The 275,241-nt window shown below is 42.1% G+C and overlaps 1 protein-coding gene, 1 non-coding gene and 1 pseudogene across 12 annotated transcripts; 2 read left to right on the forward strand and 1 right to left on the reverse strand.

The window, feature by feature from the left end:
- Positions 1-2,174: 2,174 nt before the first annotated feature.
- Positions 2,175-224,446, reverse strand: Rapgef2 (Rap guanine nucleotide exchange factor 2). 11 transcript variants are annotated; one of them, XM_063281806.1, is made up of 30 exons: positions 222,738-224,446; positions 158,160-158,230; positions 154,288-154,344; positions 139,498-139,581; positions 118,372-118,447; positions 116,511-116,678; positions 114,009-114,026; positions 51,568-51,699; positions 44,324-44,501; positions 39,528-39,664; positions 38,722-38,880; positions 36,600-36,752; positions 36,097-36,261; positions 34,852-34,959; positions 34,562-34,765; positions 34,353-34,461; positions 33,673-33,919; positions 29,716-29,873; positions 28,904-29,144; positions 26,777-27,160; positions 23,276-23,487; positions 23,067-23,190; positions 22,484-22,507; positions 21,255-21,478; positions 19,361-19,567; positions 14,846-14,998; positions 9,414-9,639; positions 8,336-8,895; positions 6,282-6,581; positions 2,183-4,205 (listed from the first exon to the last, which is right to left on the reverse strand). In XM_063281806.1, exons 1-30 carry the CDS (start codon positions 222,804-222,806, stop codon positions 4,180-4,182), a joined length of 4,974 nt encoding a protein of 1,657 aa, XP_063137876.1. In that variant the 5' UTR covers positions 222,807-224,446; the 3' UTR covers positions 2,183-4,179. The 11 variants fall into 11 exon arrangements, with proteins under 11 accessions (NP_001101154.1, XP_063137876.1, XP_063137879.1 ...); XM_063281809.1 differs by lacking the exon at positions 222,738-224,446 and adding an exon at positions 196,580-197,923; XM_063281807.1 differs by lacking the exon at positions 114,009-114,026.
- Positions 100,767-101,438, forward strand: LOC134485629 (histone H3.3-like; annotated as a pseudogene).
- Positions 139,911-140,017, forward strand: LOC120101171 (U6 spliceosomal RNA). Its single transcript, XR_005501568.1, has one exon. It is a non-coding gene; the product is annotated as a U6 spliceosomal RNA (small nuclear RNA).
- Positions 224,447-275,241: the final 50,795 nt, after the last annotated feature.

A 275,241-nucleotide genomic window follows, 5' to 3' on the forward strand; every position in this document is an offset into this window, starting at 1 on the left:
AGAATGAAGTAGAAAGCAGGAAAGTTTCCCATTATATTGAGCATGGGCACTTGATTTTTTTTAAAAAACAAACAAAACAAAACAAAGGAGGAACACAAGTATAATCCCTAGTTTTCTGAATAAATTTTAGATGAAGAAGTATGAGATAGTCTGAAAGAGTACTGAAGAGGCAACAATAAGGGGAAAAAAATTCCCTGTTTGTCTTAGGGTTTTACTGCTGTGAAAAGATACCATGACCAAGGCAATCCTTATAAGGATAACATTTAATTGAGACTGGCTTACAGGTTGAGAGGTTCAGTCCATGATCATCAAGGGTGGAGCATGGCAATGTCTAGGCAGGCAAGGTGCAGGAGGCACTGAGAGTTCTACATCTTCATCTGAAGGCTGCTAGCAGAATACTCACTTCCAGGCTGCTAGGACTAGGGTATTAAAGGCCACAACCACAGTGACATACCTATTCTAATAAGGCCACACCTCCAAATACAGCCACTCCCAAGGTCAAGCATATATAGACTACCACACTGTTCAAATTTGGATAAAAATTGGGCCAAATAACTTGGGCTGTTACTAAAATACTTGGGAAAGATAATGAGGATATTGAGATATATCATGAGAAAGAGATGGTTAATTCTTTGAATGAATAGAAACTGGGTGATCAAACCTTAAAATTGATAAGAGGCAATGAAGGAGGTTTCCCCTCAGGAACTGCTTCCTCAGCTCTGTTAGTGGAGTCTCCTTTAGACATGTATCCTCATTGCCTGAAAATGACCCTTACACATAGGATGGGGAATTTAGTATCAACTTAATACTGAATTCTCTTCACTTTTTGATGAGGAGCGCTTATGAAAATGCTAACTTTACAACTTAAGCAAGCCAGAGCATGGTAGGAAAACAGGATTTAGCAGTTCCTCCCTGGCCTCATGAGGTACACTTGATATTTACAGTGCGATTTCAACAAAATCAAAAATGCTTATCAGCCCTATCTCAAATTCTGGAAGGAAAGGCAGTGTTGGGCAGCCCTCCTTCATTATCTAGAGAGGCAAGAACTACATACAGCTAGCTGATTCCAGACTAAGAGGCATTTGCTTATCATGTGGATCCTTCGCTGACTTTAAACTTATTTTCTCCGATAAATTGTCTCTTAAACATATTGGAACACAAGAGGACAAACTTTGGGAAGAATTTATTTACAGCACAAGGGCCATAGAAAAATTAACTGCCAACTAGAGTGGTAAATAGCAGTTATATTATTCATAGGCACATGAAAACTGTTCCCTTACTGGTTGTATCTGGTTGGTACTTACCGCTCGGAGTCCTACAGACAGCTAGCTATTTGGCTATAACGGTTGCTTACTTAAGAGTGTGGAAGGGTAGTAAGACAGGAATAGCAGCGACAAATAACTTGCCTTGGCTTTGTATTTTTTTTTGCAGAAGACAAAAAGTGATGAGGAGAACGTTCTCTTAAACAGGTGGAGTCGCCAGGACAACCTTTCCTTTTTCTTCCCATCTCTGACTATTTTGATAGATAGATTTAGCAGGAGTTGGTAGGTGAGTGGGCCACCCTTCCACGTCTCTTTTCAGTTCCTGGCCTCCCAATCTCTGTGCCTTATGTCCAGCTTCTCAGACTTTCACTTATATCTGCTCGAAGGAAGATGCTTTGCCCTCAAACTGTATTTAAGCAGGCAGCTACTTAACTGATTCTTACCTATTAAAATATAAATGCTCCTTTTGTGGACTGAAATACTACTACTCAGACTTACCAGTTAGACTAAGCTTACTTAATGGGCACAGGTTTCTGGGTTCAACCCCAGCAACGGAAACCAAGCAACCCACATACCAGAGTATCACGTGCTAGCTGGATGTCTACAACGAACAGCCAAGCTGTTCTCTCGGTGATCGTGACTATCAACGAAAAAACTGCCAAGATGTCCTATGGGAGACAGAGGCTGCACTGAGCCTCAAGAAACATGGAAGAATTTGAACATGGCTTAATTGGTGCTAACATGAATGATATTAATTCCCGTGACTCAATAAAAAGCCAGGAAAAGGGAACAGGCTGTCACTCAGTTTCTCTCAAGCAAGAGGTTTACTCCTCAGCCTCCCAGGCCCATCCTGCAGTGTAACCTCTACTTCATCTCAGTAGTAAAGAGCATGCACAATTCATTAAAAATTTAGACAAGGCTTTATCTTATATTTATTTATTTTCCAGCTTGTACAAACTGGATGTAGAAGCATAAACATAGTACATTTCTACCATCTTCAACAAAAATAGAACCAATATGTACAATTATTGTATTAAAAATACAAAAGGGATACAGACTCCACCAATGTCTTTCTAAAAGACATACAGGTACAAGTGGTATCAAAAGTATGAGGAAATCACCAGTTAATTTTACATTCTGCACTTGACATCACAGAGCGAACTGAGATTAGCAGTCCTATGTTCTACAATTACTTAATGTTTAGATAACATCTGTGCAATTTGTGGTAGAGCTAGAGTTTTGTCTTTCTATATGCACATGAGGTCCATAGCCTATAGAGTAAAACTGGCAATAATGCATATTACATGTAAAATTACAAATGCGGAAGTGACAATGTGATACATAAGTAGACGAACGCCATGACATAGAAGAGAATTATTAAATAAAGCACTGACATTGTTTGACACAGTGAAAAAACACTGCAATTCGACCTTTAAAATTTGAAGCTATTTACGTTTATCTACTGATCAATATGATCAGCTGAATTTAATGGAAAAAAATCCAAGATCAGCAGCCCCTCACATCTGAGTACTACTCGGATTGGCAGCCTTCACTTTTCCGGAGTCTGTGCAAAAACAACACAAAAATAGAAAGGCGGGGTCGTTTTCAGTCATTCTAGGGCTAATAGCAGCTATGAGCAGACTGGTGTACACTTTCGCCTCCTCCACAGGCAGCGTCCACAAAGCCACTCACGGGTCAGTCTTCGTGACTGACCCACTTTGTAAAGGCTGGTGTACTTAACCATGTTTGTGACCTTTAACCATGTTTAAAGACACTCTGGTGCCAATCCAACAAGGGGAGGCTGTCTTGAAAGAGCAGTACAAACAGCTGGCATTTTTCCCAACACCCCAAGCTGCTTCACTGCAATGCTATCCAGTTATAAATGTTTCTTTTAAAAAATAAAAACAAAAAGCTCTAAAACCCTAAATTAACAAAACTTGAAAAAAAAAACAAAAAACAAAAACAAAAACAAAAAAAAAAAAACCCATAACTTAAAAACAGGGGTTGCCATCCATTGTAATTGAGCAGGACACACTCTCAAATAACGCCATCCTGCCTCATAAGGCTCAGACAGGCCACACGAGTCCTAGTTCCCGACCTGGCCATGTGCAAACAGTTTTACATTAGAGCCTCGCCCACTGGGGAAGGAGCAGGTGAGGAGTCTTGGTATTTAAGTAATTGGCTAACGTTTGATGCTTCTGGGATAGGGCACTTCACGGGCAAGGCCAGAAGGACATGGGAAGACAGGGTCACTGCCCAGGTCTTCCCTTGGTGCGGCCAAACCCTGTCCGGCATATTTGGTTTTTCAGAAACTCAGGCTGGCAATCCTACTTAAGGTTCAAAATAATACTGTAATCATTAAATGGATATAACATTTACTCTCTGAACACAATCTTTAAACTTATTTTTTTAAAGGATATTGTAAACAAGTGGACAAGCACTGTACTCTAAGGATTTCTTATCTGTCTTTGTCTTCCTTGGTGGGTTCGAGACCCCAAGTAGTTCAAAGGCTAGCTTTTCTCATCTTCCGAATGAGATCGAGGTCTAGGACTGGACTGAAATCTAAGAGGAAGACTGGAAACTCCTTCCAGGCATGGAGAAGTGCCGCCAGAGGGAGTCGCCTTGTGACGATCTTGGAATTTGGAATGATACTGCGTGACGTGGCAGGCAGCAGCTCAGAGACTGCTGGGCTGTGCATTTCAAGCAACAAGTCTGCAAAGTGCCAGGGCAGTTTCTTCACAGTACTTCACATGCAAAGGGGAAAGGAAGAAGGGGAGAAGAAGCCCCATGCTGCTTTAAGGCAGGGAAGGAAGGAGGCAAACTGGTCCACCATCCTCAGATGTGCGTGCCAAGGCTCCAATGCTTGGGACGTCTTCTTGTGCTCTCCTTTGGGTAGCCCACTCAAGGAGCCTGTGCCTCAAACAGCAGACACTTGTTCATCTTCTGCAGACACAGCAGGAGAGAAAGCAAAATAAGGAATCAACAAGTAGATAACTTTTTTGTGCTAACATGCATTCACTTAAAAAACAGACATTTTAATGACGCTCACTTAAAACTCTTGAATTTTGGCAAGCAACTATTTCGTAATTTTAAAAGTTTAAAAAGGGCCTGGTAGTGCACAGCTTTAGTCCTAGCACTCGAGAGGCAGAAGCAGGCAGACATCTGTGAGTTAGAGGTCAGCCTGGTCTATACAGCAAGTTCTAGGACAGCCAGGGCTGCACAGAGAAATCCAGTCTCACAAAAACAACAAAATGAGTGCACCATGCAAATCTTAATAGATATCCACAATATTCACAAAAATGTATAGATCTTTGGGGGTGGGTTGAGAAAGGTTCTATGTAACCTTGGCTATGTTGGAAATCCTTATGTAGACCAGGCTGGCCTTGAACACAAAGAGATCCTCTTGCCTCTGCTTCCCAAATGCTGGGATTAAATTTGTGCGCTGCCATACCTGGTTTATACAAACTGCTAAAAAGGCAGCTGGGTGTGGTCATTTGGGTCCCAGCACCCAGGAAGCTGAGCCAGGAGTGTCTGAAGCTGGTCCAGCCTACTGTCTTATAACCAGTAATAATTGTGACAGCCAGTCTAGGTTGTCACCCTGACTAGCCTGGAAAAAGGAACTTTCGACTTGAGGCACTGCCTCCACGGTGGCCTGTTAGACAGTTTCTTGATTGCTAACTGGTGTAGGCAGGCCCAGCCCACTGCAGGTGGTGCCCTCACTAGGAAAGGGCCTGGGTTGGATATGAAAGGTAGCTGGATGTGAGCCTGGGGGTAATCTACTAAGCAGTATTTCCCAGGGTCTCTGCTTCAGTTCCTGCTCCAGCTTCCATGAAGAATGGTTGTCACCTGGATCGTAAGGGATACACACCCTTTCCTTCCCCAAGGTGCTTTTGGTCAAAATGTTTTTAGAACAGAAAAAGAAACCAAACTAAGATAATAATGAATAAATTAACAAAATTATGTACATTGCATGCTTATTGGCTGGAACGTTATTAAATTTATTTACATTCTAAAATCAGATATATTTTTCTAAGATTTATTTTATGGGTGTGCCTGTTTCTGTGTGAGGTCCAGGCATGTGAGGAACGCTGTCCCTGGGAGTCAGAAGAAGCTACTGAATTTCCTGCACTAACATTTTAGGCAGTTGAGAGCCACACCTACACAGCTATGGAAACTGAACTTTGCTGCAAGAGCAGTATACACTCTTAACCACAGCGCTGCCGCTCCAGGCTTCCTTTAAAACAACTGTTTTCTTTGATTTCATGTGAGTGTGTTCACACACATGAGCACCAGAGGCTAGCAGAGTTGGATCTCCTGTTTCTAGGCTGACGTAAGGTGTCCACATGAATGTTGGGAGCTGAACTCTGGTCCTCTGGCCAGAAACAAGAGCTCTTAGCCACAGAACCACCTCTTCAGCCCCACGCCCTTCATCTTTTAACAATACAGTTATACCTTAAGAAGTCTAGAAGGAGTCCTCTTCCCAAAGTCTGGGGTTTGTTTCCCAGAACCCACATAGTAGGCACAACCTTTTTAACAGTTCTAGGGAACCAAATGTGCTGTCATTTATTTGATCTGGCCTCCGCATGCAGACGGCACACACGCGCGCGCGCGCGCACACACACACACACACACACACACACACACACACACACACACACACACACACACAGCTTCAGCTTTACTAAGTATTGTGATAGAAATCCAGGCTAGCTGTGTCACAGGTAGAATTAGCACCCCTAGGTCCTGGGGTCTACCCCTAGCACGGGAGGAGGTGGGGGTGGGGAAGTCCTAAAACTCCAATAAAGCTCATACTTCTTACAAGCCACTCTGATAATCATTGCAGTTCTTAAATCATTCAAAGAAAAGTTCTTCCTCTCGCAAAAGAGGAAAGAATAAAATAAAAAAGTAGAAAAGAGCCCACTACAGTATTCAGCTAAAACTCCTGGAAACAACGCCCCCACTCTTCCAAGCAGCCAGTGGGTTACCCAGGAGCCCGGGTGGGGTGTGGGGGAAGCCTACCGTCCTCCTCCGCTCCGGCGAAGCCCTGCGGCTGGAAGGGCGCGAGGCGTGGGTCTGCGTCGCTGGGCTTGTGCCACTGCGGTTTGCTGCCCGGCCGGCTGGCTGTGGCTGCCGGCGGCGTCTGGCCTGGTGCGGGGGCCTCAGTGGGCCGTGCCACCATGCGGGACCGCTGCAGGGCCACGTTGTAATCCGGGGGCTTCCTGGCGGGGTGGCAAGGCCCTTCTGGGAAATCGGCAATGGGAATGCCCACGTAGCCTGGAGGTGTGGGAGGCGGCTCCCGGTACCTGCCTTCCTTTCGTGCTGCAAAGACAAGGCAGGGTGTCAGGTTCAGGCCTTTCAAGGAGCAAAGGGCGGCGCAGGGTAGCCTCATTGGGGAACTAGGCTGTCTGTAGCAAATGCTCACCAAGTCATTTCTGTGCAGTGTTATAACTGCTGAACAAAGCTACTATTGCAAACCATGGAAGTTCAGCTAAAAACAGTTGACGTTAAAACTGTTGGCCACCTAACCCTTAGTCCTACTGTGAAGATTAAAGCAAAACAGGCACAAGAGGGACCAGGCACATGCCTGGGACACATGAGTGCGGGGTAAAAATCCCCTTTCCTCTTCTCTTCCTGTAACCAAAGAGTACAGTTCATGCTTGTTGGGCATTTCCCAATCATACCAAATAGACAACCAGTTCTACACTGCTCTAGCTCTGTAGGTTTCAGGTTGGAAAACAGTAAATTAAGTAAAATCAGAAGACTGGAACAGGATGACAATGTCCTGGAAACAAAAATGGCATTTGCTTTCCTGAAAGTTCATGATTTCTTTAATGAAAAAACTATTAATTTGTAATCTGTAACACAAAATTTGTGAACTGACTACAATTCAAGTTTTCTTGATTTTCATTAGGGACTTGAAATAATACTTCTTTCCTCTTCAGCAATAAAAATTCTGAGAATAAGTTTGCTAACAGAAAATATTTTAAAACAATCTGCTGGAGAATTATGAACTGAACCTCCTTATTCATCTTTACGGCATATTAAGTGATCCACACATCACTTTTTAATGGGGCCTCAGAACTATTTCCTCACTAATATAGTGATATGTGAAACGGCTGTATGCATACCTCACAATCTACACGGCAGTTCTGTTAGACAGACATTCAGGTATGCTGCACAGAACAGCGCTCTCCTAGGACTCACCAGTCTTTACACCAGTCTTTACACCAGAGAGCACCAGCACGTTCAGGTGCTGCTGATGTTGTCAAGCCCTCTTCCACACGCACACTAGCCCTATTAGGATAACATGGGGGCTGAAGAGATAGCTCAGTGGTCAGTATCACTGGCTGCTCTGACAAAGGGCCCAGATTCAGTTCCCTGCACCCACATGGCAGATCATGACGGTCTATAACTTCAGCTTCAGGGTATCAGACGCTCTCACACAGACACATGTACTCAAAATACCTATGCTTGTAAAAGAACAGTAAGTAAGTCGTTTTTTAGAAGGTAAAATTCTGAAGCCCATTTTAAGGATGAGCACAGCAGAGGGTCTGAAGTGTCAGGACAGGGGTTCTTGCTCTGACTGACACCCCATTCCCTCGCTTTTACTCATTTCTGAACTCTTTACTCCTGTTCCAGAATGCACAAAGAATTTGTTTAATAAACAATGTGTCTGTATAACAAAAACATCAACAAAAAAGGCTTTAATATACAAAGGCTATAGAGTTCTTAACACAATTCAAGGGGACAAGAGAATAATAAACCATTTTTATAAGTTTCAATGAAAGGAAATCACTCTGTGAAGAATGTTTATGTATCTTAATAATTTTCAGGTAAAATGAAAAAACTATAGACTGGCTAATAGCCACACCAAGAGCCTACTGGCTGTGGGCTAAGGGCTACTCTTTACCGAATGTTTAATTGCATCTCTCCGAACACAATCTCGGCTGTTGAGGCCGAGTCACTTCAGTTCAGACCTCACTGCTGGACAGCTGAGAGAGGAGCCCGTTCCCACAGTAGTTAGGTTACACCCACGGTTCAGGTGTGCCCTGGTCCCCCATTTGCACACTTACCGATGAGTCCCTTGGTAGTGCTGGGCGTCACGGCTATGTGGGCAGGCATAGGGACAGGCTTAGCTTCCTCTGTAGTCACAGGCACCATGCTGCTGCTCTCTGCCTCAGTGGAGACATCCTTCCCACCCCTTCGCTTGATAGTGCCCGTGTCGCCTTCTGAGTCTTCTCCCCAGTAGCCCGTGGAAGACGCCCAGCTTGCCCGGGATTGGGCTTGTTCAAGACTCTCTCTACTCTGATTCTGTCTATTATATTTTGTGCTATGATCAGAAAACATGATTTGGTCCATATGGCCGCCGGAGGCCCATATACCTGTCGCATCCCCTGAATAGTCAAAGTGAGTGTGCCCAAATGGCAGTGTTTCCCAGCTTCTCTGGTGCTGGATGGTCTGTATGTTGTCATGAGAACCACTTGAGCATGATGTCCAGCTCCCCCGACCGCTGTCAGCAGCATCGAGAGAAGCACGGTCCCCTTGGTCGTGGGAAAGCTCCTCTGTGCTAGGAGAAGAGATGACTGTCGCTGCGGCATACAGGCCTCGACTTTCAGACACTGGGGCATATGATCTGTCCAGCAGAACAAAGAAAAGGACGCTGTGAGGCTGCCAATGCCCTTCTGCTGACGGACTGCTATGCTGCTTTGAGACAGGTTCTTGGTTTGAAGCCTAGTCTGGCTTTCAACGCATGAACCTCTTCCTCAGCCTATGTGGTAGGATAATAGACATGAGCCGCCCTGCCTAGAAAGGATGCTTTCTTCCACCCCAGAGAGGACGAAAGTACTCTTGAATGGGGCCAGAGTCCTGGCATATCGCTCATATACCTCTTTACAAAGCAAATGTGGGGAGAGAACAACTTGCAACAAAGAAGGAACACTTTCCCTACAAGGCTCAGGATGGCATGGGGGTAGCTCAGACAGAGACTGGGGTGTGTCTACTACTGTGACAGTCTTCCTCCAGCACAGAGCCACAGAGGACCACAAGGAGTAAACACAATTACAAAAGCAGACTGCTCAACAAAAATAGTGTGGCACTCACTCACAGACCCACACAAAAAGACAGGAAAGAATGCAAGGAACAGACGCTTACCCTAGGCTGTATTGATCAGGCTCCATCAGGGTCCGCCGCTCCATCCTGCCCACCCCTAGGTTGCTCTCCACAATGCTGACAGAATGCCTCTGGCGCCGTTCATCATGCAGAGAGACTGGCACCGAGTCAAAAGAAGAATTGCTGACAATACTGGATCGTGAAGAAATCTCACTGTGACCAGAATCTGAGAAATTATCCACAGTCCCACTGAGAGCCAATGCATACCCTGAACGGGAAATGTAAATGCCGTAATTAGTTAGGTTTCAAAAACTGAACAGGTCCACCAAACGGGCAAAAAATAGAAGTTGACAATGAAATGGGAGTTTATTCAAAAACTTAAAAATACCTGAAAAAGACCCGAATTTTACTCTAATAAAGTATAAGTTGCTTATTCGATGGTGAGAAAAGGATCTATTGTTACGCACCCTAGGTAAAGATGAAGAAACTGTGGCAGTGTGTGGTACAAACACACTGCTGTTAGTAAACCCAGAACACAGCTCAAAGACTGAGCACCGGTCTGGCGTGTCTGAGACGCCAATTTCAATCTCAGCAGAGCAAGACAAACAAAACCGGCCCTCTGAAACCTCCCACAACCAAACTCCATCAAGAAGAACCATCAGTCTGAGAAATGTGAATCTGACCCTCAAACTGCCGTCAGTGAGTGTCTTATTTTCTTTCTTTCTTTTTTTCTCCAGGGTAGGGTTTCTCTGTGTAGCAGTCCTGGCTGTCATAGAACTTGCTCTGTAGACCAGGCTGGCCCTGAACTCAGATCCACCTGCCTCTGCATCCCTGCTGGGATTAAAGGTGTGTGCCACCTTGTCTGTCTGAGTGTCTTATTACAAATATTTTGACTTTTCGAGGATGTTCAACAGAAAGTATCCACATGTTCTTAAGATTTTAAGCGGACACATTAATAACAAGAATAAGACACGAAGAAGGTACTTTTGGATTTCTGTCATTTTTTTCAACATTAATAATGTATTAGTTAAATGACCTACAAGATAGTTGGTTTGAAGGATGTAGCATGCATTTCCTCAGGCCTGCACTGGCTCAATAGATGTTCATTTCCTGTCCTGAGAGGACTCTTAACTCTTAGTTGTTCCTAAAATAATTCTGATTGTCATAAGGTTCAGGGGGACATTCAAGGTTGCAGTGACATTTTTATATATTTAATGAAAAACTCCTCAATCTTTCTCAGCACTCAAATTTTAAATTTCTCTAATAATATATGGCTGATTAACAGATATAATCACACAGGATGTAAGTTACTCCTCTTTTAGCCCAGGCTGGTGTCTAAAATTTCTGTTGGAGTTACCTCAGAGATTAGGAGCAGCACTACCACACCTACCACAATGTAAATGTTTCCAATGCCACTTACAAAACAAATGCAACAGCAGCACTGGAGAGCATCTGAATGTTAAATTCTGTCATTTCAGTCCACACAGGCCCTGATTTATATTTCAAAGGCTACACAGGTCTTGATAAGGTTTAAAATGGTCATTTATGGTATGTCTTTTTATAAAGCACACTGCAAGTTCCAACAGATGAAGTTAAATCTCTCCCCACAAAGTCTGCCCCAATGCCTGATGCTTGGAGGAATGCTTCCATTTTCTTAGCTAACAAGTCAACTAACTCTCTCAGCCTGGTTCTACAAGCTCCACCCATCCTAGAACGTCTGGGAACACTGTTATTCTTGCTCCTGTTCTCAATTCAAAGAGAAAACTGCCAGGAGCCAGCAGGCCTCAGCTGACTTCCCTGCCATTTGGCAAAAGGAATGGAAAGAACTCCTGTGTGCACTCAGTGAGCGCTGGAGCCACTGCACACAGATGTACAGAAAGCTATGGTGAGGCTCACTCTGCTCTGTCACTAAATTCTTAGCCCTTTCACACTTCTGTAAGGAAAATAATCTCCTTTACTCCTGGTTGACACGCATGCAATTGAGAGGCCAGGGGAGGGAGGGAGCAACATGGGGAATTGTGGAAAGAAATTATCAGCTATTTTAATCTGGGAAAATATCAACTTAAGGACAGATGCTATCTCTTGAAAACAAGAAAGGCAATCAAGACTAAAATAAATATATATATATGGAACATTATATTTTTTATATTCAGAGGCCTCTTTTATATATTACTATGGCATAAATTTTAATTTAAGTAGAAAAAAATTAATATAAAAATAGTTCTCTCCACACTTATGATCAGTAAAAAAGGGGGGAAGGGGTACACATGCGTTGAGCAGGTTGTTAACATGAAAAATTGTAGGATGTAATATGAGAAGAAATAAACAAACAAACAAACAAACTTTTAAAAAGTTTGCCAGAGGGGTTGGGGATTTAGCTCAGTGGTAGAGCGCTTGCCTAGGAAGCACAAGGCCCTGGGTTCGGTCCCCAGCTCCGAAAAAAAGAACCAAAAAAAAAAAGTTTGCCAGCAGTGGTCGTACATGCCTGTTAATCTAGGACTCAGGAGACAGAGGCAGGAGGATTAGCAAGTCTAGGGCCAGGCTGGTCTACATGATCGGTTTTGGACCAGGCAGGGCTCATAAGACTTTTTAAATTAAAAAATAACAAAACAAACAAACAAACAACTATAAAATATTCCCCACTCAAAAAAACAATATGTTTTAAATAGTTATATACATAAATGTTGTCTATATCTAAAAGAAATATCAGGGAAGGGTCTGAACTCAGTGTCTCAAGAGTCAAGTGTAATACAGTGAGCTTGGACAACTAACCAGAAAGATGTCTAGGAGGAGTCTGAAGCTGAGAGACAACAGCACCCCATATCAGCTACTGCAGGTAGGAGCCGCAAGGAACCAGCAGGCCAGTGGGGCAACAGACTGCCGCACCCCAAGGGAATGAACACTGCCCACTGCCAACTGAGGAAGAAGGCTGGCTGAGAACACAGTACCTTCTATTTGTTTATTGCTCATTTGGGTTTGTATTATTTTATTCTTTTATTATTATTTTATTATACCTTAAATTTTTATTATATATAAATATACATTTAAGCTTTTTTTAAAAGTGCATATATGTTTGTACCTTAAGCATTAAGTTGTTGGACTATAATCTGTATCTCATTGGAAAATATTATTTTTAAATTTTTATTTATTTTATGGGTATGAATGTTCTGCTTTTGTGAGGCTGTGTGTACTATGTGGGTACCTGATGCTGAGGAAGAGAATGAGGAAGAGGAGAGGAGGAAGGGCAGGAGGAAGAGGAGGGGGAGGAAGAGGAAGGGGAAGAAGAAGGGGAGGAAGAAGAGGGGGAAGAGGAGGAAGAGGAAGCCAAAACAGGGTATCAGATCCCCTGAAACTGGAGTAGCAGATGGTTGTGAGCTGCCACAACTGGGAACTGAACCTGGGTCCTGTGGAAGAGTAGCTAGTGCTCCTAACTGCTGAGCCATCTCTAGTCTTTCCTGCTTTCCTGATCCCTCAGCATACTTCTCCTCGTTCTTCCTCTTCTCCACCCCTTCTCTTCTCCCTTCTCATTCACTCCTCACTCCACTGATCCAATACTGATGCTCTTAAACCCCCCAAAAAACCCCACTCTCTAAACTACTTTCCTCCCACCAGTGCCCAGTGCTGCTCTCTCCGAACCTAACAGAAGAAGAGAGATACTAGTAAAGAATACTAGTATCTTCCATAAGAAAGAAATTAGGAAGAGATCAAACTATATTTGTAGATGTCTTGAAAACCCTACAGATCATAGCAGATTTGATAAACACTTTCAGTCTAGTAGCAATATATAAAATAAACATACAAAAAGTATACACTTTTTAATATACTAACAGCGAGCTAAGGAGAGGAAAGTTAGAAACAACATCTCAGTACTAACAGCGCCAAGACACAGTGAAACTATCCAGAGAAAAATCTAACAAAGGGTAAGAGACTACTACAGTGCAAACTTGAAGACACTGGAATGATATTTGTTAAATTGAAGATGACATTTTTCACAGAAGTAGAAAAAAAATCCTTAAATCCCCAAAGAAACACAAAAGACCAAGAGAGTCAAAGTAACTCTAAGCAGAATGAACACTGCTCAGAAGAGTACCATCGTGTCTGATCTCCAACTGTATTCTGAGTTATAGTGACACCCATAGCACAGTACTGCGTAAAAAGAGACACAAAGATCAGTGAAACAAAAGGGAGGGCCTAGAGACAAATCCACACAATTAGAGCCCCCTGATTTTTGACAAAAGTGTTAAAAACATAGGCTAGGGAAGGGAAGGGCAAAACAGACATTTTGGTGCCTCCACCTATGGAGAATGAAATTAGGTCCTCATCTCTCATACTACATGAAAGTCTATTCCAAGTACATCAAAGACCTCCATTTAATACCTAAAATAATTAACCTGTTTGAGGAAAATAAGTCAAGATAGAGGTCCAGGCTAGTAGTCAAAGAGCACCAGAAAAGGCCCCAAGAACTGACAAATGGGATTATGAACTCCCCCATAACAATAAAAACTACCCACTGAGTGAACACAGCCTACAGAATGGGAAAAAACCTTTGCCAATTCTATCTCAGACAAGGGTTGATAACTAGACTATATATAAAACTAGAGTAATGAAACACCCCAAACCACAATGGCCACCAATAAACAAGCCACTCAGCTGAAAAAAGTTCCCCAAAGAAGAAACAGACAGAATAGTAAAAATTTTAAGTTCCAGGCTTCTTAGCCATCAGGGAAATACTAAGGCATCACTGACAGAATGTCATCCAGAAGCCCAATGACATCAAAGGCTAGGGAGCTTGTGGGGGACAGAGAGTCCCTCTTCATGACCCTGGAAAATGTAAACTGGCATCCACTATGAAAATCAGTGTAGAGTTTCCTCAAAAAACTAAAACCAGAATTATCGAGTAATCCAGCTATACTTCTCCTAGCAAATACCCATGACTCCAACCTACAAGGTATTTGCACATGTACGTCTACCGGAGCTCTATTCACAATGAGGAAATCCAAGTCTAGAGGGGTGGACAAGGAAATGTGGTGGACATACACAGTTTTATTCAGCCATAAAGAAAAAGAAACAATGAAAAATTTAGGAAATGGATGGAATTAGAAAATACTATCCTTGGTGAGAAAACTGAAGTTCAGAAAGAGAAATCAATGGGCATTTCTTCTAGTTATGGACCCTGTCCTCTAATCTCTAAGGTAAGCGTCTTGGCTTTGGCTGTAGGGAAATGGATAATCTGTCTGTCCCTATGTGCTGTTGGCTAGCACGCTAGTGTAACACCTGTCTTTGATAGTCAGTTAAGAGGAAACCATGATGTCAAAAATAAGCATCATTCTTCCAAATTTATAAACAGATGAGGGAAATTCAGCCACATCCCATCAGATCCTTTGCATACAATACTGAAACTTTCATAGAGAGCCGCTCTGGAATCCTGTGGACTGTGTGTAGACCTGCACGGGGATGGTGTGGCTGAGCCCTACCTTTCCTTGGAGAGCTCTGAGGTGAGGTGGGGGGTGATGAGAGCTGTGAGGATGCGTTTGATATTGTGTCTTCTGCTTGCTTCCTATGACGCTCCAAACTCCCTTCTTCAGACAAGGACAGGATTTTCTTTAAAGCTTGTGGAGAGTTTATGCCTATTAAAAACAAACAAACAAACAAACAAACAAAAATAGTTCAGGCCCTCATTTTAGAGAATGAAAAGGACTGAGAACCCAGTGACAGAGCACTTGCCTAGCACGCACAGGCGTTCAAATCAACAAGCAAGCAAAGACGGAAAGGAAAGACTGAATAGTAAAAGAAAAGGCCCCCTATTCTCAATATTCAGCATTGCCAGTTGCAATCTATTTCTGGTCTACATGTGTGCTCTTCTGCTGTACGAAGCACGGCATGGGTTGGCTTCTGACTGATTAGCCATCAGAGTACTTTGAACAGTGCTTGTGATGTGTTACTTGGATTATGAACACCAGCCATCATATTCACCTGTGTCTTATTAAGCAACATTGGGGGGAAAGCCAGAGGATTGGACATTTGAATTAAGGATGAAGGCAGGCATTCCATTTCAATTCCAGTTGAGCCTCGGGTTTTGGTTAGAAACAAGACATTTTGATATTTTAAGAAATATCAGCTGGCAGGGGGGGGTTGGTAGGAGGAAGGGAGACAAAGAAATGAGACTTAACAGGAAGTAACTATGGAAAGTCAATGAGAGGGCTCTAAGGCAGTCATGTCATTAATATTTGATCAAATAAAGAGAGGGAGAAGAAGGCAGGAGACAGCTAGTCTTCTGTGGAGTACTCCAGAAGCCCAGGAGAGGTTTCTGAAGGGGTGACGGAGACAGCAGGAACACAGGAAGAAGATGGAGGAAACAGAGTCCCATAACAATACAATGAAATAAGGAAGTCACATTAAAATGCTTTACAGATTATTTTCAGGCTGCTTCTGGACAATCAAGACATTTCTGGAAAGTGGTAATAGCCTAAAATTATCTAGAGTCAGGACTGGTTTTAATGGTCATAGACTTAACAGACCCATTAAAAAGGAGTTGACAGAACCTATCCCTTCCGTGTACCTTTAGTGATTTGACACTGTTTTATTTTAATTTTGCTTGTTTTGAAACTGGTATCACATATCTCAGGCTGGCCTGGAACTCTCTATGTAGCTGAAAATGACTGAACACTTCTGATCCTCCTGCCTCCACATACTAAGTGCTAGCATTGCCAGCAATGGCAACCAAATCTGGCTTCTGTAGTGATAGGGATAGAACCCAGGAATTCATACAGCCTAGGAGGTGTTCTAGCAACTGAGCCCCACCAACAACCCCTCGATGCTGTTTTGGTGTAACTCCATTATAAAATCACTCTTAAAGCAGTTCTTTGATTAAATATCAAAGTATTAACATACACAGTATGCATAAATGTATCAACTACATTAATGCTACCTGAATGGGTACTTTTCCCCCCTTAAAACATCTTAGCAAGCTAGGTGTGGTGGCACATGCTTTTGCAGGGCAGAGGCAGGTGGATTTTGGTAAGTTTGAAAGTAGTCTGGTCCATGTAGTGAGACCCTGACTCAGAAAGAAAGAAAGAAAGAAAGAAAGAAAGAAAGAAAGAAAGAAAGAAAGAAAGAAAGAAAGAGAAAGAGAGAGAGAGAAAGAGAGAGAGAGAGAGAAAGAAAGAAAGAGAAAGAAAGAGAAAGAAAGAAAGAAAGAAAGAAAGGAAGGAAGGAAGGAAAGAGAGGGAGAGAGGAAGGAAGGAAGGAAGGAAGGAAGGAAGGAAGGACACTTTTATTCATGTATGTGTGTGTCTGTGTCTCTTTGCAAGCACACTTGGCTTTTTACAATTTATTATTTATTGTGTGTGTATACCATGTTGCATTTGTGGAGGTCAGAGGACAACCTGCAGTGGGTTCTTTCCCTCCATCATGTAGGTTCTATGATCCTATCAGAGTTGGTAATAAGCATCTTTATGAAGCCATCTCCCATTTGTCTGGTGTGTGTTGGGCGGGGGGTGGCACGTGGATGGGGATTAGAGGACAACTTATTGGAATTCATTCTCTCCTTCCATGATGAGGGTCCCAGGGATAACTCGGGTTATTGGGTTTGCTGGCACACAGCCTTCTCCACTGAGCCACTTCACTGGGTGAACAATTTCGACAGGAAACTATTTCCAGGGCCAGGCTCTCACACACACTCTCCAAAAGACTTCCATTATCTTTCTTTCAGTGGCTGTAGATAAAGATGCTACATGTTAGCAGCCGTGCTTGGTGCTTTGAAGTGGTTCTAGCCATAACCTATTTACTTTTTGAAACAGGGTTTCATTAAGTATCCCCAGCAGGCACTGAACTTCGATGTAGCCCAGACAGGCTGCAAACTCACAGTCCTCCTGGACGCTGGGACACAGGTGTGTATAACCACACGCTGCAGTTGAAGGCTTTTATTGAGGTACAAGATGCTGGGATTGTTTAGGACAGAACAATCTCGTGAAACAGAATGGGGGAGGAAAACCTCTTCATATCTTCAAATTAGTATTTTTTTATAGTGCAACTTTAGATACATTAAACTTAATCTCAGGATGACAGGTGACATTTCATCCACATTATAAGGCTCATAAATTCAAATGAACCTAGAAGATATTTTGAGAGACATTCTCTTTGAGAAAATGGGAGACAGCTTTATATTCAGGAACGCCTACCTCACATTAAATATAGCTAATGGGTATTTGTAGATAAAAAGAAGAATGACAGTCTTCTATATGCAAAGTTCAGTACAGAAGAGGAGACAGAAGCACACAGCAGAGGGATCAGGAATGTATGTGGACTGAGAATACAGGTAATGGGAAAATGTGTCACTCAGTTTGTTTGCTGTAAGATAGATACAAGTGTTGGAAAGGGAAATACGCCAAGGGAAGAGTCTTGTTTCCCACAGACAGAATGAAACACTCACTGATCAGGAGGTGAGAGTGCAGGTGGGACACACTGCCTACTGTCAGCTCGGGAACGAGAACGCAGGTGGGACACAGTCTACTGTCAACTCAGAACAAGAACACGGGTGGGACACACTGCCTACTGTCAACTTGGAAATGGGAATGAGTTTCCAAATCCAACTTCGTGGGCAACTTTATAAACTTCTTTCCTTTTGTTCCAATTTTTTCTTTCTACATAAATTCAGAAGCAAGAACAGTTGTATGGAGTCATTGTGTTGTTTATTTACACAAAGAACCAATGTTCTGCTCATGGGAAGAAGATTCCTGATTTCTTTATTGTTCAGACATTAGCTGTGTCCTCTGTCTAAGAGTTACAGAATTAGTGAGCATCAAGTGGAAATCCACCTTCATGCCTGGCATGTGCTTTGGTTTGATCCCTAGTTCTACAGAACAAAAAACAAAAATCACTTCAGACAAATAATTTAACTTAAACATATTTTGCCTAAGCTTCCTGTAGTTACGAAATTTGCTTAAATGATGTATGTGAATGAGGTCAACTTCTGTATGTTAAAGCTTAAGTCAGTAAGAATGCAGTCCCCTGTGTCGCCCCTTAAGTTGCCATGGCAGATGACCTATTAAATTAGATGCTATTCCTACAGAATGGAAGACCATTTTGCAAACTAGTCATTCAACAGGAATTAATATTCAGAATATATTAAAAAAAAACAAGAAATTAAACACTATAAAAATTCAGTTAAAAAAAGAATTGACCAGATAGTTCTCCAAAGAAGAAATGTAAATGGCCAATAAATACATAAAAACCCTCCAATATCCCTAGCCATAAAGGAACTGAAGGTCAAAAGTACACTGAGATTCCATTTTACTCTAGTCAGAATGACCACCACCAAGAAAACAAGTCCTAGTGAGGATGAACTTGGAGGAGCAGAAGCCTGGTGGACAAGGTGACTCAGGTGGACAAGGCCAGCAGCCTCCAGGAAGTCAGGATTCAGGACAGAAGGTCCGGTGCGTATGACCAACCTATACTACCCGTGCCATCCACATCAACCCTTGCACTCTTCACAATAGGAAAGACACGGATCCACCCTGGACACCTATCAACACACCAATAAAGTACTTGCTGACAAGAGCCTGATATGGACGTCTCCTGAGAGGCTCTGCCAGAGTCTTACTGATACAGATGCGGATGCCTACAGCTAACCATCAGACTGAGCGCAGGGACCCCAATAGAGGAGGAGTTAGAGAAAGGACTGAAGGAGCTGAAGGGGTTTGCAATACCACAGAAAGAACAACAATATCAACCAACCATAACCCCCACCCCCAGCTCCATACACATTTAGGACAAGTGCGACAGTGAAGCCCACTGTATAATTAATAGATACTAAGAAAAAAAGAAACATTGTTTATAAAAAGTTGTGAAGCTCAACTTGCTAACTGTCTTAGAGAGAAACAGTTACAAAGAAGTAAAATGTCTTCGACCAAGTTATCCAGGATAAACATTATTTCCCAACCTGAGAAAGTTGTTAACAGTACCACCTGAGAAGACATTGAGAAACTTACCAAAGGGCGGCAGATCCTTCACTGGCACCTTCTTTCGTGAGGGGTAGAGGGACACAGCAGGCACCTGCAGCCCCTGGCTGACTTTATGCGATGGTTGAGGGGGTGCCAACGGCTGCTGAGGCTGCGCTTTCTGCTGGGGCCCTGCACGTGGAGCCACTGGGGAGGTCTCGGACTTGACAGGCTTCCTGTCTGCAGGGTTCTTGGGCACTAGGAGTTGTTTAGGGTGAAAACAGAGCATAGAGCTAAGGTGTCAGCATAACATGGAGACAAGTTCAGGGCTGCAGACATGTGCACCTAGAGCACCAGCATGCACCCCACTCCTACTGACACCCAAGAACAGAGGGAGGGGAAACCCCAGCTTCAGAAAACGAGGGGCATTTCAGGATGAGGGTACTTATTTGCCTTATGAATGAATGATCTCAAAGAGGGTTAAATTGCTAAGCACCACGTAAAAATAAAAAGCAGGACAGGTCGATGTGCATGGATGTTAAACACAGAAACACTGGCAGGCAAGATGGCTCTGGATGTTGCTGCCAAGCCTGACCACTGGAGCTTGATCCCTGAAAAATATGGAGGGAGAGAACCAAGCTGTCCTCTAACATCTACATGTACGAAATAGCATATGGGGTATTAACCAACCATATTTTATAAATAAATAAATAAATGTTAAAAAATAATACACGATAAAAATCAAAATAGGAAAATCAAGAATTGTTTTAAAATGGCATCCAAAACTCAGTGCCACATCTGAGATACTGCTGTTAACTGATATCTACTTAGTATCAAATGCGCCAAGGGTGGAACGCTGTCTTTGATCAAATAGCGGCCAGTGCTGCTTTGGGACTGTATGGTAGATGGCGGTTTCCGGGAGCACTAAGTGCTGTTTGGAAGCGTCACATGCAGAACTCTGGCACCGCACACTCAGAGCCACGGGTCAGAATACTCAGGTCGCGCATCTACGCACGCCCTTAGCCATGTCACATGGGAACTTACAGTGTCATGGGTACAGAAGGGCACTGAGTGGACAAAGGGGCATTGGATGCCCTAGAACACGAGTGCTTGATGGTTATGAGCCACCATGTATGCTGGGAATTGCACTGGGAACCCCTGGAAGAGCCGTGAGTGATCTTAGCCACTAAGTCATCTCTCCAGTCTCACGCCCTGGGTCAACTGACTCACGTGACCGTCAAGTTATCTATCCCACGTTTAAATTATCAAAGTGCCCTAAAAGCAAATGCTTTAATCTTATACTATAGAGACAGACACAAAGGAAAGTGCTCCAGGTAGAGACTGGCCATGTTTTCTTTTTTCATTTTTAACAGTTTTGTGTCACTATTTTGTTCAAGGTGGCAACTGAAATCCTGGGCTTGAATGAGCCTCCAACCTCAGCCTCCTCAGAAGCTGGAACTGCAGATGTGCAGCACCATACGTGGTTCATGGCCTGGCCAGTTATCTGAACCTATACATCGGACTACGATGCAGCGGACTGTGCAGTAGGATCCCTGCTTTAGTGGGAAGGTGATGGATGTTGGCAGAGCTGAGTTAGACCCAGTAGCCAGCACATCCAGTACTGTACACCCCTCTGATCTGATAATCCTTGCCCATGTTGCCCACCACTTTGGGAGTTATTCTGTGAGGAAAAAAAAGCACGCCAACTGGAGCCACAATCTCCTCTACGTCTCTTGCTTGTGGTGCTGGCTGTGTCAGATGAAGCCAAAGCAAGGAGGTGTGGGCTCACTGTCTCTATACCACACTAACTTAACTGGGCACGAAGACCCAGTCAAGCACCAGGAGAGCATGCCTCAGGCACTGTGTGCCTTGCTGCTCGAAGCCCCCCTTTGACCGTCACCATTACACATGGATCAGTCTGCGGCTGATTTGGGGAGGCACTCACATGTGCTGGTTGCTGGTTCACACTGAAGTGACAGTGTCTGAAGACTCTCCTCGTCCATCTCCAGCTCCAGGTTGGACAGGTATTGCTTCACTTTCCGAGCCATTTGGGCATCTTCATACAGCTTTTTGGCATTGAGGAAGGAACTACGGCGTACCCGCTTTTTATGCCCGCCTGTCTGAGCAACATCCAGCACTGTGGCATTCGCACTGCCCTGACTCAGCGACCTGGAGGATGGAAAAAGAAGCCTGCAACTGTCTGGAGCACGTACAGGCTGATCTACCAGAACTGCCAGACTGTGTAAGGACTCTCTGCTTAAAGGCCCCAGGCCCCACTCCAGTAAGTAAACTGCTATGGGAGGATCCACAATGTTTGGTTGAAAGGAAACTATACCCAATACAAAGACACGGATATCTCTGCGGCATGTGCTCCTACCAGTAAATCCTACTGTTCATCTCACAGAGCATTCAAAGTCCGTTCTCTCACAGAAGCCAGAAAACATAATTGCATGTAAAAGCTTGTGCAAGGATACTGAGAGACCATAGGGGCAACTTACGATGTGAAACTTGCTTTTCTTAATGGGGGTATGTTATACAGATTTAATTAAACTCAGCTACACTGTTCACAACTGTGTCCTTACGCTGTGGGTCGAATGTGGTGAGTTTTTAAAACAGTAAATCTGTTAATACACGGTCATGCAACTGTAAACACTTATGTATGGGAACTATTTAGTACATGAATTGTTAAGAATTATTTTAAAGGGGCTGATCCATAGAGCATGAAAACAGTAGTTAGTTGAGCTGCAGGAACTTTGGTTTGAAGGCGTGGGGGTGCCTAACACTCCAGACCCACTCCAGTTACTGTGCAATGGGGTTTAGTTGCACAGTTTCTACCGTCTAAGAGCATGCTTCCCTTCCCAGCTTCTGTAGCTTTTCCATTTCAAACCACACAAATTACATTATAATACAATCTTTCAGACAGCCAGGAAAGGCCTGCTCTGTCTTCCCCAGAAAAAATAGCAATCATTTCGCAGCTCTTGTGGACCTGACTTCAGGAAAGCCCCAACAGATTAAATCTGAAGTCAGTTTGCATCTGAAATTCTGATAGAGCAAGAGGGTTAAGGGGTTGGGAAAAAAAAAAAAAAAGCCAAGCTTCAGAAAACAGAGCAGGTAAGAAAACAACGGCATGGCAAGATGAGCAAGAATTGAGCGTGCAAAGGCTCTGCCACTTACCCCAGACTCCGCCACTTCTTCTTCCTGTAAGTGAGCCACGGAGATTGAAGCATGGGTGTAGAAAGAGACAGAGAGATCACAAGCTCAGAAAGAAAGGACCAGACTTCTGGACAAGCAGTTCTAGAAGCCCACAGACATTAACTGCATAGTCACCTCACACGCATTCGCTACAGACAGCTCTGGCTTAAAGGACTTCTACCAACCCTTTCGTTCCTTCCCTCCACTGAATCAACCATCGCTTACTGCACACAGATGAACACATTGTAAGGACATTATGACGATTCTCCACTAGCTGGTGCTACCAAGTACAAGCTCTAACTCCACAGCTCAGTGCTCTAAAAATAAGAAGTGAACACTGTACCCAACATTCAATAAAAGCGTCTGAAGGACGACCTGCTTGCACTATTGTCTTCTGTGGCCTGGAGGCAGACAGGAGACAGCACCACAAACTGCAGCTTGAAGGTCATTGTCTCATCGGGTTCTAATGTAACTCCTACCATTAACTATTCAGCTTTTCCTCACTGCGGGCAAGCTCACTCTAACCTTTTTACCCGACACATGCCACAGCCAACAACTCACGCACCGAGTTCTGAACATAAGGGCAGGGTCCATGTTGACTGAGGCCATTCGGCCAACATGACGGATTTCCTTTGCAATCATCCTCAGCTTCTCAAAGTTGACCAGCCCATCTACTTTTGAGTCATTTCCTGAGATTAACAGAGGAGGAACAAGAAGTCACATAGTGTCCACTCTGAGCTCCCACCAGAACAGACAGTGCCCATCTGCACTTACCCTCATGGAGAAACGTGAGGTCCTTCTTGATGACGGGGAATAGGGGAATGACAGGAGGCTGTAAGTTCTGGCCACTCAGGACATTGCGATACTTAGCCATGTTTCTGGAAGGATCAAACAGGTCTTGTAGGTCCTGGAAGAGCTTTTCATATTTATTGGGAAGTTTTTCCCAGGTGGTCCGTAGTCTTGCCACTGGTGCCAGGTTTAGGCCACTAAGGGGGAGAAGAGAGTGAGATATGACTAAATGATGGTCTCTGAAACAAAAGAAGACAATGTAATACCTCTGTGTGTGAGCCTTACACGCATGGAAAATTTTACAATGCCCAAGAGTTCGTGTCAATCCTGACTAGGGAGTGAGCGGCAGTTAAATTGGGTCAGGGCCAAACCATTTGCCTTTATACTTCTTCCTTCTTATGTTCTCTTAATATTTTAAATATTCATTCATTCATCAATCCATTCATGTGACTATGAGTGTGTCAGAGGTTATCCCAGCAAGCACATGAAGGTGAAAAGACAAATTCTAGGAGCCAGGTCTCCCTTCTAACAGTGGGTAACTCAGGTGACCAGGCTTGGTGGTTAGCACCTTTATGGGCTGGCCCTTCTGTTTTGTTTGTTTTCTGCAATAACAAATGAACTCTTTCTTCATCACATTGTGACATGTGATAAGGACTGAATATGATGGTCAGGACCAGCTCTGTCTGGACCTCGACAAAACTCCAAAGCACTTTCCAAACTAAACTTGCACCAGATAAGTCATGGTCACTGTGGTCTGCTGCTCTGACCCACTGCAGCTGTTTAAATCATGGCTGAAACTATCATAGCCAAGAAAGATGTTCAACCAACCGTGAGATATGCCAACTAAAATGTAAAACGCCTTCATCCAGCACCAGTCAGAATAGGGCCTGATTCTTCTCTATGACAACACCCAACTATATGATACGCATTGTTCCCAAAGTTGAACAAACTGGGCCACAAGGTTTACGGAACTTTATCCACCATATTGACCTGACTTCTACCAAATAATTACAGCTTCCTCAAGCACCACAACTTTTGATGCTTCGACAACCATCTGAATGCAGAAAATACTGACTTTGCTGAATCCTAAAACATAGATTTTTGGAAAAGACAAACCTATTTCTTACTGGTAAGCATACTTTGACTGTAATAGGTTCTGTTTTGATTAATAAACATGCTTGAATTTTCTTAGATTTAAAGTTTTAAATCTATTTAACTTAAATATAATTATAAAATTTAAATTTCAGAGTCTGACATGACAATTTGTTTTGCAGCAGCCTCTCAGACACAGAGCAGTGTTTGACTCATAATAAGTATTTGAATAAACAAAGATTAGGTAAATATTCCATCACAAAAATTATGAGTACTATAATTATACTAGCCATGAGTATGAAGACCCCAGATACATAAAATGATTCATAATCATTTTAACGTTTGCATTTCTCCTATTTCCACTGTTAATACTTTTAAAAATGAAGGTGAACTTCGAACATTTGCAATAATGCTGTCTGATGAAATCCTATACACATTATTATTTCATTCACTCCTCTGTATTGGGGGGGGGGTGATTGTTATTTTATATATAAAATGGCTGGTATTCAGAGCAATTCAAATAATTTGTCAGAAGTCAGAGTAAATAAAGATTGAATAAATGAATATACAAATAAGTGTAGATACAGACTTGGTCTCTGAATCATGAGAGGTTTTTAGACATGGTTTTAAATTTTGATTTTAAGTGCATGTTGATCTACTCCACTGCCACTGATGTTTCTGGTGAAAACACTGGGATCTTCTGATGCAACTAGGCCTCACCAATAGTCTCTCACAGGCTCTCTTCATGGTGCCAAGCCTCAAATGCTTTGCATGACCCCTTCAGACCTGGGCTATCAACTGCAACTGAGGCTGCACCTTCACCAATGGCCCTCCATGGCCTCTCAAAATGCCAAGCCTCAGCTGCTCTTCTTGACCCCTTCATGCCTTCAAAACCAGTACCACCTGGGGGACTCTTACACATTACCAAGTTCAGCTGCAGCATGAGGCACAACCTTGGTTATCCCTGGAACACAGCTTCTTTGTGCTCTCAGAAAACACTTCCCAGAAGATTTCACCTCAGTGATGTTGGTCTCATCTTAATCACCACTAATTTCTTAGCTACATCTAACCAGCATCAATTGTCCCAGTAGTTTCTTCTATGTTTCATTCTAAAGCCAGAGCTACATGGCCACAGCTGCTGGGTTCTGCTGCTTGCTGAAGCTGGAACATGGCTCCCCTTGTTCTATTACATTATCACCAGGTTTCTGTTTTCCAACTTCTTCACTGCCTATACTTGGTTGCCCTGGAATTTGCTCTGTAGATTGACCTAGAACTCAGAGATCTGCAAGCCTATCTCCTGGGATTAAAGATGCAGACCACCATTCCTGGATCTAAACTTAGCTGGGTAGGATCTTGCCCCAAAGTCCCACTTACTTTCTGGTGCCCCTTTAATACTCGAACCATATATTTTATATTTTCCCTTCCTCAGCTGGCTGTGCTTGTTCAAAGTGAGACTTAACCAGAGAACAAAATCTCTACTGGGCTTTTTTGAAACTTCCTTTGACAATGCAATTAACATACATTTTTTTATCTTAGTCTCAGGTAGACTATTCAGACAAGGGCAAAAGGCAGCCACATTCTTCACCAAAATACCACAAAAAGAGTCCCTATGATACATACTGAAATTCTTCTCTGACACCCTTGCCAGGTTCAAATCACTCTCAGCACCAATGTCTTCCACATATATTCCTACTAGAATAGCCCAATAAAGCCCATTTAAAGCATTCCACAGCTGTCCAAATCCACACTCTTCCAAACAAAAAAGCATGGTCAGGCCTATCACAGCATCACCCCACTCCTGATACCAACTTTTGTCATAGGGTTTTACTGTTGTGAATGAACACCATGACCCAAGGCAAGGTTATAAGGGCAACAGTTAATTGGGGCTGGCTGACAGGTTCAGAGGTTTAGTTCATTATCAAGGTGGAAACATGGCAGCATCCAGGCAGACATGGTGCAGGAGAAGCTGAGAGTTCTACATCTTTATCTGAAGACTGCTAGCAGAATACTGGCTTCCAGGCAGTTAGGATGAGGGTCTTAAAACCCATGCTAACAGTGACACACCCACTCCAACAAGGCTATACCTCCAAATAGTGCCACTCTCTGAGCCAAGCATATATAAACCATTACAACACCCCCCTAGACTCTGAAAAAAAAAAGTAAGATTTTTGAATCAGAAAGAAAAAAAAATTGCTTGTTGAAGCACTTATGTTTTAGTGTACAGGAGGCTGTATACACACACACACACACACACACACACACACACACACACACACAAACATACACACACACACTAGCATATACACATAGATATATACACACACAGTCAATTATGAACTACTATATTTCTGTAATTACATGGTATTCTGACACGAGTAGGACAGATCCTCTTACCTGATGATTGCAAACATGGAGTTAAAATTCTTGCATTCCCTACAGTGCAAGGCAATCTTGATGAAATGCTTAATGATCTTCATTCTCTTCAGCTGGTTTGTCTCTCGGAGAATTTCAGAAGCCACCCAAAATGTTTCCTGGTTAATGACTTCCTCAAATTTCTTTAGGTTGGCACAGCTGGTTTTTGATTTGAGTTTAAATAAATCATCTATGTATTCAGTAGGCTCAATGTTGCGGAAGAGTTCAAAGTTCCTCATGGAGAGCTGTGTGGCGACCTCCACAGTGCTGAGCTGAAGAAGTGAAATTTGGCTCTCTCGCAACAGCTCCTGGGCATCTTCATCTGAGCAAAGCGTTTCTGTTTCCATGTTGTTTTTCAGATAATACCTGAAAGAAACAGAAACTCTTCAGATGTCAAGCTGAGCAGCAAGCCAGTAGGGCTCCTAAAGGGAACATTGCTAGTTCCTTGGATGGGGGTGGGGCAGAGTTGGGAGAGGACTAAGAGAATGATGTAAGAGAGTTCTTTTCATCCATCATGGGCAGTGCAGATGCTGCCCCTGCCCCAGTGTCACTAGTTCACAGCACTGCTAAGTTAGTGGAACTGAGAAATCCACAGGAAATTCCTTTGTGCCTAGTCTTTCTGTCTGTCTGTCTGTCTGTCTGTCTCTCTCTCTCTCTCTCTCTCTCTCTCTCTCTCTCTCCCTTTCTTTTTTCCCCCACCACTGAAATACTTTTAGCTTGTTTGCCAAAGGTGACAGAAGAGAGCTATTTACCAGATTAAATAAACATCAACTCAAGGTCATAGCTCAGTTTTCTAGTGGAGATGGAATCTGACAATTGATGGTTGACGCTAGCTGAAATAAAGTTTACTTATGTATTTAACATCTAGAAGACTTAATAACTGAACGGGCAGGATGGCTCAGTGGGCAAAGATACTCATCATGCAAACAGAGATCTGAGGCTAATAAGTTGTCTTCTGACTGACTCTCTCTCTCTCTCTCTCTCTCTCTCTCTCTCTCTCTCTCTCTCTCTCTCTCTCTCTCTCTCGGGGAGACCCAAAGCAGTTTGTTTTCATATATTTGATCTTAGAACAGGTTTTATAGATTTGTTTTACATGTGAGTGTCTTGCCTACATGCATGTATGTGCACCACATGTACTGTGTCTCAGAAGTCAGAAGAAGGCATAGATCTCTTGGAAGTGGATGGTTGTTACCATCATGTAAATGGGAGAAACAGAACCCATGTCCTCTGCAAGACCAACAAGTGCTCCTAACTGTTGAGTCATCTCTCCTGCCCTAAGGTTTTAACTTTCGAATAATCTAGATCTTCATGAAATGCATCTAGAGCAGTGGGAGGTATCAACCCAATTTGTCAGAGTAGCAAACAGGGATCTAAAGCCAAATGGCTGGTCAATATGGACAGGACTGTGACCCTTTTAAGGAACTCCTGAAAATAGGACCACCCCCCACATACACATTTGCTCTGTAGCTTCTCTCTCCCCACTTTTTGGCAGGTAGATGACTTCTCCAAATGAAACTCTAGGAACACAGAGCAAGCACAGTGGGGGTCCTAATAACTGGTCTTTTACATACTTCACAAGACATTTAAGACAGAAAATATATGGCTTGTCCCTTGACAGGTACAGACTAATGTTCTCTACTGTGGTTACTCTGAAACCCAAACTCTCTTGAGTAATGAGTGGGAATCACAAAGCTGAAACCCAGTAGAGATTTGCAGATCTCTCAGTGTATACATGCAGGGGATGCCTAACTTCTGACCCTGTAAAAAGTATTTATTAGTGTTGGGGCTGGGAACAGATGTGATAGATAGCAAGGGGGTTTTCATCGCAAGTTGAAAACACGAGGTTTAAAAGTCATGGTTTAGACCCACACTATGTAAAACTCAAGAACAATGACATATTCTAAAGGAAACCAGAAGGAGAAAAACAAAACAAACAAACAAAAAACACCAAGTTATTCATGTGACTGATTTCCCTGAGAATGCCTGGTTGGCAAGGCTTTGGGTTCAATTTCACCACTGTACAAAGAAAGCAAGAGCAGCAGCACAGGTGATGCCTCTGTTGGATCAGGCTTGACTCTAGGAGGAAGAACCTGGTGAGACAGACCATACCTCCCGCTCAGCTGTATTCTGTCAGCAAGCTTGGAAAGTTGATCTGGGAGCCTTCGTTGTTTGATAACTCCCTCTGGCGTGACCGAGACCTCACAGAGGGAATACTGCTCTGGGGTGGCAGTAACAGCAAACTCTCTGATGGCCTGGATGACCACTTCCTTTGCTGTGGTGTCCTTACTGATCATGATGTATCTGCTTTGCTGGTCAGCCTTGAAAACTCTCAGTACCTGATCTGGCAAGTCTTGGGGAAGGAAAAGACACACAGAAGCAGCAAGAATGTTAACGGATGGCAATGTGATTAATTAAAGCACCATACCCCCTACCCCTCAAAGGGTGGTAACATCTCCCTCCCTGACAGAGCTGTGACATGCTACTCGAAAACCACGTTTTCTTTCACTGGTAACTGTGACAAATGGAAGACTTTTACACATGAGCACATATGCAAAATATGCAAAACACAAACCAAAACAAGGACATACATGCATTTATAAGGGTATCAAAATGTCCATCAACAGTTAATCTTCATTATAAGGAAAAGCCCATTTAGCACACCTAAAATATGCCTCCTGATTTATTTACTTGATACAAGTTAGGAATAAGTGTATAGTATTTTATTCTTTATTTTACCAAAGGTTCAACCACACCAGAATGGTTTTCAGAATTCTACAAGAACTAGTCCCAGTGTTTGGAGTTTGAGGTTCATTCTGAATCTTGGTGAACAATAACCATCCATGCCCAGCGGCCAACCATGCACACCATGTCAGTACATCTGAAAGAGAGGTCTATGACGGCAGGAAGGCTTTGGTGCTCACCAGGAGTAGTGCTGAAGTCCAGAATCCGGTGGTGTGACTGCAGCAAGTCAGGGTTACTGGAAGACAGCGTTCCACTGACAGGCAGGGCAGCTGGAATGTGCTTGGTCTGCCTCAGTCCTACGATGCTATCATCTTGAGACTGACCAATCCCAATATCACTGAAAAGAACAGATTTAAAAAAAAATAAATAAAGGGTTGGGGATTTAGCTCAGTGGTAGAGCGCTTGCCTAGGAAGCGCAAGGCCCTGGGTTCAGTCCCCAGCTCCGAAAAAAGAACCAAAAAATAAAATAAAATAAAATAAACTACTAGCAAGGTAAAGGCTCTGAGTCATTACAGATCGTGAAATAAGCCACTTTCACTTAAACTTGCAATTAATGTAAAAAATATTGAAAAATGTTAAGGCCCATTATGTGAAACATTCAGTCCAATTCACTATCTCTTAAACATATAGTAGGTTTCTCTACAACCTGCCTTTTTAATAAGCTATAACCATAACCAGGATTATTTTTTCTGTGTAAAACAGAGCAGAAGAAATGTGCTGCTGTGTCTAACTGAAGGAATGAGAATGGACCTAAGACAAAGCCCACGGGAAAGAACCCACTGGAGTTCACTGCACCAAAGCTCGGCACCAACCCAGACAGACAGCTGCTTCCTGGTTTGCTCTTCACAATAAGGAGAAAGAAAGGGGGGAAGGAGCCCAAACTGCCCTACTTACACTCTCCTAGGTAGTAGAACAAACCACCATGGAGTCCAAGTGTGAGGACAGCCTGACACAGATCTCATCCCTCAGTGGCAGAGCATGAGTGTGCCGTGGGCACGAACATACTGCGGGCTCTGAAGGACAGGCAGTGCAAATGCAGCGACTCACTTCTAATTCTCTGCTCAAGGTTTATAGTCACGTGGTTAAATTCTCCATTAAAATATGAGCATCGCTGATAGCTACAGACTCCTTTCTGTGCACAGAAAGTTTTTTCTGTGGCCACCTGTATGTGTGCAGCATCTAGCAACATAGCTGGGGAGGCTCTAGAGCTGCCTGCTCTTAAACTAGGATCACAAGTGTGACCACCACACCTCACTCATGGATAACACTTAAAAGACAACTTGACAACAAGCAGAATTACTCCTCGATTGAAAGATCAAGTGTTCCCAAAAGAAAGCACAAAATGAAACAAGTATACAACAAAAGAATAAATAGATTATATGCAAATGTCTGCAGCTATAATTCCACAAATACTTTGAAACAAAACAGAGAATTCTACTAAAATTGAGATATAAATTGGGTTTCACAAATACGACAATTTTAGTGTAAATTCTCCTTCGCAAATAGCAGAGTCCAGGACAAAAATCAAAGTTCTATTTAGGCATGCGCATGTACAGTTGGGCAAATAAAGACCTAAAATATTAATGTTCTGTGCATGATAAAAGTCTTTACATTAGTAGAATTTTATTTTTCAATCACATAAATGTCTTTGCCAAAAATATGAGATGTGATATATGACCTAACATTGTGAGTAAAACAGAAGTGTGTCTGACCAGGTGAGTCACGGCAGACCTGGATGTGAACATCAGTACTCTTCAGGCACACTCTATCAGAGTATTTCTCATTGCATTTTCCAATATCTCATGCAATAAGCTGGAACTCACTCTGCTTCTCAATGCCTCACCCATACCTCAATACCCACAGATACAAGGCTATTCCTGGACTAAATAAAATGTTTCATGTTTTATGTGTCCCTCTTGGACATGTCCTCTTGTCTAGCCTCTCCGACTGGCTTATTGTTACTGAAACAAGTCTGTTGATTTTAAAGCTCATTGACTAATCTTTTCTTCCTCTGGGGTTCATTGGGCTTTCCTGAGCAACCAACTTGGCATCCCAATTTGACTTCTGTTATGCTCATGACCTGCTTCTTGCTGTATGCACATCAAATGTGCAACTCTGTTATACAATAATTCATGCCCACCCTTGCCAGTCTGTGTGGTACCTAAGTTTTTGTAAAGGGTAAAAAGGTACAGGTATATTATAACTGGGAGATTTCAGTAATTTACTAGGTTATTGTTTTGTTAAACACAGTAACAAAGAGAGTGGGCACCTGGCTCAGTGGTGGACCACTTACATGCTCAAGGCCCTAGGTCTTCCCTCAGAACTTCACAAACCCCCGCTGATGTCTAGCAAAGCAGAAGTGGTTCAGTACTAAATCAAAGCAGTTATAATAAGGCAGCTCCTCCAGTTTCCTGAGCCTGTTTAAATATTACTTTCCCTTCAGCTCTGATTTCTCAAATTGTTTCCCTAAGAAAATACTTAAATGAGCCATATATTTGCCATAATGTTCTCCTAGTATTTTAAAGTGAACATAACTAATTACTTTTCCCTTGTCTAACTTTTGAGCATGCTTGTAAGCACACACACCACAACTACACATGTAATTCACACTACATCCATCACCAACATCCTGAGCTGGGCATGGCTCCCAGCCCAGTTCTTCCACATCCCGCTGCCAGCCATACTCTCCAGTGTCCCACTGACTTGATTTTTTAAAGGTTCACGTTCAACATTGAAGATCCTTTTATTATTTGGCTGCTGCTAGTAATCCTGCATTGAGATATCTTAACTTTTCTACACATTTACAATTAAGTTTTCATCAAGAAGGGGCTCTAGAAATTGCTTCCTAATTTTTGTAAATGTTACTGTCCTAATCCACAGTCTCTAAGAAACTTTCTCGGAATAAACATACTTTCAACCCTGTATTTATAGAATCATCACACAACTATGCTTATCTTTAGGACTCACAGAATTTAGAAACCACCCGTCATTACTCTTAGTTTAATTGGACAAAGTAAACCTGAAAATTCATCAATGTTTTAAGTGATATGTCTCTAGTCTATGTCTAAAATTTTTATCTGAAATGGAATTAAGAAAGGAAGGAAAGAAGAAACTAGGAAAAGAAAGACTTGCTGTAGTCTCAGTGTGTGTGCATGCAGTTGGGTGTGTGGGTGTGTATGCCAGAGGATGGTGACCTACGGTCTCCTTTATCCTTTTCCACCTGGTTCCTTTCAGTGTCTCTCCCAAAGCTGAACCTTATCCCCACTCCTCAGGCTGTCATCTACCAAGCTCTAGCAATCCACTTGTGTCTGTTGTTCACATCCTGAGGTTACAGGCAAAGGAGAGATCATACCTAACTTAGTGCTAGAATCTCAGACCAACAAAGTCTTTGCAGTTTCGGGGCAAGCACATTAAGCACTGGACCTTCTCTTCAGCCTTCCAATACCTCTATTTATTGCTTCACTTTAGAGTCATTAAATTATCAAAGAAATAAATAGGCTAGAATCTTTTCAATTTAATCTGGGGAATACAACACTAAAAGTTTGACTGCTGGCAATTGAGCTTCATAAAGAGCATTAAACCCAAAAACTACAATGAAGAAACCGGGCAGCAAACAAGCAAAGCTCAGCAAATTCAGGGACACCTGAAGCTTGAATTGCCTGTGCTCCTGACAGGCACACACATCCAAGAATAAATTCAAGAACAATCTTGACATGCTAACTCTAGTGGACCTGAGGAGAAGGGAAAGAGGCCTGAAGCTGGTTACTGTTTTCCCACAGTTAAGTCACTGAAGTGGGTAAAAATAGCTATGATAAACAGGGGAAGCAGTGACTGGCAATCCAAGAGAGATGTTATGGAGGGACACCAAGAGACACCAAAGCTGCTAAATCATGGGGCAGTCAGGACATCAATAAACCTCTGTAAGAAATTCAAATGTAGACATGCTCGACTGCCTCTCTTGAAGCAAGCAAGTGTCAAAGCAGAGCTAAGCAAATTCAGCTGTCTACACTCGCTCCTAAGACACTCTGAAGAGACATTTACTCGAGTCCTGGGCAAACATTCACGACATCAATACACTCCTGTTTATGCTTCCATTGAACACACTAAAACAAGGTGCTGAAAACGACTGCACATACTTGTATGGTTTCTGAGGTAAGATACTGATCCGAGTCTTGTCGAGTATTTTCTTTAGCTTGTTTCTTCCCCCCACAGTGTTGGCTTTGCTTTTCTTGTTGACCTTCTCGAGGCCTATCACCTGTTCTACATCTACAGCAAGATCCGGTATGGAGTAGCGACTGGCCTTCTTGATGTCTCCAATTTTAGGAAGGTGGGGGGCACCATTTCTTTTCTCTTCAGACAATCTCGTCAGAAGTTCTTTAAATACTAAAACAAAAGTGGAAACAATGCTGGGCTAACAGTGGAGCTTGCAGATACATAAAAAGTACAGATGAGCTATAAAAACTAAAACTTAGAGAAAAACTAGTTTCTATCCAGATGAGCCTAAGGAAAAAAAGATACCCTTCCACCCTCAAGATGACTGTATTCATCAATAGAAGGAAGGTTGGACTGCTCAATAAAATCATTCCATGCTCCTCAAGATGATACTTTTTCTCTGGATGTAATTACATACATACATACATACATACATACATACATAATTCTGTATTATTCATTTTAGCATAGCCCTAGAAAACAGTAGAATTCTTACAAGTTTTACTATTTATAGAAATTATTTTATCCAGGATTAAGATCTAAATATAAAAAAAAACAAAAACAAAGCAAAAGCAGTCTGAGTCAGAGTTGGCAGAATGCTTACCAAATAAGTTGGTTTTCACAGTGATGGACAGGTGTGTGTTATTTCTAAGAATTTCCATTGCCTTTGAAAGTTGGATATTTTCAAAATTTTGACCATTCACTTCTAATATCTAAAAAAAAAATGAAGTTATAAAATTAAAGTCAATCTCATCACTGACTGACAGAAAAAGGCTCTGAAACTCACATAGACCCAGAGCTGAGCCCTCTTACCTGATCCCCACGCTTCAAGCCTGCTTCAGTGGCTTTGCTCGATGAGTCAACACTGTCCACAAAGATGCCGAAGCCCTTTTCAGAGCCTCCCAGCAGGATGAAGGGCAGAGGCGCCTCCCGGGACGGCTTTGTTAACGTCATCGACCTTCGTTTGGCTTTCGCTGCACATGCAATGTTTAGCAGCCTTAGATGTCCACCCATTTTCTACAAGAATTCAAGAAGAGCTGCATGAAATCGAGGACAGGCAGAGGATAAACTTGACATTATTCATAAAAGTTCACAAAGGTTACCTCTCTTTCCAGATTATTTTCAAATTCTTCTAGAAATCGAGTCATTGCAGGATCTCCTTCAAAGTCATTGAAGTGATTATTCACCCACAGTAATACTACCCGTGTCACCTATAAAAGAAATTAAGGTCAGCATATTTTTGGTTGTTGTTAGTGCTAAAGATTTGTGACTTAAATAACTTTAAAAATTGATCTTTTAAAACATTTTATGAATAATACTGAACGCGAAAATTAATAAAAATAAGCCCTTAAACATGGATTTTATACTTGTAAAAATGACCATAGGAACTGGAGAGATGCTCAGGTGATAAACTGGCTTGCTCTACAAGCATGAAGACCTAAGCTCAGATCCACAAAAAGCCAGGTATGTCCGTGTGCCTGTAACTGCAGCACTGAGATGGGGGGTGGGTGGTGGGAGACCCTACTGGCTAGCCAATCTAGCCCACAACAGTGAACTCCAGATTTACTGAGACATTCTGTATCAGAAAATAAGGCAGAAAGTAAGAGTGGAAGATTACCAATGTTGACCTTTGGTCTCCCAACATGTACACACACAACAAAAAAAGTGACCTTCTCAAAACGTACACATTTTAAGTATTGGTTTGCCCTGGATCTTTAAATCTGTGGTTATATTAACCTACATTGTTTTATTTTGAAAACATATTTAACAGACGTCTAAATAAAAGCAAGCTTGTAATAAAAAACAAAATGTTAGTACAAAATCAGACAGAAACTGCCGAGTACAAGGGCAGGCTAGATAAGGAAAACAAACAGTAATAATCTGGAAAGACCTGTGTGGGAAAGAGTTGTGATAGGAAGGAACCGCACTAGGACGTGCAGCTGATCGTCCATGTGGCCTTGACAGAGCTTACAAATCAGACTTGATGGTCAGTTCCGAAGAGGGCCCAAGGCCTTAAGCAGCACAGGAGGCCGAGGTGCTCCAGCGCTTCCAAACATCTAATGTCCGCCAGGTACACACTGCCCACAAAACCATGCTGCAGAGTCTGTGTCGTGCAGACATTTGCTTATGCTTCCCGCATTCCCAAGAGAACCACATATTGGCCTTGCATTTAAAGTAAAAATTTATTTCTGAGACTGAGACCATAGAAATCTGTAGGAATATCTGCCTCAGTTATCTCTGTTGTTTTGCTTAAGAAGAATGTGCTTATATTTCATTAAGTTACTCTGAACATAACTGATGTTCCAATTTTATCTTCTAGTAGTTCACATTTAGAATGCATCTCCAACCTTATCCCTGAGGCTCGGGTCATTGAACCACTCCAATAACTTCTTGCCCACTTCCATTGGGCTGGAAAGGAAAGTCCGGTATGTCAACAGGAAGTCTTCTATGAATGTTGGGTCCACTACAGAATGCTCTTCCACCAAATGCATGGTTAGCCTCTCTGAGGTGCCCTGTAGCAATAAAAGGTCTAATCACCACTATGAATGGATCACTGATACGGCCCCTCCAATTTCAAAGCTTTCACGTAATACAAAGTAGGTAATAAGGCAGATGAAACCTAATCAGTGGCCACTGATCTACCAGTAACCAGTATCATGCTTGATGGCAAAGGAAACAGGGACGGGAATGAATGAGAATGGAATTTAATGACAGCCATGTCTCCATATGCCACAGTGAAACCCACTACTCTGCAGGACAATCTAAAATATTTAGAAGGGGGTGGGGAGTCAGGAGAAACTGGTCAGCACAGCTTTCTTGCTCCTTTGGCAGGAACACCTCTTTATCCTACCTTGATGACGATGTGGCCCTTCCTTGTTCCAGTCCGATCAAGTTCTCGGTGCTCCTTCACCATTACAATCTCTCCTTCTTCCTCAACTTTTTGCATGTTCTTTTCTACTTGGTTCAAAATACGGCAGTAATCTTGCTGGGCAATGCAGACAAACTAGAATAAAATGTAAGTCACATGTTAACGATGAAGTGCTTGCAAAAGACCTACCTGCCTAATAATTCAGTTTTAATTATTTAATACTGACATTTCCCGCTGTCGTTCTCCTACATTCTAAATCAGTGCAGGAATGAACCTTCCTCAGACTTCTCTGCTTTTAATGCATTTTCTCTTTCGTTTCTTTTCTGTTTTAGTCTATATTTTAGATTAAAAAATCTAGCAATCTAAAATCTCAAAAGTCCTCTTGCATCCTTTAGTTAGAAGACAGTGGTAGAGAGAAAGACAATTCCAGGGCAAACATGACAACAACAATTACCATTTGGCTCTAGACATTTTGAAAATGTTAAGTATAAAAATTAGTGGTTTTAGAGATGAAGAGATTCTAACATCTGTATGGTGGAGTAAATATGTATCTGTGCTAATCACACACATGGACAACAATTTTAGTAACTCTCCTGCTTTAAAGAAGTTGACAGATAAAGTCAGGTATTTATCATGTTTCAGACTGTTACTAATCTGCATTAATTAATTTGTATTGCTCTTAATAGAAAAAGTTAACAGCAAAATGTTACTCCATGGTAATACTCCATGGCTTGTGCACATGAAGAGGTCAGGTGGGTGTGTGTGTGTGTGTGTGTGTGTGTGTGTGTGTGTGTGTGTGTGTGTGTGTGTCTGTGTGTGCGCGCGCCACAGGAGGATGTGTGTGTTCCTCTATCCCTTTTCACTTTATCCCCTTAAGACAAGGCCTCTCAGTGAACCTGGAGTTTGCTGTTTCAATGCTAGGCTGATGGCCAGCGAGCCCCAGGATCTTCATTTCCAATCCACCCTCCAATTTTTGGGTTACAGGTACTCACTGCCCCACCCAACTTTTTACTTGGGTGATGGGACGCCAGACTTGCTTTATGCTTGTGTGTGGGGTAGGGAGGTGTCTTACTGGTCTTTTGCTTATATATTATGGTTTCTGTTTTTAGGGGTTTTTGATTAGTTTGTTTCTAAAGAGAGAGAAAGAGTTGGGAGGTAAGGAGGTTATGAAGATGTGAGAGAAGTTGGGAGAAGGGAAAATTATTTTCAAAAAAATATAACAAAAAAAAACTCAGAATAGGAGCAATAAATTCGAACATAATAAAAATTGTATATGACAAACCTGTAGCCAATATTAAATTCAATGTCAGAAAGTCAAACATTTCCACTAAAATCACAAACAAGACAATGGTGCCTACATTCTCTGATTTTATGTATTGGAAGTCTAGGCTAAAGCAATAAGACAAGAAAAGCAAATCATAGGATACAAACAGCAAAGAAAGAAGTCTCTATTTGCAATGTTACAATTCTATACATTAAAGGCCCCAAAGAGTCTACTAGAAACTAATTAAAACTAATAAACACTCTCAGTAAAATGGTACAAAATTTATACACAGGATACAAAATTAATACACAGAAATGATTAGGCCTTCTTAAACCAGTAATGAACTAACTAAAAAGAAATAAGAGAAATAATTCCATTCACAAGGTCAAAAAAACCCAACAAACAAAAACATCAACAATAAACACACAGACACACAGACATACAGACACACACAGACACAGACAGACACACACAGACACAGACACAGACACACACACACACACACACACACACACACACACACACACACACAACTTTAAACCTAACTAAGGATATAAAGATCCCTCTACTGAAAGCTTTAAAACAACAAAGGAAAAAACTGAAAACACTGAAGAAGGGAACCTGCTTTTGGACTGGAGGAATAGATTATAACATTGGCTGTCTATTAGATTGGGTGCAACTCCAATCAAGATAAGGGTGAAGTTTTCACATACACAGAAAGCAGTCTGAAGATTCCTATGGAAAACAAGAGGCCATTAGGCCACTGCAGTCTGAGGAGTGCTGAAGGTTCCAAGATGTTCATTACTAAGGATCAAATCCACACTGTCACAGAACCCATACCTGGCAGTCATCCACCTTTGTCCTCATGACTCCTTTCATGTACTCTTTGTCCATGGTGGGCGAAACACCAAAGCTGTTTCCCATGCACAGTATTTCTGCTTTCCCATCTGGATACGTCACCTCCACCGAACCATTGAGAATCACTGACCAGGAATCCAGCTGAGAAAAAAAAAATCACTTGGCTTAAAAACTAGAATGGTCCTGAACTAGCCTCCGAGATCTCCTATTTTGAAGATGGGACAAATAAATTACCTGAAGAATCTTAACTGTTAAACAAGATTATATATAATATATATATATAAAAATACTCACATAATTTTTAGGCCTAGCACAGAGTAAAATCATTAAAAAAATTAATTATTCTCTAAAATGACACATGAAAAAAATTATTCTATATATCTAAAAAATTTAAAGAAGATAAAACGGTCATTGTGGCCTCCATATAAACATCATTTTGTTCTGATGAGAGGCAGTGCATTTATGACAACATATGGTCAAAAACGAAAAAGCTAACACAGAGTCTCGGGATGGCCGTGTCCTCAGGGTGAAGTGCCTGCCCAGGATGTAAAAGTGAAAAGTTTGAGCCTCAAGATTAAAGCAAAAGCAAAATCTCCAGCAGCACCGCATGACATGGTGACACATGAGAAATAGAGTGGGTTTTGGATGCTATGAAGAAATGGGTGGCCACCAGTTTCCATCTATTCAAAATCGTTCCTGCTGAGTTCTTAAAAGGGAAAACAGGGGCATGGTTTTGTGTGGGTGTCACTGGTCCTCAGGCTTCCTAAGTGGCAGAGACCCCTGCTGACCTCTTCTCCATCGTTTAACACAATGGTTCCAGCTCTTTCCACCACTGCGAAGACCATCACGGCACAGAGCTCCCGTCTCACCGACATCGTCATGTTGGCAAAGGCAGGTAGCTGATGCATAAATTCCAGGAGTTGTTCTGAAAGGTAAGACCGTAATGTATATTGAAAACATGTCTTCAGAAAGAAATACTTCAGGAAGACGGACTTAAGAGCTTCCTCAGAAGGGCAGACTGAAGGGCTTCTTTGCCTTGGCTAGGCCATGCCATGCTCTGACAGATTCTGTCTGATATGATGATATTCTGAGAAATCTCAAAAGTATATATTGTAGGAAGAATAAGTCTGTCTAGTGACTCTTACTTCGGGAATGGGCAGGCATATCTGTGCCAGGCCATAATTTTTTTTTAATCTTGTAGCGACAAAATAATTCTGTAACAGATGATCCACATGCTATCCCATAAAAGGCAGAAATCTCTACACTTATAAAGGCAGCGGCAAACAGAGGAAAACAGAGGAGTCATGATCCTCTGCGGCCATCTTACAGAATGTCCTGCTCTTTCTAGACTGTTCTGTGGTACCACCCCTCAGCCTATTGACCACATCCTGCCCTTCTGTCCCTGGAAGTGGTTTTCTTGCAAAGCTCAATAAGTATAAAAAAAAAAAAATAAGAGACAGTAAAATTTTTCAGAAACATTCCGAGTTTAAATATATGCTCAGATAATAATGGAATTCAAGTATTATTCCATTTATGACTATGAAATAGACTATAAAAATGTTTTACTAATAAGTATGACTTCTAATGGATTCTGTCTTTCTGATTAAGGCCTTACATACACTGGGCAAGTACACCACTACTGGGCGACATCACCAGTCAACTAGAATGATTTTAGAGTATCTTGCACAGGTAAGTCCATTTGCTTCTTGATAAGGTTCCTATTCAAATAATGTTTACTGAAATCAATTTGTGAACAGAGAATAGCATTAACAAATTCAGCTGGATAGTAAATGTCTGTGTCATATGTAAGAATAAACACTAAAGAGAGATAAAAGGTCTAATACTAAATGTATACCATTTCCCATTTTCAGGCAAATACCAAATTCAGGGGCTGGTGAGAGTTAGAAATTAAAAGCATGCACTGCTCTTGCTTAGGACCTAAGCTCAGTTCCCAGCACCCACATCACAAAAGCCACAACCACTGAACAACTAGTGCCTAAAAGGCATGGTTTGTGGAACAAAACCTATGGTGATACATTCATTTTCTTCAAAGCACCGAGACAAGGGCACACATTCTGGGATCTTTGGGAGTCCAAAGGGAAGTTGTTTTCTTTTTGCAGTTGTTAAAAAACATCAGCAGCTTCATCAACTCTGACTTAAATGCTCATGTGTGCATGTGAGCCCCCACTCAGCTCTGTCGCTTTGCTGCGGAAGTGCTATCAAATAAAGGTTAACCGCTGCAGAGATGCTCGCATTAGGAGGCAAGCCAGCCAGCTTTGTGTTTATTTGTTGGAAATATGAATGGCTCCTGCTTTCCAGGAATTCTGAGAAAGGCTTTCCAGATACAGAATAAGTCCATCATTTCTAGGAACAATAGACATACTGTACGCACTTTAAAAATCTCTCACTACCATTCGAAATTAAGAAGATGCACCAGTTAGTTTACAAAAAGGATACCTTAAAAAGGATGCATTTATAAGCAGTATTTTAGCTTTCAAAATGCCCATGGAAACCATTCTAAAATAAGATGGTGTTTTGAATATATAGTTTTACTAAAAACTATAATTGAGGGATTTGTCTTTAAATGTTGGCCTAGAACAAGAATAGTAGCCACTGGAAATAGATGATATGTCTAACGCAAGGAAGCCAAACTGGATGACCACCTTCCCGGGGCACAACCTTCTCTCTCCTTAGGTTACCTCCACACAGAAGCATTCCCTGCAGCAGGGAGCAGGGCATGAGACCCTGCAGGTAAACCCAGTTCACATGTCTAGGAAACCTAAACTCAGCTTCAGCGGGATCTTTCTCCAGGATAATGGATGCTATAATGAACAGCTAGGGGAGGGGATTGTCAGCCAACCTGGGAAAGGACTCTGCCACGTTCAGCCTCCTGGGTTGTAGCAGTGATAGGCTCCTTCTGAGCCATCCATGCTCCTGTAAGTAACCCCTCAGTGATATTCCCGCTAATAAACCGAAGTTTAACTTGGTGAGCCAGTGCATTTTATTTGGGGGTTAAGTATTTCTTTGGTCTATCTCCTGCTCCCTACCTGGGGTGAGTAGACACATGTCATCTCCTCAGGAAAAGTCAGTCTCCCAACCCTCGGTCAGCCTAGCCCCTGCTCCATGCTCCATGCTATTCACCCTATCTCCCCTGCCCCACAGCACTAGCTCCACTGCACACTGTGGCTTCCTTGGCTAGGGGATGGGGTTTCATCTCCCTTCTTCACCCTGAGCTGCCAAGAACTAGAAGTGCCCTACTGCAGGACCTAAAGGAATGAATGATTGCCAGCACATCTTTTCATCTCTAAGCAGTTTGCAGTTCCAGCAAACGACTTTAGATACATGTAATCCAAAGGACTGGTTTTCTGTTTTCCACCATATGTATACAGCTTGAACTGCCAACTTTCCCCAAGTGTTTGCCTAAATTAAAACACAGACAACAGCTACTCGCACCTTCCCATATCCATCTCGCTGAGCTGAGTTCATTGACTTCTTCAAGCACGTACTGGCTATAAGAGTCGGTGAAGGGGCATAATGCACAAGTCACCTAGGACTGGCAGAGGTGCTTACAGACCCTAGAACTACTTGGGAAATGACCCTAGTCATCATCTAGTATCTTATGTAAAAAGCCAGAGTTGGATGTGTATTCAAATGCAAAGCTATTATTAAGGAAACAAGTCTTGCTCCTATTAAAGGGGGGATGTAAAGCCCCCTATTCTAATTTTGAGGTGCAATTAAGGGCTCAACCAACACAAATCAACCTTAGTTAGGGCTCCTGTGGCTGGAGGCAGGCACTGATGCAGAGGCCATGAAGGACCATTGCTTGCTGGCTTGCTCCTTATAGCTTGCTCAGCCTGCTTTCTTACACAGTTCAGGAACACCTGCACAGAGTTAATGCCACACACACCTCACTAAGCTCTGAACACTCATTGACTTTCTAGCCCAATGGCCCAAACTCTTTCCACAGTCCTCCTCTCAACATGGTCAGCTCTGTCACAGAAACAGCCCAATGCCAGTACCAACTTCTGCCTTAGTTACGAGTTTTTACTTCACCTTACAACTCTCAGGTCATGATCTATCACTGAAAGAAGTCAGGGCAGGCACCTGGAGGCATGACAGAAGAGAAGAGAAACCATGGAGGAATCCTGCTTACTGGCTTGCCTCCCACAGTTTATCCACTTACTTTTCTTTTTTCCTTTTATTTATTCTCTCATAGATTACACTCTGACAGCAACTCCACTCACCCCTCTCTCTCTCTCCTTCCTTCCCTTCCCTCCAAACTGCTCCCTCCTTCACCTCCCCTTAGAAAAGAACAGGCCTTCCAGGGACATCAACCAAAGACAGTATGACTGGCTACAGTAAGACTAGGCACATATTCTCACATCAAGTTATTCTGCTTTCTTATAGATCCTATGACCACCACCCAGGGGGCACTGCCTGCAGTGCGCTGGGCCCTCCAACAGCAATCATCCAGTGAAGAAAGGGACCCAAAGTCTTGCCTACAGGCAGATCTCATGGACCAATCTTCTCAGTTACAATTGTTTCCTCCCAAATATGTCCAGAGTGTGTCAAGTGAGTAAGAACAAAACAAAACAATCCAGTCAGCATATTATTTATAGCCCTTCACTTGGGAGGCTGAAGTGGAAGGATAGTGGGTTTGACGCCAGTAAGAGCCATTTAAGGAGACCTGCCTAAAACAAGCAAGTAAACAAATCCCACTGCATCACCACCACCACCACCATCACCATCACCATCATCACCACCATCACCACCACCACCACCACCACCACCACCACCACCACCATCACCACCACCACCACCATCACCACCACCGTCACCACCACCATCACCACCACCATCACCACCACCGTCACCACCACCATCACCACCACCGTCACCACCACCATCACCACCACCATCACCACCACCACCACCATCACCACCACCATCACCACCACCACCACCATCACCATCACCACCACCACCATCACCACCACCACCACCATCACCACCATCACCATCACCACCACCACCATCACCACCACCATCACCATCACAATAATAGAAAAAAAAATTATAGACTGGACAGAAAGAAGAAAATCTCAACTCCAGAGCTCACAGGCTAACTACCTCAGCTTTCTTATTTTCTTCCTCATACATAAGCATAAGCCAATCACTTACAGGCTTGTTACAGTTACCATTTTGCCAAGTAACATTTAACTACTAATGTTTACTCATGAAATAATGCTCACAAGAAAATTACTGAAAGTAATACTGTGTTAAGACTACTTTTAACTTTTAACTTACTCAGAAGAGGTCAGAAATTAAGCTAAGATAAATGTTATATGAATGTGTTTTATTGGAAATTTCACTTTCAGTATTATTTGTAGATAGCAGCTGAGTAAGACCCAGCTGAGTAGATATGTTTTATAGGGAGGAAGAGCTTTGCAACCACTATTCACACTTAGGGGATTCTGAGAAGCCACGTTTTACCAGCCTTCCAGACTTGGAATGTATTACATCTGTGCTTACCTCTCAGTACTTCTATCTGCTTAAAGAGTGCAGTGCAACCTCGAGCGCTTACCTATGTCATCGTCAGTCCTGTCTATCGGGTCCTTCTCCAGGCAGTCCCTCACGATGTCCCTGCTCATCAGAGGGTCTGATGCTCTCTCGATGTCCTCCTCATCGTCATCATCCTCAGAGTCAACTGCCGTCTCTGGCAGTCCACTTAGGTCCATGTCACCAGCCTCGCTCTCCGTGGCCTTAAATCAGATACAAAAGCAGACTTCAGGAACTCTTGGAAGAGAATCAACCTTTGGGGCACCCATCGCTAAGAACAACAGCAGTGGTTACTCTTGGCAGTATTTACTTTCCTGCAGTTGAGAGTCAGCATCCAACAAGTAGCTATGCCCAACATGAGAGGGAGCTCAGAAGATGAGTGGCTCAGTTTCCTATTAAAATTATGGACAAAATAATCTTTGCCTCAGAAATTAGGATTTATTATAAGAAATGCAGAGAAAACTGTGAAGTTAAAAAAAGACAATATTGGGGGTTGGGGATTTAGCTCAGTGGTAGAGCACTTGCCTAGCAAGCGCAAGGCCCTGGGTTCGGTCCCCAGCTCCGAAAAAAAAAAAAAGAAAAAAAGAAAAAAAGAGAAAAATAAAGACAATATTTGTTTTCCCTCTGTTTTTAAAAAGATGACTTGCACTAAGAGTTATCAGTTTACTATTTGGAGTTATCCCTTTTCCAGGAGGACTGTGTAGAGGATAACAGAACTATTTTGCCCAGTGCAAAGTTGGAATTCAGCGAGTCTCCTGTGGGTTCCATGTCATCAAGTCTCCTGTGTCTGCACAAGGAAACAGAAGAACTGGGGATGCTGCTGCATGCTGAGGGTGTGGTCACAGCCAAGTCTCTGAGTCTCTAGGAGCGCGGGTTTAAAATCTGCCGCCTGGAGCTATGGCTTCCTGCACCCAGAATGATCAGTGGTCTAGTCCTCCAAGGCACACATTTGCACCCAGTTCTTACAAGACTCTTCCTCTCTCACAGAAGCAAAGAGCCCTGCACCCACTTACACTTGCACAATTACACAAGAAAAAAAAGAACTAAGTCAATTCTGTTAAATATCAATTCCCTTATTTATTTGCTTGTACATTTTTCTTATGAAACTATTGTGCCTATTAAATTCTAGCAGGGCAGTTAAGAAAACAAATAAAAAGATTAAGACCCCCTCCTGCCCTTTATAATAGGTACAAAGTCTTGCTATGCATTGCTGGCTAGTCTTAAATTTGTAGTTCAGACTCAAACTCCTGCTTCAGCCTCTAGAATTGCCGGGATTACAGCCTGTGCTGGGATACTCAACAATAAAGAAAGTAATTCCACACTGAATGAGTACCATAGATCTAGCACTAGATTTTATATTTGTAATAAAATCTTCAAAACAGTTTAAATTAGTGTTACATGCAGAAACACACAGGCACACACATACACACACACACACACACACACAGACACACACACACACTTATCCAAAGAAAATAATGAAGTACTCAATAAATACAGGAAGGGATGATCAATGTCTTTGATTATTAGAAAAATGCAAATAAAAATCATAATGATATATAATCTCATATGTACTAGGATTATCATAATTTATGTGTGTATGTATATGTATTTAAAAATAATACACATATAATACATATGCATATATGTATTACTTAAGTATACATATGTATACATACTTAACCATTATATGTACTTAAATACTTATGTATATGCACTTAAGCAGAATACTGGCTATTTTCTAATTTCTTCCAATCTACACTTACCCTAAGCTTACTGCAGACCTTTAAATTGCTACTCTAAACTCAGATACTCCATATCTGAAAGGCAGTCTGAGTATATCTGTCTAAAAAACAAAGAAAAAGGCTTATATTCTAAGTACTTAGCCTAATATAGATTTACCAGCACTTTAATATTTAAAAATTAATGTTTTCTTAAATAGTATCCGATTGGTGAATATAATATAGTTTATTTAAAACAAAGTGCATTAAATTCTGTATTTTGTAAATAGATTTACAAAAAAATTTACTTGGGATTTTTAAATGAAACTAAGGGAAAAGACCAAATTAGGAATCTGAAAGACTTTATTTTATGTGTATGTGCTTACGTGTCTACCTAACTTGTGAGGTTGTATGTGCACACAGAAGCCAGAAGAGGGCATCAGGACCCTTGAAGCTGGAGCTATAGGTATTTCCTGGATACCTAACTTGTCACTAGGTACAGGGATCTGAATCAGTTAACTCATGATCGAGCATCAAGTGGCCTCAACCACTCAGCCATCTCTCCAAGCCCCAAACAGAAGTAGACACTGCAGAGCTCTCCTGACCAGAAAGCAGGCGCCCTGGGATGGGCAATAAATATATATGAGAGATGAGTCCATCCTGATCTCATCACCTTCGCTGATATTTAAATGACTACCTCTTATAGAGTGAAGTTCAAAGGAAACATAATGAGGCAAAGCAATTCGAAAGGCTTTTTCTTTTTCCAATTTAGAGGAGAAAAGGCTTAAAGAAAATTTATTTCATAAATCTATTAAATTTAGTATTCCAATGTCCTGTACACAGTATTGCAATTATTCACTTATTTCTAGTAATTAAAAAAGAAAAAAATTGTCTGAACACACCAATGATTCCGAGTATTTATTTCTAAGAAAGGTACTTTTTATTGTCATCTAATGTGACAATTCTTAAGGAGCCAAGCAAGACACTTTGTAAAGTGAGCATAATATTCCTCCTGCGTGAAGTCATAAAACACAGTATTAATGGAATGTACATGATGTTTCCAAAATGATCCCTGTAAGAGCAAAAAAAAAAAAAATTGCGTTTAGAAATAATTTTGATGGGATAGAAGTGGTTGAGAGGTTTGAATGATTGCTACGCTTCTGGAAAATCTGATTATATTCCCAGCACTCCTTAAAAAACAAAACAAAACAACAAACAAACAAACAAACAAAAACAAAGGCAGCTCAGCACCTCCTATAATTCTAGTTCCAGGGGGTCTAGTGTCTTCTGGTCTCTGCAAGCTCCTCCAAATATGTGTGTACATATAACACACACACACACACACACACACACACACACACACACACACACACACACACACGGGGAGGCAGAGAGGGAGATGAACAGGGAGAGAGTAGTGGGGAGAGAGACAGAGAAACAGAGAGAGAGGCAGAGAGACAGAGAATGTGTATGTGAGAGAAATAACATCCACAACAAAACTCTTCTGAATCCCACAGTTACAGCACTTCCTGCTAGCAGAAGCATACGACTTTACTTTAGATAGCTTAGCAGATTAAGACATTTGTCGTCAAGCTTGACGACCTGAGTTGCATCCCAGAGGAGAAAGGCAACTGCAAGCTGTCTGTGAATTCCACATGTACATGTGCATGTATATATCCAATAAATATATCACCGTATTTTAAACATACAACAAAATATGTTAATTTAAAACCATTCAATGATTTGGTCTTAATTAATACCATTGTTTTTGTCACATTCAGTACAGATTTCAATAAGAAAATTGTACTGTGAACCAACATGCCTAGAAAAGACAGCTTCCACTGAACCTCGTGCAAAGCTGACAGACCTGATCAGACTTCAGTGACAGAGATGTTGGAATGTTGCAAGTGCAGAGCTGAATGGTCTCGGCTTTATGCTTCGGCTCCCTACCTTGGAGCCATCTGTTACCCTCCTCTGTATGTGGCCTGACATCTTTTTGCCTGTTAGGTAAATCCTTTGGAATGTAGAGACAGAACATTCGTTTCCAACAACCAGAAAGTTAGGTATGCACCTTAGACCTTGCTCGTTGGGGCTACTACGGCTGTGAAGGAAAACCCTGACCAAAAGCAGCTTGCAGAGAAAGGGGGGGGGGGGGGGGGATGGTTATCTGCCTTACACTTCCAGATCATGGCTCATCACTGAAGAGAAGTCGGGACAGGAACTCAAGCAGGACAGGAACCTGGAAGCAGGAGCTGACGCAGAGGCCATGGAGCAGTGCTGCTTATTGGCTTGCACAACCTGTTTTCTTATAGAATCCAGGCTCACCAGCCCAAGGGTGTCCCAACTCAAAATGGGCTGGCCGCCCCATCAGTGACTAATTAATACAATGCCCTACAGGCTGGCCTGCCTACAGCCCCAACTGGTAACATATTTTCTGAATTGAGCTTCCCTCCTCTCGGACGGATGACATTAGCTTGATCAAGCTGACATAAAAGGATAGGGCTAGACATAAAATTTCACCCCTTTTCTGGAACCTGCCTACCTCGTGTTTCCACCAATGCGTTTAAAAACAGTATTGACTTCTTTATTCTGTTACTATATGACCTCATGAGATTGTTACAATATTGGAACATGGATTTGAGGTAACTTGAATCTGTTTCTGGCCGATGGTCACTTATATCTGGCTCTAACATGATCTCCTATCCCCTTTTAGGTGAGCTCTGATTTTTGTGTCAGCAGTTTTTGGCCCCAAGAACAATGTTATCACAGGAGGAAATCACCCTGATCAGAGCCAGGGACCAATACAACAGCACAGGTCCTTGGTGTCCAAGATGCACAGGGTCACCTATACAGGTGAACTTGGGGTGTTTCCTTCTGGGGGTCCAGCTTTCCTAGGTTTGACTGAGGGCCCATCTGTTTATACTGATTTCTTATGGTCCTATTAGGTGGGGATTGCTTTTGAAGCCTCTGGTTTAAGGTAATCATTTGTGTTTGTTTGTTTGCTTTGAACACATTTGATGTATTAATTTGATTTAAGGGAGTGTTTCTATTCTCCTTCTGTGGCTGTCATAAGACACTCTCACCAAAAGCAACTTGGAGAGTAGAAGGTTTTTAGCTTACACCTCCAGTTCATGGTCCACCACTGAAGGAAGTCAGAACATGACCTCAAAGCAGATGGCCATGGAGGAAGGCTGCTCACAGCTCCTAGATCCCTGGCTTTTTTATATGGCTGAGCCATTTGCCCAAGGAATGAATGGTGATGAGCTCTCTTGCATTGACTAGAACCAAGACAATCCTTCACAGACATGCCCACAGACCACTCTGATGAGGCAGTTACTCAATTAACACTCAATTATAGGCTGTGTCAATTTAAAGTTAATTCTAACTAGAACAGAGAAGGGAGAAGCATTCGAAGAAAAATAGATTTTTCTTTTGGTACTACACCTGATTTTATATTTAGTAAGTATGCTAATTCAAATTGCAAATATTAGAAAAATGGAAAAATCTAAAAGTCTTGAGTTTTATATTTCCTAGGGGAACAGTTACTACTCTGTAATCTGTTTTACTATGTATACTTACTTACCTGTTAACACTAGGCCAAAAAAATTTTTAAATCATGATTGGGCAGCCCAATTTAATTGAAATTTAAAAACATCTAAAAAGCAGGAATAAAAGCAGTAGTTTATAAAATTTAACAGGAACATAAAAACCACATCTAAGTTTTTTTAAAAAAGGAGATGCCTTGGCAGTTAAGAGCCCTGGTTGCTCTTCTATGGAACCTGGGTTCAGTTCCTGGATCCTACACTGCAAGCAACAGTTTTTACCCCAGTCCCCGGGTATCTGGCTCTCTCTTCTGGCCTGGCAGGCACTGCATGCTCATGGTGCACAAACACACAGGCAGGCAACACACCCATACACACACACAAATCCATGAATAATTTTTAGATGTTATACTTGAACTAATGATATATACTTGCAGGTAACACACCCATACACACACACACAAATCCAAGAACAATTTTTAGATGTTATACTTGAACTAAGGTTGTGAGGACAGCCCTGTGCTGTCACCTATCTTTCTCTGAACTTGCTTCTGCTATTTATCTCCCAACAGAGCAAAGTTCATTTAAAAAAAAAAAAAAAAGATTCTTATGGCTGACTTAAAATAAAGTCAGAGAGTAAAGAGGCTCCTTACTGTATTAAAAACCTTACTGTATTACAACTTGTAAAGACCACTGTCGCACACCCACACCTGGCATGCCTTGTTTCTTCTTAAGAGTCTTTCTTCCTCTTAACCCTGTGCATAAGCATGGGAAATGCAGCATAGTGTCAGTATAAACTAGGACACTGAGAAAGTCATTCTCAGAAGTGCAGACACTCGATCGCTAGCCACTCTTAACAGCCCCAGAAGGCACAGCCTTAAATCTAATGACAAACATTGCCTTTTGCTCTTTGGTGCTACAGAACCTTACTAATTACAAGGAGATAAAAATGTAAACTGTCTACCTTTTTTTTGGGTACACCTGAATTTCATGTGAGTCTCTGATAAAGGTCTGAAAAACGTATACTGCTTTACAAATGTGAATATTCTCAATTTCTTAAAAGCTATTAAGAAAAAAACAACTTTGGGTCCATAAAATGTTTCTTAAGATTTTGAAATGTTACTTGTTTATATAAACAACATTCATTGGGCTTGCAAGACGAATGTTTCCTTAAGGTAAGACATTAGTATCATAGACATAGACTTTGGTAAGGACTTTCTTTCAAAACAGATTAAAAAAATAAAATTTATTTATTCATTCATAGTCAATGGATAATGCAAGAAACAATGAACTTCCCTCCCCCAAAATATTCTTAGAAGTCAAGCATGATGGCACACTCTTTTAACCCCAACAGTCAGGAGGTAGAGGCAGGTGGATCTCTGAGTTTGGGGCCAGCCTGGGCTATAGAGTAAGTTTTGGGTCAGCCAGGACTACACAGAGAAACCCTGTCTTAAAAAAACAATATGATGACAAAAATCCAAAACAAAGGCTATATGATCGTTGATGTTTTTCACAATCTACCTTTCTTCCCTACTACATGTGCCTCCTGTGTAGAGTCTGCCTATGCTCAGGTTTCTGTACCTTTCACACAGCACCAACTGGGTAATCTGAATTGCGTATTCCCAGGCCATACTCATTCACATTTGTCTCTAAAATAAATTATTTTTGAAGAAAAAGGGTTTTGTGTGTTGCCATGACCACAAGATGATAATTTTGCAGCTTTTTAGTTGAATCAGATTTATACTGTCCACAGACAAATGAATGAAATGTTTAGAGTACCAAGAACCAACTCCATCATAACCACACTGTAACATTCTGCCAACTGGTAACAGCTCAGTGGTAGAGCTGCTTCCAAAAACACACACAGCATGGCAAAGTCTGAAACATAAACAAAGCCTCATACACAGAATACACATGCATAATGCGTGCACACATCTACTTTACCGGTCTGATCTCTAAGGATTTCTAATTCCATGAAGCAGATGGGAATGAAAAGCCCTCCATACCTGGTAAATGTCAGAAAGACTGCTGCTTCCAGAGTCACTAGTGATGCTACATCCTGAATGGCTGGAGGAAACGTGGGTCACCTGTGGGTGCAGGCTGTCAGTGAGGTGCAGTTTTGTGAAGTCTGCAGGGAGCTGTGAAAAAAGCAGAAAAAAAGAGGGCTTGTAATTTGTATCAAGAACTTCAAGAAGACATGTTTCAGAACTATGATACTATACCATGCTGCAAAGCATTAATCCAAGAATATTATTAGAAAAGACCTTTCTACTTACCAAAAGAGGTTCATATTTTCCGATTAACCCAAATCACAAAATGTTAAAAGTTTAAGACCATATGATGAGTCACAATGGTACTAAATTAAATGTCTAAATAGGTGGGTTAAATGATTAAGACACATGGATGAGCGTTTAATATGGCAAACTACAATTTTCAAGTAACAAATAAATGAACAAATCACTCTAGCTCTATTTGCAATTGCCAACCAATACAACTTTGTAGCAAACAGCCAAGGAAACAGATTTCTGGTTCATTCATGCTCAAATAATGTTTAAAAGCTTTTTTTTTTTACAGCAAGCATCTTGGAAGCACTTAACCATATTTCCATGATAGTGAGTTACATTAAAAGAGATAAAACACCTTCTAAGAACTTAAACTGAATAGTTAAGACAACATTCATCTATACGCATGCGTGTGTGTACACACACACACACACACACACACACACACACACACACACCTCACTTTACTTGTTCTTGTTTACATAGAAACCACCTCGAACAGATTTCACCAAACATCTCTCAAGTGTTTCTAACGCACCTCATATGTATGAGAAAAAGCACCACTCATTCAACAACTGTTTCCTGACCCCTTTGTCTCACTGTGTTAGTCGATTAGTGAGCCACAGAAACTGTGCCAGGTCTAGAATCTTGTACTCTTATCAGTTATTTCTCTCCCTCTCTTTCCCTCCCCACTTAGAGTCTTGCTATGAAGACCAGGTTGGCCTAGAACTCACAAACATCCTCCAGCCTCTACCTATGAGCATCACGATTAAAAATTGTGACCAGGATAGCTTATTCTTTTGAATTGATAAAAAAAGAAACTACATTTGTGTACAGTATACTAATAGTATTGATTAGTGATACATTAGAAAACACACAGAGGTGGCTAATTCTTTTGAAGTAATAACAGGACACTAGACTTATGTACAATATGCCAATAGTATCAACTAGCAATGCATTAGAGAGCACACTGTAGCTGGTGTCGTAAGGCAGCAATGGTAGTCTCTTTGCTGCTGCACTCTGATCCTATTTAGCTAGTAAATCTAGTTCTAAGGACTTGCCTTAGAAACATTCCAGTCACTCCTTGGACTCTCATCCCCTCTCCAAAAATGTAATGCTATCACATAGCTTAGAATAAGTTTTCCAAGAGAGGCTTGGGCTTTACTCACTAAGCAAAATGGACATGGATTTGCGTTCCACATCCACTCAGACCTGCCTAGATGCCAACAATCTCTACCTTACACACATGTTTAACAGCAGTTACAAGTCTGCTTGGAAGTAACTTTTTTAATTTGAAGTACAGAGTGTATAAAACTTAAAAATGGACTTAGTATACCGCATACAATTAGATGCCAAAAAAGAGAAAATCCCCAGAACAAACCCCACCTATGTTCACAGAAATCAGAGAACCATAACAAACATGAACTATCTCCCCAAGTGTGATCACTGAAGACACTGTGATAAATACAATTAGGAAAATAAGTTTCTCCATAGACTCTAGACAGGTGTGTAAGCACTTCTACTGTCTGATTTGTCAGAATCAAACCAGTAACACAAAATAAATCTGAAATCTAGTGACTGTCACTTATAAACATAACTCAGACTGACATGTACCACATGAAAATGTAAAGATTAACAACATCAAATACAGTTACAGATACCTAGTGGATTTTTCCTCACTAATGATTATTCAAGGCCCACAAGACTCCTCTGACTGGACACCCTCCCCATCTGTCACTAAGCAGAGAAACCTGGAAGCTTAAGAGCGTCACAGGTGAGACCTGTCCGGCTTCTTTGTCTGGGGACTGAGAGAGAAACAGTTTTGCTCTCGGCAATTCAGTTCCATTTAACAAGTGTTCACTGCTTCCCTACTCTAATAGCTGCTCAGCTAGGAGCAGGAACTAGCAGGATGAATAAGACATCTCCAATCCACACTGTAACCTCTGCTAACCCAGAATCCCTGAGACAAGTGCTAATGAGCAGTGGAAAAAGAAATTAAACCTATGTTTTAAATGTATTCTGTTTAAATGCTGGAGATCAAGCTCAGGTCTGTATAATGTTAGGAAGATCTCTCCTCCACGACTGACCTCTCTCTGGCCTGGGTCCCCACACTAGTTTTAAGTCCTTCCCCACATCTGTGTTCCATGAAATACGGCACAAAATAATGATGCACTAAGCAGAGTAAATGGTAATGAAATATTTCCTTACATTAGATATAGAAATACAGACGCTCTGTTTAGGAAACTTAAAAATCCTTTGCTGTAGATGAGAGTGACGGCACAATTTTAAATTTTGTTGAGTGTAAGTTTGGATCAAGGTCATAGAAAGGCAAATGTTATAAAAGGTGTCCCTGTGAGGTACAGTGGGATGTGTGTTGCTGTGGCCCTACCATGCCTGATGGAAAAGCAGCTAGAGGCTGCTGGGGTTAACGAGAGTTCTTAGGAGTCAAACAAAACAACAGTGCGTGGGTGTTGGGAGTACTGAGGCTGACAGGCACAAGCACCAGGCTCCGACCAGGCAGCCATAACAGAAATCCCTGGAGCCCTGGGGAGAGCCACTGGGGGTCTAACTAACATCCTCTAAAATGGCTCTCTCTCCCAGCTCTGTAATGTAGTACATATATTTAAGTCAGATTATCATAACCTTAGGTTTATATTCAATATAGAAATAAATGTCAATTAAATAAATACAAAACTAAAACAAATCAGAGTTGCATGAAACTTAGGTACCCTCAGTGTAATAGTGCTCTCATTTTATCAAGAATAAAAAGGGACAGAGCCAGAGTTAGCTGTAAAAGGGCTCTACAGGACTTAAACCTCATGCATGAGTAGACATACTTGATCATCACTGATCTGTTAATTTAATTGCTGGCATTTATAAAATTACTAGGTAATAACTTCTACTCAGAACACACATAAATGAGCAGGAATATCCTGGTTCTGAAACATCGCTATGGCCCTGTAGAAGAGCTAGAATTCCTAAGGCTGGTGAGAGTGGGCCGCCTTCCTTCCCTTTCCTCTTCTCTGGGAAGAATCCCAGGGTGGAGGGAGATTAGCTGAGCAACTATACCCGGGACCCACAGTCCTGCTGAGAAACATGGTTGGGGGCTTCTATTAACAGATATGAGCTTCATACTGCAGATCGCACCTTAGGGCAAATTCAAAATATATCACCGTCAACTCTTTTATTTAACCAATATTTTCTGAACTAACTTTGGAACTGCTTTGTTTCAAGCAATAGAGCACACAAGACTTGGACATGACTGGGATCTGTCTAGCCTTCCCAAGCAGCTTACCTTGCGTAAGACAAAGTCAGGCAAATCAATCGTCAGTGATAGCTTCACATCAAGTATACAATGAGAGTTTACCCAAAGGTACCTGTCAACCCCATCAGCACTGGAGTTCTGTGACTCTTTATGCTCAGCTCTTTAAGCTCCAGAGGAAGAAGTGGTGTAACACTAGATTTGTTTCCCAAGTGAGGTGCAAGCACATAGTCCCACACATCCATCAGGTGTTTGCTGTTTGGGTTTCTGAGATAGAGCCTAACAGGACAACTCAGGCTGATTTCAAGCTGATCTTAAGTTTAAGATCCTGCTGCCTCAGTTTCCTGAATGTTGGGGTACAGAGAGCCCTACCAACTCTCAGCATATTCTTCACTACTGGAAGGCCTGTGTTGGGGGGAGGAGGAGGAGGAGGAAGAAGAGGAGGAGGAAGAGGAGGAGGAGGAGAAGGAGGAGGAGGAGGAAGAGGAGGAAGAGGAGGAGGAGAAGGAGGAGGAGGAGGAGGAGGAGGAGGAGGAGGAGGAGGAGGAGGAGGAGGAGGAGGAGGAAAGGAGGATACACACATCACTAAGATGTGTTTTGTGTATAAGGCACATCTCTGTGCCACAGTACTTGTGGCGAATGTAAGGCTAGAGGTGACACAAGTTAATTTAGAAAATATTTAACTATAGACAAAATACTTCTGATATGAACTCAAGTTTTAAAAGCAATTCTAGCTGTTCCTGTTGACAAAGACCTGCAATCCCAACTAATCTGGAGACTGAGGCTGAGACTATAAATTCATGGCCTGCCTGGCTACGAAATGAGCACAAGGCCAACACAGGCAATTTAATGAGTCCCATCCCCGCCCAAAAAGAAACAATGTGGAGAGCTGGATGCAGCTCAGTGCTAATGTACCCGCCTGGCTTACGTTAACCCTAGTACCACCAAAACCAAATAAACTCAAAACCCACCCCTAGCTATATACATGTAAGTTTCTTTGACCTCGTTCTACTAAAAATAAGTCCATAATATTACCAAATTTTATTTTTTAGATAACATCTTCAAGAACAAAAGGAAAAGTAAACAATATTCCTCCTCCTCCTCCTCTTCATCATCATCATCATCTAAGTAGTCTACATCATCATCATCATCATCATCATCATCATCATCATCATCATCATCATCATCTAAGTAGTCTACAACTCCTGAACCCAGGCTCTAAATCCATCTTTGCATGCCTCATTGTCAATATTCCACAAAGGAAACACACAATTTTGTTCAATATAAGATTTTTTTTCTTTTTTTTTTTTCCTTTTTTGGCAGGGAGGTGGGTAGTGGTGCTGGAGATTAGATCCATAACCTCACACATTTCCAGGCCCACAATGTGAATTTCTTTTGCTCACATACATATATAATGGGAAAAGTGAGTGTGTATCATGAGATATTAAATAGGTAGGAATTGTAATTGTTCTTCTAAAGAATCCTGCCAAATGCTAACAATGTATAAGACCTTAGTATGCTCTTAGCTCCCTACTGAGTATAAAAGGCATCAGTCTAGCCTTAGACCCATATAGAAAGTCTAGTGACAGGACAAAGTGGCTAGCTTCTGTGTGCTTGCGCTTTCTATGAAGTGAACAGCATGTAATGAAGTCATCGTGCTTCCCTCCTCAGTGACTTGCTCATCCTTGTGATAGCATCATAGGCGTTGTCACATCTAACACTGTTAGTCTAGTGGCTAGCATTCTGGATGGCTCCTGAAAGTCTAGATAATGATTCCCAATAAATCATGTTTGTGTGGAGCTCACTGTTCAGCAAATCCTGCAAAGTAAGGAACATCTCTTTCAAGATATGCTTATCACTCAATGACCACGTCTTTAAATAAAGGCTCAGGTTTTCTTTGCTCAGAATTATTTCAAAATGATGAACATCTTAAGTCAGTCTTTGCTTTGGGTGTAGTCTTATTATGGCTGATTGTAAATGTCAACACCCATATCTACTCAGACATACACTGTCTAACCACAAAGCTTTATTTCTGAACGCAGATGCTGCCTCGCAGCTGGAGTGAACAGAAATGCCACTGGGGAGGCTGAAGAGGGCAGGTGCTCTATCCTATCAGGTCTTCCTGTTACAGTGTTTTAGGAGCAACCGTAACAGATACTTTGTATAAGGATATGGCTTCTGTTTATACCTATTCCATGTGGCTTTCTGTCTAAGCGTGAACCTTCACATGCTAATTGGCTGTTGAAATGTCATATAGGTTGAGTGTTCCTGATTTGAATATCTGAAATTGGGACTCCTGGCACTACAGGTAGAAAACACCACATCTGGCCTTAGTGAAAATCCAGGTATGCTAAAGATGTGTAAAATCACTTTTAAGCTACATATGAAAAGAATGAATTGCATAATTTGACTTGGGCCCAAGATATCTTATTATGTATATGGAAACATTCCAACCCTATCCCACCCCATCTACAAAATCCTAAATCAAAATTACTACTGGTCCCAAGCATTCTGGGTACAGGACACACTCAACACAAGTGCAGGGGCTTTCTCCCAAAGCATATGCCCCACAGTACACTTCTGTACAACTTCTGTAGTCCAGGCTGGACTTGACCTCACTAGGTAACAAAAGAGACCTTGAATCCTTATGGCCTTACTTCTGGAATTAGGAACCCTGGGGATGGATCCCAGTGCTAGGCAAGCACTCTACCAACACCCCAACTCCACTGGCTAACTCTTCTAAACTCTAATTCCTACATTTGTGAGATGGGGTAAATCTGAACACAAACAGGTTGTCTGGTATCTCTGAAGCAAACAAATTAGTAAACTGATAGAAAAGAGGCCCCGTCATAAAAGACTGACACACCTGTTAGAAGAGAGGCCCCACGGGGCTGGGATTTAGCTCAGTGGTAGAGCGCTTACCTAGGAAGCGCAAGGCCCTGGGTTCGGTCCCCAGCTCCGGGAAAAAAAAAAAGAAAAAAGAAAAAAAAAAAAAGGAGTTGGGGATTTAGCTCAGTGGTAGAGCGCTTGCCTAGCAAGCGCAAGGCCCTGGGTTCGGTCCCCAGCTCCGAAAAAAAAAAAAAAAAGAAAAAAAAAAAAAAGAAGAGAGGCCCCAGTCATAAAAGACTGACACTCTAACCAAATGCTTGGGAATCTCTTGGATGTTGAAAAGAAGCATTGGGTAGAAGCACTGCAGCCCACGGACACTACATGCCAGGCCCCTTTCTAAGTTATGACATACATCTATGTTACAACAATCCCAGGAGGCCAATACAGAAGAAACCAAGACACAGGGAAGTTCATGGTAGAGGTTCTCACATCTTACAACAAATCCATCCAAAGTTCACGCCTGCATGACTCACAGGGACTCTGAGGCCACAGAGCCAGTCTGAGCCATGGACCAGGCTCTAAATCTTTGAGCCTGGCATTATCTATATAGGATATAGTGCTGTGTATCATCAGTGGTTCCCATTTACTTCACTTTTATTAAATAGTCTTCACAATACTGTTTATTGCTTTCTTTTGAAACTAATCTTTAAAATGTTTACGGAAATAAGCAATGACTGCACTTTTAAGGCCACACACCCTAACTGTATGAAACTTCTTCAAGTTCTTTATGCCAATGTGATCATTCAACCCATAGGTGGGGGTCACTTTTACTTTCTGTTCCTTACTGGAAAAGCACATTTTTGTTAAGTTTTTTTTTTTAAAGTAAAAATTAGCTACATGAATAAAAATAAAACAATAATGATAATAGTAATACTCAAAATAGATAAAAAGAAAGTCAATGGTAGCTAATTCTAATGAAAGGAAAACCTTGCCTTTTACATATATATAACTGATGATCGGGAATGAGTCTACAGAAGAACTCCTCTGACTTTCACCCGCTTACAAGCACTTACACACACAAAAAAGAAAAGAAACCAATAATTCCTCCGAGAAATTGCAAAATACTTCTGGGTCACGTAATCTAAGAATCTTTGATGACAAGTATGATAACCAGAGGTTCACGCTCTCAAGAAGCCCAAATGACTAAGCCTCTGTGCCCGAATCTGCTTCCCCTTCCTTCTTCCCTTCTCCTCCTCATACTTAAATCTGTATGAAGCTGTTTTCTTAATAAACTCCAAATTTGCCTCATAAAAAGAAAAGGCAGGGCAACTATTGGAAATCATGGGACTTGGGCTGGGAAGACAGATTAGCAGCTAAAAGTGCTTGCCATGAAGGTCTGACCAAGTCAGTCCCCCAGAATCCACATGAAAAGTCCCAAGCAGTGGTACACATCTGTAGTCCCAGTATTCCTATGGCGAGTAAGACAGGAGGCAGGGACAAGAGCATCTGCAGAAACTTACCTGCAAGCACTACAGTGGCATAAACAAGAGAGACCATAAACAAGGGGAAGCAGAGAACTATGAAAGGCTGTTCTCTCATCTCTACACACACACCATGGTGTGTGTGCACCCACACTCATAAACGCATACATGCTATACATGCTAAAAGTATATAGATTTTTAAATCACCTGGTTAGCATGCTGCCTATTTTAAACCATAAGCTAGCTCCTTTGTTGTCTCTAAATGCTAGTGACAATCACTGTCATTATTGTGAATGCACACACCGGCAAGTGGGCACTGCACATTGTCTGATCTAACATTTCTGAGGAGCTCGGGTGCTGCCCCCTCACTGCTGCAGACAGGGAAGCTCAAACCATCATGTGTCTTATCCAAAGCCCCCAGGTAAGAGAGTCCACACGTCTGTGACTGTGTATAAAGCCAGTTACTGAACAAAACACAAATGTGACAGCTATGTGGCTGGGTGAAGTAACACACTCAGTAACATCCTACAAGGACCAACCTTGATTTATTAGTCTCTTGTTTTCCAGCGCTCCCATGATGGCTGCTATGGAAGCATAATCCCTAAAGAGGGAGGAGTCAATGGTAATAGCAGCAGGCCGTTTCTAGAACCAACTGCACAGCAAGCCTGATGAGCCCCAGAGGAATGGTACTTAGTTATCTCAGATGAGAAAATGCTCAGTGGAGTGTGGAGTTTGGGAAAGGAGAGCTTAAATTCACAGAGAAAGATCCTTAAGGGCTCTGTGGAGGATTCTAAGCTGTTTTTCTTGTGAACAAAAACAAATACAAGTGTTCCTTTACTATCTCAAATCCTTTGTACAAGGTGGCATAACATTGCATTTGACTTCTGTTTATCCTCGCCTAGACTTTACAAATAATCCATCTCTAGATTATTTATATCTAATATAATGCAGATGTTTTACAGGGGTGCACTGCATTGTTTCTGAAATAAAAACCGCAAAATTCCTATATTCCATGTAGATGTAATTTTTCACTTCAGAAAAGTTGGACCTACAGTTGACAGGGAGAACGAGCCAACAGAATAGGGAAAGCCTCACACAGAATCAAAAGCGTGAAGTAGGCAGTCATTTCACACATGCACACAGATGTACTTAAGTCTGCATATGATGCAGTGGCTAGACTAGCTGGGTAGTCAATGATACCCTCTTTCGACAGACACTTGGATCTCGTTTCCCGTCTTCTCATCCACAGATGCCGTGTTATGAGTTGAAGTCTTTAGTGGTATGAATAACCAGAAGTGATTGTGTCACTGATGACAATTTCCCCCAAAGACCCTCTGTTACCTGTCCTCTTCGCTTAGAGAACCTCGCTGCTGATACAGCAGTCACATGCTGTAAAGAAGGTCAGTAACTGTCAGTCAGTACTTAAGGCAGGAAATGTCTATCAATCAAGAACACTGGATTTTACACAAAAGATAAGAGACTTCTATTGTATTCAAACTGCCATATTCTGTTTAGTTTGGTAAAACTATATATATGAACTCATAAAAACTACCCTTATTTTCATAAACTACCTGTGGAAAATTTAACACAATGAAATGTTTAAAGTCTTTAACTTGTAGAAAAGGCTCTGATTAACATTCAGGCCAAGCACTTCACAGGATCACAGTCAATCAGGATCAAACAAACACTGAAGTCCATTTGCTTATTCAGTTTACTGTGTGGTCAAACATTTACTCAGTGCTGGGCTTGCAAAAAAGGAAAGCGGACTCTACACTTTCATGAATCTAACTGGTACGTGGAGACAAATACTTAAAGGAGAAAAATGTCACCACATGGTAAGGACAGCCTTCAGCAATGGTAAAAGGTGGCTGATGTGACAGACAGAGACTTGATAGCCACAGTGACAAGCTTCAGATGTGATACCGTGAAGAGATGTGTTTTTTAAATTGCAATTATTTTCTAATGGAGAAGTTCTAATCCCACTACCTTATCAAACATATACACGCATGTGTGCAAACACAAACCATGAATGTAACATAGGGTTTTCACCTATTTACACACAGCATTTGTTATAAAGTATACTCAGGATAAAGCTGTCTAGCAACATCATTAAGTCAAAGAAATGTAATAACATGTTTATGAAAAATTCTTGTGTTAGTCATTCAACTTCAAATTGTCACTTTAGCTGGCCACAGCACATGTCTTTAATCCCAGGACTCAAAAGGCAAGGGCACCATGAGGAGATTCAACTGGGAAGCTGTGTCTGTCATAACATACGGCTGACAGGCAAGTTATTTAAGTAATTTTATGAACTGAAAATCTTCACCATCTCCATTGCATAGACACAAATTCTCTGCACGTCCCCCACACATGCCTTAATCTTAAAACAGCTTAGATTCTCTGTTCACAACCACTTAAGTTGCCAACAAGAAAAATACTATATATTACTATTATTAATCTAACACCTCAGAGTTTTCCTTTACTTTATAGTGAATAAAAATGTTTATTTTAGGATTTCTTTCAAAAGATGGTAAACCATTTACTTTTACTTTTGTTTCTGGGGGCTGGGTGTATCAATCCTGACATACTAGAAAATTCTGTGGTTTTGGCTGTCTGGAGGGCACTAAGAACATTTATATACACTGAGTAGTGCATATAAATGGTCTTAGTGCCCTCCAGACAGCCAGTAGGAATGTATGCTTAAAAACTGTAGAAGGGGGGCTGGGGATTTAGCTCAGTGGTAGAGCGCTTACCTAGGAAGCGCAAGGCCCTGGGTTCGATCCCCAGCTCCGAAAAAAAGAACCAAAAAAAAAAAAAAAAAAAAAAAACTGTAGAAGGACAGCAAATTTTTCTTTGTCCTTCATCTTTCCTTCTTCCTTTCTCTAGACACATGTGAAACGAACAGTCAAGCACACACTACATATTCCCCTAACACTGTCTCTTCTGCCAGTGCCCCTCTGTATCTTATGACCTTCGGTAATCATTTGCATGGATTTACTTACATAATCAATTGAGCGGTTATCTAAGGTGCATTCCTTGTAAAGTAATATCACTTTTAATGTTTTATTACACTGCTTAGCTGGGTTTGTGTTCTTCAAATTCTGCTACTGTCTGAACTTTTCTGTCCCCTGTACATATGTGTCTTAATTTGTTATTCTACATGTACATCAGGTGTACTCTTACAACAGACTAAATGTAATCTGCAGTATCCTGAGAATACAAGCAAAAGCACTAAAAACCTTGAAACACCTTTGAAGTATAAACCACTGACTTCTGTACCATGGGCGTCACATGAACCACAAATGTCCACTGGGGTGGCAGATGGCAGTCTGCTGCCTTCTGAGGCCACCGCACAGCTTCTGTCCTTGTTTGCCTCTCTCGATGATTTATAACCCTTCCTATCTTTTCTTCATGCTGTAGTGAGAGCGAGCCTTGAAGAATGACAGGAAACCCATACAGTTGTGTTATTCCTCTATCCTCTACTGGCTTCCTTTACTCTTAGAGTAAGTGTGCACTCATCTCATTGCTTTCTCCTGATCATTTTCCTCATCTCATCCTATCGGTCTCTGCGCTGGGTGCACATAGAGTTAGTTTAGATCATTTCAACTGCTGTGCCCAGGGCCTCTCCCTGGGGTCCACGCTTCCCATTCCTGGATGAGTACTCGCTATCCTTCTTCATTCTCCAAGCCCTCAAGTCACAAATTCCTGTGAGATGCTCCTGTGACTTCTACAATACTGCCCATCACAGAGCTTTCATACCCAGTGCAGCAGCCATACAGAAGCTTTATCGGGCACTTCTCTCGCTAGATGTGTCTCCAGTGAACACATCTACCATTAGCCTCATGCTTTCCTAGAAAATATCAGCCCTGGTGCGAAGCTGAGTGTGCTGGCCTGACCCCACTGTTCTCTCCCCAAGATCTTTGCTGCCTGCCCACCAGCAATCACATGTGGCACCATTAGAATACAATGAAATGACTTTTACAGCACAAGAACTGTGTGATTCTCTTCAAGAAATGAAGCAGAAAGAAAGAAAGAAAGAAAGAAAGAAAGAAAGAAAGAAAGAAAGAAAGAAAGAAAGAGAGGGAGGGAGAGAGAGAGAGAAAGAAAGAAAGAAAGAAAGAAAGAAAGAAAGAAAGAAAGGAGGAAGGAAGGAAGGAAAGAAAGAAAGAAAGAAAGAAAGAAAGAAAGAAAGAAAGAAAGGAGGAAAGAAAGAAGGAAATGAAGCAATACATTAAGCAATAAATTTACATTCCCAGCAAGGAGAAAAGCGTTAAGAATGCAACTTCCAGAACTCAGAATTTTTCAACTTCCTGACTATCAGATTGCGACAGAGAAGCCAATGCTCACTCTTTCACTTCACTATTCAACAGGCATTTATTTACTGCCATCCAGCCATGAGTACACCATGGCTCAAGAACTAGTGATGTCAGTGATCAGGACTGGTGGAATCTGCTGCCTAAACTAGAGATTGAGGGTGGCTAGGGAAAGGAGGAAAAGAACAATAAATGGAGTAAGTTGAGGAGCTAGTAAGCACAACCAAAACTGAGTGTCATTAAAAGTGAGAGCTGGGGTCGGGGTGGCGACCAGTGAAATGGGTTGACTATTCTGAGAACACTACATTGGAGGTGAGTTCTGACATGAACACAAAGAGGTCAGCCAAACCAAGAGCTACAGGAAAAGCAAAGGGTGGAGGGGAGTGGAGCCAAGAAGACAAGAACTGTGAAGGCCCACAGTCTGTAGTCTAGAAGGCAGAATGTAACAAGGCTGGAATGTGGGCAGCAGAGGCTAATGCCACTAAAGCCAAGGAGAGGTAAGTTGTTCCTTTAACAAGTGGTAAGTAATATCCTGTTACGATTTATAATACCATCCTGAAAAGGGCTGGGATAGAAGTGAGAAACAAGTCCGACCGTCATACCAGGTGCCATGTAGACTACAACACACACAAGCCTCTCAACAAATCAGAAAGCGTTCTGCAGGGGCCTCAGTATTCCACTGTTCAACTCTTTCACAAAATAAAACTCTGTTTACTTAAAGCATCACAGAGGGATCAAATATCCATCAAGGATTGCCACTAAATCTTAAAATCTAGTGCTGTGATATAAACAGATAACTGAGTTTCTGGAGCACAAGTGGGTGGTCCAGTTAGAATTCTAAATGTCTACAAGATGTTATTTTATCAAATACAGACACTACTTTGAGCAGTGCCTAACACCATCAGAGTCAGCACTCGGACCCTACAAACTAATGTCAAACTGTATAAGGTAAGGTCAGTTCCGGGTCGGCTGGAAAATCACTTTCATGCTTGGAACTTCATCTTCCTCACCAGTGTGCACCAGACAAGAGATCACCCTCTGCACCCAACCATGGAGTTGTGAGAATACGGAGAGGGCTGGCGTAGAGAATCCCCATGACATGGAACACTAGGTCAATGCAAGCTGTACAATAAAATCAGAAGGCAGGGCCCACTAGGATTCATCACAGTCTCTTCATTTCATTTGATGGAATGTTATGTCGAAGTAAATCACTTATGTATAGCACTGTTAACACTATAGTTCAGGCTATTCTTTTATGTAATAAAAAATTAATTTAAACAGCACTTAAAATTTCTACATTGTAAATAATATCACCTTTTAAAGCAACATTTCTTTTAAAAATACTAGAAGGGTACAGTAACTCAAAATTCACTGTTAATGATATTAATTATGTATGTAAAAACTATAGGGCTCTAGTCTTAATTTTGTTATATGCACATCCATGTGGCTGAACACTATGACTTACTTCATTGAAGAAGACGGTACGTAACTTGATAAAATATGACTCTACAGTGTCCCCAACCAATCAGACAACCAACCAAAACCAACCAGCCAACCAACCAACCAACCAACCAATTCCTGGGTTTCCTATCTCACCATTACTACTGTCAAATGCTCAGGTACTGAAGCCTTTAAGACAGTTTGCTGTCTGATATAATCCATTCGTATATTCTCCCTAAGTAGAATGTCTTAATTCTAAAACTTCACCTAATTCAAAAAAGTCCTAAGCATTTTGTATATATAAATGATTTGCTCCCAAGTTAAACACTGTTTGTTTCCACTTTTCAGAGTATCTAGAACTTGCAACAAGGTATCAGTAGCCTTCAGTCCTAACCTTTGTTGCCCTTAGTGTTGCAAACTGCAATGGTCAGTTGCTGATTCTGCTGGCTACTTCTGCCTTTAGCCTTCATTTCTACTTATGGTTTGCCACAAAGGGGAAGGAAACATAAACTTACTATAAATATAACACAAGTATCTGTGAATCTAAATTTATCAATGTTTACCTATACCTCAGCTTTTATATTTCTATTAATTCACCTCTCAAGACTTCCATAAATACTTATGCCATGGCTTTTTACACTCCAGCAGACCAGTGGTTCTCAAAGTTCCTAACGCTGTGACCCTTTGATATAGCTTCTCATGTTGTGGTGATACCCCCGCCATAAAATTATTTCATTGCTACTCCATAAGTGTAATTTTGCAGCTGTTATGAATCATAATGTAAACATGATATACAAGATATCTGATATGTGAACCCCTAAAAAAAGGTGTCATGCTCCACAGGTTGAGAATGCTGTAGACATTCAAGGTAGAGAGATTAATCTAACAGTTAACTCTCATAAGGCTGACATTCCAGGAGAGCGAATAAATATAAAAACAATATCAATAACAATAAAAACCAAAGTAATATGTTTGGCGGAGAATTTAAGAATCCAAGTGTAACAGAAAGGTCTTGGGACTGATCCCCCCAGGACAGCATGACCAGCTGCAATCTCAGACTAAGGAGTCCACCATGTAATAGCAACACACTGATTTCTAGCCAAAGCAAACAGTTAGCAGGTGAGCTCTGAGGTGTCACCTATTCTGTGAAACAGACAGAGGCCAAGGAGAAGGGAGCAGAGTGAGTAATAGTGTAACAGGCACTCACCAACTGCTTTAGCTAAAAAGTTCTGCACCATGTCTAGCCCACCCAGCAGCTCTAAGCAGCATGTGAGCCTAGCACGTTGCTCTCACCGAGACTGGCTCCTTCACTTTGGGTCAGTCTGCTTCTTTACAGATACAGGCATATCAGTAACTCAAGGGGAGTCTACCTACCTAACCCATCTCATTCCCCTTCAAATGGGAAGGCACAGAGGGAAACCCAAAGTCACCTTACATTGCAGGAACAACGAAGCTTCCCAGAACAGACTCTGTAATTCATGAGGACACTTAGCTATTGTGGTGAGGCTACACCTAGACAACCAATAGCTCTCAAGGATGTCAGGTGAGTCAGAACTGAGATAGCGATCAACCAGACCGCACCAGACCAGGACTACTTAAGTAAGCATGCATACCTCCTGCTCCCTATGCCAGTTCTTTCTCTACATAAATCTAGAGCGCATGTCAATTCCTAAAGACACGATTTTTTTTTTATTATGTGAAGTTTAGAATTAAGACATTCTACACACTGTCTTCTTCAGCTAAGGCACCTTACTCATAGTGTTCAGCCACATGGATATGCATATATAACAAAATTAACTAGACTCCCTTTTCTAATTGAAATGGTTTCTGCTTTTCCCCCTGACTTATCTGTCACTGACAACCACTGACATAGATGGCCTCACATTATCTGTTGGAACTGGTGAGCCAGGCTTCTGCTCTGAAGCTATGGTTACAAGGAATCACAAAAAAAATATAATGATGTTATGAGAAAGAAAGAATTTTGATACCATAAGGGATAGATTCTTTGGAGTAGAAAGACTGTTAAGAGCAGAGGATTGGATAGTTTGCTGTGAGATCGTCTCCTGCTAACATCAGCAGCTATACCCACAGTCTGACCAACATGTCTGCCTGAAAATGAGTGTAACAGGTATGACACAAATAGACATGCCAATGTGGACAGGAGAAAGCCACAAAGCCTCATCCCTACTCAAAGAACTATAGCAACTAAAGAGTGCTGATAGAGAAGTAAGAGCACACCAGCTGGCTGTTCCAGCGCCAAATGGTCAGCCCTGAAATGTACAGGTAAGTAACAGTATACAGCCTGAGCAGGACATATCTGGGAACACATACGCACACACACACACAGGCACACACGCGTGCACACGAGCACGCACACACACATTTACAACAATTAAAAAAAAAAAAAGGAGGCCATGAATTTGAAAGAGAGCGAGGAATGGTGCAGAGTGAGGAATGGTGCATGGGAGGGTTCAGAGGGAGGAAGGAAAGGGGAAATGATGTAATTACATTATAATCTCAAAAGTGAAAAGAGAGAAAAGATTCAAGAATTAAGTAAAGTTAACAGGAGATAAGAATCTCAAGCTGTTCTTCCTTTTGAGCTAAAGCATTGATTAAAAGTTGTACATATAGGGGTTGGGGATTTAGCTCAGTGGTAGAGCGCTTGCCTTGCAAGTGCAAGGCCCTGGGTTCGGTCCCCAGCTCCGAAAAAAAAAAAGAAAAAAGAAAAAAAAAGTTTTATATATATATATATATATATATATATATATATATATATTTGCATGCCACAGAAATATAAAACAAGAGTTCACTTACATTTTCAAAGTAAAGTTAAACACCTGAACCTCTGCTCTTATAATCTAAACAAGCTGGGAAATGTGTAGTGTCCCCCAATTCAAAAACATAATCAAAGTTTGTAGAGTATGAATGGGGTTAGAGAGTCAACATTCACATCACTATGTCTTTACAAAAAACCCTCACTCTTCAGTGCTTTCAAAGTTACCTACAGGATCAACAAGCTTCCTGAGACAGGATCCTTCCTTTTGTATTCCACTATAGAGTAGAGGCCAGAAAAACTGATACACACACCAAATGCAAAGCACCAAGTAAAGCAGATGTACGGTCAACCAAACAAATCCACGTCTAGTGCTTCTACTCACTGTGGAAAACTAGAGAGCAAAAGGGAGAAGCCACAGGGATGCAAAGCAGTCTCCAGGGAACATATGAGTTAATTAAGGAGGGACACACTTAATTACAAGGAGAACAATCAACTATTACCATGAAAGAATGGAGAAGGCAGTAAACTATCCGACTTGTAGGAGTTTATATATTTCAGTGAAAACAGTTCAAATCTGTGAGAAATTCAGAAATGAGTGGACTCACACACACCCAGCCATGCTTAAGCAGGGTAAGAAGAGACAAGTTACTATTGGAACAGACACCTCCAAATTCTCCCAAGATGGTGTCACTTCTGTATAACGAACCTGACAAGAAGCAACCTCTCATTACCACAAGTCTCCTCTCCAGGTGACTCATCATAAAGTTGTATTTACTCATTTACTTATGAGATGTTCAATTTCTCAGCTCCCGAACGATTCCTTGGGGCCATAAGCAAAATGAAGCTTACGAGAGTTTCTCCTCCAGGACAGTGCTGCAATGGGCGAGTGGGGAGCACAGACAATGGGGGGGTCGGAGGAGCACTGTGCTACTGGTCTAGAGAGACACGGTGCCCTGGGTTGGCTGATGTTGGGACAAGCTCAGAAGGAACAACCCATATTTGGGGAAACTGAAAGGCAGCTCCAAAGCAGAGGCTGAGGCGGGTGGATTTTAGAGCATTCAGGTTACTTTGCTGATACAGAAATTTCAACCTGAGGTTGGTTGCTAAAATATAGCCAGTTTCATCTTGACACAGCCAGAAGCTGGACATGTTATCATAGCACACGAGAGTTTGGGCATTAGCTCTCTGTGCAGTTTTTCGGTTTTCTACTGCATATAAATTTGGGGAGGGGGTGGAGAATAAAGTCATGGCTCAAGAATCTGGCAAGCCCCTGAATTCCACAGTAGAGAAGCATCGCTAAGAAGCAGAATCTGAGTCACTTAATATCAGGCTTCAGATAAATTCTTAAATGGTTACATAACGACACTAATTTTTAAGAACAAGAAAGAATATTTTCTTTAAAAAAAAACTGTGATGGCTGTAGGGCTTCCTTTCTGCTCTCCATACTCTGAAACTGCTATGCCAGACTCTTCCATGTATTAAAATTTCAATTACATACATAAAATGTTTTGCTTTTTCTCTTAACGAATGAAAACTCACTCCTTAGATGCCCATTATTAATCAAATTCCCCAAGTAATGTCTGTCTTTCATGCTAAGTAACTCATTTGTATCTGTATGATAGTGTTTATATTTAAAATGTATGGTAAATATGATAAATTAAAATATCCTAGGATTTCTATATCATCAAATAATTGTATTAAAAATATTAGACCCCTCTAAACTCCTGAGCCTTCCCACCATGCAGACAGCACATCTGAATGAACAGCAAAGTTTTCACTCAAGCCCTAACAATCTGATACGAAACAGGCGCAACCTTTAAATTTGTGAAAATGAATAAAAAACATTTGCTTAAAATTAATTCATTTTTCTACACTTCCATTTGAATTATTTCCTAAAACTGGGTATAGTAAAATTAGCGGGAAAATTTCTATATTTATAGTACGCCAAGAACGTCCTCACAGGTTCTCATCCTATGAGAACAAGTGTCACAAACAACACACGCAAATACGCATAAGCCAAGAGAGCTTTCTCTCAGTACTGGAATGGGATGAGAAAAATCAGACAGAAGATATCATCATAACTTCACACAAACACTGTGTTTAGAACAAGAAAGCAAATAATCATGTTCTTTCTTATACCTTCTGAATTAAATTATCTTCCCCAAACAAAAGGTTTTTTTTTTTCTCTTTAAAGGAAAATACAGCATGCACAATTAAGAAGGATACAACTCCCACATCCTGGCCTCTATATATTTTTTCTTCTTCTTCAAAGAAAACAGTACTTATGAGCGCCGTAATAACTATTTTAAATCCCCGGAATCATATCATAATAGCAAAGCTCTGTATAGCATAATACATTACGGCACAAAATGGCACATTTAAATATGACCCTGTATTCCATGCTTCTGTAATCTAGAGTAGGTTGAGAACAAATAAAAACATTCTACTTAGATCATTTATCTAAGGAAAGGTAAATTAGAAAGATCGGCCTTAGGAAGAAATAGAATACATACCATGATATAGTCTCGTTCGTTAGAAAAGGCAAGAAGAAGGGATTTAAATTAGGACCTGGTGTAAAAGCTGAAAGCATAGAATTTGTATCCTCATAATGAACTGATGTCTCCTCTAAAGACGTCAGATTGCTGCTCAGCTAAACCATCTAAAAATACCTCCTTGCAAACACACACGGAATGACTACAAAGACAGGTCTTACTAAGCAGCTCTACTTGCTCAAAATCACTTAATAAGTGAGGAAAAGGGTGAAGTACTTAGGCAAAAATTAACGCGATTTTTTTTTGTCACATCAACTGTGATTCTTTTATGAGATATTTTGCAACCAATTCCAATTTGCAGAAAGCAGTTAATGAAGGATCCTAAAAATGAATCGTAGTTGATCTAAGATGGCAAACAGAGAGTCATATTCTATACTCAAAACCAGACCAAAAAAAGTAAGTCTCTTTGCCAGGCGTGATGGCCGAGGCCTGTAGTTCTGGCACATGGCAGGATGAGGCCAAAAGACTGCCTCAGTTTAATGTCAGCTTGTTTCGCACAGAAAGTTCAAGGCCAGCCAGGGCTAAATAGTGAGATCCTGTCTCAAAACAAAAAGAAAATAACAAAAACCAAATTTCTGGATCAATGTACACATGAAAAATCAAGAAAAAGAAACACAACAGGAGAAGGAAGAGGAATTCGTGAGTGACACTGGATGGATGACATCCATCCCTCTGGTACATGTGTGTAACTAACAGCACTTCACAGACCGTGAAAACCAGTTCCAAACATTTCAACAATCTAAGTATCACAGTTACAAGGAAGAGGTGAAGTTGCTGGCCACAAATGAAGGGCTGTTGAAGACTATAGTTAAAGTAGAAAACTAGCTATGCATAAGTTTGCAAGAAAATTCTGAGAATATAAACTTCTGAAAACATAAACGTTTAAATACTTTCCCTATTTAAAAGCTAGCATCATAAGACACCAAGAGTCCCACTTTTCCTTTAATATCTGTGGTGGTCTGAATAGGCTTGGCCCAGGAGTGACTCTATTAGGAGGCATGGCCTTGTTGGAGTAGGCGTGGCCTTGTTGGAGTAGGCGTGGCCTTGTTTCAGGAAGTATCACTGTGGCTGTGGGCTTTGCCAGTTTTGTTTGCCTTTGGAACAAGATGTAGAACTCTCAGCTCTCAGATGTACAATGCTGCCATGCTTTCTGCCATGATGATGAAGGGCTGAAGCTCAGAATCAGTAAACCAGCCCCAATTAAATGTTGTCCTTTATAACAGTTGCCTTGATCATGGGTTCTCGTCACAGCAATGGAAACCCTAACTAAGACAGTATTTTTTAGGGGTCATCATTCATGAGGCACTCAGTAGAAAGTGACTATAACAATTTTCAAAACCCTTGGAAGGTAGCAAGCATAATCATCATCTCCATTTTGTAGAGAAAACAAAACTTCGAGAGCCTGCTTAACCACTGAATATCTGGTCAATATCAGAACTTGCCTAACCATTGTGTAACAGTCAATACCAGAACAAAGAATCCAAACAAGTTCTTGAGGTTCTACACTACATGGGGGAAGTAGCGACAGGGAGATATGTGTGTATGTACACACATATAAATGCTATGCATGTTACATACATAGTCTGAGAGCTCACAGTTTTCAGAGATTCCAGCCCATGGTCACTTGGCTCCATGGCTGCTGGGCCTGCGCACAGTGAGGCAGAGCGCCATGGCAGGACCCGGTGGAGCAGATCTGCATAATAGCCTGTAAGCCGGAGGAAGTGTCTGGGGGTAAAATAAAAGCTTTCAAGGGTATGCTTCCAGTGACCCTGTAATCCAGCCCCGCCTCCTAATTGTCCATTCAGCCATGGATTGGTTCATCAAAGACGTATTCATCCAGTGGTAGAGTAAGAGCTCTACCTCCAACGCCAACCACACCTAACAAGTGTTACCAGCTGGAGACAAAGACTTCCAAGAATGAGCCTTCTGGAAAATACTTCATTTCCAATCATAACAGAAGGCAACAACCTTTTTATGGCAGCTCAGATGACACTTAAAGTGGGGAACAATAGTGAGAACAGATGTACACACAAAGCTAGCACTTGATACAGCCCTGGAAAGGGGTGCTGTAATGGTGCCTAATACAAAGCCCTACCCACCACCCACCAATGATACATATCCTTCAGGGAATGAGGCTGAGCCCAGGACCAAGCCGGCAAGAACAAGTATCTTCGCTGGATTTTGGGTCACTCTGTTGCATCCAGGTGAAGACGCACTATAATTCAGGGGGGAGGGGGTTGGGAGTTTTGTTTTGTTTTTAAAGGTGTCCAGAAAATAAGTGCTATGGTTGGGGGAGGTGGGGCTAAAGAAGTGTTACAATGGTAACCAGGGGGGACATAATTGCTTATTTAATTACACTTCACATGTGAAATAGGTCATGTGACTACACCAGGCAGGCTGAGGAAACTTTCTGCTAGATAACTCAAAGTAAATCCTTTTGAATGGCTTAACTGGAAACAAATTAAGAGAACAACTAAATCAACCAAAAGGTAAGCAAGAGCAGAATTCTCTAAATGCAAGTCGGGTAATACAGAAGCCCCCAGAGAAACACATGTGTGGGCAAGCTCAGCTAATTCCAGAGACTGTTTCTAAAGAGTTTGAAAATTCTTCAGAACGTCGCATCATACCGAAGGGAAGGTAATAGCTTCCACAGCACACATATGAAATTGATTTGAAACCAGTACTAAAAAAAATCAGTTCTGGAGTAGAGAAATAGCCATGCTTGTAAATTCTCTGTTAAGAATAATAATCCAGAGACACACACAGCACAGGTATAGTTTTTTCAGGGATTGACTCCTGGGCCATGCACATCCTATAACAAAAACACTATCACTGAGCTGCAAACATTATTTCTGAGCTAGGGTCCCTCTATGTAGCACCACAGAAACAACCCTACAGTATTTAAACCAATGTGACAGCAGACTATGTTCAACTCATTTCATCCCGGGCTCCTGTTTGTTGCTGTGTTGGGTTACTCTGTGTTGTGAGGCAGTGTCTTCACTGTTACTGTCTGCCAGACTGCCTTATTCTGCATGTCCACCCTGGGCCTTTAGTTGCTGCTTACATGCTCTCCAACTGTCCCAAAACAAAACAATCAGGAAAAATTTTATTTATAAATAACCAAGTCAAATAAATGCCAGAACTGAGTTTTCTTTGACAAGGTGAATCTGCCAAGGAAGCTGGGAAGGCTAATGTATACCTGAGTCTACAACCACCTGCACATCACTGTCATTACATGGGAATGCGCTAAACTAAACTACAGTTACGTTAATGGCTAATACATTTAATTGATTCTAGATAGTGTTTTATTTTTGTATCTCTGAAATTAGGATCCATCTTACAAGTAATGAAAAGAAAGTCCTGCTGGGTCACAAAAGGAGGAGGAACTGGTATCTTAGGTAACAGTCACCCCTGTAAAAAGTTAGACCGCAGGGAAACAAATAACCCTATTAAAAATGGGGTTCAGAGCTGAACAAAGAATTCACAGCTGAGGAATGCCGAATGGCTGAGAAACACCTAAAGAAATGTTCAACATCTTTAGTCATAAGGGAAATGCAAATCAAAACAACCCTGAGATTTCACCTCACACCAGTGAGAATGGCTAAGATCAAAAACTCAGGTGACAGCAGATGCTGGCGAGGATGTAGAGAAAGAGGAACACTCCTCCATTGTTGGTGGGATTGCAGACTGGTAAAACCATTCTGGAAATCAGTCTGGAGGTTCCTCAGAAAATTGGACATTGAACTGCCTGAGGATCCAGCCATACCTCTCTTGGGCATATACCCAAAAGATGCCTCAACATATAAAAGAGACACGTGCTCCACTATGTTCATCGCAGCCTTATTTATAATAGCCAGAAACTGGAAAGAACCCAGATGCCCTTCAACAGAGGAATGGATACAGAAAATGTGGTACATCTACACAATGGAATATTACTCAGCAATCAAAAACAACGAGTTTATGAAATTCGTAGGCAAATGGTTGGAACTGGAAAATATCATCCTGAGTGAGCTAACCCACTCACAGAAAGACATACATGGTATGCACTCATTGATAAGTGGCTATTAGCCCAAATGCTTGAATTACCCTAGATCCCTAGAACAAAGGAAACTCAAGACGGATGATCAAAATGTGAATGCTTCACTCCTTCTTTAAATGAGGAAAAAGAATACCCTTGGCAGGGAAGGGAGAGGCAAAGATTAAAACAGAGACTGAAGGAACACCCATTCAGAGCCTGCCCCACAGGTGGCCCATACATATACAGCCACCCAATTAGACAAGATGGATGAAGCAAAGAAGTGCAGACCGACAGGAGCCGGATGTAGATCGCTCCTGAGAGACACAGCCAGAATACAGCAAATACAGAGGCGAATGCCAGCAGCAAACCACTGAACTGAGAATAGGTCCCCCGTTGAAGGAATCAGAGAAAGAACTGGAAGAGCTTGAAGGTGCTCGAGACCCCAAAAGTACAACAATGTCAAGCAACCAGAGCTTCCAGGGACTAAGCCACTACCTAAAGACTATACATGGACTGACCCTGGACTCTGTCCCCATAGGTAGCAATGAATATCCTAGTAAGAGCACCAGTGGAAGGGGAAGCCCTGGGTCCTGCTAAGACTGAACCCCCAGTGAACTAGACTATGCGGGGAGGGTGGCAATGGGGGGAGGTTTGGGAGGGGAACACCCACAAGGAAGGGGAGGGGGGAGGGTGATGTCTGTCCGGAAACCGGGAAAGGGAATAACACTTGAAATGTATATAAGAAATACTCAAGATAATAAAAAAATAAAATAAAATAAAATAAAATAAAAAGAAAAAAACCTCATGTACTGAAAAAAAAAATAAACAGTTTTCAAAGGAAAAAAAAAAGTCAATCTCATTAAAATACATGTAGTCAAAAAACTGAAGGACAATGATGCTAATGATCCACCTACTCACATAATAAAGTTAGAAATGAGAAATAACTTAGTATGTCCAGGTCAATAGAAATGGCTCGAGACTATCCGGAACCCTAAAAACCAACCCTACTCACTAATCACATCACAGCAGTGGTACCTTGGATACAACACACATTTTACTAGAATATTGCTACTTATCTAATTCTGCAGCTCACTTCTTCTGCCACCCTAAATACACTATGCCATGGTTTCTCTTCACATCTCTTTCATGCGCTGCCCTCCCTTGTTTCTGCTAAGTCTCCAGACTCGCTTCCTGTGTTACTCAATTATACACGCCATCCACCACAATGCACTGCTGTGTGCTTCCTGCCACATGATACCCAGCACCCAGGGAAAACCACTGCATCAGATGCGAAAATCTGAAGCTATTTTTAAACTTTTTTTTCTAGAATTCTGAAGTAAATCTACAATGCTCAAATGAGTTGTTTCATTATTAAATATTCTTTTCTCACAAAGCAAATAATACCAAATTCAAACTCCTCACAATGGTAATAAAATGTAATTCCTCTCCATTTTTTATAATCTTAGTGTTGTTGTGTAAGACAAAAGATGTTCGTGCATGAAAATATATTGCTTTAAGCTACTATCAGCCACCCTAAATACACTATGCCATGGTTTCTCTTCACGTCTCCTTCATGCGCTGCCCTCCCTTGTTTCTGCTAAGTCTCCAGACTCAGCAGATTTTCTTCTTTGAAGATTACCCTCACATTTAAAGTGCACAGTTAGCTTTTTATTTCATCAACACAAGGTTTCATTATGCAGTCCAGGCTGCCTTTGGCCTTATGGTCCTCCCATCCTAGCCTTCCAAAGTGCTGGGGTTACAGACGTGTACAAGCACACCCGACTTAATGTCTTACCCCAAATCTCAGCCCCACTCCCATACCTGACCCCAAGACTCGGTTGGCTGGTGTTGAACTCACAGAGATCTACCCGCCTCTGCCTTCCATGTGCTGAGATTAAAGGTGTGCACCATCATGCCTGGCCACACGTCAACTTTTAAAATGTTATTCGGCAAACAATGAAACCACATTTAATGAGAAAAAACTATGATCTAATCCATGTTCTCCTATTAGAGAGAAACCTAAAGAACATTTAAATTAAGCACATCCCTTTTTCTACAGCAAAACCCCTTTCCTGACTATCATCACTGTCCACCTTCGTGGTTTATTACTCAATGGAGAGCTGCTTTAGCTCCTAGTTAGATCATTACTTCTTTCAAAGTGGGGAGGAAATAAGAACAATGCAAGGAAAGGAATCTGGGAATGTTCCCAGCAGTACAATGAGAGATCTGTTTGGTGAAAGGCACACGGATGGAGGGCGGGAGGGTCAGTGGTCACAACTGCCTATATTTCCCTTAGCTGGAACATGCAGTTTCACTTTTCTTTCTTCCAAAACTGTACTATTCATTTTTTAGAACTTTAAAATTTCCTCAAGCTTCAAGAAAACTACAAAAGTATAAACATACTAAGAATTACTAAAATCATGCTGTATTCTTTCCTATTAGGGCATTCCTTTTGAGACAGGATCTCACCATATAACTGACAGGCCTGAATTTCACAGAATTTCTCATATTCTGATTCCCCAGTGCTAGGACTCTGGCTTCTAATACTAAATGAAAGTCTTAAGCTTCTTTCAGTTTAAGTCATATAAATAATGTTATATAATACTCTGTCTAACTTTCAAAATGTTAAAGACCAAAGCTACAGTACAAGCTTCAAACATACTTAGTAGGTTTGAGTATAAATGTATTAAATTACTTGTCCTTAAATAAATCTTTTACATATATTCTTGGAAAAAGGGTCTAGAACAAAAACCAGTAATAGATTTTATACTATAGTGCACTATAAAAAACATTTTTGCAAGAAGAGTATTTCTATATCAGCATTTTCTTAAGATTTATAATAATAGTTTAATACATAATCACTTATAATGGGGGGGGGGGGTACACCTTTAATCCCAGCACTTGGAAGGCAGAGCCTCATCTCTGTTGAGTTTGAGGCTAGCCTGGTCTACTCTTATTCCAGGACAGCAAGGGCTACACTGAGAGACCCTTTTTCCAAAAGCAAAAACAAGACAAAAAATAGTTTTCTTTTTAAGTTGTGTATATTTGTGTGTGTTCTATATATGTATGTATATATATATATATATATATATATATATATATATATATATATATATATATATATATATATGTATCCAGGGAAGTCAGAGAAGGTGTATTAGATCCCCTGGAGTTAAATTTACAGGAAGCCCAGGAAATCCCAAGTTGCCTGGTGTGGATTCTGGGTACAAACTCAGGACCTGCGGAAGAGCAGCGAGTGCTCTGAACTGCAGAGCAGTGTGTCCGGCCAGGCGCTAATGCTAGAACCATGGCTTATCTAGAGAGGGAAATTGGGGTTCTTTTCTCCATCCTTGGTTTTTAACTGTGTTCCATCGTTTCTTTAAACATACATATTCTCTTCTTTTCCATGTGTGTGTGCATGTTTGCGTCAGGTATTATGCATGTTGGAGCATGAAGGCATGATGCCATGTTGGCGTCAGGTATAAGGAATCTCCCTCAGTTGTTCTCCCACCTTATTCTGTGAGGCAGGGAAAACAAAAAGAGCACTTATATGTATGACAAAAATGGAAATCAAAGATTAAGAATGCCTTGTTTGTTTTTCTTTCTGGGGAAGAGGTAACCAAAACACAACTCTACAGCACCCCATCCCCCTTTAAACAATCATATTACACTGCCTTCCTTTACTGTAAAAAGTATGAGGCTGTGTTTGACACTTTAATAAACTCAGTGAAACACGGCCTACTGGAAATGGCCCACCAGAAGATGCCCACTGTAATCTGTATTTTTAAGACCTCATAAAAAGCAGTTAGAAACAAAGATCATTATAAAAATTAATACATGTCTCCACCCCTACAAATTATATTTACAGAAAATAATCTAAGCAGTTACTTTACTCAAAATAATCTAAGCAAAACCTCACCATTTATTAAATATTATAATCATAATTGAAATTATGAGTTATGTATATTTACAAAGTCACTTCTCTCCCTATTATGAAAAATGTATATATAAACATATATAGTGAAGATAGGCTTCATTCTACCATCAAATCAAGTCAATAAAAACAATAATGTATCTATGTAGCTTTCTCTACAACAGGATATCATCTTTTTTTTTTTTTTTTTTTTTTTTTTTTCCGGAGCTGGGGACCGAACCCAGGGCCTTGCGCTTCCTAGGCAAGCGCTCTACCACTGAGCTAAATCCCCAACCCCAGGATATCATCTTATTAATAAAAATTTCACCCCATCAATTTTTCTAAAAAAAAATAAAAGACATATGCCCCATATTTTTTGAAATCAGTATTTCTGATAAACAGAAGAATCTCGTGCAATGATATGAAATAAAGTTTTCTGCAGCAAGTGAGGAGAGTCTGTATAATTATGGAAAAGTTAAAAAAAAAGATAGAACAGAGACCCATATAGCAGCACACACTATCAAGTAAGATTCTACCATTATCTACCTAATCTACATATCTATATTCTCTCTCTCTCTCTCTCTCTCTCTCTCTCTCACACACACACACACACACACACACACACACACACAGAGACACTCACAAATGACATAATACAGCATGACTGTGTGTAAGGCCTATAGTTTCAAGATCATTTTAATACACAGAAATAGAGGACTGTGGGGAAATAGAAGCAGTCATTGAAAGTACCCCAAGCAGAAGGGTTTAGTGCAAAATTCTATCAGACTTTCAACGAATACCTAAACCAATACTCTTCAAACTATTTCACAAAATAGAATTGGAACACTGCCCAACTCATTCTTTGACGCCACAATTATTCTTATAACTAAACTACACAAAGACCCTACAAAGAAAGAGAACTTAAGACCACTTTCCCTCATGAATATCGATGCAAAAATACTCAATAAAATTATCACAAACTGAATCTTAAGAACACATCAAAACAATCAATCACCATGATCGAGTAGGCTTTATCCCAGAGATGCAAGGATGGTTCAATATATGGAAATTCATCAACGTAATCCACTATATAAACAAACTCAAAGAAATAAAACACATGATCATTTCATAACATGCTGAGAAAGAATTTGACAAAATTCAACACCCCTTCATGTTAAAATTATTGGAAAGATCAGGAATTCAAGGCCCATACCTAAACATAGTAAAAGTGATACACAGCAAACCAGTAGCCAACATGAAACTAAATGGAGAAAAACTTGAAGCAATCCCACTAAAATCAGGGGCTAGGCAAGGCTACCCACTCCCTCCCTACCTCTTTAATATAGTACTTGAAGTCCTAGTCAGAGCAATAAGACAACAAAAGGAAGTCAAAAGGATACAAATTGGAAATGAAGAAGTCAAAATATCGTTATTATCAGATGATATAATAGTATACTTAGGTGACCCCAAAAACTCCACCAGAGAACTCCTAAACGTGATGAACAACTTCAGCAAAGTGGCTGGATATAAAATTAACTCAAACAAATCAGTAGCCCTCCTCTACTCAAAGGATAAACAGGCTGAGAAAGATATTAGGGAAATGACACCCTTCACAATAGTCCCAAATAATTAAAATAACTCAGTGTGACTCTAACCAAGTAAGTGAAAGATCTATATGACAAGAACTTCAAGTCTCTGAAGAAAGAAATTGAAGATCTCAGAAGATGGAAAGATCTTCCATGCTCATGGGTTGGCAGGATTAATATAGTAAAAATGGCCATTTAACCAAAAGCGATCTACAGATCCAATGCAATCCCCATCAAAATTCCAATCCAATTCTCCATAGAGTTAGAAAGAACAATTTGTAAATTCATTTGGAATAACGAAAAAACCAGGATAGCCAAAACGATCCTCAACAAAAAGGACTTCTGGGGGAATCACCATCCCTGATCTCAAGCAGCATTATACAAAGCAATGGTGATAAAAACTGCATGGTATTGGTACAGAGACAGGCAGGTAGATATCTCAATGGAATAGAATTGAAGGTTCAGAAATGAACCCACACACCTATGGTCACTTGATCTTTGACAAAGGGGCTAAAACCATCCAATAGGAAAAAGACAGCATTTTCAAAAATGGTGCTGGTTCAACTGGGGATCAGCAGGTAGAAGAATGCAAAGGATCCATTCTTATCTCCTTGCACAAAGCTCAAGCCCAAGTGGAACAAGGACCTCCACATAAAACCTGATATACTGAAACTACTAGAAGAGAAAGTGAGAAAGAGCCTCGAACCCATGGGCACAGGTAAGTTTTCTAAACAGAACACCAATGGCTTATGCTCTAAAATCAAGAAATGACAAATGGGACCTCAGAAAACTGCAAAGCTTCTGTAAGGCAAAGACACTGTCATTAGGACAAAATGGCAACCAACAGACTTGGAAAAGATCTTTACCAATCCTACATCCAATAGAGGGATAATATCCAATATATATGAAGAACTCAAGAAGTTAGATTCTAGAGAATCAAATAACCCTATTAAAAAATGGGGTAAACAGTTCTCTGCAACCAAATCCCGTGGGAGGGAGAGCTGAACCTTCAGAGAGGCAGACACGCCTGGGAGACCAGAGGAGGCTGCACTCTGTGCACGTCCAGACGCCAGAGGAGAACACCAAGCGTCATCTGGAGCCCTGGTGCGCGGAGGCTCCCGGAAAGAGCAGCGCAGATCTTCCTGGTTGCTGCCGCCGCGGAGAGGACTTGGGCAGTGCCCCGAGAGCAGACTTGAGCCTTGGAACCACAGGTGGGACCAACTTTTCCCCTGCAGGAAACCTGCCTGGTGAACTCAAGACACAGGCCCACAGGAACAGCTGAAGACCTGTAGAGAGGAAAAACTACACGCCCGAAAGCAGAACACTCTGTCCCCATAACTGGCTGAAAGAAAACAGGAAAACAGGTCTACAGCACGCCTGACACACAGGCTTATAGGACAGTCTAGCCACGGTCAGAAATAGCAGAACAAAGTAACACTAGAGATAATCTGATGGCGAGAGGCAAGCAGGAACCCAAGCAACAGAAACCAAGACTACATGCCATCATCGGAGCCCAATTCTCCCACCAAAGCAAACACGGAATATCCAAACACACCAGAAAAGCAAGATCTAGTTTCAAAATCATATTTGATCATGATGCTGGAGGACTTCAAGAAAGACATAAAGAACTCCCTTAGAGAACAAGTAGAAGCCTACAGAGAGGAATCGCAAAAATCCCTGAAAGAATTCCAGGAAAACACAATCAAACAGTTGAAGGAATTAAAAATGGAAATAGAAGCAATCAAGAAAGAACACATGGAAACAACCCTGGACATAGAAAATCAAAAGAAAAGACAAGGAGCTGTAGATACAAGCTTCACCAACAGAATACAAGAGATGGAAGAGAGAATCTCGGGAGCAGAAGATTCCATAGAAATCACTGACTCAACTGTCAAAGATAATGTAAAGCAGAAAAAGCTACTGGTCCAAAACATACAGGAAATCCAGGACTCAATGAGAAGATCAAACCTAAGGATAATAGGTATAGAAGAGAGTGAAGACTCCCAGCTCAAAGGACCAGTAAATATCTTCAACAAAATCATAGAAGAAAACTTCCCTAACCTAAAAAAAGAGATACCCATAGGCATACAAGAAGCCTACAGAACTCCAAATAGATTGGACCAGAAAAGAAACACCTCCCGTCACATAATTGTCAAAACACCAAACGCACAAAATAAAGAAAGAATATTAAAAGCAGTAAGGGAAAAAGGTCAAGTAACATATAAAGGCAGACCTATCAGAATCACACCAGACTTTTCGCCAGAAACTATGAAGGCCAGAAGATCCTGGACAGATGTCATACAGACCCTAAGAGAACACAAATGCCAGCCCAGGTTACTGTATCCTGCAAAACTCTCAATTAACATAGATGGAGAAACCAAGATATGCCATGACAAAACCAAATTTACACAATATCTTTCTACAAATCCAGCACTACAAAGGATAATAAAGGGTAAAGCCCAACATAAGGAGGCAAGCTATACCCTAGAAAAAGCAAGAAACTAATCATCTTGGCAACAAAACAAAGAGAAGAAAAGCACACAAACATAACCTCACATCCAAATATGAATATAACAGGAAGCAATAATCACTATTCCTTAATATCTCTCAACATCAATGGCCTCAACTCCCCAATAAAAAGATATAGATTAACAAACTGGATACGCAATGAGGACCCTGCATTCTGCTGCCTACAGGAAACACACCTCAGAGACAAAGACAGACACTACCTCAGAGTGAAAGGCTGGAAAACAACTTTCCAAGCAAATGGTCAGAAGAAGCAAGCTGGAGTAGCCATTCTAATATCAAATAAAATCAATTTTCAATTAAAAGTCATCAAAAAAGATAAGGAAGGACACTTCATATTCATCAAAGGAAAAATCCACCAAGATGAACTCTCAATCCTCATCTTCGGTTGGTTTATATACAAGTGTGCAATTTCTAGGCTTGAAAGTAAAATGATGCTATCTGGTGCTGGATAGAGGAGCCTTATTTTTTATTATGGCAGCTTGCTATTTTTGTAACATGGTGATTTGGTTGAACACTATAAAGTACAGTAGTAACTGAAAAAAAAAATGGGGTAAAGAGTTAAACAAAGAATTCTCAATTGAGGAATATCGAATGGACACAGAGCACCTAAAGAAATGTCAACATCCTTAGTCATCAGGGAAATGCAAATCAAAACAACCCTGAGATTCTACCTCACATCAGTCAGAATGACCAAGATTAAAAGCTCAGGTGAGAGCAGATGCTAGTGGATGTGGAGAAAGAGGAACACTCCTCCATTGTTGGTGGGATTGCAAGAGGACACAACCACTGTGGGAATCAGTCTGGTGGTTCCTCAGAAAATTGGACATAGTACCACCTGAGGACCAAGCTATACCACTCCTGAACATATACCCAAAAGATGCTCCAACATATAACAAGGACACATGCTCCACTGTGTTCATAGCAGCCTTATTATTTATAACAGCCAGAAGCTGGAAAGAACTCAGATGTCCTTCAACAGAGAAATGGATACAGAAAATGTGGTACATTTGCAAAATGGAGTACTGCTCAGTTATTAAAAACAATGACTTCATGAAATTCTTAGTCAAATGAATGGAACTAGAAAATTTTCTGAGTGAGGTAACCCAATCACAAAAGAACACACATAATATGCACTCACTGATAAGTGGTTATTAGCCCAAAAGCTTGGAATACCCAAGATACAACTTACAGACCATGTGAAGCTCAAGAAGGAAGACCAAAGTGTGGATGCTTCAGTCTTTCTTAGAAGGGGGAACAAAATACTCATAGGAGGAAACACAGAGACAAAATATGGAGTAGAGACTGGAGGAAAAGCCATCCAGCGACTGACCCACCTGGGAATCCAGCTCATATATGGTCACCAAACCTAGACACTATTGCAGATGCCAAGAAGTGCATGCTGACAGGAGCCTGATATAGCTGTCATCTGAGGGGCTCTGGCAGAGCCTGACAAATACAGAGGCGGATGCTCACAGCCAACCATTGGACTGCAAACGGGGTCCCCAATGGTGGAGATAGAGAAAGGACTGAAGGCGCTGAAGGGGTTTGCAACCTCTAGGAAGAACAATAATATCAACCAACCAGACTCCCCAGAGTTCCCAGAGACTAAACCACCAACAACCACGACTCCAGCCACATATAGCATAAAATGGCCTTGTCAGGCATCAGTGAGAGGAGAGGCCTCTGGTCCTGTAAAGGCGGATGCCCCAGTGTAGGGGAATGCCAGGATGGGGAGGAGGGAGGGAGGCAGGGAGTGAGAGGGTGTGTGGGTGGGTGACCACCCTCATAGAAGCAGAGGGAGGGTGAATGGGATAGAGGGTTTCTGGAGGAAAAACCAAGAAAGGGGATAACTTTTGAAATATAAATAAAGAAAATATCCAATAAAAGAAAAAAGGAAAAAAGAAACGGTAGAGTGTGAAACCACCCAGTTCTGCATGGCACAGATGTTTCACTGCTAACATGAGAGATGCTGGGAGAAGGCTGAGAACTCACAACCTACCTGGTGGAGAAAGCCACTTTTAGGAGTGCTGTTATATCATACATGTATGTGCATTAGAGTGGCAAATGTCAGCTTATACTAACCTCAATTTGCACTAACTTCGTAATCTATATTCTGCAGACTAATATTCTTTTTAACCTACTTTATACAACACTCAAGCCACTATTAAGCACTAGTATTGTAGCACTGGAAATATCAACAATCACAAACATTGTCATGATCCCAAAAATAACGACCGTGCCTTAGTGCTCAGTGTCTTAAGCAGGCATGGTTTCTCTGCCTACCAACACTCAGGAGGATCTCTTTGAGTTCAAGGCCAGCCTGATATACATAGCGAGTTCCAGGAAAGCCAGGGCTTTATCAAGAGATTCTGACTCAAAAAACAAACAGCAAACAAACAAAAAGGTAGGACAGAGTGAGTATCTTAGAACTAGGAACATAATAGAACCCTGAAGACACATTAAACTATTTTAATTTTAAAACCCTTTTAAAGTTCATAATCAAACCAAAATCCTGAAATCTGCAGATAATGACTACTGGTATTTACAAGAAAGCTGTAAAAGGCACGCATATTACCACAGATACAACAGTAGTACCTTGTTCTCTTTTCCACCAAATTACAGATCAAACATAGACTCATCCATGCTAAGCACATGTTATACCACTGAGCTATGCCCACAAGTAGAGGTCTTAATAGTTTATCTGAATAAAGTATTTGAGACTGCAGTCTAAAACAATATGGAAGATATACCACTGTACTAAACTTCAAGATGATTTCATTGGATGCAAATTATATACCAGTAATTAAAAAACCTAAGATAAGGGGTTGGGGATTTAGCTCAGTGGTAGAGCGCTTGCCTAGGAAGCGCAAGGCCCTGGGTTCGGTCCCCAGCTCCGGAAAAAAAAGAACAAAAAAAAAAAAAAAAAAACCCTAAGATAAGACACTGAAAATATGATCAGTGGTCCTATAATAGTTAGTTAGTAGTTAAATCATGGGGAGAAAAAAACTACTTGAGCTTCTAATAATATAATTCAAGTAATCTCTTTTTCACTAATCAGTTGATTTTATTCTCAGGTACTTTCAAATGGATTATTACTGAACAATATTTAAAAGCAAGGCTATGAAACATGCTGCTTCCTGTGGCTAATAATGTAGCTTTTTGCTGATGTGTGTACTACAATAAAAAAGACCTTTTTCACAACTGCACACATGTAGGCAGCACATGTAGTGCTTTGGCAAGTTTCTAAATATATTTCTTCCCTTCTAACAGGGCTAAAAAGATCTAATTTGTTGCCAGGGTTTCTTGGCCGAAATCCAAGGCAAGATGACCTTGTCCTTGAACAATACAATAGGATCTTGCTTCCTCTGGGTCTCTCTCTGAGCAAGCACTGAGAAAAATCTTCCCAAGAGATAAGTTTATTTCATCTCAAGAAATAGATCTGTCATAATAGACAAAATAGGAATCAGATAAGAGGAGGAGGAGTTTTAACCTCTGAGAAAGAGTCCTAACTTACTATCTATAATTAGTGCTAGAGCTGTGCTTCATTGTTAAGGACAATGCATCAATCAAATGAAATTAAGAGACACCCTAACCAATGCAAACAGACAAGGTCAAACTGCTGCCGTGAGGAGCTTGGTCTTTTTCTAATCAATTAAGTTTTCTTAAACCTGGTCTAGTTAACGTACATCATACTCATGCTAGGCCTTTGGATTATTGTCTTCCGGCTCTCAGCTACAGGCAAATGGACCTAGCACCCCCTCTAATGTAGACCGTGCCAACAGTGATGAGTCTGCTGTCCTTGGATCCTTCTGTATCCTGACTCGGTGCAGTCCCTTGCTTTGAGTCCTACATGGTATTCTGCCAGCCTTGAAAAGCCTTCTTTATTCTGTATTCTTAACAGCTGACAAACAGTTTTAAATTCCAAACATACTCATAACACATGGTACACAAGGGGGAAGAAATCATTCAAGGTGGGATTCCTCATGTCTCCATAGAAGCCAAGCCTATTTCTAAGCACCAATTAGAAGAACTAACAAGATTAAATGTTACCTATTGTGTGCTCCTGAATCCCTACTACTGAGTCAGAGTGGCAACGAAACAGGAGATGAACAAGTGAGGCCAAGCAAAGTACAGTGAGTGCAAGCTGAGAAACTAGCAAGGAATAGGAGCCAACTGTGTAAAATCAGAGCAGCTTGTCTGAAATTTAAAAAGCATAGAGAAAAACCATCTATACTGGGGGAGGAGGGGGGACAAAACCTTTTTTTAAAAAAATTACCTTTTTTTCTTTTATTGGATAGTTTCTTTATTTACATTTCAAATGTCAATCCAGTTCCCCTCAGCAATCTCCTATCCCCTCCCCCCCTCCCTGCTTCTATGAGGATGCTTCCCCACCCACTTCCTCCCTCCTCCCCACCCTGGTATTCCTTGTAAAGGGTTTTTAGGAATTTAGACAATATAAGCTGAGTGATCTTTTACTTTTTTGGTCCAGGAACGTATAAAATGTCAAAGTAATTCAAACACTTGGGAGGCTGATAAGAACATAGAAGAGAAGCCTAACTGAGATGTAGTTCTGAGTGGTAAAGTGCTTGATTTGCATGCATAAAGCCCCAGGGTCCCTCTCCAGGAGTAGATAAACTAGGCGTGGTGGACCATGCCTTCGAGCTCTGCACACAAGAGAATAGGAAGCTTGAAGCTATCTTCTTCGAGCCTGAGATATAGGAGACCCTGATTCAGAGTAAGAGGGGAAAGGGCAAGAGGAAGGAAAAAGAAGGGAAGAGGGGGTTGGGGAAGTGGATGGTTCATCCAAGTCACAGCTAGCATAGATGAAGGGAGATGGTCAAGTGGTAAAGCTGGGTCTGTGCCAAATGCAGGACTCACTTTGCACTAACAAGAGGTGGGGACAGCAAAGGTTCTGTGCTTTCACTGGAGCCAAGTGACTGTGGTGATCAGAAGTAATAGAGGCATGGCTAAGGAAACCAAGACATGAAGTTTATGTGTAAAGAGTTAAGCAGCAGGTGAGGAGACGTGGCTCCCACCTCCTGCCCAGCTACTCAGAAACCTGAGGCAGAAGGATCGCGTCAGTGTTAGTTGAGCCACACAGTAAGGTCCATGAAACCTCCCAAACAAAAAGGAAGACCTGATTCTCTGTTTTCCACCTGTGGCTTAAACCAATGGTGGATCAATAGTACTAAAGAGCCGGGAGCTGGGGCTAGGGTTAGGGACAAGGACATAGGAGGTCAGGAGGAAGAAATTGGGCTAAATGACATCCTTTTCAGGCCATCTCACTTCAGTCTCTGGATAATTCATTTAAAAATATGGACAATGCAGTCTTGAGTGTGCCAAGTAACGTGAAGTTGTATTAAATACTTCTCAGCATGGTATCACTACTGTTATAATAATGGTGATCATAATGTCATGTGTGTGCCCAGAGTAACAGAGTAGGTAAAAGGCCAGTGCTTTTCTAAGTTTGGGGGTCCATCTGTTAAAACTGCTACCAAGATTATATAGCTTACACAGGTGTGTAAGCCACACGAGTAGGGTGTTTTACACCCAAGTTTAATGGAAGCTAACAGCCTGGGCCGCAATGACACCCTTGCACGTTACCGAGTACTGTGTGCCCTCTTCTTCTATCTTCAGTCCCCTCCCTTCTACAGGCAACCCTGCATGTTTCTTACAGGCAACCCTGCATGTTTCTTACAGGCAACCCTGCATCGTTCTTTAGAGCTTTGCTGTAGGATTCAGTAAGATACTGTAAAAGGTGGTATGTGGTATATGACAAATGGTCAGCACTTCCAGCTGCTCCAGCTATCCCTTCCACATAAGTAGGCATTCCGTTCTGTACATCTTTTCCTAGTATTTAAACTCAACTTGAAGTATGACTTAAAGTAAAGGCAAAACACTGCACAAATCGGTATTTTCTGTAAATTTTTTAAAAAGGAAAACAGGTCATCAGTTTGACAGTATCAAGTCCACTACGTTAAAGTGGCCAATCTGAAAGATTTACAAAGTTTCCGAGTTGCCTCAAATTACAGAATTTTTCTTTAAAGCTGATGTATTGATAAAGCAGGTATTTTGTTTGATTGATTTTGAGACAGGGCTCACTATAGAGTGAATTTAAACTTCCCAGCCTCCTGGCTCAGCCTCCCAAAGCTAGCCCACCCAAAATTTTCTCCAATTCTCAGAAGCTGTGAAAGCTTTCCCCATACAACATGAAGTTGCACTTTTTACAACTAGGTCAATGGTGGTTTGTCTGTCTGTTTGTCTGTGTTTGTTTTTGAAATGCAGTTTTATAACACATCTCTGAAATGCCAACTATTTTCAAGATCTCACAAGGAATCTGTATTTATACAATGGCAACATTCCTCCAACAGCAAACTTTTAAATAAATTAAAGCAGCCCTGGGCTGATGGATTTCTATAACTGTCTTCTTGTTATCAATGGGCCCCACAGAGAGGGGCTAGGGATGAGAAAACACACAAAACTCAAACGTTTTAAAAGTTCAAAGGTTAAATAAGACTTCACTAGCCCAAAAGTGAGAATGTTGAGTGTCTACAACTACTTTGTGCCAAGCAACAGAGACGTCCACTGAGTGAGGCAGGAAATAAAGAATAAAATCTGCACGATGTGGAAGATCCTTATAAGGCATGATAACTGAGTCTCTCAAACAAGGTTTTCATTGTCTGGATACCATACTTCCTTCAGTAGTCCTGCAGGGGAGGGGTATTAAAAAAACTCCAGACTGTATAGAGAAGCAAAACCGAAAATATTTTTTAATTTGGTGGAAGTGACTCAACTGAAGTCAGCTGTGACATTTTTATGATACAGCATTACAGGAGTAAAAAAAGACTTCTTAACCATTCCAGTCCATCAGTGTGGACTGAACCACCACTGCTTGAGGACCAGAGTGGTTTTCTTTTATCCAGCTCCTCATGCTGCACTCTGAAATCTGACTGCCAAGTGACAACACGTCAGTCAAAATGAACTGGACAATGGCCAGCAGCAAGACTTCAGAATCACAAGCTGCCAGTGCCCTGCACTCTGTGCTCTGGATGCAAATCCTAACATCCCATTTGTTTGGTGAGTTATGAAGTAGTTATTGGGAAGTAAATTCAAGTCTGGCACAAGGCACAGCCTCCCGGTAGGCAAGCTAGTACTTGGTGCTCTCTATCCCAACAGCGCCAAAGTTTCACAAGATCCAGGTGTTGCTTCCTTGACCCATCAACGGTTTTAATAATTTTCCTTGTTAAATGTGTATTAGGAAGGTAAATGCTGCCCTGTCCCATTTTGGGAAAGGTTACATGAGAAAGGTGCACAGTGAGCCTAGGATCTAAATTCTGGAGCTGCCTCAAGTGCAGATTAAGAGGCGCTCTTTACTCGGAAGCTGAGTGCTAAAGACCTGGACTAAAATCGGTCTCCAGTGGAAGTTCTCTCTGACAACCTTTCTTCTGTAAAATGAGGTACCTGGTTGCTCTTTCCTAGATTAGGTCTGAAGAGATTTAATCAAGAAAACATGCCTAGGACCCCACTAGGACAGGGCTGGGACAAGGCAGAGAACTAACATTTGCCAGCATGCAGCTCCAACTGAACACATGAAGGCTCATTCCCCAGGTGAGGCACCGCCTCAGGGTCACTGCATCTAAGGAACTTTCCTGCATCCAACTACAGTGCTCATTATTTAGTGGCGACAAAACCAAATCCAAATACTCTAATCCACAGCATCCTACTTACTGATTTTCAAGGCCTTAGTGGTTTATAAGTATTTTTTAAAGTTTGACACGACTGCATTAAAGCCAACTCCTAAATCATAATGTACAGGTCTAAAATATGTAAGAAGACAGTTCTAAAATGCTTATACATGCACCTAAATTTGAGCACTTTAATTGGAGGATACACACACACACACACACACACACACACACACACACACGTGTTCACATACATACGCAACTTGTGACATGGTGACACAAAAGTCGCACCACAGGAGTGCACATTGCCTGGAACAGGAGGCTCCGGCCTGGAGTTAGACACAGAAATACGTTTCTCACAAATAGCAGTAGCTGCCTGTGGGATTTCAACAAGACAATCGCATAGCTGACTCATGGGACCAATTACAAAGGAGCAGTAATGTTTCCTGTGGCATTAAAACAATATAGTGTGCTTTCATCACCAATTAACAAATGTTAAGAAGTCAGAAGTCTACCACCGATGGCTTTATTGCCAAATCAATAGCCAAAGCCCCCCACCTTCCCACCCACCTCCACGTGCATTCCTTGCCAGATTCCCCAAAACAGGTTTTTCAAACTGCTTGGGCATTTAGTGACAACTGTATTATTTTCTAATGACAAAAAAAAAAAAAAAAAAAAAAAAAAAAAAAAAAAAATCAGCTGCCCAGTATTTCTCAATGTTAGTGGTCTTGTTTAAATAAACTGTTGGTCTTGCTTAAGATTTTTAGAAATCACAGAAAATCGGAAGAACGAGTGAGCTGTAACTCACCCTCCCTCCCCTCCTCCCTCCCTCCCTCTTCTGAACAGCAGCCGATATCACTACCCTCTAAAACACTGCTTCCCCTGGAGAAGAGCAGCACTCCATGGAAGAGAACTCCCTGCCAGCTCCCCACACTGCCTGCCCCCCAGCCAGGCAGCCCATGATGCCGGCAGTGGTGGATACTTACAGACTGCTTCTCCTGCTGGCCCAGAACTCCATGGTTAGCAGGCGCGGCCAGCGGTTTCATAATGAAGAAACATATGCTGAACTGAATTTACACATCATGTACCAACCTCTCACGATGGCAAGTCACCCTCTACAGCATGAAATTAAAAGAAAAAGGGGGGGGGAGGAAAAAAAAAAGAGGGAGGAGGGAAAACCAGGTTGCAGCTTAAAGTGTCACTACTGGTGAGCCTAAAAACCCTTCACACTTGTAGACGGAAAAGGAATCCGGACCACAGTGCTGGGCTCCATTTTCATCACACTGAAACTCTAACCCTCGGAGGCTCTGACAAGGCTGAGGGAACCTCACCCGGCCTTCAGGCTTCTGAGAGAACGAGATCATTTCTGAGGCTGAAGAACAAGAGGCAAAAGAAAAGGGGGAAAAAAGCTAAAATGGCTGACTGCACACAGACTCCCCTCCAAAAGGCTTAATACAGAATTATATTAGCCAGGGTGGTGAAAAGCCAGTCTCTAGCATTCAGCCAAGCATTGTTAACACTCTTGTTTCATTTGCAATCACACATACAGACCCCTCCAACCAAGGGAAAAAAAGAGAGGAAGAGAGAAAAAAAAAAAAAAATCAGGGTAGAGCGTGTGAATCAGGACCTCCTCCCTGCGGCCAATGATGCTGACAGTGGTGACCGGTGATCTCTGTCCTACTCCACTAACCAAGTTTGCACAATTAATCTCAGCAGTATGACACTGACGGACATTTAATTTAATGATGCCTGTCCCTCACACTCAACACAAGCATGCCTGCTAGCCGGAGTCACTGACAGAAACACAGCACATGCACACACACACACACACACACACACACACACACACACACACACACACACACACAATCTCAAGAATCATGAGTCTGAATGCAATACACCAATATAATTACATTATTGTGCTTACTTTGGAGGACCATGGCTGCAGGCAGTTGGCATAGCAACGCACAAGGAAAGCCATTTCCTGGGTAGAGAAAGCTTCCTTTTCTCAATAAAAAAATCCCTCTTAGGAAACAAACGGCATTGCTGCTTCCCGCAGAAAGCAAGACACTGTAGTCTGTCTCTTAACCTGCAAGCCTCACACTCGATGTGGTTCTAGTGATGTAAGTGGGTTTCTCTCTCTCCCTCCCTCTCCCCATATACGCTGAAATATTCAGCTCAAACGGTACACACGTTCCTTAAGGCTCGCCCCCTCCTCTACTTAACCATTTCACTCATTAAGGTAGCGATGGACAATTCAGATAAAGTAACAAGCTCTTGCCTGTATTATATCAGCGTCTGTAGGTTAAGCAAGTCTCAGAGGGATGGAATCCATTGATTGCTGACTCCAAATAATATCACTGAAGACGGGGTGGGCAAACGAAGCAAGGACTTACTTGAATAGCTTTGAACTAAAATATGTTTTTTTTTTTCACCAAGGTGGGGAGAAAGGAATCAATGTGACCTCTACCCCACCCTAAAGTATTATTGTGCCACAGTAAATAAGAATGTCTTAAAAATTTATAAAATGCACGATTAGCAAGCTTTGTTAAATTTAGAAGATGAGATCTTCACACACACACACACACACACACACACATTTGCATGCACACACAGATGCACATATGGTCGTGTCAATAATATTATAATAAACCACCTGGGTTTTTTTTTTTTTTAAACAAACCAAACTTCTAGAGGTGGAGCTGAAATTAAATGAAGAAATGCTATTCTCCCACAGTCTTAATTTCAGCTACGCAAACAGGTCTACCTGGGAGGCTGCATTACAGCTGACGAGGAATAACGGCACTTCCATCAGCTCTTACAACCAGCTATACTTTTAAATGGAAGAGAGGACAGAAAACAGTTATGGAAAACATGTCATCTCTTACAGTGGCCTTTGGCACTGTCAGGGCATCCTACTGGGTTTCTTGTCTATCTGAAGACGGCATCCACCCTGCTCTTTCTTCCCCTCCGTAACAAAAGGCAAGTATTCTCTCCAGTCGTGATGGGAGTTTCTTCTCCCTGCCTCCCACTACTTCTTTACTTCTTATATTACTCATTATCTAATCAGCACAGATTCCAGCATACTGCTCCCAGCCAGACATCTGCCCTGTCAACTTTTAAACGTCATGTCTCTCCTATCTCAAATGCAAAGTCAAACTAGATTCCTCCTTTGACACAGTCTCCTATGTCTACAGGCACACCTCATAACCAAATCTTGCAAGAACTCATCTCGGGCTTCCTCTATTCCCCATCCTGTGTGCTATGCAGATAAAAGGCCACTTGGATGTGGTACAGGGTATACATGTTTGGGGCAAATTCAACGCCCATTCCTCCTGATACCCGTCGTGCTGGTTTTGGTTGCTCTTCAGCTAAGTTTCTCTTCATCTCTGCTGCAATGATCTCTTCCAGTATTTGGCCTTTAAACCAACAGTCTGGATTCATGTATATGCTACATATTTAACCCATTTGCCGTATTCATTCCTGAGCTCTCTGAAAACCAAAGCCTCATCATTTCAATCTATCTTCTATCTTCTATGTTCCTCAACCAGATTAAAATGCACCATTTTACCAAACCAAAAGACAGACGGCAACTCTATCAACCTGCCTTCCAAGATTTACATCCTTTGGGCTGGTGAGATGGCCAGGAAGATGCCTGCTGCCACACCTCACGACCTACTGACTCCAGACCCACAGTAGGAGAGAACAACAGCGCCTCACACCTCCATCTCTGAGCTATGGCACATGCATGCAAATACACACGTAAATACTTTGCGAAAAGATTTACACGCTCATACCACGCTCACATTCACTCTAGATCTCTTGGATTTCTCTTGCCCCCTGGACAAGCATGGGGGCCTTTTGTTTCTCACCCCACTTCAAAATGCATATAGGTACAATGTCCTTCCAGGGTTATCGCAACACAGTCCATCTCAGAGCAGTTGTGATTTTACAGTTTGTCACGATACTATTTAAGCAGCTCCTCTACTTCCCCATACACACTCTAAGCACATGGTGGCTGCTGCCATGTCCGTCGAGTATGTCTGTACTCAAGAACTGTGCACTACACACTCACCCACAAGTGTGCTGAATGACGGCATCAAATCTTTATTGAGTGGAAAGAGACGCCGTTAAGACCATGTTTTATCCTTCAGATTGCATTCTTCTGCAATTTCAAATAGTGTTCTGAAACAGATATAATTCAAAAGCAAACGGTACCAATAATAAGTAATTCAACCAAAAATCAACAATAAATGCACAGATTGAATGGCATCTACCACATCCCACGGAACATGATTCAGCCTTGAAAGGGAATGCACACTACAGCAGAGTCAATGTAGAAGACGGAGGGCTAAGTGGAAAAAGCCAGTAGTGTACAAACAAATGTTGTAACCCACTCGACTCTGGGTTTCTAAGCTAGCCAAATCTTAGGGACAGCCAAGATAGGTGTTTGCCAAGTGCTTGCATGATGTGTGTTTGTGTGGGGGGGGGGGGGGGAGATTGATTAGTTTTGATTAGTCTGAGTAATACTGGACTGTACACTTAATGGTAAACTTGTCACATACGTTTACCACCATACAGAAGTAACTGACTCAAGAATCTTCATACTTCAGTAGCCTCATATTGATGGTGTCTTGCACTATAATAGCAAGGTTTCTCACTTACTGTTGCCTCTCTCTGGAAATATGTGTCACTTTTCTCAAGAAGGAAACTAACCTAATCTGGAAACCTGAAAGATGAAGTAAGAAAATCACACATCCTCAGGCATGGAAGCCTCTCTGTACTGTGTGAGGGTTGGCGTGACAGCTCCAGGGTCTGGCTTCATGCCTGCAACATTCATACCGTAAGACTCAGTATGGACAACTTGGAAGTTAATCAGCCACATTATCTTATACAATGACACAATTACGGCAGGTACTAGTTATAAAATAAAATCCTATAGTACAGATTTGTATGAGCAAAGGTAAACCATGTGGCCTAAAAGTAAGAAAGCCTAACTTGTGTTCTATTTACTCCATCTCTTAGCCATCTACACTCAGTAGCATTAAACAGATCTAAAAACAAAACAAACCCTTCTGCTGTGTGAGGAACTTTTAAATTCTAGTTACAATGTTAAAGAAGTAGAATATAGAGTTCATGAACCTCCTTAACCTAAAGGCATCCCAACTAAGTGAAATGTTGTTGAATTCCTTCATGCTTTTACCTTCTAACATATTTACTATTTCTATTACTATAAAATTGAGGAAAATAGTATGTTCTTCGTATCAGTATTTATTACTCATATTTAGAACTTACTTGGTTTTTTTAATTTTTTTAAATTAATTTATTTATTATATATGAGTACACTGTAGCTGTCTTCAGACACACCAGAAGAGGGCATCAAATATCATTACAGATGGTTGTGAACCACCATGTGGTTACTGGGACTTGAACTCAGGACCTCTGGAAGAACAGTCAGTGCTCTTAACCGCTGAGCTATCTCTCCAGCCCACTTACTTGGTTATTAATACTAACCATGGCTCACATTAAGTTTCCCAAACAGATGAGCCCAAAAGATACAAGAAAATGTTAACAATTATCTTTTGTTAGAAGAGGTCTGTAAGACACAAAGTTAGAAGGCTATAAAGCTACAGGAGTCTAGTTTTCAAATACCACCATGCCTGACAGTTATGCATTGATTCATTCCCTCTTCTTAGGCCAGAGGAAAAATTATAGAAGTTGGGGATCTAACAGTGAGAAATGAAGAAGTTATTCTTTGAAAACTGAAAAAAAAAAAAAAACAAAACAGAAACTATAATCTGATTCCAAATATTTTATTGTTCCCCAAATAAGTGACATTTAAAAACATAAGTTCTGGAGTGGAGGAGATGGTGCAGTGGTTAAGAGAACTTGCTATGAAAGCATGAGGGCATTAATTTGAATCCCCAGCATGGCCTTGCCTAGAACCCCAGTTCTTGGGAGTAGAGACCAGGTGATCCAGGTACCCAGGTGGCTGATTGGCCTTACTAAAAATGGGAAGTTTCAGCATCAATACTTGTAGAGGAAGTTTTAAGCCAGCAACATAGCTGCTCTGGCAAGGGGCAACATCCAAAGACTGTCTAGGTCGGGAAGTTTCAGCATCAATACTTGTAGAGGAAGTTTTAAGCCAGCAACATAGCTGCTCTGGCAAGGGGCAACATCCAAAGACTGTCTAGGTCTGTATGATCTGGCAGGAATGCAGACACACCTTTAATCCCTAACAATGGAGGAAGTAGGAAGTAGTCATGTTTAAAAGTGGGACATCTAATTGAGGGGCAGATAAAGTGAGGAATCAGAGGAAGATTTGCCAGAATGTGTCAGAGATAGGATATGCACAACAAGGACAGAGAAGAGGGGCTACTTAAGAGGTTCAGAGAGAACTCAGTTTGGTTCGGTTCCATGCAGTTCAGTTCAATGCAGTCGAGCCCAGCTGAGTTCCTGCAGTCAGTGCACTCAGTACAGTTCAGTTCCTAGAATTCAGAGGTAGGTTTTCCAAGCAGAGCAATTCAGTCAAAAGCCAAGGGAAGCCAATTTTAATCAGTCAGAGTTTGGGAGGAGTTTGAGCTTGAACAACTGAGTTGAACCAGCCAACTAGCGTTCCCAAGTAATTGAAATTATAGGGTTGAACCAACAGATCCCTCCTGATAAATGTTTTATATATTAATCCTACATTTTCACATAGTCTATTTATACTTCAGATTAGTTCTTTACATATCCCACTAGAAGTGCGCACAGAGTTAATCTAGAAAACAGTGCTTTAAACTTATTATTTAAAATAACTTAATTATGATATAAAATACAAAAGTAGACACACTGTCTGACACCTAAAAAAATGTTAACTACACATCTCAGTTGAATCTAAATTAAATGCAAGTTTTAAAACTCCTGGAGGCTGGCTGTGTCAGAATTATCTAATGGAATACACATCAAGATGGTCCAATACTCGGAGACATCCTCTGATGGAATCTTTATGTGGTTTCTCTCTTCAATAACTAAAACTTCCTGACAACAAGCCATTTACACTGTATGTGACTCATCACTAAGAAATTAATGTAGTAACCAACGTATAATTACTATGTTCCACACCCATGCACAGCACTGAAAAGAAAAAGGTTAGAGATGACAAGGTGTGGAGCAGCAGGGAAACAGGAACAAAGCCCATGAGTCACCAGAAATTCCGACACTCGGCCCTCAGAAATGCACTTATTTGAAAAGTGAGCGGACTTTAATAGCGGAGTGAATAGGGCTTACTTCATTTCCTTGAACCTATTTTAAGAAAAGGCCAGACCTCAACCTTGCAGTGTTCAAGGATTCAGAGGTGGAGTCCTTGAGTGCAGACTGAAAATGCCTCGGTGCCTCTCCTCAGGCAAAGCTTTCACACCGTGCTTCCTGCTATAGTTCATAAAGCAGCACTCCAAACAGAGAGGACTATACCTTCACTGCTAATGTGCTACACTGCAGTCCTCTGTGACTAATACATTTGCACGAAGACAATGGGCTGCTAATGCTCCCTGGTTTATTTAACAAAAACAGGAAATACTGCATTATGAACTAAAGAATAGGTTAGCTGAGGTCCTAGACCATCGGAGGATTTTATTACTGATAATGATCCTAGAACTTGATATATAGTAGTTCTTCAAACACCTAAATGATTCCATTTACTCTTTAAAATTAAGGTGTGAAGTTACTGCAGCCTTTAACATGAGGAAATGGACATAAATGGTTTGGTAACTATAAACAGAACTCATTTATTCTTTAATAATATTAGGGGTTTTATACTGTGTTAGGTAACGAGTAAAGAAACCCAACTTTCACACAGATGAACATAAATGTCGTGCTTAGAGAAGGAAAGAGTTAGAAAAAGAGTTAGGAAAGAGGCAGGCAGGGGTTCTCTAAAGCTGATCTAGCCAAAAGGTTCTGTATGTGTCAGGCATGATTCCTGGGAGCACTGTAATTTCAGGTTATATCATCAGATATAGGGAAGACAGGATGTTATGCTGCAATCTGTGTTGAAGCGACGTGTGAATGACAGCAACCCATTCTAGCTATCCCATCCCAGGAAAGACAGTATGTAAATGTTATGTTCTGGTGGCAGAAAACAAGATAGGTATTTAGGAAAAGTGTAAGAAGCTGAGTGGGTTTACTGAAGAGAATGCACTTCAGTTTACAGAAGGCTCTGCATAGCGGCTACATTAAGACAGAATGTGATTATCAACCCGAGCTGGCTTTCAGTTAGGGTTCAAGCATGTGTCTACTTCTTCTCTCAGCTCCAGGACCCTGTCTTGTGCAGCTCCAGGAAGGCCCTGTGCATGTTGTTTCAGTCTCTGTGAACTCATATGTGCCTCCGAGGTCTGTGTTTAGAAGGCTTTGTTTCCTCTGTGTCCTTCAATCCCTCTAGTCACATGCCCATCAGGAGAGGCCAACACAAAATTAATTCAGTGACATCTCTGGAGGCTCTTCGTCTCATAATACTGTGTCCGGGTATTTTTTATTTTAACCTTACAGGTCCTTTGTGGTCCCATTATGGTTTCTGGTTTTGTGTTTTTAGGTGATTCCTGTGACCCTTCATCTATATGTGTTTCTCCTGCTTTTTCTCTGACTCATTCGTTTCCTTCTACTTGTTTGTCTTATCCTGACTTCTTTGGTTTACCTTAGCTTACTTTATTATTGTTCCTTAGATGCCTATTTGTTTCCTAATGAGAGACTGAAAGGATCTGGGGAGGAACTGGGAGGAGTTGGGAAAGAAGAAGCCATAATCAGAATATACTGTATTTAAAAAGAAAAAAAAATCTGTTTTTAATAAAAGAAAAATAAAACAGAAATAATAAAAGCAATCTGTGACATTGAAATTTTAAATAAATCTTTATTAAGAAGAAAAAACGAAAAAGCATCCATTTGCATTGATTTTTAAAAGATCAATAATTTAAGCTAAGATTATGTGAGGGCAGGTTTCACTTAAACATTAGGAAGATTCTCTTTTGGATTTTTTTTTAAGATTATGTTTTACTACGATGGGCAGGCTGCTACCGAATTCATATGTTCAAATAATAGTGATCCTCCTGCCTCATCGTGAGTTTACTATTTAGCCCTTTCCTATAAGAAACAGTAACTGTGATGATTTCCCAAGTTCTCTGTAGCACACAGGAAAGTACAATTCTGACACATATTACCTAAAGGACTATCTCTCAGATATCAGAATTCATTGTAACTAGAAATCTTAGAGTATAAGTGACAGTGATTATTTGGAAAGATAATATATGAACTATATTACTTAAATGGTTCAGCTGGGAGCCTTCAAATCCTTGCCATACTCTTAAGTAACATGGATGCTGCTGGACACCAGGTAGCAGCAAATATGGAGGAAATAGGAGAAAAACTATGCTGATGCAAATAAGTTCTTTCCAAACAGTATTGAGACTGAAGCCAGGGCCTTTCAAATACCATACAACAGCAACGCACCCAGCCCTCTCACTTTTTTCACTTGAAAACATTCTCACTAAATTGCCTAGGCTAGCCTTGAACTCACATAGTCCATGAGTTTGTCATCCTCCTGGCTCAAATGCTTGACCAGTTGGAATCACAGGCCTGCACCACCTGGTCTGCTTATAGAAGGTTTTTAGCTCCCTACATTTCTTGTGCTCTTTCAATATTCTTAGATTGCCTAAATACATCTAATATTCTCTTTTGGAGAAGCAAGCAATTTTGTGAGAGATATATTCCACCTTCACAAGCAACAACTAATTTTAAACAACTATATGTTATTTGAGAATTAAGGTGTATGCAAGGGTGGGGGCATAGTTCAGTTGCCCAAATATTTGCCTTGCAAGCCAAGCCTGAGGAATTTAGTTTGATTCCAAGAATCCACATTTAAAAAAAAAAAAAAAAAAAAAAAAAAACCTAGGCTTAGTGGCACACACTTCTAATCTTCTAATCCCTGGTGTTGAGAAAGTGGAGGCAGGCATATGCCTAGGGCTTTCTGCCTGAAGAGCAACACTGCCTCAGAAGCCTCAGAAATGATGGACGGACAGACAGACAGACAGACAGATGGATCTGAAGAGTGGAACCAATGATTATCTTGACTTCTATACACACACACATACACACACACACGCATGCTCGCGCACGCACACACACACACACACACACACACACACACACACACAAGCATACACATACTTGTACACATAACACACTCATCCAGAAACACACTCCCACAATAAGAATATACCTATGAAAGGACTTTCATAAAGAATTTGACTTTCCCTATGACAATATTAGTGCCTACATTGAAGATATGCTAATTTAAGCCATCCCTTTGTTATAAACTGGTACTCCATACTAGGAAGAGCTCATCTCTATACTGGAATGAATTAGAAAGGCTAAGGATGAGAGGAAAACGTGTTTATTGAATGGTCTGGAGAGGGAGAAAAAAATGTAACAAAAAGACCTTGAAAGAGCCAAAGCCTATCATTGTACAAGAGTGACTTTCTGCAGGCTGGACAATGATGGAGTCTATGTCTTTAAATGATATTTAAATAGTAGGCTTCAAATTGTGTTCGCAGCTTTCGCAGTGCTACTGCTAACACCAGTGCCGCCTCTCGTTTGCTGAATTCCAGCTGAAGGAGAAGAGGAATAAGTAAAGAGGTGCCCATACCATGGCTCGTACAAAGCAGACTGCCCACAAATCCACCAGTGGTAAAGCACCCAGGAAACAACCAGCTACAAAAGCTGCCCGCGAGAGTGGGCTCTTTACTGGAGGGATGAAGAAACCTCATCATTATCACAGGCCTGGTACTGTGGTACTTCGAGAAATCAGACGCTATCAGAAATTCACTGAACTTCTGATTCGCAAGCTCCCCTTTTAGTATCTGGGATAAGAAATTGCTCAGGACTTCAAAACAGATCTGTGCTTCCAAAGGGCAGTTATTGGCGCTTTGCAGAAGGCAAGTGAGGCCCATCTGGCTGGCCTTTTTGAAGATAGCAACCTGTGTGCTATCCATGCCAAACGTGTGACAATTATGCCAAAAGATATCCAGTTAGCACGCTGCATACGCGGAGAACGTGCTTAAGAGTCCACTATGAGGGGAAACTTTTCATTCTTAAAAAAAAAAAAAAAATTCCTCTTCTTCCTGTTATCAGTAGTTCTGAATGTTAGATATTTTTTCCATGGGGTCAAAGGTACCTATGTCTATGACTGCGAGTGGAAACACAGGGGACAGAATCAAGTATTGGCAGTTTCTCCACGTTCATTTGTGGGTGAATTTTAATATAAACGCAAGATGTAAAGCATTAATACAAGCGAAATGTTTCAGTGAACACACTTCAACAGTTCGGCTTTATAACAATTATAAATAAACCTGTTCAAATTTTCTACAATGCCAGCATTTGGATATTTTTTTTAAATAAGCAAATTTTTTATTGATGGCAACTAAATGGTGTTTGTAGCATTTTATCGCACAGTAGGTTCCATCCATTCACTGTACTTTTCTAACGGAGTTGTCCTACATGCAAGTACCTGTTTTTAATGTTATCTGTCTTCTGTACTGTTCCTGTAAGTTTGCTATTAAAATACATTAAATCAAAAATAAATAAATAAACAAGCAAACAGGCTTCTAAACTAGTTGAATTATTTGCTATTTATTTCAAATCAAACCTTAAGATTAAATGGTATAAGAAACAGTGTGTGTAAAATTTATTTGTAGGGCTGGGAAAGGAAAGGATTCATGTCTGACTCAATGACGAGCCATGGACACTGGGCATGTCACTTCCTCTCACTGGCCTCTGTGAGCTTATCTCCCAGAGGAGGCAATATTGCCTAGTAGGGTGAACTGAGAGCTTCACTCACAAACATCTACCAGATCTGTACATCATAAACGTTCAGAAAGGGACCCTAGCCATTCTGAACAATATGGGATTAAATTTCAAAATAGTTTTGACCGCATTTCTATGGTGGCTAAGAATGGTGAGCATTTAAGTCCTTCTCAGCCATCAGAGATTCCTGCTTTGAGAATTCTGTTTGGAATTACACCCATTTTTAAGTTGAGTTGGTTTGTTTGATATACAGTTTTTAAAGTTCTTTGTATATTTTGGATATTAGCCCTCTTATCAGATATATAACTGATCAAAATCTGCCCATTCTCTAGCTTGCTGCTTTGTCTGGATGATGGTGTTCTTTGCCTTCTAGAAGCTTTTTATTTTCCTATGGTCCTATTTATTAATTGCTGGTTTTAGGGCCTGTGTTACCAGTGTTCAGTTTAGGAAGTCGTCTTCTGTGCCAATGAGTTCAAGGCTAGTCCCCACTTTCTCTTTCATCAGGTCCAGTGTGTTTTATGTTGAGGGCTTTGGTTCACTTGGAGTTGGGTTTTGTACAGGGTGTAAGTATGAATTCATTTGGATTCTTCTACATAAAGCTAACCCAGTCTGACTAGCACCATTTGTTGAAGATGCTCTCCTTTATCCCTGTGAGTATTTTTGTCTTCCCTACCAGAACTCAGTGTGTGGATTTAGGACTGGGTCTTCAATTCAATTCAGCTGACCAACTTGTCAGTTTCGTAGCAACACACTTGGTTTTTACCACTATAGTTCTGTAAAACGACTTGAAATCTGGATAATGATAATTCCCATAATTCATTATTCAAATGTGTTTAGCTATCCTGCAGAGAGAAAGTGTGTGTGTGTGTGTGTGTGTGTGTGTGTGTGTGTGTGTGTGTGTGTGTGTAAAAGTTGTAAGGTAAAAGTTGTCCTTTCAAGATCTGTTTAGAATTATATTGGAATTTTGATGGGGATTGTACTGAATCTATATGCTGCTCCTGGAAAAAGTCCTTTTTACTACATTAATACCAATTCATAAGCATTGGAGGAGATATTTCCATCTTTTGAAATCTAAAATTTCTTTCTTCAGTGTCTTGCAGTTTTTATCATACAAGTCTTTGACTTGCTTCGCAGAAGATACCCCAAGATATTTTATATTATTTAAGGCTATTATAATGGGTGCTATTTCCGTTTTCCTTCTCAGACCATTTGTCCTTTGCATACAGGAGGGCTGCTGAGTTTTGTGAATTAATTTTGTACCCAGCTACTTTGTTGGTAGTGCTTATCAGCTGTAGGAATTCCCCAGTGGAAATTTTAGGGTTACTTATGTATATCATATCATATGAAAATAAAGATACTGTGACATTTTCCTGTCCAATCTGTATCCCCTTGATCTCTTTCAGTTGTCTCATTCTTGTAGCTAAGACTTCCAGTGCATTATTGAATAGCCCTAGAGAGAGTGGACAACATTGGACTGTTCCTTATTTCAGCAGAATTGCTTTGAGTTTCTCTCTATTTAACTTGATATTGGTTATGGGCTTGCTGTAAACTGCCTTATTATGTTCAGGTATGTCCCACGGATCCTTAATTCTCAAGGACTTTTACTATAAAGAAGTGTTGGATTTTTGCCAAAGGCAAAAATCTATCTAGTGAGATGATCAAATGGTTTTTGTCCTTCATTCTGTTTACAGGGTGGATTATATTTATCAGTTTATGTATGTTGAACCATCCCTGCATCTCTGGGATGAAATCTACCCCATTTTAGTAGATTATCTTTGTGACATGTTTTTGGATTTGGTTTCCAAGTATTTTACTGAGTGTTTTTGTATCTATGTTCATAGGGAAAATGGGCCTGTAATTTTTTTTTCTTTCTTGGGTCTTTGTGTGGTTTGGGTATCAGATTATCTGTGGTCTCATAAAGCAAATTTGGCAGTATTCCGTTTCTATTTTGTGGAATAATTTGAGGCATACTGGCATTAATCCTTCTTTGAATGTCTGATAAAATTCTACACTAAAATCATCTGGCCTTGGGTTGTTTTTTTTGTTTTGTTTTGTTTTTTTGTTTTTTTTTGTTTTTTTTTGAAGGGAGTATCGGAAAATTTTAATACCTGTTTCTATTCCAGTAAGGGTTATAGGTCTGTTTAGATTGCTTATCTAATCTTGATTTAACTTTTTCAAGTGTTATGTTTCAAGAAAATAATCCATTTCTTTTTTGATTTTCCAATTTGGAAGAACATAGTTATATCCTTCTGAATCTCTGGATTTCCTCAATGTCTACTCTTGTCCCACTTTCATGTCTAATTTTGTTAATTTGGATATTCTCCCTCCACCTTTTACTTAATTTCAATAAGGGTTTGTCAATCTTATTGACTTTCTCATAGAAACAAGTCTTTGTTTCATTGATTCCTTGTATTGATTTTTTTGTGTTGTCTGTTTATATTTTAGTGATTTCAGCCCTAATTTTCATTATTTCTTGTTGTCTACTCCTTCCTTTTGGATATGATTTCTTCTTTTTGTTCTAGAGCTTTCAGGTGTTACGTTACGAGTATATTGTCACTACGGTTTTTATTGTAGGTGCTTAATGTCATGAACTGGCCTCTTAGAACTGTCTTCACTGTGTCCCATTAAGTTCTGGTATGTTATACATTCATTTTCACTCAACTCTGGAAAGTCTTTAATTTCTTTCTTACTTTCTAACCCATAATTCATTCAGTTCAGTTTCCAGTTTATAAGCTTTCTGTTGTTGATAACTAGCATTAATTTATGGTGCTCAGACAAGATGCGGAATATTATTTCAATTTTCTTATATTTGTTGAGACTTGCTTTGTGTCTGAGTATATGGTCAGTTTTTGGAATGTTCTATGATCTGCTGAAAAAAAGAACATATTCCTTTGTGTTTGGGTGTAATGTTCTGTGAATGTCTACTTACATCCAGTTGACTTATGACGTTATTTAACTCCAGTATTTCTCTACTTGGTTTTTGTCTGGATGACTTGTCTGCTGGGGACAATAGAGTACTGAAGTCTCCCACTATCAGTGTATGAGGGTCAGTAGGTAATTTTAGCTATAGTAGTGTTTCTTTTTGAACTTGGGTGCCTTTGTGTAAGAACTGGAATGTCTTCCAGGTGGATTTTTCCTTTGAGGAGTATGTAGTGTCCGTCCTAATCTCCTCTAATCAGTTTTGGTCTGAACTCTATTTTGTCAGGTATTAAAATAGCTACACCAGCTTGCTTCTTAGGTCCATTTGCTTGGAATGGCTTTCCATCCTTTTTCTGAGGTGATGCCTATCCTTGATATTAAGATACGTTTCTTGGATGAAGTCACAAGATGGATTTTCCTGTTTTCAAATCCATTCTGGTAGTCTGCCTCCTTTTTACTGAGGAACTGAGACAATTGATGTTGAGAGATACCAACAAGCAGTGTTTGTGGATTCTGGATATTTGCTGCTATGGGGTATATATGTTTCCCCTCTTTGGATTTGCTGATCTGGGATTAGTCTTTGGTTTTATCATGGAATCTATTATTTTCTCCAGATATGATGATTGAAAGTTTTGCTAGGTGTAATTGTTGGGGCTGGTGTCTGCAGTCTCTTAGAGTTTGTAGAACATCTGTTCAGGCCTTTGAGAGTGTCTATTAAGAAGTCAGGTATTATTCTAATAGGTGTGCTTGTGATGCTTGCTGTTTTCCCCTTGAAGCTTTTAATATTTTTTCTTTGTTTTGTAGGTTTAGTGTTTTGATTATTATGTGCCCATGGGAATTTTTTTCTGGTCTAGTATACTTGGTGCCCTGTATGCTTTTTATACTGTCATAGGAATCTCCCTCTTAATGTTAGGTAAATTTTCTTCTATGATTTTTTTAAAAATATTTTCTGTGCCTTTGTCCTTGGTTTCATCTCCTTTCTCTATTCCTATTATTCTTAGATCAAGTGTCCCAGACTTCCTGGATGTTTTATAGCAGGATATTTTTCCTATTGGACACCTGATGTATTCACTTCTTCTGTCATGTCTTCAATCCTGAGATTCTCTTTCCCATCTCTTGCATTTTATTGGTGAGGCTTGCCCTCTGAGGTTCCTGTTCCAATTCCCTGATTTTCATTTCCAGATTTCCCTCAGATTGGGTTTCTTTGTTGATTCCATTTCTAACTTTCAGACCTTGAACTGTTTTATTCATTTCCTTCTACTGTTTATGTTTTCATAGATGTAAGGGATTTATTCATTTTCTCTCTAAAGACTGCTATCATATTCATAAAGGCTATTTTAAGGTCTTTTTCTTATGTTTCAGTTATGTTGCAATTCTCAGGACCTGCTGTGGTAGGGTTGCTAGGCTCTAGTGGAGACATTATCACTGCTGTTACTGACTGTATTTTTACTTCTGTAAAGGTTTGGTTTCAAACTTCTTACAGAAAATACAAACAAATATAGTTAATGAAAGGGAAATGTTGGCACTGGAGAGATGGCTCAGAAGTTAAGAGCACTGAGTGCTCTTCCAGAGGTCCTGAGTTCAATTCCCAGTAACTGCATGGTAGCTCACACCTCTTCTGGTGTGTCAGAAGACAGCTACAGTGTACTCATATACATAAATAAATAATTTTAAAAAAAAAGAAAGGGAAATCTTGCCTTTTGAGGTTTACCTATTCTTCAACACTCAAACACCTTCTGTATCGATCTGGAACCAACTTGTTGACCACTGCTGTCCTGTTTCTTTGTGCACTCTCCAATCTTCAGAATTCCTCCTACTGTCCTTCCTTATTCAAATCACCAATTCCCATTTCGGGGCCACTTGATCTTTACTTCTAGTTTAGGCCACATCACACATACCTGTCCTCCAGCTGAGCCCATACAATCCACACAGAATTGTGTTAACAAATTGACTACCTACCACCTTACATTTAAATCATTTCCCCCCAAATCCCTATTTTTCAGTCTGTGAGAAATTTTATAATCAGAAAACATATAACAATGTTCATATCATTTAAAAATCCACTACTGACTTACATAATATTACCAAGATGTCTGCTTAAAAGCCATTAAAATGGCAAATGTAATGTTACATGCTGTTTGTTTGTTTTAACCAAGACCATTGGAAAAGACTTCAAACAGATGACTGCATTAAATAAAACATACCTCAATAAAGTTATTATTAAAAATAATGCATTGGAAGCTTGCTCCTAATCAGTTAAAAACACAGATATAACTGATAGTCACTAAATCTTTCAAGAATGAGGAAATTTTATATACACAGAGATACATATTTATATACATATTCATTACACTGGTATGCAGATCACTTAATGTTTTAAAATCATGATTATAAAAATACCTAATCCATTTCCTTTCACAAATGCTTTAAAAATCTAGCATGTGCACATTTCATTAAATGTTAGCACGTCACCCAGAGGGTAACAATATCATCTGACTATCACGGCCGTTTTTTACACTGGATTCCAACCTCAGAACATCTCTAATTACTCATTATTATGCATAGTTAAAACAGACTGTTTGCAACTGATAATCATTATAACAAGACCCATTCAGCACTGATGGAAGATAAAAAGTTGGTATGTCCAAAGAGGAGAGAGGATTTTCAGATCAGCTTGTAAAACCTTGTGCTAGAGACAGGGTGGGGTGGAGGGGCACATGGGGAAAGCGGGAGCTGGCAGAGACGAACGGGATCTTTGCTGCTACAACACAAAGCAAAATTTCAGCTAACTATATTTAAAACACACAGAGAGAGAGAGAGAGAGAGAGAGAGAGGAGAGACGAGACACAGACACTACCCATGGTCACAGTCAGAGGCAGGACAAAGTGGCACTGATCTTTTTTGACAAACAAATTATTTGAAATATTGCATGGCTTGCTACACAGCACTGTTATTACTTTCAACTGAAAGATAGGTCCAATTATGACATCAATACAAGCTCTCTTTCAGATCGGAATGAAAGAACAGTAAATCCCAGTGGACACCGGAGTTCTCTAGCAGAGATGATGTAATATACAAAAATAGACATCCTCCGGCAGAAGCTGAAACTTGGGTAAACAGCACACTGCATGCTATTCTCAACTGCCTTGCATGAATTTGCAATGTGTGCTGTTAATAGCGTGAAAGAAATCGTTTCACGCTTTAAATTGTTCCATGATTTACATTTCGATGTCTACCTATGCTCTATAGTTTAATTTCTTAAGCCATACTAATGAAATTAACATAATACCTGACTATAACAGCAAAAAGAGGAAAGGTCCCTCCCCTAAAGCTAGGAGAGCCACAGAAATGCTACAGCTCTAGCAGGCTGCAGTTTGCCAGAAATTGCAGCACAAGGTTCAGTACCATTTTCCCCACCTATTGTTTGGAGACCTTTCTGTAAGAACCTTCCTGAAGGATTTAAAACACAGCACGATCTGGGTGAAGAGGAACCAGTTAACCTGCTGAAAAGGAGCACGCAGAGAATTTTTTTACATTCTCAGAAAACACTGGAGAAATTTAAAGCGTCCACAAGTGAGAAATTCATAGCACCTAACAACCTCGACAGGGTGTGGCTGTCACTAACGCTCTCCCCACGCCCTTTTTGTCATTCAGCTCAGCGACTAAGCTTTCCTGCACTAAAGGATAATCTGCTTCCACCTGGGGATGGGGTCAGTTTGTGGAGTGCTTGCTTAGCATGAATGATACCCTGGATTTAAGCCCTAGTGCAGCAGAAACTGGGCATGGCAGTGCATTCCAGGGATCCCAAGTTTGGGAGCCGACAGCAGGAGGATCGGAAATTGAAGGTGATCTACACTGGCACTTACAAATCACTCTTAGAGAGAAACTCTTGACTAAAACAAACAAAACACAAAGCCTTGTGCCTTTTTTCAAACAAATCTACCTCAAACTTATGACTGGAGCATTTTCACGTATATATGGCAAACAAGTAAGATATATATATGTATATATACATACATACACACTGCCCACTAAAAATTACTAGGCAGAAAGCACTATGATCAAGTAAGCCAACTTGTGGGTATGCCTATGCACCACATGTGTGCCTGGTGCCACAGAGGACAGAGGAGGGTATGAGATCCCTTGGAACTGGAAAAAAAAAATAGGTCTGTCGTGTGGGTGCTGAGAGATAAAACTGGGGCCTCTCCAAGTGATGGTCGTCACCATTGAGCTCTCTCTAGCCCCTATTTTCTTCTTTTATTCCACTCAAATCCTCACCCTTAGTTCTTGTCTCGGTTTCAAAAGCTATTTCTACTTCCAGAGCTGGAGGAGGACCTAAGGCCATCCCTACTCCAGCTTGAAGCAGATAAGTTCATGAAAATGTGAACCTCTGAGCATTTAATCCAAGCATTCAGCAGGCAGAGGCAAGTGGATCTCTGAGTTCCAGGACAGCCTGGGCTACACAGAGAAACGCTGTCTCAAAAGAAAACAAACAAAAAGTGGAGCTCAGTGTATCACGACCTCCTCTTTGCCCACTGGATTTACCCTCAACTTTAGTCTTTGAGCAAGTGGGATGGATTATATGTGTGAACTGCTTCACCTGTGGCCAAGCTATTACATGACAGCTGATCAGAAAAACATTCCTGGTTCTTCAGAGTGCCCAGTGCGTGTCCCTCCATATATGTATTTTCCCGTATTTTTATTATTTAGATTTCTCTGTGAAATTACAAGGGCAAGGGGACAAATCACTTGAATATGACACAGATCTGAAAAATGGGTACCCAACAAATATTTGTCAAATGAACAAGTCTATAGAATAAAATACTGGGATTTTTTTCCTGAATAACAAAGGAAATATCAGTTTTCTGAAATTCTGTCCTACTGTAATTTACAGAAAGACAATTATAACACCAGTGAAAATATGCTTTTGCTTCAATTAGGCAAACAAATGCTGGGTGGATAAATATAGGAATAAATGCTTTACAAGTAGTTATAACACTAACCCTACACTTACACATAATTTTATTTGTCTTACAATACATCTTTAAATATATAAATAAATTATAGTTATTTTAATATATCCTAGGAAATTTACCAAAAATAAAAGTCACTGATTCTGACATAAAGCATAGTGTCTTACAGTTAAACAGTGATACTACGTCTAACTAAGGAGGCATTGAAAAATCAGTAAGTGAGAAAGCAAACCGTGAGATGGGTGAAAATACTGAGATTCGTGATTTAACCAAAAACCTCGTGTCAAAAATGTGCATAAAATAAACACTGCAAACTTTTTATTTCAATAAGTAATAACTTCTAAAACCAAACCAAGAAATCCTTAACAGGATACAACAACTTAAATTTATTCCTTAAAGAAATACTGTAAAATGATATATACGTAAGATTGGTGTCACATTTCTCCTATTTGAACAACACAATGAAAATGCGCATGTTGAAAAATCACAAAGTATTCACCACATTTAATTGTTATGTTTTACGTGTGAATTAAAAATTATGTTTAACTCTTAAAACATTGAAAAAATTTTAATCTCATTTAGAAATGTAGAAGATATATGCTAAAAACAGCGATACCTTATATGGCCATTAAAAGAAGTAAGATTTATTTGACATTACCAAAAAAAGGAAAACAATCAAACAAATTTAAAAAACAATAATTAGTTAGATATGGTAATAAACACTTTTAATCTCAGTACTCAAGAGACAAAAATCAGGTGAATCTTTGTGAGTTCAAAACCAGCCTCATCTACAGTGCTGAGATCCAGGCTAGCCAGTGAGATCCTGTCTCTAAATAAGAGACAACAGAGTGACCAATTCTATGAGAAAGGAAGATGATCTTCCAAAACCACACATACATGTCACCTTACTATACTGACGCCACGTTTTACAGACACCGGCAATAAAAAGTATTAAAGTCACACTGTATTCAACACATCAACTCAACGTAGTATTCTCTATTACTGCTGCATACCGTAGTCAAGAACTTAAACCTGGCCTACTGTAAACTGGACACCTATAACGCTTGTAGAAGACAAAAGCCACCGTAATGGATGTAAAAATTCTTTTTCCATGACTAAAAGCATTTCATTATCTCAATTTTCTTGACTGAGAATTTGAGACTATGCTCTATCTTGGACTGCATTTACATTTAGAGAAAGCAGAGGTGTGTTTTAGGGGTTAAGCAGCATTGAGACAACATGTCAATGAGGACTTCAAGAGCAGAGGACATTTTAACTTTCTCACCCGCCATGAAAAGCTAAAGGTCTCTCAAGCTTTGGGGAGGATATCCACGGGTGGGAGAAGTGTTCTTTAATCTCCAGTCTAACTTCCCTCTGTACAATGAAAAGAGTAATGAGCTCTTTTCTCCCCCATTACAGTAAGAGGGACTAAAACACAGCAGAAGAGATTCGTGCCAAGTTCCAACCACGGAAGGTAACCATCCTCCTCCAGCTCAGCTCCTACCGTTCCTCTCCATCTTTCCCATGGACCTAGGATCTCTGTGCCATACAAACACCTCAGGACTGCCCTGAAGTAACGAAAGGGGGAGACACAGAAAGCTTTCCTTCCCACCCAACTCTGAAAGGTAAACCAGTACGTCTACGCCCCAATAAAGTCGTTTTAGGAACTGACCCCCCAGTCTCTGCCAAGAACAGGCTCTCTTGCTTCCACAGTCTACTCACTGGGAGGCTGAGGGTCTAAGCCACACCCTTGCTCCTTGTCACCTTGAAAGCAGTGTCAGGCTCCACTCATCAAAATGTAAGAGAATGTTAATGAGAACTCTCTTCTCAGTGCATATTAAAACACTTATTCTCCCTGCAAACCTTACATGCTTGCCTTACAAAAATGTCCAAAACCACTCTGCATGGACTTGGTCTTCCTGATCTGAGGAAATCATTATAATCTGTTTTAAATTACTGCTAACATGTCTAATTTTAAAGGAGCACATAAAGCATACATCACTGTGTGTTTTGAATGCAAGTGTTAAATCAAAATTAGGTTCTTAATTTTTCATGCCAAATAAAAAGAAATTACATTGTGGATTCTTTTTTTTTTAACTATTAAATTATGTATTCTTAAAGTACTGATTTTCTGGGCTGGAGAGATGGCTCAGTGCTAAGAACAATGACTGCTCTTCCAGAGGTCCTGAGTTCAAATCCCAGCAACCACATGGTGGCTCACAACCATCAGTAATAAGATCTGATGCCCTCTTCTGGTGTGTCTGAAGACAGCTACAGTGTACTTACATATAATAAATAAATCTTTAAAAATAAAGAAGTACACGGGGTTGGGGATTTAGCTCAGCGGTAGAGAGCTTGCCTAGCAAGCGCAAGGCCCTGGGTTCGATCCCCAGCTCCGAAAAATAAATAAATAAATAAAATAAATAAGTACTGACTTTCCATATAAAAGTAAAAGCACTGACTTTTTTAAATGCTATACAATTTAGAAATTATACAGCCATGAGGCTTAAAAGTTGAATAAAAATTTTTAGATTTATCTCATCATTTAACAATTAGCAGTTTCAAGGATGGATAGACTCTCGGACATTTAGAATGCTCATTATACAAACAAGAGACTCAGAGTTCTGACCCCAACATTCATCCAAACAGCAGCATAAGGAAGGGGACCTGCAGCATTCGTTATTCCTGCAGAGGACCCAGAATCAGTTCCCAATACCCATGTGGTAGCTCACGACTGTCCCTAATTCCAGTTACAGGGTATCTGATACCGTTTATGAACTTTCTAGGCACCAGGCAAGTAAGTGGTACACATACATAGATGTTGGCGAAACATTCATACACAAAAGAAAATAAAAGTCTTTTAGAAAAAAAATCAAGCGGGGTGTGGCCCAATGCACACCTCAAAACTGTTGAGAGAAGAGACAGGAGGTTCACGAAGGCTTGCTGGTTGCTAGCCCAGCTGATAAAGCAGGCTCCAGGTTTATCAAGAAACCCTACCTCTAAGGAACAATGCAGCCAGGTTTGGGCTGCAAACAAATGTACACACCCGTGTGCACACACACCTCCCCACGTACAAATCAGCAGTTTCCAAGACACTACAGCAGCTATGGCACTGCAGCATCCCCGACAGAACATAAAGGAGCCGTCTCATTTCATTTGAAAATATATACAAATCGCCTGTTATTTCACGTAAGACTGCCACAATTCCCAGAAATATTAGTGACAGGTTTTCTTAGTATAAATGTAATTACTCATGACCTTCCTCCTGTACACAGCCACAAATGCTACTGTCACTCTACCATCTCCCAGGTAGAGGCATCAGTTTTTCTTCCATATTGAAATCACTAAGCCAAACATGAACCACAACTTCAGCAGCCCGACTCTGAAAATCACAGATTAGTTGTCGCAGACATTAAGAAATGAGCTAGGGTATTGTGGGCCTCTTGATTAAAATGCAGGCAAACCAAAGCATGAAGTCCAGTTAAAATCAAGGGGCAAATAAGAAAACACAGTAAGAAATTTGAAGCCCCCATTTCTTCTTTTGAATAAGCCTGGTTTTGATTTTTAATGTAAATGAAATTTCCCCAGTATATTCCCCAAATGCTCTCATTCTGGGATTTCTAACCTTGCTTTTTATCAATAGAACAATTAAAATGTAAGTTTCTAAGGAATTTCCCATGAGCTTTCCCACAAGAAAGGCGGGACAATTCCAATGGTGTTTTTTTTTTTTTGGTTTTTTTTTTTTTGGTTTTTTTTTTTTTCTTATTTGCAAACCGAGTTAAAAGAAACAGTGCTTCAACCACTCTTAAAAATAATTAAATTGCACTTGTATTCTTCAGGTAATGACCTGCCTGTAGGCAGAATAGCACGAATGAAGCCTACTCTGTGCTACCTCTACCTAAACCAACACTTCCAAATTACGCACAAGTTAAACTCCATCAGGGCGAAACATAGCAGGACGAGACCGAGCAGACAACATCAGCACTGTAATTCATTAGTAACATTGCAAACTCACACACAGACTCCGGTTAATGCTGAGACACCACACGGATTACAATACCTGAGATTTAGTGCATTCCTTTGAGCCAGAATTGAAATGAGTGCCGTAGAGGAGGGAAGGAAAAGAGGAACAAATGTCAGACATGCTCCACATTGCGTCTGCCAAAACGAACACTATGCTCATCTCAGTGCGGAACGGCAGTGCAGACCAGCCGTGCGCTTTAGCCATGCACTGGAGGTCATCCTGACTCATCCCAGCTACACGGGCGACTCGACTCCAAGACCAGCTTTCCACCCCAGCCCCGCTACACTAGCCGGCTCTTCTCCAAGACACAGATTCTGTTATGAACAATATGACTCACAGCAAATGAAGAATAACAGTTTCCATCTAAATCTGGTTTACTGTGCCTATCAAACATATAAAACAAACTTTGTTGTCCACATTAACACCTGTTTGAGCCAATTTATGTGTGTGTGTGTGTGTGTGTGTGTGTGTGTGTGTGTGTGTGTGTGTATGAATGATGCAATTTATATCTCAAAAAGGATTCAATACTTTGAATTACAACCATGCTATTGCCCATCTTAATTCATTTAGTCAAATTTATTTCCACTGGTCACATACAGCAAATATTGATAATATTTTATCTTAATATTAAATTGTTGCCAAAAGTATCTGTTGACCAGATAATGTACTGTTAAAAACATGTACTAAACAGAGCAAGAAAGGAGAATGATGTACGGAGGGTAATAAAGGATCCCATGAAAGACAAGAGAAGGCAGGCAAGAGAAACAGCTATGCTATTACCCTCCAACTTGAGTGCCCCCCACATGCTCGTCAGGTTAATCCAACCAACACTTAACACTGAGCAAGAACTCCATGCTCATCTGAGTTTCTTAGGATGGAAACTAGTTTTTTGAGAAAGCAATTTCAAGGCAGAACAAATAGTAACAATATTAGTATGTCAAAATATAGTAATTTTAAAGTAGTAGAATTTATAATTTTTAATATGTATTTCCTTCTTTCTGGGATGTTAAATCTAAACCATAAAACAATTGTCTTCTTCAATTAACAATTGTAACGCAAAACAGAACGAGACAATGACGATGTCCACCCTCCTCCCTCAGTCTTGCTGTCTGTCTGTCTCTCTGTCTGTCTGTCTATCTCAGGGTCTTGGTATGGAGCCCTGGCTGGCCTGGAATTTGCTATGTATAAGAGGTGGGCCTCCACCTGCAGCCTGCCTCTGTCTTGTTCCTCATGCTAAATAAAATAGCAGGCAGGTACCACCATGCCCAGCTTCTTTCAAACTTTGCTCTTCTCTCTGATACCAAAGTCTCTCCAACAGGCAAAGAGAGCTGCCTCTGTGGCAGAGAAAACTCAGCTCTTCCCCGAGAACTCGAGCAAACAATTCTCCATGTTAAACTGAAACAGTGCATGGAGTGAGCAGACTGCGGCTGTTCAGAACCCTGTTAAAGATGTAAATACAGAGAGCTCTCCTAGAAAGAAGTGTGTGGACAGGGCATAAAGGACGTTCAATCTCAAGTTACTAAAAGCTGAGAAAATGGTTTGGTCTGTGTACACTTTCCAGTTGTACTTATCTGCAGAAAGAAAAACTGGGAAGTATAAAATAGTTACTGAGTGAACCGTTTCAATGTATCTAGTCATAAACTAACTTCCTGTAGTGGCCACTTCTGTGTGCCAGGCGCTGACAAATCACATTCCAAGTTAGGCCATTAGCATAAGAACTCGGGGTCCTTTCATTTGAAGAAAAAGGAAAAAAAAAAAAAAAAAAAAAAGAGGCTCTAAACTGACTTTATGGAAGTTTACACAAAGCACCCACTGCGCAGGGCTTCACTGTTTTAAATGTAAAAGGAGTTTACTTATCAAACATCTATGAACTTCGTGGCAATGGAGTGGGCCGCAGCGTTTAGAAGGATGTCTGCACCTGTTCTGCAGACGCGGTTCAGAGCATGACGCTGAGGTGCTTCTTATCCTTTGAGTCATTTCAAGTGATTCTTCTCTGAGTTCTCTGCATTGAACAGAGCTGAGCTAATAGTCTCACGACAGAATAAAAACCCACAAAGGTACTACGAAAGCTTTACATATATCTACTTCTTAAATAAAAGCCAGATATGATATCAGTCACTGAGACAGGTGCACAGCAGAAAACTAAACTCTTGAATTAAGGGAAGAAAACTTAAAAAATTCCAACTCGAAAGTTACCTGCCTACCTATCTCACGGCCTATCTCAGAGAAGAGTTTAAGAAATACAACAGCTAAGCCACTCACTTGTTTCAATACTTTCTGAACTCTATTCAAATGAGATGATGTGTGCTTCCACCAGAAGCAGCAGCAAAACTCAAGGGAATGTAAACAAACAAACAAGAACAGATGGGGCTCTGTGAGTTCCAGGCCAGTCAGGGCTACACAGGGAGACCAGTCTCAAAGTAAATAATAAAGTCAATGAATAAATGATGCAAAAATAATCAAATCTTAACCACCTTTTTATGCATCCCCATCACAAAAGACTTAGGAGAAGCACCAAAACTGTGCTGTATAACTTACCGTGTGATAGCCTCTAGGTAGAGGTGGCTTGCCCACAGGGTAAGGGTCCACTGTGTCGATAATTGTCTGTCTTTCACCTTTCTGGTTGATTTTTCTAAATCTTCTTCGAGACTGTCTGTGGGAGGCTTGGCGCTGAAAATATTCTTCATTTTCATCCATATAGTCCACCTGCAATAAAACCCCCGAGATATTTCACTTCTCTGATCAGACCATTCCACATTAACACTAGATGGGAAAATAAACTTACAAACAGTCTACTTTCATTCATTTTGCAGCTATCTCTAGACAAACGTTAAACACGTCTACACCTCTCTGAGGCTAACTGGCCTCTTGGGTGAAGAGGCATTCTCAGTTCCACTTAGGACAATCTGGGTTACCCTTGAAGTCTGTAGTTTCGGGGGAGGAGACATTAAGTAGTCTTTGTGCTGACTCTCGAGCCAAAGAGGTCACGGGATATGACCACACTTTATGAATACAGCCACTGCTTGTCATAACTTTAGTATACACATACACACATCTCGTGCACTTGAGAAAATCTGTAAAACCCCCTGGAATCCTGAATGAATCAGACAGTGTGGCCAGCAGGATGGCTCCAGGGAAGCAAGGTTCCTCTTCCGGCTTATATGGTATGCCTTCAGTTTCGTTCTGCTTATGTAGCAGTTGCTGCTTTAAAAACACAATTCCTCCTTTTAAACATCTAAAACTTCTAGTGAACAGGCTAACAGGGAACAAGTGGAGTGAGTTTATTCATCACTGATGGCCTTCAGGACTACTCACACCGAGGCTGCTCTCACAGTTCCTGTAATTCTGTCAAGGTATGAAACCTCAGGAACTTCACCAAAAACAAATCCAAAAAAAAAGAAAAAAACATGGAAACAGCATTAACAGGAGTAAAAATCTCCATTTAAAGTGTTGGAACATCCAATCATCTGTCCACAATTTTCATAATCCTAAATTTTACCATCGCCATCTTGCTTTCTCATTTTATGAGATTTGGTCCAATTTTTACTAGGTTCAATGAGGAAGTTCTTACTGCTGACAAAATTCCGCTGCCGCATCTTGGGGGAAATCTGAAATTTCCTCTAAAAACTTGACCTGGAGTTGCCTAGCAAATATTTAACCAAGCGTGATGGAGAAAGTTCCACTGTTACCACTACAGTGCCATCATTCACTTTGCAAGCTTTTCCTTCCTGAACAAGACGACAGATGAGGACACAGAGGCCCCCTGGAGGAGGCCGGTCAGAGATGGGTGCTTTACCCACCAGCCTTTGCTTTTGTTCCCTTAAAAGAATGCCTACATTCCTCTCCTAAACTATTCTCACGCAGTAAGAAAGTGGTCCCACATTTGTTTCTGCTTTAATGCTTTACTAAGACAATTATGATGCTAACATCTTTCTGACCTTTCCAAATGATGCCTTATCTTAATGTATCTTAATCACACAATTATGAGACAAAGGAGTCAGCAGGGCTCTAATGCCAGCTCAGTTAAAGGAATTCAGGATTGCCTAATGTTAACTGCTCCTTCAGTGCACACCAAACTTGCTCAATGCAAATGCCCCTCAGAGCTAAACTTCTGCAGTTCCGGGGTCACCCAAATTTCAGTTAAAAGACATAACCACTGAGTGAATTATAAAGGTCAAACACCAAACACTGTCCCTTTTCAACTACCTTCTACATTCGAGTGTTGTAAATAATTGCAATATTATAATTATGAACTCAAATTCATAATCATTAAGTAAATCTGTTACAAAAATACAGTACTTTATGATGAACAAGTAGTTCGTGAAAAAGCTTTTTTTTTTCAAACTTTTACTGAAAAATACTTCAGGCAAATAAAAAGCTCTCAAAGAGATATTCTTACCACGATCATTTCAGAAGGCTCTAAGACAATGCATTCACAGCCACGCCTAAAGCTTCCTGCAGAGCGCTTGCCAAAACTAGAAAGAGGTTAAAAAAAAAAAAAAACAACAGACTCAGGGATCAAGAAACATCAAGTAGGAGTTCTAGCTAACCTTCAACTAAGGAAACTTTTTTAAATTATAAAAACTATACATTAAAAAAGTCTTTAGCTATTATTATACAAAGAAATAACAAAATATTTTAAACTCCTAAGTTTCAACCATGTTTTTCTGGAAAACTGTTTTCAAATTAATAATGTAAATAAGGAAGAATTAATATGAACATGTTTTGTAATGGACTGTTTGAAGTCATTCTCAATGAGGAAGTTTTAGAATATTTCAATATAGGCAGAAATGGCCCCATTGTAAACTACAAAATATTTATAAAATATAAGTCACACACAATCCTCTTTTCTAAGTTAACATGCTCAGACTAAGCATTCCTTCTACAGGGAGTGTATCTATTTTGTAATTTTCCTGATCAAGTTATTCAAAATGTTTTAAGAAAAAGACGCCAACTTAGGACAAGTGGTGTGCACAGATGTGTATGCAGATGTGTGCATGAATTCCCTCCCTGAGAGCTCCACCATGGGGACTCGGACCACACCCTTCTGTCAACTCTCACTTTCAGACTGTTCTTCTGGGTTTGTGTGTGTGTGTGTGTGTGTGTGTGTGTGTGTGTGTGTGTGTGTGTGTTTTAATTTTCTTTGCGAGCTAGTACTCAGGTGTTCCAAAGCAGTTCTGGCCTGCCTTTTCCATCCACAAACTGCCTGTTTCTACCTAGTCACTACTCCAAAACCTTTCCTTTCCCTCTAAAATGAAACAATTTTTAAAGCTCCAAGAAAGATTGAATGTATATATTTCACCGTATTACATGTATGTGTTTTAGTCATATTTTATTTAGTTTGCTTAGTACACACAGTAACTATAAGAAAAGGTTTCACTGTAATACCTACGCACATATGTATGTGCTTTTACCTGTGCATCCTCCTATTATCCTTGGTCCTTCCCCAGTTCCCTGTGACCTGCTTCCTCTCACATTTTGTACTCTTAATACAGAGGCTGCACTGAGAGAAACAGGTGACATTTGTCTGTAGCTGAGACTTACTTATTTCACTTAACATGATGATCTCTGATTCTCCATTTTCGTGCAAATGATAAACATCTTTTCTTCTTTATGACACAATGAAAGTTCCTAGTCCACATATTACACTTTAAACATCTTTTAGAGGAAAAAAAAAAAAAAAAAAAAAACATGTTCCTAACAACGAATTTTTTTTTCTTTTTTTTCGGAGCTGGGGACCAAACCCAGGGCCTTGCACTTCAAGCGCTCTACCACTGCGCTAAATCCCCAAACCCCTAACAACGAATTTTGATTGAACACTTTTCCCCAATGTCAAGTTAATTAGGCATTCTGGGCGACTTCTATGGAAAGTCTCCTTCCTTTTATAGGGCCCTTATATCATGACATACAATGTTTCACACTAAGAACCAAGCTATGAAAATCAAGAGGTCACTCTGACCACTTCATCTGTCAATTCTATTCATTTACGTGAGGTCACTGGTCAGAGTTGACTCATCAATTACTTTCTTCGGGGATCAAAACTTGAATCATAGATAATACCATTGAAAAATACTTTCTAAAACACTCAGACATACATTCAGACATATTCAAACATACATACTATGGCATGTCTTATAAAGTAGAAAAACTCTGCCAGTGAGGTAGAGAAATGACTTAATGGCTAAAGCCCTTGTCATGCATGCAATAAGATAGGAGTTGGGGGTGGGGGGTTGGGGATTTGGCTCAGTGGTAGAGCGCTTGCCTAGCAACCGCAAGGCCCTGGGTTCGGTCCCCAGCTCCGAAAAAAAAAGATAGGAGTTCAGATCCCAGAATCCACTGCAAACATGCATGGCTGTTGTGGTGAAAGGAAGGTCAGAGGATCCCAGGAGCAAGCTAGCTAGTGAGGCTAGCCATAATTTATAAGTTCTGGGACTGACCGAGAGACACAGTCTCAAAGAATAAAGTGATTCCAGTCATCAGCCTCAGGGCGTCATGGTATTCAACAACTTGGAAAATAATTTTCACATGTTAGTAAAATACATAACAGGCTTACCAATATCATTGTTTTAATCCTATTACATGGTGAGGTAAAAAAATGTATATTGTGTATTTAAGGTTTGCTACTAAGTAACATAACATGGAAATCTAAAAATGAACACACGGGGTGCTGTGTAATTAGCAAGAGCACCTCCCAGGTTCCACTGCCAACACCTCAAAATAAATAAGCAAGCTGAAGCACAACCGGTTGGGAGGCTCCCAGTTGTGTCATGTTTCATTCCGTTTCAGACCTAGACAATTTTATAAACACGACTGCTTCATTTGGAAATGTGGAATGGCACAGTAAAGAACTCATACGTATCTGTGATGCACACAACGGTCCTACAATACTTGATAAAAGAAATCAAATCCTGCTGCCACAGGGCTGTTCACGAACTTCAACAAGAAAAGGTAAATCCCCACCTCAACACTAGCAAAGTACGTAGCATTGCTAGTGTGCACAGTTTCTATGCCAATTCCCCATACTACTCTACACTGCAAATCCTGTTACCAACTAGGGCGTGCCTTCTAGAACTCCATGACTGTGAGTTGTATTAGCATGCAAAGTTCACACTCTATAACATATTCCCAGGAGAGTCTGTGACACGGGAGATCCAGGGGAGCTGATAAACTGCTGCCACGAGACTCACATCCTGTAGACATCACAAAGTTGTCAGTAGGGAAAACAGTTCTCCAACACATTAACTTCTCAAATATGCTGAAGGAGAGAGGCATAAATCTAAGCAAGGCATTTGTCTTTTCATCAAACAGCCAACTGAACTGGGGAGACGGGTCAGTTGGTTACATCCCAGCTGGAAGCAGGAGGACCTGAATTAGGATCCCTAGAGACTACCTTATAAAATCATGAGGCTATTACAGTGATGTCCATAGCCCTAGTGCTAGGGAAATGCCAGGACTCCATTATCTGTACAGTAGAGCTCAAAGCAATATAATTCACAATGGCCACATGTGAAAACAAGTCTATTAACCAGACAAACAGTATTGTGTACACACGGCATAGGTTTCAGAATGTGTGAGGATAGTCTGGCTCCATAACCCAGGCTTTCAAATTCACACTTCTCCTGCCTCCAGCCTCCCCAAGTGCTGGGCGTACGTACAATTGCGTGACACCATATGCAGCTCACAATGGACGACTGTTCAGACATAAAAAGGACTGAAGAACTGACACATGATACGAAATGGATGAACCTTGAAAATATCACAGGGAGGGCAACAGACCAGTCACAGAAATTCCACTTAGAGGAATTAGCTAGAATAGGCAACTTTACAGAGGAAGAAAGTGAGAGGTCACCGAGGACTGAGGGGAGAAGAGAGGGACGAGCCCCACAGTTAGCTTCTGTTCCTTTTAGTGGCTTTAGGTTTCTTTACAAAAACTCAGGAGTAAGAAAAAGCAGGAACTCAAAGCAAAGAACTAGATGGCAGAGTACTTGCCTGTCACGCCACGCCCTGGCTAGGATTAGAGAGCCCTACCTCCACCCCCGAGTCCCCACACCAAAATGTTGTGCTGTTTGAGACTGGACCACACCACTGAGAAGCACTACAGCAACCTCTTCCCATCGGTCATATAATGCTGAAGTGACAGCAGTCTTGAATGAAGGTGGGAAGACACGGGGAAGGCACACATACAACAAGACACTCAGTGAGCGTTCCGAGCAATCAGTTATACCTATGTTTTCTTAACTTAACATAACCACATTTTTCCTTTTGTCCATGGATAATACTAAGAGTTTCCATATTATTTCTTACATGTAAAGTATTTTGCTGCCCACTCCCCTTAATGCGTTCACTAGACAGGTAACACAAATCAGTATTATCAACATATAAGTCCTTTAACATAAGAATTTACAAAAAATTTCACAAAACACAGTCACTATTTCTTCGGTAGTTTACAGTCAGTGGGAGATGAGTATTAAAACAGCTGCGACCCAATGACGGTCAAAGCCTCAGTGAGAGGCCCCTCTCCATGGCCAGGCCCACTGGCCAGCTAGCAGAGTGGGAAAGGATGGCTCAGCATTTGTAATTCACAGAGCAATTCAAATTCAGCAAAATCACGGAGTGCAGTAAGAGCCTTAGGTCAGATGAAAATACCCAAAGATTTGAATGTCAAATCCATACAGAGCAGCTCCGGCCAGGAACGCAACCTACAGATAGGCTAACTGTTGCCAATCTGGACTTTCCAAGATAAGGGTTGTTGTGTTTACATTTAAATTAAAACACTTTAAGAGTCATCCCAGTTGTTAGAATAGTGTCAGGTTTTGTGTGTACCTGTGTGTAAAACAAAAATCAATGTGTACGTGTGCGCAAGCAAGTACACTCGCCGACGTTCCAGCTAAGTCTTGGCTTTAACATTCAGAACCCTGCTGGCCCTTTTCCATCCCAGACATTGGCTCTTGACAGGCAGCTATGAGGGTGAGGAGGGATGCAGGGCGGGGAAAGGATGGTGTGTATGTTCCTAAGGCGGTTGTTCTGTATGAACACAGTGTACAACTTTGATTTCAGCACCTCAATGTAATTCCAGAACATCCTTACAACCTTTAATATTAAACAGCCACAAAATGATGGTTAAGTCACACAGGTCCACATTTGTCAACTGTTGGCTCTCTCTGCCTTAAGAAAATGTTGCCAGCCATCAGCTGAAAGACCACCAGTAGCACAGCACACAGCACACAGCATACCACACACCACACACCACACACCACACAGCACACAGCATACAGCACACACCACACCACACCACAGCACAGCACACAGCACACACCATACAGCATACACCACAGCACACAGCACACAGCGCACAGCACACACCATACAGCATACACCACAGCACACAGCACACAGCGCACAGCACACACCATACAGCATACACCACAGCACACAGCACACAGCGCACAGCACACAGCACACAGCACACAGCACAGCACATAGCACACACCACAGCACAGCACACAGCACACAGCACACACCATACAGCATACACCACAGCACACAGCACACAGCGCACAGCACACAGCACACAGCACACAGCACACACCACAGCACACACCACAGCACAGCACACAGCACACACCATACAGCATACACCACAGCACACAGCACACAGCGCACAGCACACAGCACACAGCACACAGCACACACCACAGCACACACCACAGCACAGCACACAGCACACACCATACAGCATACACCACAGCACACAGCGCACAGCACACAGCACACAGCACACAGCACACAGCACACACCACAGCACAGCAGTCCACAGTTTTCATCCCACTTGAAGGTTTTATGCAGAACAATTTAAAAATTAAGAATTACAAAATAACTCAGTTCTTCAAGTCAAAATAAACTAAGGAAAATGTTTTTAACAGGTGCAAATAGCATGACATTATATTAGCCAAAATGCACTTGTAATAGCCCGTGGTCTGTAACAGCCTGCTAGACAGAGTCCCTCAAGTTCATAACCAGAAAGCACACGTTTGAGAAAAGCAACTTACCTAGTTTGTGTAAACTCCCATGGGTAACTAATCAGCAGCAGAAGCTGTGATGCCAGTCAAGCCTAGGTTTCTGTCAGCACGTTTTCTCCCAACTTGACTCAAGAGCATGTTTTATTAGTGTGAGTGTCCTGGAAAAGGCGGCAGCTGGGCACAGAAGCCCCTCTATCAGTGTCCCTAAGAGTGCCCTGCCTATGGGCCTCCACATTCTTGTGTGCGTCAGAACTGCTTGGCGGAATGCAAGTTCTCTAGATCGGAATGTAAACTTACTCATGTCAGGGTAGATGACCAGAAGATCAGAGCCCAGCAGTGAAACTGGGAGACTGACAGGCAATCCAAATGTACCAAATGATTTAAAATGTCAAACTATAAGACAGTCTGCTTTTTATCTCTTCATTTCTAGTGAAGTTATAGTTACTGAAAGTGGTAGTTTCTGAATTTTAATCTCCTTATAAACTAAGCAACTAACTAAAACATAAATAACTGATGCTCCTAAACCAAATCAATTTATGTATTGATGACTCCAAAGAGTTACATCTCATAGAAAGATGTCTACACAGAGCATGCTAGCAAATGGTAAGGCCCAGAGCAACTGCTGAAGCCATGAATTCCATTCTCAGTCAAGAGAAAACTCAGGGAAGTACATGGAAAAAGTCAACATAAAAATAGTCTTTTTTTAATGTTTTACCTTCACTCAAAAATTAGCAGGCACTTAAAAATAAAGTCATACATCATATAAATGACAAAGTGTGTGTGTGTGTGTGAACTGCACTGTGTCAAGAGAGTGGACTAAGTGTCTGGAGCCTACACACACGTCTCGCTGTCTCTCGACACCTCCCACAGCTAGTTTAGAAATGCTCCACCACCAGCAAGCACACAATGGCGGGCTCTGCTCCTCTGCACAGGGAGCCCAGCACCGAGCCTTTACTTACAAATGTAGCACATACAAAAGTAACAAGGAAGGGCTCTTCACTGTGCTCCCCCTGCTCCCCCAGTCCCTCAGTCTCTCAGTAGTCTCATCTACTTAAGAAGTATTAAGCATTTCATATCTGTAGCATGAACATCTTAATTTCTAAAAATCCAACCTGCACTGTCTTCAATGTCTTTGAAGCCCCAGTACAGCAACAGTGCTGCCACCAGCTACGGATCTGCAGCAGCAGCAAGCGCTCCCATTTCCCTGTTAGCTGCTGGGGAGCCCATGCGCTCCTGGCTTGTGACTCTAGCACAGCCAACATTCCTTCTGAGGCTCGCTTCCTGCTTCCATGACCCGCCCACCTCTCTGGGCTGCATTATGTATTACGCATGGTGTATGGGCACTCTTTCCGCATACCAGTCTCATGACCTCAGCAGCTGCCTGACAGATACTCTTTATCAATTTCTATCAATTCATTATCTACTCTTGTAACTCAGGGACAAGTAGAAATCAGCAATGCCTGTTCTCCTGTGGGGCTTCAAGGTCAAATGTTCACATGAGCTACAGCTGCAGTTTTTGTTATTAACATGTACGGAAGCAGTGCTAACAGCTGGTTGCTCTCCACCAAAAAAAGAGTTGAACTGTGTACTGGCCTGAGGGATTAGTACGGTAAAGGCTGGCTTACGTCACAGATGGGCGAGGCAGGAGGAGGCTGAATGTCTCTTGCTTTCCCCCTTCCAGTGATAAAGTTGTTCTTACCTCAGATGTACCAGGCTACACAGCGCAAATTTTTCTCTTGCCACAACCCAAACCAGCCTGGGACAGTGGTATGAGGGCTGCGCTTTGGGAGTGCCTATGTCCTCGTGACCGACCCGCTACAGACAGCTCAGCTAAATCGATCTGCTGCTATCAGTCACAGGAGAACAAACAGGTCTCTGCTGATCACTGTGCTTTGGCATAGATATCAGCCGACTGGTTCTTTAAAAGTTATGGTCCAGGGCAGACTCTCCCTTCAGCACAGAGACACGTGCCGAGACCAAATGGCTCGCTAATCTTCACCCTTTCACTGTGCAAAGCCAGTCAGACAGAGAAGTCAGTCAGCTCCAACATGTATCCACAAACAACCTAATTTTTATAGCATTCACAGAAGCAACAACTACATTAAGAACTACAGAATGAGTTGGTGAATGAGTAAGATTGATAAAAACCTAACATCTCAGTCTTGAAGCACGTTTACATGATCAGCATCAAATCATGGCCACCTATCAAACGCAGCACATTTCCTGAGGTAAAATGCTAGGGTAAGACAGGACCTAACAAAACCTGTCTGAAACAAAGAAAAGAACATTCACACGTACGTATAGTTTACTACCAAGTTAGCAAGTAATAAAAATGCCAGTTTGCTTAACTCAGCTGAGGGAAATGAGGGTTGCTCTCATGAATCACACTTGTGGGATGAGTAAATTTACTGCCCCTCCCCTTTCTACCAAAAGCAACACTGTTGGCATTGTTTAATCTATTTCAGAATTTCTCTTATGAACGGAAGTGGTAAAATCTTGTGATTTACTATGAAAAGGTTTAGGATTAAGACTAATATAACATATGCGTGACCTATATTTGAAAGAAAAAATTCTGAAATAAAAAGATACTCTATACTCATGGACAAAGCTGGTGTTTGACTTCAGTCCAGGCAGTCCAGTCAGATTCTAACCAGTATTCTCAATACCAAGAAGCTGATCTTAAATCTATACGGGAAGACAGAGCTACAAAATATTCTGACAAGGAAAAAAATTGGTATTTATAACAAATGTACCATTAGGTTACACAAAAGCAGACAAACATACAGAGGGATGTTTCTTTGTTTTTTTAGTTAAATATTTTATATAAAGGTTTAGCAATTTAGTGGGGTTTTAAAAGCATGTGAAGGTAATTCAATAAATTAAGAAATTCTTTTGGTGCAGGCAAGAGGGTGACTTGAGTTCTACACTCAGAACCCACACAAACTTCATGAAGTTGTCCTCTGATGTTCACATGCACTCCAAACGGCACAAACACTTGCACATGCATATATACCTGAAAGGACTGCAAATACTCTTTTAGGAATCTTCCTAAAATTATTGACTTCCATGTGCAAAAATAAAAAGCTTCAAATCACTCAGAAAAATTAACTCAAAGATATTAATTGAAAAATTGATAATATTACATTTCTAGGGGAAAAAAGCCTAAGAAAACTTTTTGTGACACCATTTAAGATGTTGTAAACAAGGTACCCAAACTAAAAAATACAAATGATATATTTTTTATTAAATTCCAATTAAAATTAAAAACCTACAGTTTAGGGCCAGCGATATGGGCAGAAGTAAAGGTGTTTACACAAGCCTGAGAAGCTGAGAGTCATTCCTGGGTCCAGGTGGTAGAAGTTAAGAGCTGATTCTCACAGGCTGAACGTTAACTTACCCGAGCCTTTCTTCGTTCACGCCACCCCCCCTACACACATACTCGAGAACACAGAGTAAATATTGTATTTTTTAAAGATTTATTTATTTTATTTATATGAGTACACTGTAGTTGCCCTCAGACATACCAGAAGAGGGCATCGGATCCCATTATCGATGGCTGTGAGCCACCATATGGTTGCTGGGAATTGAACTCAGGACTTCTGGAAGAGCAGTCAGTGCTCTTGACCCCTGAGCCATCTCCCCAGCCCAAATACTGTATTTTTAAAGCCTTGGCTTTTATTTAAGAAAAATGCAGGGGTTGGGGTAGAGCGCTTGCCTAGCAAGCGCAAGGCCCTGGGTTCGGTCCCCAGCTCAAAAAAAAAAAAAAATTCAGGACAATGATTGAGAAAACTTTTTTTTTCTAAAATATATTTAACAAAAGAATTGTATCCAGAATACACAAAATGTTCACAAGTCAATACAAGTAATCTAATCTTTTTTTTTTTTAAGCAGAAGATCTGAACTAATTTCATCAAGGAAGGAACAGGAGTGGCCAATAACAAACATATGGAAAGAAATCTCAGACTGATGCCATCACCACTCACCAGTGGATCTCTTTGGTATGCGAAAGATCCTGGAACAAGCCCAGCAAAGAGCAAAACCATCACCACAAAAACAAGCAAACAAGCAAATCATACAGCTATTACTAGAATGGTTGGTATCACAAGTCTGACAGTGCAGGACTGGAGACAACATGAAGCAACCAGACGTCTGAACGGCCATTACGGGTGCAAGCACCCACAGCCCCAGTGAAGAACAGTGTAGTGGTTCACAATAGGTCAATAAACACTACATCGTACCTAAGAAATAATAAAAGCATGCTGTCCATACAGACAAATAGTCATTAACATTCACAGGAGAGAAAAAGCAGGAGCAGTCCAAACTATTATTTATACATTGATATTTTGAGGGAGCCCTGTGCTACCTCATTTACAAGATTCAATGAGCTCCAACAAGCTTGGCATTTGTGTTGGCCCTGGGAATATGCTATCTAGCCTGCTAAGGTGGGCAGGAAGGTGATTCTGCACTTAGAGGAGTTATATGGATAGAAAGGCATGATTTCAAAGCTGTCCTAGTCTGTCCTGTTCCCTTCAGTCATAACTCTATCCGTCCCTCTTTCTCCATTTGTTGTCTCTGTTTACCTAACCCTCCCTCTACCTACCTCAAGGTGAACCAGCTACCATGTTGCTCTATTCATGCCCTCGGTTCTCACATTTGTCAACGCCTAGGACTCAATATACCTAGAGTAACCTGTGTTCATTTTACCCACCTCTCCTTGATGTCTCGTTAGAGCTGTCAAAGGCACAATTCCACTACAGACAACCAAGTTACTCATGTCACAACCATCTCTTAACTCCTGCCCTGTCTGTGATTCTGAATCGCTGTCCAATGCCGTTACTTGGTATCCTAGGTTACTCTGTCACATGGCAAATCAACCTCAACCCTGACGGATATGCCAGTGGAGTCACCAACACAGCACACCCTGTGTAGGGTGCTGTACAGCACCAACCATACGCAGCCTCCCCGATACCCTCTCATTCCAGTGACCTAATGGCCCTCAGGCAGGCTTCAAAAGCTAACACTCGGGCTGGAAAGATGGCTCAGTGGTTAAGAGCACTGACTGTTCTTCCAGAGGTCCTGAGTTCAATTCCCAGCAACCACATGGTGGCTCACAACCATCTGTAATGGATCCAATTCTGTCTGAAGACAACTACAGTGTACTCACATAAAATAAATAAATCTTTAAAAAAAAAAAAAAAAAAAGCTAACACTCGCGCTCACTGGTTCTGAGTGCTAAGCAGCCAGCTCTTCTTCTCTACAGTGTTTCCAGACTGTGTTACCTCACAGTGACAGGCAGTCAATGAAAACTCTGCTATAGCCACCAGGAAGGACGCTTCTACACACACAGTAACCTCCATGAGCTAAGGACTGGCTACGAAGCCTGAAATACGTACTTCACAATAACTCTTAAGGTGGAGACTCTGAAATTTAGATAAGTTAAATTCACAATCAAGTGACCGAGAGTATAGAAAACGGAAATGAGGATCTGGATTGTTTCTTCAGATGATATATACCACTGTGCAAGAGAACACACGCACAACTCTCATCTGCATCTTTTCACACTCACCTCTGACATAAATAGTTAACTTACAGTAATGAAATGGGATAACCTCAATCTTGTATTAATTTTAATACATTTTATCTTTACAATAAGTTCATCTTTATGGGCCATAAACTGTACAATAAAACAAAGGAAAGTGTTCTTACAGAGTTTGATCATTGCTCTAATTTTAAAATTAGCTAAAATGTTTTTAAAAGTACACCAATGCTACACTAAGTGCAGTGGCATCAGTCTTTCTTTCCAGCACTCTGGAGGCAGAAACAGAGGCAGGAGGAACTCTGTGAATTCCAGGCCAGCCCAGTCTACATACCAAGTTACACACTAGCCAGAGGTATATAGTGAAACCCTATCACAAAATGCACAAATAAATGAATGTGTAACAAAATAAATGTTATCTTTGTGAAATTATACATTAATAAACAGCATTTATAGCCACAAAAACATAAGTAAGCTGAAAGATAAAATTTATCCCAAAATATTTAACTCAAAAAGTTAAGGTAAAAGCTGTGCGGGCTATTCTTGTTGTCAAATTGACTACATCTGGAATTAATTAAAATCCAAGTGGCTTGGCACACCTATTTAAATCATTTGAAGTGGAAAGGCTCACTGTTAAGTCCAGATCTTGAGGGGAAGACCTTGGAGGCAGCCTATATAGAAGACTATATAAACGAAGAAGGAAGCTTTCTCTGCCTGCTGGCCTCCTTCACTCTTGCTGGCAAGTCCCTTCCGTCACTGGGACAGACCCTACTTCTTCAGGATTCCAGCACACATTGAAGAAAAGCTGGGACGTCTAGCCTCACAGACTAAAGACTACTTGATTCTTGGACTTTCCACTGTTAAACAGCCATGACTGGACTAGCTGGACCACAGCCTATAAGCCACTCTAATACAGCTCATAGATACATATGTAGATAGATATATTCTATCAGTTCTGTTCCTCCAGAGAACCCTTATACACAAGTATCATTTTTAAAAAAGGTTTTATGAACACCAAATACCATTTCTGCTATTTTACATTTAATTGCAGAAAAGATAAATCCTATAACGTCATAAATATGTTAGTAAAATGAAACAGCTAAGGAAATAGTACTAATCCTGTGTGTACAATTTTAATTGATAATCATTAAAAAACTACATGAACTTATATATCTAAGCTATGGCTTCATTTCACTTATTCCAAGTAGTACTTTCAAACAATTTATGGTACGTTAGAAAATTGAGTGGGGGATATTATAGTTACTTTTAACAGTCGAGTGTAATTCTATACAAACACACACACACACACATATTTCAATTCATAAAAAAATGAAATATTGTCCTAGAACAATGACTAACTGGAAATTTTTATTTTGTCAAAGATATTCCAACTTCATGGAATTTAGCAAAATCCTTAACTCATTTTATGTCCTATTAGGATGTCCAATGCAAAGTATTTGTTTCCTTAAAAACAAAATTAGTTTCTACATATATATCTAAGACACACGTTGAACTCTGTCAGGTCACAAAGTACCTGACACCCCTCTGAAGGTAACTCACACATCGTAGAGCTGTGAATCCCTCTGCATGTAGTGGCAGACACACAAGTCAAACATTTAAGAGGGAAAATCAATGCTGTGTTTCACTGATACATGTTAGACCTTATGATCTTCGTAAGTACAATAGTACTTTCCTGTAAGAGAAATACAACTGTAACAAAATGAACCACCGTGCATTTACACCTAGAATGGAGAGGACAATTCTCTGACCTTCAAGCACGTGATAACAATTGGTACAGATCAACCACCCACACACAAACCTAAGAACCCTGTTCTTTAAGGCCACTTACTTGACACTACCAATGTCAGGATCCCGAGTACCACAAAAGCCTGTATTTATATGTACAGCACATCTGTGTGCTGTAGTCATAGCAACCCAATTCCCAGCCTGAGACAGCAACTGAGCTCCCTCCCTAGAGAACAGCTTTGCTCTGCACCTCAAATATCACCTCAGAATACAACTTAAGAGGAGAAAGAACAATCCAAATAATGTGGAATGTTTCTGAATGCTTCAGGACTCTTCTTAATACTAAAGCCAAAAAAAAAAAAGAATTACACTAAACAAAGGGGTTGTTTTACCATAGGTACTAGTGTCTCATCTTAGTATTTCACCTGCTATCTTTAATGTTGAAATGAATTTTAAGTTTAAACACCACATCTGCAATTAAATCAACTGTTCTCGAACCACATTCACATTTGCTCATTGTTTTCTTTGCCTTATGGAACCCTCCCAGCGTTTCCTTGAAACCGTTAATATATACCTTTACCATGTCCCTGCGGTGGGAATATCAGGAGTTCGTCAACTTTAGGCAGGACACATAGGAATCAATATGACGCAAGACCCATGACAGTGTGCCAAACTGATGAGAACGTGAGCATGGGCTGAGTGCAAGCTTGATCTACCGCGCAGAGACAACGCACAGAAACAGAGAAACTCTAACAGGTACACGGGAGACAAGTTCGCATACCCGATTAGCCACGTGTCACTGAAAACTACCCAACTACATAGCCCGCCATCCTGGGGGGCCTGCACTTTGTTTAAGGCGTCTGGCTTCAGCATCCATCTTGGGAAAGTTGAATTTCTTCCTTTCTTCTTGCCTTGAGATTTAAGTTAAAGACATGAAACCAAAGCTTTGCAGCACCTTTGGAAGCCATAGCTAAGAATGACCAGGGAAGACAAACAGCCTGAACGCTGCTGCTACAGAACCGCCCTGGGTCTGTGCCCCAAGGTTCTCACCAAGAGAAGCCATCCCTGTCTATGCACCAAACTAACTGTAATGAGCACAGTAAGCTAACTGGCGCTTGGCAGGACATTCAACACACAGCAAACACAAACCTTCCTGTGAGCTCCCCTGGGCCCTCTCTTCCATTTTCCTACTTCATTCAGTTTTGTTTCAAACTTGTATTTATTATTACTATGTGTACTAGTGAGGTTTGAATCCTGGCTGGAGGGCTTAAGCAACTCCAGGAGCTGAGCTCTCTCACTACCCTCTTAATAGCCTGCCATCTTGCTGCAACTTCTCCACGTAACCCTGGCATTAAATAAAGCCGTGAGTCAATGAAATGTGCCCCACCCCCAAGAGAATGTTACCATAATAGTGCTACAAATATGTTTAACTTGTAGAGAGGGGACAGAATGGACAATTCTGAATCTATAGGATTCAACAAACTTCATTTTTAAGTGACTGCTATATTTTTGGCACCACCCCTTTTCAGGACTTCCAAATAGTGAACTCCCAAACCATAAACTTTCACTTTAAGCCTAAAAAACAAGGGGAAACACTTCCCAAAAGCATATACACATGCCCGAATGGACACATGCACACAATCACACGTTTTCCCAGCTCCATATTCTCTCCTGTGCATCCCTTCCGTGTGCCCTTCTTCTGGATCGTTTCCAACAACGGACGGGTTTCCTACTCCTCTTCACAGGGACAGTTCTTTTTCAGTGTGTTCTGCATGGAAGGGACGGGGAGTTTTCCCTCCGTGTATGTGGTCCACACAGACCCCAGAGAGGGAGTCAGAACCCCCAGAACTGGAGCTATAGACATCTATGAGCCACTACGGATGCCGGGAAACAAACCCCTAAGCTCTGAGCCATCTTTCCAGCCACCCCAATAGCATCTTTTGATGAAGACATTTTCTCTTTTTGAGGATGGTGTTTTCTCTTTCACTGGTTCAGTTCACGAGCAGGAACAGTCTCCTGGTCCTTCTCCAGGTTGCCTCTTGCCATCCTTAAGCCAAGCCAAAAGCCCCGTCTCTGCTCCCGCGTTACCGAATCTCCCTATAACACTGAACTAACCTTTTCTTTCCAGAAGCGTTTTTCTCTTTTTTTTTTAATTATTGGCTCTGATGACAACAGGACCTTTGTGCAGATCTCCCCCTCACTTGAAGCTGTCCCAAGAGGACATGCTCACTCAGCAGAGAGCAGGTGTGAGGAGTGGCGAAGAGGTCAGAATATCACTAGGAGCGGGGCTGTGGCATCCTGTGGAGACTTCTGGTTCAGAGATAGGAAGTGCTGAAACACTATTCTATAATCACTATGGAGTGATTAGGACTTTGACCATGGGGGTGGAGGGGTGTTTGTTTGTTGAGTTGGTTAGTTGATTTGGGTATTTGTGGGGGTTTTTTCTGTTTGTTTGATTTTTTTTTTGAGAACAATACATGCAGTGCTCATTCTTGATAAATATGTGCTAAAAATACTATTTCATCCATGAAGTCTAATGCAATACAGTCTGGCTAGTTAAACACTCACTGGGTTAGGAATAAGATAACAGCTCTGACCCAGGAGGCAGACCGGCATACAAACTCACACAAAGAAACGGTTTTTATGTATGTATATGTGTACTTTAATTTCTATCACACTCAGTTTTACACATGTTTTTATGAATGTAGATACAGATCAAATGAGCAATTTAAATTTAAAAAGAGAGTCCTCTGACCCCATGCCTAGCTGACTGCTGTCACTAACTGTCGAACTACAAGCTGGAATCACTTGCTCCAGCAAAGCTATGTGACAATGAACTGTGCGACATGCGCCTAAAATCAGCAACTCTGTACAGCCTGCCTAGTGCGGCCAACAGCAGAGGCTGCCATTCCACACAAGGATTGAAGTGTTAGAGCTGGGGAGACGACGGCTCAGTTGGTAAAGCATTTGCCATGTCAGCATGGGGACTGGCACCGCATTATTCACATAGGAAGCCAGTTGCAGCAGATTCTGTAACTTCAGCGCTGGAGTGGAGGAAACAAGAGGCCTGAAGCATACGAGCCAGCTGCCAGCGACAATCACCCTCTGGCTTCCATGCATGTGGGCGTGCACACACACAACCACACTCCACCAAAAGAAAAGGCCTCGTAAGCAGTACGTCAACACGTAACTTCGCTTGCTGCTGTTGTCACTGGCACTGTTGATGTTGTTATTGTTTCTTGACATAGGGTCTCCCTATGTAGCTCTGGTTATCTTAGAACTCAGTATGTAGACTAAGCTGACCGCGAACTCACAAAGATCCTCCTACCTGTGCCTCCCAAGTACCGGAATTAAAGGCAAGCACGACCATGCTTCCTGGAGTGTTGTTTCACTTAATCTTTGGGTCAATGATACTTCTCAGTGAGAACAGCGTTCAGATGGTCTGGGGTTGTTACTGCATGCCTCATTTCTCTGAAGAATCAGTCTTACCTTTCCATGCTTTATTCTTGTACTATTGTGATTTTCACCAGTTCCTGGGGGTAAACCTCACCCAAACACACACACACACACACACACACACACACACACACACACACGCAACTTTCCAAACCCTAGTCCCCACTTCTCTTATACCTATATACCTTTTGGACACATTTACTACCCAATAAAGCCACTTCTCTGCAACATAGTATGCTAGTGAGTTAATTTTTAAATGCCATATTAATTAATTTAATTTATAAGATTAATAGGGTAAGTAATAAGAGTCACATGATTTTTTAAAAATGTGTAATTTTTTTAAAAATTTTTTTAAAATGCAGCCAAACCTATGAAACATTTAAATGTGTCTTCAATCTCCATCACATAAGCACAGGATGAAGCATCCACTGCTTCCCCCTCTTTCTCCAACATTAGCAAGTTTTCAGAGCAGGCCATTGATTATCATGTAGCTATGGCGCAGTGTGCTGGCGACTGTCAGCTCAAGCAGTGCACTGTCTGGCGTATGAAGTATAGTGAGAACAGTGTTTGCAGCCTCTCAGGACTGTTAAATGTCGTTATTCCACTTACCCTCATTACAGCTGTCGGCTCCGATACGAAATGTGATTATTAAGAGGACTACACTACAACTTTAATTTTTAAAGATTGTAGATGTTTGAGATCAGTGAAGAAAAGCACTAATTATAAATGGACACAATCAACACAGTACAAATAAACACTGCACACTCCTTTCAATCTCCTGCTAATGCTGCCTGAGACAAACTTCATGGGCTTTCCAACTAAGTTCTGAGGCTTGTGAACTAGACCTCTCAGTAAGTGCCACCACTAGCAAAGTTTCTGCCACTTCTTCACACACACGTTGGTCTCCTCCTTCACACAGAGAAACTCCATTCTTTTGCTTTCCCTGAAGCTACTGGCAGTGCTCGGATGGCCTTCCCTCATTGCCCCTTGTGTGCTATCACTCGTGCGCTTTGCTGAGTCCAGCTTTCCTTTGCAAACACTTGTCAACAACTACAAATCAACTCTAAAGTCACCTCCAACAAGAGCTGCCCTTGATTAGGCCACAGGCGTTGGCATACCCTATAAGGTCTCTGTCTCCTAAGTTTCTCCACTGGTTTCCACTGTACTGCTCACCTGGTCCACAACACAAGGCAGCTTTGTCCATGTTTCATATACAATCCCCTCATGTTCCCAAACACAACAGGCTTCCCTGTTCACTCAGGGAATGAGATGTTGTGAGATGGCTCTGCAGCACACAATGCAAGTTTTTATTCAAGTTTAAAAAAAACAAAAAACAAACATGGAGACATGATTAAGATTCTGAGCTGCATCAAACATGGTCAAAAGTAAGAGGGAGTAACCCACAAGCACAAGAGAGGCCCTCGATCTTCACTGATAACACAGTGCCCACTACTACAGACGTAGGGCACCTAAACAGATTGATCTAGTAAATCAGATGCTAAGCCCCATACACTGGAAGTCTGATTCCTAGCCTTCACTTCACTGCTTTTGGCACCGACCATGTGCTAAGGTCAATGGCTCAAGGGTTAATGGGCTCATTCCTTAGAGCTCACAACCTCTACGTTGAGCACAGCACAAACAGGAAAGGGCATGTCTGTATACCGACTGCTCCGCATTATAAAGGATACGACTTTAAAAGGTGAGTAGAACTGATTGAAAACTAAGTTCATAAAAACCGGGCTGCTATCAGCGTCTCCTCCACACTGAACCTCAGTGCTTTCTAGAGAGAGAACTATCCATGAATCTCTGCGGCAACCTTTATTATGGCTCCAACACACTGACTCTTTCCTGTTAAAACCACCTCAGAACTATTCCTAAGGCAACATCACCCAAGGAAACAAACAAGTCGGGCAGAGCAAATGCCACCAGGTGCAGCATGAAGGAATGGCCTATATATAGCTCTGGCCTGTCACTCAGTCTAAAGACTGTCCCTTCATCCCATTAAAACCCTGACTCACGAGCATTTGACATGCAGCCAGAGAGAGAGTAACTTCTGTCATCCTTGAGAATACTCGGAGCCCATGTGCTCACGGAACAGGTCTGAACTGCAAGTCCTCGTGCTTGCACAGCAGCAGCCTTCTTGAACACTGGGTTCCTTCCAGGAGCTGGAACAAGCTGTCACTTGACTGATGGTGGCTGGTAAGATGCCATCGCAGGCTCCCCCTGTACTCTAGAGCTTCGTCTCATTTGTGCAGCAGACAGCTCACCGAGATGACTGCATAGTTGAAGGCTCTATCAGTATCCTTCCGCATGCATGAATTCCAAATCACACTCGTCACAGCAGGGCTCGTGGTAAAAATTTAAAATTTACCATTCATAATTACTGAACTAAAATGTGGAAAGTTACAGACACTGAAAGATATCAAGGGTAACCCTTTATAAAGATGTTTTAATGTTATGAAGCAACATTCATTTACATACACACATTCTTTAATCAATAATAAGCAGGGTGGAAAGTTATATGTAAAGAGCGCTCTTACATGAACACCCGTGCATACACATGCACAATGAAATTCAGAATGAAAACATTAGAACATTAAAGAATGACCATCTTGGAACCAATTCCTTTTCCACTGAAAATGTATAAAGTTTGTTTGTAATTTCTTTTTACACCAAAAATCACATAATTTTTACAAATATCCTACAGCTCAACCTGGATTCTCCTGTACAAGTTTAGAAATGTAAGTCAGACAGGGACTTGGAGGGATGAAATGCCATACATGTGTTTGAAAAACAGGATACTAAACTATCTGTCTTTCCTCTGGGAGAAGAACCCGTAGAGTTACTCCTAGAACCCACAAGCACCTAGGCTGATATAAATCACTACACAACCAAAGCACGCTTGCCTGTGCAACGCTATGCGAAAGAAAACAGTGAGATCCAAAGGCTCAACACAGCAAAGTGTTTCCAATGGTTCCTGGTGAATCGGGTACAGTACAACAGTTGTTTGTCTAAATCACTTATTACCATAACATTACTATTACAACCTGTGCTGTGAGGGCACTAAGACTCCTGTAAGAACAGAAAGCAAACAGACTTCCTGCCAGACTGCATCACTTTCTCAAAAGAATAAAGCTTGCCAGTCTGACCCTGGGAAGCAGAAACCAAAGAGGCATGCGTACCTCACAATCTTTTACTACATCTCTGGCCTCCAAGGCAAGCCCCGCCCCTTCCTGTCACCTCCTCCAGGCCAGCCTTAGTATACAGTGTAAAACCACCTCTCTCCAAGGTTTGCCGGGTCTGAATTTTATGGGAAAAAAAGTTCACATCTGTAAAATAAAATTTTCAAGACTCACTATTTATATGAATGTGCATGCCACCTGTGTGTGAGTGTGGGGAGCAGAGGAAGCTTTAAATGAGTGTATAATGAGTGTATAATGTCCTGAATGAATGTGTTATTGACAAGAGCCAATGCCTCAGACTAGTGGGAGCTGGCAAAGCCTTCTGATCCAAGCAAAAGTGTTCATAAACAATGGACCAGTGTGTGCAAAAGTTAGCAACTGTGGCTGGCTCCTTCCAGGGGACTACAAACCCGAGGCTGCTCCCCTACAGAGACCTCCTTCCAAAAACAGTTAATGCCGCCTTCCTGGACAGTACATAATAAACACACTAAGGTTTCCAGGTTGTTGTTGCTGTCTGTGTGTCTGGGCTTCGGCATGCAGGACACAGTGTGCATGTATGCACACGTGAGGACAGGTGCCCATGAATGCCAGAGAGGGGTTGAATCCCCTGGAGCTAGAGTTGTAGGTGAAACACTCAACATGGGTGCCAGAAGTTAAATTAAACCTGGGTTCTCTGAAAGATCAGCAAGCGTTCTCTCCAGCCTCTAGAATAAATTTTTAACATTACACTAATCCTTTCAAAGTAACTTAACCAGAATATAGTTCAATATTTTTGCAGAAAACCTAGGTTGCAGAAAGATGAGATTGTGTTTTAATCAGTTTAAATATTAGTAACATAAAGTATCTGTTTGAAAACCAAATAAAAGGCTAGTTATGACAACTTCATAATTAGGAAGAAAGGCATCGCTCCTGAAACTCAGTAGCGCACCTTACCACAGGTGGGGCACGTTTAGGAGATGAGCCTTTCTGGTCATAATTAATTGGACCAGAGGTGCAGATGTGCCCCAGCTGAGCCAATCAGATTACATCCTAAACCCCTAAACCATCCAAGGAAAATAGTCAAACAGCATAAGTCTTAGCAACATGAAGTCATAAATCAACAGTCATCATACACATGCCAATGTCATGGGGAGAGGAAGCACAAAGCCAATCCACACAGATGCAAAACCAAGAGGCCATATGGTCCTCAGAGACGGTGAAGTCAAAGACAGCTCCTGGCTTCACTCTCGTCCCTTGTGGTCTCAATGAACATCCCTTGCTATCTTAGATGTTTATCACTGTTTCCCGTAGGTTAGTTCTTCTTTACCAAAGCTGACGTGAAACTAATGTTATGTGCTATGATCAAAAATGTCCCAAAACAGCTGGCATAGTCATTTAACAATTTTTCATGTCACCATGTTTTCACTCATCCCTCGCTAAGGAAATTAGAACAGTATTTATGACATAGAACGGGCATTTTAAAAAAATCATATGTGTAACAAGACCAAAGTACTGCCTTGCTTTGTATCGGTGGACTGTATCAGTAGCAAAATAAACCAGTTCTGCAGAAAGAGCTTCAAGATCAGGGCATTGTGTCTACACCATACCTGCTTCTCGGAAGAAACATGGACTCCTTAATGAACACGGAACCAGAAAGAAGTATATACCAGCAGGTGCCAATATCGTCAGGACTGAAAAAAAAAAGACAACAGAAATCAAGGACAATCCACAGCAACAAAGATCAAAGCATACAGCAGATGGTATAGCAATCCACGCTACTGTACGCAGAGTCACAAAAGGCAACAGCATACAACATACTAAAACACCATTACTGAAATACCAGAGGCACTCTTAATACTGCTGTCACTAATACTAATACTCACTGCTTTATTTAAATGCTTTTAATTTTCCTTAGATCTATCAGCACCTGTCATTTCAGGTTTTGTTTATCTTTCTAATTTCTTGAGTAGGAAATACTTTCATTTGTCTCAGTGAAACAAACAACAAAAACCACAAACTTGTGCCCACTTGGGCAGCACATACACTGAAATTGGAATGATACAGAGAAGATTAGCATGGCCCCTGTGCAAAGATGACAGGCAAATTCATGAAGTGTTCCGTGTTTTTGGAAAGGCCATCCAAAGATCGCCCCACCCAGGGAACCGTCCCATCTGCAGACACCAACCCCGGACACTATTGCTGATGCCAAAAAGTGCTTGCTGACAGGAGCTTGGTATAGCTGTCCCATGAGAGGCTCTGCCAGAGCCTGACCAATACAGATGCAGTTGTTCACAACTAGCCTTTGACTGAGCTTGGGGACCACAGGGGATGAAATAGGGGAAGGATTGAAAGAGCAGGAGTTTACAATCCCATAGGAAGAACAACAATATCAACCAACCAGACCCCCACAAAGATCCCAGGGACTAAACCACCAACCAAAGAGTATACATGGAGGGATCCATGGCTCCTGCTGCATATGTAGTAGAGGATGGCCTTGTCTGACATCAGTGGGTGGAGAGGCCCTTGGTCCTGTGGAGGCTTGATGCCCCAGTGTAGGAGGATAAGGCAGGAGTGGGTGAGTGGGTAGAGGAGCACCCTCACAGAGGCAATGTGGAGGGGGAAGGGGGGGGATGGGATGGCAGGGTTGTGGAGGGGTAACAGGGAAGGGGGATATAATTTGAAATGTAAAGGAATAAAATGATTACCAATTGTGATGGTTTGCATATGTTTGGCCCAGGAAGTGGCACTATTGAAAGGTGTGGAACAGGTGTGTCACTGTGGGGGTGGGCTTGGAGACCCTCCTCCTAGCCACCTGAGGATGTTGAATCTGTTCCTGGCTTCCTTTGGATGAAGATGTAGACCTCTCAGCTCCTTCTGCACCATGCCTGCCTGGATGCTGCCATGCTTCTGCCTTGATGATAATGAACTGATCCTTTGAAGCTGTAAGCCAGCCCCAACTAAATGTTGTCCTTTATAAAACTTGCATTGGTCATGGTGTCTGTTCACAGCAATGAAACCCTAAGACACTAAAAATAATACAAACCCACAAACTTTCATGGAACTCAGTCCATTCAAGCTTTTCCCTGTGTACCTTTTTCCCAGACTTCTCCATCACACAGTATTCTCTGAGTGTCTTCATGTACATTTGTGCAGTAGCTAGACAGCTGCTTACTTCCTCTTATCAAAAAAGGAAATGGAAACAGTACAGCCTTAAGAATTTGTGGACAGTATCTCTACTATGGGAAGACTCCACTGTACAGATGTCTCTGCCTGACTCAAGGCAGCCCCCTAGTGGTAGTCATTTCTATCTAAGCGCGCACAGTTGTGGGGAGGGGGTGTTAAGTAATCCGGAGCGTAAGTAGTACCAAAGTGACAATGCTAACCATCACACCTTCCTCAACAGAAGACAACTGTGTTATATACTACCTTCTGGTCTGTGCCAAGTAAAAGGACTACCATTTACAAGGTTCAAAACTAGTCTCAACATTTTCTGATAACAAAAAATAAAAGCACTGTATTAGAAAGGAGGGGGGAGGTTTGTAATTATATTTTAATCTGTCACAGAGAAATGAATTTTTTGTTTTAAGCTTTAAATTTTTTTTAAATTATTTAACAGTATGGGCCTTTTGCCTGCATATATGTCTATGCACTACTACATGTGTGCCTGGTGCCTGTAGAGACCTGAAGATGTTGGATCCTCTGGAACTGGAATCACACGCAAACGTGACCTGCCAGGCTGGAAACTGAACCAATGACCTTTGGAAGAGTGTACAGTGCTCTTAACCAATGGAGCCTTCTCTCCAGCCCCAAGGGAAAGCAAATCTTGAAAACATAAGACATTAAGGTTTATCCCCATATACATAGCCTTAGGCAAATCGACGGGATTAAATTACAATGACAACTGCATACAAATAATAATTATTCCATCTTGTAAAAGCATGACATATGACACCAAGGTCTGTGGTGACAGGGAGAACGCAACTGTGAAAGTTGGCTTTTCGGTGATTTCAAATCTGTCATCTCTAAAGACAAATCAATACAAAGTGAGTGTGAAGTTTGTCAACTCCGTTCCCCTGTCACCTATCACAGAGTACACACCAATTGACAGGCAACCTGTGCTCAAAGCAGATGAAGAACCTTGACAGCAAGTATTAGAGCTCCATGAATAGCCACTGATTACCTGTAATTAGGTTGACTCTTCCTATCAGGAAATCTATGGAACAGACTTAAGGGTATGAAAAGGAGAAAATGGGTCTCAATCACCACCGATTTGAATTTGTCTGACAGGCCCTGTCCCAGTTCAGGTAGGCATCCTTTCATGGCCCGTGTGTTGGAGGCTTGGTTGTGAGCCCCAGGGGCTACTACTGGGAAGTAACGAAACCTTTAATTCTGGGGCATAGAGAGAGGACATTAGGTCCCAGGGATTTTATCCTTGAAAGGAGCTGTGCGACTCATTTTCTCTGTTTCTTGCCACCATAGAGGAAGCAGTTTCCTCAGTCACCATTCCTCACCAGGATGTACTATGCCTCACAGCAGACCCATAAGCAGTGGCTGTGAGCAACTGTGAGACAAAATGAGCCTTCCTCTTGCTGTTTATCTGTTTTGTCGCAATGACAGAACTCAAAGGCATCATGTGCAGTGTCCTCTGCAAATGACGTTGCTATCTTCCCAGGAGAATCTGAGGCTAGCCCACAGAAGCCATCTTTTCTGAGGAAGCATTTGAAGAGATTATTCAATCAGAGAATACTTACTGAGTATACTAGCCACTTGCTCTGTGCCAAGATAGACAAGATGCCTTTACTGTGGTACTGTCCCTCTTAGGATTTGAGGTTTTACTATAGTAAGCTAATAATAACTAGGAATACAAAATAGTACATTCTATTTTAAAGATGTTCTAGAAAGAGTGTGAGCTAGAAACAAATCCTCCTTTGTGTTTGCTATCCACTCTCTACGGAATATGTTCACTTTCCACTCTGAAAATTCCCTGATGCGAAATGCCATGTCCAAAAATCTGTTTCTGTTAGACCCTCTTGAGTCTCACAAAGCACGGCACCGACCATGCTTGTCTCCTATCTCACCGTAGATGCCTAGGGCAGCTGTTACTAGAGCTTCTTACTTCTACTTGTGTGAAGTGAAAAGTTTGCTTTTTAAAAATGAAACTAGGGGATTTAGCTCAGTGGTAGGGCCTAGCAAGCGCAAGGCCCTGGGTTCGGTCCCCAGCTCTGAAAAAAAGAAAAAAGAAAAAAAATAAATAAAAAATAAAAATAAAAATGAAACTAGAGTTGTAAGAACAATGTTCATTCAGTATAGATGGACATACGTACAAAATAAAAGCAAAATCTCTCCTGGACACACACTGGCAATGAATCTAGTTAACAGAAGATGGACGGTACAAGCAGTAGTAGTAGCAGTCGTAACTATGCCATTGTTTTCTGAACTGATCCAGTTACTCTGAAATTTCATGAATTATCCACAATGCTAAATTTCTAGATTATCTGCCCCAACTCAATTTCCTAGTTTCTGATCATTTAATGGGCAGTTGATTGAAGTATCTGTAAAACAAATATCCTAGACAGGCTCTTCATCAAAGATCTCAGCATGGAGCCCCAGTAGCAAATAAAAGGCAAAGAAAAGCTAGCCTGCTGTCAGTATCCATGCAATTTGACATTTAGGTTTTAAAATGATGAGCTGAGAGCCATGTGCAAGGGTTGTAAAAGGCAAAAGCTATTGTGAAAGAACCTTGCCTGACCAAGTCTAAGTAACAGCAAGTGGGAACCAACAGTGATGGGCAGAAAAGGAACCACAAACAAAGACTAAAGAGCCTCAAATAGCAAAGTCACCAGTTACAAGTCTCTGACATCTCTCTGAATGTACTCTCTGGGAAGACTAGCAGTTTGCAGAAGGGTCAAAGAATAAGAGCTACATTGGTCCCCGCATTGGATTCCAACACATCCCATCCTGCAATGAACAAAATAATAGCCACAAAGCCTGGGAGTTGGCCAGACGTCCTAACAGGTCCCTGGCTTTCCTAACAGGTCCCTGGCTTTATTTGCCATCAACGGGGAGGGGAATAATAAAGCCCAGCAAAACAAAATGTAAGGAGATCACAAACCAATCATGACACCTTGCAGAATAATCCAATCCAAGCCAACTGTAGATGACCTGACCTGTCCCATGCTCAGCCAAACTTCGTTGTTAAGTCCATAACTGGGATGATATTACCTCATTCTCCACTGTGCTTTAACATGAGCCACAGTGTGGTGACTGCTTCCCAGGCTGCTCCAATGAGAACTCTGCCACTCTGCCAGGAGGCCTGCTGCTTGTGCCACCCTCCATCTCTATGTATGGAACTCTGAACCCCAAAGCACCTATACCATTCTACATATACTCTTCCCCTGCCCTCCTAGTGATGCCTCACTCTAAGCTTTATCTCTTCCTCCAACTACACTGGCATGGCCTGTGCTGGTGAGCCCCAGGTCGACACAACACAAGCTCGAGCCTGTCTGAAAGAAGGGAACCTCAACTGAGAAAATGTCTTCATAATCTCCAGCTGTAAGGTATTTTTTTCAAATTAATGATTAACAAGAGAGGGCCCAGCCCATTGTGGGTGGGGATATTCCTGGGCTGCTGGTCCTGGGTTCTGTAAGAAAGCAGGCAGACCAAGCCGTGGGGAGCAAGCCAGTAAGCAGCACCCCTCCATGGCCTCTGCACCAGCTCCTGCCTCCAGGTTCCTGCCTTGCTTCGGTTCCTGTCCAGACTTCTTCCAGTGATGGACTATGATCCAGAAGCGTAAGCCAAATAAACTCTTTCCTCTCCGATTCGCTTTTTGGTCATGGTGTTTCATCACAGCAATAGCAGTCCTGACTGAGACATGGCCCCTCCCGCTGAGCAGAACCGTGTTCTGACTGAGGAATACCAATACCCACCGTGAACACCCAGGTAGTCGAGACCATGACACGCATGTGTCATAATCGCGGCTCTCTGATGGAACAGCATCCAATCCCCTGAGCAGAACCCGTGCAGGAAGAAATGGCACCAGGGTGCAGGCAGAAAGCTCCAGGGTGGTGGTACTGTCTCTCCTGTTGACTGCATGATGCTAATGAAGTTAAATTCTACAGTTCTAGGTCCTCAATCTCGAAGACAAGCATCACCAGCTTCTTTTCAAAGTTACATCAGTTTTAGTACAACAGTTTAAATCAGTTTAGCTTTGCCAGCTGACACTGGAAGAAAAAACACGCTAACTCTCTTCACTGCCTCTGTCCAGCTGGCTGACAGCTCACACGCACCACAGCACTTTCTACCTATTCCTCACAGTCTCTGAAGAAAACTGTTTCTGCTTTCAACAGTACCTTTTCTAGGATAGGTTTTTATCACCATTCGAGTTCCTCTGAGTGGCTGAGCATCTCTCTGGTAGAGCGAGTCACTCTCTCCAAGCTTCCCTGAGTTCGCCTGGCACAGTCACCAAGGTAGCAAGTAATCACTCAGTATTTTCCCCATTACGACTCTAAGCCGTCAGCCCTGTCAATGCGTGCACTCGACACCTGACTGCTGGTAGTTGGGGTAACCGTCCTTGCACTGCATTAAGGTGTGTCTCTGTACTGTCAACTGTTGATCACTGTGCCTGCACAGAGCTAAGTGCTGGCAGGATTTTGGCACTGTCATTTGTATGGCCCTTGTCTAGGTTTTTTATCTGTGAGTGTCCTTCCATACCTGCCACAAGATGAAGATCAGGCAGCCCTCGATGCCTTAGGCGACCAAAGAGATGACCCAGCTGTTGTGTTACTGTTAACTGGTTATAATAAAGAGCTGGGGCAGGAAGTGAGGAACCGTCCAGGCAGCCAGGGATGCAGGAGGCAATGAAAGCAGCACGGGAGAGTGGATAGAGACATGGAAGGAAACAGACCAACCGGCAGCGTGGAGCTGTGCACAGACGGTGGGAAGCACACCGGGAGATGGGATGGCAGAACTGCCACATTAGAAGCTAGCTGAGAGCTGTCCCAGCAAAAGGCCAACGGCTTTAAACTATACAGAACTCTCGTGTCTGATTTAACTATAAGCAGGTCTGCAAAAGCCCTGCAACAGCTAGTTAGAATGTTTGTTTGCTTGTTTGCTTGTTTTTAAAACAGGCCTCATTTTTAAAGTATTTAATTATATAGATTTATTTATTAGAGGAGGGCACCATGGTGCATGGTGCATGGAGGACGACTTATAGTAGCAGATCCTCCTTACAGAAGCAGATCCTCTCCTTCTGCTATGAGGGTCCTGGGAGAGTCACTTGGGTTTTGTCAGCCTTGGCAGCAAGCACCTTTACTAACTAAACTGTTCTGCAGGTCCTTTAGGGATATTCTTAACGAACAGAACAATAAGGAGCAATTCCTCATCCAAGCCAAAGTCTGCTCAAAGAACATCATCGCAATATCCTCCGGATCCACATGGTGGCAGTGTCTCTACACGAGAGTGTGCCTTGCTAGAGCACTGGGGATGTTGAAACAGTAACACTATTTCTTTAAATTGATCAAGTGTGGGTGGGGAGGAGGACCAATCATTATCAGGCCAGAAAGTAACTTCTGAAAACTCTACTGACCAGCTAATACAATGTGAAAATGTAAGGAGAGGCCAATCAGCAAGTTTTCCTAATGACAGTGAGGTATTGACACACAGGCTGGGAGCGAAGAGGGTAGGTGTCAGGGGAGGACGGTGAGAATACAAGACCAAGAGGCTTACACAGCCTTCAGCTCAACACTGCTGGCCAGAGAAAGTGACAGGTAGAGAGAGTCACAGTAGCTGAACAGAGTCCAGAGCTCTCCAAGCAAAGTGTCACAGGGCCATAGCACCAGCAAGAGGGATCCAGGAAGCCTCTCTTTACTTCAGTGGGCATTGAAGTCAGACCAGGAGACAGCAGAAAGTGAAGCCAGGGAGTGTGTCACATCTGGGAATCAGAGCAGGAAGAAACATGCATCATATTCCCCCATCATATGGCACAACTATGACCATGTATCAATGTGGGAGACACCAGAAAGCAAACACGTTGTGCTGCCCTTGACGTAAGACCATAACCACAAGCTGCTGGCACCCGGGGAAAAGCAGACATCAATCTAAAGGGTCCCACAGCAAGGGGAGACAATGGCTCCCAAAACCAGAAGAGCACCTGCTTGCTTGACTGCCTTCTCCGCCCCTTCATTGAAGCCCTAAAGAAAGCCAGGAGCCTGCATTCTGCTCACTGTGCTTCTGGTCTGACCAGCTTAGACTTGTACTCTCAAATACATGATGGGGAGAAGGGGGGGTTTGAAAAAATACTTCCCTTATCTACGAGAAATCGTCCTGAGACGACTCCTGTCAAAGGGTTTTCAAGACCAAGAACCCTAGAGGCTCTTCCAACCACACTTGCTCCTGCTGGAGCTGGGAGGGCTTCCTGTGAATTAGAAAGTTCTAGCCCTGGCTGCCTGCCAGCATGCAGATGGCCTCCCAGATACACAGCAATTTCCATCTTTTTCACAGCCGTGTGTCGATTACTGTTTATTACAAAGTTTGATAACTGTGTTTCTTTTGCTCCTTTGATTAAGATTTTAAGCTATGAACTCAAAGATAAAAATCTGTATCAGTTACTTTTGTGTAGTTAATGAGGCAGGCTAAAGCTCAATCATTAAAGCTGTTGCCACACAGCCAAGCAACTGATCAAGCCAAAGGAAAAAAAAAAATACACTTGCAAACATCATTTCATTACATACAGTTATTTATGTATTTCAGGAAAAAAAAAACCCTATTAAATAGAGCTAAAAAAAACAACTTTAGATTCCACTTTCTACTAAAATAGATGTAAATCTTAATGCCCATGATATAAAAATAACATTTAAAAGGTAATTCCTGTTTCCCCAAAGTGCTAAACTGTAAGGAAATAACTTCAGTTTTAACAGCTGAAGCAAATGTTGGGAGTGACACATCCGTGTTTCCAGCACTCAGACGGTTGAGGCAAGATGGTTACTGCAGGTCTGAGGTCAGCCTGGAGTCCGAGAATCGCGTGCAGGCTGCAGAACGGCACCTTGTCTCAAAAGTGAATGAATGAATGAATGAATGAATGAATGAATGAATGAATGAATCTAACTAACCAAACGAACAGAGGCATCACTGCAGGGTTCGCTTTCCTCAAAATCCTGATTCTCCAGTGAAAGCTCCTAAGTGACAGGTTTGAAATCCACATCAGAAAGAACTAAGAAGACTACGATTTTCAGTTGTATATTGAAAATGCAGGGGGACAAAGCAGACACCGAGTGCTCAAACAGCAGAGTGAACAATATTAGATACTGAACTAACGAAGCCAGACATTCCATGGTTCATGCTGCCATTAAACTAACAGAAGTCACTTGAAAACGAAACGAGCATCGCGCTAGGAATCATGAAGTTACTCAGTGGGTACTTCTTCAACAAATGTGATAGAAGCTGCATATGTATTACAGTAAATCAAATCAATGAAGCAGCTACACTCTGCAGAGGGACACATCCAAGGGCTTGAGGAACAATCAAATTTAAACAATCCATCAAACCCAAAAATTGACTTGGGACCTGCTAAGGGGCAGTGATTTACACACTATAATTTCATCCTCCCAAGAACCCTGTCCTCGCCTGGAGTAATTCAGCTCTCAGAAAGGTTAGAGATAGCCTGCACACACCTACAGACCTAACTCAAGCCCCCCCTGTGTGTACAAACTGGCTTCAGCATTCCCAGTCCACAGTGATCCGAATGCACACATGAGGTAAGCCTCATCACTCCATGAACATTTTATCATGGCTTTTACTCACTTGGCAGTTTCACAGAAAACGGAAGGCAAAAATACCTACAAAAGACACGCCAGCTTGCAGATGAATAGCTTCGTCTATGCGAAAGCTAATTTGTTAATGATAACATGACTATTTTTTCAAATAAATTAAAATCTTGCTTTTGGCATTTTGTTTGTATTCATGTAAGCATGTGTGAAAAGTCTTAAAACTTAAGCAAAGGAGATGTTTCCAAGTAGCAGTTATATATTTCTAGGTAAGAAAGGAAAGGAGACCGTGCCTTCTTCCAAGAGAGGTAAAGCAACTCAATATAAAATAGTAGATGGAGTACTTAGGTTGTAATTTACAAAGACTACAAAGTACAATCAAACTTGGCCACAGTCAGAAAAGAGAAACTACATATGCAATCATTGGAGGTGGAGAAGAGGGTGAAGAAGAAATTTCTCTACGATGGGAGACCTCAGACAGCTTACAGTCTGTAAGTAGAGGCAGAAAAAAGGCGTCAGAGAATGGAAGTCACTCTGTAAGGGAAAGGAACTCTCTTCCTGCTGGGGGCAGGAGACAGGCAGAAGCAGTAGAGACGCAGATGAACAGGTACTAGAGAGAAGGAAGTAAGGCCCCAGGCCAAATCAGGAAGAGCAGCAGAAAGAGAACAGCAATGCAGAGGTACCTGCCCTAAAACCCAAAAGCCAAGCAGACAAGCAAACAGACTGCTAAAAGCAGACAGCACTCAGCTGAGTCTCCCTAAACTGCACATTTACAGATTCTAATGAAAAGGCTTTAGCAAGACTGAAGAGGTCCCACAGCAGCTGTTTAACAGAGCAACAATTTCCTCTCCTGAAATACAGAGCTAAACCCTTCCAGTGCTATGAAAACTTAGAAATCTAAGCACTCAAACAGATCTGCACATGGAAAAGGATCTCTGAGGCAGATGCATACACTGAGGATACAAAAATGTATGTGCATGCGCACATGTGTGCATGCGTGTCTGTGTGTGCACGCATGCACGAGCGTGCACACACTTTCTCCACTGGCTGACGTCTTGATACAGGTTTTAAACATCTTAAATGTAACTGTCCATAAATGTAAATGACGAAGCTAGCCAGCCAGTTAGGAAAAGCTAGAGCAGATTAGCATTAAGAACTAGGTCATGGGTTGGGGATTTAGCTCAGTGGTAGAGGCCCTGGGTTCGGTCCTCAGCTCCAAAAAAAAAAAAAAGAACTAGGTCACAAAAACACCTCAGTTGATGGCCTTCCACTTATTTGATGGTATGCTGTGATTTTTTTACTTTTCTAAGAGTTTTTAATGTGTATCTGATTTCAAATTAAAATTTTCTATTGTTTTTCACCTTGTGTGTATGATACACAAGCACACTTTCATGCAGGCAAATGCAGCATACACATAGGCTGCACAGCATATGTAGAGGTCAGAGCACAAGCCCGGGTGTTCTGCCCTGCCTTCTGCCTTGTATGGAAAACAGTTTCTTGTTGTTTTGCTTGTGGCCCACCAGCTTCTGGGGATTTCCCTGTCTCCACCTCGGTCATCCTGAAGTGTGAGTGCAGGGATTCCAGGGCGTGCACTGAAGTGTCCAGGTTTACAGGTGTTCTGTGATTTGAACTCGGGCCTTCACGCTTCCATGGCCAGTGCTCTACCTGAGGATTCATCTTCCCAACCCTCAAATTAAAATTTTACAGACAACTCTAAATTCATTAAGGTCCTGCGATAGCTGGCTTTCATTGTTGTCTTGATAAAACCTCACTTTCAGTGAGGAACTTGCAACGTGGTGTTGGCCTGTGGGTATCTGTAGGCAGCTGTCTTTTTTTTTTTTTTAAATTAACTTGAGTATTTCTTATATACATTTCGAGTGTTATTCCCTTTCCCGGTTTCCGGGCAAACATCACCCTCCCCCCTCCCCTTCCTTATGGGTGTTCCCCTCCTAACCCTCCCCCCATTGCCGCCCTCCCCCCATAGTCTAGTTCACTGGGGGTTCAGTCTTAGCAGGACCCAGGGCTTCCCCTTCCACTGGTGCTCTTACTAGGATATTCATTGCTACCTATGGGGTCAGAGTCCAGGGTCAGTCCATGTATAGTCTTTAGGTAGTGTGTAGGCAGCTGTCTTAAGGGAGCTAATTGATGTGGGAAGAACGGCCTAGGCAGGGGGTCTGAACTATACAGGAGTGGAGGTACGGAACCAAGCATGAGCAAATGAACAGGGAGTGACCCGGTCACTTCTCCCTGCTCTTGACTGGAGCTGTGACAACAGCTACAACAAGCTCCCGGCACTGCGGCTTGCCCACTAGGATGGACTATAACCTGGAACTGTGAGCTCAAATAAACTCCTTCTCCCCTGCGCTACATCTCATGAGGGTATTTATCACAGCAGCAGACAGGTCGCTCAGCCTAGGGATGTAGTGTTCACCCTAGTTTCCCCAAGACAGTAAAATCGTCAGCATATGTTACCAGGTCAAGGCAGCTGAAAAGCAGGACCAACCAGAAAGCAGCTTCTGCTGTGTAAAACTTCAACTACTAGGTGTAGCTTATTTGTTTGCCCGGGAGGGTGCCACTTTGTAACCCAGGCTAGCCTCCTTCTTGCTCCTCCTTCCCTATTTCAGCCTCCCCACTGCTGGGGCTAAGGCATTAGCAACCATGTCTGCAACTACAGCTCAGCCCTCAAAGGCCTCTCCAATTTCTGAAGGAAAAAAAAAATGCTATTTTATTAGAACTACAACTCTATCTCCAATTTCAACATAAATGGAGACCAGTGGCATATGGCTGACTTATGTGAAAACTATGACACAAAAGTAGGGCATTGCTGGCATAGGGTAAACAGAACCTTAAAGCAGCTAAAACCTTGGTGGACCAAAATAAAACATAAATTATCAAAGTAGTGTCGATAATAACAATGATCCCAGCAGCTAACACTCCTGTGCCTTCTTTAGGGAAGCCCTCAGAAAGGCACATGTCCTCGGAAGGGGTGCCTCTGCCCTCAGTAAAGATGCATGCACCCGAAGTAGAGTTGCTGGGCAAAAGACTATGTACATCTTGCTCTGGAGAAATAACACTGTTTGCATTCTATAGATGAGGAAAATGCAGTGTAGTGTTGATCAAAAGAATACCGTATGTGCCTGGTGAAATTACTGAAGCCAAGGCACATAAACGTAGCAAGGAATATGGCTAGTCATCTCTTGCTCAGAAATGAGAAGTCTGAACGTCTTCAATGTTTATTCTTATTGCACTATTCTTCTGACCAAACTCCTGGGAGAACACATCAGTCACTTCCCTCGGAGGTCCTCGGAGCAGCTCTCCAGAAAAGGGATTATTAGGATACCATGGATTCACATAAACGTCAAGCACAGCTGTCCTGAAGTTTCAGACTACACTTACACAAACTGGCAAGAACAGGGACCTACGTGCTCCAGGACCACAAAAGAAAGTGCCTCACTGACACTTTGTAAGTACATCAGCAAAATACCAAGAACCCAACTGTGTGAGTCTACAGTTAGAGGCCGTGAGTTTTTATTTCTATAAAATCGATTAATGAGTATTCAGACTTTCCCTTGCTCAGTGCCACTACCACCTACACGAATGTGAGCCACCGTAACACTACTAGGATATGAACGGGCATTGCCGGGAGGTATAAAAACAAACACCAAGGATGTTTAAAGACACCAACACACCTCTAAGAAAAAGGATAATAACCTTTTAAATAACTTGTCAGTGACCTGTGACTGTGCAGATAGGAGCTCTGGTGGGCTCTGGTTGCTACCAGCAGCCCTCTGGAGGACAGTGGCAGGCGGTGATTCAGAGTTTACTGTCACATCCAAGACCATTATCATCTGGTGGGGGTGGGGGGTGGTATAAAAGGGACTGGTGAGGCAAGAGGGGAAGCTAAAACAGATCTGGCTTCAAGTCCAGATGCCACTTTAGGTTATGGGAGCTAGACTGATGCCTGATCTCCTCAAAGCTCCATTTCCTGTTTGTGGGGTAAGGAGAACTGCTGCCTTGAAAGATGCCTACAAAGCAGATAAATGAATGAGCAGAGCACGCAGGAGATCCCCTTATGCCACCAGCTCCCTGGAAAATCACATGTCAGAGGAGAAGGACAAAACGACAGAAGACAAACGTCTCCCCTCATGGAACTGCCTCAGAATATCTAACATTCACTGGAGGCTCCCGCCTGGGCGTCTGCCAACCTACTGCACGGGCTCCACGAGGAAGCAAATACTGCAGTCGCTTAGACCTCAATTTCTTCCCAACGACATTAAAAGCGCTTTTCTTTCTGTGGTAAGTCCCTGATATCAATTACTCCTTGGTTAACTGCTACACGTGCTTTGCCATTGAAACATTTGCAGCAGATGCATGAACAGCAGTCAGTTTCATATGCTACAGCCTAAGAAACTATGCCAATTCCAACCCACCACCTTCTCCAAATCCTGCCCCTGCCTGTATGTCCAGGCCCTTCCTCCGCCATCTTCCTAGCTAGCTTCTCAGCTACTTCCTTCCACATCCACTCACTCACCTCGGCACATCCTTCGTGTCCCCATGCAGCTGTGGGTATGGCCTTTGAGTGAGTGTGAAGGGTTGAGGACATTTGGTCACAGCGCTTTGTTGCTTGAAAACCAGCCACCAAACTACATAGTAAATGAGACCTAACAGGGGCCGGAAATACGGCTCAGCAGCTAGGGTTCTTGCCTCGTGCGAGCATCAAGCTTCAGTTCCCAGTGATGCACCCACATGAAAGTGAGGTGCACCCCTCAACTGCCACAGCTTCACAGCATTTAGTGAGGCTTCCCACCTGCACCTGACACCCCATTGATAATGCCCCCCAACAAGGTCTCTGTAGACTGTGGAGACCCAGCTTCAAAGGGCTCCAACATCTGAAGACTCTCCTCCCTCCCATCTCTATGTCTCCATGTATCCCAATTTTGATGTTTTTCCTATTACTCCATTTCTGCCTCCTGCTATAGATTACAAACTCCTGCAGAGGGTAGCTGTCTATCTTCTCTTTCAGTAGGCACTCCCTATAATATGCCTGAGAAGGAGATGAGAAGCAGGGTGGAGTCAGCACGGCAGCCATCACAGTAAATATTACCAACTAGTGATAACGGCAGAGCGGCTTTAGACTTAGAATGCCGGTGTGTGTTCCTCTGGATTTGCCACACTCTCTAGAAGCCAGTTGTTAGTTTTTAAGAAATACAATTCACATCTTTAAAGAAACATTAGAAGAATTTTAAAAATAAAAGATGTAGAAGCTCGTTTTCCTGGTCCTAGCCCAAGCCACCTGCCAGGGCTGTGGGAAGATCTGTTTGCTGTATCAGGAAGAAAGCGAGTCACTTCCTGTTTCACAAGGACAAGAATGGAAAATACGGACAATACAAAACCGCATCCCTACACACTGGAGAGGTGCAAATACAAACGTGAACTGGCCATTTTACTCCTGCTGTTTTTTAACTGTTTGTTAAAACATCTCAAATTTCTCACTAAGGAAAGTAAGGTAACTTCTCCAAGCCCCTCCCCCACCCCCTGAAAGACCAACTGAGCCAGCTGCTGCTAACCCTCTGTGTAATCCTCCTTGAAGGAGCTGGCCACTGCATCACACAGCACATATCAGAGAGGAATACCTACTAGTATAGAACTTCATTGGCTTCGTGTCTTTCATACCTCACAGTTTCACACATTAACCTGTAAGAAAGAAGGACAGTGAAGTCACACATTTGTCATCTGAAACAACTTGAATGAACAACGGGGTCAAATTTCAAGTTTATTACTTCATAAGCTCATTTAAATTATTTACCTTCAGAATGAGTATTGATGGTGCTAGAGTTCAATGAAGCAAATTAAAATCTGCCCCACCTGTTTCCCAAACACACAGTTCCAGCTGCTCGAAGAAAACGAGGCATCTAATGGGAGCCAGGCTCCCAAGTGCACTTTACGGGGTAGGCATTTCATACTTTGTAAATGGCATGCAGACACAGCATGTCCTCCAAGATAAATACATTAGAGAAGGAATAGAAACCCAAGTCAGAAAGGAAAACCTATCAATTTAAAAGGTGATAACATCATTCACAGCTCAACACGAATGGTACAACAGGGTGAACTTTCAAGCCAATGCACGCTTTTATTGACTAAGTACTTTCATGAAGAATGAGAAAATGGAGACTTTAGAACTAAAGGCTTTGTTATTTCAGCTGACACAACCCTTTTTTTAAAAGTGAAATATGAATACTTAATTTTTCAAATTTTTTCTCACAAACATCATTAAGAAGTGTCTTATTATGTTAATACCAATAACTTTTCCAAAATACACAGGAATGACAGTGTGACTATTGCTTCTCATGAAAAGGCTTCTGCAGTGGGACAGACATCCCAGCACCACCCTCATGCTATTCCCCAACCAGGGCACACAGGGACCCTTCCTGTTTGCTGACTCAATAAAAACTCTGCAGTGCTCCTCTGCCTTCTCTTCCTGCTATCCCCCGAAGCAGGGATTCAGCTTGACATGATTGCGGCCATCTTGAATCAAAATGGCTATGACTGCCCCTCAGTAACACTGGTTGGTCAGCTTACCTCGATGTTGTAGCTCAGCATACTTCAAATACTCAAATCCATGTAGGTGGAATACGGAACTTTAACAATGCTGACCCAGATGCCATTAGAGTCAGCTGAGTGACTGATAACCTGGGTATTAGCTTAAGAAAAATCAGGTCCAACTCAACTGGACCTGAAGTCACTTTTGTCCTGAATGTTTTGTAAGCAACCCACTTCTGACCTAACTCACCAGGTCACTAGTCTTGCCACCACTGAGACTGAGGTTCCATCACGGAAGTGCCGCACGTTCAGTCCTGGGCCTGCCCGCCTGTCTGCCCTCACTGCACTCTGGAGCTGGTTCTCACCTGCTGGGACCAGGTTTACCCACCCTTAGTTGTTCCTGGGCACTAGACCTCCTGATGCCACATAATTCAGAAAGCAGAATCACACTCTTAATAGAGTGGATTATAATTATTTTTCTTTTTTATATTTACATTTTTTTAACATTTGCACTATGAAGATTTGTTTGCTTCACCAAAGAACTATCACAGGTTTCCTTGAAATAGGTCTTTCTCACTGTTTCTCACTGTTCTCAGAATGTGGCTGGATTCCTCTCACAGTATAGGAAAGAAATTAATGTTTACAACATTGCAATAAATAGGGCTATTTTATGCAATAGGACACAACTTTACCAAACTTCATTTGCAAAGTTTGAAGCTTGTGACAAACACCAAATGTGAAAGGAGACGATAACAACTTAGCAATCACCATGACGACATTTTACTCATGTGAAAACAGCGGCCCAAGAGATGTGGTTAAGCAAAAGTGGGTGAAATCCCTGAGAATCAAAGAGTGTAGCAACTAGGATTTTGCTATTTCTTAATGATCTCGATGTGTCTATAAAATAATAATTACTAGCTCATAATGCTGAGGAACATAATGGACTTCAACAGGATTTTTGTTTGGAACGCTAAATATGTCTGGGCACATATGTCAGTGGTCGAGTTCCCCTAACACAGGTCCAGAGTTTGAGCACCATCGGAGCGGAGAGGGGAGGAATCTCAGCACTAAATATCCCCCAAGTGCTCATGTGACGAGTCTGTTTTTAAAAGCTCTCTGAGCTCTGCTCCTTACTGCCACATTGCTTTACTCAGCAAATATGCGACTCTTAGCTAGTATGGATTAAACATCACAAAAAAGGCTAAAATTGTGTTGAAAAAAATATACCTGAAGGTTTGAAGAGTTAAGGTGCAAAGTGTGGGCTCTAAGAGTAACGCAGAGAGAGGCACCTGTTCAAGTGTCCACTCACTTTCCGGCCCAAGCCCAACCTCACTTGGAGCCTTTTACCTTCTACGTTTGCAAAGCTGAAGTAAACGCAAATGAGTGCCAGCTGGCTCCTCCCTGCCAATCTAGGGTAAAACCTACTTAGCAAAACTCAAAGGAAATAACTTACCTCAAGAAAATATGGGCATTTTCCCAGAAATGGAAGCAGTTTGGTCGAGCCAGTCAGTGGTTTCCATGAACCTCTTCTGCCACAGAACTCATCTATGACCTTGTTCTAAAGCTATACTCAGTCTAGGCTGTTTGCTCTGCACATGCAGGAGCAGCTGGACATCTGAGGGGCTCACCCGTGTACTAATGCCAACAAAGCTTTGAAATGCATTCTAAGGCTAGACTCAGTTGTTATACTCTTGAGTTAGTTAGTATTTCTACCTAAGAGTCACCTTAGAAATGGCAGGAAGTAGGTCATTTTGAAGCTAGATGGTAAGTATGTGAGTTTGGTATTACTCTTATTTTTGAATTTCTTCCTTAGGAAAACTGTCCTCACAAAACATCTAGTGAGCCCAACCATGGTGGAGCACGCCTTTAAATCCCAGCACCTGGGATACAGAGGCAGGTGGATCTCTGTGAGTTCAAGGCTAGCCTGATCTACAGAGCAAGTTTCAGGACAGCCAAGGTTACATAGGGAAACCCTGTTTTGAATAAAATAAAATAAAAATAAAAAGGAAAAGAGAAGGAAAGCTAAAGACTTTAAAAATTGCTAGCGCTACAATTTTTGAGTTATCTTCAAAAATCCCAGGTTTGCTCTTAAAAAAAAAAAAAAAACCTGTCTAGATTTTTAAACACTTAATCTACAACTGAGTTTAATTTAAATGATTTTCATTAAAAAATTAATTTCAGAAACAGTCAATCCTCTTGATACTTTTTCAATTAACAGACAAATATGAAACTGACATGCTCACAAATTAATTAGTGTTTAAAGGGTATTCCTTTCATAATTAAAAATGGCTGTCATCACAACCAGACAGAATGGAAAGAAATAAGACCTCGTTATATGTTAGTTGGCAATTGTCTTCACACAGTTCTTTACTTCCTCTTGCAATAAATACCAAGTCACCTCTTTGATGAAATTTGGGTAACTATAAATGAAACTATTTAATTATTGTACAACGGAAGCGGGAAGATATTTATATGAGCACACTCCATTGGAACCAGTGCGGTGTGACACTGTCCTACCCACAAAGGAGCCAGCTACGTACTGAAGGCAGTAAGTGTCTCCTTCAGAGACCTAAACCACACTAAAGCGATGAGCCTAGTCGCTTGTTGAACATTTTAAAATACATCTGAGTGCTGAGCTGTAGACAGACACAGACACGCATATAAAGACCAGGAAGAGCTAACACCACCCCCTTTCGGTGTCCGTACTAACTGAAGCTCATTACTGTCAAGAAATAGAGGCAGATGCTGGAGTGGAAGTTCAAGAATCTCACTATACAGAAACGCTAAAATACATGTGAATGCAACTGAATTTAGCCTTGCAAAGTGGAAAAGTATCAAAGCCAGCGCAGGGGTTACATCAAGCAGAGTATCCACAGGCTACATTTTCTCTAAGCTCAAGTCTTCCTAACAAAGGAACAGAGAGACCCACAGCATTCTATCATGCTAAACTATTAAAATTGCATACACACCTTAGCTGGTGCTCCCTCAGGTTGGACAGCGCTTCCATACCATGTAAATAGGAATACACTATTTCCAGGTCCTGTTCCAAAGAAAAGAATAGGATTAGTAGGCTTGTCAGGAAAACAAGTTTTGTTTTTTTGGTTTTCTTTTTAAATAACATGCTACAAATTAAACAGTAGGTACTTTAAAATATATATTTTTTTTACTTAGACATTAAAAATTAACATTTTCAAGGAAAAGCCAGCATGTCCAAATGCTATCCATTACAACTGCCTTCAGAACATACACAAAACCTATTGAATTATAAAATAAACTCAAACTTATGACAGCAATTTCTTCACCAGCTTTTCTTTATTACATGTTGTCAGCTACTTACATCAAAATAGCAAATACAGTATTTTCCTCTCAAAGTATGGGTAATTATCAATATGATTATCAAGTAATTCTCAATATTAATGTTATTTTATAATCACTAAAAAATCAGGTATGAACTTAACATTTAATACTTAACAAAATGATGTCTTATGTTTAGATTTAAAATAAAGAGAAAGAAATGTTCTCTTTTTTTTTTTCCTCTAGCCCATGATAAAAGAAAAAAGATTCAAAGTCATTCATGGAGGATCAGAATAGGGAAAGATGCAGGGACCTGTTTATATTCATTTATGAAGAGGCAGAGAGGACCCAATACTACAAGATTCCAGTGTAAGCCTGGGTCACACGGTTCATGATAACAAGACTAGAAATAGGAATCTTCTCTAAATCTGTCAAAATCTAAAACAAGGGAATTGGAAGGTGTCTGCAGATTAAACTTCCCCCTTTTAGGCAACAGCGGTACAAGGTGACAACTCACTACAAGTCACACAGCTCACCCTTCAGGTCAAGAAGACCTACATGTATGCAGGACAGCCACCATCACGTGTCTGCCCACCGAGCTGCCTATATAACTCTCACAATGTGCCTGATAACTATACTGCTTTTCTCAAGGGAGATTCACAAAACGACCCGCATGCATCATCCAGTGGGACGTTCACATTGAGTGCCCAAGAGAGTACTAGAAAGAAATAAGGCTTTGAATCCATGTCTAGAAAAGAGAAGTCCGAAAGAGATGTCACAGAAGTATGAACTTGGGTCACAGAGACAAAACCAAAGAGAAGGCAGCTGCTGACTCCCAACAGAGCTCAAGTCTACAGTAGCAAGTGCAGCCTCACATAAACTCCAACAAACCAACACGAGAGTCCGTGCACTGACAGACGTGCACTTCACTAACCTGTCAGTTTTATTATTTTTTTTAAATAATTTATTTAATACACCATCGCTGTCTTCAGACACACCAGAAGAGGGCATCAGATCCCATTACAGATGGCTGTGAGCCACCATGTGGTTGCTGGGGTTTGAACTCAGGACCTCTGGAAGAGCAGTCAGTGCTCTTAACCACCAAGCCATCTCTCCAGCCCCCACCTGTCAGTTTTATAATACAACAGTTGTCTCACGCTCATATTTCTAAATACGTTGTGTCATATGTGCCATGTATGTTGTATGATGTATGTGGACTTAAAAAGTTAAATCAGTGTATAACACATAAGTGTTTAGAGCATATATATATATGTATATATATATATGTATATACACACTCTGTAATTACCACCAGTGCTTATTTATCTTAAGAGAATATCCATAACTTGTAAACAAAGAAGAATGGAATATAGGCTCTGACATGAGAGAATGTGTTGGCACTTGTTACTGAGAAGGGAGTTACAGACCTACTGTTTCACACTTCTAATGCCTGGCAGTATTTTTTGAAGCAGAATTTCCTTCTAAATTAAACACCACACATAATCACCATGTTTGTGGGGGTTACTTCTAAATAAATGCCACTCAAGCAATAATACATGGTCATAAAATTTTGTTTGTTTAATGTACTTGGGGGGTGTTGTTTCTTTGTTTCAGATATTTTTTGTTTTCGTTTTGTTTTGTCGTGTCTCATGTGTGACTGCTGTATTTTATGTGCATGGGTATTTTCCTTGCATGTGTTTATGTATACCACAATCTTGCAATATCCATGGAGGCCATAAGGAGGTGATGACTACCCTAGAATTCCAGTTGCAAATGTCTGTGAGCCACAGGAGGTGCTGGGTATTGAACTTGGTCCTCCGCAAGAATAAAAAGTGCTCTTAACTGCTGAGCCAGCTCACCAGCTGTTTCTTGTATTTTTATAGATTTAAATAGACGGCAAACTTTTGTTGTTTTTCAAGACAGGGTGTCTCCACGTAGTCCTGGCTGTCCTGGAACTTGCTCTGTAGACTAAGCTGGCCTCAAACTCAAGAGATCTGCCTGCCTCTGTTTCCTGAGTGCTGAGTTTAAAGATGTTCAGCACCACAACCCAGCTCTCCTATTACTCTTAAGTAAGCTATCTCAAAAGCAATGGTTTAAATGGTCTACGCTCAAGAAGCTTATTGTAGTATGACAGAGTCAGTCTACGTTGTTCTCCTACCTGAAAGCCGATGTGTTGTCTAGCTTGAACTAGATACCTTAACAAGTACTTTCTATATGAACATTAGTGCCTCCCCAGCTGCCAACTAACAAGCAATGTGTCACTGAACCTTAAGAACACAGTTTGGTTTTCATCAGAAAACCTCTGCTCTTAGAAGGGAGGGAGGGAGGAGGGAGGGAGAAAGGAAGGGAGAGAGGGAGGGGGAGGGAAGAAAGATAGAAGGATGGATAGACAGATAGATAAAACATGGCTACAGGTAGCTACAGAATACAAACCTAAGGAAGGAAGGAACAAGCTGCATTTGGGGTTTTCTCAAGCACTCCTAAGTGACTAAGGACACAGTGACTAAGGACTGTAACTGAGATAACCAGAAGGCAAGAGTGGGACCCTTTTTTCAAAGTCTGCAACATCCCAAAGTAAAACATTATCCAAGATACACACGGAAAGTATTTGTGGCTTCTAAAGTTCATTTTCTCAATGTAGAGTCAGCAAGTGAAGTTAACAAACTTCATAGAAAGCAAATGCAGAGGCACTAATCATAATCACCTAAAGCATTCCAGTTCCCACTTTCTCAGGAAACTGATGGGCCAGCTGAGACATTCCCACCCTCCCCAACTGTGCTTTCGAAGACAGAATCCACAGGAACATTAATTACTATGGACACAAGACCCTTTTGAAAATGTAAGCTACTTTCCCTAAAATTCTCTGGACTCTGAGCATAAACAGGAACACGTTTCTGTAAGCAGGAAGCAAACTTTTTTTAGAACAATAACCTTTCCTTCTACCCTAGGAAGGACATCCGGCTCTCGACAATAGATGCCATTTCAAAGGAGATTAAACTTATAAAAGCACTGGGACCAAGAAGACAATGAGATTGACGGGCCAATTGGAATTAGTTTTCCCATGACAAATAAAGTCTCCTTTTTAAAAACAAAGGCGTCCCTAAATACTTTCTTCAATGGCTGCAAGCACAGGGGATCCCCACAGGGAAGAAGACAGAAACAACAGCCTCCACACCCAGAGGTCTGTACTCCTCTCCCCGGACGCATTCTCAACATAAAGGGACAGCACAGCAAATATACAGTTCACTTAACGCTAGCCTTCAATGTCTTGTGTTTGCTAGCACCAGGACTACAACAGCAGCAAACAGCACATTTTAATACGACCTTTGGCACACTAAGGAAAAGAACTCCCCCACCTCCTGCCTATCAGGGACTGCTGTGCATTTGTAATCTCCAGGGTTACAAAAGAAAGGAGCCGGTGATGATTAAAATGGATTACATTGTTAGCAAAAAGAGTTTCCTTTTAAAAGGTTTTGATGTGTATGTAAACACCTTACTTGTGTGCCTTAGCATATTTAGAAATACGCGGGCTCCTCTAGGCACTAACTCAAGAGAATGAAGACCCAAGATGCTGTGACAATGGGCAAACCTGTGACAATCTAGAGCCAGGTGAGCCAAGTCTGTGGACTTGAGCATAAGGAGGGGAGAGAGACAAGCACTTGCTCAGACAGTGGTCACAGGCCAGGAATTGCACAAATGGCAACATATTCTCCCCTGGGGGTCCTTCAGACATAAATGTAACTTATCCTTCTGAGCAAATGCTCACAAGCAGTTATTGTGAGAGCTATGTCTCCAACGTTATTCATGAGGAGTCTAAAAGCTACGTTTTCAGGGCTCAGGCTCCTGTCCACAGCCAAATGGGATGAGAAGGCAGTGCTGCAAAGTGCCTGTGTCTCCAAGATGACGGCTCAGTTTGTAAGTTTTATTTACAAGATCCCTAGTATCTCCACACTAAACATAGGCAACGGCTTTCTAAGGATGAAGGAAGAGAAAGAATATAGTCCGTGGGGCAGAATCAAACCCCACCTCTCCTTCCCCAGCTGTATCTGACCTGGAATGTGACTGAGATCATATTTGTGAAACACAGTAATGAAAGCACAGTGCAGGCTGTGTGGCCCCAATTGTACATAGGGCACACACCATGCCAAAAAAAAGTAATGGTTGTTGTAGGAAATCAGAATGACTACACTCCTGGTGTAAAATCTAAAGTGTTCCTGAAACATTTACATACATCAGAATTTTCACAATATTTAATCTGCACCTCTACACCCAAAAGTCAAATGAAATATTTATAAGCCTACAAAGGGCCCCAACAGTTTCTCTGCTTTTTGTTCTGCCTTGTTGCTTTTTGTTGGAGACAGGATATCACTGTGAGGCCCTACCTGTCCTAGAACTCATTCTGTAGAACAAGGCTGGCCATGAAGTCACAGGGATCCACTGCCTCTGCCTCTTGAGTGTACTGGGATTAAAGTGGGCACCACCACACCCGACTTAGAATTTTCTGCTTTTTAAATTCTAGCTTTTAACTACCATTGTCATCGTCATATAATTTTGGTGTTCAGGGCCCCATACCTAAGCATGTAACTCTACCTCTGAGCTAAATCCAGATTTTTATTATCAGCCTCAAAGTGAAATGTGACCAACTTACAATTTATCATCTGCAATCTCTCTAGCTCCAAATGACTTGGTTAGAAAGAGAAGAAGAAAGAAATTCTTAATTTTTTTCAAAGCAGCCAGCTAATTTTTCCTCTGATATAAACCAACTAGGAACATGTTTAAGGCTGGCACAGCGAAACAGCACACTGCAAGATTTCCTCTCTGGCAACTCAAGAGTGTCGTATAACACACACACACAAAAAAAAAAAAAAAAAAAAAATGAAATTTGCTTCTGCAGCTTAGCATTCAGGATCCCTGGGTCCCATCTCTGGCAACAAAATACACACTTGCAAATTCTTCTTAGAACCCTACATGAAAGCCACTAACTTGAACCACAGACTTTTACACACCACACACACACACACAGACATGCATGCAAAAATATTTACATTTTAGTCTTTTGAATGTTTAAGGTGTAAGTCTCAAGCTGCACTACAGACGCTGAAACTCTCTCTCTCTGAAGATCCAGACTTCTCTACTACCATTCTTGGATATTTTTTCATCTGAAGGTGGCAACTGAAATTCAGGGTGGTATGTGGTTTCTTCTAAAACTCCCTTCTAGGAATAACAGTTTTAAGACACCACTGAAGAAACTGTATTGCCCTGCATAATTCAATCCACAGAGCAGAGTGGCTCCACAGATGAACACCCTTGTGGGCAGTATTTCCCAAGGCGTGTCCCACAGAAGCTAGTGCAATACTGTACACATGATGTCTCAGAGGTCCACAGAGCACACTGGCGTCATACAGGAAGAGTCCAGAGACTTCACCACAGCGAGGGAGCAACCAGATGTCTGAATTGGGTGAGGGCGCCTACCCCCGGCAGGGCACGTCTGCACCTTCCCAGTTTATCAGTCAGGTCGCCCGCCCACACTGCGTTCCCCATTCAGGTAAAAGACCGACCATCTCTTCATCTTTTCCTTTCCTCTCTATGACCAGGGAGGGGCCTGCTAAAGTCTGTGAAGCACATGCTTCTTCCAAGTGGACAGTGAGCAAGGGGGTAAGGGGGAACAAAGGAAGAAGACAGGGCCGTCTCTGCTGAGGTGCCATGTGCTTCCTCTAGCACTCTGGAGACTGGTGGGGAGAAGTCGGGAAATGGGCCTTCAGCATCTTCAGGGCTTTGGGAAAGGCCTTGTAATGGGCTGAGACAATCCTTAGGATGGCCACAAGGTGGCAGAATGGATCAACAGAGAATGGATCAATAGCCCTTTCTTGGTACTCAAAACAGAAACACACACACACACACACACACACACACACACACACACACACACAAAACTTGGTCACAAATTCAGGTCTTTGAGGATCACGAAGAGAACAATGGTTCCATTGTCAAGCCTCTGCTGGGGGGCACTTCCACTGGCCCCCTGTGTCGAATTCCTAGCACCCCTGCTGGGTGATAAAAGGATTAAAGTATTTTAACCAACCTCTCTACCAGCAGGGGCTAATATAGCCCGAGCAATTAGAACAAAAGCCTAGGTCACTACACCAGAGGAGTTTCTTGCCACCCAGTCGCTCACACCCTAAGGACATGACAGCACACTTGAAATTAAAAGTTAGGAATGCAGACCATGGGACATATGATGTTCAATAAAATTCTTAAATATTTATTTTAACCTAAATCATGTGAAAGCAAAATACTGTTTTTCCAAAGTTACTAATTAACACCCAAAAGAAAAGCAATCCTCTGGGGTGGTGATTTCATTAAATCCAAGTGGAAGCCAGGGAGGTGTGGTAACTGTGGCACCTATCTGAGGCCACCTACCCTGAGGGCCTGTTGTGTGTCAAGGCTTATCTCAAACCTTGAATTTTTATGACAGGTGGGTGAAGAGCAATGTGCAGGTCGCTCTGTGGTTAAAAATTCCTTGGATATTTTCCACAAGAAAAAAGCAACCTTGACTTTTTTTTTAAATAGAGGTTGTCAAAGTATGCAAGGGTAAGGAGATGCTCACATGGGTATGCTCCATGCAAACCTGACTACCTGAGTTCAATTCCCAAGACCGCCCTAGAAATGGTGGGAAGCCCTACTCCACAAGGTTCTCTCCACAAGCATGACCCACTCAGAGAATAATAATACAGCGTTTTTAAAGTAATCGTAAAGTAATGACTACCTCCTTACCACAGAAAATACAAACAGGGCCTCCAGATTACAAGGAAATTCACCCTTGTCCCATTGGACTTGAACCTGGTGTTAGGGACCTGAGACCAGCCCTGTGTCCATCGAGAGAGAGGAGGCAGAGATAATGAGACTCAGGAAGTCTCCCTTCTCCAAGGCTGATCGCTCGCTGAAGAAAAAGCAAGCTCTAAGTGAGGCAGCTGTAGCAGAAGCCACCGGCAGGCAGTTTTGTTTATAAGTGTGCATTGTTGTGTGGGTAGGGAAAATCATGTAAGCAAGTTATCCTCACTTCTGAAGACTACAATTTCTCTTCAGAAAAAAAAAATTTACATTTTACCAAAAAAATCCATCCTGTGGACCAATAGGTGCTCGAGTCAATGGCTGCGTGTAAGAGTCTGTGATTACTGCTTCCAGCAGCAGCCACGGCTTCCCCCAACCTCAGTGGAGAAGCAAGCTTCACATCCGATACCTCACTTCAAGGTATTTTAATGTGAATTCGAACTTAAATGTCATGAGAATAAATTAACAGAACTGAAAGTCTATCTGCATTCAACTGTGCTCTCCATCATTAAGTTATCATTGGTTGATGAACAATGATATTTTCGGTTGACATTTAAACATCTGAATAAGTACAACCTCCAAAAAGGTCAATCGGCCTATGTATACATAGATACACACATGCACACACACACACTCACTCCAGTGACTCCTGGTCAATCCTTAATTCTTAACAGTCAACCAGACAACAACCTCCACTCAACAATTAAAACCCTTGGCTGCTACACTCGCAGTCTGGTCTGGCGCTCATTACATCTGGAAGACCTCTCTGGGTTCAAACGGGCTAAAGGGGTCAAACATCGTGCCGCTGAATTTCTAGCTCTCCCAAGAACTGGGTTCTTACGTCACCCATAGGATGCCTATGGTTTCTAACAGTCAGTCACCTAGCTCCATAGGGTTAATCAGCAGCCCTAGGTGGCAAGCAGAGAGGGGTCTTCAGAAAAGGGAAAGCAGGGCAGGCCACTGTAGACAAGCACAGCTCTTAGCAAATAAATGCACACACTCTCTGAAGGAAGCAGACTTTAAATATAGAAATCTTCGTTGCTGCCATTTTTCTAGGACAAAAGACAAAAATAATTCAACATCTGTTTTTCCCATCTTGCATGATTTGCAAGGTCTCAAGTACCAATAGTATTACTTATTCCCAAACATTTCATTTCTCAAGCGGATCTCAGAAAGAGGCTATGGATGACAGAAACATTAGATACTGTTCAGGCTCTCAGAAAGTGAGCAGCAATGAAGGAGGCAGCTTACACACACACACACACACACACACACACACAGAGAGAGAGAGAGAGAGAGAGAGAGAGAGAGAGAGAGATTGCCATTGCCATTTACAGAGGTGAGGGCACTTAGGGCAGGGGCAGCAGGTGAACATGGGGACCCACTTGATTTTGGAGAATTGGAGACTTTCAAAATAATGATTTTTTTCTACCCAAGTACTCCACTGTAATAACAGGTGAGTCGGTTTCTGAAGAATCCCTCCTTCACAGTCATGCCTTTGAAATCTCCTTTGAAGCACAAGCCAAACGTTTATCCATAGTCCTGGGAACCACTGCTGTACCTCTCCAGAGGATGCAGTGTGCATGTTAACAATGTACATCTGTGCCAGCGCCTCTTACATGACAGATCTCATCCCACTCATAACTATATCCTATTTCCTAAACCCCCCTCCACCTCTGAAGGTGACCATTACCAAGATTCTCCAGAAGTCAGGAGAGAGCAGAGAGTCCTTGGAGCGGTGAGTCTCATCTTAGGAAGGCATTCATTCACTGCAGAGAGTATGCCGCAGAGGGAGGAGAGGAGGAGGGAAGATGGCCCTGCTCCACAGAGCCTAAAATTCTCTGGTATAACAAGGTACGAGCTGCTCTGGAACCAGGGCTATAAAGTATGGCCGGGCTTGATTAGTAATAGCTGCCGGGACCTCAGGATCCACACAGGAAGGTGGAAGGGGCAGCTGCAAAGTCTTCTCCTAGTAAAGGACAATTTCAGAGAAGGGCAGGGCAGGGCAGGGCATCCGGGTATGAGTCTAGGAGAAATTTCCACTACGGTGCTGCAAAAGGAGATGACAGGACGGCATGGCAAGATCCTTGAGAGGATAAAACCATATTAAGTTTGAAAAGCACAGCGTCATTTGGGGCTCATAAACTCCCTTCTGTTGCTGTTCCTACAGTGCCCTTACCTGAGATTATTACCAAGCAGCCCACAGTTGGCCTAATAGCCTTAATGGAGCTTTTCACTTTGGTATCTGGATTTCTAAGTGGTAGTCAGGAAGGTTGCCAGTCTTACTCGGTGAAATTCCCAAACTCGGGACCGATGTGTGGTCCCACCCAGGCAAGCCTATTAATGTGGGAGTTGGAATGCGCCCAAGGATGCAAGAGAATCTCTCTCTCTCTCTCTCTCTCTCTCTCTCTCTCTCTCTCTCTCTCTCTCTCTCTCTCTCTCTCTCTCTCCATCACAGGCCCCCGGAAAAGCATCTAAGGTAGAGTCTTCCCTCAGAAAGATCTGGTGACTTCTTTTCCTTCTTTATCATTGAGAAAACTTGGAAACTAGTGGTAGGATTCTGACTTTTGGAACAAAATTTTGCAGAAAATTCAGGATGATGTTTCGGTCAAGGTAGTTAACCAAATGGAACAAGCCCTGTCAGTGCGTACTCTCTGCCCACCATACAGTCAGTCCTTAAGCACACTACTGCTCATTGCCACCTGTCCTCCAACGTATCACTGCCCACCATACAGTCAGTCCTTAAGCACACTACTGCTCATTGCCACCTGTCCTCCAACGTATCGCTCAGTCATGCTTGAGCCTCCATTTCTTTAGGTATAAGCTAAGGAGAACATCAGGGTCCAAGTTACAATTTGCAAAATCCGTCAACAGTGCCCATACTTGTAACAGTTCTGCGTTTCTTTTTTGTTGCTCTTATTCTGTTTTGGTTTTGGCTTTTGTTTGTTGATTTCTGGTTTTAAAAGTAAGATAAATACACTGTTGTAATACTGGAAAGCTGAGGAGGTAGATGGTTGACAAAAGAAAACAAAACCAGCCTAGAAATGTATCTGCATGCAGATGACCAACTGATTTACTACAGGCTCATCCAAAGCCCCAGAGAGGAGGAGATTGACATCCATACATGGTTCTGGGAAAATGAACGCACAGGCAAGAAAGGGAAGCAAGAGCTGAGAACACAGAGGCAGAAGGCCAGGTAGGGCACGTGTGCGTATGTGAGTGTACATGCGGGTGTACACGCAAGCACAAAATTAGACTCTTCTAAACAAAACAGCTCAAGACAGACAAGAAATTCTAAGACCTGAATATGCCGTCACGGCTCTCAGGAGGGTTTGTAACTCATAAAAGCACAAGCCACAAAGAACAGCAGCAGAGAAATAGGATAACATTCGATTAGAACTCTGCTCAGGGCCATCAACAGAGTCATAGAAATTAAAGGCACTTCACAACCACAAATCTGACGTGGGATTAGTATTGAAAATATTCAAGAAATTCAACTCACAGGAAATAAAAGGCAAGAGACCTGAATAGATATTTCTTTTTTAAAAAAGGATTTATTTATTTTATGTATATGAGTTCACTGTAGCTGTTTCCAGACACTCCAGAAGAGGGCATTAGGTCCCATCACAGATGGTTGTGAGCCACCATGTGGTTGCTGGGAACCGAATCCAGGACCTCTAGAAGAGGAGCCAGTGCTCTCAACCTCTGAGCCAGCTCTCCAGCCCGAATACATAGTACTCAAAAGACCTAAAACTGGTTGAGTATTTGAAAGACAGGTCTGGTACTACCGGTCATCAGAGGAAAGCAAATGGAAAACCATAAATACACCACTGGGATGTCAGGAAGGCCATCAGAAGAAGTCAAATGCTAACAAGAACTGGGGAGGAAAAGGGAGTTCTTTGTAGAAAGAAACAGGAAATAAATTTGTACAGCACATGGAAATCTGTGTGAAAACTCTCATAAAAACAGAACACAACTACAAGCCCCAGCACTGTACATGCAGAGGAAGGAGCTGAAGTCAGCATGTAGAGGGGACACCTCCTGCTCTCTGCAGCATTATCACAAAAGCCAAGGTGTGGATGCAACCCAGCGCTCACTGACAGGTGAGCAGGCAGAAACGTCACAGACACACAGACACACACACAGAGACAGACAGACAGCACACACAGAGAGAGACAGACAGACAGACAGCACACACAGAGACAGCACACACACAGAGACAGACAGCACACACACACACACACACACACACACACACACACACACACACACACACACGAGGTTGGAAATACAAAGAGAATGGAGTAAAACCCTATCATTTGTAGCAATATGGATAAGCACCAAAAGATATTATGTAAAGTGAAGTAAGCACATGCAGAAAAACAATGCTTTGTGACCTCATGAAGTTAAACTCATGAAGCGAGAGGACAGTTGTGGGTGAGGAAAGAAGGGCGAAGAGATGCTGGTCAGTTTCAGTCAGATGGAGGAATACATTCAGGAGCTCTCTGAACAACAGGGGAACTTCAGTTACTAACTGTGTGTCACACATTCTTGAAGATCATTGAAATAAATGTCAGTGTTCACCAGGAAAAGGCAAGCATGTGAGGTGGTGTGTGTCAGTAGCTTGTGACTTCCTTCATCTGTAACACACACAATTTCAAAACACACTCTATCAGATCGTACAGCCTTCCCTTTTCAAATGGAAAGTCTTTTACATGTAGAGAACAGGATTTGAAAAGTATTAAATACATAATTCAATATAATCTGTATCTTTGTTAAGACAGTAGCAACTTCCATTTCGTCTGAGACTGAATATAAGAGATTCGAACTCTGACCCAATCGCTGACTCTCATTCGTGACTCACCCGTCTAACATGCTCACTCAGTGTGTGCCCTGTGGAAGCACTGCATTAGGATGTTGCCTCACAGATAAGCAAATTGGCACAACGTACTTTGGCCAAAGAAATTCAGTCTCTCAGGACTGATAGTAAGTAGATCCTCACCAACAGCTACAATGAGGATAGAAATTTAGCTGTGAATTATGTCAGTAGATGGGAAAGTTTTCTGATTCCCCAAATCCAACCACTGCCCCTGCCTCACATCACAGCCAGCACACATCAGAACTCCTACGGCCTATCCCATTGCAATCTTCTTACCCAGCCTTTGATCCTCAAGCTCCTCCCAAGCACATTACTGGGAGGGGTGAAGGGGTCGTAAACACCCAGAAGCTCTCCTTCACTTGACTGCTTGATATTGATTACCTCCTACAAATTAAGAAATGGGATTATACCCTGCATTAGCAACAGGTCTTTATACAAACAAGGTAGTTTCCAAAGTGTATTTTTATTGAGTTATTTACATTGTTAGAAACAAAAAAATGACACTGATAGAATAAAATAATACCAATACTGTACTAACAAATTTGCATGGCCTTGGACATGAAACCCAGCTTAGCGAAACCATGCTGTGCTAAACCTGTAGGAGACCTGGACTTCCAGTGCCCTGTGCCTCTCATTGCCTCCAGGGCTATGAGCAAACTACACACAAGGAACAAAGGAGAAAAGGGAACAAGAGAGGACAGGATTGGATCCTCTCTACTGACTGATCATGCATGATGACGTTTCTGGTGCTGACTGTGTACAATACTGACAGCATGTGTATTGAACGACTGTGTTACTGGATGTGTGCAGTTCTGGGTCCTAACAGTCCTGGGTGCTTGGTGTTGAATGTATGGGCTTTCGAACACAGCTATGTTCTTTTGGATATTTTCATGGTGGTGAGCCTTCACCCTTCCTAGGGAAACCTGGCATTTGAAAATATCCATTCACCCAGAACTTGGCTTCATAAAGAAGTTATTTAAATTCATCCAGCTCCAAAAACACCATCTAATAATATGAAAAGGTAACTTCCCTTGGGATTACTGTGCAACTCCGCTAACCCCCAAATTGTTCTCAGCACACCTTGGGTGACAGCATCAGGGGTTTACAGACCACTTGGACACATGACAAAGTAAAAGAACAGCACACATGTATAGTCTCAACTTTGAACTTTCACTTCATTATAGCTGATCCAAATTAAAATGCAACCATCATTAAATAATTAAATACACTCTCCTTGTGTTGGAGGATATTTATTATCTACTTAAACTCTATTAAAGCAAATAGTTTTATTCCTTATTCTTCTGAAACAAGGGATCTATATTATATACATTAACCTCTACAAACACACATTTTACTCAATGCAACTATCTTGTAAGTAAATCATATAAAAACCCGAAGTGAAAAGGGGGTAAGTAGGCTGGGCCTCAAACTCTACACTCAATCTCCCAAATGCACAGGATGCTTCTCTACTATTTGTACTCTGTGCAAAAATTAAATTCCTATACATCAAAACATGCAAAAGTACAGAATCGGTGATTTTTTTTCCTCTTGTATCTCTTTAGTGTGTCTTGTCTGAAATGTACATCATTTAAGCAAAGACACTGCACATGAAATCACACACACAAATTTTTAACCTATCAGTGCTGATCTCTGGTTTTCTTCCCAATTCCCACATAAACTGTAGCTGTCGGAATCAATTAGCATACAGAGACGAAAATCGCTGTCTATGATAATCTATTAGGGAAGAATCAGAGGAAAAAGCAATCACAAGGGGAAGTATGTGCAGCTGTGCAAAGAGGACGAGGACCTTCAAGTGCTGAGCAGTCATCCCTTCCCCTTTCACCTTCCCGAGGGGCCCTTCAATTAAAATCCACACAACAACAAACAGCCACTCCAATCCCCCACCTTTGCGCAGGTCCAAATGTCCCACCTGTTGCTTTCATACTTGGTGGCTTTTTTTTTTCTTTTAATCTCATGCATCTCCTGTGGTATTTCTCATCCTTGGAGGTGTGGACAGTTTCAACATACCTTTTTTTTTTCCCTATCATATACAACAAAAAGAGTAAGAAACCCAACCCAGCATTCTGGGCTCTTTCCTCTCTCCCTGCATTTCCCTAAATATTGGCTGTTACTAAACAGGCATTCATCAGTGTTCTTCCCAGCCCCAGACTCTTCCAGAGGCCCTACCCACCCACACCCCAGTCCAACCAGACAGGACTCAGCCTCTGAGCCCTAACAGACTCACCACTCCTCCAATGTCCTTAACGTTTATTTGTGCATCATACATTCATGTTTTATGGTATTTGTATTAGTCAGGGTTCCCTAGAGTCATGAAACTTACGTAATGTTGCTCTATGTTGAGGGAATTTATTGTGATGATTTACAGTCTGTAGTCCAACTGACCCAGCAACTGGTCAGCTGTGAAAGGGAAGTCCAAGAATCTAGTAGTTGCTCAGGCCCACAAGGCTAGTTGTTTAAACTGGCCTTCTGTAGAAGTAGGTTCCAACAGATGTGCTGGCAAGTATGTACAAACAGGCAAAGAAGGGTGAGTCTTCCTTCTTCCAATGTCCTCACGTAGGCCTCCAGTAGAATGTGTGGCCCAGATTACAGGTATGGGCCATCATGCCTGGATCTGGGACTTGCTATGTCCCAGGCTGAACCTGAACTCAGAGATCTCTTTGCCTCAGTCTCCTGGGATTTAAAGGCATGTACTATTTTGCCTGGGCCTAAACTTTTCATGGCCACTATGCCTCAAGATCTCCAGGTTAAGATCCAGGTCAGAAACTTGTGCCTTCCAGCCTCAAGATCTGCATCACTGGTGTGCCCTCCAATTCTGAATTGTAGTTCATTCCAGATATAGTCAAGATGATCATGGAATAGCCATTACAGTATTTTTAACTTATATATGAAATGTACTAGGACTAAGACACACAGACACTACTTGATGACGATCTTGTGGGAACTATACTCATCTCTCTCTCTCTCCCATGTCCCCAGGAAATGTCTAAAACTGCTGAACTCTGGAATGTAGGCAGTTCCATAGCAAACAGTGAGGCTAAATTCTCTAGTTTGGCTGATCCCCAGGAAGATCAGCAAAGTAGTAAAGTTATGGTTCCAAGACAGACACAATACACCCTGGGCCAACATTTATTATCTGTAAAACAAATGCATCTTCCCTCTAGTAGCACGGAGATAACGTGAACTTCTTGAACTTGGAAGTAACCAATTTGGCTAGACTCTTGTTTCCTGCACCATCGCCCCCTACTAACCCCCACCCCCACCCAGCTTACACCAGCAGGCCTGACTTCAACACAGTGCTGGGCTTACAAGCTTCATGCTTCCTGACTAGCTTCCAGCTGGACCATCTCCTCGGCAACCCTATTAATTACATAATTTGACTGCTTTTATTTTTTAATTTTTTTTAAATTTTTTCCAAAATATCCACTAAGAAGAGTGACTGATGCTCAATGTGCATCACCTGCTTCTGTGCTCAACCCAACATGAATTCTTCACAAATGATCCAACCAGAAACTTTTAGGCAGAGTTGATTCCCAACTAGAAGCTTCATCACTACTGAATAGCATTCATGGTACTAGAGCATACTATGCACAGCACCAGGAGAGAAGAGAAATCGTGAATATCACAGAGCTGTGGTTCTAAGAGCCAGTCGTGGTAGATGTACCAAGGATTCACCTTCCAGACACAACAAGGCTGGTGCACATGTGAACTTGCAGACAGCGTGCTCAGGGTCTGTAGGACTTCAAGCCAGAGAAAATCCAAGCAAGGAGAAAAGTAGACACAAAGTCCCACCCTTAACCAATGAGCAATTGTAATGAATCCCTACTGAGAAAAGGAAAATGGGTTTTCTCCACTGGTGCATCAACTACATTCGGAGGCAGACTATGCTCAGGAGTAGTTAACCAACACAAAACAGACTCCACAAGTTTTATGCACATTTTTTTCTATTTTGTCTTGATTTGGTGTTTTTTTCTTTTGGGCTTTTTGATTGATTTTGGATGCTTTGTTTTGTTCTGTTGAATGAAAGAAAATATAATCTGGGTGTGCAGAGAGGGGGGAAGAATCTGAAAAGATAATCCAAATATACACTAGGAAAAAGAGTTTTGTTGTTTTGGGTTTTTGGGTTTGTTTGGTTTGAGTTGGGGTTTTCTGGCTTTTTGAGACAGGGTTTCTCTATGTGGCCTTGGCTGTTCTGAAACTCACTCTGTAGGCCAGGCTGGCCCTGAATTCACAGAGATCTACCTGCTTCTGCCTCTCAAGTGCTGAGAACTTGGATCAAAGGTAAACTGCACCACAGCCAGGCTATAAAAAAAGTTTTCAAAAGAAACAAATCAACAAGAGTTTATGCATATCCCATAAATATATAGTTATTTTGTGTCAATTTTTAATTAAAGATAAATACAACAGAGATAAATTTTAAACCATAGAGAGATTAAAATACATAGAATGTTACCACCAATCATATCAGTGTATTTTTCTATTTTGAAATCTTCTAACTTGTGGATATTAGGGGGGATATGCACCAGATGACTTATTTGAATGTTCCACATGATGCACCACTACATTACCCAGGATCCTTTACAATGAACTATCTAATTAATGTTCAAACACCCAAGAACCAATAAAGGTTCAAGGAAACAACTAAAAATCTACTATTAATATAAGAATTCATAGCCACCTTTATGCAACTGACATATTAAATAAATTTATACCACAGACCTTTCCCCCTCCCACGGAAAAGGAAAAACTTCTTCAAGAAACACAGACAGCTCTTTATGTGAACTTTTCAAGTTCTCTGAATACATTCCAACACTGAAATTTTCCCCAGCTTCTGTAATATTCTGTTCACTTCCATGTTTTAAAACTATGCTCGAAACTAATGCAAAACAGCCAACTGCACTAATCTATAATATATTCCAGACATGAATATTTTTAAAATTCTGGTTATCAAACTTACTATTCCTGTGATTTGATATTATGCTTAATTGATTATTTTTATGGGAAGGTCATGTCAACAGCTTAGCAAACTAACAACCAGCTGATACTGGTTTCAACCCTACTATTTAAAGCCATTATTTAAGCTATTTAATACAGTGTATTCTGAGGTTATGGGAAAGGTAGCTTATTTATTTTAAAAAAACTACTAATACACACCACACATCTACTGGACTAGATATATTTTCCATAACAACTCCTTATGTATATAATTTATATTTAATAATCACTAAAGAGAAATATCTTAGTCAGTGTTTCTCTCTCTCTCTCTCTCTCTCTCTCTCTCTCTCTCTCTCTCCAGAATAAGCAAGATTGTTACTTTATATCTGCTACAGGAAACTTTTCAGGTGAAATATTCTCATAGTCCCTTCAGCCACTCACATTCTTTCATACTCTTGCATTGGTCACATTCACCCCCTGCCCCCTTAGCAAAGAAAAAGAAAGGAAAGTGTTGTGATACATGCTGTAATTTTGTATCCAGCACACTTGAAACTGAAGATAGGGTAAGAGGCCTCACACCTATACCGATGCTGTTCCAACTATGACACAATCTTTGAACGTTCACTTTTGCAGGAGACTAAGTCAAGGCCATGCTCAGAAGCTGCAGTTCAGGAGGAAGAACACCCATTTTTAAAGACGGCAGAAATCCTGTAGGAACTAACATATACCTTGAAACAAGCTAAGTGACAATTTTAAGGGCCTCAGATCCACAGGTCACACATCATGTCTGCACTGACATCTGCCCCAACAGCCAGTACCTCACCTGATGTTGTTGGCTGTGATGTGTCCACTTACTTCTCAGATTTTCAGATCCTCTTTAACTTTTCAGTAAAGCCTTCTTGGCAGTGATTCAAACCACACACTCGAGCACACAGTAAGCCCTCAAGTCAAACATGCAGAACTGACAAATTAAACGGGTCTTCCGATTCACTGAAAAAGGCCCGTCTATGATTCGCGCCACATCGCTGAAACAGATTAACTAAGCGCTACGTTTTCTTAGCATGCCCTAGTTTACTAAATTAAGTTCTGAGTAGAGTGAACATAGATTTTTGGGGGGTTTTTTGTTTTATTTATTTATTTATTTATTTATTTATTTATTATATATGAGTACACTATATCCGTCTTCAGACACATCAGAAGAGGGCATTGGATCCCATTACAGATGGTTGTGAGCTACATGTGGTTGCTGGGATTTGAACTCAGGACCTCTGGAAGAGCAGTCAGTGTTCTTAACTGCTGAGCCATCTCTCCAGCCTGGTTTTTTTTTTTTAATCAAATCTTTTATTTTTCTTATCTAAGCCTAAATTATGTTCTGAAAAAAGTTTTTTTTTAATTAAACATTAGATTTCTAACATTCTCCTGCATTGCACTGGGGTTTACATTATTTGCTTTCTGCCGCCAGCTCAGTGCTCTGTCTACTTAGTCGTATGTAGTCGTAGTCGCAGGCAACCTGATTCTTCATCCAGTCAGTTACTCAACACAATCATCGCAACTCACATGGACAAAAATGTCACCAGGATCATCTATCATCACATAAAAAATAACACATAATAGTATTGGAACCTGGCCCCAAAACCGCCATCCGATATCTGCCGTAACTTTAGAGGACTGAGAAATAAATAAAATATAACAAAATATTAGAATAATTTTTATTTAACTCCATAAATAAAAAAGTGAACTTACAAATTATTACAAATTTTAGAGGTATGATTAGTGTGCAGTTACTTTTTCTGAAATAGTATGAGAAAAAAAAAACAGAAAAAAAAATGGTTTAATTACAATTAAGCCCTTTATACAGTCCAAAATGAGATATAGTATCTATCAGAAGTAATTTCTATTTGGAACAGATGCCGGGGGCGGGGGTGGGGTGGGGCACCAGAAAGAAGGCTCTAAGTCCACACACAGACTCCCCATCCTTACTGTCCAATGGTGAAAACATATTACACAGATAACAAGATGGACCAAAGAAACCGCTCAGAAGGCAAAGACGCTGCTGCTGCCTAGCGACCTGAGTTCTGTCCCCGAGACCCACATGGTAGAAGGAAAGGACTCTTGTAAACTGTCCTCTGACCTCCGTAAGCCATGTAAGCCACGGTAGGTGGGAATGTGGATATACATGCACACGGGCACATGGGCGGGGGGCATAGGGGGAGAACAAAATAGGAAGGAAGGGAAGGAGGGAGGGAGAGAGGAAGGACGGACAGACAGAGAGATGAGCGGACAAACAGACAACTAAAGAGATACCTTGAAGGGTATACAGCACACTTTAGCACTGGTAAGAAGGCGGAGTCAGCTAAGCCCAGCCCAAAGCTCTATCACTCAGATGCTTTATATTACTGACCTAACGAGTTCTCCTGAAACATGGTGGTAAGTCTAATGCTCACTGAACAAAGTCCTCGGGAGGATTAAATGAGAAAACTAAGCAGAACCTCAGATGCAGTTCTGACAGATGTGGCCGCAACTGTGGCTGGCGTTTTGGTGGGCTCAAGAACCACACTCATCAGTGTGCAAAAGGACACTGACATAAAGCATGTAACTTTAACGTGAAACATGTTTCCCTGGAAATTAAAAATTCCATTTTTAATAAGAATTTAACTGTTAGCATCAGTAAGGTAATTTTATACTAAGATTCACTATATTTTTTTTCATGAACACTAGGGATGTAATGCAGTGGCCGTGGCACTCCTGAAATCATATCAGCTGTAATTATCTGTTCAAGATCATCTCCACAATACAATGCCTGTTGTGGAAAGAAGCGGGATTTATGGGACCCACCCCTCCCTGAAGACACATACAATGATTGATGGGGGGTGGAAAGGCATTTTCTTCAACAGTACAGGCACTGTTAAGGTTCCTGCAACTAAGCCTAACAAAAATCAGCAGGCCCCACAAAAATAAGGTGAAAAAATAAACTGTTCAAGAGGCCGTACAAATGAGTAGTATACAGTGTTGACAGTTGCTTGTACACTGTGTCCTCTGGTATTTTCTCTTCAGAATTTTATAGTCCGTACTCTAAGAGACAATAAGCTTAGACTAGATTGAGAAGATAGTCTAAACTACCATGTATCTCAAAAGAAAGAAAACAGTTTGAACTCTATTAAAAGCAAAAGCTAGGGCCCTTCAAAGAACGCCATTCTTGTTTCCCAACCCAACCACATCACCAGTCAAATTTAATACATATGAAGATAAGCAATTACATATGGCTCTAGTTAGCAAATCACTCCAACCACCACCGCAGAACTCTCCCTTCGATTCAGAGAGCACTTTCACAGAAGGAAACCCCAAGGGATTACAAAGACATGTGAGACAACGCTTGAAGAGAACTACTCCCAAACACAGTTAAGATGTGTGCTCATCACAGGCTTCCTAAAGACAGCACCACAGAACTCTCACTAATGTTCAGTTTTACTAACAAGCTTTAAGGCATGTTGAACATTCAATTCCCAAAAACAATTCATACATTTCAAAACATCTCAGAGTATTTAGAATGCAGCATAAAAAAAGTGATTCATGCTTTACCCAAGAATTATTAACTACCAGACAAGGACACTGTCCTAGCCTGCTACATCCTCTTCTCTCCCAGTTCAGCTCTCTGACCTACTTCCATTAGACGTGGCCAAGAGCTGATGTCTTCAGTCAAAATCTGCAAACTCAGGCTACTTCCAGGCCCATTAGTACTGACCACACAGAATTAACACGATAAAAATGCAACAGAGCAAAACAGGAAAGAAGCTGTTTCTTCTGCCTTCTGCGCTCACTACTGGACACACGCTACACAGAGCCGTTCAAACCTGACACACAGAAAGAGACAGATGGGTATCATATTAAGAGCATATACTTGACAAACTATGTAATGGGCATGAAAATACACTCTCTTCGTGCTTGCTAATGAAAATAAATGAGGCTCCAGCCAATCAATACTTGTAACCTGTGTTGTGAGATGGAATTTAAAATCAGAAAGACTTAGCCCTAGGACGTATCAGTGCTTTGACCTTGGGCAATTATATCATCTCTCTATAAAATGAACCACAGAGGGTCCCTGGGTTTGGTAGAAAACTAAGATTAAAACGTGACATGGGAAGCATGATGCCTGGCTTTCCCTAAATATACTGACCTTTTCCATAAAAACACAGCTTTTAGTTGTTAATGGGAACTGAATAGAATACAATTTAACACAGTGGTTCTCGACCTTCCTACTGCAGGGAGCCTTCAATACAGTTCCTCATGTTGTAGTGACCTCCAATCATAAAATTATTTTGTTGCTACTTCCTAACTGTAATTTTGCTCCTATTATGAAATGTTATGCAAATATCTGCTGTGCAGAGTATCTGATGTGAGGCCCTCAAAGGGGTCTTGACCCACAAGTTGAGAACCACTGATTTAATGTTTCTGTAGTTAAGTGTGTGTCTAAGTTTCCATTGCTGTAAGGAGACACCATGACCAAGGCAACTCTTATAAAGGACCACATTTAATCAGGACTGATTTTAGGTTCAGAGGTTCAGTCTATTATCATCAAGGGGGGAGCATGGCAGCATCCAGGTAGGCCTGGCACAGGAGGAGCTAAGAGTTCTACATCTTCATCTGAAGGGAGTTAGAAGCCTGGCTTCCACATGGCTATGAGGAGGGTCTCAAAGCCTACCCCCACAATGACACACTTCTTCCAACAAGGCCACACCTCCTAATAATGCAACTCCCTAGGCCAAACATATTCAAACTACCACACTGTGAAACTGACATCCTCGATGTAATCTCATCTGATTAGATAGAGAAACAAAGCAATGTGTAACTAATGTGTTCACTGCCATATTTTTAGTTTAGATGTTAGTGCTGAAGGGACTCTCCTTCCCAACAGATGAATAAAGTCCCACTATGGTGTCTGTGTAGTAACTGCCTCACACCTTCCCACAGGTGCATCCACCTGATGCCCTGGAACAATGGAGTTCATCCTGAGCAGAGAAGGACACAGCTGCTTCCCCCTATAAATAGCTTGCTGGGCTGTAAGGTGAGAGCCCTTTCGAGCATTCACACCATCACCAATTAAAAGTATTTCACTCCTAAGTGGTGATCAAGTTGTAGAATTTTTGAATTCTGAAAAGTAGAAGGAAAAATAAAAAAAGAAAGAAAGAAAGAAAAAAAAAAAAGAAAACTGCCCAAGCTACAAGAAAGTACCTAACAAAAAGGCAAAATAAACTGCAGAAACTGGTGGACAGGTTGGTAAATAAGTAGGCAGTTCCTCAGAACTGCTCCTTTTGAAACAGATCGGTGCAATTTACTCTGTCATATTTACATGAGCAATTTTTCGGTGGTTAAAACTAAAGCAAAATTTATTTTAATATAGCTCATGGGCTAGAGTGGGCTGACACTTGGTAGTAAATTGTTCGATGAGCTTGAAATATACAAGATCATACATAGTGCCTGATCCCCAACACTGGGGAAAATTTCAATTCCATACATATGTAAGTACGTACCTATGTGGGCACTAGACCTCTTGGATAACAAAATAGCACTGTGGGCAGTCTTTGTGGAAATATCTCTAATCTGATACCAGTATGAGAACCCTTATCAGAAGAAGTTTTCCCAAGAAGACTGATGCCCAGACACATTTGCCATACAGTGGAATCTGAGCTAATGAATTTGTTAAATGCAAATCTCATGATGCAAACAGCTGCGCGAGGCAAAGAAAAGGATGAAGGAAAGGGCTGGCCCGGTGTTTTGATAGATAAAGGCACTTGCCACTAGGCAGGGTTTGTTCCCCAGGACACACGTGGTAAAAGGAGAAAACAAACTCCTCTCTCTGTTCCTCTGACCCCCGAAACACAAGTGCACCACCACATACATGTACACACAGTACATAAATATGTGTGTGCGAGGTGGGGGGGGGGGAGCTGTCTCCGGAGGTTACCCTCCTCCTGAAGACTAGGGAAGGACGCCTTTTCACAAATGGATGACAGATATCAAGCACAACACATGATGTCTTGCAAAACGCTCTCTCGTTGACTGTCCTGCAGGACGGGACATTTTCAAAGCTATTTACTCATCTAGACTCCCAGACATGGTCAAAATCAAAGGCCTGGACCCAAAACCTGGAAGGACGTCATCAGCATCCAACTTCAGCCATAACACAAAGAGCACAATGAATACCTAACCTGGGAGCTCCTCAACAGAGGGTGACAGACACTGTGATGCTTTCTCCCGCTTACTTGGCAACAACCCAGGCAGATGGCTTTCATGCCAGGTGTTAGCTGCCACTCAACCATCCACCATTTCGACACAGCCATTTTATTCACCCTCATTCAGTTCTGTGCAGCTGAGACTCCTACAAGGAAAGGGCAGAGCAGCGGTCCTAGCCCCATGGTGTCTGCAAATGTTTCTTGACATTCCAGGAATGAGGAATCTACACAGTATCTTTTCTTCACCTTGAATAAACAGGCCAAGAACCCGGAAGAGTCAAGCAAAATGAACTCCAGCAATGAGCCCAGCTTGGTGCCGAGCTGAAGCCTCCTCTAGCAACTGAGCACTGTAGCCATCGGCTCCCTGTGAGTTAGCTCCTCGGCCCTTCTTTACTAAAACACCGATCTTCGGCCCAGGAATCTGTATTCTTTTTTTTTTTTCTTTTTTCCTTTTCTTTTCTTTTTTTTCCAGACCTGGGGACCGAACTCAGGGCCTTGCGCTTGCTAGGCAAGCGCTCTACCACTGAGCTAAATCCCCAACCCCAGGAATCTGTATTCTTAACAAGCAGAATTGGCTTAACTCTCCTCCTTTGGGAAATGGAAGTAAGGAGGTTTTGAAGCAATCACTGGATTCCTTGTCAAAGGCCCCGCATCCCTGATGCACTTACTAATATTTGTGCTGTAGCCCTGTGATACCAGGATTTTCCTTCATCAAATCAGATTTTTTTAACTGTGTGTTTGTTAATAAATACAGTTAAGTGCCTGTTATCCATTTTAGGAAAGCAGACCTTGGCATGAGACACTACACGAGGCATGCTGGCAGTAAGCTGACTTCAGGATTTCAGAGTTTGGTTTCTGTGACACATTTATAAAAAGGGGTAATGATTTCATGGTCTCATCACTATACTTAAAGTAGACATGAGCTGAGAATAGTTTTAGCACATTTGCCTGCTTTGCACAGGGCCCTGGGGTCCGTCCCCAGAGCCACATAAAGGGTGTGGCTATAACATCAATAATAAGAGAAAATTAAGGGGGTTGGGGATTTAGCTCAGTGGTAGAGCGCTTGCCTAGCAAGCGCAAGGCCCTGGGTTCGGTCCCCAGCTCTGAAAAAAATAAATAAATAAATAAATAAATAAATAAATAAATAAAATAAAAATAAGAGAAAATTAACACAAGTATTTTCTCTTTTATCAAAAACTTGTACAATGAAGGTTATTTGTTTAGGATTTTTTTCTACTTTTAGGCAACTCTTCTTTCTCATCGGGCCATCAAGCCTATCGTGAATGTATTCAGTAGTGTAAAGCCCAAGTGCCAAATTCAGCCAAAGGCGTCAATGATGTTCAACTCAGAAATGCCGCCTGCTTGAAAAGAGGCCTCGATCTCTGAAGAGGGGTCTCAAGAGCAGACTCTTTCAACACTCCATTTTGCAGATAAATATGTGACTTCAGACTTTAATTTGGTCCAAATCACACAGGTGATAGATGGAGATGACCTAGCATTCTTAACCACTACCATAAACTATATCTTTCCAACATATAAATATCCAGAATAAAATTTCTGTCTTTCCTTCCTTCCAGAGTCTGTTAATTAAAGATTGCCTATGTTAAGAACAACTCCTGTGTTTCCAATTAGATCTTATATATCAGGTCCTGTCCAGCACAAAAATGGAACTACCTCTTTAAAACACTCATCGACTGATAGTTCACGGATATCCTGGTATGTTTGGCCATTGAGGAGTTGTTGGGGATGTTATTGTTGTTATTTAATTCTATGTAACCTTTTTGACCAAGCCCAACTTCCAGGCTTAGAATGCTTTCTGCCTATGGCAACTCTTTCTTACTAATAACGGTATTTCTAATAAACACAATCCCATAGGTACTTATTCTCTAGCAGGCCATAACATCCCACTGTGGATTTTTTTTCACCGAGAACTGTGACCTGAAAGCAGGCATTGTTGGTTGGCCTGCCTCTGCTTTCTGATGCTCCAGTATACTGCAGGCACATGTTCATACTGCTCGGCTTTTGTGAGTTTGATCCTACTGGGTGCCATAACTAACTTGGTGATAACAGATATATTTAGGTCCAATTCTTGAGAGAGCAAGGAAGGAGAAATTATGAACAAAAACTATTTGGCCTGATAACTTAAAACTGTTGGTTTCCTGAGTAAAACAAATCCTAGTATTTTATCTGTGAGTACTTTTCTTGGTTTCTAGAACAATGACATTACAAAGGTGATATTTCCAAAGCCGATCTCACATCCTCTGTACTTTGCAACCATAAATGACAAATAAAATATACTGCTTCTCAAATCGCACACTGCTCTTACTTTAAGAGTGAGTGTCCTGTGAGGCACTGGGTGCATTTACTAATCAGTCACAGCCCAGGCCTGCCTGCACCCTGGTTTCTGCCCCTGAAAAGTATGAAAAGGCACCCAAGGAACTTTCCTGCCTCATTCAGTATCGCACACGTGGATTCCAGGAAGCTCTCCTGACATCAATACTGCACTGACTCAGGTAGGGAACAACTAAATAATGCCCAGTCACGCCCCACCAGACACAGGCAGCACCGCCTCTCCCTACCTGGGACTTCTTCTTTGCTCAGCCCTTTGCATTAACTCTGAGTAAGACAGCATACACTGATGGATATTTCCACTCTGGGTCAAGGCCACACAGAAGAAATGCCAAAACGTTCATTTTTTCTTAATTTCCTAGAGTCTAGGAAGTGCTGAACTTCCAGTGATTCTCAACCTTCCTAGTGCTGAGACCCCTAAATACAGTTCCTCAGAAAGTATTCTGCTGCTACTTCATAACTGTAATTCAGCTACTATTATCAACATAATGTAAATATCTAGATGCAACCCCCAGAGGGGTCATGACCCGCAGCTGAGAACTGCTGTCCTATGCTTGTCAAAACAAGGGAAAGCAAACAGAGAGATGTGTAAGCGGTTGACTGTCAATCAAAACATAAAACTAAAACTCCTGGAGAGGACTTTCACCCGCCATGCCTTTAGCAGTTTTTGTGTTTCTTAGGCAGAAAGAAAATGAGTGCTTGAGATTTACCATGCAGCTAGACACTGGGCTTGGTGCTCTTTCCAGAGCTTCGTGGACTTGGAAGCTCCTTGGCAGGAGAACAGCAGTTTCCAGAAGCCCCTGAGCAGCAAGTGCTATTTTCTTTTCAATCCTGTAACCAACACTAAGCACCAGGATTTGGCCCTCGAACCTTCTTCACAACCTACTGTCAATGCTGTGGGTTTCCTCTAGTTAGGCTTAACTCTGACTTAAGAGTGACCAGTGCTGGGGTTGGGGATTTAGCTCAGTGGTAGAGCGCTTGCCTAGCAAGCGCAAGGCCCTGGGTTCGGTCCCCAGCTCCGGGAAAAAAAAAAAAAAAAAAAAAGTGACCAGTGCTAAATGAAACTTCCTAAATCTTCTCTTTGACCTTTAGTCTGCATGCTAGGTCTTAGAATAACCATGGTGTTGTGTGGGAGAGGGAATCCACTTAGAGAATAATTTTTAAGATAATGTCTGTTTTGTGGAGCTGGAGAGATGATTCTCATAAGGCTGAACTCATAACCAAAATATCAAGACAGTGTCTGTTTTTATATAGCATCTCTTTGTTTAAAAAAAAAACTATTGTTATTTGGAGTAGTACATGCCTAAGACATAATTTATTAATTTCCCTGAGGTGCCGATAGCGATATACACACAAAATATCACATATACCTCAGAGTGAATTGGATGAACTAAAACAAGTTTATACTGGGCTTCAAATGCTAAGTCTCTCAGCTTCTTCTCACCGATGTATGATTCCAAACAACAACAAGCCTCACCAGATTCACTACAGACTACGGTCATATATCCAGTCTGAGAATCCTAGTAGTTATACCCAAAGTCTTCTGTGTTAATTTCTGGGGTTTACATTATGGAAGTTATAGGTGTTCTTAATCTAAAGTTTAAAAAAATAAATAAATATCCACTATTGCTTCACACCTGAACATCAGTGCTTTCAATGCACAAGCTACTGAGAAGAGGTTTACATGGGGCTTCGAGATGGCTCAGTAAAGTGTTTGCTGCTCAAGCATGAAGACCTGAGTTCAATTCCCAGAACCTACATTTAAAAAGCCAGGCATATCCGCCTTGGTGGAGGACCTAGGGATATGGAGCAGGAACTGGTTTGGAAGCTTCCTCCCTAGTGGCTAGCTCTCCCAGCATTGAAAAGTGCAGCACTGAAAGGTGGTATGCAGGCTGCGGGGGAGGGAAGTTAGCAACAGTATTACTTGGACACCTGGCCTGTGTGCAACAATATGGAGTAAGAGTAGCCCTGGTAAGAGGAACCCACTAGTGCAACAGTGGCAAGTCCGTAATGGAGTCATCAACACTTTCCAACTGTATCTGGTGCCTTCTCCACGCAGGGGATTTCATGTCTGGTACTATATAAATCCAATCAGAAACCTATGGCCGAGGAGGTCATGGGAAGCTGGGTGTAGTTTTGCTGAATGGACCCAGAATGATCATGTGATTGTCTTCTAGATAACTGTGTTTATGACCCTGAGTTAGTGCTGCTGTCAGCTTGGGCCAGGGAAGCTCTTTCTGCCATGGTCAGCAGAAGCAGCAGAGACTCAAAACTGGTCCAAGGTCTGAGGCTACATTAGTTAAATGTCCTACTATAAATGGAACACTTGCATCACACTTTTAAGGGTCAGGGAACAAGGCAGAAAAAAGAGTGAAATGGATGTATATAAGAACTTCAGGAAAGGGAGAAGAGAGGGGCAGAGAGCACTGACTTCCAAGCATGGGGACTGGTACACTCCTCAGCTGCTGTGATCTCATGAAAAGAGCAAAGCTCACAGGACCCCACCCCTCTGGGAGGATTTATATGAAGTTCACAGTTGAGGGGAAAACATGCTTGCTGCAGTAGTGTAACTACTGAGAAGCTGTCCACGATCCTGTAAACAACTCTAAGGAAACTCACTGGGTCACACACATTTTATAAGGCTCTAATGAAGAAAGGCAAGTTGGGAAGAGGGCAGGACTAATGGGAGGGAGACAAGAGAGTAATGGGAGTGGGGAGTAAATATGATCAAGATACACGCAGGACAACATCACAGTGAAACTCATTATGGTATATAATTAACAGATGTCTTTACATTTTTCTTCTTTAAAGTCAGTTGAGGGATGGCTGAGACAGGAGCATCCCTGGGTTTATTGTTCAATCAATCTAGCAAAATCTGTAAGCTCCACGCTAAAGAGAAATGCTATACCAAAACCAAAAAGGTGGACAGCAACTCAGACTGCATCCTCCATATACATATACACACATGTACACACACATCTGTAACCACACACACACACACACACACACACACACACGCTTATATATACTTACAAACCAAGAAAGAGGTTTATACACTATGTGTTTATGGACAAACAAAATGAACCTGTGATTCTGAGATCACCTTCATACTCCCACCACTAATTTCTACCAAAGCAGAACTTGTCTCCATCACTTGGTCTAATGCACAATTTCTTCTTGACACTAATTTCTATTTTGGGGGAGGGGTGCACACGTTCAGGTATATGCACTTGCCACAGTACATGTGAAGGTCAGAGAAAACTTCAAGTCAGTTCTCTCCTTCCACCATGTGGAGCTCAGGGATTGAACACGGGTCAACTTGGGGGCAATTGTCTTTACTTTTGGAGTTATCTCCCTGGCCCAAATGTAGAATTCTTAAGCATCAAAGAACCTGACAGAATCTAGAGTCCTATCTTCTCTAAGAGCCTAAGCCAATTCACCCATCCCTCTCTGTACCTGACTCCAAATATATAAAAATGCTTTCCTGAGCTGTGCCTGTGTGCTTCCTCTCCGCCTTAGAGAACCAAGAGCTGTTGCAGAGGAAGAGCCACACAGCAAAGGTTCCAGTAAGCGACCAGCTACTGTTACTGTCTTTGCTAAATCCTACCTGCCTACCACAGACTGACAGTGTCCTACCCAGAATCCTGGGTCCTTTGGACTGCTAAATTATAATGTCATGTATTAATAGCAGTGGAATCCTAAGATCCTAGAGCTAGAATAGTCCCACCTTACTAATGACACTACCGTCTAAAGGAGTAAAGCACCATCTACTAAAAGGTCAGTCTTTCTCTACTAGCCAGTGTGCATGCCCGTGTTGGCTTCAGTACTTAGGGACTGAGAGGATTAGGAACAGTTTAACAATTAAAGCACAGTTCTTTGTTCCCTCCTATGCTAAACTAACAGCTAACATATACCCTTCCTTCCACATAATACTGAAATGTCTTCACCTTTTCATAAGGTTGGCTAATTCTCAACTGCATTTAAAATTAATCCTTTACTTATAAGTTTACATAGCACCCTTCCTGGAACACCCTACAATTGCTTCTAAAGTCTAGATCCTTTTTTAAAGAAACAGCAAGATTCAATGTCCGGGTTTGGAGGAGGGAATGCTGTACATGCCAGGAAAAGCTCAACCCCGCTGTGTGCTGACAGTTCCTCACCACATAAAGCCACTGGAGGCTCAGTTTAAAGAAAAGAGATCTAAAGAAAAAGGACCCCTCTAGTCTAAATTACTAAGCCATGTCATACACAGCCAGGAATGGTAGTGCACACCTATCACCTAGCACTTGAAAGTCAGAGGCTAAGGCAGGAGCATCATAAGTTCACAGCTAGTCAAGACTACTAGCCAAATCCTGACTTTGCCTCTCCTGGCCCCTTACCACACAACACATGCACACAAACATTCATTCACACACACACACACACACACACACACACACACACACACACACACACACACACACTGATTTTAGTATTTAATAATAATGCATCCTCCAATATTACCTGACTGAATAGTAAATCTTTCATCTGTGTTGTCTGTAAAATGAGGTCCTCAGACTAAGTTCCAGATTAGAATGATCTGGGGAAGCTTCAAAAGTGCCAGTCACTGCCTGGGAATACAGTTCAATGACAAGTACTTACCCACCTGAACTAGCTATCTGTCAGCACAGAACTAAAAATAAGAGCGTGTCATGCATGCCTTGATAGCACAAGCGACTACACTTAGCGTGTGTCAGTCTGTGCACTTTGTTTCTGGCTCTGTGAGAGGTGCTAGAAGGAGCATCCCAGAAGAAACAACACTTCCTGCTCCCTGGTGCTGTAAAGAACCTGACTTCTTTCCAGAACTGCTTGGTTCTAGGGTTGGACTAGAGAATGAGCCCACAACACTTAACAGCAGCAGAAGAACAAGGGGATGTGTGCACAGGAATGAGCTGAAGGGGCTCTAAACCCCGCTGGGAGAATGAGAAATACCATGGAATGTAACAAGTCAAGGAGTCACCGTGCCGTGACTAGAGTCCAGTTCACAGAATTCAAATACAGTACTACAGTCTGCACGGATGCTCCACCCTCCCTCCAGGAAGGAAGCTTAACTCCCAGCCCCTTGAGAGACTTGTATCCAAAGAACAGAAGCTCCAGTCAGGGCATGTTCTGAAAGAGGCCTGACAAGTGCTAACTCAGCCAGCAACCAAGGTCTGCACCAACAATGTGACGGAAGTGGTTCTTTGTATCTGTGGTCTCAGGAGCGCCCAACTAGGAGGAAAACATCAGAGAAAGGCCAAAGGACGGATATCTACCACTAATCCTAAGTTATCAAGGAAAGCACAGGTCAGAAGAGTCAGCCGCCTGAGGAGACAAGGCACCGAAGGCCTCTGGTGTCCTGAAGGGTCCAGAGCACAAGGATGAACTAGTAAAGAAACAGTGGGATTTAATACAATCCCACCTTGGGTAAAGAAATATGCCAATGACCATTTAATTATTCTTCAACATTTGGCATTCTGTACCTAATATGAATGCATGAAAGTTAAGGTGTCCCCTGAATCATTTATAAACTCATAGCCACAATCTAACACAGGATTTCAGACATAGTACATACTTAGTATATACGTATTAATCTTAAAACCAACTCGGCTGGGAGCAGGCTTACTGAACATGCAGAGGCCCTGCGTGCTGTGGTGCAGCCTGTAAATCTCAGCACTTGGAGGGTAGAGGAAGGAAGACTGACTCAGGGCAAAGCTACCCTGGGCTACATTGTGACACAGTACCCCACCCCTGCCCCCCCAAAAAAGAGGAAACAATTGTTTTTAAAAAGTCATCCTTACAACCTTGGAAAAGCTCCCTGATAATCAGTTTCATGAAGACATAGTGTCTGCCAGAGCTGCAGTGACTGAGGTAACCACACTGATGACACAGCATAAGCTCCTCACACAGAACAGTCTGTGTGTGGCACAGGAAACCAGCGGAGGGCAGAGGCTGCCATCGGGTGTCCTCTTCAATCACACTGCACTCTATTTACCAAGTCACAGTCTCTCACGAAACCCACAGCTCGCCCACTCAGCTAGTCTTGCCAGTCAGGGTGGCCCAGGGTCCCCTGTCTCTTCCGTCCAAGCGCTGGGGTAAAACGTGGGCATTCACACACTGAACATTTTATGAGGGTTGTAGGGCTCCAAACGCTGGTCCTCTCAGATGCACAGCAGTGGTCTTAACCACTGAGCTAACTCCCCAACTCCCTAAACAAAGCTTGATGTACTGTATCCCACAGACACCCACCACCCAAGACTACACAGAGAGGCTTACACTAAGAGTAGAACAAACACCAACATTTTTCAAAAGCAAAATTAGGCAAAATGGAAATAGGAAGATTAGGGGAAATAGAAATAGGAAGGAAAAAAATCCTCCTGAATTATTAAAAATTGTGTAAGGATTCTTGTTTTCACAGCAAATACGTATCTATGTTAATAAAATAGGCTCAATGAACAAAAAAAATCTACACCCTTCCCTATTCTTTGGATCCATTCTCACAATGCCTGAAAACCATTTTGGTTTGGGTTTAATTTATTGGTTTGTTCTTTGAGACAACATCTCACTATGGAATTGACACTAGCCTCCTGCCTCAACCAGTCATGTGCTGTGATTACAGAGTTATAGCACCACGCCTGGCTGGGTCTGTCCACGAGTCCCACCTCTGCACACTGTGGCAGCCTGACCAACCACTGTGCTTCCTAGCCTCTGAACGGTGGTGATGACCACTGCACAGAACCCTAACACACGCCCTGGCACGAGACAGAAGCCAGAAACTGTTATCAAGTACTACAATTGATAAGACAGAAAACTATTTTAAAATACTGAAAATAAAAAAACAAAACTATAGAATTGTTTTAAATGATCTCTTATTTATTAAGCAATACGCTTCACCGCTTAGTAACCAAATACATTTCTTTTCAATTTTTGAACGAATCCTAAAGTATTCTAGTTAAGTCAGCCCTTCCCCCACAGCAGCTGTTGTGTGAAACTGACTCACGAAATGTAGACATGGAACTGAAATATTTGATCATCTGCCCCAAACCACTTGCCAATGTGCCTGTAGGATTTTCCATCCCATAATTTATTTTCAAAATAAACTGCTTATTGGTTTCATCAGAAATCTACTGAATTCCAATATATCTGAGAAAATGGTCTTCACTTGTCAAAGTTAAAAAAAAAAAATCAATTATCTTCTGACCATAGCAAAAGAAAGGAGTAAAGCAAGATACTACTATGATCTGTGGGGTTCTAAATGACATCAAAGGAAAAAAAATCCAAATTGGGCCAGTTTAAAAACTGTTCTAATAACGTTCTCTGTTTAAAAGGAAAAGAGGTATTTCTGGGTGAAATAAATAAAACTTGAAATTACCTTTTAATACCATCCAGTAAAAAATAGGAAAATATATTCAAACTCACAATCAAGGAAATGCTAACATTTCTCAGATCAGCCAAATTGAAAGTTTAATAAAAACTCAAAGCAGGGATGGATTCTTCCAAACTGTTGGCAGAAATATAAATAGGTACTACTTGTCCCATTAGCCATTTGGCAATATCTATCAAAATATCAAATATATGCATACACATTCAGTAATCCTACTACTAGATTTGAATCCATAATCATCTCACAAAATATATGTAGTATGAATGAGAATGCACCGTTAGGGTCATAGGGAATAGAACTGTGTGAACAGATTAGAAGGATTAGGAAATGCGGCCTTGTTGAGGGAAGTGTCACTTAGGGGTGGACTTTGAGGTTTCAAAAGCCCATTTCAGGCCCAGTCATTCATTCAGTGTCTATCTCTGTGTGTTTCTCTCTATGTCTCTGTGTCTCTCTTCTGCTTATGTCTCTGTCTGTATGTCTCTGTGTGCATATGCATGTGTGTGTGCGTGTGTGTCTGTCTCTATGAATGAGATGTGATGGTCTCAGATACTGCTGCAGCACCTACATGCCACCATGCTCCCTGCCATGTGATAATGGTCTAAACCTCTTAAACTCTAAGTCAGTTCCCAATTAAATGCTTCCTTTCATAAGAGTTGCCATGGTCATGTTGTCTCTTCAGAGCAACATGAGGCTCCAAAGGACAGAGACTAAGGCAATCCACAAATACGTGCACGTACATGGTGATATCCACATATCAGTATTTGTACGGAGACTCAGAGTCTGTGAAAGTCTTTAACAGTCCACCTTACGGACTGCCAGAGCAACATGCATGCAGAGGAAGGCCACACAGCATCGGTCAGTAGGAGGCTGACCTCTGAGTCAGTGCACAGCGATACTAAAGGTAAAAGCCACATACACAGAGTGATCACATTTGCCTAGAAAAGGTGATTAAGCAAGTGAGTAGCATCATGAGACTTCCTCAAGTATGTGAAAGGGTGCTAGAGAGTGGGCACACAGTAGGGAGTCATTCTTCATACTGCTTTAAAACGGTCTTGAGTACTTAGATATTCTTGCTGTGTGGAGGGAAGGCTTACGTGTGCACTGATTCAACAGCAATGCTTGCCGATTTCTTTAAACAACGAAATGACATTCTCTCAGCTGACTCCCTCCTCCCAGCCTGACAGTAAAGCACTCTTACACTGTTTTCTATCTCATCTACTGGGGCTGACTCTGACCACGGAGCTTCCCCACGATTACAACAGTACTCTACACTACCACCCTATTTATCCAGTTGTTTCCCCAGACTGCAGCAGATCTTGAACTGCTGGTGTTTTTAACACGTGAAGCTGTTCCCAACAACCTAGCATCTGATGATTACAAGAGACACATCACAAAGTTATTTTAGAAATGGCAACATGACTGGGATTAATATGAAACTTCCAAAAACAGCTGCTCCAGAGTGAAAGATGTCTCAGGGTTTGATTTTTTTTTTTTTTTTCCTGGCCTTTTGCTTGATTTCTGGGAAGACAAATCGCTTTTTAAGTATCTCACCTGCCACTTTCCCAACCTTCTTGAACAGTAAAAAAAAAAAAAAAAAAAAAGATGGCTACTTCACTACTGAGACTTTACTAGCAACACTAAATTAAAAGTATTTTTATAACCAAAAAGAAAGAAAGAAAAAAGGTCGGATGGCACAAACCTGTGATCCCAGACAGGAAGATTGTGAGTGAGACCAACCTTGCCTACATAACAAGACAATGTTGACAGAAGCAAACAAACAAAGAGGGGTGGGGGGGCTCAGCCAGTACAGACACTTAACCACCAAGCCTGACATCCTGAGTTCAATTCTCAGGACCCACATAATTGAAGGAAGGAACCAACTCCTGCAAGTTCTCTTTTGACCTCCACAAGAGCCTCATTCACACATGCACACGAGCATACACACATAAATGTAATACAAGAAATTGAAAAAATTAAAGGAGAGAGAAAGGACAAGCAAACGAAACTGGTCAGAGTGGTTCACACCTGTAATCCCAGCTCTTGGGAGGCAGAGGCAGGTGGATCCCTGTGAGTTTGGGGCCAGCCTGGTCTACAGAGTCCCAGCATAGCTAAGGCTACACAGAGAAAGCCTGTCTCAAAAAAAAAAAAAAAAAAAGACTAAAAAATGAACTGTATCTCCTTACAGCGTAAACACTGAGGCTATTAAAATTAAGCACAACTGTGTAATCTGTGGAGATCAATTGAAGAACTTCTGAATCTTGTCAGCTGCACTGTGTAGCGCTAGCAAACCTCAGGTCTCCTCCCACAGCAGTGATGGAAGAGTCGTGAGCTGCAGTTCACTCTCACAAGTCTCCCATCTTCCCTTCATCCCATCCCTCAGCAGCAATCCCTGTTTACCGGATTTCTTTCTTCCTGTCCAATGACTTCACCCCTATGCTGATAAAAAAACAAAAACCTGAAGCAATCTATTTTTAGCACACACACATTCACTGAGATATTTCTGTTCAATCAACAGGATGCAGAGTTGTTTACAGCTGGCAAAAACCTTGGGCTTTGTTCACTGCCGGCTTGATGACACCAAATCTCTTACATCTTATGCACCAACAGAAAGGGGCAGAATGCTACTGAATTCAGTGTCCTTGCCATCTAGGGATTTGGAATTAACAGAGTAAAACCTTTAAGGGGAAAAAAAAAGTGTAAGTGTTCCACCATGTGGGATACAATGTAGTTCAGAGGGAGAAATCTTAGGTAGCAAGTGTCCTGAGCTAGATCTCTGGCAAGGTTAAAAAAAAGGGAGGGAGGGGGGTTGACGGTATAGGAAACAAGGCTCAAAGTTCTCTCAACTCTTCCCTTGCCTTCTACCTTTACACGTGCTTCTACTTTGTAGGATGTGCTTCATGAAACTGTTGCAGAGTTATCTGAAATAAGACTGAACAGAGTCCAGAGACAGGGCAACAGTTCACTTCAGTTTCTTTGTGCTGTCCAACTGCATCCTGAGGTGTTGTTAGTTCCTCTGCACCAGCACAATGCAAGCCCACACTATCGTGCAGGAATCCTGCAAGCACAGGCCTGCGCTACAGGCGCCCTGTACCATGCTACGATCTCGGTTCCTAGCACACAGATATGTTTCACAAGTGCTTAGCATGTGGCAAGGGGTCTCAAGTGTACAAATGTATCTGCCCTAGAACTCTGTCATTGAGACTTAAAGCTGGATAATTTGAGTCACTAAAAGCTGCTGCCTGACCAGATGTATCAAGAGCTTCATACTCTATTTCATGAAACCTTTACAATATCTGGCCCTCTCTATTTTCCTTTTATTTTTGAAATAAATTTGTGATGAGTAAACAGGTATCATTTCAATGCATATGAACCAATTCTAATGTTACAGACAAGGCTGAAGCCCCATTACTCAGAGGCTGCACCAGGGTGTGACCAGGTGTGCGGCTTTGCTCCCTCCTCTCACACACCTGCCTGCATTTCAAACGCACGCACAACTTTAGCTTGGGACACTAAAATATGAAGTCTCCCTTCCTACTCTCTATGACAAGTGTAACACTTCAAACCAGGTACAATGGCAGGGGCTGTAATCCCAGCCATTGGGAGGTGGCAACAAGATCAGTTCATCCTTAGAACACACCACACCAGGCCAGTCTAATACACATAAATTCTTGTCAAAAAAAAAAAAAGGAAGAAAGACAGAAAGACAGAAAGACAGACAGACAAAAACAAAAAGAGGAAATACTTTGTGTGCCTGGTTTCAGATGTTTTAATGGACACATGTACATTTTACATCTCTGCGCATGTGTAGTGGGGTGAGCCCATCTCTACCCATCCCGGATGAGATTGGGCACTCGTTCCAGCAGGGTATTGAGTGAGATTAAACAGCGACAAACCCCTAAGAACAAACATCCCTTGTTAAGTATCTCTCCCGGAGTAAGGGGAGGGGAAACCATAACCAGGATGTATGTGAGGGAAAAAAAAAATCTATTTCAAATGAGAGTTGGACAAAAGTATGTCCCCAGAGAAAACTTAGAGTTGATGTAACAAGCTACATTCTGTGATAAAATTAAACTATAGTCATCAGGATTATACTAATTAGTAACTCAGTGTGTGTGAAGGCCAATTACAACATGAAAATGCTATGCAAATTAACAACAGTTGACTCTGTATGTGGGTACATTTACCCTACTTAAGAACTTAAGACTCCAGCACAGTAACGGAATGCTAATTACAGTTGAACAGTTCCACGAGCATTTCAGAAACTGAGAGTGCCTGCCCAGGACACCACTGCGTCATTTTCCACTAACTCACTTCCCTTTCCTAGAAGAACACCTAAGTATGAACCCCTAAAAAAAATGCCACTTGTTCACTTTCACAAGTAGGGAATGTTAAAGAACCCCAATATTTAAAACTGCTACCATGGCATTTATAATTCCCATTTCTTTGAAGCTCTGACTGGACAACCATATCTGAGGTGACCATTCATGGAGGTAGAACCTGAGGGGGGAAATCTGAGATCATGATAATGTGATAGTCGCTCAGTAGAGTTATTGTTCTGTTGGAAAAACACTGGAAAACCTGTTCCCACACTTCCTCCCTCCATCCACCTGCAAGCAAAGGAAAGAGGACGTACCCTACACAAAAAGAAGCAGTCCACACACCAGGCCAAAGGCCCTCTCCACAACATGAACTGGCCAGATCCCTGCATGAGGATCCAGTATCCAAAAACCTGGGAGACAATAATTTCTGTTGTTTAAGTCAACCACTTTATGACATTTTTGCAATGGTAACCTACACAGACCAACACAGTACATCTCCTGAACCAACCTAAGTCCTGAAACAGCGTTAAATAATACATTAGAAGGGATTTCCAGGTGCATTTAACACAGCTAAAGAGTTGCTACCAAAACCATCACTTCTCTAAATTAGAAACAACCTGTAGTGCACAGAAATCCAATTTCACACACAGCCCAAGCACTGAAGACCAAGAGCTGCTGAGAACAAGCAGTCCTGGATTAAACCAGCGTCTTCCCCGGTTCCTCAGCAGCATGCTAACCTTTCTACAAGCCTTCTGGCTCCAGAAAGGTCAGCTCAACCAGGGTCCCCATACTTTCTCATGATTCAGTAAAGTTGCATTTTATCTTACACAAGCTCACTTACAGTGACAGATGTGCCCTTCAACAACCAGAACTGAGGATAAGATGAAAACTGCACATAACAATGCTTACACTTGTACTTCTAGTCAGCCTCACACACGTCACACTCTGCACTGCCACACACCACGTCACTCTGAGATGACCTCTCTAAGGATGAGCAGAAGCCAGGTCTGACTTAAAAGGCTTTAAGTCTCTAGCCCAGTAAACTCCCAATCACATTCCTAACCAGTTCTCTTCAGACTAGGAAGAAGAGTCCCAGATTCTACTTAACTGAACTGGTTTACCATCATCCCACCTGATTTGGGAAAGGCCACTTCTCCAGTGCTTTGCACGTCCGTCCGTTCACCAAGTCTGTCTTTCTTAAGCCATCTTTCTCTCACACCCAAATCTAGTATCCTTGTCTGCACTGACTCCGTTACATATCCACAAGTGACCCTCTTGTTTGTCCTATTTGCTGTCACAAGGGCAACTTTATCAGGACACGTGATGGTTTGTATGCGTCTGGCCCAGGGAGTGGAACTATTAGGAGGTGTGGCCTTGTTAAAATAGCTATGACCTTGTTGGAGTAGGTGTGTCACTATGGGCATGAGCTTTAAGACTCTTTCCTAGCTGTTTGGAAGCCAGTCTTCTCCTAGCAGCCTGCAGATGAAGATGTAGAACTCTCAGCTCTGCCTGCACCATGCCTGCCTGGATGCTGCCACGCTCCCACCTTGATGATGATGGACTGAACCTCTGAACCTGTAAGCCAGCTGCAATGAAATGTTGTCCTCACTAGAGTTGCCTTGGTCATGGTGTCTGGTCACAGCAGTAAAACCCTAACTGAGACAGCACATAAGCATCCCTATGCTGTCGTTTCCTACTGATATCTTCTCACTTAGCAGTTCACCAAGATCACCAAGATCCTGCCAATGGTTCTACCAACAAAGTCTGTAAAACTCTTCATAATCAGACCCCATACATCAGCAATGTCACTGTCTCCCATCTGCTACCCACTGCCTAGCCCCATTTTTTATCAGGCAAGAGACCACCTGGACATCCCTACACCAGACTCTGTGCTCTCTGTCCATGAGGCTCCCTTGGCACTCAATCCTCATCCAAAGACCACTTTGTACCACGCACTGTCTCCACAGTGCTTAGCATCTGCAGACGACTCACGTCATGCAGATGTGGCTGCCTCACTAGGCACAACAGGCCTTCTGACTCACATCTGTATTCTCAGCAGCTACCAAACACGGCACAAAGGAAACCCCCCTGTGAACACTTTTAAACGATTTATGTTATAATAACTCATAGGAGTAGCAAATATTTACTACCATCCGCCTCGGCACAAATACTTCTGTAGTGGCATTCACAGTAAAGGAAAAAAATTTTAAAATGTCTGGGTTTAGTACCAAATGTTCCAGGCCAGACTCTTTCCTTCCCCAACACCAATCTTAAATGGTTTTTATACGTGTGCTGGGGGTTGAGCAGAGGTCATCATGCATGCTGTGCACATGTTGTACCACTGAGCTGCACTCCCAAGCCCCTTAGGTCCTTTCAGTGTGCCCCACAGCCTCATGTTTACCATGGATCTCCTGAGGTGTCAAAGTCACATCACAGAATATTTATTCAACAAGAAAACATTTTCTTAAGAATACACTGACAAGGGGCTGGGGATTTAGCTCAGTGGTAGAGCGCTTACCTAGGAAGCGCAAGGCCCTGGGTTCGGTCCCCAGCTCCGAAAAAAAAGAACCAAAAAAAAAAAAAAAAGAATACACTGACAAAAGCCAAGGTGTATGAGAGAAATATATGGGTTTCTTTTCCAACTTTTAGAACACAATTCACTGACTGCATCGTGAAGAAAACTGCAAACCTTTAATATTAAGCCATTTAAATCAACATTTAAAGTATAGATTTGTTTTGACTTAAAACATTATAATCTATAATAATTCTGCTACAAATAAAATTGTTTTTGCAGAAATTTTTCCACTCTTCCAGAGGACCCAGATTCTATTCCCAGCACCCGTGTGGCAGTTTGTCTATAACCCCAGTACTGAAGGATCTGACACTGTCTTCTGTCAAATATGGGCCCCATGTATGCATGTGGTACACAGACACACTTGTAGGAAAACCACCTATATAAGTATAATAATAATAATAATAATAATAATAATAATAATATAATGTTTTTTTATTAAAAACTGGCCTTTAGGGGCTAGGGAGATGGTTCAGTGGTTAAGAGCACTTGCTGCTCTTCCAGAGGACCTGAGTTTGGTTCACCCATGTTAAGTGGCTCACAATCATCTGTAACTCTAGCTCCAAGAGATCAAACACCTTCCTCTGGCCTCCTTGGGCACCCACACACATGAGGCAAACACAAAGACACACACGCACACACACACACACATACATACATACATACGTCTATATAAACAACTGTTTTTTAAAGTAGCCTTTCATCTAATAACAAAGTTGCATTAAGAATAAAGAAATAATATCAAAATCAAGGAAAAACACCCAGTATTTCTGGTTTTGACTTTTTTTTTTTTTTTTTTTTTGGTTCTTTTTTTCGGAGCTGGGGACCGAACCCAGGGCCTTGCGCTTCCTAGGTAAGCGCTCTACCACTGAGCTAAATCCCCAGTCCCTTGGTTTTGACTTTTAACATGAGGTAACACTGTATAATTCAGGTTAGCTTGGAACTAGCAATCCTCCTGCCTCTGCCTCCCACTGCAAGGTATACTCCTCCCAAATGTTTTTTAAATAATATTTTACCTATTTGCTGAAAAATCTGTACCTATATACAATATATTTTGATCAAAACCGTCCACTATTAACTCCCTCCAACCCCCCTCAGTGGCCCCTACCTCCCACCCTCCAACCTTGTGCTTCTATTTTGTTAGTAACGAGCCTCTTGAGTTCAATTAGTGCTGCCATATTCACACAGGGGTGAAACTGGCTGTCCACTGAGGCACCAGCAACCTAGCAGCAGCCACATCCCAGAAGGACGGTGGCCAGCTCACAAACCTTTACCCGAAGAGCCAGTAAATGACAAATAAAGTCTATAATTTAATGTAACAGTACTTATCAGCCTAATATTAATCTCTTTCTTTTGAAAAATATATTCTAAAGCATTAACAGAAGAAAAACTGTGTAACAGGCATAATGGACCTCTGTATCATCTTGGCAACTTTTCTCTGTAAACCAGAATGTATTTCAGAGTTAGAGATTAAGAGGCCAAACGTCTGAAATGACGTTCACAGACAAGATACAGATCCACAAGAAGGTTCTCACAATCAATCATGAATTTCCCCGTTTTTCTGTACAGAACATCAAAACTAGGGTCTCAGACATGCTAAGCACACCTCTACCACTGGCAGCCCACCCAATCACTAACCATTAAGAATGCATATTCAGGCACAAATGTTTGTAGTATTATTTCTATGAGCCAAAAGGTAGGAATAACCCAAATGCCCATCGACTGAGGTATGGATAAACAAAATATAGTATATTCGTACACTGAAATATTATTTGTCTTTTAAAAGGAATAAACTGCCGATGTGTGCCCTATAGTAGACACTTCAAGGAAACTTGCTGCTCATTTTATAAAACAGGCTAAGCTATTCCATGCACATGAAATGCCCAGAATGGGAAAATGGACAGAAAGACTGGTGGTTGGTTTGCTTTCACGGTGATGAAAAATGTTCTTAAATTAGCCCTGGTGATGGTTGCATGTTCCTGTGAATATACTGAAAACCAACTGTTAGAAGTCAGCGGTGCTCTCTACCTTACTGTTCTGAAGCAGGGAGTCCCACTGAACCTACGGCTGGCTGGCTGGCTGGCTGGCTGGCTGGCTGGCTGGCTGGCTGGCTGGCTCTACAGTCCCAGTGCTCAAGTGAGACCACACACGCGGCACCAGGCTAGCTTTTTACCTGGGTGCTGGGGATCAAGCCCAGGTCTCTATGCTTGTGCGATAGACACTTTGCTGACTCATCTATTTCCCCAGCCCATCATATATGGCACTTTTTAAATGGTAAAACTATAGAGATAGAAATCAGTTCAATGGTTGCCAGACAGGCTAGATTAACTATTAAAAAAAAAAGAAAAACCCTACACAGGATCCTTTTCAAGAGGCTGAGAATGGCTTTGGTTATGACAGTGTCTATGTGGTTCCTCAGATGCTAGAACACAACAAACATAGCCGTAGCTTGGTTTTAGAATACATGCCTAGCCAATCGAAAGTCCTGAGTTCAACCCCGGTGCCACACACACTACCATACGCTTGTAATCCTATCATATTGGAGAGGAAGCAGGAGGAACAGAAATTCAAAGTCACCCCTAACTACACAGAGTGTTCAAGGCTCATGTGGCCTACATTAAACCCTTTTCCAAAACCAAACAAAGCCATATGCTAAACACGTAGACTTTTACACTTGAATTTAGAAAAAACTAGGGATATGGCTCAGATTACAGTATTTGCCCAGCACATATGAGGCACAGTAAGAAACACACACACACACACACACACACACACACACACACACACACACACAGAGTTGAATCTCACCATATGTAAATTACATCTGATTTTTACACAAACTGCAACCAATTTAGCTGAAATGCTATATTAGAAAGAAAGGAAGGAAGGAAGGAAGGAAGGAAGGAAGGAAGAAAGAAAGAAAGAAAGAAAGAAAGAAAGAAAGAAAGAAAGAAAGAAAGAAAGAAAGAGGGAGGGCTGGAGAGATGGCTCAGCGGTTAAGAGCACTGACTGTTCTTCCAGAGGTCCTGAGTTCAAATCCCAGCAACCACATGGTGGCTCACAACCATCTGTAACAGAATCTGATGCCCTCTTCTGGTGTGTCTGAAGACAGCTACAGTGTTCTTATATGTAATAAATAAATAAATCTTTAAAAAAAAAAAGAAAGAAAGAGAGAGAGAGAAGGAGGGAGGGAAGAAGGGAGGGAGGAAGGAAGGGAGGGTACTAATTCAATAGTAATACTATAAATAATAGAACTAGAAAGGCCCTGTGGCCGTGCAGAAATAGACTAGGTATTACATGAGGGATTCTCACTGCACCACTACAGAAAATCTGGAATATGCTCTCTGAAGTTCTTCATGTACCGATCTAGAAAGATCCTCAGACTGTATGTTCGTTAAATCAGCAAGGTATATTTAGAGTGGTGCACAGATGCAATCTGGCTGGTAAGCAGGAACCCAGAAGAATACACCAGCACCTAAAATAGCATCAGCATAAGAGAGTGGAAACTGAGCAGGTGTCTCCAGGAGACAGAGTAAATTTCCACTATGCACCCTTTTATATATATTTTTTAATGTGTGAACCATACAAAAAAGAAAAAACTTACTCAAAACATCAATTTTAAAAATATATAGTGGAGGTACAGTGGTTAGCATTTCTGAAACCCTGAAAACGTTCCAGAGACAGAAACCATGACCATGAGCACTCAGAATGCAAGTTAACTGTCAATTACCAGAGGAAAACAAGCGTCCACACAGCAGACTGTGCACTTAACCTTCCTGTCGGACCCAGCATCCCACAAAAATAGAAGACAATAAGGAGTGTGAGAAAAGAGAACAAAGAGTGGCTTGAAAAGAGAAGTTATAATTTAAATGGAGGGGGTAAGATAAATGAGACAATATCACAGAAAAAAAGCCATGGACCTTTGAAAAGTCTCCATTCCGAGGTGCCGGACCATCTCCCTTGAAGTAATGAAGGTGTGTCTATGTACCAGAGGACCAGAGAACTTGCCTCAGATGAAAAGACATTCTGAAAGTCAAAGACTCAACAACATATTTAAACAGACACACCCATCACAGCCAAACATCAGAATGAATTATTTTAGGATTTCAGAAGCGGCTGGGACTCCTTGAGATCTCACATTCCAAAACACACACCGAGTTAAATCTGTCTTTCATTTGGTCCTTGAGACTATGAGGTCCAATCATAAAAGGATGTTGGAGTCAAACACAGTGACACAATTCCTGTAATCCCAGCTCTCGGAATATGGAAGCGAGAGAATAGTAAGTGCATGTCCAACCAGGCTACACAGTGAGTTCCACACCAGCCTAAGTTACACAGCAGTAATTTATCTCAGAAAGGAGGGAGGGAGGGAGGGAGGGAGGGAGGGAGGGAGGGAGGGAGGGAGGAGAGGGGATGGGAGGGGAGGGGATGGGAGGGGAGGGTTACTCAAGTCACATAACTTGAAAAGATCTGAATAGGACTCCTGTATAAGATGCAATCTTTAAAGCAGTTCTTAGACTATCTGGATAAATGTTTCTCAATCCTGGTCAAACACTAATCCAACTGTCTCTCTGAATGCACAGTGCTGTCTGACAACAGAGTCACTGACAACTGAAGCCACTATCCCTAGGGCAAAGGTTAGAAATGCCAGGAATGTTTTACTCTCCCAAGCAAACCACCCTGCTGTGCCGTTCAACCAGAAAGCTGGCTCCCTAGATGAGGCTTTTCCCTAGGCACTTCAATCTGGCCCTGGAAGCCAAGCTCTCCAGCTAAGTCCCACATAGACACAATGTTAGCAGAGTCTATACTGAAATTTCACAAGGGGTGGAAATGAGCCTGCCACTCTGTTCCCCACAATCCCAGTCTCCTGGCTACTTTACTAAGTAGAAAAAAACTGGTTCTCTACCACACAGAGACCAACTGAAAAGGCAATCATCAATACAGCTCTAGGTACCAAAGCCTGAACAGCTCAACTGGACAACTGGACAACTCAACAACTCTTCAACATGCCAAAGCCCTAATGGTGTAATTAAGTACACACAAGGAAGGAAGGAAGGAAGGAAGGAAGGAAGGAAGGAAGGAAGGAAGGAAGGAAGGAAGGAAGGAAGGAGAAAGGGAGAGAGGGAAATAAAGAAACCTAAGAGATAAAAATACCAATAGCAACAAGTCCTTAATATGGTATCTGGTGACAAATTAGCTATCAGTTATTCTTACATGTTATTAAAATTATCAAATGTTGGGACTGGAGAGATGGCTTAATAGTTAAGAGGACTGGGTTCAGTTCCCAGCACCAGAGAACTACATCTTAAAGGTAACTTTAAAACTACCTGGCACCAGTATACAGATCCATGCACAGACGGACCCTTCAACAGCGAACAGTCTGAGAGCACTTCCAGATCTTCTCCCAGCTCTTCAGGACCACAGTTTGCGGATGTGGCTGAATGCTGAAGTGTTTACCTGAAGCACTAGAGGCCCTGAGCTCCAGCCAGTACATGTACACAACACACAGACATGAGCACAAAGGCGTCTATCCCACACTGGTATTGCCGACACTTCTTTTTTTAAAGATAAGATCTCTCTTTGCAGTGCTGTCTGTCCAGGAACTCACTATGTAGACCAGGCTGGTTCTAACTCACTGAGATCCACCTGCCTCTGCTGAGAGGAAAGGCATGAGCCACCACATCCAGCTTTGCTGACACTTTCCAGCTCAGGGCCTAGGAACAACCCAAATTTAAATATAGTATCGTGACAAATCTAAACAGTCAGATGAAAATTATACCCTTTCCTGTCATCCGCATCTCCGTCTTCACTACTACGCCAGGTAGAATCCACCCTTGGAGGATACTTCTTTTTTTTTCTTCTTCTTCTTCTTTTTTTTTCTTTTTTCTTTTTTTCGGAGCTGGGGACCGAACCCAGGGCCTTGCGCTTGCTAGGCAAGCGCTCTACCACTGAGCTAAATCCCCAACCTCTTGGAGGATACTTCTTGACAATATAGTATCCTCCTGGCCTCCTGAAGCTTGAACAGATGTTCTTGGCTCATTTGGGGAGCCTCTTGTCAGTTTCTCACAGCAGGACCTCCTTGCTGCAAAGAAAGATGTGGACCTACTCTTTGAGGCATGCTTGGTCTGGATGTAGCTTTCTTCCTGGTTGCTCATTTAAACAGAAACATTTCTTAAGGGGAAATCGGTGTTACTAATTTTCATGTATCCGTGACTCACTGTAGTAGTAAAGCAGTCCACTAATGTTTCAATGCATGTAACGTGTGCTAGAGATTGGTATACGCAATACTGACAGAGCTCAACCCTGGGCTTATCTCCTCACAGCTAAACCAGCAGAGCCCCGTGACACCACAACCCCATCTAGATGGACACCACAGTTGCTTGAAGGAAACACATGGAAGGGAGCAAGTTTTCCACCTGGAGTTCCGAAAAGTGGATGAATGTTAGGCCTCATATTCTAGAAACTTCTTTCTTCTAGCTGCTTCAAGATCTAAGGGAATTAATTGGTCTCAGGGCAACTGGCCCGAGGAAGCCCAGATGGGCGGCAGCCTGGAACTGGACTCTTAAGGGCCAGAGATGGGAGGGCAGAGCCAAGAGCATTTTGGAGATCAGACAGTTAGAGGGACTAGGAAATCAGGGAAAGACAGCTGAGGCTCACGTGCTAAGTTCTAGTGAAGAATGTGAGAGACAGCAAATAAATGTTTTATTTGAAAATGCATACATCTGATAATTATTAATTGCTACCAGTAGATAAATGCAAAGTGAAGAAATATGCGAACTAAAACAGTAAGTATAGACTGATGTCAATATGCAGGTGAGGCTAAGTCAAGGCCATGATTAGACAGTAAAAAAATAAGGCAGGGACAAAGTTTATGTAAGGTGGGAGAGAAGGAGAAGGAAGGAGAATCAAGATGGAGACGGGGAAGGATGAATTGCTGCCAAGGCAGTTGGGATGGATTTCTGTAGGCAAATTTATCTTATCTAGGTGGGCATTTTATATCCTTATCAGTTGGTTGTAAGTCTATTGTGTGGAAATATTGTGGATTGAGAATTTAACATATAAATCTGATTGTTGGGTTGCAGTTTGTTGAGTCCTGATTTTAATGGGTTGTTGGGAGTTTACACCATAACTATTAGGGGTTGGATGTTGGGAATGTAAACAGAGCATCAGCAGAGAGTTATGAGAGGGTAGCCGCCACTGGGACCAGGGGGTGGACGCTGCATATGTGAACAGAGCCCACAGTAAGAGAGTCACGAGATAGGTGGTCTCTGTATGAAACTGGCATGGCAGTGACCCTCCTGGGTCACAGAGTGCTTTGAGGGGCAGCATTGAGCCGCTGAGAAAAATTAGCCCTAGTTGCAATGGCCGGCTGGGGCAGGAACCAGCAAAAGTGCGACCAACTGCCATGGTACATGCGGGAACCAGTCGTGCCTTTTTTATTTTTACCTGACCAAGTAAGTTATACATGGCTTTGGGGCAATCATCTACTGAGTGCATGAGTGAAGCGGGCAAACATAATGAATAGTACAGCAACCAGAACTCCACTTGGCTTGGGCTACACAATCCCAAACAATGCATTTGTCAACCTAAGACTCACACCTGCTTGTACTGTGCACACATCCTCTTCTTTTTTTTTCTTTTTTTTTTTTTTTTTTTTTTTTTTTTCCGGAGCTGGGGACCGAACCCAGGGCCTTGCTAGGGCCTTGCTCCTGCTAGGCAAGCGCTCTACCACTGAGCTAAATCCCCAATCCCCACACATCCTCTTCTAACAATGCATCTAGCACCCCGTTGGCAACCTAGGATCCCTACCTGCTTCAAAGGCTGTATTAGGTGTGCAATAGTAAGTTTCTCCTCCTTCTGACACCATCAAAAACTCTTCATTTCATGGACAGCTTCTTTGTTAGAAGGAGGGGGCAGATCCAGGCTAGACTAGTTTTCAATGCACACAGAATAAGACAAACTTCATCCTCTGGGTGAACACTTAGGGAACCCCACTATGCATAATTGGGGATATATGTGATTAAAACCAGAGGCACCATGAGACATAGTAAACAATGACTTATATGTTAAGCCTGTCAGTGACAACAGAGAGCCACCATGCTGTGTGTGCCCCTTCTCAACACAGCCCCCTCCTCTTGAATGCTACAAAAGGAAATGCCCGCCAACCGAAAATCAAGACCCTAGAGTACGTTCCTTACTGATAATATGCTCTAAACTGACTTCCTTGCATCTTTGCAATCTGTGTGTTCTCATTCCATTATTGAGTAAGATGCCAAAAATCTGGAAATAACCAGCTCAAAGCCCAACTGGTTAACATGAGGACATGAGTCCAGACCCCAGGAACCCACACAAAAATGGTTGGGCATAATGGCACAGCCTATAACCCCAGAACTGGGACAGGCAGCCTACCCAAAACAAGGAGCTCTTTCAGAAGGAGATTCTGTCTCAACAATTATAGCAGAGTCAACAGGAATACACAGGACAGAACTTCCACATGCACGAGAGTAGGTTCACCTGCGCATGCGCGCGCGCGCGCACGCACACACACACACACACACACACACACACACACACACACACACACACACACACACAGAGATAATCCCATTCATGAAATCATGAAATTCAACCCTCAGGACAAATGACCAGGGTGCCTCCTGCGGAAATAAATGTTAACCCTTAAAAAAGGAACTAATCTAAGAGGCATGGTGGTACAAGCCACTGATCCCAGCACTTGGGAGGCAGAGGCAAGTGAGCTCTGTGAACTCGATGTCAGCCTGTTGGAAGCAGCAAATTCTGGACAACTTAAAACTACACAGTGAGAGCCTCTCTCTAAATAAGTGAATAACACAAGAAGGAGCACATCAGTGAGGAGGGAGAGCTGCACTAAGGACACAAGCGTAGTTTAAGCCATGCTGGGGTTGGCTGACATTAGTGTGGCACGCAGACAACAAACTAACACCTTCTCTCACTGACTCCAGTCATCCCTTCAGAAAGCAAAGCAAGCCCAGAAGCAGCTTACCCAGAAGACACTGCGGAACCACTGTTTTCAGCCATTACTAAGTATGACTCTTGGTAATTTCCAGCCACATGAATGGGCTCATCTGACAATGAGAAACACAGCTTTGGAATTTTTGTCTCTAACACAACATCCGAGCTGGTCTAAACAGCATTTTTCTTCATGCAACATACATTAGAGTCTAACCTGAAAGTATAGTTAGAGTGGAGGGGGAGAATACATGTAAGTTCCTGTTTTTAATCGGCCATTTTACTATCATCACAGAGGAGTATTTACTTATCCATTAAATTGAAAAGAAAACAGAGAAATTCTGATAGCCTTTGCAAGCAGGCAATAAAAGGATCAGGTATTTTTTTTAAACACTTGACAGAGAATAAAAACTGTAACACGAATTACATAGCACACACCTGTAATCCCGGATATTTGGGACAAGAAGGGTCCAAAGTTAAGACCTGACTGGGTTGCAGAGCTGAGCACTTGCCTAACATCCTGGCACCACAAAAACAAGAAAAGTAACGGAGATGGGGAGAGAGGAGGAAGAAGAAAGTAAGTGGCAAGACTGAGTTTTCCGGCTGAGACATTGTTTCACCTAAGAACATCCATCCAGTTCAATGAGAGGGACAGGTGACTCACACCACACTCACTGAAAAAGCTAGGGGGTATTGCTCCCTCTGGGGCTGTTTTGTATGGTGTTTCAACGAACTTCCCGAAAACTCACTCACTGTTTAATATGTATTCCCATCCTTTAAAAAAGAAAAATATATGCACAAAATATATTCCTATACTTAAGGTGAGATTTAAATCAGTTTTCAGTCCTTTCAGAAGACTACATTAGCTCTGCTCTCAAAACTGACTTCAGTAACAGATAAAGACACAAGGACTGATGATCCACCCTGAGTACGGTCCGATGGCGGAACAGCAGACAGATGCTGGAGCGCGCATTTACAAACGCTGGGTCTGGCACTTCAAACACTGCTGCAGCAGCAGGTGCCTCGCTCACCCTCACTGGAAGATACAGTTGCCAACTCTCCCAGTGCTTCCCCAACCACCTCACTTCACTCCCAGTCTCTAAATCCCACTGGAATTCTCTCTTCTTGACATCCATTGATATAATTAATTGGCATGGCTGTGCAAATTATAATGCTAATTATTTAAAAGACATCCTTATGGCTGCCGAGAAGTAAAGCTGTACCAGACCCTACAGCACACAAAGACCCGCTCTCACAGAGCACGAAGGCACACTCCCACAGCACATGAAGCAAAGAGATTAGAGAATAAACTCAGGGGAGTTCTGTTTGGATACAAGACAGAGAAATGTAAACAACTTAATAAAAAAGCAAATTCTTAGCCCTGAACTCAATTTCCACGTTTTGACAATGTGCCTAGAATCGCTATAAGTAAGCAGCTATAAATTACCTGAACACGGGCTAAACGAAAACGAGGAGATTTTGGAGCACAGCACAGTACTGATCTGGAGCAGAGCACCTGGTGTATGCCGTACACTGGGGCCTGGTTTGTGTGATGAACTTAAACAACCCAATCGAGTGTGTGTTTTTAATAAGGAAAGCATAATTCCGTAAACTGTATTAAACCACTCACTTACTTTAAGTTTCTAGAAAACCTTGATGAGTTCAGGAAAGGCCAGAAAGCAGCAACTAACCTACACGAAAATGTCTCTTTCCTATGAGTAAGATCGTGTGACCTGGAAGTAACCACACTGGCTGTCCATTAGATAAACAGATAAAATAGACACAAGTGATCGGCAGACAGATGCCCGATATCATTAAGAAGCTTTGTGCAGTTTTGTTCATAAAGACATCTGTGGATCTGAGTCATGATGACACAATGCCTGTAGTCCCAGTCTTCAGGAAGCTGAGGCAGGAGGATGAAGAGTTCCAACCAGTCTGGGCTACCTAGACTCTGTATCAAAAATAAAATAAAATAAAAATCAAAGTAATAAAAGCAATAACAATGTTACTTTGGAAATCAATTCCCTCTTGCCCGGAGCATCTTGGACCAAGAGATGCTTATTAGTCATTAGAGTTTTGGCCCTTCTGAGAAAGACAAAAGAGCTTTGCTTCTGCTGTTTCTAAATAACATGACCCTCTCTTCATTTCTCAGACTTCAAGCTCGTAATTATAGTTTAAATACCTGATTGAGCCTTGCATCAGCTAAAGTTCTCTTCTGAAGCTCAAGAGACACAACTGGACACAGTAAGACAAAACAAAACAAAAGAAAAGCCAAAATAATATAATAATCTACATCCACAGATACCCCCAACTCCCGTGATCTCCTTACTCACCTCCCTCCTCCACTGCCTCAACCGGTCTCTTAGAATCTTACTCAATGACTTGTAGTAAGTACAAAAACGCCCAAGTACCTCTCCTTTCCTAACATAACTGGTCATCAAAATCTCAAAACAAAAGAAAAACATGCAACCATTAATTCTGAGGCACAGCCTGAGCCACTGCTGATCCCTCTTTCTTCCAAATCTGTGTTTCTATTAAAAATCGGTGTAAAGGGGTTGGGGATTTAGCTCAGTGGTAGAGTGCTTGCCTAGGAAGCGCAAGGCCCTGGGTTCGGTCCCCAGCTCCGAAAAAAAGAGCCAAAAAAAAAAAAAATCAGTGTAAACCTGTCCCCACGTGTATGCAGCTTTAGGTTGGACCTAAGTGCTCCATATGTTAGCAGTACTTCGAGAGCCTTGCTGCCCTCCACTTGCACATTTGTCCCTTGGCTGCTGGCCTGTTTTCCACAGGTACCCTCACTTTGGCTGCCCACCCTAGCAAGTCTAGAAAGACACACCGAAAGTCCTCAGTCGATCATGATTAAGACTTTTCTTGCCTATATCAGCCAGAACACAAAGATCCAGAAAACTTTGTAACTTAGGGCAGTTAGCATAATACTTTTTATGAGTGAATGCAAAGTAGGAGGGAAATAACATTTTCAGCAAGGCAATGATCATCTTGCTAAGAACTCCTCACTTTGAACAGGTCACATCTATCTACTCGACTTAAATGAGTCATAAGCTTTTACTGTGATTATTGGCAACTGGAGGACTAAAACTAACGCATTTCTCTTTGAAGGCGTTACGGAAGAAATCAAAGCTAATGAAATGTACAGAATTTGATTTCCTATTACCGAATATATCACTTAAACCAGCTAACAAGTAAACTTTATTTCTAAGGTAACAAGTTTGTTTTCAGTGAAATGAAAAAAAAAAAAGTTAATTTGCCTTGAGATAAGTAAGGCATGGAAACAAGGGGCATGCACCAAAACCACAAACTTAGAATCAGAGGCCAAGACAAAGAAAGTGTTTGTTTCTTACAGTGAGGCGCCAGTGTCAGCCGCCCTGACTGTAGCAAGCCCACCCCTCACCCCATCAATTACATGGAGGAGTTTTCCACTTTGGGGGCAGGGGTACAAACAGTGATCAGGAGTAGTCCCCCAGATTTGCATTTTATCCTAGAACACCAAGAGGCAGGAAGAGGCCAGCCTGGCTTCTCTACCACTCAGCTAAGTCTCTCCGGTGAGAGCAGCCTCAGATGGGAAAGAGAGCTAACTGCCCCAAGATGGCTGCACCCACACCCAGCTGCGGGGTCTGTCACAACATCTCACCCCCATCAAAGAGATTAATTTTCCAACACTCGATGGTTTTGTCCCACAGACGTACAGAAACTCACTTAATCTACCGTTGGTATTTACTTCCTCTCCTGTGGAGTCTAAGCTAGATTCGGTATCTCAAATGTGGGTTTAGCGATGAATTTCTTTTTTCCTGTAAAAGTAAAGTGTGTAAGAGTGATAGGGAAAGAGAGCCGGTGGCAACCTCTGCCCTCCACAGGTATTTGCACCTACAGAAGCACACACGCATATGTAGATGCACACTGTGGACCCACGGTTTTTACTCCCAAGGCAGCCACCTCGCTGCAGTTCAATCATGCTGACATGCAGATACAGATACATAGATATAGAGAGATTATGTATGTATACATACATAATTTGTAAGAATGTGAGTCCTAACGAAATGTATCCTAGGTAATTTTTACTTATTTTTTATAAAGTTTAGTGAGAAGACAACTTACAGTAATACTCAACTATTCACTTGACTGTTTTCCCCTCTTAACTTTTTTTTTTTTTTTTTTTTTTTTTGAGAGAGAGTCTCTCACCCAACCTGGAGCTTGCCACATGTTCTAAACTAGTGCCCAGTGAGTTATAACAGTCCTGCCTCTGCCTCTCCAGCTCTGGGATTACAGCCACGCCCATCTTTAGACATGGGTGAGGGACCTGAACCCAGGTCCTTATGCTTGCCTTGACTCACTTTACTACTGAGGAACTTTTAAATTGTAGACTGACTTACATGTAATATGAATGGGCAGGAGGGGATCTGTAACATACTCATATGTCCCAAAGAAGTCTTAGGCTATTTACTGGTTTGTGTTATTTTAAAAATTATTAAAATGTGAGTCTTAATAACATGCATGCTAGGCCATTTTATCTATTTTTCACACTGTACTACTGAGCTCCAATTTTGCCTAAGAGATGCTTAGCACTGAGTCTTAAGGATGGAGCCCAGCCCAATAAGCCCTAGTGGGGTAAAGCTAATCACTGAGCTTGAAGTTACTCTGCTAAGGACAAGAAGAGTTAGGTAAGAGTAGAGGCCATTTATCCTCCTTACATATTCTGTTTTCAAAAACTGCGCTTTGCTGGGCTTCGGATATACCAGAAACATGGCTCTTGTTTAAACAAATAAACAATTTGTGAAGTCTAAGGCCTCGATCTTTACCTTTCTTAGCCATCAGCTTCTGATACCATTTCAACTAATCCCACTACAAACAGCCAGAACAGTTTATCTACATATATTCTGGTGTTTTCAGGAAACCGTTATGGCAAGAAACACACAAGGGGGGGGGGGTGGAGGAGGGGGAAAATAAGCCAGGCTTGTTACTTGTTATTGTTAGCACAGGCCTGTCAATCCCAGCTTCTTCAGAACCTGAGGCAGGCAGAGAGCAAGTTCAAGAACTACCTGGGCTAGCAGCTGAGTCGACATGAGCAACATAATGAGACTGTTCAAAATAAAAGGTTAAAAAAGGGGGGATGATATAGCTAAGTAGTAATTTTGCTGACCATGTGTGAAACCTCAGGTTCAACCACAGCAAAAGGCAAAGGAAGGTACAAAGAGAGACTGAAACCAAAGGACTTACTTTAGAAATACCATAAGCCAGTATTTTCTCTTCTCTTGTGTATGTTCATGTGTGGTGCATGTACATGTTCACGTGAGTATGTGCTCTTGTGTATGGGTTGACTTCAGGCATATCCCTTGTTCATTCTCCACCTTGTGTTGAGTCATAGACAGCTCAACTAGAATCACTGGCCAATGAGTTTCAGGGATCTGCTCAGCTCTGCCTGGCCAGCCCTGGTACAAATACATGTCACCAAGCCTGGCTTTTTTTTTTAATGAGGGTGCTGGACATCCTAACACACACACACACACACACACACACACACACACGCACACAAACACCCACCCACACACGTTACTGACTAAGCCATCTCTCCAGCCCTAAGTCTGTATTTTATATGTTTAAAACAATACATGACATGTTTAGAATCCAATTATCCCAGAATCATAGTTACATGCCACGTTTTATAGGTAAATATTTACACGTATTGCTCACCCCACTAGTGTGTGTATAAAAGCCCGACTTTAGTTCTGAAAATAAGCATACACCTCAGAGAATCAAGTGGTTGAATACATCCGCAGGATTCTGTTACTGAGTTACATTAATGCAGCCCTTTAATCCAATAAGACTCTTAAAGCGCTCTCCAGAGAGTCACCGCATAAATGTCCTACAATCATCTATTTCTTATGCAAAGTAAATTGGACAAATATTATCTGCTCACAGTATCCATTAATCTTAATCTCCTTCTTCCCTGCCCTTCTGTATTATGGAGGCTTTAAAAAAAAAAAAACTCAAATATCCAACCTCCTTTACAGCCAAAAGTATCAGGTGGCAAATGTCTAGCCAAAAGAACATATACAAGACCTTGATGAAATAAGGACAGGGCTGGGGTTATGGCTCTGTGGTAAAGCATTTTGTCTAGCAGGGAAGCCATGGGGGAGCGGGAAGGTAATTCATGAAAATATGGAAGATGGCAAAACCTTTGCCAAGAGGATTCTCAATCTTCCCTTTCCCTGGTTGGTGTCAGCAATGGTTTGAATATGCTTGGCCCAGGAAGAGGCACTATTAGGAGATGTGGCCTTGCTGGGGGAAGTATGTCCTGGGGGGGTGCTCTTTGAGACCCTCCTAGTTGCCAGGAATACAGTCTTCTCCTGGCTGCCCTTGGATCAAGATGTAGGACTCTCAACTCCTTCTACACCACTATGTCTGTCTGCACTGCCATGCTTCCTGCTCTGATGATAATGGACTAAACCTGTAAAACTGTAAGCCAGCCCCAATTAAATGTTGTCCTTTATAAGAGTCGCCTTGGTCATGGTGTATCTTCACATCAATAAAACCCTAACGAAGACAGTAATACACCCTTGAACCTGTGCTTTGAGAACTTAGTCATCATCTGGTCCTTATAAACACCTTAAGCTAATGTGGCACTGGGGACCTTTAGATTTCTTATTAAACCACTAACCACTATACATTCAGTGTTGGGTAACCTGCAAACTAATAAAATCCTAATGCAATCAATGCTCTACTCACTTATGCTATAAACCACTCAGAAGAACAAAGTATAAGAAAATAATAATAAAAGGTTATCTATGAAAAGGGGGCTGGAGAAATGGTTCAGTTGTTAGAAGCACTGGATGTTGTTCTAGAGGATCCAGGTTCAACTCCCAGCATCCACATGGCAGCTTACGACTATCTGTCACTCCAGTTCCAGGGGATCCATGACACCAGGCACGCATGTGGTGCACACATACATGCACACAGGCAAAAATACCCATACTAGTAAAATAAATACATCTCTATTTAAAAGATATGGTTAGTGTAATAAGTGCCAGATGCTGAAAAACACTAGTAAAAACAAAGATGACTTGCACGTTCCACTGCACTAACATATCTGGTCTTCACAATACAGTCTGTGACATCTTATTTCTCGATGCTGTAAACTTCTCCTCCATCTTTAATGGAGGGCTAGAAGGAAAACTAACTGCTCTTGCGAAGTACCCTAACTCTGTTCCCAGAACCCATGTCAAGCGCTCACACTGCCTGTAATTCCAACTTCAGGACAGACAACACTCTCTTCTTACTCCAGCATAACAGGCCACACACATACAGTGTATACATAATTTTAAAACAGTAACAAATAACCCTCTAAAAGTATTTGACAAAAACACACCTAGCAGGGTAAGTGAAAACAATTTACTCTGAAATCATCATCTTTCCAACTTGTATACATATGAAAGTAAAACACTGTTTGTTAAAGGAAAATAAAGGATACCAAGCTTACACTAACTTAACAGGCTTGGTTGGTCAAACAAGCAGGTGGCAAGACAACGTCAGGGCCACACTGTTCTAGGAGACTTTTTTAGTCCCTGAAGTCCCACAACCTGTGCACCACCAAGGCAAAGTAACTGGCTCTAGCCATAAAGCTAGGCATTGACAAGTCCAGTATCAAACTGCCCTTTTACAGGAAGAAACACACTAAGTAAGACGATTCCATGAACCAAATTAAAGATACAAATTTGTAATCACAAGGGAAAGCAACTGTGCCAGTTCACAGTTAAGAGCAAGACTTTTAAAGTGAAATGGCTTGACTATGATGCCTGCCAGTTTTCTTAACTGGCTATCGATTTAAACCACACCAGAGAAAATGGAATCAAGACAGGAATTCCCACCCATCCCAACTAAAGTCTCCAAGGAAGATTGGGCTTGAAGGTTCACATTTAGGAAGAAGGAGTTTTTTGGTTCTCAAAGAACACTGCCTAAGTCTAAAAGAAGTTTGTGGTATCCCAAGCCCAAGGAATAAGCATTCATAAGATGTCTGTCTCCAAAGCTAGACCTTCAGTTTCTTTCAGCTCCACAAAAAGTGTGGGCAATTAGATACTGGTAAGTGGAAACAAAGTAAAAGCTGTCAATCCTCCTGTACCTTAACTCTCATGGTACTGCACTTCAACTTTTTCAACTTTTTGGCTTTTAGTACTCATTTCTACTTTTCGTGAAAATACATAAATATGATCGAGTAGTTTCTGAATATAGTATCTAGAAAATGAAATTAAGCCTGTGACTGAAGTATTTTTAACATGTACTTCCTAATACATTTAAATGTAGTTAAGAGAAGAGATGGCTGAGCACAGCAGTGCATGTTGGGAATCCCAGAGCTCAGGACAATCTGGGAGGCAGGATGAGCAGTCTGAGGCCCACCTGACCTATGTACAAAGTTTGAGGCCAACATGGACACATCTCAAAAGAACAACGAATAAAATAAATAAGAGGGAGAAGCCCTGTGTTCAACCAATTCCCAATACCACTAACAGGGCTAACTACTCTTTAGCAGTACAGTCCAGTGATTCCTGCACTGCGGAGGGTGAGCTGAGTAAAGATCTCCCTTTTTAAAGATTGACTTTTCTATTCGTATGAGCGCACTGCGGCTGCCTTCAGACACACCAGAGGAGGGCATCGGATCCCACTACAGATGGCTGTGAGCTGCCATGTGACTTCGGGGAATTGAACTCAGGACCTCTGGGAGAGCAGCCGGTGCTCTTAACTCTAAGCCATCTCTCCAACCCTGGCTTTCATTTTTTTATAAGATTTAACTCACTCCAAAACATGTCTGAAATTTTCTTTTTTAGTTGTTCTCACAAGTGTAATTAGTAAAACTATCAAACAAAAACTTATTTTAAAATACATATGTGTGTATATGTGTATGTGTGTATATATATATATATATATATATATATATATATATATATAAAACATGAAACATTTTTGGTATATAATACACACACATACATATGCTTAAACCCAGCATGGTAGCTCATACCCTATACTCAGGTAACTAAAAAACCACCTGTAACTCCAGTTCCAAGCAATCAAACATCTTCTGGCTTCCACGAGAATCAGGCATGTACATGGTGCATTGCATACATGCAGCACAAACACATTTTCGAAATAATAATAACAAAATAAACCTAAGCAACAACAATGAACTTACTAAGTCAGGCCTGGTGGCGCTGGCCTATGGATCCTAGCTACTCCAGAGGCTAAGACAGGAAGACAATAGATCTCAAGTCTTCCTGGGCTACACAGTGAGTTCAAGGCCAACCTAGACTTAAATTTAATTAGATCCTGTTTCAATACAAAGTTTAAAAAAACAAAAAGCAAAAAACACAGAGGTGAAAACAGCTCAGTGGCAGTGTGTTTGCACTACTGTACAAGGTACCAAATAAGAAGCATCAATTCCCAGCGCCACAGAAATAGAAAAATAAAAATTGAGATGAAAGATACTGGCCTCCTCATTAAGGAGGCCAAATCATCCCTAATCAGGGTAAAGAGTATTTGAAAGTAATAATTTGGTAGCTATGCTATGGGTCACAAAAGGGTTCCAAAAGTTATATATTCTTTAACTTTCAGTTTTGAAAAGTTTAGTCTAAAAAGCCTTTATAGGAGTTAGAAAGGTGGCAAATATGAGGGCCTGAACTCAAATCAACAGAAACTATGTAAGGCCTGGTAAGGTCACATGAGTCTTTAATCCCAGGGCTTCTATAGTGAGATGAGAGGAGACATGAGAGTTAAAGCATTTTGCCATAACTGCTCTATTTTATTACTGGCTATCACTGTGAATCTCTTCCTGGGTCTAATTTAGAAATTAAGATTTAGTATAGGTGTGAAGGCAATAGGGGGAAATGCACAAAGTTTTAGCACTCTCTGAAGTTCTGACCATCCTCTCAGGTCTTGTGATAGACCAGGAAGGCCTATGGTATTAGCACTATCTGAAGTTCTGATCATCCTCTCAGGTCTGTGATAGACCAGGAAGGCCTACAGTATTAGCACTATCTGAAGTTCTGACCATCCTCTCAGGTCTTGTGATAGACCAGGAAGGCCTGTGGTATTAGCACTCTCTGAAGTTCTGATCATCCTCTCAGGTCTTGTGATAGACCAGGAAGGCCTATGGTATTAGCACTATCTAAAGTTCTGACCATCCTCTCAGGTCTTGTGATACACCAGGAAGGCCTATGGTATTAGCACTATCTAAAGTTCTGACCATCCTCTCAGGTCTTGTGATAGACCAGGAAGGCCTACAGTATGCCCCGAAGACTTCCTGATGTGCTGCAAGTGACTTCTTAAATGAAAGACCATAATGACTAAGGCGAGTTTTACTATTTACATTACTACCAAAAATAGAAAAAAGCAATCTATAGATATCCCACATGCTCATGATGACCACTGCTCATCTCAGACATGACCGTTCGTCCATGTGTCATGAACATTATAGGATTCCCTCTTTGTATCTCAATTTAAATCCATCTGGCCAATCCAGTTATCACTGGTACTTTAGGAACTCAGGGCCAAATCGTTTACTGACAATGGTAGAAATGTGAAGTCTGTTTCAGAAAGTCCCATACTGCACGATTTCACCTACGCAATGTTTTGAAACAACAAAATTTTGGGGAAAAAAAAGCAGATTAGTAGTCACCAGAGGTAGGGGTGTGCAAATGGTTATTAAAAACATGAAGAAATCCCTGGATGGCAGCACATGCCTATAATATTAGCACTTCAAGCTCCTCAGCTACACAGTGATTTTGAGATCAGCCTGGGCAAAATAAATAAATAAATAATCAATCAAACGAGTAGTGATTCCTGCCCCCTTTGTCATGCAGGGATTGTCTGCAATGTCAGTGAACCAATGCCACATCGTAGCAATGACATTACACTGAAGCTTTACCAGATGTCATTTACAAAAGGGTACACAGCACTTAAACAACTGTCTCGGGCAAAAGGGTTAATATAAAAAATGAAGGCAGACATAGTGGCACACCCGTATAACCCTGTAATGCCAGCACTTGGTGGAAACGGGCGGGTGCACCAAGGCTTACAGGCCACCTTAGTTACACAGTGAAACCCTGCTCAAAAAAACCATGATTTAACAGGCAAGACCAACCTGCAGCCAACAAGCCACATGCATCCAAGGACAGGCATGAATGCACCCCAACACATTTGTAGATGACATTACACCTCAATGTCAACACACTGGACATCTCAACTGGGCCCTCCACAAACCCAGCATGCCAACCCTGCACTAAACATAACTCTCCAAAGATCGAGGGAGAAAACAAAACTACCTGACTCCAGCAAGTAGCACACCTCGTACAGCTCACCGAGTGGCTCCTTAACATGTAAGATGGGGGAAATGGTCAAAAGTAACATGGCAGTCAACTTCCTTTCACACACACAGGCATGCTTTGACTCATTATGCCTCTAACCTCCAGCTCTAACAAAGCCACCAAGGGTGATACATGTGCTACAAATCACTCCTAAGCCTAATGTGCCAACATTAGCTAAGGGAAACGTGGCACTGAGGTGTGCTACAGCTAAGGCTTGGATGTTTAATGGTTCCTCAAGGCCTGTTGAATGAAGGCTTGTCCCAGAAAGGCACTACTGGGAAGTGGGTGATGCTGCAGGAAGTGGGAACCAATGGAAGGTCTCCAAGACCACCAACCCTGGAAAAGAGCTCTTAGGACCCCAGCCCCTTCCTTTCCCTTTGTTCCTGTGTGACTATGGGGAAGTCCACCGGAGTCCTGAAAGCAGCAGGCCTACCTAATTGTGTACTTGTACTTGTACTTCTACAACTGAGCCAAAACAAACCTGTTCTTGTTATAAAGTTACCTCATGAATTTGTTTCAATGACACAAAGATGGTTAGCAAAAAGTGTAACAATTGTTTTCAAACGCTTGCTACAATCATTATTACACTGTGTCACAGCAGTCTGTAGGTTTCCACATAACACACTCCGTTTTGCCAATAATCTTCAGAAACCCATCTCCCCCGCAGTGCTGTTTAGAAATCACATTGCCATTACGAATCAAGAAATGCTATTAAGCATGCATCAAGAAATACTATTATGTTTGACAAGTTATATCATCTATATGATAAGTTATGATAAGTCGGATGCTGATAGCCCCTTACTTTCGTGATTCAAAAGAATTGTTTTGGTTTTGGTTTTGGTTTTCTTACAATTACAAAAGTGATACATTCAGCAGAAACCCTGCTTGAGATGGGTTTGAAATGTTGGCCTTTCCTGGAGTAGCAGCATGTGTTATGCTAGTCTTCCACCTGGGAGCTCCCAGGCCCCAGGCACCGTGAAGGTAAACAGCAGAACCACAGCAGTACCAGGTTGTCAGGCTGGGTATATTCAATCCATTTTCAGTTTGCCAAGATGATCTACTTTGTTTTGTTTTGGCTGTCATTAAGACTCACAATGAATTCCACTGAGTGACTTTGCAAAAAAGCTATGTCCTGTACTCTTGGGAACTCTGACAGCTGCATTCCTGAGCATTAGCAATTCAGCCAAAAAGGTTAGCAAAACAAAACAAAACAAAAGTTTAATACTGAAAAAGTAAGACTACTAACTAAGAGGAGATGAGAAGATATGAGAGATATTGTACACATATCATTTGAAAGTAGATATTTAAACACACTACAGAAGCAATCTCTATGGGCCTGAATTCAACAGGTTAATAAAATAGTTTAACAAAAAATTTATTGTATGAAGCCTTGGGGTAAAATGCTGTCTGCAATTTATTTACATTTTTTACTTCATTAAATTGCCTTGGTGACCACAATTCTCATTTAAGTGATTAAATACATAAACCCAAGTCATTGAATAAAGCAGTTACTTAGCAGTCCTGTTTTTCAACAGAGGTGCATTGAGAAGTATCAATAGAATGTTTATTGCTCCTTCTTTTCCAGGGAGTATATTACTTTAGAATACAGTGCGCCATTGAGAAGGAAGGGGACAAGTTTCCAGACACACAATACAGGGTAAGCACTGGATTAAAGACTTTTCCTCTTCTAGGAATACCAGGGAAATACTGGAAGCCTCTTGGCTAAAATCTCAGGTGATAATTTCTCCTTGTGCTTCTCCTTATTGCCCACCTTCCCTCTGGCACGCCCAGAGTAGCTTGCCACTTTCCAGATACATATAAAAAGTTCTTAAGTGCAAAGATCCTAAGACCCTCCAGACCCAGATGCAGTAGTTACCAACCGTTTAACTACCTAGGGTTATCAAAATTACTTCCAAGCAACAGACTAACCTAAATACAGAACTTGTCTTCAAAGAGTCTGGTAAAAGAGTAAAGCTGAATAGGGAAGGAAGGAGGAACTGGACCCAACAAGAATAAATAAGTAAATAAATGTTTTCATTCATTCTTTTCAGGAACCTTGTGGTTTCTGCCTGTCACAAAAACTCCTTTATCAAAGTCAGTCTTCAGAAATAGGATACTGCACAGCAAAGCTTTCCTAATTCTTGTTCTTCCAACAATGTTGTTTTAATCATATTACAAAACCACTCAGGCATCTGTGAGAATATACTACATACGGAAAAGCTTCCACAGGTGCAAACACACTGCCTGTTTTCTACTCGAGGAGAGTTCCAACTTCTGGATACATTATTTCTGACAACTTATGTAAGGATGGAAAAGCACTCACGGTTCGAATTAGAACGGTAAACAGAGCTGGGGGTTTGCACTAGCAAAAATCTCATGAACATCAAAGTTAACAGGGCTGACACTTGAGAATGTTCACCATGTTTGGCAGGTTTCTCTGTTTGCTTCTCCTAAGGTCAGGTGGGGTAAAGACAGCTCCCAGATTCTCAATGGAGCTTTTAGCTAGTAGGGTAAGTAGTAGCCCGCCCACTTTCTCACTAGGCCTAGTCCTCTGTTGGGTTTGTTTCTATATTCCACACCACTGGTGGAGGAACAGGAAAGCCTAACAACGGTCCATTTACTTGGCCAATCCACAGGCTGTCCAAGTGGAAGGTTTGTCTCTTCCAGACTTATTTGGTAACCCACCATCCCCACACCCCCACACTCCACCACCACCCCCCACACACATACACACATACACACACACACACACACACACACACCTACCTGATTGTAGGTTTTACTGTTATTCTAACTAATCAACCTAGCATACCATTCCACCCTCCCCATTTCTACTACAGGCCTCTGACATCACCCTCTGACCATCCTCTGTAGACTCTAATGTCCTCTACCCGTGTAATTTCACTTGGCACTTCAAACTCAGTTCCTGAAAAGAACTGAGAGGTCTCATGAAAGTTATTCTGCCTTCACAATAAATTGTCAGTGTCTTTTCGAGAGAAGAAAATGGGCAGAAGTGACAGTTTTAACAAATACGGATGATGAAGACACATGAAGGACAGCTGCAGCACCACCAGAGAAAGGACCAGATCAGAGGGCATGCCCAGTGCCTGACAAAACTGCCCTTTAGAATAGGTACTTCTGGAGACATGAAACGAACCGAACCCTCTTGTGCAATTACAGCCCAACTTCCACATGATTGGCAAATGTAATCTATACTCATATCCCACATGTGACAGCTCCATCAAGCAAAAGGAAAACTATCAAGAACAGTACCAGGTGCCATTCTTGGGGCTTGTCCAAAAGCAGCCAATGGAAGATTCTATTTTATTCTATTCTCTTGCACATTAAATAATTATCATCAGAGATGGGCAGCGTTTGGATTTGGACAGATGGTATCCAACACCAGACAAGCAAAGCAACTTTTTTCAAGTATTAGCTCCTCCCTGAATTTGCTGGCCCCAAGGATCTGTAGATCTTCAGTGCCTGCAGAGTTGGCAAGCAGGATCGCCTGTAGTCACCATCCCAACATTTAGGAATATACGTCATTAGCCAGTAAGCAAAGGAAATCAAACCACATTTTTATAACACTCCTCCCTCGCTAATCCAACCTAAGAAAAAAACAAATCCAACCCACCAGCTATGCCTCCGTTTAAAAATAAAAAGAACCCTGAGTATAAACAATTGTATAAAGATTAAACACTTATCTAATTTTGACCATATTGTGCAAACCAAAAGAATCTGCCCTGCGAGGAAGAGGGGGTCGAATACGCCTGTTCTGCAGTTATATATATCTACAATTGGAATGAAAAGCGATAGCCTAGCTGTCAACTTCATCCTTTCGATGGAAAACAACATTCCTCTTTCAAGAATGTAAAGTAGTAAATAAAGACAGGCACCTCTGTGTTTCACTTTATAAGGCCCACCTCCATCGGTCACAACCTCCATCGCACAACCCTTCAAGTTCCTTCTTACAGCTCAATAAACACCCCTAAACTCTAAAGATAAGGTACATGCAAGGGAGTAACTGAGACTGCAGTCAGTGTGACAACAGTAACCTGGCGGAGGGGAGCTGAGTCCTGACCTCAAGACTCAGAACCCCTGGGAGTGTGGCTGGAGAAAGACATCCCCTATAGACAACTAGTCCCGCAAACGCGCGGGCAAGGTCAGTTACAGGGAGCGCAACGAAAAGGACAGCAAAGGAGAGGGCAGCAATCGCAGAACAGTCTGAAAAGAATGCCCTTGGAAGTTGGGGCAGGGAAGGTCCTGGATGAGGGAAATGGGATGCTTCCCCAGCAGAGGAGTGCCAGGGCACTGGAAGGGCGCAGTCTGCAGACACCAACCCCACGGCGGGTGGCGGCGCGTCTCACCTGGGGGGTCCTCTCGGCGGGGTTCTTCATCACCGCTTGGCGGAAGCTATTATCCACGTAGGACGCCATCTCCCCCTGCGGGGCGCACCGGGACCACTCCACACACTCGCCGGCCTCCGGGCCCAGCGCCACTGCCCGAGGCAAACCAGCCCAGGCGCGGGGCCGGGGCGCAGACAGCACGAAGGGTCCGTGCAGCCCCGAGCTGCCCTCCTTCTCGCGGCTTGTTGTCCGTAGACTCAGACTCAGAGACTGCCCAGCAGCGCTCCGGAACGGTCGCGGATCGCGCTGGCCCCGGCGGGCCGAGTTATTTTTAGGGAGGTGCAAGCGACGGCGGGCGGAGCCTCTCCGGCGGGGCCCTGGCTCTACCCGCTCCGGCCGCGCTCGCTCTGACGCGTCCCGGGTCCTCGCGCGCCGGTCGAGAGGGAGGGCGGTGCACTGAGCCTGATGAGCCCGGCTCAGGTCTGGGCGCCACCAAGCCCGCTGGCCTCGGCCGCCGATGCCGCGCCGCGCCTCCGTCTACTGTCGGCCGCGCCTCCCGACTGCTGCTGCATCCCCGCGGGCCGCGCAGCTCCGGCCGCCCGCCTCCATCGGCGCCCGAGCGCGGCTGCTCCCCGCGCGGCCCCCGCGCTCTAGGCAACTTTGTGCGTCGTCCGTGCGGCGGGCGGGCGGGCGCGGCGGGCCAGACGCGGGTCCCCCGGCGGGCGCGAGGCCGAGAGCGGAGCGCGCAGCCCCGCCAAGCGTCTGCTGAACGGCGACCGCCTCTTCTTCCCCGCCTCTTCCTTCTCAGCGCCTCCGCGGCCGCTGGAGCCGCTCTTCAGGGAGGAAGCGGCCTCCGGGGCTTGTTGCTTTGTGCTGCAACCATGGTGAGGAGTGAGTGACGGGCCGGGGGCCAGTCGGAGGCCGCCGCATCATCGGGGGCGGAGCGCCCCGTGGCGCCGGCCCGCCCCATCGCTGGCCTGGCGGGGCCGCGCCCTCGCTGCAAGCCGCGTTCTGCCGTGGCCAGGTGCGGTGGGAACCGAAACAGCCCGGTCTGTTGCGACCGCGGATCCCGAAGCTGAGCGGTCGCACCCCGTCTCTCTGGCCTGGACTCCGCATCCCAGGCCTTGCGGCACCTCGGCCCCTCTCCCGCCCCTTCTTGGGCTGGAAGCTGACCCCACCCGGGAGAGGTCCCTGCGACGACTCCGCCGCAGTGGCAGGTCTTCTGAAACCTAGGACTGACTGGGATTTTGCTTCGGTAGTAAATTAACTATCCTTGGATTCTGTTTATTTGTAATGACAGCAAGGACAGCGTTGCCCTCCTGCCTTCCGCACTCACTGGCACCTAAACCCTTAAATGACCCCTGCGTTAGGCAGGTAGGAACGCGGCTTTCCAACCCCAGACCTGGTATCACATCGGGCAAGAAAACACCAAGTCAGCCCGTTGTAATCGAGAGGCCAAGACGGGCAAGTTCTCTGACATAATCAGGAACCTATAATCCTAGGTCGGACTTTGCCTTCTACTGGGCAGAGCACCTTCTCGGAATCGCGAGTTTCCAATCCAGACTTGCCCGGTACTAAGCCCATATTAGTGTGTTAAGATGTCCCTGCTCTTGAGAGTTCATCCCTCCCTGACCAGGCTTGAGGTGTGCAGCGTCAGCCTCCAAGAAGATTGCAGTGTTTGAAGTCTATGTGGAGACTAAAGACAATTGTTATTCAAACTTAAAAAAAAAATTTCAAGCATGCTTTTCAACACCCAGTTTATTGTAACCAATTGGGACAGGCTGTCAACTAGTAAGGGAAGACGTCCTTAAGTTACCAGCATACACCAGTATACAACAGTAAACGGATTGTATAGCTTCTAAAAAGAAAGGACCTGCAGGACCCAAATTTAGAGAACTGAGTCTAAGTTACAAAGTATATCTAATAGATCCTTCTGTCTTGCTTTTGCAGCAACTGCTTCCTGCTTTATCTGAAGTCCTAGAGCACCAACTTGAATTCTCCAGGATAAACCTCCACTTCAAAAGCAAAATAACAGAAAAAGAGAATTTTAAACCCAATGATGTGCAAAAAAAAACATACCCCGACATTTTCCATTTGTAGTCTAGATGACATTTCAGAGTGTGCTTGTACAAATCTGGTTCCACTTCTCTTGCCCCATTCGAAGCCTTGACCCTCCCAATTAATAACATACCGTTATCACCATCCAGGTTCCTGGGGTTCACCCTAGTATCTTCTTAATTTCTTTCGACTCTGTGCAACCAAGTTCGGTACAAACTTATAGCTCAACTTTCAAAGTACTAATAGATGTGTATTCCAATCTCTACCACCGTTCCTACAGTGATTCTGGTCCGAAGCACTACTAACCTCTGATCGCATTTTGTTATAGTTATATCCCGGGTACCTTTCTTTCTTTCTTGTTTGTTTGTGTTCTCCTCTGGGTAGCCCATTTTCATCACAGCATCCAGAGTAATCGTGCTCCTTCCACTTGATGCGCTGCTTATCTTCCATGACACGCATCCCGTAAACCTAGAACCCTGTGGGCCTCACTGACCCTTGAACCTAGTCCTCTGCCCTGACCTCTTCTGACCTACCAGATATCTACTATGTTCCCTACTCACTTCCTCAGGCACATGAGCTTTCGTGCTGTCTCTAAAGAAATAAAGCAAAGTTTGGCCTCCTGGCCTTCCACCTGCTGTTCCTTCCACCGCTGTGTTCTCTCTACCTTTCCCCTTCCACCCACACCGCCAAAGAAGAAACATATGTAGCAGATGGAATGGCGTTTCCCGCCTCCTTCATTCTTCTCTCATCTTTATTCAAATAGCATTTCCCCGTGATTGCATAGCCTACCTTCCTGGCTTTATTTAACACCTAACCTGCATATTATATTTTACTTAGTTTATATTCTTTAACTCCACAGTAATGTCAGCTGCAAAAGTCATTTTTATTTTGTTGCCTGCTATATCAACTAATATTATTGGATGAGTACTCGAGCTTCTCAAATACCTTATTCGTATGTGATAATACATATCATATTATATATAATATATATGGTATAATATCTATTATATGTATTTTACATATTGTAAAATTGTACATATTGTATATATGTATGTGTGTGTGTGTGTGTGTGTGTGTGTGTGTGTGTATTACCACACCTGTATGGTGGGAAAGGGAAGCTGCAAGAGGACACAAGCCCACTGAGCCTATTTTCTGTCCTACAGAAAGAATGCATTTACATATGCTGAAGAGTTGCAAGTATCCAATACAACATATGCAAAGAATCTTGCACAGTGCTTGAGCCACAGTATGAACTCAACAGACAGTTGTTATTTTTAAGGTCACATTCATCATCCCCACCCTTTGAGGTTTGCGGACAGTTATTATCATCCTGTTTACAGATGGGGAAACTGGCAGTAAAATGAGCTGTGTGATTTGCCCTAGTTCCAGGCCTGCCTTTAGCTTTGGGGTGATCTAGAGCAAGCAAACATGAGACTCCTATAACCTATCGTAAATACTGAAAGCTACAACTGAACCAGACAGTCCTGGTACATGGAGTATTGACTGCAGCCTGTACGCACATTATACTCTTCAAGCTGTCTCTGCCCCTGCTCATCCCACACAAAGGCTCACATATTTGAGATCAGATAAGCTTGTGTAACTCGAACAAGGGACACACATGGTCTCTCCTCAGGTCACTTTGTAGTCCCGGTCGGTAAGGTCAGAAAGTAGGGAGACAGGAAGAGCTGGGGTTGTGATATTCAGATGTTGTGAAATTTCTTACCCATAGGAAAGGATGCGATTTGCAGAGGGATTGGCAAAGCATGACATTGGGCAGAAGCATCCTCAGTTAGAAAACTGTGAATTCCAGATTCTCGGTTGAAAATATTGTTTATTCCAGATTCAAACCTCTCTCCTCTCCTCCCGTCCCCTCCCTTCCTCTCACTTCCTCTGCTCTCCTTGCCTCTCTTCTCCTGTGGTATCCTCCTCATACTACTCATTTCCTCCTCCTCCTCCTTCTCCTCCTCTTCCCCTCCTCTTCATCCTCCTCCTTCCCCCTCTCTTCCCACCCTTTTCTCCCCTCCCCTCTCAGTGTTCCACTGTGATACTGAACTATACCAATGACCTTAGGTAAGGCCTAATAGTATGTATGCCTTCTGCACCAACCAAATGACTAACTCGGGTTCAACTTCAAAGCTATCATTGGACATCAATTAAAGCTAATGTCCTCACTATTTATAATCCACTTATCTACATATGTCAACAAAGCTATCATCACTCAGAATCCAGGACACCTAATACTTGCCATGTATTGCTGTTTTAACATTTGAGCATCACTACTGTACTGGGTGTGACTTGGAAGACAGAATCAGGCACAGGTCCAACAACATGCTGGCTAGTACTCCTGCAGCAAACTGTCAACAACCCTTAGTCAATGCAAGTCATTTCTGATGCTGCCTCAGAAGTGCAAGTATAAGGGTGAGGGGGCTTTCTGTCCTTTGTTCATCTAAAAAATTTGGTCCAGAGACACAGCTCAAGATCTGGCCTTAAGGCAATTTCTACTCACAGCTTTAAAACCCCTTGTCTAAGATATCCCTAAGCATATTGGATAGATTAGGAATTCTGAGTCATTTTTATTTAAAAGAAAAAGAAAGGAAGAAAACAATTCCTATGAGTCTGGCTGCAAGAGAAGATTTAGGAAAGATAGTCGTTTTATTAGAAAACCTACTGAGAACCTAGCATTCAATGATAAATATTTATTGCCTATTTACTGCAAGCTGGGTGTCGGTTCACTACTTCAAATGGGTAGACAGATGAGTAGGCGCCTGTGTCTTATGCCAGGCACTATCTTAATAACTTGCTTTCACGGAGGAGGGTGAGGGTGATGGAAGCTTCAGGAAGATGCTCTGTTCCATTGAGACAAAGCTGCCTCTGCTACCCACCTTTCCCAGCCAAAGGCCAGGTTTTCCTTTTAGCCAAGAGCGTGAAATCACTCCAACTCTCTCAAAAAACCATGCACTTTTCCAGTTTCTCTCTCTCTTTTTTTTTTTTTTTCTTTTCTTTTTTCAGAGCTGAGGACCAAACCCAGGGCCTTGTGCTTGCTAGGCAAGCGCTCTACCACTGAGCTAAATCCCCAACCCACTTTTCCAGTTTCTTTTACCCTCAAAGTCAAGTGAGGAGGACTCTCAGGAGAGCTGAAACTAATTCAGAACCCAGAATCATTCTTAGTGTGCTCCACCAGCAGACACAGAATTCACTTGCAAACAGCATGCCAGAGGGTCTCCATGGGGAGTATAGTGAGGAAGGACAGGGAAGTTAAGACCTGGTCTCAGGCCAGGGGACTTTAAAGAGACTGGATACAGTATATCAAAGCAGAAGTCATAATCGGAATCTTAGATTTGATTTTACAAGTGTCACCAATTCAGAGTTGAGGATGCTGTCACATGGATCAAAATGACACGTAGGTACTGTGTCCTCCCTGGCTTGTCAATATTTTATCCCGGTTCTACCTGCACATAAAATTAAGTAAAAATATAAATCAAGGGTTGGGGATTTAGCTCACTGGTAGAGCGCTTGCCTAGCAAGCGCAAGGCCCTGGGTTCGGTCCCCAGCTCCGAAAAAAAGAAAAAGGAAAAAAATATATAAATCAAACCATATACAATGTAGCAAAATTGCTCTGCTCAGTCACAACACTGAATCCCTCACACTTGAAATATTGGAGCACCAAGAAGGAAGGCTCTCTTGAATTTCTCTGTTGCAGGAGAGCTAACATTTCTGGAGGGAAAAACATAGTTACACTTTTGACCACCCCCAGTGTTTAACAACTATTTTTATAAATTGCTCATGGTGGTTCAAAATCAGTCTGCTGGGCCTGGTATACCTCTTAGTTGTTAAGTGTTTGTCTGATATTCATGAAGTTGGGCCTTCCATCAATCCCCAGGACCTGGAAAACTGACTAGACACCACAGCACATGACTGTAATCTCAGCACATGAGCGTTGGAAACAGGAAGATCAGAAGTCCAAGGTGATCTTTGACTACATAATGAGTTTGAGAACAGCCTTGACTACACAATACCCCGCCTCAAAAATGGAAAGTGAGGGAGGGAAGGAGAGAGGAAGGGAGGGAGGGAAGGAGGGAGGGAGAGGGGAGGAAGAGTAAGAAACAGTCTACCAAGCATGTAAGATGGTTCAGTAGGGAAAACCACAGACAAACTGAGTTCCCATCCTGGCATCTACAGAGGAAGGAGAGAAATGACTTCCTAGATTTAACCTCTGATCTTCTCCTACTCTCCATATTGTATTGACACCTGTGAACACACATGGCATCACATGCACGCACACGCGCGCGCACACACACACACACACACACACACACACACACACACACAAAGTTTAACAAAATCACTTTGCCGATAAAGGGGTTTCGTAAATGACTTTAGATAGCATACACAAACTGAAGTATTTTTAAGACTGAGAGTAAAGTCGGAACAATGTTTAAACCTAACAATATGAACGCCACAGAATAATAAACCAAAACAATCAATGAGTACATTGAAACTTTATTACTGTCTGTCATCTGTCTGCCGTCTGCCTGTCATTATCATTGTGTAGGTAGGGTTAGAAGACAGGTCACAGGAGTTTGTTCTCTCCTTTTACAACATGGGAGCTAGTGTGACTTTACCTCAGGCTCAGCTGCCGGTGGGCACCCTTATCCACTAAGCCATCTTGACAGCCGGATAAGTATTTTTTAAGTCTCTATAGAGGGCTGGAGAGATGGCTCAGTGGTTAAGAGCACTGACTGCTCTTCCAGAAGTCCTGAGTTCAAATCCCAGCAACCACATGGTGGCTCACAACCATCTGTAATGAGATCTGATGCCCTCTTCTGGTGTGTCTGAAGACAGCTACAGTGTACTCATATGCATAAAATAAATAAATCTTTAAAAAAACATGAATTTTAAGTCTCTATAGAGAATATGAATTACAAATTAGTAATTAAAAGAGAAAAAATTGTAGCAGGCAAAGTTAGGAATAATAAGTTGATAACTGAGCCTTGCATAAGCATGTCCAGGCTTCCAAGCTATGTGGAGGTCACTACCTACAACTGAAACTGTGCCAATGGGTGTGCAGGGCAAGGCTCTGTACAAGTTCCAAAGAAGATGATCAGCTGCAATTCTGGTCTCCAGGTGGTGTTCAAGGGTAAACGCAATGCACTGTGGTGCAGCTGTCCACCAGAAGTGGTTCAAAATCAAAGTCACTTGAACAGCAACAACAACCACCACTACCACAAAACTGGTATTCCTGGCCAGCTGTGATTTTTCAAGTAATCATTTTAAAGTCTTACTCATTTAATATTTGTTACATCCGGGACTACTGAGAGGCACCATGTGTACATAAACAAAGACAAAGTGCCTATGCGTTGAGCTTACAAATCTAAGTTAGGCAAAGGAAGTGAAGGGCAGACCAGGGCATGGGAAAAAGCACTGAGGGACTGCTTAGAACGTGAGGCTATTTTATTTGTATTGCTAGTTTAGTCTTAACTCACAGAGGGTCCATTACGTGCCAACACAAAAACTTAAAAGAAGTTTTAAAGAAGGAAAAAAGAACTCCACTCTTTGAAAATTGAAGGAGAAAACCTTAAAATGTGACTAAACAAAAGGAGGAAAACAGGAGCGAGTGACAGGAAGAGAAAAGCTAAATGATGGGCTGATGTCCTGGCCCTCTTTCTACTCATTTCTGTTGCTATGACAAAATAACTGACAAAAAAAACTCAGGTGACAGCAGACGCTGGTGAGGATGTGGAGAAAGAGGAACACTCCCCCATTGTTGGTGGGATTGCAAGCTGGTACAACCATTCTGGAAATCAGTCTGGAGGATCCTCAGAAAATTGGACATTGTACTACCTGAGGACCCAGCTATACCTCTCCTGGTCATACACCCAAATGATGCTCCAACATATAACAAAGACACACGTTCTACTATGTTCATAGCAGCCTTATTTATAATAGCCAGAAGCTGGAAAGAACCCAGATGCCCTTCAAAAGAGGAATGGATACAGAAAATGTGGTACATCTATACAATGGAGTACTACTCAGCTATCAAAAACAATAACTTCATGAAATTCATAGACAAATGTATGGAACTGGAAAATATGATCCTTAGTGAGATAACCCAGTCACAAAAGAACACACATGATATGTATTCACTGATAAGTGGATATTGGCCAAAAAGAGGTTCAGAAGTCCCACAATACAAGCCAGAGACCATATGAAACTCAAGAAGAAAGAAGATCACACCAAAGTGTGGATGATACAGTACTACTTAGTAGGGGGAAGAGAATAATCCCTGGAGAGTACAGAGAGAGAGAAGAATTTGGAAGGGAGAGAGGAGAGGGAGGAAAAAAGGGGGCCAGTTCAGATATGGGAGGAGATGGGGGAAAAGTACAGAGGGTCAGGAATTCGAAAGTAGGTGTGCAGCAGTGGGGGGCTAGGGGGAGGGACTTGGGGTAGCCATTAGAAAGTCCCAGATGCCAGGGACCCTAAACGCTCCTAGGCCCCAACTGGGAGGACTTTAACCAAAATACGCAACAAAGGGGAGATAGAACCTGTAGAGACCATATCCAATGGATAAACATGACCCCCAGTTGAAGAATTGGGCAACCCACCCACCTCAAAAATATTAATCCAGAATTCTTCCTGTCAAAAGAAAATGCAGGGGCAATGAGTAGAGCAGAGATTGAAGGAAAGGCCATCCAGAGACTTCCACCTAGGGATCCATCCCACCTACAGACACCAAACCCAGACATTATTGCTGATGCCAAGAAGTGCTTACTGATAGGAGCCCACTATAGCTGTCCCCTGAGAGGCTTTGTCAAAGTCAGACCAATATAGATGTGGATGTACACAGCCAAACATTGAACCAAGCACAGGGACTCCAATGGGGAAGTTAGGGCAAGGACTGTAGGAGCTGAAGGGTTTGCAACCTCATAGGAAGAACAACAATTTCAACCAACCAGACCCCCACAAAGCTCCTAGGGACTAAACCACCAACCAAAGAATACACAGGGGTACCCATGACTCCAGCTGGATGTGTAACAGAGGATGCCTTATCTGGCATCACTGGGACGGGAGCCTCTTGGATCTGTGGAGGCTTGATGACCCAGGATAGGGGACAGCTAGGCTGCTGAGGCAGGAGTGGGTGGGCTGGTGGGGGAGCACCCTCATAGAGGTAGGGGGGAGGTAATAGTGGGGTTGTGGAGGGAAAACTGAGAAGGGGAAAACATTTGAAAAGTAAATAAATAAAATAACCAATAAAAAATAGCTTACAAAAACATCTTTTAGGAAAGAAAGGGTGAGAATTTCAGGTTATAATCCGTCACTGCAAGGAGTAAAGGTAGGAACTTGGACATCTAGTCATATCACACCTAGGAGCCAGTGAGAAATAAATGCATCCATACTCGGTGCTCAGCTAGTTTTGTCTACCCTTTATTTGGTCCAGGGCCCAAAACCCAGGAATAGTACTACATGCTTTCAAGCTAATTTCACAACGACCAAGGCAATCAAGACAATCCCACACAGACCAGCAAACAGGCCAGTCCGATGCACATACAACCTCTTTGAAACTCATTTCCCAAACAGTTCTACATTGTGTCCAGTTGTCAAGTAAAAGTGCCCATCAGAGCAGAAAACAAGACAGTAACTATGTAAAGACAACACCCTAGACAGAGCTCAGAAGGACATTGTTGCCCAGGTCCTTCAGAGGCTGACGGGATGGGTCCTGGCGCTCTTTGGGATTTTTCATATACTGGCATGATAATTATTGCATAAAATAAATATGATTCGTGCCTGTAAGATGTTTAAAGCAGAGTTCGGTTTCACCTGATGCTTATCTCACCTAGAAGGAATGAGCCTGTGTCATCAACCCTGTCTATAAGAATCCAGAGGTAATTAAACCAAATTACAGACCAATAAAAACTCCTAGCACTCCACACCCAACCTAGCCACATGCCCACAATGGTTCTATTGACACAAAAGCAATAGTGTTGAAGTGATTGTAGTAACAGTTTTACCTTACTGCTCCTGGAAGGCAAATCAGTATTACCAATGGTGCTAACTCATCTTTCCAAAAGCATAGTTGAACCCAAGATGATAAACTGGAGGTCTCTTGGACTGGAACATGAGATTGGTTTGAGTGAGGAAGCTCATTATTGTCTCTGAGATCCTAAGCAAAGCACTAAACTCTCTGGGCCTTAGTTTCCACCTTTGTAAAATGTGATTGACGGTAACTTTGTTGCTAGCCTACTATGTGATGACTGGAACCAGGGCAAACAACAGTAAGTGTTCTTTCTCATCTCTCCCTTCTCCCCAGACAGGAGTTACATTAGTCATGGAGAATCAAACCAGCCCAGAAAGTTTCTAGGAAAGATTTTTAGGCTAAAAATATTATCAGCCTATCTAATTAGCTTTACAGAGCACTGAATTTAGTGAACCAGTGCAAGCTGGCGTGCGCATATTGTCATGACTCAGTCTCCAGTGTAAATAATTTTCTGTCTAGATCAGTAGTAGTTCCAAGATTGGGTGATTCGGATCTCACAACGACGAGAGTGCTATCAGAGCAGGACAGGGCAGGCCATCTTGAGAAAGTCTCAAATATTCCACAGGCCAGATGAGGAGCTGTCATACGTGAGATCTGAAGACATCTCTGCCTTTGTTGACAGCACTATAAAGCTTGTCTGAGTTCACAGAAAAGGCCAAAATACTGACTGAGTAATAAATGACAGTAAACTCTTCAAAATAGGACTCACAATAGGATTTCACGAGTTTCTCTAACTCTGCATTCATCACAACAGTTTGATGGGGGGTGGGGGCTGGGGTGAACAAAACAGAAAGTCCACAAAAATATGTTCAGCTTTCCTTTTGGCCGGAGCTGCTGTCTTCCAAAGTTGGTCAAAATGACAAAGCATAAAGGAAAAGAGGCAAGACAGCAGATGCTTGGTCTCTAGGCCTTTTAGAAACCATACCTTTGGGTTGGGGATTTAGCTCAGTGTTAGAGCGCTTGCCTAGGAAGCACAAGGCCCTGGGTTCGGTCCCCAGCTCCGAAAAAAAAAAAGAACCAAAAAAAAAAAAAAAACAAAACAAAACCAGAAACCATACCTTTGACCACGTACATGCAGACCTACTTATATATGATAGTGTAAAAACCATGAGAATGAGTTCTGTTACATAAAAAAAGAATCCTCAGTATCTTGACAAAAGTGTAAACAAGCAAATCCAGGACAAAGTTCTTCCCTGACAAGTAATGTCTAAACCATAAGAATTGAGGTGACTTCTGAAACAGGTGAAGGAAAACAGTATGAGAAAAAGAAGTCACACATAAAAAGAGCCTGCCTGGGTTTAACCTAAAACCCAGCCTTATCTTTCCCAGAAGTACACTGTAAGAAGCAGGGACAGGAGCCTGAGCAGCTGGAGCCTACTCTCTGTGAATTCAAGGTTTAATAAATGTTCTCAAAGAAGTATAAGGCCTAGACTGTGAGTGGGAAAAAGTAATTAGCTGATTTTTGACAACGGTGCCATCGGATAAGGACAATATTTTCAAATAAATATTGCTATAATGGATTTGACCTCTAGGCAAGGGGTGGCACAGCCGGGTGAATGGCTGGTGGTACAGGTGTTTAATCCCAGCACTCCTGAGACAGAGGCAGGCAGGACTCTGTGAGACCAGCCTGTTCTACACAGGGAGTTCTGGGCCAGCCAGGGCTTCACAGGAAGACCCTGCTTAAGAAAAAGAGAGAGAGAGGGAGGGAAGGAGGAAGGGAGGGAGGGAGGGAGGGAGGCAGAGACAGTGACTGAGAGAGACAGGCAGAGTGACAGAGAGGCAGAGAGAGTGACAGAGTGATAGAGAGGGAGACAGAGAGAGAGAGAGACAGAGTGACAGGGTGATAGAGAGACTGACAGAGAGACAGACAGACAGACAGACAGACAGAGACACAGAAAGACAGAGAGAATTTATCACCCGAATGTAAAATGTATATGTTCAAATTTAAATATCGCATTTTTCTTCTAAGTCTTCTTTCTAAATAGTCCCACTCCAGGAGTGCCACGGCCACCCACTCCTTTACTCAAGACAAACTGCATGCCTTCTCTGACTCATTTTCTCACTTGAAGTTCTTTAATTCACACGTGGCTAGGCCTCCTCCAGCTCCGCCTCTCCTACCCTTGACCTAGTTCAACCCTTTTTCCTGGAGTTCCATTTCCTGTTTTCACTCTACGAAAAGCAACTCCTGGGAAGTATGACCAGGAGCAAGGGAGGAAATCCTCTGTCTGGCCACCATTTGTAAAACTGGTGTGTTTTCAAGATTAGTTAAAACATCAAGTTGGATTTTATGTTTACCATGAAAGGATGTGGTTACATTATTTATCTTGTCCAAAGGAGACCCAAATTAGAGAGCGCAAGTAAAAGGAAGAAGTTTTTCCACCAGCTGCTCCTGGCCCAAAAGCAGATGCCACCCCTGACTGGCCTTGCCTCTGCTCTTGTTAGTATCTCCTTTGACAAGTATAGTCTTGCTTGACTCTCTCTTTGTACAGAGTCCTCTTTCTAAAAAGCAATTAGGATCACTTAGGCCGAAAGTCCTTCAGTAGCTTCCCAACACTGACTCCATTAAAAATCCAGCCCCTTTCCATAATATTCAAGAGACCCCTATCTGGGTTTCCTTAATATGCTGGGTCCCCTCTTTCAGTTTCTCTCCCAGCGCTTCCCACCCACATAATTTTCTACTCCAATTATTCCGTATAATTGGGCCTCTGAGGATCTGCCAAGTTCTCTAATTCCTTAATGCCCTGCTGATGCACTTCCTGCCTACGGTTTTCTCCTTGGTTCAAGACTCTCCTAATCAAAAAGGTCTCCTAAGAGGATTTTTTTTTTTATTTGTTTGGTTGGTTTTGTCATTAGTTTCGATATTGTCAGCTTATCACAAAAGGGACGCATGGAAATTATTTACAAGATGAAGCATTAGAACTTCAGTGGACTGGGATGCTCCACGAGACATCATAGAGTGATTTCAGTCACATGCTTTCCTAGAAAGTTTCTCTAAAGGACTAATCCTTGTTGCCTAGAATTTAATGTCTCTGCATTGGGGGATGGGGGGACACTTTGTATCCAACTTTCACACTCAGTGGTTGAATCTTTCCACCCTTTCTTTTAGAGCCCAATCCCACAGTTTACAGTTGCTTGCAACACTTTTCCTTGAGATTTTCCTAGAAGCTTAATGCCACCTCTGGTTACAATTTTAGCTGCATTCTTCTCGACTGATACTCTGTCAACTAACAAAAGCAAACAGCTCAGATCCTTTTCTCTTACCCCTGCTGCAGTGAAAGACCTCTTACCTAGATCTTTCCCTACATAGCAGCTGCTTGTCTAGAGGCAAATTACACACCATCTGGGAGCCTTGGGGGCCACGTGATAGGTAACAGCGATGGGTTGGGCCAAGGTCTTGCTATGGAACCCAGGGCTGGCCTTGAATTCTTGATCTGCTTCTCAAATATTGGGATCACAAGCATGACCACCATGCTAGACAATAATTATTTTTAATATTTTTAAGATATTGCAAAGGAAAGAACAAAGCAAAAATAGACAAGCAAGAAGTCATAGAATGTAGAAGAAGAAAAGACATACCAATGGGTACATTAAAAGGAAATCAGAAGTTGCTGGACTCAGCCTTCCCAAACAGTACAGTCTCATTGAGAATTAAGTGTGGAGTGGAGTACTTTAACTCTTTCAGTGTTTAAGATTTCTGAGCCAGCATTTAACGCTGACTGGCTGTAGCAAGAATCTACAGAAAGACAACTAATCAAGATTCAGGCCAGGGGCAATCTGTAAAAGTGGATGGGGCTATTTGCTGTTGACCCGTAATTGTAATTGGAATCGTGTTTTCTTTTTTGAGGACCATAATGGGAAAGGGCTAGCAGCCAAAACAATATGTAAGGTTAAATGTATGCTTTAAAAAAGGGTCTCTCCTTCTACAAAACAATGACTGGTGGATTGTGTCTAACCATCCACAGTGACTGCAAGCCATGTCACCTAATGTCAAGCTATGTTCTAGTTCTATAATGCAGGAGTTTAAGACAGAATTCTTGTGCTCACTTTGCCTCACATAATTAAAACTAAATGATTGCACTATATGCAACCCACTAGCTTTTATAATTATAACCCTCCTCTAAATATGCTGTATATCCTTATTTCAAAAAAAAAATAACTCATTTTCACTTGTGGTCTTAAAATATGAAGATAGCGGGGCTGGGGATTTAGCTCAGTGGTTAGAGCGCTTGCCTAGGAAGCGCAAGGCCCTGGGTTCGGTCCCCAGCTCCGAAAAAAAGAACCAAAAAAAAAAAAAATATGAAGATAGCAAATAAATTCACAAAACATAGCTTTTGTGTCTTAGCTATATTTCTGTCTCTGTGACGAAAGATCATAACCAGAAACAAGTTGGGGAGGAAAGTGGTTATTTGGATTATGCTTCCACATTATAGTCCATTACTGGAGGAAGCCAGGACAGGAACTCAAACAGGGCAGGAACCTGGAGGCGGGAGCTGATGTAGAGGCCATGAAGGAATGCTGCTTACTGGCTTGCTCACCATGGCTTGCTCACCATGGCTTGCTCAGACTGCTTTTTTTTTTTTTTTTTTTTTTAGAAACTAGGACCACCAGCTTATGGATGGCACCAGGCACAATAGGCTAGGCCCTCCTGCATCCATTACGGATTAATAAAATGCTCTACAGGCTTGGCTTGCCTACAGCCCCATCTCAAGGAAGTTGTTTCTTTTTTTTTTTTTTAAAGACTTATTCATTTATTATATATAAGTACACTGTAGCTGTCTTCAGATACACCAGAAAAGGGCATCAGACCTCTTTACAGATGGTTGTGAGCCACCATGTGGTTGCTGGGAATTGAACTCAGGACCTCTGGAAGAGCAGTCGGTGCTCTTAACCACTGAGCCATCTCTCCAGCCCAAGGAATTTGTTTCTTAACTGAGTGTCTTAGTTAGGGTTTTCCTGCTGTGAAGAGACACCATGATCAAGGCAACCCTTATAAGGATAGCATTTAACTGGGGTTGACTTACAGGTTCAGAGATTCAGTCCATTATCATCAAGGTGGGGAGCATGGCAGTGTCCAGGCATGGAGCAGAAGGAGCTGAGAGTTCTACATCCTGTCCCAAAGGCAAACAGGAGAAGACTAGCTTCCAGGCAGCTAGCATGAGGGACTTAAAATCCACACCCACAATGACATACTTCCTCTAGCAAGGCTACACCTACTAGTGCCACTCCATGGGACAAGCATATTCAAACCACCACACTGAGGTTCCCTCCTCTCAGATGACTTTAACTTGTATCAAGTTAATATAAAACTATCCAACACAATTGCAAAGGACCCAGCACCTTTGTTTTCAACAAGAAGCTTTAAATGATTTAAACAATATTCTAAATCACAGCACCACACCAAAATTTACTGTACCTCTTTGGATCTATGCAGTTAAACTGGGGAGTCCCCTGTGATTCCAGAAGCACCTTTAAAGTAATGGAAATTACAGTGTACTCTGGAGAGAATTCTGAGGATTTAATTAAAGTCAACTTGTCCTAGTTTTCATAGTTTCTCCAGAACTGAGAAGGATAGTAAGTACGGCAAAATTGACATATTTCCAAAATATGACTGCTCTGTTATGATTTCAGAGTCTAATGAATATTGAGAAAAGACAATTTTTATCTCAAAAATTACATAGTAATTTATACTTGAGATACACAGGGGACTCTGCTGCATTACTGAAATATGAAAGCAATAGGCAATTTCTGCCAGAGAGAAATCAGCAGCATCTTATCTCCCAAGACGTGGCTCTATCTGTGGTTTGACTTTGAAGTGCACACACAGAGTGTGTTAGTGCTGATGAGTGTTAAGCACACAATTTAAGGAGAAAATTACACCATTGTGACTCCATCTCCCAAATGATTAATAAACATCAAAAGCTGCATTTAAATAGAAATCTAACTTAAAAATACCGGGAGCCAAAAAATTAGGTCCCAATTATGCTGTCAGGCAGTCAAACAAACTCCAGGAGAGTGAGGAAAGCCAGTTCCTATGTACAAAGTACTTCAGGTGTTGAATCGGTTCTTTTTCTCCCAATATATAGCCAAGAGAGTCTCTGTAACTTTGTTTCCAATTATTGGCAGACCAATTACATTTTGAAAATGAAACTAGACTGAGGCTGAAGATGTAACAAAGTTGGGACAATGTTTGCCTATCACCAAGGAAGTCCTGGATTGGATGGATCCCCAGCAGTGCAGAAAGGCTCTGATACTGCACAACCACAACTGCATATCCAGCCTTTGGGAGGCAGAGACAGGAGAACCAGAAGGTCGAAGTCATCCTCTGTTACTTGTCAAATTTGAGGCCAATCTGGTGTCCAGGAGATCCTGTCTTACAATTTAAGAGAGAAAGTAAATGTACTTAAATGTTTTTTAAAACTGTCCAAATTTATGTGGCCCTATTGTTTCAGTACTCCTGGCTTGTCACCAATGGCTTTTCTAACAGTCATACCTCTGCCCACTTGATACCTTGAGCCCATCTTTGCTAAGCTCTGGTTTGGTCAGTCTAATTCTGGGAACTAGAACACAAAGGAGAGAGAAGGGAGAGGATTCTTTGTACTGCTTCTGGTTTCTCCGTGGCTTTCTCTCTCTTAATTGAACTAGAAGCACAACTGTTCCAGAATGCCCCTGTAGACCTGATCCAGGAAATAACGGTTATGATCTACTGAGACTGTATGACAGAAACTGGAATCCTAAACCTTCATTACCATTCACTTCTATACACCGATTATCAGTAAGAGCTAACTGTAACACTGTTTACAGAACTACAAAAGTGGTAATGATCTAAACAATCAATAATAAAAGCCTTAATTAAATAAATTATTCTGCCATTGTGATGCAGGCCTTTAATCGCAGTACTTGGGATAGATAGCTGGATTTCTGTGAGTTCAAGACCAGCCTGCTTACATAAGTGAGTTCCAGGACAGTCAGAACTATATGAGACTTAGTTTGGGGAGAAAAAAAGGTCAATAAATAAATAAACAGTTGTAAACCAATAGAATACTATGTACTTATCAAAAATCACATTTTCCACATTATTTAATAATAACAGTACCTGCTTACATTGTAGTTAAGATAAAAGGAAGGAGGGGAGTCCAACCTGAATTTTCACTGATAATCAGAGCAAATAGGTGTGGGTCAGTGTCAGTGTTATAGTGCTTGCTTGGCATTTATGGGGACTAGAGTTTAGCCCTAAGCTGGGAGAAACACAGAAAGAGGGAAAGAAGGGGAAGGGGAAGAAGAGGGAAAGAAAGAGGAAGGGAAGGAGGGAGAGAGGGAGGGAAGAAGGAAGGGAGAGACAGATGGGTTTTTTTTTTCCTACTCTAATCTAATCTCTAGTTATAGTCTGCAAGGGGTTGGGGATTTAGCTCAGCAGTAGAGCGCTTGCCTAGCAAGTGCAAGGCCCTGGGTTCGGGCCTCAGCTCCAAAAAAAAAAAAAAAAAAAGATAGTTTGCTGCCTATTTGTGAATTAGCTTGAGAGTCAATTCAATTTCTGTGCCCGATATTTCAGGCCGCATGCACCTCTCTTTGGATTGTTTGTATCAGGCAGTCAGAGGGAATTCTGCTCAAGCTCTTCATACATCAGGACATAGTGATAAGCAACAGATGCTCACTACCTGGAGAATCATGAGACAGGGTATCATGAACAAACGACTATTTTTGAGACTGTAGGTGGAATTTAAATGCTAGATAACAGCTATTTTTAAAACAGTGTCTTCCAAATTATGTCTAAATATCTAAAAATAGTAAGGATCAAAATCAAAGCAATAAAAAGTTTAAAAAGCAAATATTATTAAGTGATGATTTCCATACCGCCAATACAGAGCTCGGCATACCACTGGAGCTCATGAAAGAGCGTTCTGAAGTGTCTACTTAATTGTGAAACAGAGCCCCACCTCGGCACAGCTATAGAAATCCACGTCTCCAGCATGGCAGCAAGCATCCATTTTCACATATTTCAGAGGTAGAGACAAGAGGATCAGGAGCTCAAGGCAGATTTAGACTGCATAGCCAGTTCCAAGTCAGCATAGGCATGGGGGTCTCTGCAGGTATCCAGGCAGGGAAGTGAACCCCAAGAAGAGATTAGAAAACCCAGTGCAGATTGATTTCATCAACCTGGACCAGACTTCAGGGAGTCTAACACCAGGCCGTTCATCGTTGGCATATTTAAAACACAGTTAGATTGGGGAAAATTTTTCCAGGCGACAATCAATCCAATCAACCCAATTCCAGGTATTTAATAAAGCTGAGGTGGATCTACATAAAGACTTTTCTACAAAGTACACTTGACCATGTGGGTGGGTTCTATAGAATTGAATGTGGTCTCTGACTGATAGCATAGAGGTCAGCAGGCCATAAAGTACAGGTGACACCTCCCCTAAGGATGGTTAATGGTCTAGGAAGGGAAGAGTCTGGAATAAACCATTCTGGGTAATTTAGGTGAGATCTGTCTTTAATTGAAAAAGGTGGGTGAGGTCTGCCTCCACAGATAGCAAAAGGTCACAAGGGCATTAACAAGATCTACTCTCAGCTTTCTGGATGGAAGTCAGGTGTTTGATTTTTAACTCCTCTACTGAGGAGAAACCTCTGCATGATTAACATTCCTGGTTCTCTGAGTGCTTCTCTATGAGTACAAAGACCTCTGTGGCTGCAGCAAGTGGGTACAGTGCCTGGTGCACAGGATCCTTAGCACCCATTTAATAAGCAGGTGTGGCATCATGCACCCATAAATCCAGCGTATGGCACAGAGGCGCTAGTCAGTAAGTCCTACCAAATGTTGAGTTCTAGGTTTACTGACTGATGCTGTCTCCAATGATTAAGGTGGTGAGTGATTAAAAAAAAACCACCCGGTGTCAATGTCTGGCCTCCATATTGCATTGCTCTGGTGAAAAGAAAAATCCAAAGTCTCCTTGAAGAGATGACATTTAAAATGTGGGGGGGGGGGGCATATGCACACATGGATGAGGAGGCCAAAGGTTGCCACTGGTGCCAAACCTGATCACTCCCCACATTGTATACTGAGATATGGCCTCTCACTTATATGCAGAGCTGGGAGATTTGGCCTTACTCTAGGATCCCCTATTTCCATTCCACAATACATACTGGGCTCGGGGTTCTCATGAATTCACTTAAACTGAAGTAACGAGAGCTGATCAGGTTAAAGATGTAGCTCTCTGAAGAGCGTTTGCTTGTTCTGGAGATTGAGTTCTGAAATGTTTCTTCAGTTGGGGTATTTGCATCTGGGGATCCCTTCCAAGGCTGCTAGGAATGCCTCAGGGTCATGCTGGTGTAAAAGTTGTACCACCTCTTCTCACTCTGGAGTCCTACTGGCTGCTCAGGAATTCATTTATTCTGGATATTTTCTGGAGACAACCACGAAGCTAGGCACTGCTCTTGGGTTTCAGCACTTCCTCCTGCTCCGGACTCCATAGGAATCATGAAGTAAACCATGAACTCAGTGGAAAACTTCACTTAAGAGAAATAGTTCACATGTGGTCCATTTTAGGTCTTTTCCCTGCTCCTAAAATGGTTCAATTTTTAAGGCAAAGACAAAAATAAAAAGCAAAGGCAGTTTCATTTGTAAAATACCTGTCTTACCAGGTCTCCACTTTCCTCCACAGTTATAGCAGATTTTTGGAGATATCTTGATTTATTTTCTTTGCTCTTAAACAGATGAACTTGAGACTTCTCATAATATCCCCTTGAAAACTGTAGGAGTAAACATCTGCTTGCTTCCACAGAAGACAGGCTTTTGTGTCCCAGTTCAGCCTTTTATCTGACAGAATGGCTGTGTCACACTGCGAGAGAAGTCACTTCATTTTGTTCTGTTATATTCGTCCACACACTACCATTCAAGATGTTCTTTCTAGGTAATTGGAGGCCTCCTAATCATGTGCTTGAATGAATGCAGCAGAGGCTGCTTGCCTGGACTATCTACAGTAAGATAGATTTAATAAGAGAAGATGTTTGGTAAATTTTCTAAGCTGGCAGTGTAGCTCAGTTGGTAGAGCGCTTGCCTAGCATGCACAAAGCCCTGTTCGATTCCTAGCGTCACATGAACTGAGTTTGGTGGCACACATCTTTAATTCTAGTACGAAAAAGGTAGAAGCACAAGGATCTCAAGTTCGAGGTCATCCTCAGCTACACAGTGAGTTCCTTTAGCCGGGACCCCCACAGAAGCAATAGAAAGGGGGCAATCCTGGAAGCCTTGTCTGCATTCAGACAGACAGACAGAAATACACACATTCAGTACACTAGAAACAACCCTGTAAGTGGAAGGGTTTTGTGACAGAATACCCAAGGTCCTCAGCTTTGTTTCCAGAACCACAAACATGAGTGTTTGTATAAACACATACACAAAAAACAAAGCTACAGTTGAATAACCAACATGTATGATCATATATGTAAACAAGTTAATGGAGTAATTTTCTTTCTTTTTTTTTTTAAAGATTTATTCATTTATTATATATAAGTACACTGTAGCTGTCTTCAGACACACCAGAAGAGGGCATCGGGTCTCCTTACAGATGGTTGTGAGCCACCATGTGGTTGCTGGGATTTGAACTCAGGACCTCTGGAAGAGCAGTCGGGTGCTCTTAACCGCTGAGCCATCTCTCCAGCCCCCGTAATTTTCTTTCTTGTTCAATGATTAAATATCAAGCCCTGCTTGCAAAAAGCATTAAACAATATAATTTGACTCACTCTTAAAGTTCAAGTGACTTGTCTGATGGCTTCTGTGGGGGTCCAGGCTAAGGGAACTCATTGCGTAGCTGAGGATGACCTCAAACTTGGGACCCTCCTGCATTCAGTATTTCTTAGGCAGTGCTCTATACTGGCTCTACACGGCTATAAACAGTTGTACGCCCTGGCTAACAATAACTATTCTGCATCTCTCTTGAAGGAGAACAAAAACTTGACGAATGGACTCTTTCATCAGAAGTCAGAAGGTTGATCCAGAGGTACTGTTCAGGAGTAAGGACTTGTCTAGCACGTATGAGGCCCTGGGTTCCACCCCAGAATTTGAAAGAAGAAAAAGGAGAAGGGAGGGTGGAAGTAAGGAAGAAGGAAAAAAAGAAGGGAGGGAGGAAAGGAAAGAGAAAGAAAAAAGAAAAAAGAGGAAAGAGGAAGGGAAGGGGAGAGGAGGTAAGGGTAGGAGGGAAGGAGGAGAGGGTAGGAAGGGAGGGAAGGGGAGGGGAGGTAAGGGTAGGAGGGAAGGAGGGGAGGGTAGGAAGGGAGGGAAGGGGAGGGGAGGGGAAGGGAAGGGAAGGGTGAAACAACATGTGGCCTGAAATCCCACCTACTCAGTAAGTCAGGCTCCTTCCTTCTCCCCCACAGAACATTCTTTACACTGTGGCTCAGCAGATAGCTGGGAAGGAAAGACAGCATCTGTGCGGATCTCTGTGAGCACATCCAGCAGGAAAAGCATCCTTAGGAGGCAAGAAGATAGCTTCATTCGACACGACTTAGTATCTATCCAATGTTGGTTTAAACTTTGGAAATCTGACCCCGAGCAGTTTATTTTAGGCATATTTAAGCAAGGCATAATTTTGTGGAAAATTTTCCTGGTGATAATTAACTCAATCCCATGTGCACAATAAAGTTAAGATGCGGCTACATGGAAACTGTAAAGTACATGTGACATCTCTATAAAGATGGGGTCAGGGTTGGGGATTTAGCTCAGTGGTAGAGCACTTGCCTAGGAAGCGCAAGGCCCTGGGTTCGGTCCCCAGCTCCGAAAAAAAAAAAAAAAAGAACCAAAAAAAAAAAAAAAAAAAAAAAAGATGGGGTCTACAGGTTGACTACGTGTGGCACTCTTCGTAAAGATAGGTTTTATAGATTGACAGGCACACAATAAGGGTCTGGGGGAGGATCTAGTATGGTCTCAGTGCAAAGGGGACCAGGCTATTAATCACATCCACTCCCATCGTTCCAGGTTATGCAGCCCCCTCTTTAAGTAATGTTAAGAAACCCCATGTGCTTAACATTCCTGGTTTCCGTAGTGCCCATCTGTGAGCACAAGAATCTCTGGGCCTCCTACAACATTAAGGAAGGGCCCCCGAAATTACTGAGTCCAGGCCCCTATCCTAAGGTCCTGGACTTCTACCTAACCTTCAGCACTGTGAGAAATGAACCTCTTCAAAGATGTCAGGCATGTGACATCCTGCTAGAGCAAGAGACCAGACTAAGACAACTGTATTCATTAAACTCAAGTGACTAGGTGTTTCCCTCATGGGTAGCTGAAGTGCCAAGTCAAATAATGGCAAAACAGCAAACAAATATGTAGTTGATCTAATTTGAACATATCATTGTCTCGCTTACGAATAAATGAGACCCAGACTATGGTCACTTTATTCGGCTTTGACAATTACTGGAATGTCATCCCTAATCTATTTTTTCTAAATGCTCGCCTGGCTACTTCCCCAGTGGTGTTCTCCAAATATTTGCTGTTTCTCCTGGCCATGTCCTCATTCTCTATCACCTCTCATCGAGGTTTCCTCCTCTTTCCTGTGTCTTTCTTTCCTCCTCCTCTCTGCAACCCCCAACCAGATAACTCAAAACTTACCTACCTCTATTCCCTCCACTAATGGGCTGTAGATTATTTAACCAATAGTTTTAAATTAAAGAACAAGATTTACACAATAAAAGTCAGTAAACGTGAAAATTCACTCATAGGCATTTAGACCTTCAGGTACAGAATTTAGTACTGCAATACATAGCAACAGACCAAACCTCAACGCAAATATTTACCACATTTAAACTCCAATTATTTGGAGGAAGCTCAACTCAGGAAAGGTCCTTGGCCATAGACGGGGCTTTTTATTACCAGTGGTTTTAAATCCTCAACTGAAATTTGGCTTTTTTTAGGGCACATTTTGTGCATATTCCTAGCTGTGATTACCTCCTGGAGGAGAAAGTGATGAGATCAGCAGAGAACGGTTTTCCACTTCTTCTCTTCTTACTCTTCCTCCTCCTTTCCTCTCCTCACTTCCCCCTCTCCCTCTCTGTTGTATTTTTCAAGATGGTGTTTGATTATCTTACTATGTTGCCCAGGGTAGCTCCAAACTCCAGGTCTCAGAGTGATCTTCTCACTTTAACCTCCTCAGTGCTAGGACTAAACTCATGCCACCACTCCCAGTACACTCACTCTCTCTCTCTCTCTCTCTCTCTCTCTCTCTCTCTCTCTCTCTCTCTAGAGAAGTAGCTTTCTGAAACAGGTCATGTAACCCAGGCTAACCCTGAGTCAACTATGGAGCCAAGGATGACATTGGACTCCTAATCCTCTTGTCCCCTACTCCCAAGTCACAGGCATGCCTCATCACAGCCTGCTTCTTTTCATTTTTGAAATAAAAGCATAATCAGCTTTCATGGTTAATCGTGGTAGTCTGATTTTTACTATCCACTTCATTTTTAGTAGCCCTGGATTTAAGTATAAGTTGAATAATACTAGAAATTTTATTTTGCCTGAAGTTGGTGTGACACTGTGTAAGGACTCAAAACAAGCAAAGCAAATCAAACAAAGGCAGCACGAAAGATAAATGTGAGTGACCTCCATCACAGTACTCTGCACTGGCAGCCCCATTGTGAGTCTCAAAAAGCCTTCAAAAAGATGGGACATGCCCATAAATATTAATAAGGACCTACCTTTGTACATTTAAAAAGACTAAGCTAAGACAATCCATCACTTTATGTGTGCTTATCAATCAAAACCTGTCTTTTCCAGTAAAATTCTGAGTTCAATTTTAGAGCATTTATATTCTTGCCTGAGAGTTCTTCCTCTGAGTATCTTGGACACTGAAGAAACAATCCCAAGATTAGTAATGAGCACCACTGGAACACTGTGACCAAAAAGACACTGGAACACTGTGACAAAAAGACACTGGAACACTGTGACCAAAAAGACACTGCAACACTGTGACCAAAAAGACACTGGAACACTGTGACCAAAAAGACACTGGAACACTGTGACCAAAAAGACACTGCAACACTGTGACCAAAAAGACACTGGAACACTGTGACCAAAAAGACACTGGAACACTGTGACCAAAAAGACACTGCAACACTGTGACCAAAAAGACACTGGAACACTGTGACCAAAAAGACACTGCAACACTGTGACCAAAAAGACACTGCAACACTGTGACCAAAAAGACACTGGAACACTGTGACCAAAAAGACACTGGAACACTGTGACCAAAAAGACACTGCAACACTGTGACCAAAAAGACACTGGAACACTGTGACCAAAAAGACACTGCAACACTGTGACCAAAAAGACACTGCAACACTGTGACCAAAAAGACACTGCAACACTGTGACCAAAAAGACACTGGAACACTGTGACCAAAAAGACACTGGAACACTGTGACCAAAAAGACACTGCAACACTGTGACCAAAAAGACACTGCAACACTGTGACCAAAAAGACACTGGAACACTGTAACCAAAAAGACACTGCAACACTGTGACCAAAAAGACACTGCAACACTGTGACCAAAAAGACACTGCAACACTGTGACCAAAAAGAGTGCTGGAGAAATGATCGCCTAGAACTGCAGCTTCTAACTCTCAAAAAAGATTTCAGTGGATTCACTAGAATTCAGAAGAATGCATTCCCAGGGGAATAAAGTTAAGTGTGGTAGATCGGTTTCAGGAAGGGCTCATAAGCCAACTAACTTCCTCATGATTGAACCAAAGAGCCCTAGATATCTGCATTTCCTTCCAGAAAACAGTGAAATCCCATTCTCCACCCAGGATCCTGGAATGGCTCCCAGCCCTTTGACACCCACTTCCCACTGTAAATCTTCTATAACCTGGGGCAGGAATGGACTCCTTCTGTTACTTCTAAGCCAATGAGAAAAAGTCCTCCCTTTATGGTGAAAAGGGAAGAGAAGCACACAAGAGAAAAGGACTTTCGAAGTAGCCAGTGTGAACAGTGAGGGGCTATGACACGTAAATAAAGACACTCTGGGTTACTTTCTAGGATGTGGAAAGACTGAGTTCAAATCTTTGCTTCCTCTTCATTCACAATGAATTTCTCATTGGTAACCTTGGTGCAAAAAGCTAGACATGAAATGGGAAAGGGCCATTTGCAGTTGTCTACTTCCCAGTACTACTTGTGTCATGTGACTGTCCATGTCATCATCCTCCGGCACAAATAGCACGACCCATCAATGACATCTCCATGTTGGAGACCTCCTTGGGGACATTTTGATGTGTTCCCATGTTCCCATCCTTGAATATAAATAGCATGACATCAGTAACCAACTTTGAAAATGCCATCCACGGGGGTTGGGGATTTGGCTCAGTGGTAGAGCGCTTGCCTAGCAAGCGCAAGGCCCTGGGTTCGATCCCCAGCTTCCAAAAAAAAAAAAAAAAATGGGCTGGGGATTTAGCTCAGTGGTAGAGCACTTACCTAGGAAGCGCAAGGCCCTGGGTTCGGTCCCCAGCTCCGAAAAAAAAGAACCAAAAAAAAAAAAAAAAAAGAAAATGCCATCCACGTCAGTGGTCAGACAGATGACCAGTGTTTCTTCCCTCACCTAGGCAAAGGCAAGACCACTCCCACTTCAAGAAGGAGATCTGATTTTACAGTCTAAAGACCTAACACCAGGAAGTGAGAAGAAATATGACCCAACTGAGGACAAGGTAAGTGCTTCCTTAATGAGGTAAGTATACTTTCTCCCAATCCCTTCCTCCCCCAGGAGGTGACTTGCAGACCTTTAAGGCTAAATCTGCTTCAAACTCAGAAAATGCATTTTTTTTCTCATTCCTCTTTCATTTCCAGACACAAGTAGAAACCCTCAATCTGCATGTCCTCATATTCAGTCCACTCTTCGCTCTGCAGTCCACTTCCTGGTGCAGCTGCTCATAACCTCCATTTTTTTTTTCTTTTCTTTTTTTCGGAGCTGGGGACCGAACCCAGGGCCTTGTGCTCGCTAGGCAAGCCCTCTACCGCTGAGCTAAATCCCCAACCCCGAAACCTCCATTTTTAAGCCTGTATGTTTTTCTTGACTTCTAACTCAGAACACAGCATAACTTTCTCCCTTTGTCCTCTTTCTTTGCCCTCCCTGGCAGCTAGCAAGCTCTCTAGCTTGGCTTCCCTGTTTTTCTCTCTTGTCAACTCCATTAAATTGTCCTCAAGTCATTTTCTGTGTCTGTTTTTAACTTATATTATCTATGAGACCAAGAACTTCCAAAAAGGGACCCAAGGTCTCCAATGACACCCTGTGATGGTTTGAATAAGAGTGACCCCCATGGGCCCATTCATATATTTGAATGCTTAGTCATAAAAGAGTGGCACTACTTGAGAAGGATTAGGAGGTGTGACTTTGTGGGAGTAGTTATGACCTTGTTAGGGGAAGTGTGTCACTGTTGTGGGCTTTGAGCTCAAAGCAATCCCATTATCTTTCTCTCTTCCTGCTGCCTGCAGGATCCAGATGTAGAACTCTCAGTTAGCTCTCCAGCACCATGTGTGTCTATGTGTAGCCGTGCTCCGTGCCATGATAATAATGGACCAAACCTCTGAAACTGTAAGCCAGCCCCAATTAAATGCTTTCTCTTATAAGAATTGCTGTGGTCATTATTCTTCTTCACAGCAATTGAACACTGAAAAGCAGCCTGAATTTGGTTTAGTATAAACTAAACCTCTTCTGTGTGCTCCTCTTCTGCGAGAGAGGGTGAGTGGTTCGAATCTTTCTTCTTCTTGTAAGATGTAAACGACTCTGCCCCTTGTCCTCAAGTGGAGATTCACTCTAAGTAACCCCAGTTGTGACATCAGCAACCACAGGCAAGTCCAGCAGACAACAAGTCCCAGGACTTGAAAGACAGAACTGAAGTATAACTTCCAACAGCCAAAGCTACACAGAAGACTGAGAAGAATTTAAACAAATTAAGCTTCGGGGCTGGAGAGATGGCTCAGTGGTTAAGAGCACTGACTGCTCTTCCAGAGGTCATGAGTTCAATTCCCAGCAACCACATGGTGGCTCACAACCATTTGTCATGGGATCTGATGCCCTCTTCTGTGTCTGAAGACAGCTGCAGTGTACTCATACATGTGAAATGAATAAATAATTCTTTAAAAAAAAACAAAACAAAGCAAAACAAATTAAGCCTCTAAGGTTCCCTCCCTTCTCCCTCACCCCTCCCAATCATTAGCATGCAGAGGAGCTGGTGGCTAACTAGTGACTTTTCTGCTGAAAAGTTATTGGCTAATTATCCCAATTACTGCATTCTTAGCCTATCAAACTACGCTTTGGCCATCCCTGGAACCAATCCACAGGATAACAAGTGCCGTCTGTTCTAGATTGTTCTTCCTGAAGATCCCAGCGCAGGTAGAACTCAGAGTCATTGCTGGCAAGGGAGGCTGGCATAGATCTGGAAGGATGACAGCATGCCACCAAGACCTTTCAGAAGACGGGACTTTTCTTAGCAATCGTTCCCACCTAAAATATTTATAAAAGGCAATAGTTGCCTCCTAAATGTATGTTCTCGGACACAGTTACTATTCTTATCTCTCAGTCTTCTGGAATTTCTGAGTGGATAGACACACATGCGTTTAAATGGTAAACACCCTGTTAAGATTTTTAAAAATTACTTCATTGAAGTTTTCGTTCCACTATGCCTTATTTATAGGGGCATGCACATTTCTCAGTGAAAACTTCTAATTTTCAGAAGTTAGGCCTGGGGTTCGAACTCACATTGACAATGTTGGTAACAGGTGGCTTGACCAGCTGAGCCACCTCTCCACCCTCTGTTTAGATTTTACAGCACCATTCCGTTTATGGCAAATGATTTAGACGATGCCTGAACATAATCTAGTGCAATCTGTATATTCACAGTCAGATAAGAGCAAGAAGTAGCTATAAATAGCAGTAATTCATTATGCTTTTAAAAAAGCTACAAGAAAGGATCTGGTCTTTACAGAAAAAAACATGATAGTGCTTGAGAAGATAAGTGTGTTCAAATGTTACATAATGCATGCATGTGTCAAAAAAACCACGTTTCCCTCTTACTACACATAACTTTCATGTTTTTATTTACCATCCGAATTTAGAGAATTTACACACAAAGAAGCCAAGAAATATCTGCAAGATACCAAATTCTTCACTGCATTTACTGCCTGGTCGATATCAATGATTTAGGTTTGTCCAAACCACACATTTTACCTTTACATTTGGAAGTCTCTGGGGGAGGAGGGTCACCTGACATTAAAGTTTAATCATTAAGAAATGTTTGCCTAGGGGTTGGGGATTTGGCTCAGTGGCAGAGCGGTTGCCTAGGAAGCGCAAGGCCCTGGGTTCGGTCCCCAGCTCCGAAAAAAAGAACCAAAAAAAAAAAAAGAAATGTTTGCCTAGATGGGCAGTAGTGGCGCACGCCTTTATTTTTTTTTATTTATTTTTTTTTAAAGATTTATTTATTTATTATATATAAGTACACTGTAGCTGTCTTCAGATACACCAGAAGAGGGCATCAGATCTCTTTACAGATGGTTGTGAGCCACCATGTGGTTGCTGGGAATTGAACTCATGACCTCTGGAAGAGCAGTCGGGTGCTCTTAACCGCTGAGCCATCTCTCCAGCCCCAGGTGCACGCCTTTAATTCCAGCACTCGGGAGACAGAGGCAGGCAGATCTCTGTGAGTTTGAGGACAGCTTGGTCGACAGAGTGAGATCCAAGAGAGCCAGGGCTACACCGAGAAACCACGTCTCCAGGACAAAACACAAAAGTAATTAACTAATTAATTCTTTGAGAACATTATGCAATTTATTTTGAACATTTTCAATCCTCCCCCACCCAATTCTTCTCCCTAGCTTCTCCTAGATCCACTCCCAGTTCCCTACTCATTCCAACTTACTATCTCATTTATAACTTTTTTTTTTTTTTTGAGATCCCGCAGAGTCCAATTTGTGTTGGGTGTAGGGCCATCCACAGGAGTGTGGTTGACTTACTGATGGCTCCACTCTTTAACTCTCCCCCCTTGTGTGTGTATACTTGTGTGTGTAAACAGTGTGTTTCCGTCTATGGCGTTTTCAACTGTCCTTAGGTTCATTTGTCTCCCCTCTGCTCTCTCCCCCATTATGTCTCCCACTTAGCCCTTCCTCCGGATTAGTCCCATTTCCTTCTCCATATGACCTGTATTTTACCCTTCCTCTGTTATGACTGCCTTGCCCCTCTCAACAATGGTCCCTTTCTTGTTCCCTATGTTCTTCAGTTACTTCAAGTTAAACACACACAGCTAGAGTTTGGAGGCTGAGGCCCTCATAGGAGTGAGAATGTGGGGCATTTGTCTTTTTGGGTTCGGACTACCTCACAGTCATGGTCAGTGTTTTCTAGCTCCATCCGCTGATTGGCACAGTTGGTTTTTCTTTACAGCTGAACAGAATCCCACTGTGTGCGTGCGCCATTTTCTTCATCTACTAATCAGTTGATCGATATGTCCTAGCTGTGAATAGAGCATCCATGAACCTGGATGAGCATGTGTCTCTGTGGCATGAAATAGAGTCCTCTGGGGACATTCCCAAGAGTAGTATAGCTGGGTTATACGGTAGTTTTCAGAGGAACCGCCATGTTGATTCCTGGAGTCCATGCTCCCACCAACAGTGCACGAGGGACCTCAGTTCCCTTGGTCCTCACCAGCATTTGTTATCTTTTCTCGTCTCAATTGTAGCTATTCTAATTGGAGCAAGATAAAATCTCAAAGTGGTTTCAATTCAAACTCCCCCGATGCCTAAGGATGGTGAATGCCTTTTAAAAATATTTCTTGGCCATCTGTATCTCTTCTGAGAACTCTCTGTATAGCTCCGTGGTGGCAGCTGACTTTATCACGTCCCATTCTGCTTCTGGTTCACTGTATTCTCACTGTGTTCACCATGACAGTGTGATTTTAAACAATTCGATGGCATAAAACAGCGAACTTTTTGTCTCCCTCATGTTTGGTACCATGTTCCATTTCTGGTAGGGAATGGTAATTCTAGTTAGGGGTAGAATGTGACAAGGGCCATCTGTCCCTTTCTCCATCCGAGTCCTTCTGCTGTGATTGTTTTTACACACACTCGCGCGCGCACGCGCACACACACACACATGTGCGCACACACACATGCACACATACACAGACCCACAAACACACACACACAGAGTCTACCACTTTCTTGCTGCTGCTTTATGAACATTATGGAAAACTAACCTGCTTAGAATGTTGTATGCTGAGTTTTCTGTAACACTAAACACAATGTCTCAGCTCCTAGGATGTTACAGTCTTGCAACAGGCTCTATGACAGGTGGCAGCCATTCTTGTTCATGTCTGAGTCCAACAAAGTGGATGCATCGTTTAAGTGGTCAGTCAAGACCACTTGCATTAATCTCATCTGTCTACATCTAGAGGAATTCAGAAAAAAAATGATGAAAAAAAAACCTAACGTATCACATTCATGCTGATTATGACTTTCTAATGTGTGGAGGAAATGCTGCTATTTCAACCAGGTATATTACTTTTAGTCTGATGGGAAATAAGTTAAAAGCATAATTCACATTCCCTAAAGACTTCTGCCATCACGCAACTTCAAAGGCATGTCAGTGTTCATTTCAGCAATATAATACTAAAATCAAAAGCATTTCTAGAGACAGCAAAGGGGGCAAGACGTGCTAAAAGATTCCATGAGGAACTGATACTCGGGATCCATAGGAGATTGAAATGAAAGGTCTTAGAGATGAACCATTATAATCCTTAAAGAGACAGTTCCCTAAATGATCCATTTTAGTTCAGTAGAAAATTCCTGGAGATATTTACCTTGTGTGTACTCAGAGAAAGAGGTATTACTAATGTAGAAGTTCATGGTTTTTATTTGTTTGCTTGTTTATCACCAAGGACATTTAACCTTGTTAGGAAAGTAAGATATAAAACAACAGATGAATAGATAAAGTCAGGCTTTAGTATTGTGATTTGATACCAAATCTTGTTTCCTTGCCTTGGACTACCAAGTTTTCCTTTATCTTTCTTGGTGACAACATTCACTGAGGTCAGATTTTATACTTATGTAAAAGGGCAGCAAGTGTGCATATGTGTGTGTGACACACATACCCAGTTCTAATGATGTTCTTAGTGTCTAAGAAGGCCCAGACAATGATAAAATACTACATCCTGGCTTTACCGTGATGTTAAACAGGTTTTACGTTAATAAGAGACAAGGCATGTAGTCTTGAAAATGGAGAAGAAACAATGAGAGTGCCTAAGAACTTTGGACCTGGAAAACCACAAGCACACCTTCCCTCTGGCCGACACTGTGGAGATGGACCACAAGCACACCTTCCCTCTGGCCGACACTGTGGAGATGGACCAGGCCGGGAATTACTGTCAAAGGGGTAAGCTAGTAAGAAATTGTTGGAGCTCTGGAGCCTCCCTAGGAAGCCTGCTATGGCTGGGAACGGTGACTCACACTGTAGGTCCAGCACATGAGAGACTCAGGAAGGATTAGGAGCTTGACCTTGAGGTAAGACAGAACCATATAGCATGTGCCAAGCCAGGCTGGTTATGCAAAAAAGAACTTAGAGCTTGCCCCTGAGGCTGGGGTGTAACTTGTGATGTAATGTTTACATTTACTAGTCTACAGCTTCACTAAAGTCATTGCTTTGCTTGTTTGTGTTTTGCTTTGGTTGAGATAGGGTCTTACTAACCCAGGATGGCCTTGAACTCACTACGTAGCCATACTTCTGATCATTCTGCCTTCACCTTCCCAGGCCTGGCATACGCTACTATGTCCAGCATACCTGTTGCCTTTTGAAAATGCTAAATTTATGCACAGGGATTAATCTGGAGATCATTGTTTTGTACAAAACTAGAGCCCAAAGTCTCACATCCCAGGGTCACTTAAACTCCTACTCCCTGGAAAGCACATCTCCTGCTACACCAGCCCCTCCCCCACAGGGCTCCATCCTAAAACTCCAGTGTGCCTGAAAACTTCATTCCAGCCCTCTGCAGGTGACACTTATGAAATCAGCTATGCATCAATTTCCCCCCTGCGTTTATAGTGATTTTCTAGCAAAATATTTTTCAAGTTATGTAATATGCTAGCTATATTTCTGGGAATTGAATGTTATGTAAAATATAGCCAAAGTTTTGGAAGACTGAAAAGGTTTTAATTTTGTAAAAACAATCTTAGAATTTTTGAGTAAGTCAACGTCTGTAGAACTATAAAGACAAAATCTATCTAGAAAAAGGAAGATGAAAGTGGACGGACTATGAAGGTAGATGTGTGCAGCCACCCACTGTGGTCACAGAATGCAGAACATTCTGGATCAGTCTCACTATATCTGAATCCTTCTTAAGTAATTGTGATTGTTTCTCGTGTTAGAGCTTCCAGACGCCAGGAAGCATTAGAAAAAAGAGTTTTGGCTCTTTTAGCCCACAGTCTTTCAGGATGAAGGGCAAGAGGCTTCCATCTGGTGGTGGCCTTCCTGCTGTCAGGGTCCTGGCTTAGTGTGATGGAGTCCAAGGCCGGGGATTGAGGTCTTTCTTTGCATAAGTCAGTGTCTTTCTCTTTTTAAAAATTATTATTAATCATTCCATTCATTTACATCTCAAATGATATCCCACTTCCCCGTTACCCCTCTGCAAGCCCCCCAGCCCACAACTTCCCTCTCCTCCCTCCGCTTTGCCTCTATGCTCTACCACCCACCCACCCTATCCTACCCCACCACTCCAGCATCCCCCCCTATGCTGGAGCATCAAAACTCCACAGGACCGAGGACCTCCCCTCCCATTGATGTCAGACAAGGCCATTCTCTGCTACCTATGTATCTGGAGCCATAGGCCTCTCCATGTACACTCCTTGGTTGATGGTCTAGTCCCTGGGAGCACTGGATGGTCCTGCTAGCTCCCAATATAAGAGTCAGTATCTCTTATATTCTGTCAGGGAATGATGACTGCATCCCATTCTAACTGCCCCTAAAAGTCATCCCCCCCCCCCAATACCACCAGGGCCAGAGTTTTGCTTTCTTAACATCTCTCCATGAGAATTAAATTTCAGTGCATAAGATCAGCTGTCCCAGCCACTTGGAAAACTTACTGGGACGATGTCTTGAGTAGGAGAATTCAGTGCCTCTGGACAGGGTGATAATGCCCCATCTCGAAAAAGGGAAAATAAAAATAAAAATTTCCACACATCTACTGTGGGGGATATGTTCAAGCAATGTCAGAACCACATCAGTGAGCCTTGAAACATCATGTAATGTCATATTTACCTCTAAGATGGGACATCTGGTATACAGAGTAAAATCTCTGTCAGTGACTCTTGTAATTGCTATAGAAGGATGCAAGTAATGGATACTGGTTACAAACCGGATATAAAGCTTTTTTTTTCTAGTTCTAATTCTGTCATTTTTTGTTTTGTTTTGTTTGTTTTAGGTGGTGAAAAAAATCTAATGTGAAACCTCCACATTCCAGAGAGAGAGACAGAGAGAGAGAGAGAGTAAGCACATGCCCAAGTATATTTATTGCTCTTCAGTTCACCTCTCATAGTTTGAAGGCAGGGAAGCACTGTGTTTGACACGAGGCACACATAACAGCAAATACTTCTAACCAAATTTAGCCAGTCATTGTTTCCATGGCAACGCCTTGCTCTGAGAAACGAGATTTCTGGTCACTTGTTTGAAACAGTGTGGGTAATTCTCAGGGTTACACGGAAAGGAGTTAGCTCTAAAATGAGGGAAGAGAAACATGAACTCTTTATGCCTCATCTTATTTGGGAAAGCAATTTTTAATCATTTACCAATCTGGCTTCGTTTTTAAGCACAGTTATCCTTCATAGCCAATCAAACTACTGTAAGGAGTTAATCTGAGGATGTTTATTAGGGAGATATTACAAACAAAACAAGCAAACAAAAAACCTAAAAGCAGGACATGAGGACAGAAGAGAGATTCTGCTTGGGAGACGCAGGCAGGATGTTGTTGGTTCTGTTCCCAGCTCTGTGAGATGCAGTGCACCCTCAGGATGCAACATGCTAGAGCAACGCCGAGAATAACTGACGTGTGAACGATGCAGGTCAATGGAGTTCGGCTCACACAACCATCAGAGGTCATTGACGTCTTTTCTACTCAGAAGGAACGTTTCTCCACACTGAAGAGCGGGATCACTTGGCAGCTAGTACGGCATTTACTGCCAAACCCGACAACCTGAATCTGATCCCCAAACCCACATGACAGAAGGAGAGAACCCACTTCACGCCTTTTGTTCTCTGTCTTCCGATACATACATAGCACATTCACACTCCCCCTATGCACGTGCCCCTTTGCATATGCCAAACAAGCAGTGGTACTTTGATTTTATAAATCTCTAAAAAAAAAAAAAAATAGGTTGTCAATATGTAACTGTGGCTGTCCTGGAACAAACTCACTATGTGGACCAGGCTGGCTTCAAACTCACAGAGGTCTATATGCCTCTGCCTCCTGTGTGCAGCATTAAAGGCCCAATACCACCAGGGCTGGTTGCAATGATCTTTCTGGTAGACTTTTTATCATCTGATGTGAAAGACAGAAGACAGCACAAATTCCCAGCAGGTTCTTATTTAAACATAGTATTTTAAACACTTAGTTCAATTTTTTTAATGCCATAGATTCTGGACCTGTTTTCAATTGAAACACTGAATTACAACGAATACACAAATATAAGCCCTCTTTGGCTAAGAATTGACATCATTTCTAAACACATATCAATGTATCATAATTAACTCCAAGCAGATCAAAAGAAAAGAACCAGAAAGTATAGTGCTTGAATACTTTCTGCCTCCAAAGGGCAAATACTCTTATGTTAAAATCTCATTATAAAGCTTTTTTTTTAGGGGAAGATATGTTTTGGAGGTGTGACCCATCATGATGGCGGGGGCAGGAGGCTGGAGACTGGGCGCTAGGCTGCTTGCCTGCATTTTCATGGATCATCAAACAGTAAAAGCTCCCGCTCTGTAAAGAAGAAAATGTGTCTTTTAAAAGAAATACCGCAACCTCTCGGTTTTACTGAGTACAAAGACTAATGAAAAGAAAGACTTTTTTTCCTCATGGCACAAGTCATAAAAAAAAGTTTCTTAGAGATATCCGGGATACTTATTTCCAAAAGTGATGTTGTCATTACCAAACCAGCTTAAATCGGTTATAATACAGCCACAGGACTAGGGAGGTGGTGCAGTCAGTAAAGCCATTGTACAAGCGAGAGGGCATATGTTCATAAAATACAACGTACGTGAAATAAAGGTGGAGGGGGAGGACCAACTCAGCAAAGCTGTCTCCTGACCTCACACATCATAGAAGACACATCCTGCTACACACGAAATCAAACAAAATAATGACAAGTGATAGAGGAGGACAGCAGGTGACCTCTGGCCTCTGTGAGCACATGCACCCATGTGCACACACATTGTATGTACACACACACACACACACACACACACACACACACACACACACACCCCAGCTATGACTTCTATAACAAAGTCTATTTAGAAAGGACCTGGCTGGGGTTGGGGATTTAGCTCAATGGTTAGAGCGCTTGCCTAGGAAGCACAAGGCCCTGGATTCGGTCCCCAGCTCTGAAAAAAAGAACCAAAAAAAAAAAAAAAGAAAGAAAAAAAAGAAAGAAAGAAAGGACTTTGGTCAGGCGCCTTCCAGAATCAAAGTCCAAATTTATGTATAAATATATAACTCGGTATCATGTGAAACACTGAAAGGTCCCTGACCAAAATGCCTCGTCCCAGAATCCTTTTGCCCAGAAATACAAAATTCCGTTTGCGAATATGCAAATGCATTATTAATGCAAAGATATAGAAGCAAGTAGGATGCCAAGGTTGTGTTACATTAATGTGACTACAGAGCTAATCAATGTCTCTCTCCCTTTATCATTTCAATGCACATATGTATCTTCCCCAGGAACTATGCTTTTCTTTTTTTAAAAAAAATCTATACATCTTCACAAATGAAAGACAATTAAATTAAGATAATTTCTTGAAAATCTGCAAGGTATGTATGTATATAAATATTCTTAATATGTATAATTGTGAATATACAACATTTAAATATTTATATACATTTGTGTTCATTCAATATTTTTATAATACTAAAATATAAGAAGTTAGAGGAAAACATTCTATATTGTATTATGCTAGTGCTAGGAAAATGTTAGCACAAAAAGCAAATAATGTTTTTAAAAACAAAGTTTGTCTCATGTTTTAGTAAAATAAGAGGAAAACTAATATTTTTCAGTGTTTCAAACAGGACACAATGAATGATTCCAAGAATATCACTAACATGAAAAATGTGATTTTTTTCCAAGTAATTCTCGCCTATCCTACTTGGCTTGCTATTTTTCTAATGAAAACAGAAACCCTGGAAGAAATTGACACATTTCTTTAAAATACTGAAATGAACATAGAACCACAGTGAGGCTCCTAACACATAGCCTTCCTTTCCTCACACTTTCCTTGCTGGTGGTGGCAGGCTTTCGGTTTTGTTTATTCAGATATGGTCTAGCTTTGTAGCCTAGGCTGACCTAGAACTCACCATTCTCCTGCCTCAGACTCTTAAATGCTGGGGTTACAGCTGTGTTCCACCATACCAGACCCCCTACAAGTTCCTCTCTTAGAAATATTTATATGTTGTGAATATTTTATCAGACGTGGGGAAGCTTCCTGATAGAGTTCTCCAGTCCCACATGGCGCCTCTGCCCTGGTAGTGTACAAAAATCAGAGCTGCCCTGCCGCCGTTCTAACTCGCTGCTCTACATAATCGTTGAGTCAAAAGTATTCATCATTCATCCTGCTATTCATTCCTTATTTATCAACTCATCCATAACACATTGTGATGAATCGCAGATATCAACGTTAACACTCTCATGCCTGTGCTTAAATAAACAGACGAAAACTAACGCTTAAGGAATAATTCTACAGAAGAAGACAAGGAGAATAGCACTCTCAAAGACAGTTTGTTTATTTTTAGATTACAATGAAGCTAAATAACCTCCCGAGTCACGAATGTTTTCATTGCATCCTGCAAGCTTCCTATTTTTGCTCTGGATCATCCTTTTGTTGGTCTCTCAAACGAGAGCATCGGAACTTACATTACAAAGCCACCCCAGCATCTAATTCTGTAATTATCTTCGTGGGACTGAGTCACAGAGGGAGCTAACCTTAAACCAAATCGCAATGCCTTGATCCATTTTCACCAACTTTTTAAGGGTATGGACCACTTAAAAATCCTCCTGAAGGAACTAAAGAACAAATGGAGAGACATGTGAACACTGACTCAAGACTCAGGAGTATCTGTGTCACTAGTCGGGGTTGGGTGGCTAAGGGTTGAGACACTACACTTGACTTGGGAAGCATATATGTGGGGAAAGCTTGGGCTTTGAAATTGGGAACCAACCCTGGGTTAGCCTCTTGGAGACTCTTTCTGATGGCCAAATTCATTGACTGAATAAAGGAGGTGGCTATCTAGACCCTACAAGCCTTGGTCCCACCATCATGCCTCTCATATGATGGGAGTCTTAAAATAGTGGCTCCGAGTACTAAGAAAGGAAAAACACTGGAACAATTGATATGGGAACTAGAGCCAGTTATCTGAGTTTGAAATCTATGTCAGTGTTGCTTTCTAGGCCATAGGATTCTGGCAGAGGACAAAACAGCAGTAACTGTGGGGCGGGATTGGTCAGTAGAAGAACAGAAACTTTGCAAGCACAAGGTCCTAGGTGCTATTCCCAGCAGCAAGGGAAGTGCAACCAGTAATGTGCATATCACTTCTCTGTCAGAAATAGCCTACGGTGGTCTCCTGAGGCCGTAGGGAGTTGAAAAAGTTCTATCACCCATGACATCATAGTTGTGTCATAATGTTGTTTTAGCGTGAAATATTACATGCTTATGATGATGCAGATGTTAACAAGTCTACCTTGCTTACTGCTCACATATTACAGCATGGACAGTGATGTGTAGCATAGAATATTTGGTAATGATACTACACAAGCACTGTGTCTCTGGTTCACGTATTTTAAATACTGTGCCTGATATGACTTATAAGAAGGAAAGGTTTACTTTGGTTCTTAGTTATGGAGGTTGGGTCCATGCTCAGTTGGGTCCGTGTCAAAGCAACCACAGTGGGAGCATAATGGTAGACAGGAAGTGAGGAAATTAAGGGTCCCAGCAGCCTGGAGGAGGTAACACCTCCTGCTAAGTCCCCTCAGGAAGTTCTCATTGACCCTGTCTTAGTTGCTTAGCCACGACCAAGGAAACTTAAAGAAGAAAGTTTATTGGGACTTACAGTTTCAGAGAGTAAATTCATGACTACCACATCCTGGCAGGGAGCACGGCAGCAGGCAGGCAGGTATGGCGCTGGTGCAGTGGCCAAGAGCTTTCATCTTGATCCACAAGCACACGGCAGAAGGCTAACTGGTAATGGCTATACTTTTGTAGCCTCAAAGCCCACTTAGTCCAATTTGTTCCACAATACTTCTCCCCTTACCCAGTACTGAAGAGAGAACCCAGGGCCCACATGTTTCGCAAGTGCTCCACTATGAGCTCTACACCTACCCTTTGCTTCTCAGTTCTAACCCTCTAGCTTCTGGTTCATGCTCGATTGATTGTGGATTACACTGCTGGAACAGAAGTGTGTCTACAGAAGCACCCTGAGTTCAGCTGTACTTGAGTGCAGTTTGGCAGCGAGGACAACGGTTTCCACTAGATTTCAGTGTTAACTATACTCATTAGACCAACTGAGGAGCAGTGTCCCTCTATGGTGTACTAGGGTCTCTGAATCTACACTCTGCTTTGTCTCATCCTGTCGTTGAGCCCCTAACGAAACTTGCAATTCCCAAATAACTTTTCTTTCTTTGCCTCTTTGCCGTTGTTGTTTTGTCTTGTTTTGAGTTTTGATCTTTGGTTTGGTTTGGTTTCTTTGAGTAGCTCTGGACTGACCTGAAACTCATTGAAACTGGCCTTGAGCTCACAGAGGTCAACCTGCCTCTGCCTCCTGAGTGCTGGAATTAGAGGTCTGTCCACCACCACCTGTTACTTTTTTTTTCTGTTTTGGGGGTGCGGTGGGTGTGGATATACTGTACACCTCAGGCTGACTTTGGTCCTCACAACTCCTGGGGGGCTGAGAGATAATCACTACACTCCCCAAGTCCATTCTCCTACATGACCTAGCTGAAAAACTAGAAATCTGTCTTGGTTCTTCCTCTGGAAGTGCAAATGTTACTATATTTCTTTAAAAAAAAATCTTTTTTCTTCCCAGAACTCAGGTCTGCAGGAATCTGGGCATCACCTCAGACAGGATTCACCATGACATGGCCTGGGCACATGGATGGAGTACCTTAGGGTCTGAAGTCACTGTCAAGCATGTTCCCTGTACCTTCTCGGACCCCGGAGAGCCTCTGAGGTCAGTCCGGGGAGCCAACACCATCCCTTGAACATGTGTGACCAACCATAGAGAGGCCATGCCAATCCAGCTCTCATTCCATCAGGAACCAGTCCACCGGGTCTCACCCTCTAGACCCCGACAATCTTCCTACCCTGTTCAGACATCATCCCTGCCAGTGCCACTTAGACGGTGTCACAAAAACCCATCTTCATTTTAAAACAAACTCCTAACCGAGGCTGCAGTATATGAAAAATTCAACCGCATATTGTATTAGACCTAGATATCCATTGAGACTTTAGGCTACAAGCCCTCAGGAAGCTGGCCTGACATCTGTGACAAAAGACTCGAGTTCAACCCCGAATTCTACTGATCTTAGAGAATAAACACTCACACACTGGTCCTCCTTCAAGGTATATTATTCTATAAAGTAGTTCCCCCCACTGACATTTGTACTTATATGTTTTTTTAAACCTCTACATCTTTGTAGTAATGACTATCTTAGAGTAAAAGTGGAAAGGCAAGTTAGAGGTGTTATTAGCCATTTGTAGATCAGTGTTTTACCTTGGGTAAGACCGTAGAGATAATGGGGAAGGAAGGGCTTCGCAAAATATTATTCCAGTTATTATTTTAGTCATTCATGTGCTACTGCATTTTTATAAGTGCACCAGTGGAAATAAGGAAGGCATATTGTTCTTAATACTATAATTATGCTTTAACTGGAAATAAGCTCTTAGCCATGCTTCCATTATTCCCTCTGTAGCTATTTATTTTCTTTGTCCTGGAATAGCTATGCATTTTTCAAAATGATAGTCATAGAACCATACACACACATAAAGAGAGGAAGAAAGAAAAGGGAAAAAAGGAGGCTTAGCTCTGATCAGTTTCTTTGCTTTTACATGGAGCTGCCCTTAAACGTTTTCAAGTAGATAGCCATGCATAATTGAAAAACACAAAGCAAACACTTCCTGATTATAAATAAGACTTTGCTTCTCGAGGCTGGTTTAACAATATAGTGCTCGGTGATCAAGGGCAAAACAAGGCAGTGCCAAACGAAGGCTGCACTTTTGCTAGTGCTTAATGTAAAAATCACCGATTGTGAGCAGACAGCACTGTTCTTACATTGAGCTTCTGGGACACACACACACCCACACACACACACACACACACACACACACCATATCCTAGCTGCTTCTGCCTAACAATTGCATTTAAAATAATAGCATTAGAAATCTTCAAAGCCTGGACTGTGAAGGTAGATCCAACCAGTAAAGTGCTTGCCTTGCAAGCCAGAGAGAGATCCTGCCTTCCCTCCAGAACCCTGTGAGAAAAGCAGGCTATGGTGGCTTGCTACTCACAAAGCCAGTGCAAGGGAAGTGGAAGCTGGAGGAGCCCTGGCACTCACTAACCAGCCAGCCTAGCTCACTCAGTCCGTCCCTGGCCGGGGAGAGATCCTGTCTAAAGAAATAGACAACTTTGGGGAGTCGCTCTGGGCTTTCTTCTGGCCTCCATACTCCATCACATAGCTGCAACTTTAAATACATGCACACAAGAAATATTCAAACTCATTAATAAGAATTTCTTCTAAACAAAAACAAATGTAACAGCCAAGAGTGGGGAGTTCCAGTGTGCCACTATGGAGTAGGGGACTGAGTGACAGCAAGGCACTGTGCATTTCAAAAAGTGGGATAAAAGAGTCTAACAGTTACCGTCATTAAGAAACAAGAGGGAGGGCACGCACACATTCCTAACTGGGTCTAAACATCATACAATTAACCCATTTCGATGCAAGACTTCTTTCTTTCTTTTGCTTTTGCAGTACTGGGGATTGAACTTATGACCTCACTAAGTGTTCTACTACTGAGTGATGTGAGCAGCCCACTAGGTACAATTTTTGTTTTAATGCGTCAGTTAAAAGTGTAGTGAAGGGGTTGGGGATTTAGCTCAGTGGTAGAGCGCTTGCCTAGGAAGCGCAAGGCCCTGGGTTTGGTCCCCAGCTCCGAAAAAAAGAACAACAAAAAAAAAAAAAGTGTAGTGAAAACACAAGCAGACCTATGCCAATACAGTTATTATTTTTCTACCTCAAGTCCCTGTATTTATTAATGCATATGCTGACTTTAAAAATTACATTCTTAGCTTTGTAATACATGATTCTATAATAAATATTTCTATATTCTGGCATGGTGCTAATATTTTAATAAATTAACAATATTTTAGGCGATGAATATACTACAGTAACTTGCTTTTTATCATTCTATAGTGAGACAATAAACATCTTGGGAAACAATTTTCCCCAACTGAAATAATGTCTTTCCATAGGGGGGAAATTATGTGTATGTGTATGAGCTTCTGTGAGTTTATGTGCACGACATATTCAGGAGCCAGTGAAGTCCCTGGAAGTGGAGTTACAGGTGCTCATGAGCCCGCATGTTGGGCCAAAAAACAAACCAGGTCCTCTGCAAGAGTAGCAAGTGCTCTTAACCGTTGATCCATCTTTCCAGCCCATGTTGTTGCATTTTGAGGGTCTTAATCTAATTTTGCAAAGGTTAAGGTTGAAATTACAAGCCGAATTATTCTTCCAGCTCTGTTTGTTTTCCATCAGCACCAGACACAGGGACCTCTGAACAGTTCAGTGACTATGTGTACTGGGTATTAAAGTCAGGGCCTCCCATATGCTAAGCTATACCCCTAGCTAGCCCCAGTGACTTTAATTTGTACTCCTTATAGAACAGTTGTTTTTGACATAATTAATTGTTTAGGAAGCAAATAAAAGAAGCATTTCTCTTTAGCTGTTATTTACATTAGATTACAAAAACCTCAGGTTACTTTCAGATTATGAGAGAATGCTCTAAGATCCCACATCAGATCATACAAAACTGTTATATTAAAGGGCAGATAGGAAATGAAAATTACTGACCCTTCACTAACTGAGCCATCCAACCCTTTGTAAGAGGCTCTTTGATTGCTGTAAAAGCTACATATTTTAAAGAGGATTTGCTTCTCATTGGTTTATATTTTTCCCTTGTTGGAAAACAAAAAAGGCTCCATGGTTACTATGGTCCATACATTTGCAAATCCTAAGTCCTGGTTCAGAGTAATACAGAACATTAATAGAGCAGCTGGACCCCAGAAGGTAGAGGCAGAGGACCTGGGTTCAAGTCTTTCCCAGGAGTAAAACCTTATCTTCTGCTCACTTCTCTGCGTCAGGAGACTTGCAGGGCTGTGTGCTCAGTGAACGATTCTTTTGTAAGGTACCAGCACACAATGAGAAGCAGCCTTGGTATGAGTTCTTGCATCTTTAATCTGCATTCAACCCTTGCTATCTGTCAGCAATGGATTCCCTTGTCTATTGGATGCCTTTCTGTTCTGCATCTCCCGACTCTGTTTTCTCCATCAAATTCTTTTCCTTCATAGCCCCCAAAGCCCATCTAAAACCGAAGGAGAAGCTTGTCTGGGATGTACTTCTTGTCTTGGTGGCCACACTCGCCCAGAAGGATCACAGTTTACAGTACGCAACATCCACTCATTAGGACTGGGAGCCTGTGTCTCAAGCATCTTCGTATGCCTAAATCACCCTAACATGGTACGTGGCTCGAAGAAAGCAGTTGGCTATTGCTTTTGTCTAGTTCTTTGTTGGCACACTTCACGACTTCTCTTATCCTCCACCCTCTGCTTTTATTCTCCATTCTCCATACAGAGAGGCATTTCACTGTGAACACCGGAGAGGGAGGGCTGTCAATATGCTTTCACTTCCAAACAGGCACACAATAGTTCCAGTAAGCAAGTGAGATGAGTTTTAGAGAAAGGAGGAGGGGAAACTAGTTTGTCAAAGGAGCAGCTTTTGCATGTCTAAATCTGCCTGCTTTGGGAAGTGAGCCAAAGTCAAGGGTCCAAGACGATTCCGATTCTATTGCATTCCATTTATTATTTATATAGTGCTTATTGCTGTAGTCACAGAGCGCTTTCCAGTGAAATACAACATACCTTTGGGAGCAAAGAAGGAAATGAGGAATGGGGAATGGGGGAGGTGTTGTGGCATCGGTTATCATGTGAGATGCTGGAGTATTGGTTGAGCCAGGAGGCGCCTCCCCTGTCTGACACAGGTGTGAATAATGCATTGTTCAGTGTCAGCAGCAGAAACATTGTAAGCTGGAAGCCAAGCTTTGTAGGCAAAGCTTTTCTCCTCTAATCAGAGTTCTCACTGTCCCTGGCAACGGGGGAAGGGAGAAATGGGTCCGTAGGTCTTTTGTATCCACTCTGAAATTCAAAACGTGTTTGGAACTTGAGGGATACCCAAACCCACCGTATATCCTCACCCTTCAAGTTTTGGGGGTTGCATGTGTGGTTTTGTTTAGCTTTGGTTCCTGTGGTACAGGGAGAGCGAGTACGGAAATTTCTGGAATCTGGGTTTTGTTCATATGGACAACATTTGGAAAGTTTCAGAAAGGGGAAGGAAAGGGAAATCAGATGATGATGTCAGAAGGCTTCTGGCACACCCCTTGCCTCGGTGTGTGCAGTAGGGGCTCAATACATGCTTTTTTTTGCAGACAGTTCTTCACACAGCTCCAGTGGAAACACTTCTTCCTTAAGGACATCTCAGAAGTCTCAGGAACCCTCTAAAAATACATGAGTCATACCGGTGCTTTAACACCAGATGACCCTTGAGTAAACACTTCTCTAGTTTGGTAGGCAGGGACTTCGATAAGCCACCAAAAATCACAGAAACTTCTTTGCAGAAGTCTCATATCAATGAATATGTTAAATACAGTTGCTTTAGCCTGCGGTGTTCAATCTTGTCTTTAAAGATTTAAGAGGGTTGGCTCCATCAGAGCAGAGTCCATACCGCTGAGATTATGTTTAGAAGCATTTTCTGTAGGAGCAAAGGGGGCTGGGGGGCTGGGGGGAGGGTGGGAAGAAGACCAAGAAAGAGGTCGCCTTCTGGAATGAAGCCAGAGGGTTCAGCTGCCAGCCTCAGGATGACCCACCACCCTTCACAGTCTTTGTTTGCTTGTTTTCTTTTTTAGGTCAGACCTTACTCATTGTCCAGAATGGCCTCAGAAGGCAGGCTGTCATCTTATTGCCTCAGCCTCCCAAGTACAGGGTTTATAGGTGTGACGTGGCCCAGGAATAGTAATTTAGAGGCTGAAGTGTCCGGTGGCATTTCATTGTGTCTGTAATGTCCATCTGTAATTACATACCCTTCAGTAAAGAACGTTGACCACCAGATGGGTGGGTCAGGCCTGTCATCCCAGCTGCTCAGTGGGCTGAGGTAGGAAATCCACAGGTTCCAAATCAGCCTGGGTTACACAAGGAGAGCTTGTCTCTAAACAAGTAGGTAAAGAAGATCAAAAAGAATGTTAAGTATAGGCATGTCTCTTAGTGGGGCGTGGGGGCGGGGCCGGGGACGAGCCAGCAGAAGCGTGAGCCTGTGCTGGAAGGTGGAGGGGAAGGGATGGAGGCAAAGGTTAGGACAAAAGGTGACTGAGAAAAGGCCTGGAGTGGCACGACTTTACTATTGCACCCACAGTGGGCTTACAGAACTTGTGTAACCCCTTTCTTGGGGTTCTTGTCTGGTTAATAAAAAAAAAGCTAGGAACAGAGTTAAAGAGAAGCTAGTGGACCAGTCATTAGAGTTTAGAAGAAGAGCACCTCATGGCAGGCAAAGTGAACTCCAGCAGCTTCCTGGGAGAATGAGAGGTGGAGACATGTTTTTGATCCAGCATGGAGGTCAGATGTGTGGCAGATACACAGACACATGGTGCGAGCGAAGTTTTAGAGGAAGAGTAAGGAAGCTCAGGGAAAACAAAAATCTACTTAGGTTCTGGCCAGCATCCGAAAGCAAGGCACAGAAAAAGGAAGAGTTAGCCCTTTCGGAACGGTGGTCAGACGCAGCCAAACCTCCCATGGCTGCTCTGCTTGTAGGAGTTTCGCTGGGGAGTAGGGGAGGTGGAAATTCTGGGAAGGAACACTGCAGTGTCTCATGAAGAGAATGGTTTTCTTTCTCTACCTATCCCTTTAGCGTGTCAGGAGGCGAGCTCACCTTCCTAGGGTGGTCCTTGCCAGGATAACTGGCCCAACGGGAATGTCTGGTCTCCACTCAGATGCTATTCTCTTGACCAGTTTTGCTTAATGGCTACTGCTTCTCTGACACCTGAAGAAGAACTACACAAATATGAACGGATTTCTGGTTGGCAGAAAGATAAGGAAGCAAAGGAAAGAAGTTGGGGAAGGAAAGAGAAAGCAAGAAGAAAGGAAACTCCAGAGGCCGATTGCACTGCTATTCCTAAGTCCCATCTGCTGGGAACAGGTCCTGGGCAGGGAGCAGAGGGTCCATCTATATCTGAAGTGGCATCAAATGATGGGGCGGGTGACTCAAAGTCAGAAAGAGAGCCCGTTTCGAGTGAGGAGAACATGAGTGAGGAGAACTAAGGGGATCACTGAACTGCGACCTGCTGAGTTTCATGGCTAGCATATCCCTAACTGGTCAGCAATCATCTTTGGATTCTCACTATTTCTTTTTTTTAAAAAGAGGACTTATTTATTGTTATGTGGATTGATGCTTTGCCTGCGTGTATGTCTTTGTGAGAGTGCCAGATCCTCTGGGCCTGGAGTTACAATCGTGAGTTGCCATGTGTGTGCTGGGAGAGCAGCCAGTGCTCTTAACTGCCGAGCCATCTCGCTAGCCCAGATATTAATGTCGATGTAACTTTTCTTGGGAGACATGAATAGATAAGACACCATTGTCCCAAGTATAACCTGGTGAACCGGTGAGTTTATTGAGCTTACTTGAAAGAGTGTGGGTAAAGGAATACAAAGAGTATTCCCATAACAATTCCTCTGGGGTAAAGTCTAAGGCCAGCATAGTGACAAGTTCTTAAAAGCAGCACTGATGGAGGAGGAGGGGTTGGAATCTCGGGTGTGAGTCTAATGACTGCTCTCACTCCCTTGTTCTATAAGGGGAGGTTAACAGACCCGGTATCAGGAGGGCCCTATGCAGATAATCACAGGTGCTATGACTTCAAATATTTAATAGTCAGTTCCAGAGGACAGCATTCCACATATATTGCTCAATATATTAACTAGCTGTGCCTGGTTGTATTTTAAAAGAAGGCACATCCAGTAGAAAAGACTTAGCCCTAAAAGAATGACCAGGAACGCTAGCAACTGTGGCATTAGTGTGCATTTGGCACGTGCACTCCCATCATTAAAAAATATTTGCATCCTCATGATCACTCCATGAGGACAGCAGCGGTCAGTAAACCATTTACAGAAGAGAAGGTACTGGCTCACACTTAGATGGGGGAAATGTATTTAAGAAAGGAAGAGGCAAATTTCAAATCTTAACCATCCACCTTCTTCAGACTGCTTTACCCTAGTCTTACTCTGTGGCCTAAGGTGAACGAGTCCTGCACATCACTACGGTCTCAGGTTACGTGCTATGAGAGCCTCTGCTATGAGCACCTCTGGTCAGCCTTGTGGATGGCTATTCATGTGCAAATGCAGACCCAGATCCTCTGGTTTTTCAAGAGAAGCTGACCATTTCTATGTGGAAGTCTGATGCTTTAATGTTGAAGCATTTGAAAATGAAGATAAGTCTCACGCGCTCTGAGCACACACGCCCAGCGTCGACAGGGAGAGCTCTGCTTGGCCCCCACCCCCTCCCCTCTGTGTGTCTGACTTCCTCTGGGGCGTTTCCAGAAGGAGCACAGGGTGCCATCCTGCTCTCCGCCCTCCAGCCTCCTCTGCACCAGGCTCCTACCAGCTCTCAATTGCAGCCATCCACCTCCTTAGCTCTTTTGTCCGTTTCTCTTTATTGACTCAGTTTTACTTCTTCTTTTTTTTTTTTTTTTCTTTTTTTCGGAGCTGGGGACAGAACCCAGGGCCTTGCGCTTGCTAGGCAAGCGCTCTACCACTGAGCTAAATCTCCAACCCCTCAGTTTTACTTCTTTTGGGGGTTAGGGGTGGGGCTGAAATTTGGAAATGAAGTTGTGGCAGGGAAACTTTTTTTGTATGTGGTTTGTCTGTACCTATGAGCTATCGTCTCCACGGATGGGATGGGAACAGGGTGAGGAGCCAACAGGGATGGGAGAGCCACACCCAGGACCTGGATAGGGAGAGAAGGGAACAGAAGGACGGTCTACAGTGGTGAAACGGAGAGTGATAATCTACCAAGAAAATGCCGCGAGCGTGCCAACCCTTGACTGCATTCAGGCCTCAGACAGGCTTGGAAGTTACTGTGTCCCTCTGACACTGCAGACAGCGTTCCTGTGTGTGTGCGCAGGGGAAGGGGAGAGTAACATAGAAGAAAACCATGCTTGCTCTTAAAGGAACAAGGAATCAAACGACACAGAAGAGAAAGAAACTTTATTTTTATTGTTCTAAATAGATGCTGCAACTGTAATGAATGATTTTGTTTATTGACGGTAAATAATTTTGAAAATGTGCATAGTTCAAATGACCTCTACGTTTGGTTTGGAAACTGCTTCGTATGTGATGTTTTAGCAACTTACACACATACACTATTTTTTAACTTTAAAAAAGAGAGAGAGAGAAATGTCTATTTATTTGTGTAGGGGAGGCGCTCACAGTGGGCAGAGGGCAACTCAGAGGTCTCGGTTTGCTCCTTCCACAGCATGGACCCCAAGGAAAGGATTGAGGGCCCTCAGGCTTGGCGGCAGGTACTTTACCCACTGAGCCACCTCACTGACCCCAGACACACCATCGTTTAGTTCCTGCTGTGCACAAGGTGCCAGGCACTGTGGGGGAGAGAGAGGAATGGCAAACCGCAGCCCCCGCCGCCAGAATCTTTTCTGAAGTAGTTCACAGTGATAGATTTTCAAGGGATATGAAGCTCCCTGTAAAGCCGTGTCAAATCTTAAACAGTTCCAAACAACGAAAAACCCTCTGCACCAGACACCGGGCCCAGAAACATCACTGCACATCCACGTGAACATAATCCAAAACACATTTACGCCACTGTAGCCACTCAGTTTTTCTTTCTCCAAAGAAAAGTGCAAAATTGCACTTTCTTGGGAGCTCCTTTGGCATTTTAAACAGTGCGTGGTGCTAATATTTAATCTCGAGCCAACCTTGAGTCAAGCCGGGGGTTTCAATTACTGTACGCAGTGATTTTCTGTTTCAGTGCCCACCCCACCTCCATATTGAGTATTGTCTTTAGATCGGCAGGAATCTCATGTACATTCGTGGAAAATGCTGTCTTAGCTCTCCCCTAAGCTCTCCCTACCTAAAGCTGGGGAGTCCCATTCATCATCTTATTCTCAAGGCTGACGAAAATTATCAGTAAAACACACAAGGACAATAAAATAAAATAATATAAAATAATAAAGCAATCAGGTGGTTCTGCCACCCAGTGAGGAGAATGAATTCCAGATGCTGCCAAAATAAAACAGGTTTGACTAATGTCACCATTCATTTTATTTTGAGGCTTCTCCAGCAGGGTCAAGAGAAACCATTCAGGGACCAGAGGAACTGTGTAGACTCTGAGGACATCAGCTAATAATGAATTGTGTTTTAGTCGAGTATCTGGGGTCTGTCATAAAAAAAAAGATTGTGTGAAATCCTGATGGTGCTGGTTTCTCGTGGATAATCGACAGAGGGACTCACGCCCTGGGTCTCTGTGCAGCTGCACCCTCAGTGCTATGGAGCAGGGTGCACGTGGGCCCTGTGACATCTATTAAGAGGTTGGATCCTGTTTTCCAGACGGACATAAAATTCATGTGGTTTTTTAATACATTTTTTAAGTAGTTCCTGACCCAGTATTCAAAATTGAGAACAGGTGACCAGTGTTTCCCAAAGAATGATAAAAATTCAGGGCATTTTAAAGAAGAAACACCTTCAGGGAAAGTTAACTGAAAATCCCAAACTATGTGAGTAAAGACAGGCGCAGAGGTCAAGGACAGAGAGCATTTTAACATGCGCAAAACTCTGGGTTTTGTCCCCAGAACTAAAGAAAATATATGTATGTAAAATTAATAGAAATAAAACTAGGCTTCAAAACCATGTGGTTAGCATCCTGTTCAACACTGTTAAAGCATGACATCTATGCTTTACTCATATTCTTCCAATAGTTTCTAAACCTATGTGATTTGGGCAAGACTGCCCAATAGGTGAAGGCATTTGCCACCAAACCTGACTATTTGAGCTACAGTCCTGGGACTTACATGGTGAAAGGAGAGACCTGACTCCCACAAGCTGCTCTTTGACCTCCACAAATGTATATAAATCATAGTAAAACCAAAATAACTTAAAGCTATTGTAGTAATATTAGGTAGTCAATAAAAATGTCTTGGAGTCTTGAGTGTTTTGAAAGAATAGAAAAAAAAAAGTTTAATTGGCCCCCAAAAAGGGGGTGGGGCACAAATGTGTGTTGAATGTTTGTAGACCATTGAAATGTGACAGTGCCTCATGTCCTTTAAAGCTCTTCTCTGATAACTTTTCTGTACTAGGTTGTAATAGTTACAATAGAAAGCTATTTGGGTGACAATCAGTGTCTAGTAATTTTTCATATATATTAATTTGAACAGTTAGGTGGGAATCAGGTTGGGTGACAAGCTTTCACTGTAAACCGGTCATACAGCTCCATGAGGAGCTCGAAGGATGGATGGAGTAGGACAGTGGGACAGTGATCATCTAGTTACTGGCACACAAAGTGAACTTGAATGGCTGCTGCGGCGCAGGACAAGGGCAGCCGCAAGAGACGGTGGATCCTTGAAAGTCACTCTGATGACGCCTGAAGAAAGAGCTTGAACCTGAGGTGGGACACAGTTACAGGTGTCTTCAAGGAAGAGACTCTGTTTGCATTACTCGATTGTTGAAGTGCAAACCTCTGTTCTCTCTCATTGATTGATGATTGATTGATTGATTGATTTTATACATGTGAGCACACCGTTGTCGTCTTCAGACACACCAGAAGAGGTTGTGAGCCACCACGTGGGTGCTGGGAATTGAACTTCAGTCCTCTGGAAGAGCAGCCAGTGCTCCTAACCACTGAGCCATCTCTAGCCCCCCCCCTTTTTTTTCACTTTGGGGCAAGCTAGGCATAAACTACCACAGAGATACACCCTCCGTTCCAATTTAAAATAACCTTTTAAGCTATCATTTGGGAAATTATTTCGATTAAAAAAAATCTTGTTAGTTATTATTGCAAACATGTTTTGTTGACCACGTCTTTGTAAGCCAACCAGCGCCGGGGGCCTGGGCTTACTATAACACTGGGCTCACATCCACATGGCTCAGGACCAACAGAGATTCCTAAAGGCAGGAGAACCTGTGTGAACAGGCTGGCTGCTTTCTGCAAGATGAAAAGACAAAGTGGAAGACAGAGACTTCCTGAGAACACTTCCCACGTTAACCGAGTGTCTCGAACAGTTAGGTGGGAACCAGACTAGAGGACAAGCTTTCACTGTAAGGTTCCAGCTTTCCAGCACCCAGAGCAGGACAGTGACTTAGGAAACCTGCTCAAGGAGTAAGTTCCCAAGGTAAAATAGCAACCTCTTGTGGCTGGCCTCAGGTGAAGAGTTTTGGAGGTGACATAAGAACATCTTCTCTTAAGGGACCCCCGTTGAAGGAATCAGAGAAAGAACTGGAAGAGCTTGAAGGGGCTCGAGACCCCATATGAACAACAATGCCAAGCAACCAGAGCTTCCAGGGACTAAGCCACTACCTAAAGACTATACATGGACTGACCCTGGACTCTGACCCCATAGGTAGCAATGAATATCCTAGTAAGAGCACCAGTGGAAGGGGAAGCCCTGGGTCCTGCTAAGACTGAACCCCCAGTGAACTAGACTGTTGGGGGGAGGGCGGCAATGGGGGGAGGGCTGGGAGGGGGCCACCCATAAGGAAGGGGAGGGGGAGGGGCTAGGCGCATGTTGACCTGGAAACCGGGAAAGGGAATAACAATTGAAATGTAAATAAGAAATACCCAAGTTAATAAAGATGGGAAAAAAAAAAAAAAAAGAACATCTTCTCTTGCCTTTGAGTACAGGCCACCTGAAGAAAGGCCAAAGCAACATCTCTGTAGACTGTAGGTATCACCTGAATGAGCCAGCATCCTTGAAGGTGGACACCCTCTCACAGCCAGCCTTTCCTTCTCTAGATGCCAGTGGTTTGAGCTGTGTCACTTTTTATTTGATTTTTTTTTTTCTCTAGGACGTGCTTGTGTTGTGACCTGCATCACGTCATGGGCTTTGGAACATCAAGTCTCTACCCACTGGGCTATGTAGCCCCATGGGCCAGTGCTAAGCAAAGCACAGACAGTGGTAGCCTAGTGGAGAACCCACTGTGGCTTGCTTGTTCTTCAGAGCCTTCTCAGAAGCATGTTGTGAATTCACCCTCATTGCTTGGGGTTTCATTTATCTAAGAGCATTTTTCAGATTACCAAGAAGCTATTGTAATGTGACAGGGGGACTTAATGGATAAGGAGACCAAGACAGATGACTCCTGTAGACTGTTTCCTGAGATGGGCGATAAACATTAGTAGACAAAGATGTAACCAATCGGACCCAGCAGGAACCTCGGGAGTGCTTCTAATTCAAAGTCTGGTGTAAACTGGGCCCCTGAGAAAACCAGAGAGAACGTGAAGAGTCTGAGGGACAGAGGTAGCTTAGTGACAAAGCATTTGCCTAGTCATGTGGGGTCCTGTGTTCCATCTCTAGCACTGTTTTAAAAAAAAATGGATTTTTGAAATGGGAGACATATGCAAATCTATGTGAGTATAAACGGTGTTTTATTTCTTTCTTATTAACACCAAGTAACTTTTTTCTTTCTTCTCTAAAAAATAAGTTTTACCAATTCTTTGCAAATCTCATAGAAAGTATTTAGATGGGATTCACCTCGGCTCCCCCAACTCCTCCCAGGTCCGCCACTCTTTACCTACCTACCTACCCAACCTTGTGGTCCGTACCACTTTTTTTTCCCCTTGGAAAGCCCGCTGTGTGTAGTTTGTGCTGTCTAAGTACTCTTGGGTATATGATATTTACTGAAGTATGGTCAACC

The sequence above is a fragment of the Rattus norvegicus genome, chromosome 2 (genome assembly GCF_036323735.1).
Source record: "Rattus norvegicus strain BN/NHsdMcwi chromosome 2, GRCr8, whole genome shotgun sequence".
Taxonomy (NCBI): Eukaryota; Metazoa; Chordata; class Mammalia; order Rodentia; family Muridae; genus Rattus; species Rattus norvegicus.

Bases quoted from the DNA above. Each gene is read 5' to 3' on its own strand.
- Rapgef2 (XM_063281806.1), bottom strand. From the start codon at position 222,806: ATGGCGTCCTACGTGGATAATAGCTTCCGCCAAGCGGTGATGAAGAAC. The intron at 154,345-158,159 runs GTGTGTATGCAA...TCTTTCTTACAG, and splicing joins CTGAGGGAGCACCAGCTAAG to GTTAATGTGTGAAACTGTGA. The intron at 27,161-28,903 runs GTATGGTCTGTC...TGTTTCTTTCAG, and splicing joins AGAATACAGCTGAGCGGGAG to GTATTATCTGAAAAACAACA.